The 249,656-nt window shown below is 40.6% G+C and overlaps 17 protein-coding genes and 8 long non-coding RNA genes across 40 annotated transcripts; 9 read left to right on the top strand and 16 right to left on the bottom strand.

Moving 5' to 3' along the window:
• Positions 1-2,997: 2,997 nt before the first annotated feature.
• On the bottom strand, positions 2,998-40,399 carry LOC116919881 (Krueppel-like factor 3). The gene is made up of 7 exons (XM_032925942.2): positions 39,671-40,399; positions 33,915-34,109; positions 32,839-33,022; positions 18,399-18,510; positions 12,558-12,629; positions 6,691-6,944; positions 2,998-6,537 (listed from the first exon to the last, which is right to left on the bottom strand). Exons 1-7 carry the CDS (start codon positions 39,680-39,682, stop codon positions 6,365-6,367), a joined length of 1,002 nt encoding a protein of 333 aa, XP_032781833.2. The 5' UTR covers positions 39,683-40,399; the 3' UTR covers positions 2,998-6,364.
• Positions 40,400-63,206: 22,807 nt separating this feature from the next.
• Positions 63,207-66,659, bottom strand: LOC116918460. Of its 2 annotated transcripts, XR_006644092.1 has the most exons (5): positions 66,365-66,652; positions 65,478-65,561; positions 64,397-65,373; positions 63,948-64,259; positions 63,207-63,887 (listed from the first exon to the last, which is right to left on the bottom strand). It is a non-coding gene; the product is annotated as an uncharacterized LOC116918460 (long non-coding RNA). The 2 variants fall into 2 exon arrangements; XR_006644091.1 differs by having other exon boundaries at positions 63,207-64,259; positions 66,365-66,659.
• Positions 66,660-68,535: 1,876 nt separating this feature from the next.
• On the top strand, positions 68,536-69,734 carry LOC116918654. Of its 2 annotated transcripts, XR_006644116.1 has the most exons (4): positions 68,536-68,931; positions 69,024-69,124; positions 69,253-69,499; positions 69,575-69,734. It is a non-coding gene; the product is annotated as an uncharacterized LOC116918654 (long non-coding RNA). The 2 variants fall into 2 exon arrangements; XR_004391595.2 differs by having other exon boundaries at positions 68,537-68,931; positions 69,253-69,734.
• Positions 69,735-71,193: 1,459 nt separating this feature from the next.
• Positions 71,194-76,914, bottom strand: LOC116919481 (TBC1 domain family member 1). Its single transcript, XM_032925480.2, has 16 exons — positions 76,651-76,914; positions 75,939-76,091; positions 75,485-75,868; positions 75,316-75,419; positions 75,138-75,252; positions 74,934-75,068; positions 74,757-74,871; positions 74,586-74,696; positions 74,317-74,518; positions 74,069-74,252; positions 73,742-73,998; positions 73,376-73,674; positions 72,497-73,279; positions 72,266-72,435; positions 71,918-72,199; positions 71,194-71,855 (listed from the first exon to the last, which is right to left on the bottom strand). The coding sequence occupies exons 1-16, from the start codon at positions 76,744-76,746 to the stop codon at positions 71,652-71,654; spliced, it is 3,594 nt and encodes a 1,197-aa protein (XP_032781371.2). The 5' UTR covers positions 76,747-76,914; the 3' UTR covers positions 71,194-71,651.
• Positions 76,915-78,305: 1,391 nt separating this feature from the next.
• Positions 78,306-80,603, top strand: LOC116919482 (protein YIPF5). 2 transcript variants are annotated; one of them, XM_032925483.2, is made up of 7 exons: positions 78,306-78,449; positions 78,658-78,801; positions 78,865-79,097; positions 79,241-79,275; positions 79,418-79,528; positions 79,796-79,977; positions 80,290-80,603. In XM_032925483.2, exons 2-7 carry the CDS (start codon positions 78,665-78,667, stop codon positions 80,450-80,452), a joined length of 861 nt encoding a protein of 286 aa, XP_032781374.2. In that variant the 5' UTR covers positions 78,306-78,449; positions 78,658-78,664; the 3' UTR covers positions 80,453-80,603. The 2 variants fall into 2 exon arrangements, with proteins under 2 accessions (XP_032781374.2, XP_032781373.2); XM_032925482.2 differs by having other exon boundaries at positions 78,385-78,513.
• Positions 80,505-81,207, bottom strand: LOC116919484. Its single transcript, XR_004391925.2, has 2 exons — positions 80,907-81,207; positions 80,505-80,843 (listed from the first exon to the last, which is right to left on the bottom strand). It is a non-coding gene; the product is annotated as an uncharacterized LOC116919484 (long non-coding RNA).
• Positions 81,208-81,517: 310 nt separating this feature from the next.
• Positions 81,518-197,211, top strand: LOC116918932 (amphoterin-induced protein 3). 6 transcript variants are annotated; one of them, XM_032924727.2, is made up of 6 exons: positions 81,518-81,696; positions 81,765-81,824; positions 107,563-107,656; positions 147,658-147,713; positions 183,455-183,604; positions 193,719-197,211. In XM_032924727.2, the coding sequence occupies exon 6, from the start codon at positions 194,031-194,033 to the stop codon at positions 196,527-196,529; it is 2,499 nt and encodes an 832-aa protein (XP_032780618.2). In that variant the 5' UTR covers positions 81,518-81,696; positions 81,765-81,824; positions 107,563-107,656; positions 147,658-147,713; positions 183,455-183,604; positions 193,719-194,030; the 3' UTR covers positions 196,530-197,211. The 6 variants fall into 6 exon arrangements, with proteins under 6 accessions (XP_032780618.2, XP_045027306.1, XP_032780620.2 ...); XM_032924729.2 differs by lacking the exons at positions 81,518-81,696; positions 81,765-81,824; positions 107,563-107,656; positions 147,658-147,713 and adding an exon at positions 163,854-165,168 and having other exon boundaries at positions 193,719-193,864; positions 193,925-197,211; XM_045171370.1 differs by lacking the exons at positions 81,518-81,696; positions 81,765-81,824; positions 107,563-107,656; positions 147,658-147,713 and adding exons at positions 163,855-165,168; positions 183,758-183,931.
• LOC116918937 lies at positions 93,584-95,041 on the bottom strand. The gene is made up of 3 exons (XR_006644464.1): positions 94,712-95,041; positions 94,419-94,647; positions 93,584-94,344 (listed from the first exon to the last, which is right to left on the bottom strand). It is a non-coding gene; the product is annotated as an uncharacterized LOC116918937 (long non-coding RNA).
• On the bottom strand, positions 98,992-104,216 carry LOC116918931. Its single transcript, XM_032924726.2, has one exon. It carries the CDS (start codon positions 102,769-102,771, stop codon positions 100,258-100,260), a length of 2,514 nt encoding a protein of 837 aa, XP_032780617.2. The 5' UTR covers positions 102,772-104,216; the 3' UTR covers positions 98,992-100,257.
• Positions 124,384-125,629, bottom strand: LOC116918936. The gene is made up of 3 exons (XR_004391722.2): positions 125,442-125,629; positions 124,796-124,826; positions 124,384-124,732 (listed from the first exon to the last, which is right to left on the bottom strand). It is a non-coding gene; the product is annotated as an uncharacterized LOC116918936 (long non-coding RNA).
• On the bottom strand, positions 137,034-140,005 carry LOC116918934 (the record flags this gene model as incomplete). Its single annotated transcript, XM_045170680.1, has 3 exons — positions 137,034-138,631; positions 138,926-138,944; positions 139,879-140,005. Coding segments are annotated over 3 exons (876 nt in total), but the record flags the coding sequence as incomplete, so codon positions are not given.
• LOC116918935 lies at positions 140,400-142,731 on the bottom strand. The gene is given in 4 exon segments (XM_045170678.1): positions 140,400-141,351; positions 141,393-141,643; positions 141,645-142,596; positions 142,666-142,731. Coding segments are annotated over 3 exon segments (1,749 nt in total). The 5' UTR covers positions 142,569-142,596; positions 142,666-142,731; the 3' UTR covers positions 140,400-140,777.
• A 5,104-nt stretch (positions 197,212-202,315) lies between the features above and the next one.
• On the top strand, positions 202,316-204,437 carry LOC116918834 (F-box only protein 31). Its single transcript, XM_045171317.1, has 8 exons — positions 202,316-202,657; positions 202,725-202,901; positions 202,982-203,058; positions 203,116-203,295; positions 203,354-203,626; positions 203,697-203,780; positions 203,838-204,058; positions 204,145-204,437. Exons 1-8 carry the CDS (start codon positions 202,627-202,629, stop codon positions 204,308-204,310), a joined length of 1,209 nt encoding a protein of 402 aa, XP_045027252.1. The 5' UTR covers positions 202,316-202,626; the 3' UTR covers positions 204,311-204,437.
• On the bottom strand, positions 204,213-205,807 carry LOC116918835 (neuroguidin). Its single transcript, XM_032924610.2, has 6 exons — positions 205,359-205,807; positions 205,146-205,306; positions 204,943-205,030; positions 204,690-204,873; positions 204,465-204,619; positions 204,213-204,384 (listed from the first exon to the last, which is right to left on the bottom strand). Exons 1-6 carry the CDS (start codon positions 205,633-205,635, stop codon positions 204,356-204,358), a joined length of 894 nt encoding a protein of 297 aa, XP_032780501.2. The 5' UTR covers positions 205,636-205,807; the 3' UTR covers positions 204,213-204,355.
• Positions 205,808-205,939: 132 nt separating this feature from the next.
• On the top strand, positions 205,940-208,679 carry LOC116918830 (protein phosphatase 1G). The gene is made up of 8 exons (XM_032924606.2): positions 205,940-206,206; positions 206,266-206,500; positions 206,560-207,184; positions 207,267-207,480; positions 207,540-207,774; positions 207,838-208,052; positions 208,120-208,321; positions 208,383-208,679. Exons 1-8 carry the CDS (start codon positions 206,090-206,092, stop codon positions 208,475-208,477), a joined length of 1,938 nt encoding a protein of 645 aa, XP_032780497.2. The 5' UTR covers positions 205,940-206,089; the 3' UTR covers positions 208,478-208,679.
• A 119-nt stretch (positions 208,680-208,798) lies between these two features.
• On the bottom strand, positions 208,799-211,816 carry LOC116918832 (HIV Tat-specific factor 1 homolog). Its single transcript, XM_032924608.2, has 5 exons — positions 210,777-211,816; positions 209,488-209,657; positions 209,211-209,397; positions 209,010-209,146; positions 208,799-208,940 (listed from the first exon to the last, which is right to left on the bottom strand). Exons 1-5 carry the CDS (start codon positions 211,572-211,574, stop codon positions 208,850-208,852), a joined length of 1,383 nt encoding a protein of 460 aa, XP_032780499.2. The 5' UTR covers positions 211,575-211,816; the 3' UTR covers positions 208,799-208,849.
• On the top strand, positions 209,862-211,127 carry LOC116918840 (C-type lectin domain family 10 member A). Its single transcript, XM_032924623.2, has 4 exons — positions 209,862-210,078; positions 210,167-210,364; positions 210,426-210,612; positions 210,674-211,127. Exons 1-4 carry the CDS (start codon positions 210,021-210,023, stop codon positions 210,735-210,737), a joined length of 507 nt encoding a protein of 168 aa, XP_032780514.2. The 5' UTR covers positions 209,862-210,020; the 3' UTR covers positions 210,738-211,127.
• A 530-nt stretch (positions 211,817-212,346) lies between the features above and the next one.
• LOC116918838 (protein LTO1 homolog) lies at positions 212,347-213,144 on the top strand. The gene has a single exon (XM_032924622.2). The coding sequence runs from the start codon at positions 212,495-212,497 to the stop codon at positions 213,026-213,028; it is 534 nt and encodes a 177-aa protein (XP_032780513.2). The 5' UTR covers positions 212,347-212,494; the 3' UTR covers positions 213,029-213,144.
• Positions 213,044-214,714, top strand: LOC116918831 (methyltransferase-like protein 25). Of its 2 annotated transcripts, none has more exons than XR_006644442.1 (4): positions 213,044-214,045; positions 214,127-214,294; positions 214,359-214,501; positions 214,563-214,714. XR_006644442.1 is itself a non-coding variant. In XM_032924607.2 (4 exons), exons 1-4 carry the CDS (start codon positions 213,044-213,046, stop codon positions 214,710-214,712), a joined length of 1,470 nt encoding a protein of 489 aa, XP_032780498.2. In that variant the 3' UTR covers positions 214,713-214,714. The 2 variants fall into 2 exon arrangements, 1 of the variants encoding a protein (XP_032780498.2); XM_032924607.2 differs by having other exon boundaries at positions 214,352-214,501.
• LOC116918829 (Fanconi anemia group I protein) lies at positions 213,212-219,872 on the bottom strand. 2 transcript variants are annotated; one of them, XM_032924604.2, is made up of 13 exons: positions 219,633-219,870; positions 219,285-219,574; positions 219,003-219,203; positions 218,704-218,915; positions 218,270-218,638; positions 218,101-218,205; positions 217,925-218,042; positions 217,629-217,862; positions 217,388-217,549; positions 217,058-217,322; positions 215,513-216,991; positions 215,092-215,427; positions 214,658-215,022 (listed from the first exon to the last, which is right to left on the bottom strand). In XM_032924604.2, exons 1-13 carry the CDS (start codon positions 219,738-219,740, stop codon positions 214,831-214,833), a joined length of 4,071 nt encoding a protein of 1,356 aa, XP_032780495.2. In that variant the 5' UTR covers positions 219,741-219,870; the 3' UTR covers positions 214,658-214,830. The 2 variants fall into 2 exon arrangements, with proteins under 2 accessions (XP_045027251.1, XP_032780495.2); XM_045171316.1 differs by lacking the exons at positions 214,658-215,022; positions 215,092-215,427 and adding an exon at positions 213,212-213,343 and having other exon boundaries at positions 215,833-216,991; positions 219,633-219,872.
• A 369-nt stretch (positions 219,873-220,241) lies between these two features.
• LOC116918837 lies at positions 220,242-221,955 on the bottom strand. Its single transcript, XM_032924621.2, has 3 exons — positions 221,828-221,955; positions 221,267-221,413; positions 220,242-221,197 (listed from the first exon to the last, which is right to left on the bottom strand). Exons 1-3 carry the CDS (start codon positions 221,844-221,846, stop codon positions 220,809-220,811), a joined length of 555 nt encoding a protein of 184 aa, XP_032780512.2. The 5' UTR covers positions 221,847-221,955; the 3' UTR covers positions 220,242-220,808.
• On the bottom strand, positions 221,920-225,849 carry LOC116918836. 6 transcript variants are annotated; one of them, XM_045171319.1, is made up of 5 exons: positions 223,795-225,849; positions 223,616-223,708; positions 223,265-223,540; positions 222,752-223,202; positions 221,920-222,664 (listed from the first exon to the last, which is right to left on the bottom strand). In XM_045171319.1, exons 1-5 carry the CDS (start codon positions 223,831-223,833, stop codon positions 222,657-222,659), a joined length of 867 nt encoding a protein of 288 aa, XP_045027254.1. In that variant the 5' UTR covers positions 223,834-225,849; the 3' UTR covers positions 221,920-222,656. The 6 variants fall into 6 exon arrangements, with proteins under 6 accessions (XP_045027254.1, XP_045027253.1, XP_032780509.2 ...); XM_045171318.1 differs by having other exon boundaries at positions 221,920-223,202; XM_032924618.2 differs by having other exon boundaries at positions 221,920-223,202; positions 223,616-223,728; positions 223,795-225,839.
• An 8,263-nt stretch (positions 225,850-234,112) lies between these two features.
• On the bottom strand, positions 234,113-234,994 carry LOC116918495. Its single transcript, XR_004391540.2, has 3 exons — positions 234,716-234,994; positions 234,583-234,651; positions 234,113-234,389 (listed from the first exon to the last, which is right to left on the bottom strand). It is a non-coding gene; the product is annotated as an uncharacterized LOC116918495 (long non-coding RNA).
• A 230-nt stretch (positions 234,995-235,224) lies between these two features.
• On the bottom strand, positions 235,225-240,198 carry LOC116918798. Its single transcript, XR_006644136.1, has 4 exons — positions 239,875-240,198; positions 239,610-239,749; positions 239,239-239,557; positions 235,225-239,166 (listed from the first exon to the last, which is right to left on the bottom strand). It is a non-coding gene; the product is annotated as an uncharacterized LOC116918798 (long non-coding RNA).
• Positions 240,199-244,751: 4,553 nt separating this feature from the next.
• LOC116918799 lies at positions 244,752-245,297 on the top strand. The gene is made up of 2 exons (XR_004391659.2): positions 244,752-245,124; positions 245,188-245,297. It is a non-coding gene; the product is annotated as an uncharacterized LOC116918799 (long non-coding RNA).
• Positions 245,298-249,656: the final 4,359 nt, after the last annotated feature.

The raw sequence follows: 249,656 nt of genomic DNA, 5'->3' as shown, positions 1-249,656 counted from the left end.
CTTTCACGAGAATTAAAAAGAAACGTACAAAACAATATACATATTCCCATCGAAAAAATTTGAAAGGTTATAAAAAAAAAAAAAAAAAAAGCCGAAAATTTAAAAGGGCGAACAAGCTTTTTCTGTATACATAATGTTGCTAACCTGAAAATGTCTAGTATCCACAAAAAAGGGTCTACTATACATAAAAATGTGACTGTATATTCCTTGCATATTTCCCCACCCATCTTTCTCAGCTCAGAGAACCAAAAAAAAAAAAAAAAAAGACAAAACAAACAAAAACAAAAAACACGGCACGTCTTCCTTTGCGTACTATACTTATCTTTTCTACAATATTATGTCGACCTTTCTATCTATTCTCTCTTCTTGGTCCGCCATCACCACCGATGACTTCTCACGGTCATTAAGATGCCCTCTCTCTCTCTCTCTCTGCATCGCTTCTGTCTTCTGTTTATGTTTTGTCTCTCTTTTCTCGGTCCCTCTTCAATTTGTGTTCAAAATTGCTAGGAGAGCTATTGACCCATTAGCGAGGCGCCGCTGCGGATACGCGCGCACATTTGATTGCTCCGGTAGTCTGTCTTTAATGTGTACCAACTTTGTGTGTCGCATAAGGATTTTTTTTTTCGTTTCATGTGGCGCTAAGATAAAGAGCCAAAGAAAAAGTGATTGTCGCACGTTGGAAATGGTTATTTAATTTATTACAGATAAAACAAATAAAAAAAAAAATGACATGCTGGTTACACCTTCTTTTAGCTGGAGGGTGCGTGCACATGCAAACGAGTGAACGGATGCCGATTGCTGGATACGGGAATTCTCACACTGTCGTCTCTCTCTATTTCTTGTTGCCCCCCCAATAATGTAAAGAGAAAAAAAAATGAGGCTGAAGCTGCATTTCCTTTCTCTAGGCATGTTTCAACTATCTTTGCATCTATCTCTTTTGTTCTTTCTCTTTCGCTCTTCTGATTGCCTTGTCGTGATGATGGAAATTTCAATTGTTTCCCATTTTTGCTTCTCTCTCTCTTTCTCTCTTTAATTTTTACACTTTTGCTTCGAAGGAGAGGGTTGAAAATGTCGACGGTAATAGTACGAGGGCCTTAAGAAGATTTCATAATGCGATAATTGTTTGCTCATTTTCGACGATGTCGAGGGCAATGCAAAGAGGCCAATAGGGCAGGTGCGACCCATATGCCACACGAATCAACGGGCGAAAAAATAAAAAAAATGCAACAAAATAACACAGCAAAGAAAGAAATAAATAATCATAAAATAAAAATAAAAAGGACCGGCTTTCACTTTTTTTTTTTTTTCGGTTACGTTCGAGCGGGTACCGTTCCCGCTGCGTGCATATGTATTTATTATTACTATCATCATCGTTATTCTTTTGGTCTAGCGTTGTCGGTAATACACGCTCCACCTGCGTCCTGGTCTCGAATGGCGAAAAGGGGAGACCCCGTTAAGAGGCGCCATCGTCCAACACTCAAACATCGCAATTTGCCGTGTTGTTTTTTTTCTTTTTCAAGCGCAACGTCATCGCCGATGATTTGAGCAACTCGGCACGACCTGACAATAACTTGTGCGTAGAAAGGAGCGTCTTTTGAGCGTGGCCAAGCAACAGCGTGGCAAACAGATAACGCCAGACGGTTGTCCTATTATCAAATGAAACCCAATTCCTCAAATCAGACAGATGGGGATCGCCAAGTGAAGCCACGCCCATGCTTAATCAAATTAGGACAGCGACGACAGATGATTAAAAGAAAAAAAGGACGGGCTACCTGCTTGAGAGCATAAGCACCTACCCACCTGATTTAATGATTGAGTACGTGCATTCCTAGAGGTTTGACGATTGAAAGAGGAGAAATCGGGAGCCTGGTAAAACGGCAATTCTAGGGCTTATAACTGTAAAGAAGTGCGGTATCTTTGTACTACAATTTCACACTTAAAAAAAAAATATTTGTTTGGGTTTTTTATTTTCCCATTGTCGGTGCTGAACGCCTTCTGTTGACGGGAATGGGCAAGTGAATAAATGTGTATTCTTTGTTGATTTGCACCTGCTATGTCAACCCATCGATTTCGGGAATAAAGGGGGAACAAAAAGTGCAACCCTCATGCCGGTCGTGGGCAGAAAGAAATGAGAAATGTATCTATTTTTTCCTGAAACGCGTCTCCTAAATCAAATCAAACAAAAATAAAAGAAACCAAGCGGAAAGTGTTTTTACGATCCGGGTTTTACCCATCAGCCGCGATCAGCTGCTGCTGGAGTAAAAAGGACAACAACAAAAATGCAAACGAGCGGGTTATAAGGTTGGAAGGAGGGCGCTCAATGACTAATGCAGTTGCCACAGCAACACCACCATCGCTATTTGGCAATGGTGCGCTCTTTTCCTATAATCGATAATGTTTCCCTTTGTTTCGTTGTTCGTTTTTACCTTTCATTTAACAGAACAAATGTTTTCAAGACCGGTCCTGTTTATAAAAGATAATCATCATAATCATAAACATTTTGTTTTTTCTCTCTCTCTCTCTCTTTCTTGTGCCCAAAATATCGAAAGCTGTTAGTTGCCAAGGTTTTTATATTTGGCAATTTCGGTCATTCGGTTCGGCTATTCCATTTAAATCGTCTTCCTCTCTCTCTCTCTCTCTTTCTCTCTTTCACTGTTCCAAGAAAAATTTTCCATCCCCGGCGTTTTATGTTGACGATAACGTCCGTGTATCTATACACGTATACGGTTATTACCCAACTTTTTTGTTTAAATTTTTCTTTCCTACTAGCGTGAAAAGTTCATTAAATTACCTTTTTCTCGTTTCTGTATTGCCGCGCTTGTATACGGGGATTTCAAACGGCAACGATCAGCTGCAAGAAAAACAAATGACTTTGCAAATGGTTCCAGCTTTACGTGTGCTGCGTGATTGCGCAGCCATAAGTGAATTTCATTATGGCTGCAACCGATGAAAGAACATCGTAGCGACACGGGAAAAAGGAAAAAAAACTTGAAAAGCCTTGCATCCACACCATGTGTAATAAATTCAAATACAATTCGAAAGAGCACGCAACGCCGCGCTCGTAATAATGTTCTCACCGTAGAGATGCTCCAACAAAATCAAAACAAAAGAAAGACAACACAAAACATATTTTTTAAGGAAAAAAAAAAAAAAGAGGGGAAGAAAGAAATCAAACAAAACACGCTCGCACGCAAAACAATATGGACACGCGTCGCACATTCGCACACACATAGACGGCCGAGTATAGAAGTGCAAGGGAAGTAATATATTAATAAAAACCAAAACAATAACGGGGCAGAGCATGGATTTTAAAAAAACAAACGAAAATTAGGGAATTATTTCTTCATTTATACATCGCGTAGAAGGAAAGAAACAGTCACACACAAAAAAAAATATTATTTTAAAATGTTTGTTTCGTATCTTTGTTCTGTACAGAGGAGGACGTATACAACACGGTCGATAGTACACAAGAACCCAACTTTTGAGAGAATAAATAGGCGTTTTCTCTGAATTTTTTCTGTGGTTTATTCTTTTGTTTTCTTTTCTTTTTTGTTTGAGTTAAGAAACTTATGACGCATGATTAACGGCAGTATTTTTCTGTTCTTTTTTTTATTCCCCCAAAAAAAAAAAATCAAAAATTATGTGTGTGAGAAGAGAAGGCCGTAAAAAAAAAAATATATATAAACAAGGCGGCTCTTTCTTCGTCGTCTTCCTAATAATAATAATAATAATAAAAAATAAAAATGAGATAAACTCTTTTTCTTCTTCTTTCCTATATTTTCCTGCATATGTGCGCGTATACTCTAGAACTGTTTTCATGGCGAATGACATATATACGAAAAGCAAAGAAATAAAAAGGGGGGGGGGAGAAGAAACAGAGAAAAACTGGGCAGGATGAGGGTGGACAATCTTCTTCTTGTGCTCACGCCCACACTTCGTACGGTCGTGAATGTGTCTGTGTGTGATAACTCTTTTTGATTCTCCCAAACGTTAGATTTCTTATTCTTTCCCTTAGTATCTGTTGCAACTTGCTATTTTTCTTTATCAAGTAATAAAAAGAATTAAAAAAGAGAGAGAGAGAGAGAGAGAGAAAAGACGAGGAAAAATTATATACATATATAGTATACGGTACGCTGAATTGTTATTGCATATCAATTTGGAATGTGATGAGGTATAAGACCCTATGGCTGCTTCCGGGCGCAAGAAAACAACACACAAAAAAAAAAATAAAATAAAATAAAATACGAGGGTGAGAAACTGAAAGAAACGAGGCATATACATGTAATAGTAATAACCAAAAAACAAAAATAAAAAACAGAAAAAGAGAAGGGCTTCCAAATAAAACGGGACACGCAGACACTGAAACAAAGCGACCGAAGGGGAACAAGAAAAACAAAAAAATTAGGAAGACGGGGAGAAATATTTAAATAATTTTAAGGGTTAGAAAAAGAGAGCTCTGAAACAAAAAAATAAGAGAGGAAGAAAAGACAATAATAGAATAGGATGACCACGCACACGTTCACTGTAAATGGCACGATATGCAAAGAATGCCTCAGCTCAGTACATCTCTCTTCTCTTTCTTTTTATTTGACGGCTGCTCACGAATGAGGAGAAGTGAAAAGAGAAGAAAGAAAAAGTCGACAGCTGTTTGTTTGTTTTTTCATGTTATTTCGTTTACTTATTTAGTTTTTCAAATGATGATCAGCCTCATTGAATTCAGGCCGAGGAATAATATCAATGGCGGGCGTGTGCTGCCAATCACGCTGTGTTCTCGTCCTTTTTCTTTCAACTCTCTTGACGGGGGTCTTTGGTGTACACAAACAACTACAATCGTCCACGTCCCGCGGCCGTTGCCCAATTACCAACATTTGCCTTTCTCTTTGTGTGCGGTGTATATCGTGTGCCTGTCTCTTGATCAAAATGAGCAGCCAGTCTAAGTGTTTCGCTCGAGGAATATCACAATATCTTTTTTCTATTATTATTTTTATTTTATTTTTGTTTTCTTTTTTTTCGCAGCCCAAATGAGGAACAATATGCGCCACGCGCTGCACCTCTTCTTCTTCTTCCTCTCAAGTGTTTCTTCCATTTCGGGCGTTGGGCTGAATTTGTTTTTTGTTTTGTTTTTTCTCTCGCTGTACATAAATCACCAAGATATTTGTTTGGTGCTTTTGTGCGTTGCTAACGAATTCAAAAGAAAAAAAAAACAAAAAGAAAAAAAAAAAAACAATTTCTTTTACCCAACTTCGGGTCGTATTACATATTCTTATGATATGCATCGATGCAAGGAGGAGATGAGGGGGGGAGACATGAAAAAAATGTAATAATTCTTAAATTTTTTTCCATTTTAAATTTCTTATTCCCTGGGTCTCTTCTCCTCTCTTTGGTGGACGGATTGGGGCATACGTTGTTGCAACATACGGTACAGATTTGCTCAAAGCGAAAGAACATACAATGTAGAGGGAGTGGCATTTGAAGGCGAGCTCGTTTTTGTTTTTAGCCACTTTACAAGGAACGAAGAAAAAAAAGGAAGAGGCGGCAACGATAAAAAGAAAAGGCGATGGAAGAGGAATCCTCCCAGGTTAACACTAGTGAAAAGATGAGACATCACTAAGGCAGAGAGGGACGAGACAGAGAGAGAGCGATATGATCCAACAACATCGATGTGAGATCGCCAGATTCGAAAGTCACAATCAAAAACGGGCAGACCCCCGGCAAAAACAACGAGAATAATCATTAGTAATATTGATAATAAAGACAGGATGATGAGGTTTGATCAAGCGTATTGGAAGTCACGAGGGATACAGGAAAAAAAAAACGCGCGTACCGTCCGTTAGGGGGCCAAAAAACCCGTCACGAGAGCGCGCATGTGTCGGTGTCAAAGTTCTCCCTTCGTTCACAAAATCCAAGAGGGTGTAAATTCGAAAAGAAAAAAAAAAAGAAATGTATAAATAAATAAGCAAATCTTTGAATCCTCCAAAGAGAGAACAAGAAAAATTAAGTTGATTTTGCTGTTTTCCGCCTTCCCCATCCAGCCAAATGGGAACATTTCAATTCAAAAAAAGAAGAAGAAAGGAATACAAAAAGTACATTCGTCGTTGTTGTTGGGACTGTGTCGCAGTTGAAGTTTCTTGTTGCTTCTCTTGTTCTGCGTGTCTGTGTGAGTGTTGTGAATCATCGCCATGTCTTTTCCAGCAGACAGCTCTTGTCGCCCGTCTGCTAGCCACCGCGGACAGCTCGCCCATCGAAAAGAGGAAAGGCTGTCAGCTGGCGTGATCTTTGTTGTGTGTTGTGTGTGTGTGTGTACGCTGTTGCGCTGCTCGGCTGCGTAAAGTACAGTATGTATAGAAGACGACTTCGGTCGACATCAGTGTCGCTTCATGTGCAGTGACAGATGGTCGGATCGTGAGAACGAACGCTGGCACAGGTGGCAACGGAACGGCTTTTGTCCCGTGTGCTTGCGGAAATGGCGGGTCAGCTCGTCAGACCGTGCAAATTTCCAAGTGCAACCGTCCCACGTACACTGGTACGGCTTTTCACCTGCACCCATCGAGTAGCCGGCCGAATGAAAAACAAAAAAACAAAAAAACGGCAAAACAAAAAACGTTGCAGATGACGACGGTGTTGATTGAAATTCGTGACTACTTGGTCAATCAAACGTGAATTGTGCAAAGATGAAAATCAAAGGCTTACCCGTGTGCGTTCGCTTGTGAGCTTTCAGGTGCGAGCTCTTCGTGTACACTTTCTCGCAACCTTCAAAGTCGCATTTGTGAACTTTGCGCCTCCGCAGACTGTCGGTGAAGTCTCCGAGGGAGGCGGCCGAGCTGGGCGGCGGTGGAGGCGAATCGCCCGGTGAAGAATGTCGATGCGGGCTCAGTCCGTTGTTGGTGGACGTGCCGTGCGAAGGGCTGGCAGAGGAGGAAGACAATGGCCTTTGACTCAACGTCCTGAACGAAGAAAAGAAAAATCAATGATGTACATCAAACGATGATAAGAGATGAATACATGAACAAGGGGGATAAGTCAATTAAAAAGACGGATGACCCCAAGACGCAATGAATTTGTTTGCTCGCATTCCTTCCTTGCGTGTGGCTCCGTTTTCCGAAATTGCGCGCATCAAGCAAAAACAGAAATTGTATAACAGAGAAGAGACTTGGAACGATAATGGATTGGGTATAAATTATATAGAGATGCCCTCGATCCGACGATGGATCAAGTGGAATCAGAAAGACATGAGCCACCATCAGTGTCTTAAATTCTCTTTTCTCTACGCAACAAATAATTGCTAAAAACCCCACAACAACAACAACAACACATTTGCCCATGAAATAATATACATGTAAACGTAGCTGTTAAATGCAGAGGGGAGAAAAGAAGGAGCCTCTTGACTGGTAGACAAGAGAGGCCAGGGCTCCCATTAACCTGGTGGGGGAGTAAGGAGGAGGACGTCTGAAAACATGCAACTCTGCCGCTGTTGATGGGCAGGAATCTATCAACTCGCCAGAGTATTATAAACAGCTAGCAAATTCCAAAACGACTCGTGATACACAATCTCGGCCGTTGTGTCATGCAGATCATGTGAGGATGATGGAAGACGAACCCGTGAACACATACGCGAGCATTTCCTTTTTTTTTTTCTTTTCTTTTCAAACAAAAGGAGGTAAGAAGGAGGCCAGGAGCGCACAAATTGCCCGTCCGGCTTCTCTAAGTCATCATTCATCAAAGAAGTCTTCGTATTTTCTATTCCTTTGAAACTTTGGTCGAGCTTTTATTTTATTTTATTCTTTTCTTTAACTTATTATTTATTTTCTTATCTTGTGTGTTCCGAGTTTGCCTAATGCAAATATGTGTTTGTTCTTTAGTTTTTCTTCTTCTTCTTTCATTTTGCGATTCTATTATACGGGGCCCAGGTATAAATGTGCCAAGAGCCATTGAAAAGGGCTAAAAAAAAAGGGTGGAGACACTGTGTATAGAAAACACAAACGAAAAATGTGTTAAGAATAAGATAAGTTTAATAGAAAAAACAAAAAAATGGGATTCATGTGTTCGACAAACATCCGCCCCAAACATCTCCTGAATTTGGCTCAACTCTCATTCCCTTATTTGCCATTACGCAGGGCTTTTTTTTTTTTTTAATATTCCTTGCAACAGACGACAGTGACGACACGTTCTCGCATTCCCACCCCTCTTGTTATTTGTAATTTGTGATTGCTTTGTGTGTGTCTGTGTGTCTGTGCTCAATTTTTCCTTCTCGTTTCTTTTCAAATTTATTATTATTATTTTCTTTTTTTATGTTTTCTTTTCCGTTCTAAATTTGGTTTTGGCCCTTTTTTTTTCTTGTTGCCATTGTTAGATATTTATTTCATAAGAGGTCCCGGAGCAACTACAGTTACTTAATAAATATACCATAGGACAAGGCCGGTAATTTATACTCGAAGGGAGGCAGGGATTGGCCATCTGCAATCACCGCGCGGATATTGTGCGCGTTCTCGACTGCTATACTCTAAAGCTGGGCTCCAATTTGCTCTCTGCTCGGCCATCAAGATCCTGTTTTCCAGCGTTGTCTACCGCTAACTAATCTCGTACTCGGCTCCTCCCTACCGATCTCTCTCTCTGCCGCTCTTCTTTTCTTTTCTCAACCTCCTTAATTCACTATCGTCCTCGACTATATAGAAATAAAAAATAAAAATGTATAAAAAAACAAAAATCAACCTGACCACCAGCAGATTAGTGCCGCACTATCAAGAAGCAACGAGTGAGATAGGGAAACGCGAAGACTATCAATAATGGCAAGGCACATAAAAAATAGAAAAACCGCATGTCTAACGAAGTGGAGAAGAAAATGACGGCGAAGAAAAGAGACAAAAAAGAAAGAAAAAAGAATGATTATTAATAATAATAGTCGTGATAATAAAAATAATAATAATAGTAATAATAATAATAACGATAACAAACGGTGAGTGAGTGAGCGCCCATCACATTATTGGGTCAACCGAAGCGGATTTTCAGACAAGCCAATTTTTTTTCTTTCTTTTTTTTTTCTATTTCGGTGTACAGATCCGCACTGGGGGGTGGGTACTTTTCTCCTCTTTTTTTTTTTTAATTCGTAATAATTAATTTTTCTATTATAACGGATCATTTGATGGCATTAAATGGTAGGGCGTGAATACGGAGAAAAAGGCAAAAAAAAAAAATAAAGAAAGGAGAGAGAAAGAGAAAACAATAAAAAAATTATAAAAAAATCCCCGAATGGAATAGAAAACAGATGATGAAGAAGAAAAAACCGGTTAGGTACTTCGTGATTTTCTGCTTTGGCGCATCCAGTAAATATCGTGAGTGTTCCCCACACACACACACAAACACACACAAAAAAAACAAAACATTCGACTCTTTGCTGTTATTGCAGTTGTTGAGAAAAAGACTCAAAAGCCAACAAGAACAAAAAAATAAGAAGAGAAAGAAAAATGCACTCCCTTCTTCTTTTCGTACAAATGTAATGTGAAAACTCCCTTATTATGATGATGATTATTATTTTTGGAGCGACATCAGAGAACTGAACGTACGCTGATGACTGGCGAACGCTTTTCGCATTGAAAGAGAGAGCCATTTGAATATCTCCATTGGCACCGACTTGTCAATTGTTCGTCCCCTTCTCCGTTGCGCCGTTCCCATGTTCCGTGACTATGTCTCAGAGACGGACGTCCATCACGTTTGCAATTACCAAGAGTTTATCACCTGATGGCGTGGATTGTGTCATTTCTTCGTCCTCGTCGCAATCTTTTGCCCCGTTTTCTAGTCAACACTCGACTCGTCAGGTTGTTGGCTTCGCCTTCGCTTCCCATTCATCGCATTCTACAATTCGTTTCCGGCCAAGGTGTTCTCATATACATAAACTAGGCGCGCGATAATTACTATAACAAAAATGGACGGCAGTTGGTCTCCCCCCCCCCTCCTTCCCTACCTTATTTATTTATTTTTTAAACAAAAACTCTTCGGTTTCCATCGTTCGGGAAGACATTCGAATGCAAAACGCAACCTGATCTCATAAACACGATTTTCAAAAAATTTCATTTTTCTCCTTGTTTTATTTGTTGCGGTTATTAACGTCCGGATGGGGGAGAGAAGGTAGTGGGAAGAAGAACAACAACAAACGTTAGAAAACAAAAAGGGAAAAGAAAAAAAAAACAGTTCATTCTAATTGCGTGTGCGTGTTGGCTGCGGTGTGTCATCGCCGCCGAGCGGATGTTGGCCAGGATCGTATAATCAAACATTCACAACCCGTGAAAATGACTCGCCAACGTAACGACGCAACAACATCAGCTACAATTGTAACACGGCCGAGATGGTGAGGGCTGGTAATCAACGCCGTTGCGCGTACAGTAGTAGTGGCATCCATTACACAAAGAAGACAGGAGGGCAAACGTATTTTTGAAATAAAGGAGAAAAATAAAACAAAAACTAAAAACAAAAATTGTATAAAAATAAATAAATGGGAGGAAAAAAAAAAGAAAAGAAAAACCTAATAAGACTTTCAGCCCTGATTAGAAGTTTCGGGAGCGTGAAAATTGCTGAAATGCCGAGGTGTAATCATTTCTCTATTTTTAATCTACACGAAGGGCAGAGAGAGAGAGAGAGAGAAACATAGAAAACGATCGGCAAATCATCATTAGCTCAGTCTGCGTTGTAAACACAAGTCTACCGTTCTCCTTTCTCTAATTTATTTTTTCCTCTGCCAAACAAACGGAGCGAAGAAAAAATAAAACACAAATAAACTATCCGACTTGATGTAGAAACAATGAGCAAGGGGGGGGGGGAATCTGAGAAAATAAAAAAAAAAAAAAACCTCTTCTCTTGGCTAACGAGTTCTCCCGCTCCCGACCGAAATGGGCGTCGAAAGAGGGCGCACCAACTTGCCCAGCACACTTTGACTTAAAAAATGAAATATTCCTTTAATTCCCTTCATTGACGGGCACACACACACACACACAAAAGAAGAAGAAGAAGAAGAAGGGGACTATCTATAAGACAACAACAAAGAGATTCTCGGCTTGTTTTCAGATTGTAAGCCAAAGACAGATAGAGGAAAAACAACGTCGGCTGATGGCATCAGCGAGGGCACGTTCGACTCATTACGCAGGAACGAGGTCGTGACATCCAACAGATACAACGGCCATCTATCCCCCACCCCGACAAGACCGAAACGAGACCTACGTCAAGAGTAAGGCACAATTCTCACGGTCTCCATTGGCCGCAAAGAAAGGAGACCTTCGCTCTCGTTCGTGTTTCACTACTTAAAAGAAACCTCCTGTCCATTGTAGGCGCTTTTTCTTTTATTGTGCAGCTAAAGCGGATTTTCTTTAGAGTCATCTCCGCCTCGCTACTTCCTTTAGTTCGATTCGAAAAAAAGAAATATACCAAACAAGTATCAGAAACTTGAAAGAATAAAAGAATTACATTGCACGACCTAGTTGCGACTGTCGTCCCTCGATACGATGGCAAGTGCTCAATTCACGATTCCCCAATCTATTCAACAAACTGAATTTTGTTTCTTTTTTCCTTTTCAATGCGACGTGAAAGGAAAACCCTTCACTTGAATGTTTTCTCCTCTCCACGTATCAATAGGTTCATTGCACAGCATTGCGTTGGGAATAACATTTTTATTCTATTTTTTTGAATTTGCCACGAGACGTTTCTTCTTTTCTCTGCCTTAGTTGTCCTACGAAAATCGTGCAAACCATCGTGACCAAAACAAGCCTCCCCCCGAAAAAAATATAAGGAGCCACAGGTGCCCCCTCTTTCGTCTGGACCCGATGACACTCTGCAACGGCCAACGAAGAAGATGCATCGTCTGGGAATGCGGGCTAATGCGGCACTTAACATTCGCGCACTTTGGGTTCTTTAGCAAAGAGAGAAAGGGTTACAGGGACGAGACAGATAAAAACAAAAGAAACACAAGGAGAGAGAAATCAAAAAGAAAAAAGGAGAAGGTCCGTCTTTTGGCATCCACCTGATCCCTATGCAACAATCTAAAAACTTGCGACTTCAAAAATGTACAGTGCAAATAGGTGCGCATGATTGCACCGAGTAACCCAGTGAGCGAGCCGCAACGGAAATAAACGGCCATCATGAACGACGAAACACGAAAGCAAAAGGCCACACATAAAAAAATTGGAGGAAACATGATGCACGATCGGCTTATTCGTGAATAAATATTACATGAAACGCAAGATCACGACTTTGAAACCAACGGGATTGAAACAAAAAAAAAAAAAAAAAACAGGTACACAATTGAAGAAGCTCAAAATAAAAAAATGTGTAGAGATGAAGAATTCAAGTACTCCCACGTCCGATGATTACGCAGTGCCCTCGACTCTTTCGGTGGGAACTGTAATTGTTTTTGTTTCCCTTTCTTATGTTGGAAATAACTACAGTAAAACTCTTTATATATAGCCCCACCACTCTGTCAAAAGCGGAGCCACTTTACAGTCCAACTATTTCAACAGTTTGTTTTCTTTTTCTTTTCTTTTTTCCTCAAAATTAAATTGAAATTTTCAACTTACATGTCGTAGCCGGGAAGGAATCCATCTTCGTCGTCTTCGTCTTCATCTTCAAACATGGTGTCACCATGGTTACTGTTAGGGAGAGAGAAAAAAAAAATTAAATTATAAATGATAGTGAAAACAGTCATACGAATAAACGATGTGATTATCATTGAAATCATTACGATCTATCGACAATGCAATTAACGACAAGAAATTTGTGCAGGTTTTCTTTTAAATGTTTTAATTCCTTTTTGTTCTTGCCGACCCCTTTTTTATAATCAATTCGCAAGAATCCTGGGAATGTTTTATTCGGAACGCGTGTAAATGTCACAAAAAAAAGGGGTTTTTTTCTTTTTCTATCTTTCACCTTTTTTTAAAAAATGGAAAACCAGTCGCCCACCGTTTGCAACTGTTGTTGCTTACATGCCGCACATACCGTCCAGATACGGGCAAACTCTATACTCTACTGCAATCTATTCAAACAACAAGTTTTTTCATTTTGCCTTGCAAAAAAAACATTTTCGAAATTCACAAAATGTGATTGTACTTCGATTTGTGTGTCTCTCTCTCTCTTTCATTTTCGACCGTCAATTTATGGATTTAAAAAAAGAAGAAAATTTCCATTTTGGATTGAACCGCCACTCTCTAAATCTGAATACAAAACAACAACAACAACAAGAGGCGCACCAAAAGAAAAAGAAGAAAAAAAGCACGACCAAGGAGGAGTAGAAGAAAAACTTGATGATTCATTGCTTACACTCTAAGCACCGATCGTGACCGATCCGAGACAGTATGTACTGAGGAGGAGGAGGAGGAGGACGGAAAAGCCCAAGATCCGCCGCCAATCATCTTCACGGCGTTCCAACATCCGGGATTACTTGTTAAGATACACCATTTTTTCTTCCCCCCCCCCACTTGTTTTGTTTTGTTTTTTAAATCTTGAAGGGGGTGTTTTTCTTTTCAATGTAATAAGTATAAAATATGCGTGTAAATAAATCGCTATTTAAAAAAAAAAAAATGAGAAAGAAAAGTGGGTGGCAACGCAGCACGAGTTTCGAAAAAGAAAAAGCCTTTAAAGACGATCGACATGCACTTGACCGTAGAATTTACATGCGAAATTGAACGGCAAAGGTTTTTCGGTTTGATTCAAGAGGCTGTACGTGTCTAAAGTCAGACCATTCATTACAAACTTTGTGAAGGATTGCGGTATCCTGCGTTTCTTGTTCTCTATCTCACCGCCTCACGCTTGGTCTGTGTGAAGGTAAACGAGCGAAAATGGCGGAGAAGAGAGAAACATTTGCCCAACGTCATGCGAGCGGAACGTCAAAGCGCAACCGCATCACGACGGTAAGGCGCCACAAAGACACTTTACACACACACACAAACGAGGCCTCTGTATGGTGACAGCTGGTCTCGTGAAGAAAAGGAGATGGCCATTACTGCCACCTTCACCACCACGACCAAAACCATATGATTACACCAAAGTCACTCTCTCATTAAGGTCGATGAAACTGCATCATTTTTTCTAAAAATTTCATCGCAAACAACTGACAGTCCTTTCTCAAACCATTGGGGGCTGCTGGTAAGGGCAGCGAATGAAGTTGAGCATCATCTCAGTGCGTCTATACGCGTGTTTCTCTGTGTTTACGTAGGCAGACAAAGAGAGGCTTGGCTCCATCGGGGCGTACTGTGTACATCATGATTAACTTCGTGATGTGGTGCTGGTGGAGGAAGAAGAAGAATGTAAAACGATGAAGACTAGGGTGGGTCATCGGCTGGCCCACTATCATTGTCGTTCGGGAATTTGTGCATTAGAGGGGGGGGCAAGACGGGAGTTGAGGGCTATAAGGGGAAAGGCGTGGACGTTTTCTTGTGTGGGGGATAACAGAAAGGAAGAAAAGAAGAGCTGGGCATTATGTATATCCTCATCATCTGGCTCGATTGCCTCCTACTCCGCCTCCCAACTGTTGTCCAAATGTGAAACTGCTGCTGCTGCTAAGCCTCATTGTTGTTGTTGTTGTACTCCATCTTCTTTATCTCAAATCGTATAGCCAACATTTGAAGTTGGCAAGACGAAAGAAAAAATTACGACGAGCCCAAAAACTACGCACCTTTTTTTTTAAAGATGGGACGGTCGGAGTTGGGCGTGGTGAAGCCTCTGTTTGTTATTATTTATTATTTATCTTTCTTTTTTTTTTTCAAGGGGAGGAAGGGATGAAAACGACGATATTTGTGTTGTTACCGAAAGTAGGGAAAGAATTGGTAAACACGCGCGTCTTGCTGGAGCCGACGTCCTTCTCTCCGGTACAGCCCATCACGTAATCTCAAATCTTCATCATTGGAAATTCTCTCTTTTTCTTTTTCCCCCATTTCCCTTGGTTTTTTAAGGCAGTTAAAGAGAGAAAAGCTAAGCATTCGGGTCAGAAAAGTCAAAAAGCGCAGTCTCATCGCTTGACGATCCACCACAAAAAGAAAAGAAAAAACCCAACCTCTACGACCAAACACCAACCTGTCGGCATTCATTACCCTCATTAGTCGTAAGCACTCGCGTTGGAGAAATGATTTTCAAACAAGAAATTGCTCGCGCTGCTAGCTTAAGAAGTAAGTCAAATGCCAAACAACCAAGCTGATTAATTAAGGGAAAAATAAATAAATAAATAAATTTTCTTCTTTGATTTAAGATCATCGTGTGTAATACGACAGGGTCGGTCGTGCGCCTCATTTTCTCGGCTCGCCCGAGCCTATTGAAATAACTTGCGGAAAGGCGTGAAAGGGGGGGGGGGCCTCTACTCCCGACACCATTCACGTAAATTGCCTAACACACACGCGCGGGTGGAAGAGAGCACACGGACGCGCACGAAATGCCATCCCAAACACAAGATATGAGCAAAAAGGAAAAATAATAATAAATAAATAGTTTCGTTCGTTTTCTTTATCGACAACTGCTGGGGGAGTCTGTCAAGGCCCTCGCCCGTTCGTATTGTATTAAATATAAATATATTATGGATTGGGAGAGTTGGGAGAGAGGTGCGATTAGTGGGCTGTGGATTTTTATGAGGTGAAGAAAAAGAAAAAAAAACCCATCATCATCACGCCGTGCTAATGGGATCTATATTACCGCCGATCGTGCCCCATCATCGCTGAATAGGGAGAGCGCTTAAAGGTTAAAACAAAATAATAATTCAAATTTTTTTTAAAGAAAAGGTGTGAAAAAATAAATAAAAAAACCTTCAGTCGGAATGGAAGAGAGAGAAAGGGAAAGACTCGACTGGAATGCAAAAAAAAAAGAGAAGAAGGTTTTAACCTCCAAATCTTGTGCGGTTGCCTGTCAGAAGCGCACCAATTGTTTGTGCAATTCTAACACACACAAAAACTATTTGCATTTTTTTATTTTATTTTATTTTCTGTTGTGTGTGACTCTTCAATGGACAGTCGATTGCCGACCGAACAGTAAAGCCAGTGAATTGAGGAAGTCGATGATGGATTGTTTGATAGCACGTCCTGTTCAGCATAATAATATCCAACATTCTGGCTCACTCGTCGGCGAATCTTACAAGCGCTTAAACAAGAGTTTCGCCGTTCGATTGGTTCGTTCTTCCACCTATTTCTCCTTGACGTGCTCAAGTACTTAAATGGAATTCCATTACGACATGGCATCTCTGGCAGACATTTATGGACGACAGGCGCGGTGAGCAGTGAAACAAAAAAAGAGAGAATATGCATGTAAAATAGAATTATAGTTTTAAAAAACAAAAAACGGGTCAAGAAATAAAGAAGCGGATGAAGAAGAGGCAAGGACAGAGAAACAAAAGAATAAATAATGTGTGTGTGTGCTGCATGCTCGGTGCGGATGCGGCGGTAAAAGCACAGTTGGGTTCGTTACGGTCGAGGTGGCTGTAACGCGCGCTCAACTGGAAACGGGAGCGCTATCCTCATTGAATAAACGGACGAGAACCAAAAGAAATAAAACAATAAAATTAAAAAAAAGACGGGGCGTCGCTCGTTTTTCCTTTTTCTTATTTGAAGCCAACGTGATATATGTCTCTCCCTTTTCCAGCTGCGTATCGCACTGCCCGTTTTCTTAAAAAATGCCCTCAAACAGAAAATTATTACAATCAAGAAATAGAAACGAAAGAAAGAAACTCGGATTATTAATGGCGGCTCGACTCACGCGCTGATACGTTAGCGTTCAATCTTTCTCGGCCACTCCTACGCCCTATATGTTTAAAGAAAGGAAAAAAAAACACAACTATCCAACTATTACCATCTTACTATACACTATACTAACCTTATCCTTGGTCTCTATCATTTTTTGTGACTCTCTCTCTCTCTTTCATTCTTTGATCGACTCTCGGTCGATTAGACAAAAGTTAAAATGAGGCAAGGGTCTTACAGTCTGAATCAACCACCCGCGGTTTTTGAAAAGCAAATGCCCCCCCCCCTTTTTTTTTTTTTTTCCTTTTCTTGCCTTTTAAAATATCCATCGTAACTCAAAAAGGTTATGCCTTCTCGGCCGATAGAGTCAAACGCCGCAGTGGGGTCTCTTCGATGCCCTTTCACGGACCCTCACGTCGAAAAAAAAAAAAATAATAATGTGACGAGGAGAAACGTTTACACAAAGGCCCCCCAAAAAAAAAAAAAAAAACAAAAGAAAAAAACAAAAAAAAATCTAAAAAATTAAAGACAAATTTTGAGCAGCACCCCACAGCGAACGGTGAGCAGCAGGCGACAGCACCCCAGTATAACTCGTAATGGTAGTTGTGGATATAGTAGCTGCCATTGATTTCAATCGATTGTTTCGAGATTGGAAACGAAAAGAAGAAAAGGGTCAAGAGCAAGCCGAGCAAAACGGTTCTAAAGTGGGGCGCATGTTGATCGTGTTAAGCCCAACTTTAAGGCACCAACAAGAGGCGCTGCTTTCCTCAATTTCTGATTTTCTTCCGAACTTAACGCCCATGTTTTATCCGAAGCATAACCCTTTAAACAAAACGGTAAGTTGAACGAGCGATGTATCGATGATTGAATTGATGATGGTCGAGGCTCCTCGCCGAGTTAAACTTGAAACAAAAAGGAAAAAGAAGCAATAAAATATTCCAACTCATTCTGCCATTGTTATTTTCGATTTGTTTTCAGACCAACAATTTTGTTGTTGTCTTTGCCTCTTGTTTCTTCGATCTTGTTGTTGTTCAATCTCAACCGAACGCCCACCCTCGTCCGATGGCACGAATTGTACGATGATTGTTGTTGCTCGCGCTGCATCCATTATTCATGAAAGAGGTATATGCGGAGGAGGAGGAGGAGGAGAACGGCCTCTCCATTCAACAGGGGTATATCTAAGTATATTGCGAGACGAGATGGACCACCTCTGGTTTCCACTTTTCCCAGTCAATGACGATGACTGCCAGTTCATTTCTGTCCTTGGCGTCTGCGAGCCGTTTGCTCCAACATTTAGATCGATCAGTACAACCGCTTCACATTTCAGACTATTCCCCCTTTTTTGGGGGGGGCTTTTTCTTGAAAAAATGGGCGGCGGGGGAGAGCAAAAAGAAGAAAGAAAAAATAATGAGAGAGACAAGGCAAAAGAGTGATGAGAAATGATGGGCATGCAGAGGGAACCGAGAAGAACAACAGGAGCGGCTTGTTGGTAGACGCTCCTACACTCCATTTACGGCCGATTAAAACTCAAGAGAGGCCGCCCGTTTTTATCATTTGTGCGGGTTGGGTGATGAATCCTTTCACGGACCTTATCAGCGGACCATAGAGGGATGACGACAGAGTCACCAGACATTTCAAAAAAAAAACCACCAGCAACGAACGAAATGGGGAAAACGTAAAGGGAGAAAAGATAAATGGTCTTACAAGATGGGCTCCTCTTTCAGGCTGCGATGGTGATGCGTCAGGAGCGCGTTGGAAGTCGTTCGTAACGTGCACTGAAGACTGGGTATCATCTCGACGCGCACTGCTTCTGGCGCTGCAATCAAATTATTAAAATGGCAATTAATTGGTTGTTTCAATTTGAAAATCAGTATACAAAATTGTGTTGATAATAATGTAAGCCGAATTTAAAGTGTGCGACCAAACGCTGCAACGATTTAAAAAAGAGAGAGACACTGAACCAAGAAAAAAGAGAGAAAAGGTCGAAACAAAAATGAATCAAAGGTATAGAACTGCGACAGATAGCCGATATTGCACGGCCAATGAGATTGACCGTTGGTTGCTAAGCCGATCAAAGTGGCTCCAAAACCATTAAAAAAAAGATACGGGACTAGCTCACGCTCGAAGAGTGTTTCGCCCTGCCTTTATACGTTAGTCTGCTTAACACGACAAATTGCGCAAAAAGCTCTGGGTTTCCATTGAAAAACCCGATAAAGCCACAGGAAAATGAAAAATTCAAACAAAATAGATCGAATAAAACGTTGGAAAGGCGGTAGAAAAACAAAACAAAACAAAACAAAACATGTCTGACAGCTTGAAAATGAACACATCCAAATTCAGTTATTCAAAATAAAAGTTTGCTCATTAAACAAGACAAGAGCAGCGCGCAAGTCACGTCAATTTTCGCATGACTTGATTTCAGAGAATTGAAAGTAAAAACAAATGCCAGGCGAACATGAGCGAACGTGCAGTGCGCAGCAGAGACTTTGATGCGCTAACCGGTCGAGTTGTGATGCCCACCCAAACGGATGAAAAGAAAAGAAAAGTAAATGATTCAAAGCGTGTAAAGAAGCGGCAAAGCCAGCAATAGTCAGAGCAGCTTTCAATCGGCTGCCAAGCTCGAGACAAGCGAAACGTGTCAACATTTACATTTACATTTGAAGGACACGATGTTTGTTCAACTCAAACGATCCAATAGTACGCACATTTCGATGTCGTAAAAAGAAGATGTTTCGTTAAACGAATCAGTTGTAGGTAAAAATGAGGATGCGCTCATCAACAGATGAAGACCTTGGACGTTGGAAGCATTTAGTTTGAATTATTTATTAATTATTTAATCCCCAATATCGTCGAGAATGAACAGACTCGCGTTCTAGGCTCTTGCCCAATACGGACGTCATACAAAACAAACGGAAAGGAACATTAAGGTTACGCAACCAAAAAATCGGAACGCGGCTGGGCCAGTCCCCCCAAAAAATGAGATCTAATTAGGTCATTATACGTGAACTCGATAACAAATGGCGTGGTTTACGGTACCCAATCGATGTTACGTCGTTCCTTAAACATGTAGAGTGGATAGAAGACAGTCTAAAGGAAAGGAAAAGAAAGAGATAAAAGAAGAAAGGGACACGCATAAAAAAAAAGAAAGGTGGATGGCATGCGTGCATATCTGTGTTGGTTAACTTTTTTTTTTTTTTTTTTAAAGGATGTCATCGTAAAACAACTGCAAGATGGGAGTGAAATGGCGCGCGGTATATGAGTTTTTGAAAAGCCTGAGCCCATAAGCAAACATTTTCATTTTCCAGGTGGCAATATAATGTAGACCGCTATTCCCCCCTCGTTTTTGCTTTCCTGTTCGCCGTCGTCGTACACACACATCCATTTCTCAAAGTCATTTTGTCTTTAATGTGCCCCACTTGGCTGATTATACGATCGCTGCTAAATAGAAAAGAAACGAAAATAAAAATATATATACTACACATATATATACACCAAAACATCAACGCGCAATCGGCGTCTATCCCCTCCCACTAAGCTGATTGTATAAGGCCAAAGGGAACAACTCGTTTCTACTTGTTTTCCTTCTATTATTCTGTACTTCTTACTATTTCAGAACATCCTTTGTGTGTGTGTGCGTGTGTAAAGTTCAGCTTGTTATTCAGAGACATTGACTGAAAAACAAGTGATGGCTCAGGTTATCTGCCGTCCCCTACGGGATGTACCGTTAGGAATGAGCGAAGGCCATTGAAAAGACACGCGGGAGCAGCAACGGAACACAAATGACAAATGAAACATGGGCCGCGTAAGCGCAATCACGGCCTGGCCCTCGTATAAAGAGGACAACGCTGCGCGTAACGTACAATGTCAACACGTATATATGTAGTACACACAACGCGAGCAACTGCTGCTGCTATATATACGATGTGTATATAGCCAATGTTCAAATCGACAACCTTGCCTCATTTCCAGAACGTGTTTTTTTTTTTTTACAGTTCAATTCTGCAGTCAACAGAGATAAGTGATGGCAGAACCAGAGAGTTTTATCGCTTACACCTTGAGGTTAAAATTTAAGAAATACGAAGAAGAAGAAAACCTTGCAAAGTGTACAAGGTTGTTTTTTGTTTTTTACATGTCGAGTTCCGTCCAGTTCAATGGGGGAAAATGTTCATGAAATAAACCATGTTCGGCAATAGAGTTTCAATTACAATCACCGCCATTCAGACGCAGTAGAGGTCAAGAACAAGAGAGGGGAAGAAGAAAAAAAAGACAAAAACATTTCAAACTTTTAGTTGACGACTAGACATTAACGAAAAACATCGGCAAAATGAAATTAAATTTTAAATACTTGTAATTTTTTGCTCGTCTGTTTGTTTGTTTTTAAAAACCCGACTATCTGCAGTTTTTGAATTATTTATTTTATCTTTTATCTTCTTCATTAATCGAAACAAGTTAAACAGCTACACCCTGGGTCGGGTCAGACCCGGCTTTCTATACGTCAAACAGAAACAAGTCGACCTCAAACCCTTCCATCGTCCTCGGGATCCTGTTACGAACGGGACAGGCTTTTTTCTCTTTTTTTCTAAACTGACATAAATCGAATACGAGTAGATAGGTCTACATCTGTCTGGCAACAGACTGAAGAAGAGAAATGAAGCAGCCGACACAGACAAACAAAAACAATTTTCAACTGTTAACAACATCGGTCCTTTTCATTGAAACCGCGAGTGAAAATGCACCAATAATTCAACCAATCCCATTTCTCTCCCTCTCTCTGACTTGCTCTAACTAGAAAGGTACCAACAGGACATCAGAATGATGCCAATCACGATATTGATTCCTATTAAAGTTCACAATAGGAAAAAAAAAAATAAAAACAACTGAGAAATATAATTAAAAATAGTGAAATCTGAGAAAGAACAACTGACTTTTAACAACGTCAATCATCGTCCCCGTTCCTTTTTTTAAATTTTACACCTTTCGCATTTTTCGTTTGTTTACTTTGTTGGCCTTTGCGGGACTTGTTTTCCGCACAAACGCTGCAGGCGAAGGCTCGGTCCAATCGGGCGGATAGGCAATTTCTCGCTAAAAACATGTTCAACACAGTAGACTATACCGACAACATTTTCACACGCGCCTTTTGTGTTGTTCATTGTCGAGTTTTTTCTTGTTGATTTTGTGAGGACTATCTTTGACAACCAAAGAAAGAAAAGAACAAAACTAAATACAACAACAAAAACTAAATGGACAAATACAACAACAAGAACAAACAAAAAAATGAACCAAAAGTGGAAACCATGTCACGCAGTCACGTCGTTCAAGTCGAGCGTGACTCGGCGGCACAGAAAAAAAAGTAAGGGGAGGAGGGAGGCGATGTAAAGTGGGGGTACACAATCGGGGAATGTGATAATCATGAGCGTTCGAGCTCTTTTGGGGTCCGTCTGCTGGACGGACGACGTGTCACGTTTGCCTTTTGAAAATGTTGGCGTGATACCCTGACGGGATTTCGACATTTTAAAAAACCGGCCATCGCCGACCCGCTGTTATTTTATTATTATTATTTATTTTTTTTTTTTAAAGAATCTTTTCTTCTTCGGTTGGTGCGGTCGTGTTCACATGAACAGGTCATGTCGACAGGGCGGTTTACGGTGACTGGCATCGCTTATGCAATTGCTATTCATCCCGCCCCGTTTTTTTAACCGTCACCTTAAACTGCATGAGGGACATGTCACAATGGACAACTAAACTAATGTCCATGAACTGACAGTATACTACATTAGCCGACTGGTTTTTCAGTTCAACACAACTAGAAATCGCAGACGACCGCGACCGATTATTATAGGACCATTTTTCGCGAGGCCATGTATACTCGTTTCAAAAGTAACACGTCGGTTCAAATGAAACTTCCACTGGTTTATCGAAACCGAGCTCGTAGCCTAGACTATTGGCAATCTTTAAGGAAAAACCTTTTTTTTTGTGTGTGTGTTTTGTTTTTTTACTTTACAATTTTACACGGCGCCATTTTTTCGGGTGTGGCTGGGTGTTGACGGAGGTCGTCGCAAAAGGCATGCACACATGGCTGCCTCAACTATAGACAACACAAACAAATGCAATCGAATAGCGATGCCAATCAGCGCTGACAAAAAAAATAATAATAATAACATGACACTGTTTTTGTTGTTGTTGTTGTTGTTGGTTTTCAAGTGCAACTAATCCATGGTGACGGATTAATGTGCCGAGACTCTTGAAACTCGAATCAGTTCCCGCTTAGACTGCCAAAAAAAAAAGAAAAAGAAAAGAAAACTATTTACGTTTCAAGCTAAAAGGGGGTGAAGGTTACGTATCAATCAACCGAGGGGGGGCGCGCGGTTTACGCGCACTTTAGAAGGAAACCGGTTTCCGATTTCGAAATCGAGCAAAAATTCGGCAATGACAAACGTTAAGGACAAAGCGTACATATACTATAGCAGTTCTAGAATAGAGAAAAGAATGAAATTACGCAGCTGTATAGTGAAAACGGGGAAAAGGTGTCGGTGTTCGTGTTCTGTTTATAGCGTCGCATTTCCATGTGTTGATTGATTCAATTGAGACCGTAAGGAACCGCATCGTGCGGTTCGTCCACCAGAAGGTTACGTTGCGAAACAGTCAAGAAAACGTGAATCGGTTGGCTGGCCCGTTCAATCATCCACGATCAAGTTTTGAGGTGGATAAGTCACAACATCCACGTCATCCAAGTTTGTTTTGTTTTAAACCTCGCTTCCCTTTGGTTTTTCCACGAATTACGTATGTAACGAAAAAAAAAAAAGAGGAAGAACATCAACCGACTATTGAGACGTTAAAAAAACAAAAACAAAATGTGGGACGCCATTGTTCGCTAGAAGGACACGCATTGATCGGATGCTGTTTATTATTGGCAGTATCCAAAAGAAAAGTTCTTTCCCGGTTGCTGTTTAATCATTGCCAGCAATGGAGACCAACCCTTTTCACCGGTTTGTATATATAATAATCGTGGCGCGCTGCTTCTTCTTTTAAATGGGGGGGAAACCAAAATGGACATTCTAAAAAGAAAAAGGCCGAGTCATCGTTTTTGTTTTGTTTTTGTTTTTTTCGGTCACGATTTCGAAACAACAACAACAAAAAATTATAATAATAACGCAACCCAAGGAGGGGAAGAAAGAAGTAAACCATATGCAACCGGTATAAGTGTCGTAACTCTTTCCACCTTATTGTATGCGCAGAAGGGCGGGGATGCGAGTCGTCCTTTTGCAAAGTGAACAGTAAATAACCTCTTTTCCTATATTACATCGTAGACATTGAGGGCCTCGACAGGCCACCATCAACTTCTTGGCGCTGAAGATGAGGGCAAACAACAGCAGCTCCAGACTGCCATAAATCACACACACACACACAAACACACACAAAATTCAAATGTTAAGTGCGCGCACGCGCAAACCTCCTCCCCCCTCAGTAATGAGCCGTCCCAATTTATGGTGTACCTGTAAACATTTATTTATTTCCATTCTAGTGAATAAAAGAAAATAATAATAAAAAAAAAAAAAAGGTACGCAATCATAAATATGGCGAGGACAAGGCACCTTATGGCCCTCAACTCTCTTTTCTCTTTCTCATTCTCCGCTGGAGACTGAAAACTACACACAACAACAACAACAACAAAAATGAGAACCTAACCGACTATGGGGCTGCGCTACTCTGGCCCCTCCTCAATCATGAAATAATACAACACACGATTCATAAAGCATAAGTCGTCATCCGTTGAGCTCCGTCGGCAGCGTGGAAACTGGGCAGAGAAAGAAAGGGGACCCTCTGCCATGAAGAAAAAAACAAAACAAAACAAAAACCGCAATATTTAGATAAATACAATGCGGCCGACTCGTTCGAACGAGGGGGGGGGGGATTTGGTTGAGCGACGCCGCCGCCATAAATTAGCCAACAACAGCGGCGGTGCACGTCGTGGTGGCGGCACAATCATTTATTGATGGCCCCTCTCCAAATCCAGCCCGCGTGTGCTGCTGTTCGCAATTGTTGTCTGTTTGTTGTGTCACTCTCGGCGACCGTGATCTACACCTTTCATCTACGATACACCAGCGACACCAATCCCGGTCAAAACAAAAATTCGAGACGCGATTGAAGTTCTTTCCATTTACAAAGCCCCGCCGCCATCCTATTACTCCAGCAGTTGTTCGGTGCAAACAGTGGCTGCAAGAAGACACAACTTTGTACATTCTAGTATACTTTCTATACCTGTGTAAACGAAGCAATTAGCATGAAAATCAAAAGAGATCCCCTTTATAAGTAAATGTATGGTCTTTTAACCAGTTCAGCAATAGGAAAACGAGAACCACGCAAACGGACGGAGGGGGGAGCGCCGCGTGTTGGCGCGGTCGTTCCGCCGCCGCAGCATCGATGGCCGCGGGAGCGTCTCTGCCGCAACTCGGCAGCGCAAACAAGAAAACCCCTAAACTGCAACCGGCGTTTACGAGGTATAATCACACGATCATTTGCAAAGTCTGCCGAGACAACGAGAATAGAAAGAGAGAGGCTTTTGTACACAACGACCTCAAAAACAAACTGAACCGTTCCGCCACACGGTCGGCGAAACACGCGCGCAATTCAACCCGAAATGGGCCTAAAAAAAAAAACTTTGGGGTTTTGCTCCAGTGATTCTTTGTTTCCGACCAGAAAAAGAAAACCATTAGCGGTGCAGAGGATGAGAACTTTTCTGCTATACTTAAAAGAGTTGCTGTTGTTGTGTAGCCAATCAGCTGATGGTCAACCGCAACAACAGATCGGCAACATAATGGGGAAAAAAAAAATGAAAATTATCCCCTCGAAAATGAAGAAACCAAAAAAAAAAAAAAAAAATTAAGTCCAGCCTGAATCGAGCCTCGCTTGAACAATCACAAACAGACTCAACTGTTTCCGTTGTTTAATTGACCTTATTTTCATTTTCTTTTTCTCTCCTTCATCCGACACCTGAAAATAGATCGTGATGGCCGTGGTGATGATTCACGTTCGCTCTAGCAGCGCGTGATGAACGGTGTGTCGGCCCCTATAGTATAGCACTATCAATAATACCCCGGTGTGTGTTGGTCGACGCGGCTTACCGCACGTTTTCAACTAACTCTAAATTTCTTTGTTTTTCTTTCTTTCTTTCTCGAATTCAATTATTTAAAAACAAAAACAAAAAATCAAATAATAAATTTAAAACAAAAATGGCGGCCTTTACTAGAACGTGTTTTGGCCGGCATCGTGGTCGAGCGGGCCAATTTCACGTTGGTGTTGTTGTGGCAATCAACAACAGCAGCGGAGAGCGGCAAGAGAGTAGCCAGAAAACTTGTCCGCCACTTAATCGGATAATGACTGGGTAACGGTGCGGGACGCTCAATGGCGGAGACAAGGACCGTTATTACATAGCTATTTGATAATGCTTTATTATTAGGCACGGCACACAAGACGAATATAAATTGTATAAATTACAGATTTAACACCACCCCCCCATCCCATCCCAAAAAAATCGAATAGAAGGAAAACAATAAGTTCGAAAAACAAAAGGAGAAGGCAATTCATAATCATCCGACTAGCGTGGAATGAAAAAAGATAATTGCTCTTCTCTTATTTCTTCTCCATAGTACAAAACGATGTGCCGAATAGCAATTTATTTATTTTATTTCATTTTATTTTCAAATGTCGGGAGCTATAAGACGTGAAAGGAATAAGTTATTCGATTGGGAAAGGCGTGTAACAGCAGGACGGAAACACAAGACGGTTATAGAGTTCAATAACGAAAACCAAATTAAAAACGAACAAATAAACAAAAGACCCGCGCAACAAAACACGAAGGGGCAAACGAAATGCCGGGATTTTCGGTTTGCGAGAAATTGTCTATATTGGATTGTTTAAAAGAATGTCCAGAAGTTTCAGCTGCTGCACAGTCAATGTAATAAAGTGCGGTCTAACACGGATACGTCGTCCATCGTAAATCATCGAAAAACGTACGAAGCGGGCGCAAAAATTTTTATTTAAATTCGTCTACACTTTAATTTCTTTCCACTTTTTTTTTTTTTTACAATTCCAAATTTTGTTTTGTTTTGTTTTTGTTTTTTTGGCTTGGAGCGCGCGCTCCCCTGAAAACCGCAGAACCAAGTGGCAAACCCCTGATGGCTTGGTATTTCTTTTTGGGGTTCGAGTGTTACAAGCGTACGTGCGTACTAGATTAAGAGGGCGGTAGGAAAGGGGATTGCATCCAATAATTTTTCAGAATTCTGGAAAAAGAAAAGGAGAGGTTGAAAAAGTTCAATTCCATAACGTTCGCCACTCTCTTTGCGTTCTCAACGACGACCTTGATAAGCACAGCTGTCTTTCGTTTTGTAGACCGGAGCTGTTGATTGCGACTGTAACGGATGGGTGTGGATGGATTGATTGCGTCACACACAAAACAGCGAGGCGTGTCCAATCATTCCTCACGATGATCGCACGCCGTCATTATCGAGCCCAACGTCGGCAATGGAAGGTGGCGGCCCACGACGCTGATCAGGCCGTGGGTTCCTTCTCTCCATTCCTCGTCTATTCGCCAGCTCAACGGCCTGGCTTTTACACACACGATCCACGCCCTTATTAATTCCATCCGTTGGCTCAATTTCCCTTTTTTTGTTGTTGTTGTTGTTCTCTCCTTGAAATACAATGAAAACAAAAACCAACCAGCGCCTGCCGTTCTACAGCTATTTCACCTTTCCAAATTGCAGAGCAACAAAAATTACGTTTTCCAAGATAAATAAAAAAAGCAAAGAAAAAAGAAATGAAATAAACTCCAAGTCTCATAATATTCATTGACGCGCTGTCTATATCCAAAGACTCTGCGCTATTGTTATTGTCTGTTGTTAACAAAACGTCGGCATTGGCGAAAAGAAAAAAAGAAAAAAGGGAAATAAAAATAAATAAATAAATAAAACAAAAATAGGGAAGAATAACCATCTCCGGTTCATTTCAAAAAGGCAAACGACTAGTTGGTTAATATTCCCCGAAATAAAAAAAAGGGGGGGGGGGAGAGTTAACCAACCCGAGAATCCACCCACGGAATCTACAAGGTTTTTTCTCTTTCAAATACACACAGCACAATTTTTTCAACCAACAACTGATTGCTCGTCTTCCCCCTTTTTTTACAGGAATTTGTGGCCTGAAACGAGCCCTCTAACGATCGTGTTTTTTAAAAGAAAAACGTCTAAAATTGATGAATAAAAAAGAGCTTTCTCTGCGTGTGGCGATTTTTCACGGCATTAAAGGCACATCATCTTAAAAGAAAAAAAAAAACTTTCGCTTCTCTCATTTATTATGCTGCAAGAAGCGGCGATGAAAAGGCATTACGTGGATGCCACTGACAAGCAGAAGGGAACATGAAAAGATGACGAGGACATCAAAATAAAAGTGTACCCTCAAAAGAAACTTTGAAACAAACCAAACAGCAGATGTTGCCGCTACATTTTGAAGACGTTCATAAAAACTGGGCAAAAGACATTGAAAAAAAAAAAGCCAAGAATTTGTGGGAAAATCGAAACAAAACGATCGTCCTCAGATTTGTTTCGATAATCAACAAAAAAATAAATAATAATAAAGAGCATTGCCAAACAGGCGCGTCTGCCTTTTTGTTTTATTATTATTTGAGAGCCATATTTTTTTTTGATTGCCTCCGCCTTGAAGAGTTTCAACAGATCGATTCATCTCATCTTTATTTATCTGTTGTGTGAGCGTGCGCGCGCGCGTCGATTATTGGAAACGGACAGGAGAGAAAAAAATGAGATTTTCAAAAGGAACGCCGACAGATTCTACGGTTTCAAAAGATTCCAACTGGACAGCTGCACTGGCCATCGCACGACCTACATCCAACCTTAACATTTACGTCCTTGTTTATATTATTGCGCAACCAGCAATCATCTGCCTGGCATTTACAGAAAATTGAACAACAACAACACAAAAAAAAAGAAAATGATGACGATTGAAAAAAAATAATAATAATTCATAGAGTGTCAGCGAAAAACGGTATGAACGCGGACTGGAAAATCAGGTAATCAACATTGGCAACGCGGCATTTGTGTGAAAAAAAAAACAAAAAAATCCCCTTCTTTTATTTTATTATTCTTTTGGCGAACTCATGAGAGAGGAGAGAGTTGAAAACCTTCGATTGGGGGGAGCTTTTTTTTTCCCCCAGAAAGATCTGCGCTTAATAGCAAAGTCAGCACCGAAATCATAATCGGGGTGTGTCCAAGTGAGGGATACGGCTGAGTTTTGACTACGGCATTTAAAGAAAAAACAAAAAGAGATTCCCCCGACTCATCATCGAGGGCCCGAGCTGATGATAGTCATCGGCACCAGAGCGTCTTCATTATAATATGTTAATTTACACGAGAAGGAAAGAAACATAATAAAATAAAGAACAACAAAAATGAGGAGGAGGCGGAAGAGAATCGCAAGGTGGCGGTGGCTGTAAATATTTTAAAAGAAAAAAAAACCCATGAAACAAGATAAAAAAAAAAAATTAACAGACGTTGTTTATGTCTCGCTACGTGAGAGGTTGAAGGAGAGCCAAGAAGACGCGCGACGGGAAAAAATTCAAAACTGGTATTTACCGTCTGTTGTGTGTTAGGGTCGTGCCAAGGCAAAAAAAAAAAAATAAAATAAAATAAAATAAAATAAAGGCCTGGCCGGCCCATCCCCATCAATACAGAGATGTTGCTGCGTCCCCCCATTGAGGACCTTGCCCATTCAAAGTTGGTAGTTTTTCATTCCGGCGATTATCATCACGCGATTCGAGCGCCCCGAAAGAAGAAAAAAAAAACGCACCGCTAAACCATGGACGGCCATTAAAAGAAGACGATTCAGCACCAAAAAAAAAACAAAAAACGTTTACGAAATTTGTTTTTTTAAAGGAAGAGTTCGTCTTATCTTTTTTTTTTTTTTTCCTTAACTTTCGCTATACGCTCAAGGTAAATGACGTAGGGAAATACATTTCTTTTTTTTTGGCATTTTCGGATATGATTCACCACAATCGTTTGGCGGGAATTACGAAGAAGAATCGTCTGCTGTTTTACTACACATCTCGTGTGTCGTAATTCAATCAAATTGAAGGTGAACTGCCAAAAGATATTAAAAAATAATTGTCTAATGGCGTTGCTGTGCAAAAAAAAAAAAAAAAAAACACGGTGGGTTCGAGCCAAATGAAAAGTGATACCATCTTTTCATTGATCGCCATTTTCTCGCTGGGTCCTTGGGCAAATAAAATAAAAAAAAAAAAAGAAAAAGAAAAACAGAAAAACAGAAAATTCAGAAAAAGACACATTGTGTTCTGCGTTGCGCATTCGAAGAGAGATGATTATAGTGTGGGCGAGGTCTTTTTCGTGCCACACTGGAAAGCCCTGTGGAGAAAAGATGGAAGAACGAAACAAGAGATCACGGCCGACGCTCCTGGCGCAATCTCTTCGTGACTTTGGTTGTCGCTTGAATGCGTGCGTGTTTCTTTCGTGCAAAAATTAAAATAAGAAAAAAAAAAAGGAGTTTCACATCAACTGGCTGCAATTGTTGTTGTGTTCCTCCCCCCACCTCTAACCCACAGATGGCCCCAAGGCGACGAATGGACATCACGAGTTCAGCATCCCATATCGCTCACGACTCGTTCGTTACACGAACGATTCATTTCACAGACAGTGCGATTAGATGTCGAGCGGCCCGAATTGAAACCCCACTCTCAACACACACACATCCCCTACCTTCCTACACGAACGCAAACCCGTTTCAAATATTAATGGGAGTGTCTTTTGATTTCATTTCGCAATCTATACGATTTTAGACGTTTGCCCCCCCAACTTGATCGTCTTGACCAACACCCCTCCCTTTCCTTCACTCTCATTCTTATTTCGTTTGGATGAAATTGTTGGGCCACGGTTTCCTCTGCCCTGTTACCAGGCACACATCCAAATAAATGGATACAATTGGAATCAGTTTTGTTTTGTTTTGTTTTTTTAACGTAACGTAGTCCATTTCAAGCCAGACGTTATTAATGATCCTCATATAATACCGTACAAATAAGGGAAAAACAAGGGGTTAGGGCGGCCAGTGGAGCGTACCCAGTGACCGCGGAGCTTTGTGAATGTATCCATCAAAATGCGGGATGAATGTACAATTAAAATCAAATCAACGACACAAAACACGTTTGCCTTTTTGGCTAAGCGAAGAAAATGAAAAAAATAAATGAAAAGGGGAAAATAGAAAAGAAAAAAAAGGGGGACCGGCCTCGTTATAGTACGAAGCAAATTTACAATCGAGAAAAGGAAAATGAATGTCTCGCAAAAATTGGACATTTTTAGGGCCACAGATGAAAGATGGAGCAACGAGAACTACAACGAGCTGCTCGCTCAAAACAACAACAACAAAAATTCCAAGTTCTGATTGCACTTGGCACTTCTTTTGTACCATTCCGCCTTCCTTCCCAACCGCCCTGTCCTCCTCCTCCCCCGTCCTATTGGGGGGGATTTTGCCTCTTTCCTTTTTGTTTGTTTGTTTATTCCCCGTTGTTGTTTTTTTTTGACAAATGATTTGATTGAAGTCACGATTTGGTTCGAGCCCGGATCCCAGCCGCATCCGGAGTTCTTGATGCGCAAACGGGCGTGCGAAACTATGTCTGGATCGTTGCCATGACAGCGCCAGAAGACGCAAAGCAAAACAAATGGGATAACGGGAGAAAAAGACCATGGCCAAAAGATATTTTTTTATTTTTTTATTTTAAGAGGAGGGTTTGGTTCTCAATTGTGAGAAGAAGGCATCAGAAAGTCAGGGTGGAAGCTGTCGAGCGTGATTGTGCGTGCGTGAGAACAGAAAGGGAAAGAAAAAGAAGAGCAACAAAAAATAACAAAATGATAAACGAGAGGCGGTTCAAAACTTCCCAAGGCCCCAAGAGCGGTAGCGGCGCCACGGCACTTGTCTTTTGCGCACAGCAGATGAGAAAAAAGAAAAAGAAAAAATGAAACGTTAATTTCTTTTGTCAACTGTGGCCGGCGGCCAGTGGCTTCCGAAAAAAAAAAAGCCGACAACAGCAGCGGCAAACCTCCAACCAATTACGATATTTATAACGATCGCCCACAGCATCAATCGCAGTCACATCTGCCCAACATGGGGGCCAGGCGTTTTCCTCTTTAATTCGAGAAAAAAACAAAAAAAAAATTATTTAATCATAAACCGGGACCGAGTGTGTGTGTGTGTACTCAACTATAGCCCTACACACCTCGTTGGTGTATCAAGTGGCCTTTCTCACACGGCCAAAAAAAAAAATTAAAATTACACAAACAACAGGTTGGTAGCTACTTAATGGGTTCTATCTCAATTATTTCCTGTCGCCATTTTTTGTTTCGTTCTTTTTTTTTTCCCCCGTAACGTCACAAAACACACGGCCAATTAAGTAGCGACATAATATTTTTATACGCAAGAAAGAATGAAAAAAAGAAAAAATGATAATCATAAATAAAAAGAAGGGGGAAAATGTTCTCCAGATGCAAACGACCGGCAACTCTTTTTTTCTTTGCAGCCCTACTTGAAATTGCTTGGATTGAGATCTTTGTTTGTTTTGTTTTTTTTTTTTTTTTTTTGGGTTGAACGAAAATTGAGGCAGGCTCGTTTCTTGGTGCTGATGAAAGGGCAGAAGACAGTCCGTTTTCCCAAAGAAAGAAGAGCCACGCCAGGTGTGTTTTATATGTTTGCGCGTGAGAACAAGAGAGAGAGAGAAAAAAACACGCAGGCAAGCAGAGCAAATCAAGAAGAAGAAAAAAAGGAAATGAAAACAGTAGCAAGTTAAGAAGACAGCCGGGACAAGCGCATGGCTTTTTCTTTCGTTTTCACCATATTTTATTCGTTGAAAAGTCGTTAATGTTTTCCAGCTTTTCGTTTTGACTCGTTTGTTTTGTTTTTTCTTCTCTTTTGTCTGACGCTGTCTAAACTAATGCGGACACGATCGCCAAAAGAGCGGAAAAAAAAATTCATTATTCCAAAAACAGCGTGTGTGTGTGTGTGTGTGTGTGTGTGTGTGTATGTGTGTACCTTATTTTTTAAAAAATAATAATAATAGAAAAAAGAGAAAGTTTCCTACCTGATTTGTTGACTCGCAAGTCGATGATGCCGTTGGCCGGTGATGAGCGCCGCTTACGGGACTCGGGCGAGCGAGAAGAGCGTCGTCTGCTGGACGTGTCTGTTAGAAGCAGATGACCTCCTCCTCGACTGTTAACCGACAAATCGACAGGCTCCATTTGGATTGGCGGACACTCGGCCTGTTTCTGCAAAATGAATAAGAACCAAAAGAACATCAAGGCTTTGATCGGAACGCAATTTCAATTTGTTCAAGTTTTGGGGAACAAAAACAAAAAAACCTTTAACTTGTCCCCCAATCAAAAACAACTAGCCAAAAATTGCGACCTAGTTAGATACACCAAATGACGCGCATTAATCAAGTTGGTTTTGTTTGTTTGTTTTTTAAATTTCCGTCCCTGTTTGAAACGGGCGGATTAAATAGGAGAGACAGAGAGAGAGGGAAAGGAGAAGGAAAAGACAAACAAGAAATCGAGCTAACATGTCGGTTGTTGTAAACCTAAATGCTAATGGATTATAATTTGCCTTCATTTTTTTCGCTATCGCTGCCATAAATCGGTGCGCGTTGGCCATCTGAAATCGACGCGTGTTTCAAACGTTCCTTTCCAAGAGGATGGCTATTTTTGACTGCTCGAACGGCATTTGAAAGAGAACAACAACGGCGTGTATCAATCGATCAGATCAGCTGATCGTAACAAGACCCGTGAAACGAGATAAAAAAACGCGGGAATTGAAAACAATTTTCACGGAACAGATAGGGATTCCTAAAATCGCGCCCCATAAATAAAATTTGATTTTTTTTTTTAAGGGGGGGGGGTCACGTCTAGCGTTTTCTCTAATACGACATGCTACATATAGGGACACATACCGTGCAACCAACTGCGGGACACGAGGATAGAAAGAAAAAAACGGTAGCGACCACTCACGTTTTCTTTATAAATCCTTTTTTTCTTTCCTCTATTTGATTCCAAAAATTGACTTATTAGCAATTCCCTTATCGAATAAACACGTCCAACAAACACCCCCTCCCCCCCCCCCCAAAAAAAAAAGTAAGAACACGTAGCACCAGACATCATTCACCTCTTTGTAGTTGATGGTCGGGTGCATGACGACGGGGTCGACGTCAGTCGGCGGTCGTCGGAGAGGCGGCCCCGTCGTGTGGCAACGGCCGCTGCTCGATGTGCTACTGCTGCTACTGCTGTTGCTATTGCAATTCTTGGTGCTCGAAGTGAAGAAACGCTCCACTCCGCTGGTCGCCACCGTCGCTCCTTCTCCCTACACCGTCCAAAAAAAAATAATAATAGATAAAGATATTTAATTAAACAGTTGAGATTTTTGGATTGTTCTTTTTTAAAATTATTATTATGGCTTGTATAAAGTAGGACTATAAGGGTCCTAATATACAACCCAATCAGCATATTAAAAATGTCTGCCACATTCATTATTCTATAGCCATTGTTCTTTGCCGATTGGCCAGAGCAGAACATAAGACCAAATCATCCAATAGAGGCCACACATCTACTATTACAGATTGAGCTGGCTCAAAGATGCTCTTAACACAAGATGGGAAAAAACAAAAATGAGATGCTTAGCTTTTCTGACTGCTCCTGGGGCCATCGAGTCCCGCTCTACTAATCATCACGAGTTTCGACCCTTTTTTTAATTTTTTTTATCCTCGTCTCCTTATGGACCGAGTTGTAGATGTTAAAAGAATGGCAACCATTGCTTAGCCATTGCACAATGCGAAGGGCGAAATGTGTGATTTACAACAAGCCGTTGTAGTTTTCTTTTTTTTTTTTCCAATGATTTTAGAACACCAACAGGTGGGAAGCGCCTCCCTATCGTTGGGAGTGCATGGGGGGGATGCGGATATACGATAGGACATTTTTAAAGGGGGGCACTATTTCGCTGGTGGTCTTTCAAACTTGTCGTAAGAAGGAAATAAAAAAAATACAACTTCAAAAATAAATAATAATAAACTATTTTTATCAACATTCAAACCGCAGCTATCGTAAACATAACTGAATCAGCAGCGGCTAAAACTGACGTTAGGACACGTATAGTTGAAAATCATTAGATCGTCGTCGCAAAGTGCAAGAAATTACGCAATCAAAAACCCCAAAATAGATCCGCTTTTTGAATAAATTAATTGGGTTTCAATCATTTGAACTATGCGGAAAAATATCGGAAGAGGAGCGTCCGTCACGTCCATAACTGGGTTTCGTTGGATGGTGGGATAGCCGCAACGTGCGCACGCAAGCGCTTTGCAACTGAATCAAGTGGAATGTCTTGTATGATTGAAACTTGTTTGTGTAGACACACATGCGTATTCTGTTATATCCCCCCCTTCCAAGATTGAGTTGATTTTACTTATTTTAGAAAAAAAAAAAAAAAAAATGAAACAAGACACTCGGACTGGACGAAAAGGAGCGGCTCCAGCATGTCGGCAAATGAACGCGCGTATTTTGCAAACGCCTTTTACTTCGTTAGGATTTTCGAATTTGATTATGTGAAATAAAAGTTTTTAAAAATGAAATGCCATCTTTGTCTGTGGCGTAATCGACTTGATATTCAAAGTATGTCGTACAAGACGAACTCTTCACTTGGCTGACATCTTCCTCTCGTTGTTTGTTGTCTTTTCGTGAACCGCGTGCCGTGCAAGTTTCGTCGTCGTGACGCGCTCCAGTGAGTTATTGCCCAACATGTCCGGGTTGCTTGACCCTTTTGGCGATCAGTCCCCCATAAAATGCTCAGCAATTTTGTTTCCAGGAGGACAAAAAGAGGGGGGAAAAAAACGGGAATGACAACCCAAAAATCTTAAATTCTTATCCACCCATTTATTTTATTTTTTTTTTTTCTCTTAACTTCTAGTTTGATGTCCATCGTTTTAGTTCATCAAACGGGAGAAACTGACGCTCGTGACGTCTTGAAAAAAGAAAGAGGCAATGATTGCGATTCCCACTGCCCACTCCCCCACTTAACAAGTGCATGACTTGGCATGACGTTTCCGATTGCTGTCTGTCAAAGACGGTGCGGACGGGAACGTGTCGTCATCAGCCAAACAACAACAGTCTGAGGATCGTTTTCCCCGATGTGTCAAAAAAGGATGTCGAGCCCCTCGCAAAGCGCAAACACGACGGCAGACGAACACCCTGAACTGTGTACGTAACCCAATCGGGTCAGAAACCCCGGGGCAACGCCCACCTGTTAGCTGCTAACCCCCCCCACCCCAAAAAAAAAGATGATTTCACTAAAAAGGACGAGAGAGAAAAACAAAAATACGATGTTTTGTACATTGAAAAGTGAGGCAGACGAAATGGAGGGATTACCTTACCACTAGACATCTGCCTTGTTAAATGTAACAATTGTTTTTTTCTTTTGTCTTTCTTATACTTGACTTTGACTTGTAACTGCACTTAACCATTGACGTGGGATAACATTATGAATAGATGAGGGTTTTTAAAGAAAAAGAGGGGGGCTATTCAGGGTGGGCAAGGATTATCTTACGAGAAAACAAATTTCCCTTTTTCTCCCTTAAACAAACAAGACACCTACAAGAGTTTTAAGAATAAAAGAAGGTAACAAAAACAAAGAGGGCAAAGGAACGTTAGTGGCCTTTCTGAAATCACGATCTCAAGATCTGTTTTCGAGTCAAATGGATTATACAATTCTCGACAGGTTCCCTTTTGTTTTGTTTTTTTAGTTCCAGTTTCGTTTGGAATTGGGGGGGTTTAAACACACACACAAAAGGGAGGGAGGGTCATGACTATTGCGGAAATAGCTCACGTACGGACCTCGCTTCTACCGTATTTTGCGACTAGACTTGTTGTCTACGACTTGGTCTCCATACTGTGCCTTTCCTGACACACACAAAAATAATAAGTTGGCACTCGACAAGAGGCCAGAACAAGAAAAAAAAATTTATATCCCGCCTGGATAAAATGTACACACACACACACACACACACCCAAATTCTCTGATTGCTTTAAAATGTATGGAATGTTGTTTTTTTTTATATCTTGTAGTTTTTTGCTTTTCTTTGTTTGAAGTTAAAGAACTTCCCCTATTTTTCCTATTTGGCCACTGTATTCTTCTCTTTTGCCTACGGACTCTATTGCCTTTGCTGATAGTTAAAAAAGGAAATAAAAATGTTTAAAAAAAAAAGCGAAGGAGAACAAGAAGAAGAATCAAAACTGAGAATTCTCCGAGTGGTCTGGTGTGTCTCGACTTTTTTCTTTCTAATTTGATTTCCTTCTTCTCCTTTTATTTTCTTTTTTTTTTTTTATGGATCCCATTAAGAAAGGAAGACAAGAGAGAAGGTGCTCGCAAACGTATAATCAGGGCCATTGTCATTGGGTGTCGCTGGTGCACCATGGCGCGTCATTCTTTCACTGATGGGTCCAAGGGACTTGTTAAACCTCGTTTGCATCTCATTCGACGTAATAAAAATAAGGAAAAAAAATTCCCCCTTCCTAAATAAAACACAAGACACACACACACACACACAAAAAAACGGAATTTTTCAAAGAAAAGAACGTAACAAGAAAGAGCCATCAAAGAGAACAACAAAAAAAAAGTTGATGTTCTTCTTCTTCTTGTTCGTTCGCTTTAATTGTTTTCTTGCTTGGCTTATGTAGAGTGTGGTAGCAGCTATCACTTGGCGACCTGATTATATTGTGTGGCCAGACGATGTGTTTTTGTTTCTTTTTGTCTTCTACATTTGCCTGCCACTAGTTCCAGCCACACGGAACCGTGGAAGTCATTACAGATGACAGCAGGTGGGGTATGGGAGTGGTTTTTTTTTTTTTTTCAGGTGGGGTAGGTGGGGGGTTACACCCGGCGTAGAAAAAGAAAAAAAAAATATGGTGGTAAGGGGAGAGGAATGGGATATTTAGTTTATATACATCTCGTGTCCATTTCTCTTTCTTTTCTTTTTTTTTTTTTAAGAGTCGGCGCAGGTCATTCTCAGCCGAAGGGGGCGATATAGAGGTCGTTTCATATTTTTTTTTTTTTACCCCCCCGATCCACCTCTACCTGCGTGGTGTGCACACAGGTGAACGTATCTACACACGTATCCCTACCTAGAGGGCGAATGGGGTCCTCACCCCACACCCACAAAAAAAGGGTAGGAACAAGTTAAGGTGGAATTTTTTTTTTTTCCCTTTTCCAACCGTATATGAGGGGGGGGGATGTTTTTAGATTTTTTTTTTGGTCAGGAAGGAGGAGGTTTTTGTGCCTCCCTTCTCTTCCAAAAATTCATCCAAATTTTCCTTTTTCTATTTTTTTTTATAAGAGAAAATTGTAATGCAGTAGAGGGGGGTGGGGGAAGGGCCAGACTACAAGTGGAGGAATGAAGGCAGGGGGGATGAAAGAAGTCCACACAAACAAAAAAGGAGGGAGATTATTCCCGAATCTCAAGACGTTTTTCTCCCTCTACCAGAACCCAAACTATAAAAAAATAAAATAAAATTTCTTTCTATAATTTCATCGGTTTTAAGGGGGAGAAAACAACATAGTGGGTTTGGTTGGGCCGTCGGCCATGTTACAGAGATAAATTTGAACACACATCAATGTGAAAACGCCCTTTGTTGTAAGAAAAAAAGGATCGACAATCGAGCCCCTATCCACAGCAGAAAAAAGTGTTCCACGATTAACATTTCTTGTTTTCTCCATTGGAAAGAAGAAGACGACTGGTATCGTTCGCCCTTTTTTTTAAAATTTTATTATTTTAATTCATGGGTGTTTGTTTCTCACACATGGCAACAAGCAATGTGTCAATCCGGCATGTTTCCTTTCTCCAATGTCACACGCGCAATTGAAATTGAAAGAAAACAACAATAATCGAAACACCCAATCACTTTGGCATCGTTCGCCCTAGCTTAACACGGGCAAGTAAGCAAAGAAAAATAAACAGCGGCATCTACAAACGCTATCTCGACATTTAAAACATGAAAAAAAAAGTCAATAATGAGCGGGAAAAATAAGAATGGGAGGAGATGGGACGAGGCCGTCAACCTTCTTCGTTCTCTTATATCGTTCATTTTTTTTCGTGTGTGTGTGTGCGTGATGCACGTGTAGCCACACAACATTACACAGAGTCTTTCGAACTCTGTTTTTGTGTGTGTGTGTGTGTGTTGTTTGTGTGTGTCCCAAAAAGATACTACAGTCCCAGTGCAATCAGACCCCACCTTTTTGTTCTTTCTTTTTTGACTTGCATGTTTTTCGAGTTTTTTGTTTGTTTCGAGTTTGGCGCGTTCAATGCTCTTATGGTATGTGTACTGAACCCTGACACGCCCACCGCTTGATCGACTAATCCTATCAATGATTCCATCCTCCGGACACGAAAGACCAAAATGATTGCATTTGTTTTCTATTTCGAGGCATCACGAAAAGCCTTGAAGGTTTTTTGGTTTTGTTTTGTTTTTATTTTTTTTTTTAAGTTAAAAATTAAAACAAAACAAAATGTTATACAAGAATGAAAAGGAAAAACCCTCAATGCGAATGGATAAAATTTTGACACCATAAATTACTCCGAAAGGAGGTGCACTGCAGTCAGTCAGCGTAACGGGAGATAACCCAAAAAGACGGGAGGGAGGGGTAAGAAAATGGAACAAAATATTTGTCGAAACGACGACAGTCGGCCATTTTGATAGAATGCGCGCGCGCACACACACACACAGAGGCAGGTTCAAGTTCTTCGAAGTATTTCTCGGCCCTAAGACAACACCACGTGTTGTTCTCAAGGGCAATTTCAAATTGGGCAAAACACAAACATTTCAAGTGAAACTTAAGAGATAAAAAGTTTAAAAAGGGGAAAAAAAAACGTGATATATTACCAGGTAAACCATGTAGGCGGTCTGGTGATGATGAAACCACAATTGCACGAGGTTCACTGTTCAAATGGCAGTTTGAAGAGAAAAAGTCTTGATCATCGAGATTGAAACACTTGGTCTCGTGTGTCCACGTGTGGCCGGCTTTTCCTTTCCCGTTCAACATACAAGCAGCGAATGTTCCACGTTCTGGGAATGATGGGCTAATTGGTCCGTACACTCGACAATGCTGTTGAATCCTCGTGTCATGGCAGCCCGCGAAAACACTTGTTAGCTCCAATGGCCGCCACACTGCCCAGGCACAGACACACACATACACGAGGGGACTTGTAAACTTGCGACCACGAGGCAAAAATGTGATGGGCCAGCACGAACGCTAAACGGGAATATCACACACACACACAACACACACAACAACAACACACATACACGACCAAAAAAAGAAACAACACTTGTTCACGGTTCACAGCTGTCGTTGTGGTAATGTAAACGATCGTTTTTTGTCCCTCTCAATTCCAAAATCAAAGTCAACTCGATGAAATTCTGCCACAACAGCAAAAAAAAAGGTTTCGTTCTTGTTTGAAATAAAAATAAAGTCAATGCCGAAAACAAGAAAGACACTAACGGAAGTACAAAAAAAAAACAAAATTCGAAAAAAAAAGGGAAAACTGAACAATCACAAAAAAAAGGCACGTCCGACCTAGCACGAGGCACAACAGCGACTGAGAAAATTCAAAAGTCGACGGCAATGGGACGATAGAAAGGGCGGGACCGGAGGGGGGGAAACCTGTAGAGCAAAAAGAAAAGCCTAGCAGACGAAAAGTGGGCGTAGCCTTTTACTCTCTCGCACGCAGACACAGCAGACACACATGCAGCCAAAAGCAAATGGAGAAGATAAATTGTGTTGGTTCAATCTTTCGAAGTTTGTTGATGTTTGTTTGCTTGTTCCTCGTGCGATTTCGAAAGAAAAAAAAACAGATCTTTTTGTATGCAACCATTCATCATAGGTTACACATTCTTTCGAATTGAACGTGCTGTAAATGTAATAGGAAAAGTCGGAACCATTTCCCTCTCTCGTGTCGGTTTCTTTTTTTCTGTTTCTGGCAGTGATCCAATAACTGTTTAGTCAGATTGTTGGGTCTAAATCGGTCATCAACCGAATCTGCACCACACACACACACACACACACAAAATGTTCAATTTCAACTCACGTTCGTGTGTGTGTGTGTTCTTCTGAAAAATGGCAGCCACAAATGAATCCCAGGAATCGTAGAGGAAAACGAGTTGACATTCCCGATGAACTAAAATATAAAAAGAATATTAAGAAAACGTGATTCTCTGATATGTCGTTTGCGCTAATGAGGGGGAAAAATATATCTGAGCGGTTCCTCTTCCATCTTACCATCTCGACCATGTCCAATCAAAACCGTCCTAATCAATCCGGATTGACCACCTCCATTCAACAGAATATCTTTCTTCTTCTCATTTTTTTTTTTTTATGTCCACTTGTTTGTTGTTGTTTTCCCGTAAGAGTGAAACCCGAGAATATATACGTAAGCAAACCAGAATATTTTGCATGTAGATTCTCATTAGATTGGCGGCGTCCAACTGCTTGCATGTGACAAACGCGTAAAAAGCTTTTCGATCCACCCGAATTATATTCCGGAGTAAAAAAATAAAAATGATTCACACGAGGTTTTGACCTTTTATCCAATTAATTGTCGTGTATTCTCTCGTTATAAAAATAGATTTTGTTTAATTTTTTTTTTTTTTATAGAAAAGAAAATTACAAAGGTGGAGATAGGGAGTAAGGATTCCGAAAGTGAAACAAAAGAAAAAGACAAAGGCTAAGTCAGATATGCACCATAGTTTCAGGGTTTTAAACAAAAAATATTCTAGTCCTCCCTGGCTGATATATTTCAAAAGTTTGGGTGGAGAGTGTGGGTGTGGTAAAACCAGTCGAGGGTTAAAAACAAAACAAAAAAAATGTAAATTTTTTATTTTTCTCTCATGATGGCCTTTTCCCCCTCGGTACACTCGTCGTTCACACTGAAAGGAGAGGGTCGTATTAACAAGTGCCTTAAAGCCTTTCTGAAAATAAAAATGCATTCATTTATTTTGCCGAACGAAAATTAACGTTCATATGATTCTATGTTCAAACAGCTGAGGACATCGCTTGAACGATGAGGCTAAATTTCAAGACAAAAAAAAAATGAATATTTAATTCTTTTAAGTTTACGCCCCCTGCCAAGTTTGCGCAAGGCCACGAGCTTCTCCTTATTGAAACAATAATTGGTGAATTAGCCGTTTTCTTTTATTCTTTCCGTATTTCGTTTTGACCTTTTCCTTCGTTTTTATGTTCCAGGTAATCGTAAAAGAAAAAGGGAAGACGGCGGATGGCGGTTGGTTCAAAACCGACTCGCTAAAAAGGCACAAAAAGTTCCCCGTTCAAGAAAGACACTGCAATAAGCGGGAATGACGATACCAAGAAGAAGGGGGGGAAATGGCGCCACATAATAATGATACACGTCCAAGAACCTGGAGATACTGTTCGCGCATGTGATGGCCACACACCTTTTCGGATTCGACGTCCCTCTCCTATTATATATGTATGTACACCTGTAATAATGAACGCGGACGATTCATTTCTTTTTTTTTCTAGTCTCTTTGTGACTCTACTCGTCTGAATTTAAACCGCAAATTGCGCTCCACTATGCCCCCCCTCCCCTCTCCTTTATTTATTTTTTTTTATTTTAGTAAAAACATTATTATATAATAAAGACGGGAGTGGTGGGAAGGAAACCTCTGCAAGTCATCTGTTACTTCCTGCGATTCGAAATCGCCCGCCGGGTGCGCAACAATTTCTTGTGTTTTTTTCTTCGAAAATACTATCAACTCTATAGAACGTTACGTGTGTAGACTACACGATGGCCTTTACCAAATCACATACTGCTGATGTTGCTGACGCGCCTTTGTGTCCCTACTTATTTATTTATTTATTTAAAAAAACAAAAAAAAATTTAGATATTTATTTAAACGTTTTTTTTTTTACCGAGTCTGCCGGCCCCCCCACCTGACTATATCTCCATTGGCTCACACGAAGGTACTATTTATATTCGAAAAAAAAAAAAAACGCTAAACGGCGGATTCTTCTTATTCTCAGAAAAGTTCAAGCAAAAAAGAAAAAAGATGATTCTTTTTTTATGGGCTGCTGCGAATCGTGAAAAAGAAAAGTTGGACTAAGAAATTATATACCCGACCTGTTTGCGTTTGCAGCATTTCTTTTTTCTGTAAGACGAGTCCAAGAGATCACCCACAGAAAGGCGAAGAGAGAGAGAGAAAGAGAGAGAAGCCAATCAATCGTGAGTGTTGCTCAACGGGGTGGCAGGGGGTTCCATCCGTTCATGTTTTAGAAGGCCATCGTGAGCGCACAAGCAGGGGGGCAGATCGTCTTCGTGTCTTTTGTCGTTCCTATGTGATATGAAAACCTTCACCTTTTAACCCTTTTTTTCTTTATTTATTTATTTTTCTTTAATCGATGGTATACGCCAATCACTCAACTGTCAAATTACATTTCGCAGCGAATCAGCAAAACGTTTTCCAGCGTCGTAATAAAAGAGACAATTATGACAGTGGCCAAATTGATCGTCAGCTTTTTTGATTAAATGTCGGGTTATTGTACCATCCTAAGGCTATAATAATCATTTGTTATCCCATCTTGTTTTGTTTTTAGCTCGTATTAAGAGCAACATATTTTTTTTTCAGCAATTCTTCTTTTTATAGTCGACATAAAATAAATAAATAGATTTCTCAAACGAGTTCATCTCTGGAATCGATGAAAGGTTTCCTATATACACGTTACCTATATGCATTTATTTATTTATTGTTTTTGTCAGCAACGCCCTTCAACTGGCAGATTGGCTGCAGGTGCTCATATGTACGTTCGTCTTTTCTTTTTTCAAATTCAAATTCATTTAGTGTGCAATAGTATAGTGTCAAAATCAAACAAAAGCTTTGGTTTAAAAAACGAGAGGACGAGCCGCGCTTCTTTTCAATGACATGTTACGTAGACAAATGGTACAAATGGTTAACAAAAGGCTCCAGGGCGTGTCTTTTAAGAAAGAAGAAGGTGCATTTTTTGTTTTCTTCTCCAAAGCCCAACCAAAAAGGAGGGGGGGGGGACGTATATAAAAGAGAAGAGAAAAACATTTTCAACAGGTAGAAAGGGAAAATGAAAAGAATTAAAAGAAAGAAAAAAAAGCGATAATGATTCGCCAAGGCGAAAAGGCAATCGCCTGTTGGAGAATGTGGATGTGCGTCTATAATAACCGGTGTGCTGTGGCCCGTGAGGCAGCGACGGCACCGTTCCATTTGAAATCAGACGAAAAGGTCATACCTGACGATTCCATTTTCTTGGAAATCCCGGAGTTCTTTTTTTTTTCCTGATATAACCACGAGAAAAAAAAATCCAAACAAACCAAAGATTTCACCACATTCTTTTTCATTCCTTTTTTACGTGAGGGAAAGCTGACAGCTACTTTGAAATAAGGAGGTTGGAACTGACCGTTTAATCAAGTCAGACTCACAGCACAAAGAAGAAGTTGAACATTCAAAAAAACTCAAAAATTGAAAGTATATTTTAAAGTCGTTTCGTAAAATCTGTTTCAACTTGGATTATCGATTTTTATTTTACAGCTCGTCCACTCACGACGCGAGGCCATGTGACGTATCACAAATTATCATTGATATGTAGTATATAGTATATACTGTGTTAAAAAGCTAAACCAAATCTCGCAGCTCTTTTGGTTCACGTGACACACACGCTGTTTGTTTTGTTTTTTTGTCGAATTTTATTTTATAGACTCGTATCACGAGACGACACAAGGAGAAAAAAAAAAGTGAGAGAGAAAGTCCACACGTTTAAAAGGGCGTCTCTCTGTGTGTTGATGAGTCGGAAAAGATATTGAGGTCAATGTGTTCTTCTTTTCTTTTTTATTTTTTAAGTAGAATATAATAGACGCGGTCCAACAACATTTTGGTATATACTATACACATTCCTTGCTCATCAGTTGCTTCCCTTTTTGTTATCTATTCTATACCCAGTTCGTATATTATTCGGTCCCGTGTTGCTGTGGAACAACTTGGCGGGAGTTTTTGTTGTTTTGTTTTCTTTTGAAATCTACTTATGAGAATTAAAAAAAAAATAAATAATAAAAGTTTCGTTTGGATGTTGGGGTTGATTTTGGTATGTGAGCATGAAACAAATAACAGTTTAATTTTTGATTTTCGCAGAAAGTAATTTCTAAAAAATGCTGTACCGGTTTTTCTTTTCTGTTTTGTTCTTGTCGTATTTGCATTTAACAAAAAAAGGTCTTTAGCAAAGGAGACGTGGGCGTTTCTTTTTACCTAATCTTTTTCTTTTTGTTTAGTGGGGGGGGGATGATTTTTTGCCTGCCGGCTATAGATGAGTATGTCGTGATGTCCTCGCCCATGGGCGAAGAGAATCCAAGGTGTGCGCGTTTAGGGCGCGGCAGTTATACGTTGGCCGTGTCCTCGACCAAGATTCTCTTCTATTCCTATAGCCATGTCTGTCTACGCAACATAAATATGAAACGCATTAAGATATCGACATATTACAAGAACGATGGCATCGACGCCATCCACTTGTGCAAGAATAATCAACTCCTTTTCCAGATAGACATCCATTTTCGAATTTTTACCGCATTCCATCATCCGCCCTCGCGAATTCTGTCAAATGGCTTCAAGCCTCACCTTTTTGCCATGGCCTCGGCAATACGTCATTCCTATTTCCGCCTCTGCCTTTTTACACACACACACACCATTTCCCTCTGGATGTTGTCGTACATTAACGTGACATTTGACTTGGACGACTCCAAAAGATCAAACGAATTACAATGTAAAAGGTCGACTATAAAAGCCAATGATACACCGACACAGGCGGGAATATCATCCGGCATGGCTCATTCAGCCGCTCGTGTGGGCTCTATGGCAATGAGCTGCTGGGTCTATACAGTACACATCTCTGGTCGGGTGTGGCTAGGCAAAATAATGGGCAGCATCTTTATTTATATCTGTGAAAAGATTTACGTTCGGAGCTCGAGACACACACAAGGAAGAAGAAGGGAAAGGACGACCTCGAAAGCCAACTCGAAAAAAAGAAAAGAAAATCTTCTTCTTTTTCTCCCTGCTCGCGAGCGTACATACATTTCAATAGAAGAAGAGGGGGATCGTATCCCATGAATAAAGTGAGTGAAACTCCAAAACAAGATGGAGAACAAAAGAAACTTGGAGGATTCGTAGAGGGTGGGGCTCAAGATCCGCAAAGGGGTAGGATAGCGGAGTCCATACTACACCTCACATATATACAGCTGAAGAAAAAAAAAGAAGAAGTAGAGAGTGTAGGAAAAAGATGCGTTACACACACACATGCAGCTTTATGGCAGCCCAGCCCTTCTTCTTTTCGGATGGGGGGGGGGGGAATCTTTTGTTTACATCTTTGCCTTTTTTGACCGACTCATCCTCACCAAAAACAGCTCGTCTTCTTTCATTTTATTGCACGCCCAGGTTATTATTATTTTTTTCTTCTTCTTCTTTCTTTTTTGCGCGCTTCGTTTCTTCTTTTTATGTTTTTTTATTGGATTTTTTTTTTTTTTGCCTTTCAAAACATTTAATTTTTTTGACTCCCCCCGCAATTCCACAATCGCCTCTTTCGAACCTCTTTCTATCCTGTCCGTTTTACTGGAATGTGCAAAAAGACCATTTTATTTTATATTTTTTTTACCTGTTCCCTTTCAACTGTTGAAGATGAACAGAAAAAAGAACCGTACTTTCTCTACAAGGAATGTTACATCCCACTTTTCTTTCAAATTTTTTTAATTTTCAGCCACACAACAAAAATATTCAAAACTGCTCTGCCTTTCTTCACATCCCTCCCCCCAAAAAAAACTGATGATAATAAATTGATGACACTAGTGGCAAATATAAAGACGTTTACAACCACCCACATCAAAAGCCACACACTAATTTTTAAAAAAAGATCCTTTGCATTTAAGGATTTACTTACTGCATAACGATGTTAATATCCTCTCTTCTGTATAGGTGGAAGCTAAACACACACACAAAAATGTGATGGATGAATAAAAAAAGTCCTTCTCTATTTATATATAAATATATACATATAAGTCGTCGTAGACCAGGACATTGTTCGTGTGGGTGTAGTTTTTCCGGCTGCAAACAGACGTGGAAAGGAAAACGTGAGTGACAAGCGAGAAGCGCCGAGGAATTAGACAATGCGCTAGTCGAGAGACAGAGTGTCTAGAGGTCTCGATGAAACGTATGTATAAATATATACACATATACAGGATCTGTGTGCATTCACAGAGCCGCTTTACACACGAAGAAAAAAGAGGGGAGAGAAAGGAACGTTGGCGACAGATCACCGCGCAACGACATCAAAATGCGACAACAAAAAAATGTTTTTCTTTTTTTTTTTGAAATAGAAACACGTAGATGTATGTATAAGAAGCGAACAGAGTTTTATTTTTTTTTTTTTTACGTGAGGAGATTGAACGAGCGTATCACGCAAAATAGAATCGACCCAGGCCACGTCAGTCGCTCTTGTGCCTGTCCTCATCTTGATGCCAATATCACCGTTCGAGGCTGGGCTACTCGATCAAACATGTCAGCCCTCGTCCACTAATGAATGGGAAAACATTCTTTCTTCTTCTTTTCTTATATACTTCGGGATTCCTATAGCGTCTCCCGTAGTCCAGCGCGCCGGGATTGTCTATGATGGATGTCGTAATCGGCGGCCAACTGACAGATCGATTGGGCAACCTTCCCTCTCACGTCTCTTTCTTTTCTCTACAGTTACTACACATCACTATCCTATATATATACATTTATATATATATGTATTCTTTTAGACTTAGGTTCGTCTAGTTTTTGTTGTTGTAGTGTCCCTTAAATGGAATCGTTCCATTAGGTGCGGAATCTTCCGTTTCAAAATTCGACTCCCCCCGCTGGACTTGATTGACCATGTTGCCATCGTTTATGAGGAAAACGACGGGAAAAATTGGAAAGATTGTAATGCGAATCGATCCGTTGCCATCGCTCTCCGTCGCGAGGCTCATTTCTTTTCTTTCTCCCTCCACGAATCAAACAGCAAGTGGAATCAAATGAATCCATCAAAAGACGTAGCCTACCTCCTATCTAATAAAAATAGGCAGCCAGACACTGAAAAACAAAAAAGCAATAAGGTATATAGGAGATGAAGCGAAGATTGTGCAAGTGAAACAGACAGAAGAGCCGCACGCAAAATGATTTTTTCGTTCCGCGTCCCCTATTGTTGGTTTTTCTTTTTTCTTCGTTATTATAGAAGAACAAAAACAACGAGAACAAAAACAACGATAGAATACAAACAAACGAGTTATAATATATCATTATTACGAACATCTTTCTTTGTGAATTATGCGAAAGGTGATAGACTATACTATGTAGACTATACATGATGATCGTATTATTCTTCACCGTTTCATTGTCTATACGGAAAACTTGTCTGTTTTTATACGCTTCCCTCCCAAGCTTTTTGTGGCTTTTATCCCCCCCCCCCCATTTTGTTTTCTAGATCTTGCCTCCATACAGGCGGGAAAAAATAAATATAAATCTCGTATAGAAGGAAGTAAAAAGCAATAACAAACAAGTCTAAATTTGGCCATTTCTTCTTTCCAAGCGCGAAGTCTATAAAAACAAAAAAAAAAAATGAATAAGAAAGAAAGAAAATATCGGGATCTTTGCATGCGGGAAACAAGAGACCCCGTTAAAAGTAAGTTATAGCTTTCCAGGTCTTTTCATTCGACTGTGTTTGTGCCTGTTTTTGCCTGGAACACAGCTGAGCACACCGTTAACGCAATATATGGTGTTTCTTGTTTTTCTTTAGAAAAAGTACGGAAAAACAAGAAAAAGGTGGTGTTATATCAAAGAGGAGGGAATTTGGGTTGATGGCGACAATGAAAATGCACCAAAGAGTATATATATATATATTTCGATGTTATATACCAGAGCCGCCGGCTCCAAAGGGGGCTGTGTTTTGTACCTCAACATTGGACATTCGTATAAAATGATCGTAAAAATATAGAAAAAGGAAGAATCTTTCTTGTTTCTGCAGGATTCAAAATGAAAATCTAAGGGGGTGGTCAGACTTCACGTCATCATCATCAAACACAGCAGTATATTACAGACTCCCCGCTAGTCTCGTCGTATCGCTTCTTTATTTAAAAAACAAAAAAAACAAAAATGTGGATATTATTATTATTAAGTCAAAATAGTATTTGTAATGTGCGGATAACAATAACAATCTTACATATAGCCGTATTGCATATATTTCTCTTTGTTCTGTTTGACTTTTCTTTCTTTTCTTGTGTTCTATTCACAAGATGATGGATACTTATTATTATTTTTTTATGTTACCCTGTTGAAGGTTTCTAGCCTGGGCTGGATTCATCCAACAGATAGCTGGATATTACTACACATCTCTCATCATCACAAATCCAATTCTCATTTTTCAACTTGTTGGCACAGCACATTTTCGAAGAAATGTTCAATTTTCAAAGTTTCTCTCCACCGTTCTCAATGTTTTTTTCTTACATTACAAAGACCAGACAAAATTACGACCTACCAACTCAAAATTCTCTTTATCCTCTCTTGATTTGGCTAACCGCCAGATAACTTAATCACAGGAGGTACTACATAGTCAGACAACTCAACGTTTTCTCCTTCCAGGAAAAATCGAACCAGCGTTCATCATGTTAATCAAGAAAAACAAGAAAAAAAGTCATTCATCCTTGAAAAATCTAGTATGATTTGAGTATGATCGACATCGACAACGTATAAGCGGCTTACGCGACCGAGATTCTCTAGTTTGCTCATGATGTCTCGTTTATATCACACAGCACATTCCTCTGACGCATATAGGGAACGATGGAAACTCGAATTTTTGGCCTTTTGCGAGACGGGGTCGACTGCAGTTCACCAACCAAAACGAGGACGATAAAAGGAATGAGAAAGAAGCTTGTTTAACTCGTTCTAATGGTCAATCCATACGTTGCCCGTGCTAAATAATGCCAAACATGGAACGTTTCAACGACACTGAGCAATAACAAAGAATAGTGCTACGTCTGTTGATTGTGACTGATCCCGTTTCTCAAAACTTTTGCTGCAATTCACCATTGTCGATGGGAAAGCTTTTGTCATTCTCATTTGCATTCGCAATTAATGTGTGTGTACATTTACATTCAATTGTGGATAAGGTGTGTCTATAGTTCCCCACCAGGGGTTCCCCCGACTATTTTTATTGCCTTGACGACAACTGTTTCCATGTGTATACAAACTTGATACAAACTGATGCAGAGTGGTGTGTAATACACACATGCATTATCCGATTAAGGGAATAGGTAAAAAAACAATCGGTTGGTCTAGGGTAAGAGATTTAAAGGGTTTCGCGCTCAAGGTAAATACGGGTCACTTTCATCTAGATTGGGTTACGAAAAATTAAAAATTCTATATTAGGTGTTATTTAAAAATGTCCTAGGGTTCATTGAGTCTAAATGTCCAAAAGACATTTGGAAATGGACGACAAGCTTGACAGGAAGAACTTGTTCGTGTTGCCGACATGGATCAACAGCCACGCCTTTTGTCTCATACAACGACCCTGGACCTGACATCGTAAAGAACAACCAGCTCGAAGCAGGGCATGCAAATCGCCCACTCATGCATCCCTTTCACCTGTTAGGTTTGCAGCAAAATAGAAAACAAAACGGAGAGCAAATTTACCGAGCGATTCATTTAGTCTCTTTCAAGAGTCGATTTAATGTGAACGATAACGTCCATCGAATCGATGCGGCTGTAACAGCTGCCGTTCGTTGGGACCTATTTTATATGCCTCTCTTCTTCAGATAATCATCTCGTGAGTTACGCAGCCAATCCAGGAGACATATTTATATTTAAAAGATCGACAGAGGAAATAAGGAGAAGGAAAAAAAAACGGGGTAGAAACGACATTTAAATTGTAAAAACTGTCAAATTGGTCTCAGAGATATGGTCTTTTCACGATAAACCCAATAAGGTGATGCGTTCTCTACTTTTTGGATGTACGTGCCGTGTATCGCGTACGCCCCACATTTTTCTGTTTTGTTTTTGTTCTTCATGTTTTGTTTTTTTTCGTCTATTTTAGTTTTAGACTTAAAGGAACATGTCCACTTGTCCAGACTATTGGACAGAAAAAATGGAACAATAATCATTCATTCTAAATAGCCATGGCCTCCATAAAGTAAAGATCGCAAATCCAAAAGCAACTGGTTATTTGCAATTTCCTTTCCCAATCCATTAATTATAAGAATGATTTCTTATAAGAAATTATAAGAAGCTTTTACCTATACTGAGTGAGTTCCAAAAAATCGTGACAATATAAACAATTGGGTGGTCAGTTTTCTCTGTCACGTGAATGTCAACCATCTTTAATTTCGTTATGGATTCGAAATCAAGTTGTCCACCGCTGTATGTTTCGATAACGTATAACCAATCAATATTCATGCTGGTAGATTTAGAGGTAAGCAGAGAAGGTAAACAAGCAAATGGTTTTCGATCAGCTCAAACAGAATTCATTTCTCCATTAATGGCAGTTATTGTTACTTATATCCATCAATCGTTCCGCATGGACATAAAAGCAAAACAACCGATAACGATTAGTTGCGCTAGTTCTGGTTAATGAAAACTGCCATCTCCTTCGGGAATGTTGCTACCAAGAGCTGCCCCACTCTAAATTCTACAGCTTCAAAATAAAAATCTGATTTTGCTTTGAATATATTTCCAGATTTTTAGTCTCATGTACAGCACTCATACATAGAAAATAAAACGTTCACAATTATAAGAAGGAAGGTTAAGTAAGGTAATGGGCCACCTCTTTTTGTAAGCATTGGGTCAACTCAACGTATAGATACCAAGTTAAGAAAGGATCTGTACCGTAGTCTTACAGGTGAGACCACAAGTTTAGCTTTAAAAAAGGAATCATGATTCCATCTTGGAAAAGTTGTTGCATATCTCGTTGATATATCTTGTCCGGATTAGGCGGTCAGTGTGACAAGTCCAGTCGGGATGTGTGCCAACAATCGCTAATCACGAGATTGTGCCGAAGTGTCATGTATATGTAAAGCAAACCCGATAATCCACACGGATTAATCACGCGTTGTTACAATATAAAATTTATTTTTCAACTTGAAACTCGAGTCTATATAAAAGTCCTACGTTATATTAGAATTAAAGTAAATAGGAAAATGATTTTTTAAAATTATATAACAAATGGATTTTTTAAAGGTCTAAATCACTCGTGACATTTAGTTTGTTAATTGTATAGTTGATTATATATATCAAATTCTCATTAAAATTTCATGGTTTTCTTTTTAAGTCATGTTGATAAAAACATTTTTTCCTTTACCTTGAATTCTTCCTTCCCCCGAATCTCTCCTTGAATTTCCATAGAAACCATTGCCCTTGGATCTTTTTGTATTTTGGTGGACACATCGGAATTATTTCCCTGAAAAAATTACTATTATGCAAAAATGTGTCCCCCCGTGCTTTCCGAGGATCTTGATAACTTGTTTGTTTCTTTTACAACTTTTGTGAATGATTCCCTGTGCTTAAGGGCTAAATGAATGTCGATTTCAAGTATGCACATTTATCGATCTATAGCTAAACGAATTGATGAAACTATGGACCTATGAAAAATTCGGATCAAAATCTACTAAAACTATATACACCAAAGCTAGTAGGCAACACTTTGATAGTAATGTTATAGGCTATATAGGTCTAATCGCATTTCACTGTGGGCGTCATCTTCGTCTGAGGTGTTTCACGAAAAAGGGAGTTGTTGATGGTTGTACTTATTAAAAACATATTAATGGTGTGATAGAAGCTGTGCACATATCACTACAACAAAATATCAGATTCATTTCTGTATAGTGTGACTATGTTACAGAGGCGTCAGAAACTTTATAAGAAACTGTGCTGGCGTGGCCCCTTGTTTTTGTTTTGTTTTTTTCCCTCGTAAACCTTATTTAAAGATTTCCACTATATTTTATAGCCTTTCAACAACACCTTCCACCTTGTAGGATCAATAGTTTTCGTTTCGGAGAGCTTCATCGGAATCTGGAGGCTGCATCAGCTCGTAACTTACGTGCAGTAATAAAATAATTTTCTTGAAATCTTTTTCAAATTAAAATTATGAAAACAACAACAACAAACGGATTGTAAACCAAGTTTTTTCTTCGTTGTTTTGGGTGTGTCGACATGTGTACACACAAATCCCACCCTCACTGCTGTATATTATTTCATTTCTGCTGTGTGGGTTTTCTTTTTCCAGCCTCTCATTTGCAATGGCATTTGCATTACCGCACCTTTCAGCTCTTGCAGAGTTCGATACATAAATCAATAGAGAAAAAGCCAAAAAAAAAAACAAAAAAAAAAAACAATGAAGCAAGACTCAAAATCGAAAGAGGGAATAAAGAAATAAACTGTTAAAACGCGTACACACACACGTATGGCGTAAAAAGAGATGTATAGAGAAAAAAGACGGTCGGTGAACGTATTCTAGTTGGCATGTCCATCGTGACAAAACAAAAACACTTTTAGTTTGCAACACAATTTTTATTACTAAATCGCAAAAAAACCAATCACATTCAAGGGTCTAAAAATAAAAAAAAATTCAATAAATAAAAAAAAACAAGACACAAAATCGGGCGTGCAGACTTTGGAGCTGCTATTACACAACGATCCGTTGCCATGGCAACGCATGTCCCTCCCGAAGTTAGCCTACATCTGTCGAACCGAAATCAACCAATAGGCTCGTTTTCTCAGAATTCATAAAGAAAATTAGTTTTTCAACACACCGGGAAAGTTGCCAGCGTTGCCGTCAAAAGTAGATAAACTGTGTTACATTAAGCAAAGTGCTCCGATGTGCTTTGCTACTGGCTTAGCAACTTGCTGCTAATATTTGGGCATCCATCTTCGTGTCTCGCGAGCGCGCACGTCCCTGTTACATTGCCTCTATAATGTGTTATTATTTTTACAGCTAGGCGCTACCCATATCTATAGACACTCACTATCTCTGTCCAATCCATTAGCACGGGTCACGCGTGCTCTCTCTCAATGCCCTTGTTGCATAATGTGCATCGTGATCGTGGTGCTACCTTCTGAAAGCACAGGTAGATATGCAGCTGGGTAAACCAAGGCCAGGAGCTCAGAAGAAAATGAAGAAGAAGAACCTTGTAAAAATTGAGTTTGCCCCATTCTTTGACGGACGTGAGCGATGAAGCGTGATTTCGGTTATCTTTTAAACGGGAATTCAATTTGAAATGGAGTAAAGAGAAGAACGGGATTACCGTAAAGTGCGAATCATTGTTCAAACGGAAAAGATAAAGAAAAGAAAAGACAATTAAGGTTGGTGTAATATGTACATGCATAGATCATTATCGGTAAGTAATAAAAAGGTTTCCGCAAAGCTCCACGATTTTTGAAGACCGACAAGAAAAAGGGAGCACTTTTCGCTCTCGACGATCTTTCAAATTTGAGGAATGTATTGAAAATCGCTCATCAACGGTGACCGACTTCTTTTTTGTTTGTACTCTTATATTCCTTTTCTACTATAGAAATTGATGGACGTAAAACACAATCAACTAAATCTATAATAATAGCGACACGAAATGAGGCAAAGAGCGCGTGAGCAACCACCTAAATCGGTTAGCATTGAACGGGCTTGTGGGTCGGGCCCGTTCGTGTCGAGTCGATTACTAGTCGTGAAAAGTATTTGGTTGTACGAATAGATCTTAATATTTCTTGACGTCGAGAGAACACAAGCGCTAAAAGAGAGTGCCTCGTAATGGATAGAACGTAAATGGAAATGAAGAGACAGAACACCGTGTTAAGAAAGGAGAGCACAACTTATTAGACGCACGAGTCGGGATAAACGCGAGGCAGCTGGAGCTTTCTATCAGGTTGGGTGGGAATGCGTACGAAACTAATAACAGGTGTGTAATTAATACCGCAACTCGCCCCCTGTAAACAATCGAGCCGCTCCTGGATTTGTTCACGCTGTCAATAATGCCTCTCTTGATCGAACCTTAACGCAGGAATAAAAAATTTAATGAAATAGATTGTGATTTAACTTTTTTGTTTTAAATGACTATCATCCCCTTTTGGTGTGTCTCAGTTTTCCTACGTAATAAAGTGGAGGTCTTTTTAATCGCCGTCCGGCCATGGGGAACAACTGGCACACGATGAAAAGCAGCACAGCATTCCGAGATCTTCCAAGGACAAGTTTACTGGCATCGTTGTTGTAACATGGCCGTTCTTCTTGTATGTAATACTTTGCACGATTGTTTGGGAACACACAGAGACAACACATTTTGCAATCAAAGGTGGATAGAGATACATCAGCTATGAATAATATGAAACATAAATATTTAGGCTACAGTTTTCTCAAGGATTTGCATAAGCACAGCAGGGCGTCTCGCCTTGCGTTCAACGTTTTGGTTGTCTTATTTCTTTTGACTGCAATCGAAAGCCATGGATTGTCGTTGACTAATGGACATTCCTTTTTCTGACAAAATCTTGGAACATTGTTTTTCATGTTAAAATTCAACAAACGAAGCCTTCAATTACATATAGGTTAGATGAAGAGATTCTGAATCTTTTTGTTCATTTCCCTCACTTGCACGATTCAACACACCCAGAAAGAAACAACATTATATGTATCCATGGAAATATCAAGTTCTTTGTGCAAACGGGCGTCGGCTAACGTGAATGCAAAAACTCAGCCAGCAAACGATGTCTACTGAACGTACAACATTTTTGACTGTTTATAATAAACCCCAGCACAGTGTTGGTAATAGGAATAATAATGCGCTTTTATTTTTTATTTTTTTTTTTATATTTTATTTCTTAACCCGCGCCTGTTCTTCTAACTTATATATATTTTTCAAAAATGGCTGTCCAAACTATATGTAACGCCACTAAATTGAAATTGGCACTAAACACAATACATAATATACTTATGCGACGTATGTTATACAGCGCTTCTTTTCTGTCTGCATATACTTATCGTTAGCATTCAGTCGTCGTGTTTTTTGTGTTTGTTTTTGTTTTTTTCAAATAAGAGAAGCGAAACGAATGTACCGAAAATCTTTCAGATTCCGCTCATTTTCAACACCCGCTTTGTTGTTTTATTTCCTTTTCACTCATTTTACCATTCGTCCGTCCGCACTTAAAATAACCAGCAGAATGTTTGTTTCTCTGTGTAGAACTGTGCCCAGACACACATCAGTCCGAATAAATCGCGGAGAAAAGAAGAAGAAGAAGAAGAAGAAGAAGAAAAAAAAAACACACGAAAATTTATCGCCTCTTAAAAGTAAAAGAAAAAAGAAGCTTCTTAGAGGTTCGGAGAAGTTTTTTCTAGCAAATATAGTTGTGGATATAGTCTTGCTATATAATAAGTATATGGGTCGTATAAAGACGGTCGAAAGCCCAGCGGGAACTGTTCGAGAGCAAAAAAACAAAACAAAAAGAGGCGAAAGAAAAATAAACGATGCCGTTGATGTAAATAGCAGAAAACAACCGAGTTGGCCAAAATGGCTGACGACTTGGCCATTCAACGACTTTATATACTGCGTGTGTCTTTGCCTCTTTTTTGTTTGCTGTTGTTTGTTGTTTTGAACTAGGGCGCCAGCAGCTATACAAGTCGCACACTGTTTTTTTACCAAAAGAGGCGGCACGAGTCGCCCGTCTTTCAAAAACGGAGAAACGAATGTGTTCAAACTTTTTTGTTTCGTCCTTTTCTTAAACAGAAGAAGATGCAGCAGCTACAAAAGGGTTGGGGGAAAAAATTAGTACATAGCGATGCACAGATCCTCTAGAACAAGGAACGAGAGAAGGGTGGAAAATAGATGAAGTCCAATTTGTTGTAATGAATATTATTTTTCATTCGGATTACTGTATATGTTTTTGTGCATGGAGTAGATTAATCTCCTAATTAACACATAAATTATCACACCACACAATTAACAACTGTTTCAATCGACAAAAAACTACTCACATTCCGATATAAAGAACTGAGTGGTTGCAACTTTGAATTAACAATTGGGAATGAATCCGAGTTTCGAGATGGAACATTTATTAAAGAGATAAGTTTGGATTGATTTTTTGTTTCTGGTCAGAACAGAGGCGGCCCTAATAATGGCCGAATCACATGGAAGAGTTTAAAGACCATTGACTTTCAGGTATTTCAAGCAGAGATCGGCCACGATTACCTGAGACCCAGCTTACAACCAAAAGGAAGACGCTAAGTTGAAAAAATAAAACAAATAGCAACAACAACACATAGGTTAAATCTATTACCATGATAGTTGATCACTATACAGATCACGATACCCAAGTATTTTTTAATGTTGGGTTTTTCTTTAAATGAAAAAGTGGGAAGGGTATATATATAGTCTTCTACTAATCTATAGCCTTTTCTACCAAAATTTAAAAAACTAGAAGACCTAGGAAAAAACAAACATGATTTTCAGAATTCTCGTTCAATTTGGAATGTAAATCATGTATTTTTAACTAAATCTAGAATTTAGCCAAAAATGAAAAAGTGAGAAGGGTATGTAGCCTTCCCACTTTTGTCAAAATCTCCAAAAACGGACATCTGTTGGAATTCAATAAAAATGACACATTATGCACAAAATTGAACGCTGATTTTGATAATAGTATAAGTTTTCTTGTCGGTTGAGTAATTTTGGTAGAAAATGGAAAATCAAAGTTGTTGCGGCAATAGCACTTTTGTTCCTTAAATTTCAAAAATTACTCAGCCGTTCGAGAAAACTTGCACTATTATCAACAGCAGCATTCAATTATGTGTATAATGTGTCATTTTTATTGAATTCCAAGAGATGTCCCTTTTCGCAGATTTTGACAAAAGTGGGAAGGCTATACCCTTCCAACTTTTTCATTTTTGGCTAAATTCTAGATTTAGCTAGAAATACATGATTTACATTCCAAATTGAATGAATATTCCGAAAATCAGGTTTGCAACTAGTTGTACTCGGTGGCTTTGACGTAGGAAAAAAACAAGCGGAGAGGACGGGCTATTGAATAGAAATGATATGGGCAAGGCAGACGGAGGCCTCCATGTGTGTTTTTGTTCATATGCAAATGACGATTTGACTAGAAATCACGCGGCGACTGTGTTTCAGAACCTCCGAGGAGAGGCCATATAAAAAAAAAGGCCCATCCTTTATTTTATTTCATTTTTTTTTTCCTTTGCCCTTCCCTTCTCTCTCAATCTCATTCCTCCATGTTTACCCAAATTGGCGCTGATCTCGACGTCATTTCTCGCCTTTCCTTCTGCCTGCCGTTGTCCCACATTTTAGTTGGTACTTATAGAGATGTAAGTAATATACCAAATGTGTATGGCCTTAATAAAAACAAGGGAATGTCTATAAACTCGACGAGTATCTTAAAAGATAAACAGCGAAACGCCATCTTTCTTGCGAAACATTCCGCGCGATATACGGTACATCTACGGAGCGTTCTGACCGAGTTCGCCCATTACGAACTAGCAAAGACCGAGTGACAAACTCCAAAAAAAAAAAAAAAAAAAGCAAAAACACCAAAAAAATGGTGACATTTAGACACTACGTAAACCGGAATTGTCCTTTTAAAGTCTGCATACTAGTCAGGAAATATTTATAAATGAAACCTTGTAAATGGGAAGGAGTATTCACGTCATTCTCTCTCAATTCGCTGCATTATCCGCAGCAATTCCGAAGATTCCCCCCCTTTCACTTCCCAAACTAGCCCTTTCATTTATATGCAAATGGTGGCGGCACATTCCGCAGCCGTTATGGCGTCTGCATTTTTCTCTCACTCACCTCTTAATCCTTTTTCTTTTTCACTTCGCGATAAAGTAATGATGTGATCCGGGATCCTCTACAAGCACACAGCTCGCGAAAAAAAAAATGGAATAGCCTAACAGAATGACGCATATGTAATGAACCGGAAGCGCTAATGTATTTTCTTTCTAAATCTCGATTGAAGTTAAAAGGAATAGACAAAAAAAAAAATCCTGTTCCAAAAAGGTAACCCGCTGAGTGATGAATGAACCCTTCTATTTAAAATACAAGTGAACTGTAAAGAACACGGACAATATGGACACGAGAAAAAAAAACTATCATAGTCTTCGCTTTTTTTATTTTCTTGGCGGATTTCACGCAGAAAAGATGGAGGACCTGTGCGACGTGAGGTTAAACGATGTGTCTTTCTTCTTCTTCACGCTCAATGGATGGATAGGTGTTTGAGGTTAAAACAACGGCAACGTGGCACGCCACAATGATGTTTCTCTTATTGACCGTTTTGCTATGCGACGCCTCAATCCCTTTCAATTCTCATTCTTTTTTTTTTCTTGGCTGTTAAACAAACAAGCTTTGAAAGTCGCTACCAAGCGCGATGGGAACAATATAATCATAAAATTTCCAGCAAGGACGTTTAGACATCGAATCAACAAGTCAGGCATTGTGGACAGGAATGTCTCCATCTAATGGGGCCCTTTCAATTGTTTTTACAAGAAAGGGATACAAGAGAGAAACAACAAGTCTCAATTGTCCGCGATTAGATCTCAATCATTTCGGCCCTTTTATTTTATTGTTCATCTCCTTTTTGAAACAAATGTAAAAGAAAAAGGACTGGCCATACGTTTTACCCCGCCCAGCAAAGTTTTTACGCTGATGTATTCAAATGCGGATCGAAATAATGCCAATGGCAAGCCATCGAAACAATCCCAAAAGGAAGGCACAGACATTAAAGAAAGTCGAAAAAAAAAAAATAAATTAAGGATTTATGTATTCACGTGTTTGATTTATTGCTGTACCATGCGACTCTCGCGGCGCTGTCGGTCCCGGCAGGTGTGTGCGACCAGCATTTCGATGGCAAATTTCGTGAACGGCGATGCTTGAAAAAGAGGATTTAAAGAAAAGATCGAATAAAGATTGAGCGCTCCGATTCGAAATTTTAGATTGCGGGAGAAATAAATGTACCGACATCTGCCACCTCGATGATGAAAAATATTTATTTTTTGTTAGACGCTAACGGCAAACCGAGCACCCTTTCATTAGCCGGCATCACCCTCAATCGAAACACTTGTCTGCGTGTCCGTGTTTCTTTCTTCTGTTTTTTTTTTTTGGCGTCGTCCGTCCACGAGTTTAATTGAAACTCGCTTTCAAAAAAAAAAAAATCAACTTGCGGATCTTTCCATTCGGGAAAAATGTTCAGACTGATTGATGCATTAACGGACTTGATATAGGACACTAAGAAAGAAAAATACCCGAGGCTTTTTCAACGTTGGCTTATCGTTCATTTGTCTGTATCTACTTTGTCTATGAGATTTTGCTTTTAAATTTTGCATAATGTGAAGCCTAATTCCGTTACAGGATGTAGCTCCTGGTGTATGGAGAGAAAACTACCGGACAATAAATCAACAAAGACTTGTCTCCCACTCGCTTTACCAAATTGAGAAAATGATAACAAAACAAACAAAACGAAAAAGAAGGAGGAATGATGGAAAAAGCCTTTGGCAAGTTTATCAGACTATTGTGTATATAGTTCCCTATTGTGTAAGTCTATTTATAAGTGTTAAACATTAAAAATTATGCCTCAAGGCGAAATCCACCGTACAGGGTGAGAGAATAGAGAGACTTTCTTTTCTTTTTTTTCCCACCTCGAATGGAATGAATAAAAATTACAATTTTTCTCCTTTTAGGAAATGATGATTGGTTCGGTCGGAGCCTAGTTGACCGAATTAGCGTCGCTAGTAAGTCGAGCATTTTCTTTTTCCTCTTCTTGTGTGATGGGAAACTATATTTGACTCGCCTGGAGTCTTCAATTTGTCATCAAATAATATGCCAACACGCAACTCTCCTTTTATACCGCGCGCCTTACATTTGAACGTTTTCTTCTTCCTTTCTACTCCCGACTTTTTTTTTTTTTTAACTGTCACGTGATATTACCGTCATCTCCGCTTCATTTCGCCTTCTCTCTCCGCTTCGTTGCGCCTTCGCAGGCTCCCACGTAAGGAGCGTGATCCACGAACGATGGGAGGTTGCGAGACATTGGCGACACCTTTTTTTTCTTCCCCTGCCCAAATTGCAAAGAGTCGGCAACAAGCAAAAGAAATCTGTCTGTGCTATTAAAATGTATAAACATGTCCGTAACGGATGGACAGATCGTGCCGTACGAGTTGTGCCGCTGTCACATAATCAAAAAAAAAAAAAAGGCGGCGCCTCCTCCCAGACGCATCGGGTGGCGTTTTCTTTTTTTCTTTTCTTTATAACAACACGCTTTATTTTTATTTCTTTCTAGCACAGTGTCTGTGCTGTCGTAGCGTCTTGACTGCGAAGAAAACGATGAGCGCTCAAATCGCATTTTCTTTTTCTTTTCATGTCCTCGTCTCATTGTATCTAATCTTGCGCGCCGTCTCTTCTTTTTTTTTTCACCCTGGTGCGCTCCTTTCACCGTCCATCACGAAGAAGAAAACCCCAGCAGCTATGACATTGCAGTTTCTCATCGTACGCAAGCTCACTCTCTCTGTGTTACACGCAGGATGAGACAAGGCCAGTCACGATATCAGGATCCACTCGGACGTACTTGTCTAAAATGGAGAGATGCAACTGCGGTCAGACGTGCGCAATCTTCGACAGCCAAACCCGACCGTGAATTTGGCCATTAATACTTTTATTTATAACTATTGTACTGTTTTTTCTTTTTTTTTTTAAGAAATGTTTTTTCATGGTATTTTTACTTTAAAAAAAAAAAAAAATGCAGCTATAGATGGAACTACTGCGTCCACATTAAACCGAACTGACCGAAACCGACGAAACGTGAATGGGGGACCCTTGGTCTGAAACTAATGAGAAGGAATTGTGAGACGGCTCTTTTTTTTTTTTTTGTTCCCTCCCGCCGCACACGGATTATCTGTGTGGACATTTGTCAATGGCATCCAGCGGAACGGGTCGAATATATACATAGCGGACGATTGGGCGCCGCTATAACATTTTTCGCGCCACACAATTTATAATCGAGTTCTATTCTTTTTTTCTTCTTTGGGTGTAGATTTCTTTCGTATTTATTTTTTTTTTTTTGGTTAAAAGGGGAAAAATGAACGAGGAAGTGAAGCATCTGTCTCCCTTTTTTTTTTCCTTCTAAACACCCGCAGCGATCCTGCTGAGCGTGTTGGCGGGACGGCAGAAATGGGTGGGAATAGGGAGATGTTTCTTTTTTCTTCTTCTTCGTTGCAGCAAACATACGAATATATATACCCCTCCAACACATACACGGTCGTGATGTCTCGTCGCCAGAGAATCCCCATCGATCTCTTTCCGACTCCGGCCAGATAGGACAACGGCGGACCTGCATCTTTTCCACAAAAGGGGCGTCTGACAATCCAGAGGAATTGTCGTCGTCTGCTTTGGTGTGTCGTCGCCTCTATGCCCATCGCGCTTGAGACCCGGATGGGACGGATCCATATGCGCTATCTCGCAGACGTTGAACGAACACCCCACTTTCTGTCTGTTGGCCTATCAATCTCTTTAAAAAAAAATGCCTCCCCATTTAAACCGTAGCTTTCTTTCTCGAATTACATCAGCCAACAGACCACAATTTAAATACGAAAACAGTTTTTCTTGTTTTTTTTCCATGTTCATCCGCCCTCTGCCCCCATGTCTTTTCTCTTGGCTTTTTTTGGTTTCGTAAATCGTTTGGAGAATAAAACCAACAACAAGAGAAATAAATAAACAGGAAAAAGAAGGTGATGCAACATGAGTTTTAACAAGCGTCTCTCATCCCTTGTTGATGCAGAGTTGCTGGTAAGCAGCACGTCAACACGAAAGCTCGAGGTCGCGCACACTCGCCCACCCATCATGCAACTCGCATAATAAATCCATCGAATATTTAGAAAGAAAGAAAAATAATAATAATATGTTAAAATCAGCAGATAACGCAGCGCGTAATATACGGAAGGTGTCGTGCGTTACGCAGTTATACGCTTAAAAAGATGCGGGTTCGTTTTAAAGCCATGAACCGAACGAAATCGATAACGGCCTTGCGACTGTGTGTCTTGGCAGCGACCAATGTCGCATTACAAGGATAAATTGAACATTTACAAGGACCCACTATTTTTCAGGGACCAATAAACGGAACTTCTGCTCCAAGTCGATAGGTCCCTGCACGATTTTTATACGTCCATCTGTTGTTTCTAAAAAAAAAAAAAAATGGTGCTGTGTACAAGAAGAAGAAGAGAAAAAACTACATCACAACGTCGGTGGTGGTCAACAACCGCGATATCCTGTTTGGCAGACAGAGAGAAAAAAAATAAATAAATACGTGCAATATTTATATCTGTAGATAATTAGTTTAGCTGTCTTGGAAAACATTGATGAATGTGGTACATCAGATTGTATTACGTGTGTGATACAAGCAGAAGCTACACAGAAGCAAATGTTTTTTGTTTTTGTTTTCAAGAAAACAATCGAATCAATTCAAATGGTTTGTGATGGTGCGTTTGGGCAGTGGGTCGTCGTTTCCGGCGGACGGTCGTTGAACTTGACGTGGTCGATTCCTGGGGACGAACGTAATCTCTTTATCTAATTCAATTTTTTCCTTATTTCAAGTTGTTTGTGTTTGTCTTTGATTCCCTTTTCTTCTATAACCTCCGTTTGCTTGAGACAATCCGGGATGATTGAAAAGGACAATTTTAGTTCATTGACATGGAATAACCGGATTCTTTCAACGCCTCCTGCCTCAATAGCTCCCTCTCAAAAGATTTTCAATATTTTTATCTTATATTATTCATGTTTAAAATAAACTGGAAGTGGACTTTCCTCCCTTCATTCTTGTTGCAAAGAACGATCTTCCTTTTGCGCTCAAACTGTCAGACTTTCAGAGTTAAAAATTGAAAGAAATAATTAGGCCGAGATGTTCGTCTTTTAATTGGACGCTCTTTTTTTATTCTAAACGTATTGATGTTGCCCTAAACATGACGTCTTTTGTTCCTCTGAATGGTTTACCGTTAGACTAGTTGCTTCACGACTTCTTTTTGCGTCCTTTTTTTGAAATTGTCCTTTTTGAAAATGAAAAACAATTATGGGCTGAATAACTCAATGCCATCATAATGAAACACCTGATTTTTGTTTTCCCCAATTTCATTTTAGCGTATCTTCAAAGCCAAGTCAAATTTCATTTAGCAATGACGCACTTTGAATTGAAAAAAAACAAGGGGGGATTTCAATGCGCAAAAAAAAAGGCGTTTACAAAAAAGGACGACATTCTAGACGCGCGTAAATGTATTACGATGGTTGCGTCAATATTGTTAGGTTCTCCGCGTTGTAACCCATCCAGAGCGTCCCCAGCATTGTTTTTGTTTTTTTTCGGTTTCGCTTGGATTTTCCATATCAATCTCGTTTTGAAATGCGCAGCACGATTCCGAGTCAACCTGCGGCAAAAAAGGGAAACAAAAAAAAATGGGAAGACGAACAGAAAAGAGGTAAATAATGAAAATAGGGATTATTATTATACGCTTGAAAAAGAATTAGAATCGAAAGCCACACACACTGACACACCGTCTATTACCGCTCTTTGGGCACGCTGCCAAAAATGTTGGGTGTGGTTGCCAATCTCTGCGTGTAACGCTGTACACGTAATCGTCCGCTGTGACCTTAGCAGAGATACTGCACGTCTAACTTGTTGTTTTCGTTTCGAATTTCAGCGTGAAAGCAAATATAGCAAATTGAAAAGTAGAAAGCACCAGAAGAAGAAGAAAAAAAAAAGCTATCAGTCATTCCATGGCTACTCGGCGAAATCAGAATTCCACTCACGCCCTTGTGTGCGCATTCGTTCAACGAAAAATCGAAAACAAAAAAGAAAGAAGTTTCGTTAAAGTAAAGCCTGAGTAGCACTAACATTGCAATCAGACACACGTGACATTTCTCCTTTTGTTTTCAGCACGTTGACACATTGAGAATGAATTGGATGTTGTACGCAATCGATTGTTAATGAGAACTACGTAATAGGTGCTGCGAAACAGAGTGGGGCCCACTCTTCACCAAGTGCGGCCACACCCTTTCTGATGAAAAAGTTTGTAGGTGAACAGACTTGAGTGACGCCTTCGAATAATTTCATTTGTTTTCTGGCTTGTCTCTCTGTCTAAAGGCCAGGAAAACAAAAACAATAGAATAATCAAAAGAAAAACAATAAGAAAACGAAGTATAATAGAAATAAGGTCAGGCCGTTATCTAATCTTTGTGGTGTGCAAGAGACGAACATCGATCACGATTCTCTGTCGGGGACTTCTTTTTTTGGGATAACCAGAGCGGTTGGGTATAAAATGCAGGAATTTTTTCTTTTCGTATTTTTGACAGTTGTAATCGCTACGTCGTTATAAAACAATTCGACCGTAGCCGAAATGAATATTCAAAAAAAAAAAAAGAAGTTACAACATGTCGACCAACTGTTGCAATTGTATGTGTAATGTTGTATACAGATGCCAGCAGTTGGCTGACTGGTTTTTTCCCGGCACGCATGACAGCCAATCGGCCATCATTTTTTGCCTAAAATATAAAGTTTTAAACAACTTAGAGTCTCAATTATTTGAATTTAGGAAAATAAAAAGGTCTTTTTAGTTTTAGTTTCAAATGACAAGTTGAAAACGTACCCAAAGCTGTAGAACATCTTGATTTCAATGAACGATCAAACGACAGCATGAAGTAGCTATACGCGATGAACACGAGAGGGAGGCCTTCAAAGTATGAATAATTAATGCTTTACGCGAATGCAACATCCTCCAGCAATTCGGGATTTACTAATTAACGTGATGCGTTTTTATTATTCAACATACGTTGGGGGGTGTATTTGCTCACGTATTATTTGCCATCCATCACCATCATGCATATAATAATCTCCTTTTTAAAAGAAAAAATAGGTAGCCCAGCCCTTTTTTTTTCCCAGTAGCTTTTTCGAGCGAAAATTCTCCGGTTCAAAAACCCCTTGGCTGGAACACACGACAGAGGAATGCGCTTGTGTATTTTGGTTTTGTTTTTTCCAGCGTAACGTTGCAAATATTCATTTTTGTAACTAGAAGCGCCATTGAAGCCGATCTTTGACAATGGCTTTATCCGATAGGCGTGAAACTGTTCGTTTTCTTTCCACCTAAAAATTAGTTGTCCAGCGCCATTCGACTGGAACAAGAGCTCGAAAAATCTACGGCCAACATTCAGCTGAAATTGGTGATTTTTCAAGGCCGAACAACGGCCAATTTTAGGAGCAAAACAAAGAAGGGCGTGAAATTGTTTTAACTTTAGCACGAAAAAAAAAAAATCCCAGGGACCGCAGCAAAACATTTTCCTACGGTTTTTTTCTTTTTCTTTTCCTGAAGCTATTATGATAGAGTTACGTAGGTTTTGAAATTCGAATTAGTTCACTCCCTTTCAGCTCGATAAGGACATGAAATAGTAGGGTGTGGCGCTGTCTCGTTGCCGCCGCTACTCCGTTCGTTGACTCGCAGAATCAAGTCCGTGAAGTATAGGATACCGGTGTGCTCACCTTGGATTTTTTTTCTTCTTCTTGAATTCTGACCACCCCCTTTGCTGCTGTTTTTTTGTCATCGCGGTTTCAAGTAGCCGTCTGTTATTATACAACCCTTTCCCAACAAAATAGACACACACAAACACACAAAAGGAAAGAAGAAAAAAAATCAGCACGACGTAAAGATTTGCGGTTTAGAATTGCCGCGCGCTTAGTGGCTCAGTTGCGTCACGCCAGCAAAAAGAAAAGGGACGATTTATACGAGCGTCAGCGGGTTGCAATTCAAAGTGACTGGATATTAATCTAATTCGCTGGCTATTGTTTGTCGTTGCTCGCTCCGCTGCAGGTCGTCCTTCGATTCTGTCAGCGCTATGGCAGGCTAGTACGTTTTAAAAAAACTGTTGCGTATAGATAAAGAAATAGGATAGCTCCATTTGAACTACCAGGCTTATCCAAACGCATTTTATTCGAGATCTCGTTTCCATTCGGGATGAGCAGGGCGCCCTTATCGATGAAACGTATCCCCCTCCCCTCTGTTTCGTTTAGTTCTATTGTTGGTGTACACGAACGGCGACCCAAATCAAAGAAAATGCGAAGAAGAAAAGGACACCTATCCATTGTGAGAAATGAGCCCGTACTTGCACAACAACGAGCTGTTGCGTCAATGACGAGTCACAATATAAAGCTTTACGCTATACTGACTTTTGAAACGAATATACGACACTTGTTTATTTATTATTCAAACTTGGCTTTTTATGGCTATCGTGTCGTATATTCATGACGCATCGGCGACAGTGCGGATCCACCGGGAAGTCACACATTTAAACAAGTTAACCGTGTGTGTGTGAATTGGCATATTCTGTCGCGTGCACTAATGGATTTAAAAATAGCGCTGCTCTAACTGGTTTTTGACCGAAATTTTATTAAGATGAGCTACCGGTATTAAAGAACCGTCATTACAAGTCACGGTATAAAAACAGCTAATTGTACGAACCGAGAATGACAGGTTTTCTGTTTCAATTCTATATACTTGATGCTGTTATGCTCGCATATGCTGTGATGGTGATCTGGAATAACGCCATTTTTTAAATGTTACAGTTTGAATTTTTACTTTCAGTAGCCAAATGTGTCGTAACAGGACAACATTGGCGTAATTAAATGTACGGTCTTCATCGAAAATAAAAATGCGTTCGCAGACATGATACATAAACACGCCGCATTTCTTTTTTTATTTCCCTTTATTTTTATCTAATCATGGTTTCGTGAGAATTCTACCAGCTGGAATAAGAATCCCCCTATTCAATCTTTCGGTTTTATAGCGGGTTCTAATCTATCGTAGAAAAGAAAAAAACAACAAATTCTCGCCATAGGATAAATAAAGTGGCTTTAATGCATTCATATTGTAGCTTCCCCTTTTTTCAACTAACATCTCATTCCGGCAAGGGCCAAACGGAAAAGGTGGAATCAATTTACATGTTAGATGAAAAGGGGGTCTAAACAGTCAATTTAAATGCCCGTAAAACAATTTGCATTCGGTCGGTGAAATGCGTACACACGATGAATGTAATGAATTCTCACGGTCCCCCCCGCATCAGCTGAATAGTTAGAAAGAAAACGACGGAAAAAGAACCACGGACCACTTGCGTGATCTTCCCGAGAATACTGGGAAGGTCATCTCAAGAAGAGACTGACGCATCACATTTGCCAAAAGAAAATCAACGTAGAAATGTTTTTCGTTCCTTGGCATTTTTCGTATGTTCTCCTTTCTTGTTTTCCCCCCTCATTTGCGTCTATATGCCCTTTTAAGTCTTAAAAGAAAGAAAAAAAATCCCTTCTCCATTTTTAAATAGTTTTACAAATTCTTGAATTCCGCCTCAAGTCAGCCATCAGTCGTGCATGCTCTGATGCGCAACGACTGTCCGCCGGAAAAGCCCCACCCAGTCACCTTTGTGAGAAGATCACGCTGGTGATACCTTGTCGAGAAGAAAAAGCTCCTCAGGGGGGAAGACAAATCAGCGTTTCTTTTACCAAAAGGCCAGACAAACAGATGGTGCAGGATTTTTAGATACCGGTACGAAAAAAAAAAGGGAAGCACGCAGGTGTGGCATTTCTTTTTTTCATCGTTCAGCTGCATCGTTAATAGACGTGGCAATCAGCAAGTTGAGCATGCAACCAACCTGTTACAATAAGATAAAAATGCAGGTGACGAAATGAAACGGGTCAATACGCCCTGCAGGAATGGCAGCTAAAGGAACGTATCAGCAAATACACACTTCATTGGTATGCCCATAGTTAAAACGAGATCGGCAATGAACTTTGGAAGGATGGCGCCTACGTGACGTTGACAACTGGATATTACTACGACGCGTAAAACATTCCGAATTGTTTTGGGGAATTACGACGTTAACGAACACACCTGCTGTGTATTGGATATCTACATATTTGAAAAGTGATCGTGACCCTTCATCTGGTCTTTTCTCTAAGTGAAAAACTTGCCATGAACGGGTTTTTTTGTTTACAACAAGGTCGTCTTAAAAGATATACGTAGTCTTCTGAGGTGAAAACTTGAATGGCAAGGTGGACACGTAAGTGCCTTTTGAATCTATACTTTCAACTTTGCAATTGAATTTTTTGACAATTTCTTCGCTTTGTTATTTAAATTTCCATGTTTTTCTAGAAGAAATCAGATGTCTTTATTTGCATCGGCACGAAAACAGGAAAATCCAGTTGGATTCCGTTTACCAACTAAAGATGGATATCAATCATCAAACAACAAATGTAAGTTAGTTTTTCAAATGAATGTTGCGGTTCAAAATTTTTATTAGTCATTTGATTCCGAAGAAAAGAAATTAAGAATTATGACGTTTGTTCGACTTGTTGTTCATGGCTTTTCATTCGTTTATCAGTTATTGCGGCCAGCAAATGGGGACTACGTATGGTATGGCTGGACGGTCAAAGGAAATGAGCCGTGTCATGGTGAAGCGGCTTTGTTTTCCATTTGGATCTCACGCTGGGCCAATAGCTACTGAATTACACTTCTTATTTTTCCTTCTCCCCAATCTTTCTTTCTTCTCTCGATTTTCGGCCGCTTGCCCGTCTCCCCTCCCGTCTCCGAGACAGAGTTGATAGACAGTGATAGAGATTTCATGAAATGTATGCAGACATAAAGAAAAAAAAAATACTGTTGACCTCTTTTATTTATTATATCGTTAACTTTATAATTTCCAGATTTGTCACAATGGAGATCGAACTTCTGCTTTCCTTTTTTTCCAACACACTTCAATTTCTTAAGAAAATTCACATGTCTAACGCTCTATTTCCTTCGACGAGATTTTATCAACACGCTTATTGAGAAGTATCATTTCTTTCAAATAAAAAAACAAACAAACACAGTGTGTCTCTTCTCCGTGATGAACTCCACCCTGTTTTGTTTTAACGTAGACACCTGAACGGAGCCACGCCTAAAAATGTGTATATCTATATCAATGGGTTGTGTTATAGAAGATGGACATGGATGCGTGAGCCCATCAGTCATGGCATTGATTCAAGTGGCACTTTTTCATTTTGAAAACCAGTCTAATAAATAGTCAATTATTTTCTCTTCGCGGTGATGATATTTTCCGTATAATATACATGATATTGCCTATACAGCCCAAATAGAAGCAAATAAAAAGCCATATCATGTCTACCGCAGGTTGTGTGTTTCTATGCATGACGGAAATTTGGAAATGCAAAAGGCAGGTATTTCTTGAAAAGGGTAGGCAGTTTTTATTAAGCGAAGAATCTATTGGAAAGCAAGTAACAGCACTTGGGGGCAATCGACTTTTGATTTAACTGCTGTCTGTATTTTCCAAGGTTGTTAAACAACATCACGATGATAAGATTGAATAACTCTGGGAATCTTGTAAAATAGACAAGTACAACAAACTGGATTTGGCGTCAGATAAATTACTTTTGACAGAAACCCCTGCTGATGAAAAAAAAAATAAAATACAATTTATATATATATAGATAAAATATGCAAAACTGCTGGGAAAATGCTTGTTAGAAGTGGCCCGACTTCAAATGACAGATTCTCAAACAACATGATTCATATACAAGATTTATCAATCAACTGTCGTTGGTTGCCACGTAAAAAAAAAAGTGTCAAAAACGTAATTGCCTTGCGCAGTATAAAACGGACGTGTTTGAATCAAAGATATAGACGTCGGCAAACCTGGTTTCGTGGACAGGTTCCCCACATGAAGAACGTTTGGCTTTCTACGAAAAGAATGAATGCTCTTTTCTTTCAGCCGATCACCTTCCTTTTTTTCAAATAATGCCAGTTGTTGCACGTACGAGTCGTAATACGTGAACACTCGGCATCGGGACGCGGAAAAGAAGTTGTCTGGCATAGCACCACAACTAATAAGAATGAAGACACATAAATTCCTTCATCTCACGATTCGATTGTTCCTTTTCTTTGCCCAATCGTTTCATTTATAGCTATCGCTGTATTGTGTAAAGCAGCTTTATTTTTATTTTTCTTGTTTAGTATTTCGTTATAAATTTCTTTCGAAGATGCTATTCCGACTCCACCCAAATGCAGTTGTATAGCGGGCCACACCTTAAAGTGCTATAGTCAATCCGTCTGGAATTGAGATACTGAAACGAAATTCTCACATTGCCGACAGAAAATGTTCGACCGCACAGTCGTTACTTGTATACATATCATTTGCATTTTCCCATATCCAGAATTGACGAATCTCAAACATTGGCTAGTTTAAAAATATCCTTTTAAAGTTTTTCCGAGTTTTTGTATCTATCGGGTGAACCTGTTGGACTCTATACCTGTGACTCGAACCTGCTTTCGTTAAGTACATGGATTTATTACACAAAAGTCAGCTTAGGTTTAGACAAATCCGACGGGGATATTGTAGTTCAATCATTCAAAGAGATTCACATAGTCGCATAACAAATACGGAAAGAGTATCGAATTTTAAATTGCAACACACATTTTTTTTTCTGCTATAGAACTGCTTGATCATGGACTGCAACATGATTAATGCATGAGATTTGTTTTTCATTGCACATCCTACAGATTAAGCAATGTTTACTGTCGTAAAGACGAAGATGGTGTTCAATCGAAATAACGAAGTGTCCAAGAGAAGTCAACTTCTCTAAATGTCGAATGAGAAAAAGCAAACAATCAAACAATTATCACTGGGTTATCTAAAAAAAAATTGAAATAATAATAAAGGCACGAGAGCGAAGTAAAAAAAATAATAATAATAATGAACAGGAACTGCTGAAACCCGGATGTTTCTCAACTGACGATGGCGGAAGCTGAACTACCAACTGACGAAGGTGTTATCATGATGGCAATACCTCCTTCGTGTACAGGTCTAAAGTCTTCCAAACATCTGGCAATGTCAGGAGGAATCACGATTTCTTGACCAGCAGGCAATCTCTTCATCAAATCAGCAATTAAATGAATCAGCGAATGGCGATCACTTTCATAATCGCTCACCTTTATAAGGAACAAATTACCGATCGTCCAAACATTTCATCGCAAAGTGCAATCAAAGTTACCTCTCTCTCAAGCCTAGCGTATTTGGATTGACTGGCGCTTAGATTGTTTTCCAAAATGCGTGTCGTTACTTTAGCTGATTGCAATTGAGCCTGCAACTCACGCACTTGCTTTTGCAGAGCCATGTTGGACTCTTCCAGATGGCGTGCCTTTTCCTTCCAATCCTCGACATCGTGTTGTTGTGGGCTGACTGGCGATGCAATTCCAGCCACTATCTCTTCTTGCAATACGTGATATTCAACTTCGTAAGCCGCCAGCTGCCGTGAAATGTCCAATCCGAGTGCCTGAAAAGTCAACAGTGTTGATGGAAATGTCGGGAAAATAATTAGAAAAAATAGAGAAATCCAAACCTCGCGGATGACACGCTCAAGTTGAGAGGCTCCCATGGACGGTAAAGTGGTTTTGAAATAATCCATCAACTGTTCAAAATTGCGGCATTGCAGCAACATATCTTTGTGGTCGGCGATCAAAGACAAGGCGACGCGGAAAACCATCGACATGCCGTTCATAAAAACTAAATCTGAATAAGAAAAACGATGTTTCAGCTTCTTTGCGTTACACGTACGGCATTTGAACATTACCGAAAACGCGCACTACAAAGCCCAGAGGGAACTGAGAAGCGAAAAGAGTTAAAAACCACGGGGCTGCATACAATGTGGGACTGATTTCATTTTCCTCGAGATGCTCGTAAAGATCGCGATGCGAATCTCTTAGCAAGCGAGCCATTTGGTACAATTGAACCTGAAGAGCCGCCATATTGGGTAGGTATTGACGGCGTAGACCGAGTTCCAGCATTAAATAGCGAAGCATATAATACGCTTCCTTCTCTTCCAAATGCATAAGCAATACTCCTGCGATGAAACTCAGACCTTGACAGTAACCCACTTCATTGTCCAACAGCGAATAGGCTTTTAGTAAGTTGTACAACGACAACTGACCGGGGCCTAAAGAGGCCTGAAAGTATTTTTGTGTGGGGAATGTTCGACCCAGATCGATGATAATGGCGTGCTGGTGTGAAGTGAGTTGGCCGAGAAGGTCTTCGTACGGCTCTTCAAATAAAGGAAAATTTTCGTAATCAAGAGAATGGGAGGACAGGCTATAATCGTCGTGAGCTGCGTGTCGACACCATGACGGCTGTTGAGTTTCCATTGCATTTCGCGTGTTGACCAAAGCCTGCCAAGCCTCACCTCGCCGATGTTTCGGCACTCCCTTTTCTACCGCACGGGCAAGGGTGGGAAAATCTGGGGCCACACCAGAAGATGGGCCGAGGAGTTTTTCCCACAATTGGGAGGCGGGACGCAGACAAGGCACTATTTCGTCATAATTTAACTTCATGCGCTTAATTTCCATTTCCTCTTGATGAGCTGCAAACCGATCAAAACAAAGAATAATTTAAGTTGGCAAAGAGTTCAAAGTTGATGCCTCAAGTGCTTGAACCGGTCGTTCGAATTAGGTCATACCTTTCAATCGCTTGTTTTCCTTTTCCATGCGTATCAGAATAATTTGTTGTTTAATGGCCTTTTGCCAAAGCATTCGGTAATTTTCGCGAGTGCGTCGGATTCGTCCCTGATCTCCAGCGCCATATTTACGTGATTCGACACCAACACAAAACTCGTTGGGATTGTTCTGATTCGGAGACATGACTTGCTGGAAAATGGCTTGACGCCAAGAAGCAGCAGAAGACGGCCTACGCGGGCTCGGTGTGTCGGTAGGAGGATGTGCAATGTGAGCAGGGGACGGACTACCGACTTTGAAAAATCTGAAAATAACATAAAAAAAAACGTTGCAGTAAATCTCGTGGAACGCTTTCTCAATTGCTTAATTACATTTCCATTATAGGCGACTTTGTGGTTGGGCTCGACAGTTTTTCGATCTTGATCTCCTTTTGCTCTCTACCGTCTCTCCGTTTATTTTGCATTTCTTTTAATTCTTTTTTTATCGTTGCACCGTGAGAGCTGCAAAGCGTTGACGATCGAGGACGAGAGGCATCCAATCGAGGGTCTGACCCATTTGTCATCGGCGACTGGCTAAGCCCATCAGCCATGTCGAAACGAAAAGACTGTTTTGAAGGAGTCTTTTCATTCTGCATTGTTTTGATTTAAAAGGAAAGCATTGTTAACTGTTGACGTGGCTTAGTTCGTTAGTCTTGTTACCTCAATTTGCTCTATACGATTTGGCAGGCTTGTTTGATGAAAAGTTGATTGCGCTGAAGCCAACTCCATTTCTTCTTTGGTTTTACGTTTCAGCAGTTGATCGAAGGAGTTGGACAATGAACGCTTGGCTTTTTTAAATATAGTACCCGAGCTTCCATCAAAGTATTGGCTTAAAAATTCGTGTCTAATTATGGAATTGGCGAGGTGTTACGATTTCCAAGTCGTTGACTTAAACTTCTATTGCCTACCTGTTTTCGGCTGTGTCATGAACGTGAGTCATTTGTCGCGCCTCACAATGCGCTTTCAAAAGCAATAAGAGAAGATCGTTTTGTTCACTAGTTTTTATCAAATCAGCGCCTTTATATTTGGCCACTAATTGCTCTTGATCAGCTTCAGGTAAGGTTCCAATACGCCTTAGAAGTAAAGTGTGTGCTTTCTGATCAGGTAGTCCTGAAAAAAGCAACCAATATTCGAGCATTGAACATACACATTTCCTAAAATAACAAATGAAATGAACCTTCGACATCAGTCATCAGTCTCTGGAGCCAAACAGAAGGGCAGTGCTCGCACAGATTGTTGTTGACTCGTTTTTGAGATTCAGATGCAGAATGGGACGCCAATTTCAAAACTAAGTGATTAATCAAATTAGTTATGAACGTGGAATTTCGATTTTGAAAGACGCTTTTACCTGTCATAATTTCATCAGCAACCGAATTACTTTGACATTTGAAGACGTAGCAAACATTATTGTCACTAACAGTGTCTCGACAAATAAACCCAAAGTTTTCAGGATTTTTAATGCCCTAAGGAAATTTCAAAATTCAACACGATGTACAAAAGATAAACCCTAATTCCACCATGTTACCTGTGAGCAATGAGAGATGTCACAGAACGGCTTACTCAACATGACGGATTTGCGATCTGGACTGATCAGTTTTACATCGCAACGGCTGATTTGTAGTAACATTGTGCGATTATTTTCGTTAGTGGCAACTGGCGGCTATTTTAAAACGGAAAATGTGGATAATTATTTTGACTGAATGCCAATGGATATACGTGTTGTCAATACCGTGCGAGGAACTTCCAACAGTGTCGTAGAGTTGACTCTTTTAGGTCTTAAAGCTGAAGCGCTGCCTGTAGAGTTGGCTCGACCGCGCGACAAGGGCTCAAGAGATGGATCTTTTCTGCATTTGAATTCCAAATTATGCCCAATACTAGGATTGAATTCTTCTCAATAAATTACGAACCTGGGTGGTAAGCTGGAAATCCCTCCGCTAGCTGTCCGAACACGGAAACTTGCTGACAGATCTTGATGATGAGCTTCTACCTCATTTTGGTTTACTAAGACATTCTAAAAAAAAATGCAACGATGAAATTAAATAATAGCACACTTTCGAGAGGGGTGGTGTTAACTACTTTTTGCAAGGGGTCGATACGATCCGATAGCGTCTTAAGAACTTCTTCTGTTTGTTTGAGTATGGACAGGGTGTCAGCTGTAGCTGTAGATTGCGCTTCGCTGGTTTCTTCCTCCTCCTGCGTGTCGACCAGTTTCCTTGTAAAAATATGACGGCCTTCGTAGACTTCACGAGTATCTCCGCAAATGTCATTCATACTAGTCGGTCTTGGAAACCTGGCTGTTTGAAGGAATGAACTAATAGCTGTATGCACGGGCAAGCTTGTCTGCCGGACCCTTTGCTCTTCCAGCTGGTTATGGGCACGAAATTTCTCCAATACGTCATCAATGAATGTTGGTGGTGCTTTGCGATGAGAGACTGATTTGATCTTCCCCAAATACAAAACCTACAAATATTTTAAAAAAATTGAGAAATGAAAATTTGAAAATGAATTTGAGTATGCTGGAAAATGTTACCTCGAAAAACTGCGATCCTGTGCTTCCGGCATCTTGCGACGATGATATGCTGGATACACTGGCATTACTGGATTGGCGAGATGGGGGGCCCATCGATCCTTCTCTCGATCCTCTGTTGCTGTGATCTCGCGAGCCTAAAAACATTTCGAGAACCTGGGCGGAATGCAATTGGTAAACAATACAATTAGTCTTTTTGGTTCAAGTTCGATTGCCAACAATGTGCGAATAGAGGTCATCTGTTGAGCTATGGCTTTGCCTAACCCCACCCACAAAAGCTATTTCAACCAACTTGTGATCTAGCTGTTTTCGTTGACAAAAGTCATTTGGCATCGGCTTTGAATGCGTGCCCACACAACTCCCTTATTTCCTATTGGCGGAACCCTAGCCAAAATTTGTCTTAACCTTCGTCTTAAAATTAAAAATTTTTACAAGCAAAACAAAACTGATGGTCCAAGACGTCAACACGGAAAACAACAAGACTGAACCAAAGCGAGGTGGGGCATATCGAGGACACGAACATAAAAATAATGTGGCAAACACTGAGGACAAAAATAGACGTGAACTACGTCAACGTTCTCGCAGAAGGTAATACGTCGATTCTTGTGTGTGGTCCACACAGATTATATAATATCTTGAAAACGTCCACGGATTCACAGATACAAAACAGAAAGAAAACTTTCCCTGCGATATGGAAAATGAATAGAAATCTTACCGATCCATTGCGGTTACCGCTTTTGGTCAGCATGTCACTACCATGGGGGGAGGAACCACTCAATGCTAAATTTCCCAAAGACGGTATGGTTATCATTGTGAGCAGACAAGGTTTCTAACAGTTCTCAAGTCAAATTCTGCAACACTTCATAACTTTTCCTCTAAATACAATGAAGACTTTCAATGGTGAACCGTCTCCGGTTGCGACGATACGTTGAACTGAGCTAGGAGGCCGTGTGTTCATGCCTCCTGTGCAATGACCGAGATACTGAGCGCTGATACGATCATGTGCAGGGTCAGCAGCTCTTCACATGCACCTCCAAAGATAGAACCGACGCCCGTTTTCAAGACATTCGTTTTTTATTTGGCAAAGCAATGCTGGCAAGCGGAGTGCAGATGATTCAATAACAAGCAAATATTACGTGTTTGATAGCATTGCAAGTAAAATCTATTTGTAAAAAAATACAAAATAATTATTTGGTAGTAGGAGCTGGTGAAAAAAAAGAACAACTCCTTGTGCTATATTGAATAAATGCGAAAGACAAACCCCTATTTTCCGCTTCGTTGGTTATTGAATCATTGCAAAGTTTACGTGAGAGAATTCCAGTAATGCCACTAAACGATTCTTTGTCCTTGTGTAGAACGCAATAAAAAAACATCAGTTTTGCAGTAAGCCACATGAGTATGCGATTTTATCCGTGTGTTTGGAAACGTTCACGTGTGACTCCTCCCTGACTTTTCCAGGGCATTCCATCGGCGATAATCAAAGACCTAAATACAAAATTTTTGCTTTCTTCCATTCCGATGTACAGGGACACCGTCACGTGTATACGGCGTGAACTCTATAAATACGTTAGACATCTGTAAGTCCCCAATAACCCCAACTAGCAAACTGAGCATAATTGTTCCCTAAATGGGAGTCCTTTCAATGCAAACATTGTTTCTTAGCTGTTCTAAGGATATTCTTCACATATTTTTTCCCTTCCTTTGTTCTTACATTATTAAGTCTTCACTGTTCAAGGTAAATACATGTGTGAGATGAGATGAGATGAAATGAGAAAAACAGAAAAAGTTGCACTGTACATAAAGACAATGTGGGAAACAAAACTTAATAGCTGTAACATGTCCAAAAGGACTATTCGTTTTCTTTTATAACCCAATTCACTTTGCTGACTTTCATGATTAAGATCTCAGAGCAAAGTTTGAAAGAACAAATTGCCAAATACTTTTTTTCTATTTTTAGGAACCTCTTTAAATTAGGATAAAATAAAACGAAACCGTTACCTTGGAAACTTTTTGGGTTTAAAAAGTAACTGTGCAAGTAAACGATGCATCACACAGCAATTTCCCAGTCAGTCGAACGAGCCTAAAAATTACTTTTGTGTGGGTGCCACTTTGCAATTTTCGTATTCCCATTTTGGTCTTTGGTACAGAGTTCTCTATTAAGGCCAAAGAAGTTATTAATTCATGACGTAGGTTTAAGCTTTACCGAAGACAGAATCAAATTGTGGTGCACATTCTGACGTATCTAGAAAATTTCAAATATATTCCGCGTAAGTAGGCGTTGTATCACTGTTATTCTGCTGTGCTGATGAAAAATGCAGTGTAACTTATTGTATTTCAAAATTCTGAGTAAAAAAAAAATCCTCCCAAACAAAAGATAAATTATTTTGTTCCTCATCCTAATTCAAATTTCGAACATGTTCAATTAACAAACCTAAAAAAAATCTGAAAATTTGCGTGGATTACCAGCAGACGAAAAATAAAACCCGGTTCCAACGTCATCTCTGGATGATTCTTGTATGTTTACTTAATACTTATCCCACATTTCTAATTATTTATAATATAACTAGTGTTGACAAAGGTAAAATACATTTACAGTAAAAAATATATATTATTATTGTAAAGTTTGAACCTATATAAGTGTTACATCAAAAGATAAAGTTTAAAATTGGGTTAGGTTTTTCTATTCAATGACTAATGCCAATGTTTCCTTCCTGTTATCCAGATTAATAATGTCCAATCCAAACGACCAAAATTATTTTTATGGCCAGTCTGCTGGGATGGGCCAACAAGCTGGCTATGGATGGGGAGATGCAAATCAAGGAGAAGGAATTTCATTTGATATGGATTCCAACTTTGGACAAGACCAGTTAATTTTTTTTTTATTTTGCTTTGAAATTGGTACCTAAAAATAATGTTTGATTTACAATAGAAATTTTCAGTCATTTGATTATTCACAAACATCTGGACATCCAAGCACAGTTCCTGATACCAGCACCACAGGACTTTATCCAGCATTACCACAGGGCTATGAATCCTCATACATAGGTTCACCACCAAGCGTTTATGGTGGCCAATTTTTGAATCCCAATGCTTCGTCTTTTCCCCCTACGAACATGGTTTCTAGTGGAACTGACTTTGAGGATGAACCGCCACTACTTGAAGGTTTGTTTGTTGCTTTAGAAGTTAGTCAAACAAAGGAAAAACCCATTTTAGGCACCCTAAATAAAATAAAAAATCTAATAATAAAATAAAATAAAGCATAAAAATAAGCATTGCTACAAAAAAAAATATATCCTTTTTCACAGAACTTGGCATCAATCCTGACCATATCTTCCAAAAGGTACGTAGTGACAGGCTTTATTTGATTTTAACCTAAATTACTTAAGAAAGGACTTTCTCCCATAATTATTTTTTTTTTCTGAATGTTAAATAATATGAATTACACCGTTAATGCAGTTGTAAACTGAAATTTGCTTCGTTAGACATTGGCTGTTTTGAATCCCCTGCGAGAAACGGATGCAGCTATTCTACAAGACACAGACCTTGCGGGACCCCTTGCTTTCGTTCTAGCTTTTGGAGGATTTTTACTTCTGGTGAGCTTTCGGAATTTATACCAATAAATTTTCAATGATCATACCGTTTCCATAAAAGAAATCGGTCTCTTTGCGTACATATACACCGCAACAATTAAAAGTTTTTCATAAACTAATTCTTTGGAAAACATGGTTTAATTATGGTTGAACTTCCAAAATGCATCAAAAATGCTGTGCGGTTTTAATTCTGATATTGGTTTCGCACACCCACTTCTGGTGCAGCAAACTGTTTACGCTCATTTATGATTCTTTTTTCTTCAACTCTAGTCTGGAAAGGTCCATTTTAGCTACATCTACGGCATTGGCGTGCTTGGTTGTTTGGCAATCTACGCAATACTCAACTTAATGGCTGTTTCAGGAGTGTCGATTGGCGTAACCGTCAGTGTCCTGGGATATTGCCTCTTGCCCATGGTCGCACTTTCTGGAGTCAGCATTCTCATTTCGCTTCAGTAAGTTGGCATACATTTATTTCTGTTAGTTGCTGCATAGTGCTTGCTGTACCGTAAGATTATCTTTCTAGTGGTAGTTCTTAAGCATAGGCCTATGCCGTGTTATTTGTTCTGTAGAAGGAGCCGCCAGTTCCTAAAAAGAGATACATTTCGCTAATGTCTTTGGTAACAAGAGGGTAGTCGATATTTGCTTGTGCTATTAATGGAAAGTGAAAACGCAAACTACAGTCGTGAATGACTGTTAGGAATGCTTTAATTTGTTAATGTATTTGTGATAGACAATCATTTATCAAGAAATAATTTCTATTTTAGGGGGTTTGTTGGCATTTTGCTCACTGCACTTGCCATCTTGTGGTGTTCGATATCAGCATCAAAATTGTTTGTAACCGCCTTGACCATGGATCATCAACAGCCGCTGGTCGCTTATCCGTGTGCCATGTTGTACGGAGTGTTTGCCTTGCTTACTATTTTCTGAAAATAATTCATCCTTTTGTTTTATTCTTTCGGAATTTCCATTGCTTTTTTTCCCTCTTACTTTCACAATATGTTAAAAATTTATCTGATTTTCCTACAGACTTTGAAAGATGGTTTCAGTTGTCATGAGAATACACCGTGTTGACCGATCACGGGGTAAAAAGCTGAGTACGTCACGTTACACGGACTTGTGTTGTTTGTCGCTCTTTAGCCTACCAGATTTTCATCGTCTTGCATGACGAGGAAACATTTTACCAGCGTCCATGGCTTTTTTTCTGGCTTATATTTTGACAGTTAGATGGCTGCCATTGCCCAAGTGTATATAATTTGGCTAGCCCATTATTGGTATCGTCGCCAAATCGGTCGTTTTTATACCATCTATGTAGCATGATCTAATTAATAGAATGTTATTTTTCTAAATCTTGGCAGTACAATACTGGTATATTTGTTCTTACCAGTTTGCATTGGAAATTCTGTGCTGCCGAAGGAATGATCTTTTATTCCCTATAGAAGCAAAGGGTGGGTACTCTACTGCTGGTAATGGCTCCCTAGGTTGTTGAGATTGTTCTAATTTATTAGAGTGATTGCTATGGAACATTACAGACTGAGCCACATTATGGTCTAGTCTTTTGCTACTTCTCCCAGCTGTAGATCAAGAGATTAATCAAAACGTCAGATAAACAAGGTAAAGGACGTGTAAATCAAAACAAAATGGTTTTTCATTTGAGAAGAAATTCGCAGGTTCCATACCTTACCCTTACCCATTGTTTTAATCGCTTAAGGCAGTTTGTCATCTACGGTGCAATACTTTGTCACAAAAAATTCTTGTATTAAATATTATTAACGAAATAAATAAATTACTGCTGGATGGTTTTATTCTAAAAAATGCATTGAAATAAATTTTATCATTTTCGTAAATGACAATAATATTTTCTTAAGATAAAATTGATCGAATTAGAACTGAATTATATATTTTATCTGGCAACTGCAATTGCCTATCGGAAATTACGGAGGCTGGGTCAAGAAGAAAGAGATGAAATAACCGCGTGGTGAACTGGTGATTAGTTCTCCTTTCTCCTCGCTCGTGTCGACATGACAATTTAGAATGTCCATTGAACTGAAACTTAGTTATGTTACTAGGTTTATCCCAGGACGTGGAAACAGTGTAACAGTGACGTGATAAACTTTAACTTTACAAGTGTGTAACCATGGGACCCTCAACTCTCAGAGGACTTGATAACGACGGTAATATTGCGCGCCATAATACGTAATTAGATTACAGAGAGAAACTCTATTTCTTGCGTTTGTTTCAGATGGATTTTTACTGGTGCACGTGACTGGGGATCTTTAGTGATCAGAACTCGTCTTTCAAGGTAAGAAAATCCAAATCATTCACTTGTTGGTGAAAGATATTGTGAAACAACCAAAGAGATTTTTTTTTTAAATGTTCGTTGAGCTCTTGAGCACATTTTCTGGGAGACATCTTTTGGCGGGAAAACGTAGCTGAGTCATTGAGATCTGTTGGATCTGTTTCACTTTTGAACTGCATTTTATTTGGTAATAGAAGATAGGTGACATTGTGCACGAAGATGTGATTTTGAAATAGGCTAAGTTAAATGTCTACGTTTTTGTGCTTGTTTCGTTACTTTTTCAATCGTATTGCGTATTCTAGGTTTTTTGTCTTCTTACAACCATCATTAGCACAAATAACAGGCCTCTGTTTTTTATCTTTTGCTCGGTTTGCTTAAATGCTAAATGTCAGGCTTGTTTTTCGTCAGCTTATCGAATTTACTTGTCGTTTTTTCCGAGTGGCAGTTTTTTTTTTGTCTCCATGGAGACCGTGTTTGCAAGTCCATCCAATAGTGGTTATCACTCACTGCTGGATTCGCTTCAGTCATGCAATACTTATTTCTGGGTGTCGCCAACGTTTGAACGACGTCGTGAACAAATCAACGTCAAAGAACTCTGGTCGATTTTGTGGTTTTTCTCTTTGTTTGTTTTTTTGACGCATATAAGACAATTGTATAGTCAAAGTTTAAGAATTATAATTCCCCCCCCCCCACCTGTATTTTAATGGCTAGTAAAATTCCTAGATGTAATTTGGAGTACTTGCATTCAACGTCGTTTGGAATGCAATTTTGTGACTTCTGGTTTATTTGAATTTCTGTGCATGCGATTATCGGTCTATCTTAGCAGTAGAAATTGTGGTCTAATTGGGAAGCGTGTGCAAGTAGTCTTGTTCTTTGCTTAACAGACGCGATCGATACGAGTGAACCTCATAATCCAAAGAAAGAGGTCAATTGCACTGCGTTTGGAATATACCAAGAATGGGATGGTGGTGGATGTGATTGGAGATCAATGTCGAGTAGGTATCCACCGTAATCCATTAGAAGCTGCATGTATTTCGCTTAGTCTTCAACAGGGTACACTAAGGTTTTGAATATCCATCTAAACTGTGTGTTCTGGCCGTACTGTTTACCAGTTTGATCCCTCTTAAATCTCCCACGTAATAAAAAAAAAAAAACACTATTCAAACTGGATGAAATACTTTTTGCTTCTAGTCGAATAGAGTTTTTAAATATATATACTGTATATATATATATTTATTTTTCAAATTAACGTTTAAAAGTTAACCACAGGTTGAAAGAACCCATTTATGGTTAACTTTTTTTTTACGTGCCCTTGTTTCCCACTTCTTTTGCTGTAAAGTTTTAGTGCTCGCTTTTTATCGATTAGCCCAGAAGGCAAACTTATTATACGGCAACGAAGCGGCAAACTGATGAGCGAACCCCAATCTTTTTCTTTTTTGTCCTATGCATCCGTGCCAGGAGAGTAGGCAAGTAGAACGAAGAGGAGCTTTTGGCTAGCGTTGCGATCGCCACGCAATCCTGTAGTATAACGTAATGAAACGAAGAGTTTTTGTCGTAATTGAATTTCGCTCAAGACCAATCATTAAAGGAAATCGATTAAAAAGTCTCACATTTTTTTCTATTTAATTGCAATTGTCTTCTCACTTTCAAGGGTTCAATTTGTAGCTAAATAAAAAAAAATTCGATCAGATGTTGGCACATTAAAAAGGGAGGGATCTTTTAATTAGAAATGTTTGTCGTCCTACTAAATATAGTGTCTGGATGTCAGGAGAAAGATCGATTGTTGAGAAAACAAAGCTTATTTATCTTTCAGTGTCTATCTCTAACGCGTTCTCTTGGTCTGAAGGATTCCGGTGAATCATGCCTGGAATCTCCGAACAATCACATTTGGTCAAAAACCATCAGACGAACCCCTCGTCTTTCGCCCGTAGCTCATCGAGATCTGTGTGTTGTGGAGGGTGCTGGAAGAAATCAATTAGCCTCTTTGCTGTCCTTGCTACACTTCTCTCGCGCGCTAATTCACTTGCACTGGGTGTACACTTTCTTTTCTCCCACTGATCGGCATTCGTCGGCGGAACAAAGCCTGATCGGAATATATCTACAGAGCGTCATCGAGAACAGGGCAATGGCCAACGGTTGGCTATTCAGCGACATTGTGTCCGTGCACCGTAAAAGTACATGACCAGCTTCCGTGATATCCTCTCTCTAGGGGAAGCGACTGAGTAGTGGGCCGCCGTGATGCTGGAAATGGCCGGCCCAGAAATCCGAGAAGATGAAACAGTAACCCTAGTCTTGTTGATGGCCATCGTATTTTCCGGTCTATAAATTTTTGGACTCCTTTTACGAGAAATTTCGTTGTTGGACGAGATACGCGTCTACGCTTTTAATCTTTTGATTACGATGATATCCAGGAATCGTCTTTTTTTCCTCTTTCCCAAACTTGTGGCCCCTTGAGGATGGATCTATGCTCTAGCAATTATGTCTGAATGAATCTATTCATTTGTGTTTTTCTTGAGGGGCTCTTGTCTCGACGTTCTATGGAATTGGGAGGAGGTTGGATATCATTGCCTTAACGAGGTATTGACTGCTAACCACAAAAGGGTCATTGTTACAAAGTGGAAGTCATTTTCCTTCTAATTGTTGATGAAAAATGCCTAGAGCCTTGCAACTTTCGGTCCTTGAAATTCAACAAATAGTAAAGGTTCGTTATCGCAGACATGGTTTCTGGCCGCAAGTTCCACTTCTCTCTTCACAAGTACGCCTTATTTGAATAGGGGTGTATCATTGCAGGATATTGTACGGCCTGATTGTTATGCCTGTCTATTCTCCATTATCCACTCCGCTGATTTATGCTTGAAAAATATGCGCTTCTAAACAGTAGTACATTGCAAAAAGACTTGATTGAATCAAATAATTGAATAGTTTTTTTTTGTGAATCGTTTCGACTCGCCCACTGAATTCGTTCTTTTTTTATGACTCGTGACGTTATAAAGTACGTTTCAGTTTAATCGCATGATTTCTTTTTACTCGCCGTACGTCAGCTGGTTCGGTTAAGGCAATCTGTCTCCTTCAAGAGTTGAAAATAAATGCCTATTTTCTTCCATGTCCCTGCCGACTTAAAAAAATAAAAGTAAAAAAAAGGATGTGTATTTATCAACGTTAGACAGAGGTAATACGTCACGCTGTTCCACTTTGTTTTGAAACCTTTTGTGAGGATGTAAGACTCTTATTTGTTCCTGACAATTTTCTTGTGATCGTCCGCGACGCACTCTTTGCAGTACACCTTTACTAGAGTGGAAACTTTGAGTATGAAACAACAAACATTTTTGCACGTGCCGTTGGCCAGGGAGAAAAAAAGCGTCGGGTAATCATTTTCGAGGCTACACTTCTCCAACTTTTATTCTTTAATGTCACACTCTTGTACTTGGGCGTCTGTTATTGACGTTGGCATATTTGAGAACATCAGTGTAATTTTCGTTCCTATTTTTTGTGTCCTACACTCTTGATTTCCTTTTTTTTTTTACCAGTCTGATGAAGGACAACATGGCCGAAGGATAGTGAAAGATTGGAAAGAGTACGAGAGGAAAGCGTTAGGGCGATGTTGATCGATGAACCTCATTCTCTTTTCTCCCGAAATGATTGGTTTCTCTTTTTTTCATTTTTCTCTTTTTCCATTTCTTCTTTTTTTTTTCCCTCCCTTTTTCTTTACACTTGCAGTGTGTACCGTAGTAGTAGCCTAAATAGACCCAGAGAGGAAATTCGCTTTTCAGACTGTCGGAGAAGCGTGATTGCTGTCCAAAAGAGGAAGTCAAACATGGCGGAGTAAAAAAAGAAAAGAAAAGGGATCATCGTCTTTAAGGTGAACGTCTGGGAGGATAAACAGGAAAGGGGAGAAAAAGACGAAAACTATAGCGGGAAATGAAGACAGTAGTCGGTTGGGAGAGGGGGAGACAGACGTTAAATAGCCATCTTCAAGTCAAGTTCTCCATAGATTAGGAAACTATCAGGGCCACTTAGCCAAGTCTTGATGGGGAATAAGCGAAGGATGGGGGGGAAGCGGAGAGGAAATCAGTCAAATTTCAATTTTCCCGCCTGTGACGTCAAGTAAAATGTATAAGACATTTTGGGCGTTGAATGTGTTTTTCATATGGAAGAAGGGAGGGCTAGGAATAAGAAAAGAACGACTTTTTCTAATAGCGGGTGGAGCTGAGTTGACTACTTATTAATTTAATACGCGTATCGGTAAACAAAATTAATCAAAACCCTCCGTCTTGAATCTGCGCTTTGAATACACACACACAAATCGGAATATCAATTTATTTTTCTTAGAATCGATTACAAGTAATCACGCTTGAGCTCAGAATAATTCATCCGTAAGAGACAGGGAGTGTACCGAGTAAAGGTTAAGTGTCACTCACGTGATTGGATACACCCACCCTCCGCTTTGTTATCGTCATACCGAAACTGAATAGTCACAAATATTCTATTCCAAGACGTCCAATCGGATCACGCTTGCATTTCCCATTGCATCTTTTTGCGCAATAAAACAATGTATTTTTCTTTTTACTATATGATTACAATGTGATAGATAGGAATACATATTTATCCGTCCACAAAGAGAAAAAAAAAAGTGGGTGACTGTATTGATTTCCGATGAATTCTTCTTTTTGATACCTAGTGTGTATTGGGACACGCTTTTATTGCGCGTATCCGCACTACCACCCACTTGCATTGCTTTTTCCTGGGCTATAGCCTTTAACAGTTGATCCCCAACGGCACCCAGCTGCTTCTTAAAGAGCGTCGGGAGAATTTTGAAGGGCAGATCGTTAACGCACTGCAAGGGAAAAATGAATAGAAGAGATGAATGCTTTTTTTGTTCGTGTAGGCTTTTTTCTTTATTTTCTTTTTGCCAAATCTGTGATATATTTTTCCTTGTCGATAGGAATGTGTGCGTTCATTCTAAAGGGGGCAAAAAAAAATCTTGCTATCGAGTTCCAGCTGTTTTTCATACTGGAGTTGCTATAATGGAATGGCAACGTCACGTTGACGTCAATTTCCGTATATACTACTAAAGATATTGCGTGAAAAGAAATCAACAAACGTGGAGTGATATGAGATATTGGATTTCGATGTTTTTTGTTTGTGTTGTCGGTTATCTTGCTTTTTTTTTACCTCTTTCTCCCTTGTGTGATGTTACGCCATCAAACGAAAATCACAAGGAAAAAAAAAAATGTTGTCTTTGTTGCCGTGGTTCTTGTAACGGAAAAATATCATTGAAGATAATCCTCATGTGAAACTTGATTGGATCCCAAAGAGAAATCCCGCCATGTAACGTATAGATGCGATATTTTATTTTTACTTTCTTGGCTGTTGTTGCGGACGACTTGGATATGAAGTGGGCGACGTTCTTAATCCATCAGAGATTTGGTGGGAGGATTTTTGCCCTTTTAGACACCTCCTTCCGGAATTGGATGGGCAAAAGCGGGTGGGACAATCAGTGACTTGTATCTAAGGATGAGTGATGATGGGATCTTGTCTTTCAATAAAAACAGGGGGAAAACTTCGCCAAAGCCGAGAAATAATAGCCTTTTTATACTGAAAGTGGGTCTTTTTATTACAGCTTTATAGATAACCTCCCGATATCGTCATTAAATTTGATTTCATTTGTCACTTTTCTTAATCAAAATTTGCGGGGGTTTGCGCTATTGATGAAGATACGCACGGAAAAGTTTTCACATCGCCATGTTCTCTGTAGTCTCTCGTCCTGCATGGTTGCTTCACATTGAAAGTTGGTCTTCTACTAATGGCTACGCTGCCTTGATATCCGGGAATTTTCATCTGCATTCAATTAAAGGTAAAAACATGGCTGTGGCTTATTGCCATCGTCATAAGTCTATTTACGACGTCGATTCGTGGGATGCATTGGCGTTTTTCAAATGTGGGGCATGTTGTTTGCTTTCAGACTATGATGGTTTATTTCTACAAAAGTTGAATCGCTTAAGACCAACGCAAAAGAAAACTTTTTTTCCGTCCATCTTTCTTTAACAATCCCGTTTTTGTTACTTCAAAAGACCACGCAGTTTCTATGGTATCAGAGACCCTCTCTGATCCGAGAAATATAGGGAATAATATTCTTTGCGCAGCGTCTAAAGCTCAGTGGATTATTGGGGTTGATTTGAGTCAGCTTTTAACAGACTTTGAAAAGAGGTTTCATCTTTTAGTGGGCCTACTATTCGTGTAGCTGAAAGAAACCAAACGAAAAAGTAGCAAATAGAATTACAAGCGTGTTCTCTGTAGGCTTTCTGGTTAGGTCAGTTGTAAGTGGCCAGTTGACACAGAGGTCGTTTTCATTAGTGTAAAAGCTCCTGAACACGCTCCATGTGTTATAGCCGAAAACAGATAGATCACCAAGACTTGATGAAGCTTTCACTTATTGCGTATCACTCCATCTCTATCCGTCTCGACCGTTCTCTAATATCGCACAAGAGATTCCATGCCAACCCATCTATTTTTCATTTGTCTTTCGGCCCTTTTTTTTTTTTTTTTTTTTTTTTTGTTGAGTGAATCGTCTGGATGAAACTGATGGGATGTCACGATTCTGAGATGATGGTCAGTCGCCTTCATCATCATTACAAACGTCACAATGATGCGCTTTTTTACTATTGGACGCAACGTCGTCTAAAACATACATCATGTAGAGCAAAGCGCCTTGTTGGGTCATCTTCTCGGAATCGATGCTTCCAATTCGATCTAGTGACGTGGTAGTTATACGCAAGTTGTGATATAATCGTACGTATCACGGAAACGTATAGGACGATGACCTACTTTTCTTTTATTTACCGTAAATCGTGGTATGATGATTCGTGACTGGCTATAGCGATGGTGGTCACGCAATGCTCGCTGCCGGTCGTCAAAGTTGCTCTAACAAACACGACATGGGAAATCAAAGTCTACCTGCTCAGCACCTTATCCCTTATCCGAGTGACTTGTCAAATTTGTTAATGAAAAACAAAAGCAACAAGCTAGTCAAAAGTTGTTTTCGTTTTTTTTTTCCCTTTTTCTTTCATCCGCGTTGTACAAGTCGTTCGATATATATTCCCCAAGGCGGGGTCACGCATGACATCGTTCACTGATCCACGCTTTTTAGGTCTTTTTGTTGAATAAGAATTACTCCGGACGCTGGTAGAGAACAAAGAGGAATTCTTCTCGCTCTACTTGTCCGCTCTTTTCAGCTTAACAGGATTACACAGCAGCTGATTACTGGATCAGTAGGTACGGGTATAATGAGACGGAAGAAGGGTGTGTGTGCGTGTGACTTGGCGTTGTTCGAAGCTGTGTGGAAAGAGCCGGACAAATCAGTGGAATGTTATCAGCGGCAAAGTCGTCTAGTGAAAGACGATGTGCAGAAAGTTGACAGCGTGTGTAATGGGATATACTTCGATAGTTGATTGAACTGGAAGCTATTCGATTAAGTCCCCAAATACATGTACTGCCTACGTTCCACTACGTCCTTGGCGTTTGTACCACTAAATTCGTTTCATATATTCTGAAGTGTTTCTTATTTATTTCTTTTATAATGACGTACCATTTTCGTACCCTGATTTAAAAAATTTCTGAGAGCATTCGATCTGATTTTTCATGTTCTTTTTTATGGCGTATTTTTCAATCAATTTTTCTCGGTTTACTTAGAAAACGATTGAAAAATTTTGCCTACATTTTAAAGAGACGACTTTTACCCGAAACAAATTCATCCTCATTTTTTTGTTCAAGTAAAATTCTTTGACACATGGTAAACGACCGTAGATCACATCGATGCGCAACAGTCGCATCACAAAAATTGTTTCTCTTTAAAACACAAACGAAAACTATTTCACCAACAGAAGGAGCGCCATGCCGAGTGTATGCAGTTTTCGTTAAACCGTAACGACCAAGTTTCGTTCAGTAGCCCAGAGCACATAGGTAAAAAGAAAAAAATTGAAAAAATAACTAGGCTGGTTATCGATCGAAAGCGCGAGAAAGTCGGCCACATTTTTTTTTATTCAAGAACTTTAAAGCGATTAGGTGTTTGAACGATGTTGAAATCGAAGGGAAGAATTGTGGGTTTTCAGCATTTATCAATCCATTCTGTCAAGGGAGAGAGGCGAAAGCACGTGTTGAGGATTCCTAGGGCCAACTTGAAGAAAAGACACAAAAATTAGCCTAATGAGGACAGTTCGTTAGACAAGAATAAAAGTTCGTTAGGCCGTGGCCTTCGCTGTCAAAAGAGAAGTTGGGCTAACAGTAGGCGGTGCGCGTGTCATCGTTGAAGCGAAGAAACCGAACCAAGGTGCAGCATGATTGACTGGTTTGCGAATTTTTAATAGGTTCCCAACTTGCCTGAAAAAGAAAATCGACTTAATTGACTCGTTTTTTTTGCTGCTGGTAAACTCGACGTTTGGAATCTTCATCGACCAGGTCACATTCCAGACATTCTCTTTCTCGAGTTACCGTCCAATTTTCATTTTCTACTCTAGCAGGAGCTAGACAAACAAGACCTTTATGCCTCGCGGTATCGATTCGTTGCGCAGAGATAGCAAAATAGCTGGATACCCATGCACAGGCGCTTTGTGCATGGTCGCTAAAATGGATTCGCTATCAACAACAACAAAAAAAATATTTTGATTTTATTCCTTCATCTTTTTTTTCTTGTTTCATCCATTTCGCGTTGTGAACTAGTGCCGAGCGATCGCTTGCATTGATTTTTCGTTTTTCTGCGTCTTGGTTTTTCTTTAAAAATATTCCATTTTTCTTTTTTAAATGCAAATTTATGTGGGCATCCATTATGCATCATCATCCATAATGAAAATGAGAATGCCAAAAAGGCAAAAAAAAATGAGACCGATGGCTGGTGGAATTTAGATAATGAAAAGAATTGTGTGTGTACGCGTATACGTCCATACAAAGAGTCACATAGCTTCTTATGGGTTATCTACCATGTGCGTGGAATTCTACCAAGCTGCCCCGTGCTATTCATTATTCCAACTGTCATCGCGTTTGCGTATAATTCAATTATTTAAGGGATTGGCGCAAACGTGGAAAGATACCAAGGAAAAATGGTCACGACCCACCAATTCCCGTTTGATGTGTCGACAGAAAAGAAAACGAAAGAGCAAACAACACTATTTATTTTCTTCTCTTTTTCCGTCCCTTATCGGTCGATGCATTCCGTTCTCCTTCCCAGTACTAGACATAACTTTTTTTTGTGGAAAAAAAATGATATTGATATGATTTTCTTTTCACAACAATGAGCTATGTCAGCCGTCTTTGATATTGAGGAGATGCTTGTCTGGTTAATGCTCTCCCCCAAAACTAAGCAGACCGTCTAACTAGTAGTTTGTGTGTGTGTGTACATAACAAGACGTGGCTAAAGGGCTAAGTTAAACATTTGATATGTCGTGATTTATTCCGACAAGGAGACTCAGCTAAAAAGGACTTGAGGCGGGAGACGTTCCTAATGAAGATATTACCGTCACTGTTGTTGTGTGTGCGTGTTTTCTTCGCTGAAACACAAGCTCGGTCGTATACACGAGACAATGCTACCACGTTCCAAATGCCAAGTTGACTTTGATTGGAGGAAAGAGTGCGCCGCTGACCTTGTTCAGTTTGGGCTTTTGAGAAAAAGAAAAAAAAAAATTAATGAATGAAAAATAAAAACTGGACTCGGAAATCCCAGGGCTTCGTAGGGACTTGATACGTAATCTTTCCATTAATACCAGCTATAAAAGGAAGTACCGCCTGTCTGGCCTTTTGTTTTCTTTAGTTTGGTTTTTCTCCGCCATGCATATCGAACGATGATGGCCTAGAAAAACTGGATTATGAATCGCCGAATCTTGTAACGTTTGTCTTCTCTTTCGTACACATTTTTGTAGCCGCTTTCAATTTGGGTTTCCTTGTGTCTTTGTGCCAGTTCTTTGCCGAAGAGATCCACCGTTTTTTTTTTCCTCTTTGACGCCAACCGATGATGAATGCCTCGTGTAATCACTCGTAGGAATACTGTTGATGTCGTCTCGCCACCCTCCATCAGAAAGAAGAGCTTGATGTCCGTTTGGTCTCGTTTGTCATGCCGGCCATAGGGAACCTTTCATATCGTTGGGAGAAACGCGGGGTTGTTGGGTTAGGCAACTAGGACGACGTAGGAAAGTTTTCCGATATCGCGCGATATCTTCTCCCCTTTATAAAATGTTACACTCGTAGCTGACGTCTTTTTATCGTTTCGACTTGTTCGTTCTTTTTATACGACGTTCTTTCTGGAACATTATTGGCGCGTCAGAGTACTCGCCGTGTGTCATTACGCCGATATTCAACCTATATGGCACGGACGTCATCAATAACTTTTATTTTATTTCTTTTTATCGTGCATTTCGGTGAAAAGAAAGCAATGGCGGGCCACTCTTTCATCGTCCTCGGTTATTGCGTCGAAATATCCACACCCGCCTGTCTTGTGTGTCTGTCTGTTTTCTCCGGAGTGGTACACAAGCTCTTCTTTATTAGACATTTTGTTTGACTTATCGGTACGAAATGACCATTTTTCTTTCCGTCTTTTGCCATTCGCCATTCGCGAACGGCATTTTCTTCTTCTCTACTTTGCGCAAGTTTATGTGTGAGAATGCAACTCGCCTTGAGGCTTCGTCGGATGCGCTGGGCGCAAACACGAGGACTGATGACATCGGAGCGTTGCCGCCGCCATTTATTAAAGTAAAAAGACGCGGTTGAGAGCCGCTGATTCCTTGAAAGAGAATAAAAGGGACGTGTGGTCCGCATGACCTACAGCTTTGAAGGGCGAACGCATTGTCTTTCTTTGTTTCGTCCTGACGACATTCCTCCGTCCTTTTTTAAAAAGAAATTAAATTGAAATTGACTGTGTCCGTCTTGATTAAAATTGAAAATGAACAATAACGGCGTATCTGAGCAAGGTTTCCGTTTGTCCTCGTAGGCAAAGCTTCGGTCAGCACTGGAATGTTTACGAGCATCTAACGAATGCGTGTAGGACCTTTTCCTTTGTATTTGTTTATTGATGTCAAACGCTGATGTGCTTATTTCTTTTGTTTTTCTCAAGTTTCCGTATGACCATTTACTTCACACTTTGCGAAGGGCGAAAACAAATCTCTAGATCTTGCATGCTTTTTTGAAATGTTCATGTTTTCATCCCCACGTCGCCCACTTCTCGAGCACACGAATGCCTTACTGATTGCTGGCATTTTAGATGACGTTTTTTTCTGAAGCGGATCGATGTGACATTTGCTTTTTCTTGGAAACGTTTCAATCGATACTCGAGATCATTCCTATTTTGGTAATTTTATCCCTAGTCATAATGTTGGCTTGTAGCAATTGTTTGTGTGTGCAGAGAGAAAGAGTCGCATCTGCGCCATTTGCGCTGTCTTCTTTGTAACAATTTCAATTTGATCAGTCTTTTATTTGGTCTACTCTCTTATCATATTAAACGAATTTGAATATACGAGGCGGTCTTTGTTGTTGCGTCGTAGCGCACATCTCGGCTTGATTTTACTTAAGTCAAAACTTGGCCAGTCCGCCAGACGGCATTTCGACCAGTAAAAGGAAAGCAACTCTTTTTTAATGGACGTTGTCTGATGTTCCAAGAATTCAAGATAAAAAAAAAAAAAAAAAGTCTAATCCGTTTTGCAAAAGAATTTTTGTTTTTAAATATCCTGAAAATTTGCCAGTTTCCTTAAAGCTACTGAATTGCACCCGTCTGTCAAATGATAAACAGGTGAAAACGTCATAATGTATTTTTATTGACGGATGGCCAACAACTGGTTTTATGGAAACAGGTGAACTGTCTTTTAAGATTTTGTTTGGGGCTAAAAATTGAACAGCTGCGTACAGACACATCCGCTGCTATTTTGTTTTGTCTTGCACAAGGCAAATTTGTCCTACAGTTTTCTTTTCTCTTTCTAAAATTTTGTTGGTTTTTTTATTTGTTGGTTACGCTCCGGAATAAAAAGAATTAGAAGGGCGTTGCGTGATACATCCGACAGGGGGAAAAAAGAAAAATCCCGGAAAGAAAAAAGAATTGAAATTAAAATGTGCTAGTTGATGAAAGAGTCGAAATGCTGAATTTAGGAAGACAGATTTTCACTAAAGGTCTACTACATTTTCTTTCACGGACTGCGAAATATACACAGTGGAGCCTTGTGTTTGTTTAATCTATTGCGCTTCGCTTCTTGCCTTCTGTCTTGTTTTGTCGTTTCTAGTTTTCCTTTCACTTTAGGAAGAAAAAGAATCTTGAAAGGAATGGAGAGCGTATTCATATAGACGATGCACTTCCGTAGTTTCATAGTAGACAGCCCCTGTGTGTGCCAGTAGAAACAAAACTCGGGAAAGGATGTACACAAGATTTAGTAGGGATACGACAAAGTCTTGAAGAATGTTGTTTTCCTTTTATTTTTGACTATTTCCTACGTCAGTCTGATGTTGTCTATGTTCTGCGTAGATTTCTATACAAGATTTTGTTGCGCATCGTCATCTTGTCGAGGAGGAATGAGAAAATAAAATTCAAAATCATGATGGCGGTTGTAGAAGTAAAATAAAACTACTGACCTTTGCCGTGATTAGATTTGTTTTCCGGTTTTTGTGGATTCATCTATTTGTTTAGGCTTGTCTTTCATTGTCGACTGTCGTCGTGTAAACATTTACAGAATCTTTGGCTTGCAGGTTCGTAATCTCTGTGATTTTTGTACCCCACCGTGGATTGCTTGTTTCGCTGGCACGGCATCTTTAATTTTCGCGGCCGGGTAGACAATTTTTTTGTTCTTCTTTGTGACGGGATCTGGTGGAATATAAAAAAGACGTAGATGCTTCTAAAACGAGAAAATGCCACACAGCGGACGTACGTGTTTGAGGTGTTTACGTCTCTTTTTATTTTATGAAGACCCACCCACACACACAAAGACGACGGCTGGTATTTTTCTCCTGTCTTTGTGTCGATGTAATTTCGTTCCAACCAACTGGGGAAAATGAATCCGCTGAGAGCTATGAACTACGGCCGTGGTCCAGACTCTTTTTCTTTCCTCTTTCATCGTCTACGACTTCCTATGCAGCTGAAGGAACACACAAAATTTTACCTCCTCCCCCCCCCCCTTTTTTTAAATACATCCATCGTCGTCATGCTTGGAAATATTTTCCTTTTTAAATCTTTTTCTTTTCTTCCACCTCCTCACTTGGTTTCATATTTTGGTAATGACCACCCCCCCGGACGTAAGCGTTTGGGGGCGCATCAGCATATCTTCGCCGCCTACATTCCCGACCTGTCAAAAAAAGTTCCAGACAAAGTCATAAGGGCCAGCACCCAGCGAGTAGCCGTCGTCTCGTGAATATAGTTTACGTATATAAATATACACAACAGACTTCTCGAGCGACTAGAATTATTATTATTTTTTTCTTTCTATTTTTCATGGCTCTTCTCAGCCGTTGAATTCTTTTTCGGCCGTCTAACTCGGTAGTTGTCTTCCTCATCTGTTCTTCGTGGATATAGCCGTGCTGCTGGTGTTTATTATTCATGACATCAAGTGCCAAGTTGAATGTACACAAAGGCGTTACTCAACGTCGGAGCGCATCAATCCCCGCCTTCTTTTGCCCGTTTCTATCCGCCCCATTGTCCAGCGCTCAGTTATATATAGGAACGACAAAGAAATACAATAAGGGCACGTTTTCGTCGTGACGTCGGCATTTAAAAAGACTAGGACGGAGGGGGGGTATGTTTTTATTTATTTACGATATTTTCTTTAGTGTATAAGAGGTCATTTGCAACGAAATAGCCCCATTTTTGTTTTCTCCGACTGTTGGCGGGGTCAAATGTCTCTATTGACTTCCCCCCTTCTCTCTATAAACGACTTGAAAGAAGCTGGGATAAATTTTTTTTCGTGTTTTTCATGCGTTTGTTGTGGAAACAAAGGGATTCTTCTCACAAGGAAAATCCATTGAAGGAGAAGAGTAAAAGAGAAAAAAAAAATTGTTTAAGCTAATGAAAGGATGCCTGAAGCCAGGCCACACGCGGCGGCGTCCCATCTTGTTTGTTAGCTTTTCTCGCTACGTGTGTGTCTTCAGTGTTAATCAAACGTCGAGGCGAAAACACGACGCACACCAGCTCATCAGCAGTGCGTTATTTTAATTCACGTCCATGTTTTTTTTAAATTTTTGCCTTGACTGATAGGTTAGATCTACATTTTCTTAAGCACTGGAAAAGAAAATCACTCGGTCGCTGACGGTTCGTTTAACTTGGCCGGGAATCTTTCGGCTTAGGTTTTAGGCAAAGGAGGCCTTAAAAGCTTCCAATGTTTATAATGCCTACAACTAGTATTATTGCTGTATTATTTGAAAATAGCTTTTAAAACGGACTTTCTTCCCAAGGATTGGGTCGTCGACGTTGACGGACGCGAAAGTGGTGAGCAGGCAGCAAACACAAGAAAGGGACGAAAACAAAAGAGAAAGCAACCCTTAACTCTAATGGAGCTAGTGGACGGAGAAAGCTGTTTTTCTTGTACTAACGGTATCTCTTCTATAATCGGCCGTTCAAGAGATACTCGAAACGTTTTCTTTTTTTTTTTTTTACCCCACTCTTTTGTTTCTCCTGAATATTTTAATGATTGCGCAAACAGCAACGTGCAAACGGGGCTTTTTGCGCACGGAATGTTTGTTGCCAATTTTTATTAATTCAACATTGCCTCGGCTAATGTGCGTTGACCTTTCTCGTGGTCACACTATAAACGATGTATCTCGTTCTTGACGGGGGAGACTTGTACGAGGTGCGAGGGGAGGGGGATATCTTTTTGTTTTTGGTGTGTGAACGCACGTTGAGTGGTTGGGCAAAAGGATTTTTTGTTTTGTTTTGATCCTTCAGGTTTCTTTCTAGTTTCCCGTCTTATTGATTGCCAGGGCTGTCCCGTCTCCCACGGATGTATTTCTTGGTCTTCCCCCCAATCTTTTCTATTAAAAGTAAAAGAATTTTTCAGGACTGGTCTCTTAATAATTTTTGGTCAATACGCAATCTGAGCTGCTTTTCTTTGCGTCCATTTCCTGCCCCCAACTTTTTCTCCCCCTTGTTTCTACAACTACCTCATATTAGTGGCGATGTGATATTAAACGAAATGTATAGCCAAATAGTGGAGAAAAAAAGAGCTTTAGGGATGATGGAGAAAAGAAAGAAGGGAAAAACCAACGCCCCTTTTTTTTTTTTCTAGTTTTCTTTTTTCCTACCACATCCGGTAGGTTCCGGTCGGCCGCTCATGGTTGCTGTTTGTCGTTCCCACTTAATGTAGCTAGCCTATATACTACATGGATGTATAGGGTAATACCACTAGCTGAGTTTATTTTTTCTGCCGTTTCTTTGTTGTTGCTGCGTGTCGTTTGTTGCAGACAAGAAAGTAGTAGAGTTCTATACGGTTTCAAGCCCTTATCCTCCCTTTAGTTTGCCAGGTATAGACATTATTATAACTGAATGTTCTCATTCCGTCCTTGTTTTTTGTTTAGACTTTTCTTTTTTTTTTTTTTTTTTTTTTTTCGAAACGAAACAGGAAACTCCTCCGGCGTCAGGTCGAGTTTGTGGGGCTTCGTTTAGAGATTGTCGGCCAAGTAGACTTGTAGTATTCTGGTCAAGCCCAGTGTTGCAACCACCGGCGGAAGAAATAAAAAAAAAAAAATGGGGGAAATTCTGTTCCGTTTGACTGGCGTGAGATTTCTACCGTTTCCTCGTTTTTTTTTTGTCAGTTTAAATAAGAATTTTCTAAAATTGCGCTAAAGGGTTTATACTTGTCGATTGGTCTTTAAATTTGATTGGTCAATGGTTTAAATGCGTTTCGTCTGAACGAAGACAAGAGAAAGCATTCGGTCTCAAATGTTTTTGTTTTTTCATTGTTGATGTTCTCACAATTCTTGTTTCAGTTTCATTTTTTTTCACGTTTTGACAAAAATAATTGCAGCAAAACTGGACAAGTTTTCTCGAAAGAATGGAGATCACGCTTGATTGGTTACATGGCGGAAGTCTGTCCAATTTTCTGGTCTGCGGCCGACTCATAAAGGCCTTGTGCTGCTGATTAGTTAAGTTCCTCCCGTTCCCACCTCCCATTGGCAATTAAACGCTAAAAGAGACATTTGGAAAAGAAAAAGACGTTATCCCGGGAACGAAGATGTGACGCATTTCAAAGTTACCGATTCTTCTTCTAATTATTATAACAAGTACAAGTGATTTCCCTTTAATGTTTTAATTGCTTAAATATTTCAAGTTTCTCTGCGTTGCCTTTTGCGGTTTCATTTTTTAATTAGGCTATTCAATGACAAATGCCTGTAGTTCTCTGCTGCCATTTTCAGTGCACACTATACTGCCATTCTATTCCCTACTCGAAAATAACGACTTGGTTTTTTCTACCTCTCGCCTTGAAGACGGTCGATGTTTTTGATGATCCTCAAACCCCAGACGCGCCGGAAGCGAGGGCCGTGTCACAGCCTGAAGGCCACAATTGCACCATGCGCCACCGCAGCCCTCGTTACACTACCTCTCTTTTTTTCTTTTTGTACTTCAATTATTTTTTTAAAAACCCCAAAAGAATTTTGCATTTCAAGTTTTATTGTCTTAAAGTCTTTCAATATTTTTCTACGTTTCATTTTTGAGAGCGGAGAGACTCGCTGATTCGGTTGGTTAATAAGGGCGCGCGATGTGAAACAAAAGTTATATGACAACTTTTCGCTATTCGTTCCTGTTTTGTGTTTTATCTTTCTGTTGCTTCATTCAAACTGAAGCAACTATTTATATTTGCGACTGGTGCGCATAGTTTGAGATTTGCACACGCGGCATCATTTTTTGTTTGCTTGTTCGTCGAGTGGAAAGTTGCGGTTCTTTGGCGTTTCGTTCCAGTGAAAGCTTTGAAATATGTGTCCCAGACCATATCTCCACTTTGTTCGCTCTTAATGAAAAACACGAACTGTTCAAAACGACTAGAATCGTCTCCTTACGAACCTATTTTTTTTTTTGCCGCTTCACACATTACGCACTCGACTGGGTTTATAGTAAAACAGTCGACAATGAACTAAACAAAATGTCGTTTCAAAGCAAATGAATAACGTCGTTCCGTACTCTTTTTGCTTTTACGTACGCGGCGAGAATGACGTTAAATGCGGGTTAAGTAGACGGATATATTGATATCGCAGCTCTCATGAATACAAATATAGAGATGTCATGTGAATTATGTTTAAGGGGCGCGGGGATGAAACATAAGAAAGGAAAATGGTTTTATTAATCAGACGGGGGAAAATGACATATTTTTTTTTCTCATTTTATTACTTTTCTTGCAATTAATTTTATGCGTACGAGTTAAAGTTAAATATATTTACATTGTCTTTACAAAGTGAAAGGAATACTGAAATTATTTTGCCTGAAAATCACCCTAAACACGAGAGTTACACAAAATTGACACTTGAAACGTTATTTGAAATTCTTCTTTTTTTTTTTTTGGTCTGAGCTGTATTTCACGTGACTGCACGATCAGTCGGGACGCTCGTCGTGCAGTTTACCGTGTGACATTGGGGAGGGGGGGAATTAACACAACGAAAATGGTACAACACTTTCGGTTTCCATGCGATCACAATCAATCGGCGAAAGCAAAGAAACGTCTCGATACAAATTTCAAAACACACACGCAAAAAAGAAAAAAAAAATTACACTTAAGAATGACACGTTAGATAATATGTATCTATATATATTTATTTATATATAATGTTGCGCATATCGTCTGTAAGAACATCTTTGTTTCTCCGAGTTTTTTTCTTTTTGGACATCATCACCGAGTTAGCATAACATTTCTCGATAGGGTTCCCGTTCAGCTATTCTGTACAACATGTGGACGTGTCGCTACCTGAATATGAATCAGGTGTTGTGCCAGGCATCTGGAGCAGCTCTAAACTTGTTTTTTTTTTTTTTTTCCTTTTAGTTCTGTTTGCTTCTTGTGTGTATTGAACGGACCAAGTCAGTCTGGCTCTCTTTTGTTGTTGCTTCTTCTTGATTCATTTATCGATGAAGACAAATACGCGCACCACAACTCACGATATTGGCGGTCGATTATTGACATTGCATCTATGTAGTTTAGTCAAAAGTTTTTGTGCGACAGGGACATAAACCCGCGGGTTACCGCCCTTCGGGCTTGTCCCCCATAATGCGCAACATACCGTTTTAAATAATAAAACGTTGCGTTGTCGAATTCGAAAAGCCGAGATGTTCAAAAGTTATCGACGGGCCTATTCGATCCGATCAAAACTTATTTGAATTCAAACTTTTCTCTCCACAATCGATACGATATCGTGATCTTCTGCATGCTCCAGGGGTGCGGGCGGGACGTGCTTTTTACGCAACCTATTTTCTATTGATCTCAGTCCGATTGAATATTTGAATTCAAACGTCAGTGGCGCATTCCTCTTGGTAGCCTTCGTCAGGTGAATCTCTAGCGAAATGGTGGTGAGATCTCTTTCCATTGTTGATGCCAGGCCTTTGTTGCCAAAAGCGTGCACCTTTTGTATTGGAACTCGTAGCCACTGGACTCGACTCTGCGCTGCTATTGGCCTTGGAACCATAACAGCTGCTGGATGAATTGTGCTGCTGCTGTTGTTGTTGTTGGATCGAAGGGTCTTCCGCCGTGGGAGCAGGTGGTTGTCGTTCTATCGTTGCTGCACCAGCCGCCGCCAGGTGTTGTGTAGGAGGCTTGGCTAACTTGGGTGGGCTCTGGGTCCGCGGCAGACCGTAATCCGGCGGATAAGGTACGAAATTTTGCCCGCCGATGGATTCCTTGGAGTGTTGTTGGGGTATCCGGCGAGGCAGGCTGTAGCTGTCGACACTAACGGCTGATTCGCCCGCTTCGCTATCGCGATCTGCATACGATGCGGCCAGAACATCTCGTGGATTCTGGATGACTTGGCCGCTGGTGTAGGGGACGTAAATTTGCGGCATGCCGTTCCTATCCATCACGGTGAGTGGCACGTGGGGCAGATGGATGGGCGAGCCCATGTGGCCGCTACTACTGCGGCTGCTGCTGGCCTGATCGATGGTGATGTTATTATTTGCTCCGTCGGACGTTTCTTCTTCTGACGTTGGATTCAAAATGTGATCCCACAAGGCCGACGGATAAAACGAGTCTGTTTGAGCGCTTTGATAGTCACCGGCCGATGTGGCGGCTAAAATGTCACGATCGGCTGATTGGCCGTGCGTGTGATAGCGTCGATTCAAGGTCGAGTAATCCAACGGTGGGCCTAGATCGTAGCCGTAATGATCGCTGCTGTTGCGAGCGTCGTGTATCAAATCGGGACGATCACTCAGACCGGATGCGGTTGCGGCCGGTGTGGTGACGACGACGACTCGATTAGGAGAATGCGGATTGACGAATGCTATTTGGCCGTACTCGAGTGCCGACAAAGTGGGCGATTTAGCCGCACACGGCCCCGACGAGGAAGAACCTTGAATTCCCTGATGCGCTTGGCCCAGCGACATTGCTGGACGTTGTCCGCTCTGTTTGCCGATGTCGTCCAGTTTGTTTGCCGATGAGCCGCTCGAGTTGGCCGAACTTCTCGTGCGGATGAGCATCAAGAGAAGAATGGCAACTACGGCCGCCAACAGGATGAAGAGTCCAGCACCTAATCCGGCGATTTGGGCGCCGCCCAGGCCACCGACAACTGGCGCTTGAATGTCGACTCTCAACGTGAGATTAACTCTGGCCAATCCGGCCGGATTGGCTGCCACGCAAACGAATTCTCCGCTGTCCGTTTCGCGTGCTGGACTCAGGATGAGGTAGCTGGTCTTTTCGTACTTGCCCTCCTCTAGGATGGTGACCGTCCGGCTCTCTGATTCGTCGCCCGGATATCCTGTGCCTTCGGCAGCGCCGCCGACAGGTAGGGCTTCCTGTTCACCCGGAATGCTTCCATTAACCATGGGCTTGCCGCGCCACAACCAGGTGATTTCCGGCGAAGGGACGCCGCTCATCCGGCACGTCAAAGTGGCGTTCTCGCCGGCCGATGCCTCTACGTGCAGGTGCGGATGTCCACCTCCGGCTAATAGCGGTGCAGCTGGGAACGGGATCACTTGAGGCGGACAAGCGAAATCGTCTACGAGCAGCTCGATGAGCGCTCGACCGGAAAGCCTTTCGGGTAATGCGCAGGCCGCCGTCGCTGGACTGGGCACGTTGTGCTGCTGGAGCCATTCTCGTAAATAGCGCAATCTGCAATCGCAAATCCACGGATTGTTTTGCAATTCCAATCCGTGTAGGCGGCGCGGTAATGAGGAGACAACGTCTGGTCTGAGTTCTTCTAGCCTATTGCCCCCGAGGCGTAGGTGGGACAGTTGATCAAGTCCGTCAAAAGCGCCGGCCGCTAGGGTCTCGATCTGACAGTCGGAAAGGTCCAGTTTGACCAATCCAGGAGCTTGATCGAAAGCTCCCTGTTCAATCTTTTGAATGGGATTGGAACTGAGCCTGAGCTCTCGCAGGGAAACTGCGTCGGACAAAGCTTGGCTGGGCACGTCTGTCAGCAAATTGTCGCTTATGTCCAGCTCGATTAGGTTGGTGAGGCCGCGCAGCGCCGTCGGATCTACCTGGCCGATGCGACACGAGGCCAAGTAGATTTTTTGCAAGTTGAGGAGGTTGGCCCGCGAGAAAGCTTCACGCGGCAACGTTTGCAGATTGCTGCCGGACAAGTCGAGCACTTGAGTCTGCGGATCGATGTTTGAAGGTAATGTGATGAGGCCGCGCTGGCGGCATTCCACTGTCTGCTTGCCGCCTTTCCACTTGACGCCCGGACAAGCTCCAGCACCTCCGGCCGCCGACATGGCCACCAGGCCGGCCGTTACGAGCGTTGTCCAGATCACCCAGATGGCACTCCACCTCTTGAAGCCTATCGTAACATCCCACGTGCTGCTGGCCATTATATTTTTATTTTTGTTTTAACTTCTCTGCAACCTTCTTCCCTTTTTAATGTCTGTGTATCAGACGGAGGCTCGCGACTAGTCTCGAAAGCTTTTATGTTTTTTCAAACAGACTACCACAGGGGAGGGTACGCTGTTATCAACCGCAGTCCATCAGGCTCTCCTTTTTTTTTCTTGTAAATAAGAAAAAGAAAAAGAGGAATAAGAGCCTGGCTTAAATGAGGCTTTTTGGGGGTGGGGTAGGTGGAGGGGGGAAGCTTGGTTAAAAAGGAAAGAATCGTAGATATTGAACCGATGATACTAAACACAGAACACTTGAACACTGGGCTCACAGCGAATCGATGAAGACACTTGACAATTGCAGCATTGCTCTCGACTGAGTGACTTTGAGTCTGTTGAATCTCTCCCCCCTTTGTTTTTCCTTGTGCGTCTGTGTTTCCTTTTTCTTGTTGGTATTTCAGTTTTTTTTTTTCCGCTTTGCCACTGATGGTCTTTAAATTATTCCGATTCTCTGGCGCGCCCTATGTCTCTCGACACTTGTGAAAATGTGGACGTGATGTCCCCGGTTTGTTTCGTTTCTTCTCACACGGTACCACCAGCCCCCCTCCAAAAAAATAAAAGTCAAGGCGAAAAGGAGAGAGAGAAAAAGTGCAGAGGTGAAAGGTGGGTTAAAAAAATTCTCTTTCGGGTTATTCCTTCCTGCTGCGTTTTTCTTTCGTCTGGCGTTCTCTTCTCTTGCGTGTATCCAGACGCGACGGCGACAACGTCACGAGCGGAAATCAACTTTTTTTTTTCTTATTCTTCCCACACACACACACAACACACACACACACACGAAGTCAGAAGAAGCAAAAAATAATGTTGAATAGTTTAGTTGTTTTTATTTTCTTCTATTCTTTTGCCCGATGCCACTGTTGCTAGTACTCCATTACGACCGTCATAAGAGTTAAAAAAAGGCCTTGGGGGAAGTGAGGGAAGCACTAAATAAGACTAAGAATGAATCAAGTAAAAATGGCAAGTCGTTTGTTTTTTCTTGTTGCGATTCTTCTTCTTTTTCTTCCTAGGTGATGTCAAAAGTGCATACGAGAGATTTCACGTCATGTATAGAGCCGTGTGTAGTACACGATGTCGCACTAGTTCACAGTCGATTTCACTCGATTTGATCGAGTGAATTCGTGGCTTTCACGGAAAGGGTCGGGGGGGAATTCTGAAGAACAGTTTTCGAAGAAATAAGAGACGAAACAAAATAAATGGTGGCGGGAATAAAAGAAAGAAAAAGAGTAAAACCTGTTTTCTAGAGGAGTGTGTACAGAGAGAGGGGGGAGGGTTTCGGCTGCTGATAGTGCCTGTTTAAAAAAAAGTAGCAGCACTTTTTGCTACCGTAAAACGTAGCGGAAGCTCATCCGCACTCGGTGAGCAGCGAGCGCGGAGACGAGACTGATGTTACTCTAAGGTCGGCAGGTCCCTTTTTCCACATATCCATGCCTTTTCTCTTAAAAACCCCCAACGCTATAGCCGTCGCAAAAGCCCGTCTAGGCGCCACCTCTTTCCCTCCCTGCCTCCTCCTCCTCCTCTTCCCCTCCCACTTTAACCAACCGACGCTGCAGCTGCGGTGGATGAACGCGTTCCATTGAGAGGGGAGGGAGCGTCGCGATGTTACTCGCACCGTTGTTTGCTTGACGGATTATTATGAATTTTTTTCTTTCTTTTCATATATTCTTCCTCTTGGTATATATCCCCCCCCCTCCTATTTTAGTCTGATTATTGTTATTATTATTACTATTTTGTAAGTTTTTTTTTTTTTTTCGATTTCGCTTTTCGTGCGCTTGCATCCGGCCCGGCCTCTTTCCCTTCACTCACGCCATTATCTCCGACTTGTGTTTTCGAGTATAAAAGCGATGGAGGTAGAAAACACACGGGGAATGAAGGCAAAAGACAAAAGATGTTTTGCGTCTATTATTCGTGAGCTATCCTACGCACACACGGTGCGGAAATAAAGACGTGGTCTTGTTTCATCTTTTTTCTTTTCGTTGTTGTTGTTGTTTATAACCCCACGGTTTCCCTAGTTGGGGATTGCCAGTGTACAAGAAGTTGCAAAATGGAAAGAAGAAAAAGGTGCCTTTTTGTAAACTATAGACTATGCATACAGCGACTCGTTCATTATCTATGAACGCCTTTTCGTATTGAGAAAAATATACAAAGCGCATCGTCTTTCGTGTGTGTGTGTTTTTGACGTTATGACTGCACCACATGCGCCAAAGCCATTGCCCGTTTCCAGTTGTTAGCTACATGCTATGTGTATAGTATATATCAGACGTTGCCGTGTAAATTTTGTTTTACATGTCGAAAAAGAAAGAATCCCCCCCCCAAAAAAAAAAAAACATGCAGACCGGTAATGACGTGAAAAAATCTGAAATTCGTTTCATTTTTCTTTTATTATTACGTTTTGACCTCGATAATCCAGATGTAATTTTAATTTCATAAGACCTCCCAAATAGCGCATTTCGTTACAGGTGTTGCAGGTATTTTTTTTTCGTTTTCGCTGCCCGTAAAAACTGACATGCCTTGTTTGTTTTTTCGGCAATTTTGCAAGGCTGCTAAAAATAAATCGTTTTTCGTCTGTTTTGATGCGGCGTGTCTAAGTCGTAGACGATCGATTGTTCACTCAGAAACATGGGTATACGGTAGAGAGCTCGTTAAATCCATGACGATAAGGATATAAAGGGGCGTCGGTATGTTGTTCAACAATGCCTCTTCTTTTCCTTCCCTCATTCGCCTTTTTTTTTTTTCCTTCATTCTTGTTATTCGCTTCTTCTTATAGTTATATACGTCGAGTATATATCTCGATACTTTATACACAAAGCGTTGGGTGTGTATGTCGATAAAAGGCAGCACTTCCTGTGCCATTATTCTCCCAAACTTTGCTCTTCTCCCTTTTGGCCGATGTGATCTTGTGTATATATTTTTTTGTTCCTACTGCAAATGGTCGTTAAAAATATGACACGTTAAAATGTTACCACCGTTTCCCCCCTTTTTTTCTCTCTATTCTGGGCACTTTCGTTAAAAGGTGTGTGTTAAAAACAAAGTTTCTATTCTCTTTGTTTACATTCACGTTGAACCCAATGACTTGTATCGGCATTTCTCTATTGGTTTATCATTTCTGACCGCAAGGAACCGCTAGACGTGACTGGGTGGGATACGTCACCGATATAGCCATAACATTTATGCGCGCACACACAAAGTTTGTTAACGAACAGCATGAAAGATGAGTCAGTTTTTCGTTCGCTTCTTTTCCTCGTTCCCTTTTTTTTTCTCTTCGCCGTAATGATCAAATCGTCATCTCATCTTCCTGTTCCTTTTGCGGTTGCTCTTCTTTTTTTTTCTTTTTAGCAGGGGGTTCTCTCAGACGTCATGCATGACGAATGAAGGACTCGAGTGTGATCATTTCTTATCTTTCAACCGAAAAAATGTGGACGCTAGAAAGGAAGAAAGATAACAAAAAATGGTTGATCTTTTTTTTTTTTTCGTTCTTTCTTGTCCACAGTTGCGTGTGAAACTGTTTTGGAATTGAATTTCGGGACGGGAGTCTTCTTTCCGATCTACTTGTCTTTCATGTAACGTGCATTTCGTTCTTTTTTTTTTTTCTTCTTCTCTAGCTCTTGAGTAATCGCAGCAACGACAATACAAGAAGAATTGAAAAAGAAAAATGGAAGGGAAACAAAATAGTTGAAGGTGCACGTTATTCCTGTGGTGTCGTTATCAGTAGTGTCCCAGGTGAAAAAGAACGATGAACGCGCGCATGGCCTTGTTATATTGTAGACCACCCGTCACGACCGCAACCTCTTCTCTCCACTCTTTTACCTTTTTTTTTTTTTTAAATATTATTCTTTCTTTTGTGCGCACGTTTCTTTTAAATAACAACATACCAGGCAGAAAAGGAAATACGCATATTCGGAAACAGTTTGCGCATTGTAGGTAGACATGTTAAGAATTGTAACACACAATATAAGCCTGACCCTCTTTATATCCTTCCTATATACGCTAACCTCTTCTTTAATATTCGTTGTTCGTTTTTCACTACTAGTCTATTATGTAAGCCCTCGTTTTACACATGTCTATGATCATTTTGATCTCTCTTTGACTCTCTCGTGGGGATTGTTCGCTTTTTCTTTTTCTCTGGCTTCTTTTCGAGCTGAAAGTCTTGTTACTTTTTCGTCGCTACTCTTCAAACTCGAGTCGCGTGTTATACCGCACTGCCGTAAAACTGCCAAAACAAAAAATCTTACCAATTTCTTAAGTTTTTTGGATCGATGCAGCGCTGACAGGCGCAGCATGTGGTGGAATATTCTTTTTTTTTCTGAATCAAACTATTCTGCTGGCTTCTGCAATAAGTTCTTTTTCAACGACGATGCAGTCGGCCTTTTGTGTATTAGAGGGAGCGTGTTGAACGCAACGCGGGACGCTATACTGCTCGGCGTGACGTCGAATTTTAATACTCACCTTTCAGTTTTTTTAAAACATTTTTTTCCTGCTCGATGCTCTTTTTCAAAAGCTGTCGTTTTTTTTTAACGCTTTCCTTCTCCGTAGATGACATGAAACACATTTACTATGTACACAGCGTAGACGTAACATACGCCATTAGGTATACGGTTCGTATTAGACATGGGGGTTGCATTCGATCGAGCGTGGCCGAGTACCGATGTAGGGGGAACGATTTTCGACGCTCAATATCATCGCTTGTCGTTCGCCATAATACTAAAATTTATTTTTTTTTTTTCTCCCCCTGTCTAGATCTGAAAAATCACCAGATGGTCCATCTTCCACGCCCCCAGGCGAGCCGAAAGTCATTGGGAATGTCGAACGAATGGAACACATCACACGAGAGGTTAGTTTGCATTTATTTAGTAGCTTCATAGCGGGTCATTTTGACGAGTCTTTTTGTTTTTGCGCCTTTTCTGTGCGTACCACAGAAAGCGGACCCGTGTCCGCACCCATTTTGTCGTGAACGCAGTCCCGTTTTCTCTCTCTCTCTCGAAAGGTTGTAGGGGCAAACGAACGGTGCCGATGGCGTGAACGTGCCATTGGGAAAACACGCTGACGAGTGAGTTATTAATCGGTTCAGCGCCGATGTATTTCGAAATGCTGTTGGCCGTCGCCTTTATTTTTCCTTCTCGTGACTTACACACGCACACGCACCCCTACTCGATACGCGTTCCCCCGCTTTTTTCCTCCCTTGTTCTGTGTTTATCCCTTTTGCAAAGTAATATCGCCCACCCCTAGTCACCCCTCGTATCGGAGTTTCGAACCCGAAGGAGACGATATTAAATATTCAACAAACACGACACTTTATTTGAGAAAACGAATATTTTTTTTTCTTTGTGAGTGTGCGGTTTTTGTGGGACCCACGGCAGGTGTGATGGATCATGAGTCAGTTGTGTCGTTAGTAGGCACTTTTTTTCTTCTTTTTCATTACACTGCAAAGAAGCGATAGACGATCTATATAATGCACTGTACAAGTTCCCGATCCCTCGTTGGTGAATAAAGGTCTACGCCTTTTTCTTAACGCTTTTCGAAGATGAAAGACTAGAAGCGGAAGAAATAAATGAGGGTGGAGCGCACACACACATAAAAAAAAGTTTGTAGCAGCTTGAGGTCGGGTAACTTGTAGGTGGCAAAATGTGGAGCGCAGTGAAATTGGATATCGTCTTCTACCGTGTTCTGCCACGCGGATCGGAAACAGCCACCGTTTGCTTAGAACAAGACGAAAATACGAGGGCGGCGGTGGCAATAAGTGGTTGGAAAAATCTAAAAGCATTTGCGATATGGTTGCGCTGGAACGCACCGGATGAAGAGAGAAGGGAACGGCTTAAGCTTCGCAATGATATTTTAGCCCGTCGAAACTTGTGTTTGCACTACGATGCGGAGAGCCTGAAAGTTTTCCAACGGATTTGAACGCTGCTGTTTCGTCGCCCTGTCTACTTGGACTATAGAAAAAGGAGGAATGGTTCTCCGTATGGGAGAGGGGATTCGTTTAATCCGTTGCAATACGTCGAGCGAACCGCATCGTTCAGTAAAGAGGCATCAAAATTGATGCAATGAGAGATCAGGTGCTATTTGCTATGCTATTTGAAACTGGCCGTTCGCCGTATTTGCAATGTGCGTATGTTTGTGTAAACTCGTCGCCATCGTCAACATCATTTCGCCGCAAAATAGCTTGCGCGTGCATTTCGCGCTCTGCATTATGCAAGTACTTTGATCGACCGAGGTCGACGTAATTCCGTTTTTCTTTTTTTGGTATCACGTATTCACATAAAATATGGGTGCGTTTGCTTTGCAGCGCACGTGTACTTATCAGTGAAGTAGCTTTACTGGTACGTATTTAAAATAAAAATCGATTTCAATATATGAAAAGTTTTGGCCGTCGATTGACTTTTCTATTCACGGCTCTCGTGCAAACGACAGACGCCCACCCTTTTTTTTTGTGTTTAAATATGCAAAATGAGTGCGTATTGAACGCATGGCAATTCGGTGAATTGCTAACATTAAGTGGGAATCTTGATGTGTGTATTTGTACGTTTGCTACCTCTACAAAGTATCACAGTAGACTTCGCAAATGATCGTGCCGTATCATTATCCGAGTGTTTTCACGAGTTCGCATATCATGACGGCGCTCTCTATTGTTCCGCTTCCCCTTTGTCGGCAGATTGCCAACAGCTGTCGTTAGTCATTTTTTTTTGTTTTGTTTTGTTTTCGTAAATATTTATTTTTAGTTCGAGTCAAAAGAAAAACAGATATTTAAAAAGAAAAGAAAACGAAACGATGATTTAAAGTGGAGGGGGGGGGGACAGAGTATCCTACACCACCATATGCACCGTGCTGATCGAATCACAGCGATGCCGTACTACATACTTAGCGGAACGTTTTCTTTTCTTTTTTTTTTTTCTAAATCTTTTTTATTGTTGAAGGGGGCGGGATGTTTTCGGGCTGGGAAAATAAGAACATATCGTGCAAAGTCCAACATGCACACAGTTTAGGCCTTTCTTTTCACGGCCAGATGATTTGTCGAGTGTATTTTTTAAAGAAAAAAACATTTGAGAAAAGTTTTGAAACGATAATAAATATGTAACGGCTGTTGCTACTATAAATATATAGTAGCACGGTTTGTACAGAGAAAAAAAACGACAACATATCCATGAATTGATATTGATGGATGCGGGAAGGCATTTCCGCTGCTTGAAGTTTTCCATCTCGTCAATGGTGAGTTGTAATCTTTTCAGTGGAAATGCATTCTTTTTTTTCTAGAACTGATGTAATATTATCGTAAAAAATAAAAAATTTCATGAGTTGCGATTGCGTGGGGATAGTGTGTTGCGTCAGACCTTTAAAGATGATCCCCGTCGCAATGTAAGTAATTGGATGGAAAACAAAGCAGTGGGCTATGCGTTTAGACCTAATCCGTTTAACTGCAGTATGAACGGATGGTTTTATTTTCGCGTGTCGGGAATTAGAAAAAGGATCTGATCTGTCGAGTCGACATGTCTTCTACTTAACTTTTTTCTATCCTTTTTTTTATCGCATATATTGTTCTTATCTCCATCCAGTGGAAATGAACGATCGCTGTTCCCTTTGCAACTGCGAGATTCATAATGGAAGCGTTCGACTGTCTTTTGTCTTTGTGAGATAGCAGGCAATTATTCAGTGTCTATTCTCCCAAGAGTTTCCACTACGCTATACCACTATCTTTTACCAATGTTAAATTAGAAAGGAAACTCCATAACATTTCGTTCTTTTTCCCCTACATATTTTGTAACTCCCCCCCATCTCCCCTCTTATTTTTCTGTTTTGATGTGTTGCGCTCTGCGTTTGTACTTAATGTTTTACTGCGTACGCCTAACAGGCTGACTCGGAAATAATGGCAAGAGATGAGTCGAGCATGATCTCATTGTCTTCTCTCTTTTGTATCCTCTTTTGTGGCATCCGGCAACCTACGCTTTTTTGGCGCAGACATAACCGAATAGCGTCATCGCCTTTCATGCGCCTTACGTTTTGAGATGTTTAGATTAGGACCGAGTTTAAATGAACGAGGACTTAACTGGCGTCACAACTAAAAATTAAAAGATTTTCTATTAAATTTTTTTTAAACGACGGTTTCGTCCGCAACAACGGGTAGGCATTCAAAAAAGAAATACGAAAAAATACGATTATGGTGGGCGATTCTTGACTGGAAATATGATAGGATTTATCTTAATTCTTGGTTGAATCGACCGTCATGATATGGGCCAAAACGAATGTCAAAACAAAACAAAAAAGATTGCCTGAAATGGTGACAACTGACAACTATTGTTTGCGATTATCATGTTGGCCCCTTTTTTAGGCATCATGCAACGATAATATTAAACACGACGTATTATTTATTCTAAAGGAGAGATGAGGGGGGCATGTTTATTTCGTTGAACAAGAAATCCGCCCCCTGGCTGCTCTTCAAAAGAAAAATGTCGTCTTGTTTGTTTTTCTTTTGTTTCAGCATTTACTCGTCATCCGTTTTGATATTCTAGTCGTTCGTACAGTGTTATCACTTTAGAGGCCTTTTTTTTTTGTTGTTGACTCATAAATAAATCAGAGCAAAAAAGGAAACTGCGATTCCGAAATTTCCCCCCGTTCCATCGAAAAGAGTTTGAAAAAAAGAACTGCGCGCATTCTCCGTATGGGAAGAAGGGCCCTTACATTATGCAAGCGCACGGCCTCACTTCCGCTTGACTGAACGTGGGTGTCTGGTTTTTTACTTATGGAAGCTGAGAATTGCTATTGAACCCGAACTGTAAGTGCGCATGCAAAAATCGGGTGAAATTTCAATGCTGCAAACGAATCGTCACAAATTCCAATTTTGAATGCGCTCACATATCAGAAGAATTTGGTTGTGATTTTTTTTTTGTTTAGCCACGCCACCCTCGAAATTGAGTTCAGCTGTTGTTTCTTTTACCGTTGCCTCTCTTCAATTCAGCCGTGTGATTTTGTGTGTTCTATTCGTTATAGCACCCGAAGGGTATTGATTGAGTTCTGTTTACTCTCTCGAAGATGAAATAAAGGCGGCAAAAGGGTGGAATAGTGTAACATCCAACTGGTTATCAAGTAAAACCTTCTCAGCGCTTCGTCAAGAGCCAAGTTTCGCACTGTTTTAATTTTGTGTTTTTTCGTCCTTTTTTTTTTTTAAATAGAAATGTTTTGCATTACCAGATTTCACCTTTGAATGATCCGTACGTAACTTTTGCGCTATGCCGCACGCATGTATAAACGACCAGCAGCTACGTGGTACGCGAGGGTTTCATGTTGGTATTTATACAATATAGTGGCGGCCACCAAGTCATTTATTCATTGAAGTCTAGCATTTATGAGCTTCAAACTCCAGTTTGGCGCGCAGAGAGCTTGCCTTTGTTGTATTTTGCGAGGGCGCAGTCAGATTGGCAGACATTTGAACTCTAAAACTCCCTGCAGTTAATTGCATTCGCCGTATGAAAGACAATACTCAATTGAATACTACAATATTAAGATGAAAACAAGGGCGGGATAATAGAGGTCAAGACCTCTCCTATACAATGTTTCGATCTAACTTTATCGTTTTTTTCCCCTGTCCGGCAGCCTAACCTATTTGATTCGATTGATCGACGCGCGGGCAAAGCCAAAGCTTTTTTTCCAGGCTCTCGTATCCTCCCATATATAACGTTCAGTAATGGAAAAGTCTGGAGAGAACGTCACATTGTTGACGTCTGTGTAACCAATCAAGCGGCAAAATTCCTGTTTCCTTGTCGCCGATTGCACCCCGGTGGACGGGTCGCATGAAAGGCATTGAATCATTTCTAGTTCAAGTGTTATTGTTATTCTTATAGGGTGCCCTGGTGGCACGCCAGGGCGACACGGATGGACGTGGGGGATTGCACACTCCATTCTATATGTCGAGGCTCTGAAGGGGGCCCCGAAAGAATGGTGGGTCATCAGTCAACAGTCGTTGTAGATCATGAACGACAGAGTTGATTTTTTTTTTCCCTATCGTGCGCCTCTTTTCCCTCCGCAGCATCCGCTGACCTACGTCCTACTTTATAATCGATTGTGTCTGCTATTTTTGTTTCTTCTTTCTGTCTCCGCTCTGCTTGTGTGGGCTATCCTTCGTATGTAATGAAAAGAACGAAAAGATTAATCAAGTCGAGTGTTTGTTCTATCGAAATATGCCGGAGAAAAGTTTTCAGTTCGGGCAGATTGGAATGCGCAGTTGTACCTTCAGCTTCAAAGCCAATTAGAGCAAATTCTCATTAAATTTCGAGTCACATTGAAATGCCTCTCTTTTTCTTTCTTCTTTTGGCTGAACAAATCTACTATTAAATGACATTCAGAGTTACACAGTCCCGAATTTGCGTGGGAAGAAAGGCAAGGTGGTTCTTCATGGTAATTGCGGGTGAAAAAAACCTCTACGAATTTAATAGAAACCTATTAAGAATACTGCTCTCGAGCACGCACCCGGCGGGAGCATCGTATTTTGTAACACTGCCAAAGATGTTGATTATTTTGATATTTTGCCGCTTTTCGTATGCCAGCAAACGTCCCGTGGCGTTTTTGTGTGTGTGTGTGTCTGCCCGTTAAGTGTTTCGTGCTGTACAAAAGAGGAAACAAACTAAAACGTTCACCCCCCTACAAATATTCTGCTTTTATTCCCCCCCCCCCGCTCTCTTTTGAGGTTGAGACTTGCGATGCGTGTCTACGAACTCTGTGATGGTGTGGATTGAATGCAGAGGAACCGAATATTTCGCTGACTGTGTTTCGTTCTTGTTTAGTCCCATGTTGTATGTGATGGAATGTTGTTTGATGCCCGCTCAAAGCTTGAAAGGATCCACAGTATTGCAATGTCTCGCTTGACTGGCAACTTTGGCAGGCATACAACAAAAAAAATGCGATGAACGTTGACTCATCAATCTGTTTCTTTTTTTTTCTTTACTGGGTTCTGGCTTTCTTCAGTTCATCCCAGCTTCATCGGACTATGTCTAGCTTATAGTCAGTCATGGTGAAAATCAGTGAATAGCAGTTCGTATAAAAGAATCTGTACTCCGTCCCGTCTTTTGGAGGAAAGCTGCATCGATTTGCTGTGTATTATTATTAATAGTAGTAGTATCTAGTCTCCCACTTTTCTTGCATGAGATACACAAGAAGAAGGAAAAAGCAGATGGAGAGAATAGAAAAAGACGACTTCGAGTTGGCATAGAGATTCGGAAGTTGGGCACGCTATGTATTCTTCCTGCCTTGCCCGACTCTTTGACTCCCCGGAACTGCGTCCGGTAGAGAAAGAAGCGAGTATGTATATACGAGGATAGAGTGTGCATATATATCTTTGTCAGCGAATGTCAACTGGGCGTTTTTCTTTATTTTATTTTTGTTGAGTCCCAGTCAGATATACGAAAATCAACGATGAGCAAAGAGAGAGAAGTGATATGGATGAGGTAGTTATTTTCGCATCTTGTTTCGCACGTTTAAGGGCTGTATGTGTTAATGCTGGTCACTTTGTCCAACCAAAGGTGGCAATCAAAACAAAATCTTGATTGCTCTGGAGAGGGTGTGTGTGTGGTGGGGCGTACAATTGCTTTGAAGCGACTCTGCTGGATTTGGACATGGGCCATGTTATTGTTTGCGTGGTCCCCCCCTTTTTTTTTTTATTGATTGCGCAGTTGGCAAAGCTCGTCGACGCCCGGTTGCCTAAAAAGAGCTCTATCGTCTTGGCAATGGGAATAAAGACAAAAGACCAAATTATTTCATTTTATTTTGTTTTCATTGTTTCGGCCTTTTGACTTAATTATTTCCCTTGGAAACATTGCGGCGGAACTGGCAGATCTATCTTATTTTCCGTCTCCCAACGGACCGACTCGTTTTTTCTTTTCCTTTCAAAAGGGCTTCCCATTTCTGAGCTGAAGATTATACCGTCACGTCTTCCATCATTCGTGTTTTCAGACGTTGAGTATAGAAACATAATACAGCCTAATGATTGGGGCTACAACAAGAGTTACTTGAATAATGAAACCATCTCGCCATGGAAGTCGGTCGATTTTGTTTTCTTTCTTTTTTTTAGAATTCTTCATAATTGAAGCATCTTTTCCAATTTTATTTTTTTTTTATAAATTTTTGTTTTGTTTTTTGTTGTTGCTGTTAATGCTAAAGCAAAAATAATAGAAACGGAAGCCCCGCAACAAAAGTCTAACTTGAGAACTTTCCGCCGTTCACGAAGGTCTGATCTCCCACGCATTCATCTACGCATTGGTTTCAGTAATCAGTAAATCACCTACGCCTTTGTGTGTCGACACGACGTGAGGTGAAAAAAAAAAATGTTTGGGAGCGGGCTAGGTTTTTCTCGATTTATGCATCGGGCTAATAGCCATAGATGGTGGGTGATTAATGACGAGACGCCGGGGTTTTTCTCGGGGTACGTCTTACAGTATCTGTTAGCTCGTGAATCTTCAAGATGATCATCAAGGGGTGGCAGCCAACCAGTCGCAGACAACTAAATTGGATTGGCACGATTTGCATAGCTCTTTATTCCAGAGTATTGCGTCAGTAACGAGGAGATTCTTGATGGGGAACTTGGCAGATAGCCAAACTTGCCATTATTGGAATTAGATTTGATAACGATGTAAGTGGAACCTTAAAAAAAATATATATTATGTTTTTCTTTTTTGGGTGTGAAGATACGTGATGCCAATCTCCGATGCGCCCTTCACACTTGCCTGCGGCCGACTGCATCCCACGTCCCTACGTCAATCATTTTTTATTCAATGGTATAACAGCCTATTTTCTAAAAGCTTTTTTGCAACGCAGGCAAAAGATCTGAGCTGGTCGAAAAGTCTGTGATCGAAGCCCAAATTATCCACAAAAAATCTTTAAAAAAAAATCCAATGTTTGCAAAGTTTCGCTCTCTGACTATCGATCGAATTTTAACGTAGGCCAACATTCACAGTCACGCTTCGGGATTCTTTTGATCCGTAGCAAGAAAAAGCGATCGTGTTTCCCTCTAGTGCTGGTAAGCAATGTGTTTCCCAATGTTCCCACTCATTCGCCCTTCTGTTTGCTGGTATTTTGATGCGTTCGTGACTACACCTGCCCGTTTTTTAATTATTATTCGGGAACACTTTTCAAGTATAGTTAAAACTTTTAAACTCCAATTGCTTGGAAGTTGTTTGCTGCATAACGGTTTTTATTTTCTTTATTCCCTCCCTTTTTCTCTGGGGTTCGACTGCGTACCTTACCGTTACGTGTGCGCACCTTAAGACCTTTGACATGTTTTCAACTGCCTGATGTCGAAGATCTCGTGTCCTTGTGGAAGGCAAACTCGGAGAAATCGGTGACTGCTTTATCGTCCCGATGACAACTTGGAATGTAGTTGATTATTAAAGGTGCCTCTTCTTGCGTTGTAACTCGATACCGTAAGCTTTATTGCTAAGAAAAATGTCTCAACTTGACTCTACCGATGGATTTGATACGAAAACTTGGCGCTGGAGAAAACACCAACTTTCGCTGCGGCTTCTTGGCTTCCAAACTCTCTTTGACGGTGGGAATTGTATAGACGGAAGTCAACCTCCCCGATGTCGTTTCCTTTTTGTGGTACTGTATGAATCACCTTTCGGATGATAGAAAAACAAACAACGCCCCGTGCCAAAGGAAGGAAAGAAGATTACGGCCAAATAATCTTTTACCTCAATCCCAAAGAGTCACTGATGATGTAGCGCTGATAGATTTTGTATTTTCTCGATGAAGAGGGAAGCTCGTGGAAGAAGGAAGTAGAAGTGGCATTACAAGGTCTAAGGAAAATGGAACTGATGGATAATGCAAGTCCGCGTCTTGGATTGCCTTTTAATTCGACTCTATGCGCCATTTATTTTGTTGTTATATTCTTGTGCCTTTTATGTCGAGGGATTTGACAGTGGCCATCTCGAATACTCGGAAGGATATCCGTCATAGCCTATGGATTAATAAATGCCATTTCTTTCTTTTTCTATCGACAAGTACGGAACCATGTCGGGCGTGCTAATGCCTAATCGATAAGGATTTTCTTGATTCGGGTCTCTCTCGTTTCGGCTGAAATCGGGGAGACACAATCTCCTCGGGAGCCAAGACTTTAGGATGGGAGGGTGTGTCCAGTTGGTTGGCTTTTAGGTTCAATGGGCGGAATTGACTTGCACTTGGTGGTTGAACTCTCGGCCGAGGAGGTACAAAATCACGGAGGGGACGGACCAGGGAATATTCTACCCGTTACATCGAAAAAAAAAAGAAAAAAACGGAACCCCCGAGTATATGACATCAGGATACGCGACGATACTGCAAAGACAGGAAATGGAGAATGGCCACTCTCCAAAAAAAGGGGGAGAAGAAGAAAAAAAACCTTAAATTCGTCTAGGACATATTTATTTTTATTGTCGACGGACAAGTCTCTTGGTTCAGTTGCCATCCATTTACTGTAACCGCCCCATTTTTTTTTGTGTGTGTGTCTCTTTTCTCTGGCAATCTAACGACTCGAAAGATGCGAGAAAGAAAGGGTCTAGATGGCTTCTTTTTCTCCCTTGTGCCTAGTGCGCCATTTGCTTCCGCTCACTACCATTAACTCGTAGTGTCCCTATCTGGTGTGCGTCTGTGTGCCACAATATCTTTCTCTTTTTTTCTCTCTTCCTCTTATAACCAGGCTGACGTCAGGAAGTCAGAGCCAAGTTGTATGCCAGCCTGGCCTTCTTTTCTCTGGTTCCTTGACATATATATATTTTTTTTCTTCTTCTTTTCTTCTCTTTCCATGCCGTCCGTTTCTCCTCACGCCTCGTGTCAACGAAGAAGGAGTTGTCTAAGAGCAAGTGGCCTCTCCCTTCTTCAATCCTCGCTCTAACGTCTCGTCATCTGCGCTAACGATGGTCTTATCATTCAAACGAGTAGCTTGTCAATTTGTCTTGAAGCCGAAGGAATACTCATCTTTTCCATCCGTCTTGTCTCTCCTTTTCTCTAACCATTTCTTTTTGCGTCGAAAAATTCGTACACTTTGCAGGCAAGTTTCGATTGAAACCCGTTATGGATAACTTTGATGAACATTGCGGCTTTGCCGCGGACATTCCAATCGGCAGAAAACTTCGTATTCGCATAAGTTCTAAAAAAAAAAAAAATAAACTTTTGCGATTCCCAGGAAAGTCGGTTTTCTTCTAGATTTTGTTTTCACACGCTTTTTTCTTTCTTTCTGGTTGACACTCCTATCTTGTATCGCTGTTTGTTGATTCACTGTTTGTTGCCGTACCGTTTCGATTGTTTCATTCGTCCCTTCGGCCCCTTTTTCTGGGCACATGCAACAACGGAAAAATGTGTTGCCAAAGCTCGGCGGTTAAGACGGTGAACAATAAAGAGAAGCGGACCGCCATATATAACACAGCAGCGGTCGGTAACGGGCAAAAACCTCTTGAGAAATGGTGACGGCCGCTTCCCTCTCATGAATTTTTATGAACATTCCTCCTTTTCATTTACATAGAGTTTTGTTTCTTGCTTGGTTGAAACGATTTGTATACATACGTCATGCAGTGAAGTTGCAACTGTGCTAAAGTCATAACCGTAAAGTCATTCACGTGCCAGCTAAACCAGTCTTAATTCTTGCGACCTAAATTTTTGTAAATTTGAGATTTTTTGTTTTTGTTTTTTGTTTAATTTCCAAGTACATTGGAGCAATTTCTATTAAACATCGACTGAAACTCGTTTAGTATCCCCAAGCTGATTGAATAGTTCATTATTAGTGTGAGATATTGGACAGCTGCATCTCGCGAGACAAAGACAGGAAGATTTCAAATCGTTTCCCCTTCTTTCTATTCCGCACAAAAGCGGAACGAACGGGGATCTGGGTATCAAAAAACGGCGCGCACGTGACACACGCATAAATTTGAGCTTCGCTTCGATCAAGGTGCGTCAACTCTCATGCTCATGCAAATGTGCCCCAATTTAGAACTACCTCTAAAGCGGCGGATGAGAAAGACGACGCAAAACTGTGTTCGTATTTCACCTTCAAAGGAAACAGTTTACTTCGTTAGGAAATTTAATCAGATCCAATGCCCCGCGCCCAGGCATTGACAGCCCTTTTAGTATTCCCCTATTTTGCGTTCATCGATGGCAAAGCCGATCAGTAAAATATTTCAACCTCTCGTATTTCCCGCTTTTCTCAACCATTTGCAGTTTGAATTAGCGGACGTTTATTCTCCGTTGGTTCTCATTTCGACCTTTGACAATTTGTGTCTTGCCTTTGCTTTGACGACCTACAGGTCGCATGCTATTGTTGTTTAAAAGACAAGATTTACTATCGGAAACGATGATGCTTTCTATTTGACGCACCCTGCTTTAGTGCGCCTAAACATGCACGGCTACAGTTTAATAGTTTTGCTTAACGTGCCAGCTCTATAGTCTAAGCCTTTTAGGACAACTTGATTTTTTTTTTTATCATCGTCACTGAAAGTGTGCTTATTATTAAAATATTACAAGTGCATGAAAGAAGAACTATGCGACCCTTTCGTGTTTTGCCGTTGGGTTCTCGTTACTTTCGTGTCTTTTATGACATCAGTTTTTTTGTTCAAGACTTTCCATGTAGATCCGACGTCGAGAACAACTCTTTGCCTTTGAAGTCGGTGATGCTATTTGTTTATTTTAAAAGATTGAAAACGAGAAATAAAAACGGATCAGTGTTTGTCCGTTGGTGCGTGCACAATCGCGTCCCGAGCGTTTCCATTTATGCATAAAACACCTAATCGTACGGCTCTGAGGAGAGAAAGAAACACCGCCTTTTCTAGAGCAAGGGAATGTTTGTTTTGTTTTTTCCTTTTCCCCATTTTGTCCTTCGTGATGTCTCTTCCTTGACGACGATCTATTCTTTTGACACAAAGTGCCTTGACATTTGCAAAAAAAAGGGTGGAGGCACAAGCTCGAGTTCACACTTATTGTTATTGTTTAGACCCGGCTTTTCGAGTTTTTCATTTCACATCCGCCTACCCTTAGACCCGTCACGATTGCCGACTTTGAGATTTATACTGGCTTATGGTGTGCTCGTGTTATGTTCTTAGCTTGGCTCGTAAATAGCGGAAAGGAATCTCCGAAATTGACATTATTGACGAGCTCATTTCTCTAATGGCTTCCCTTCAGTTTTTATGGACGTTGTTGTTTGTAGTACAAGACAGTCGGGTGGAAAAGGACGAGGACGTCATACAACATCATAGAAGGTCACGTGTAATGGGTGCGTGTGCCCTAGCGACGAACGAAGAGGACACGTAATAGCCGGATGCGGGGTGGTGGCACTGCTGAGTGGGTTCTAGAGAAAACGAGGCGAACATTGCTGTTATTCTCTCTGTGTTGCACGTAAAAAGCAAAAAAAAAAAAAGCAACGTCATTTGTTGTTGATTAGCCGCAATAAAAGTGATGAAGCGTTGAGACCACCGTCGCTCTGTGTAGATTTTTCTGTCATTTGTTTGGTTAGAACGGATTGGGCGAGCCTCCGGCCTACAGGAAAGAGGGGCTGTGCCTAGTTATCCACCGATTGGATGTCTGCCTTAAGCAATTTAAAAATCAATTCATTTATTTTGTTGTCGTGTTTTATTTTGCGCCCACTTTGCGCGCCATGATTTTCTTCTGCCTTTTTGTGCTGTTGACTTTATTTTTTGATTATTTTTTTTTCCAAGCTGATTGAGTTGCGGGTGGCCTTTCGGCTGACCAAACGTAGCCCAGTGTTTTTTCCAAACCAGATAGTTAGGATTACCGATCGATATCGAATGACGTGTTGGGGAGTCGCAAAAGATGCCGGTATTTTGTTTGCAAGTGAACCCCCCTTTTGCCTTTTCCTAGAAACTATATGAGTAGGCGCCGGTAGTTGGGAGAGGGCCAATTAAAATGTTTTGCGTCCCTCCACCCGCACGTGCCCAATAATCCACAATATTGATTCTCTTGATTGTAAAGAAACAGAAAGAGTGGGGGGGGGACTATCACAACTTTTATTTGTGTTAGATCAAGTTGGAAAGGGCACTGTTCTTCTAATTTTGTGCCCCTCTATTTTGCACGGTCTTCTATTCTTGCTAGGTGGTCATGATAGTAATCTGACAACCAACGTCTATGCGGGGGATTCTCTATGGGATCGATTCGTTGGACCAACTTGTAACGTACGAGGACAAAAGGAGAGGAAAACGTGCAGGAGAATAGACCAAACGATATACGTGGGATGCGGCAACCTCTGTCGAGTATCCATGTGGAAAATTCCGACGAGATAGAAGAAAAAGGCGATTATCCAGATATAAATGGCATGAAGAGACTCAAAGTGGCGCAGATTTCTTGTTTTTCTCTGCTTCTCTTTGGAAATGAAGTGGAAGAAGCAAATCAAGTGATCAACCACTTTGACTTCATCAATTGAGGATGGCGTTTTGGCATTCGGAAAACAACAAAAAAATCTGTGTTTGGACGAGGAGCGTTAGGGGGACAAAGATTGATTTGTTGATTGTTACACATTGGGGCGTTGTGTGTTGTAGTCAAATAAGCGCAGCCGTGTGTTGTGTGTTTGTCGGCTTTTCCTTGGAGACATCCGACGCCTGGCGGTGCTGTGCGTCACTTTAATTCAGATCGATGCCGACGCTCATCATTGCGCATATACATCTATAGATATAGGAAGCATTGCTGAGGCTCTCATCATTCGAGCTGGTCGGCTAATTCGACTCGCAGCTAAAACTTCGGACAGTCCAATCAACTTTTATGACAGCGCTGGCAGTATATTCCGCTTCTACTATCTCTCTCTCCTTCATTCCTATTCTATCCTTCCGTGGAAACTGTCCGTGGCCGCGAGCTGTTAATCCACCCGCCCAGTTGGACGCCCGTCTCTCGAGCGTTCCAAACGAGAGAATGGGGTGAAATTCTGCAGACTGCGCTATTCAAACAAACACACACACACATTGCCGGCCATTTTTTTTTCTTTCTTGGTCATGTAGCCATGCCAGTGCAGTGTGGAATAGAAACGAAGAGTTAGACACACACGCATCTAGGAGGAAACTCACTTCCAAGATAACACAATGCACGTCCTTTTTGAAATTGTCCTTTTTTTTTTGCTCTCTCTCTTCTAACTGTAGCATACTTCACGACTCGCCAAAACCCCGCCCACAAAATGTCGAAAGAAATTGACGGAATAGATTGAATCTTATGTATCTCTCTCTCGAGCTGGACTATGCAATCATTCTTAAAGCCGACCAGGTCCAAACCCACAGGCTAGTTTTGGTCTTCCTACGTCCTATCTTTATCTATATAATGTGAAAGTCTAAATTCCCTCCCAGACACGCGCTTTTTTTCCCCCCTCATTCCAATCCATCCATGTGTGTTTGTACATTTTGCGTGCGTGTGCACATGCCAACGTTAGGATGCGATAGAAAAAAAGGTAGGAACCAACAGGGGAAAAAGGCAACAACAAAAGAAAACGGAAAAAAAAGAGAAAATTCATTTTTCCCTCGTCGTTCTTTTCAAATTCGTTTGGACTCGATCGAAACCAAATGCATCCAGTCTGTTATTGCGGTTGTCTCTTATCGTTGGCACGTGCTGTGGTATTGGGGAAAAAAATGGGATAAGGTGTTGAAAAGGCGGCGAACGTGCCGCATGTTCCCCGCCGAATTGCTAAACGCCGTTCACGGTTGATTCACGGTACTGGACACCCTTTTCTCTCCGCTGCGTAGAGACAATAATATGAGCACAAAATTTTTTTTAAAAAAGAAGGCTCTATATTTTAAGCGCAAATTTTCTGTTTGATCAAAAGTCTGGAGCTGTTTTCTAATTCAGGTGGTTGGGGGTATCGTGTCGTCCGCGTCGCGCCGCAAATTGACACGCCCAACTTGTTCTGCTCTATTCACAATGAGCTTCTCTGCCTCTCTTTCACTTAAACGTATCACGCGTCATTGATTTTTTGATCACTCAACACCGTTGACGGTAGCAGTCTGGTTTCTGTGCGGACTTTTCACATAATTATGTTTTCCTGTCCTAGTGAAGTACCAATGCATTATTTTTCTTTCTCGATCCTATTCAATCGATAGCGTATAGCTTTAAATCTTCCCACTCGATGTCCTCAAATCTTTCGCCTATATTTTAAAGCGTATAGATTTATTTTTATCTGGAAAAAAAAACGAACGTGGCCCGGCCCACGCTGATGAAAGTAATTCGATTATAGACGCCCGGGCAGACTCTACACTGGCCAGTTGTACTCGAATTCAATTTACTCGTTCAATGAGAAGCTTTCCTCATACGCTCTTCTTATTTCCACCTCTTTTTCTCTCCAACTGTATCGTTGCTGTAGCCAAAGAACCTTCTTATAGAGTGGTGGGTCCCCTCTCTGTCGACAATCGATACATTAGACTGGCACATTTTGAACGCGTACAATGAGGGGGGGAGAGACTGAAGGAAGAACAGGAGAGTGTCTCCCCCACCCACTATGCAATCATAGACAACAACTGGACCTATAGGTAATATATAAAAAGAATAAGTGCTCGCGTCTTTTCTTTATTTTTTCCGCTTCGCTGTAGCAGGTCCATCTTTTTTTATTGTTATTATCTCCATGCGCATCGTTCTGTCGTACATCTAGGGCTTGTCTTGACGTCCAGATATTGTCTTTATTGTCGTCCAAATGATATGAACGAAGAATAAAGGCTGTCGTCTTGGGTTGCTGGAACAATAGACAACGATAAGTGATGACGAACGCTAAGTAGATTGTCTTTTTTAAAGATGGAAAGATCGTAAGAAACCAAAGCCAGTTCTAGCATTCCGAGCTGTTCCACGAATATTTGGTAATGTTAACTTCGTATGCGGGAATGACGTCATAGTCTTTTTACTTCTATGAAACTGTTGTAAGCACGTAGGACGGATAGCATTTAGAAATAGGCCGGTTGGTAACAGAATATGTAGAGAGACGTAACGACTTTGAAGTGACGGCAACACGAATGTGCTGATTTACCAGCCGTTGGTGGCAAAGAGACTGCGGCCTTTCGCTACGTCAGCGGCGTTTTTTATTGGCTGGAGCGGCTTCATCGTGTCGAATCGTCGGCAGCATTGTTTCAAATACCTTTTGCGCTTCTCTCCCTCTTTCATTGCAGATGAGTGACCAATAATTACTTTGATTTTAGCGCTCACTATAAATCGGCAGCTTTGCGTTCAACCTTATTGGTTGCCGTTAGGGTTCTTCTCTCTCTTTCCTCCTTTGCTAAGCCTAATTGAACTGTGCTAGCCCATCGTTTTCTTGTTTCATGTGGATTAAGGATTTTTTTTTTTCCCACTTTATTCTTTATACTTTATCACGATTGATATTCATTTGTGTGCAATAGCCATACTCTCGATTTATTTTATATTTTATTCGCTCCCCGGGAGAGTGTCCGCTTTCTTGCGATCGATTTCAAACAACCGCTTCAGCAACTCCCACAGGATCGTTATTCCTTTTGCTTTCTTTTCTATCTTCATAGCCATTTTTTTTTTTTGCTATTTTCTGGGTACCCGAGAGAAATATTTGACTTACCCGGCCAGCTTTTTGCGTCGATCGATATTGGGCACAGACTTGCTGATACTAGTAAGTATATGTATGGCACTAGCTCTAGGCTCGTGTGTGTATAATGGATGGTGGCATAACAATTGGGTTTCACGGCGGTCATCTTCGCAACACACAAACGCAATTCAAATATATTTGCAAAAGTTGAGCGAAGAAATGGAGTGAACGGCGGGTGAATGACTTCCAATATGTGAGCCGCTGCTAGCCCAAATGCCCACGCGATATAAATGAAGAAGGAAAAAAAGAAAAATGAGCGAAGAGAATGGATGAGGAGAGGGGAATCATCGGAAATGGCTTTTCTTTGCTTATCACGCTCGGGAGATTGCTTGGGTGGCATTTTTCAGGCTGTGTCCATATCCATATTGAAATGAAGTGCTAAATTGAAAAAAAAAAAGAGCGTAGTTTCGAGAAGGGAAAAAGGATGATCATAATACATACCTCATCGTTCTCAGTGGCTCGACTCTACTTCCTGTTGAAAAAAAGAAAGATGAAGTTTATGCGATTAGGGAACATAAAAAGCCAAGAATAATTAACGGTGAAAGTTTCTACGACGCCTGCGAAAAATGCTTTAAAAAAAACGAAGACCAAGACGAATGAATTGGATTCTCAAAGCTGGCTGAAATAAAAGTCGTGAAATGGATGAACAATGAGGATAAATCACAGAGCCGACTTTTTTTTTTTTTCCTCTCGATTTTGCCCAACGGGTTTTTAAATCTCGAGAGAGAATTTCACGAAGAATAACGTCTGGCTCGCTACCTCCCATTTCTTTATGCACCTTTGAAATTCCAAGATCTCACTTTTGTCTACGTAGCTAAAAACAACTCTTTCCTGTTCACCGCGAACGCCATAACGAGTATTGTGTTAGCCTATAAAAGGCCGCGGTGACATTGACGAGAATACGGAGACCTAAAGTACATTGCCGGATCTTTGGTTATGAATTCTTGATAAATCTGTTAATACTCCGTGACTAAACGTTTAAAAAAAATGAAAACCCGTCTAGGCGTAAAATGTATTTTACATTCATTGCTTTGACGTCAGTCGACGCCGTTGTCAAAAAGCCCTGAGATGTTAATGAAATTCTTACACGATCCGATGTTGTACGTACACATTTGTAGACGGTGTGCACTTGTTAGTTATCCTAGTGTCCGTTACCCTATTACCGGTCTCAGTCTAACACAACATTACACGAATGGTCGTCACGCGTCGGCCGCTAATCTATCGCAAACAGTCTAATGGACGTCGGACGTGATCTTGTTCTGCAAAGAAACGGAGAAACGTGGCTCTCTTTAAATACCGATCTGTATACATTAACTATTCAGATATATCGGCATCCGATATTTATTAATTCATCTATTGTTTGACGCGAATCAAAGTCCGATCTTGTCGTGATAGTTCATTTCAAACATTCATCGTCCACGATAACGAATTCATTATTTACGAATTGATAAAGACGAAGTGATAAAATCCGAAAATGTTTGTTCTTTTTACTAAACCGCCATTTCCGACTATTTTTGTTGAGAGCGGCAAGTTATGGCTTTATCATCCTTTCAGCCTTGACCGCAATCGATACATCTCGCGCACGCCATAGTCCAATTCATTTCGAAACGCCTGTCGCTACGCAAGCCCGTCACTGACGCATAAGTGAGTGCCGTAGTTTTAATGATTCTTTCTCCCATCCGCCTACAACTCTTATTCGTTTCATCCGCATTTACTAGCGACGACTCTTTAATGGCCTATTTCCCGACTTTTTAATAGCGTTCACGTACCAAAATGCCATTTCGTACTATTTACACTGGGGTCTCTTTTCTCTCGTATCTTGTACCATTAGTAATACTCAAACCGGGCAACCCAATTAGGTATCCAGTTGTTTTCCATTCGTTCGCTGTTTGCCTTTTTTTTTATGCGACCTTTTCCGGTTTTAACGGTTATTGTATTGCTCTTTGGTGAATGTATAATGTCAGTATGTTCAGCCAACAAAACAACTGACAAACTAGGAGGATTTTATTGCCTACGTAAAGACGAGCTATAATATTTCTGCCTTTGTTTTCTTTTTGTTTTCGAGTTTTTGGGTTCGTTCCTTTTTAACGTCGGCGGCCCTCACGCCGACACCCTCTAGCGATCACGTAATGCAGGACGAGATGTAACCACTTTCTGGTCTGCCGTTTTCCCGGTAGATGGTGAACAAGCGGAATAATGTTGATGAAAAATACCAAAATGAAACAGCGAAAAAAATAAATAAAAGTCAAAAGACGCCAATAGGAATGATGTGTTCTAAGAATGTTGCAACTTATCTTTTTAGTATGTTGTCATGGCATTTCCATTCCCCTTGCAGTTATTGCCTGCTTGATTGTTCCCGACTGGATTATGAGAACGAATAACATTCGATATATACCCGAGAAACGAGCATTGCTAAATAAATTTTGAAAGTTAACTGGTTGGCACATCAACTTTTTCTGGATGATAGTTGTTCGTTGATTCCTCATTTAGACGCAATTCCCCCCATGGCCCTTTGGGCTTCATTTGATTTCTTTAGCTACGACGTCTGTCCATGTTACGTTCATTATGCTCCTTTGTGTCACTTTTTTTTTTTGGCTGTAAGAAAATGTTGCAAATTCGTTCTGTGGCACCTGACGTCGAAATAATTATTAATGAGGTGAAAAAATAATGCAGAAGTTTCTCAGATACAGGCCCCTTATTTTTGCCAATGATACTAAAAAATGTACAGCGTTAATTGCGTGCTGGGCAAGGAATGATTATGCATGTTCACGATGGACTCCAATAGATTCTTCAGCATGTAATGGACAAAGACACGTTAATGCTTTTCCTTGTTTCGCTAGAGGCGAAGAGAAATCAAACGGAAAAGAACTTCTCTCAACCTCGTTAACTTTAATAGAATTTCTGCATAAATCTGGCTAGCGTGTGTAATTCATACAACTGTTTACTTGACCAAACTGAACTGGATTTCAGAGCAAACAACAAGTAAGGCACTCTTTCTCACGGGGGGCACCAATCAATGCTTGTACAGCGTACCGGATATTTGCTTATGCTAACATATCCCAAAGACACACAGCCCAACGGTGTGTAATGACGTGAATTGCACGTCGCAAAGGCAGAGCCTATTGGTCCGTAGCGTGTTCAACAACCATGTAGAAACAGTGGCAAAAAAACTTTTTACGCATTTACAGCTGTCTGCTTCTCTCCTTACCGTACGCAGTTGAATGTTAGGATCAGTCATGCGTGCTTAGTTCCGAATTTCTTGATTTATTATGCAGGCGTATATAGTGTAAATACACTTCCCCCACGGATATTAGTGAACCGCTGTTCAGGCCTTATTTTTTTTTTTAATCAATAATAATAGAAGCCCCAGTCCGTTGAAGGATGAAAGTTAGTAGGAAAATATTAAAACTCCACTTGTTTATCATCCCATTTCGTGTTTCGACCCCTCCAAATTGACTTAAAAGAGCTCAACCGGCCGTTGCCCGTTCAGCCAATTTGTACGGTGACCCTTTTCCCTCTTTTGTCGATATAAAATGTAGGGAATGAAAAGAAACGAACTGTGTACGCCGTATACTAAATACACATCGTAAGCTATAGCCACCCCCCCCCCAGTTCATGGCGTTCGTGTACACGTAAGTCGATCGATTGTCGGGAAAAGCCCAAGACCCCCGTTTGCCCTTGTCTACGCATCCGTTTCCAGTTTCTGAAATATCAACCTTCTTGGCCTGAAAAGAAAGTAATATACTATATACAGGGTATACGGTATTTGTCTTATTCGATTAAGTGCGTGTTGGCGTGCGTGTCGGCGTATTTTCTGCACGGTTGCACGGACATTAAGCCTTCCAACTGCCCTCCAATCGATCCTTCTTTTTTACATTTCTGACATGATGGCGGCTTTCTTAGTTTAAAGTCGGATCATGGGCCGGACAACGTCACGTTTGATGACAGATCCATCGGAACAATCTCGCGATGAGAGAAGCTGACGTGAGAACTGACAAAGGCTGACGTAGCCTCACACAGTTGTAACGTTACTAATCGTAATAACGACCAGTTGAAGTTGAAACAAATTTGCAAGTCGGATCGGGTATTGGTTTTCCTTGACGTATTCAATCCACACACACATATACACAAAATCATGGAGCAATTTCAGTAGTTTATTCTTATTACCTAGCGATCGAATTGATGGATCATAAAATTCAGGGATTTTGGGTATGATTGGTCGTCAGCGTAGGATGTTTGATCCATAAAGCCGTGGAGATAAACGTAAGAGTGTACGACTTGGAGATAATTTGGCCGTAAACATCGAATTCGAAACGTAGAAAGATCACGGTCGATGGTTTGGATGTTACTAAAAAAGAAATGGACCGTTTCATTCGCTTACTTTTTTTTTTAAGGATCGCAATCTTTTTGATGTTCGAGAATTATTGTTGAAATTGCCAACCGGAGTCAGGGAATTAAGATAAATAGTGTTTCGCTTCTTGTACTTAAGAGCCATGGCTTTATTCCTTGCATATCTCACGAAGCAAAGCCCCTTAACCTGAGACTCAATTCTCTCTAATATGTCGTCATATCATGCATAAAGCAAGTTTTTAAGGACAAACTTTGTCTGAAGAATTGAAAACTGAATACACTTTGGGGTTGGATAGATCAAAATCAATGCATGGTAATCATTGGCGAAAGAAAGTGGGCCGGAATAAATCCCATTTTTTTTCCCAGGAAAAGTTTCTGTTTGTTTTGCTATTGAAACTTTCCTGCTGCCACCCCCCCATATGAGTTTTGAGCCACTTATTTTTAACAGTCAAATGAATCATTAGGTTACATTTGCATGTGTGGGACATATTTCATTTGCATAATATCCCCCCCTGACTTAGTTCTCTCTTCAAATCGTATGCTAGCTGTTGACTTTCTTTTTTTCTTTTTTTGCCATTTCATTGAACACATTCATACAAACTTGTTCGAGTTATTTGTATACAGTAGATCATCTCACTGGGTGAATAAATAATGGGTTACTCTCAAGATGAGAGATTTTTTTTAACGCTTTTTGAATTAACCCACCCGCTGCGTGCCACTCGTAAGGTTCGCCATCGACCAAACTCTTGGATAACTTTTGATGGAGATAAAAGGTTTCTATTTGCTAAAGCTAAAAAAAAAATAAAGGGGGGGCGATCCCCGAGGAAAAATGAAGGAAATTTTCACAGTGAAGATGATTTATTTTGTATACGTGCCGCGCCCAGTTCTGCCAAAGTAAAAGTAAAGCCACGCGCATAATAGAAAAGCTATCGCTGCGGGGAGTCTTCCTCTATAGACTATAGATGCGAATACTTATATATATATATTTCAAGGATTTCTCGTGTTCACAGCTTTTTGGCTTTCAGTTACCAACTCCTGAATACAAAGTACAAAGACTGATACAACGTACTGTAAAATGATGGGGTGCTGTGCATTTAACTAGTCGGGTGCAACTAAATTTTAAAGCTGATGAATCATTGAAACCCTTTGCATGGAGCGGGGCGTCAAACCACTCGAAACCTCTCAATCAACCCTAATCTTTTGTTGTCTGCTTCTTTTTTTTTTCGTTCGTGATGTCGTCGGTCCTTGTTGAATCTTTTTTCATTCTCTTTCATGATGTTTGACATCGCCCGCGTTCCTATTCAGCAACGGATCCTTTGAGCCTGATGGATTATTCAGCTCGTCATTATCCGACACCGGTGTTATACTAAACAATTTGCTCGTGTTGGGCTAGGTTTGTTCAGGGAACTGTAACATTCGCAAATTCTACTTGAACGGATTCCCTTTGCATCGAACCATAGCGTGAGATTTTTACCATCCGCGTCTGTCGCCCTATTTCTAATAACATCTTTTACTCCCAAGTATATAACTTCTCTCCTGAATTGAACGGCAAAGTAATAGTTCAGGAGCGGTTCTCTGTTTAAAGCAAGAAAAGTTGTAGAAATTAAAATGTTAAGGGTACGTACCCACACTTGTTCAGTCGATTGCTAAAGTCCCCACAAGACTTTTTTCTTCTTTTCTAACACGCAGAGCTTCAAATCAAGTTGCTTTCAAAATGAAGCAATGAGAAAAGTTGGCAATGACAGCTCAACATCGTTAACAAAAAATTGTGAAATCTTCTATTTCGTCCCGTTTCCGTCGTTGATGATACTGCAACTCGTTGTTGTACTGTCAGGTGCACCGTTAAGGCTACAAAGAGCGCTTTTAATACGCTTGAGAAATCTTGCCGTCTTTCATGATTACTGATTAGATAGAACCATTATGAACTCCCTTTTGAAACACTATTCATCAAGTCTTCACAACACAGCGCATTGTTTTGTTTTTAACATTTCCCAGCATGTGTTCTAGCGTGCTAAATGAACATTCCGTAATCACTTTACATTTCAAGTGGTTCTTGTGCCTCCAATCATTTTTCAATGAGCTTGACCTTTGCGATTCTCAGTTTTGAGGAAATGGGCTGATTTTAGCGGGAATATGAAACTCCGCTAAAGGCAGTGCGTCGTTCTTTGCCCGCCAATCATTTCTTTACTGTTTTTACCGTCGGTTTTGGTTAAAAGACGTACGCCGTCGATGGTTTTTCTTGTTAACACTTGACTGTATTTCATATAGACGCAACGTACAGCTTTTGACTTTGGATTTGCTCACATTCGACCCTCTCTCCCAATCGATCAACGTCTGTTTTCAAGTACATATTAACATACGAAATTCAACAAACAAGAGGTCGTTCCTGACGTATCTGGGAAAGTTTGAAAATCTTTCCGCCTCATCTGACGTGGCTTGCCCATTTTCTCTTCCCTCAACGCTCTCTGCTCGAAATATTTCCTCTTCATCGCCTAATAGAAAACACTCACAAATTCGCCTTACAAACTAAAAGTTCTGTATAACATGGTCTAAACTTGTATTTACATGCAAGTAGGAGCTTTCGAAACCCTATAGCAAACTCTGTATCCCCATTGTGCCTTTATTCTACATCATCTCTCTCTCTACGTTCTTCGCTTGGTATGAATCGTACACGAAAAAAGTTGGCAGCACATTTCCGTTGACCGGCAGTGTCCCAAAGCAAAACATGGCAAGTGATTTATCGAATATGCCGGCAACTTTTATTGTACCGTTTGCTTACACGACGCGCACGCCGTAGTGTGCCCTTATAGCCAATTTTCTGGTGCCACCCAAAAATGGCGACACGCTGACACGAATGGTGGTTTGGTCGCTGTGTCTTTTTATGCAGGTTATTGCAGCCCGATTAGATATAGAAGTCCTTGATCTCTGACGTTGACTGATAATGGAAAAATAGAGGGAGGAGACGCCGAGAAAACGACCTAGCGGCACAGTAATGAAATTCTTGGCTTGTGAACGTTGGGCGTGTACCTCGGTTTTATACTTGATACCCTCTCTCTTTGACGCCCTACTTGTGTCTCCTGTTTTGAGTGAAAATCTTTTCGTCATATGCGTACGTTTGTGGAGCTTTGGATGCTGGAAAACTTGAGCATCGTACGAGACGAAAGACTAGACGTAATGATGACGACGTAAAAGAGGCATGAAAATAAGAAAGGACGCGTCGTTTCCGTGTGTGGAAGAACGCTGATGGCCGCTCTGGTATCCAGGTATTAGTAATGACAGAAGTTTGACGTCTTGGCTGTTGACGAGGTTTGCCAACAAAGTCATAAGGAGAGAAACACGTCCTACATAAAGAAAATAGCAGCAAATCGCTTTAGACTGGCTTCCCTATTCTCTTTTGCTCGTCGTCGTCAACCCTCTCTTTAACGTCTCTCCGTGTGTCGAGGAAATGCTGTTAAGCGGACATGAAAGGGCTGGAGGTGGAAATGGGCAGATAGAAAGCACTAGGGAGGGGGGGTGATTGCCCGGCGTCGTCGTCATCTTTAGCTTCCGTGACCGGGCCAATCGTGAATGATTCAGCTGGCAGCTATTCCCATTCGAGTCGATTTCCTGATCAACGACGTTTCCGGTAAAAAGCGACGTCCCGTTTCGACGTGCCGAGTTCTTTTCCTTTTCGGATATAACCACCTACTGGCCGTTGTGTCTTACAAGCTTTAAAAACATTGGGACGAGCAAGCGGTAGACGTCTTATTATGACAAGACGTTCCATGTGCTTTTTATACATCAGCAAAAGGAAAAGATGGAAGCTTCCGTTCGTTATATTTTTTTGTTGTTTTCCTTTAACGTTAGTTTTTCTCAGTTTTGTGTTGATTTTTACATCGTTCCCCTTATTTTCCCGTTCACCCAGCAACACTCGCTCGCAGGCAATCCAATTCATGCGTGAGATCAATGCACAGTTGCACACCCATCCAGTCGACATTTTCTGTCGGGGGGGTGGAATGAGGGTGGCTCTACGAATGCGTGAATCTCGGCGGGAGAAGACGCTGCATCATAAAATGCTAATCCCGTTTCTATTTGAGTCCGCCCATCGTCTCTCTTGTTGGCTTACACTGCCAGACTGTTTATATGGATCTATATAAATACTCATCTCCGCTGTCCTATTTTTCTTTTTTTTTTATACGTAGACATACTGTACTATATGTATAAAGTCACTACACTCTACAGAATATCGTATCTATATTTATATGTTGGTTTACTACCATCGCGTGATCCGCATACTCTCGTCAATGGCCGACAAGTCCTTTCGTATTGTATAAATACTCTTTTTGTTTAGTCTCTCTTCAGTTTTGCTTTCCTGCGTAGAGAGGAGGGGGAAAGGGTATGAAAGGAAAACAAACAAAAAGAAAAATTTCGGGTTGGATGAGTGGATCGATCCATCTCTGTTGCACCATTTTTGACTCTTTTACTCTTTTGACATCCCATCCGGTGGGCGTGAGTGTTTGCATAGCACCTAATTTTTCTATCCAAAGTTCTTTCTTTTTTTTCCCTCTATCACAAAATCGTGTTGACCAACTGCTATTTTCGGTTGCATGTTTCATTCGTCCAGTTTGTTACCATAGCAACCGCTGTTTTTTCAATGACTTTGCAATTGTTTGTTTTGTTAAGCGCTCGGTTTTTTGTTTTCTTTTTCTTTGCCCCTCTTCCTCCCGTATTTGACACCAGTTACGTATTTACTTTTATACCATTTTTCATCTACTTCAGGCTTTATTTTTTTATATTTTCAAATCGATAAAACAATGAAATAAGAATAGTCAACTGAATAGGCAAGAAACTATTCGGGCAAGCTTGAAACACGATTCGCGTGCACGTGGCAGAGTTCGAGCCCGTCTGAATCCATAAAACCATAAAACGAAATAGAATCATTTGAACAGTGATGTCAAGTAAAAGCACGATCGTGGCAATCACGAAATGTAGGGGTTGACTTTGTACACTGTCGCGTCCATAGATTTATGACATGACATCCATGTAGGAAAACAACAAAAAAACGAACCACCAATGGAGAAAAGACGTCCGTGAGAGAGATCCGTAAGTGACTCTGTTTGCCGAGTACCTACTATTTCAATCGGTTCGTACCAGTCCGTTACGGTCACGGTCGTCGTGTCGATGCGAAAGGGGAACAGAAACTCACGAAATTTGAAAGATACACGTGAATAAAGTACATAAAAGTATACTGTAAATTTGAAAAACACAGAAGTTTCACTCATTTGTGGGGGGGATCCGACCGCGAAAGTTAAGTGTGATTACTATTTAACGTAAGGAAGGCAGAAAAAAGGCAGCCGTGCAGTTGGTAACAAAAGGTAAAATAGATTCATTCATTAATCAGTTCTGCTTCTAGATTCACTGGCATATTCTCATCTCATTATACGATGCGTGAAGTTTTTAATGCGTGTGGTAGACGTGCCAGTTTTGTGAGTTTAAGTTAGCCAATTTAAATAGCTAACAAAAGAATAGGATGAAACGCATGTTTCAACAGACAAACTGAAATCAGTTGGTCGGCGGTTGTCTGTTCGTTTGGCACTTGCCATTGGCGGAGGTAGGACTGGGGCAAACACATTCACCGCTTTTCAAGTTACAGTCAGAGAGTGGAGAAACTGAAGCGTGTCGATAGCATTGAAGAAACTTGTGTTTTTTGGTTTTATTTGTGTCTTATATTGCTGTCGGATAGTGAACCAGCTTTTCTGATCCAAAACATGCAGTCGTTTGTTAAGATTAAATACAGTACGCTGCCCTCGGAGTGGCGTCGTCTTTGCGGGCTACTGACGAGCGTCGTATCAGATGAAAGAAACAGACTCATGCAATTAAGCAGCGTCTGATGATTATGGAACAAAGACGAGAGTGATTCTGTAATGTGCAACTTTCGGCTATCGAGGGAACAGCAGAAAAACAAACGCGATACAGACCATTGCCGAGTGGTATCAGAGACAGACGAAGGCGAGTGAAAGATGAGTAGCAAAAAGAATGAAACGGAGACGGTCTTTTGGGCCATAGGTCTCGGCCGGTTTTGTGCTGGATCATCCCGTCGTGGCCGCAAAAGTGCCTTGGCCGCAATAATCAAAGGCTTCTTAGTTCACGATGACCCGTAAAAATGCAGCTAGAGAGTGGTATACAGACAGATAGATGACGACAGAAAGGCTTGGTTGAGTTGCTCATCCACCGACCGATCATGGACGCGTGAATGAGCCATATAACGTGCAGGAGACAACAACCACAAACAGGAATTTATAGAGAGAACTCCGGGACGAGACAGCGGGATTTTTTTTTTTTTTTTTTTGAAACATTGAACGCGCAATAGCAGAAGAAAGAACGAGGATCAAAAACACAACTCCGTAGTCGTACAAATCGATAATAACCGATACATCCAAAGATTTGTATTGATTCAATTTTGGATCCCAACTTGCAGCTCTTATTCTTTGATTTGCAAATTTTATTTTTAAGCAAATGCCTTTTTTTTATTATTTTTTTATTTTTGTCCCATGTCGAATATTTCTGAAATTCTGCATGGATATCTTACTCGTGATCCGAAAGTAATAGGAGCCCATTTCTAGTGGCACGTACCACGCAATCAGTGGGGCTGTGATGGGCATTAAAATATATAATGCGCATGTCTATAGATTGGCAGGTTCGATTCTCTGCATTTCAATGAAGAAAACTTTTATTGATGGAAAGCCAGTCTACAAGTTCTATTATAGACGTCATTCGAAAACAAGATTTCTTTTATTCGTTTTGAGAGGCAACAAAATGTAAAAACGAAGAGTAATTTTAATTACATTTTTCTTTTTCTTTCTACGATGCTGGAAAGTATCGATCGTTAGAAGGAGTCACATTGTGTCCAGCAAGTGCAAAAAGTCTTATCAATTTCATAGCGCTTTCTCTGGAGCTGCCAACAGTTTATGACAATAAACTCGCGACATAATGGCGAGGTCTTGATGGATGTTTTGGCTGCGCTGTCTACACAAGCATTTTACGACACTGTTGCGAAATATCAAATGGTTCCGTCCAACTTTTAATCGAATTATCCTTTTTTGTAATAGAATCAATGGCGCTTCTCCTTCCAATAAAAGATGACTGAAATCCGGAAACTTTTGAATGCTATAGATTTCTATCCCGAGTTTTCGTGGACTGAGCATGGCGACAATTGGCTTTGTTTCCGGGGCTCGCGCGTGCCCATTTTTTCATTTCGTGATGCTGAAAGACTACACCTACTGTATGTGTCTCCTTTCATCGGATCTGCAGTAACTGACGCAAGACAATCAACAAGTTCGCTTTATTTATTATGATTTTCAAGTTGCTTCACTACCGGCGGCGTTACACAACCGGATGAATTGACATGGAGTTGGAATAATGAACAACGTTGTCAAGTGTCTTGCAGACATTATTCTTGCCAATTTCTAACGTTTGGCACTTGAATCTAAACATTCTCCGCTCGTTTTTGCTTTAATTTATCTGCAGTCATATTTCCTTTTTCGTCCAATGCCACCAACGATGGAAGTATATACTTTTTCATCTGCGTAAGGTTTTGATGGCAGCTGCCCAATTCTCACGCTCGTGCCATTTCTTATCTGTCGCCGTGATAAATTATTACATTTTCATCGCTTACTTTTTTTTCTGCTTTTATTTTTTTTTTTACTTTCGTCGTTTGATTCTTTGTCCAGCTGTCGACTTTACTTTTCTATTGAAATATTCTACTCATTTAATCTTCTTCCATCTCTTTTTTTTGCTCTCGTTGAATGACTGACTACAGGCGGATAATTTATCTGAATATCGAGTTCTACGCTCACTTTCATCCAGTTTGAATTTATTCAGATGCTCCTAACTTTCAAGAACGCAATTCTTTCAAAACTTGTATTCTTTAGTTATGACCGTACATTTGCTTCTATGCCTTACGCATTGGTTGTTACATGGTGTAACTTGACAACATTTCTATCCTTGATATACAGCATGTCTCAATATCGGCGATTCTTTTTTTATTTCAACTTTGTTCTTTTACTTTTTCGGCCTCGAGTCTACTTCGTCTACTGATATACTGTCTGTTGTTCTTCCATCAAATAATTGCTCGAGGATCATTAACAACGAAATTTGATCCTGTAAGGCTCCTGCGCAAGATATTGACTTTTTCTTTGCCTACTTTACTGTACATATCACTCGTCCGTGTACCCTCGGAAAACGTAATAATGTAACGTGTGTGCGATAATACGAATAATGAGGAACATTTGTGGATGACTATAATATTTACCACAGATGCACCAGAAATAGCGAGAGCGCATAGTCATTATTGGTGATGCTTTAATTATGTATTTTGAAAAACTTTAGTCCCCACATGAGATAGCCTAGGTGCGCGGCAAATAATAATATAGAGAACATATACTTGCACATAACACAATTAAATGCTCCGTAAGTGGAATCTGCAAATTTTGTCGCCTCTACTAGCATCGAGCGAAGCCAGGTGGCAAACAAAGAAGTGCAGTTGAGGATACAAGGCTTACGGTTTTTAAAATAAGGGTGGGAACAAAAACGTGGGAGGTCACTGGACTTGTCATCATTGCACAGTTAGCCACTCAAATTGAAAAACAGTCGTTTCTCTCTCAAACTCGTTATATGGTCTGTTTTTTACCCATCGTCGAGGGGAGCTTCTTCTTTAGATGAGAGTAGGATGTCATATACCGCTTGTTTATTGGCAGGCTGCTTTACTTTCTTTTATAATTTATGGTTGGTTTGTTGACGTGTTTCTCTGATTGTACCAACAAACGGTGATGGAAAAACCGTTGGAATCACTTTATGTCCACATAAAACAATGTAAATGCCATTGATAATGGCCAATCAGAGATCTAAGTTTACTTTAGGGTTTCTGATGGATCGATAGAAAACTGGCCGTCTTCAGAGGGAATTGGAGAGTCGTCGAGTTTTCGAATGTATCGTCTCTTGCGGCGACAAGCACCAGCACCATCTTAAAGATGTGTGGCTGGGATACACGATTACCTTAGCTTACCATACAAATTGAATCAAACATTAGCCTGGGTGACCTTAAAATTTCTCTTTAAAACATAATCAATAATGTTTTTAAACGTTTCTCCGCCATATCGTATCTTATATAATGCTTTTCTAAATTGCTCTTCCCTCTCGAAGATGTTTTCCTTTTTTTTTTATATCTGTAACATGCACTGAACAAATTTGTGATCACTAAAAAATTCACTAACTCGAACGTTTTTGACAAACAAATCATCCGGGTCAGTCATGATCAAATCGAGAATTCCGCCATTTTCTTGCGTTGGTTTCTTGACGTGTTGCTTGAAGCCATGCGATTTTATTAATTCGAGGAATTCTTTTTCTCTGGATTTGGGATTCTCAACGTGCAAATTGAAGTCGCCAGTGATGAATAGGTTTTCTTCGCTTCTGTTCGATGCTGCTAAAAGAGACTCAAACTCCTCCAAAAATTTGATTTTGTTACTGTCCGGCGGTCTGTAGATGTTGATGAGCCTAATGTCTGTTCCCGCGCCTAATACGTAAAGGGAAGTATCGAGGCATTCGAATGTTTCGTAATCTTTGCGAGAACGGGGAGTACTTATGATGCTATCTTGGAAAAAAAGAGCAATTCCACCGCCTTGCCTCTCGTCTTTTCTTGGTTTGTACTTAAATTTAAACCCTTCCGGACATGCCTCTTTCAATTCGGAATTACTCATTTTCCAGGTTTCTGTGACAGTGACAAAGTCGAAATTAGACTTTTCTATTTTCTCTTTCAGCTCGAATCTTTTACAAAAAAGACCCTGCGCATTTACAAGTCCAAATTTGACTTCCAGTTTCACCATGTCGTTCTCTTTTATATTTTCTGCACTTTCCTTGTTCGCCGTAACTTTATCCGCGCCTTCGTTCGGTTTTTTTTTTTTTTTTTTTTTTTTTTTTTTTTTTTTTTTTTTTTTTTTTTTTTTTTTTTTTTTTTTTTTTTTTTTTTTTTTTTTTTTTTGTTTTTTTTTTTTTTTTTTTTTGGTTTTTTTTTTTTTTTTTTTTTTTTTTTTTTTTTTTTTTTTTTTTTTTTTTTTTTTTTTTTTTTTTTTTTTTTTTTTTTTTTTTTTTTGGTTTTTTTTTTTGGTTTTTTTTTTTTTTTTTTTTTTTGGGGGTTTTTTTTTTTCTTTTTTTTTTTTTAAAGGAAATTTTTTAAAGAAGATATTTAGTACCGTGAGCGAGCCTTCTGTATTGAAACAGGGAATAAGTTTCTTTCCAACATGTGGAGATATCAAGAAAATAGGAATGGGTGTAGCACTGATTTACATGGAGTCATACAATAGAAGAGTTGGGGCTAATTGAAACGATTTTCGAATTTTTGGTCCAGATGACTAAAATACTGATTTAATTCAACCAAAATTTTTTTGGTGGAGTTACACAGATATTACTAGCTGTAAACTGTAAAAAACTAGAGACACCACGATAAAAAACCGCAAAAATGTCGGAGCGATTGAAACACGTCGTCGGGGCAATAGCAACATGGGTTTCCCCATAAGCGAGCTACCCGAACAGTGTTTCCGGTATTAAGAAAAGGAGTCCTTATTTTGCGCGCATCCACGGAAAGGGTGCTAAATACAGGAGGTGTTTCAATTGCCCCTTGCATGGGTCTTCGTGAAATAAATTTGTTTCAGTAATTTAATAAACAATTATTTAAAAACAAAGGCAACGAACATGTAGAGAAATGAACGCAGATTAATTTCGTACTATTTAAAATAATTGTTTTTAATTTTTCGGGGTAAAATTGAAAAAATTTAAACGATAAAAATAATCAAGCGTAAGTCAAAATTTAATTTTATTGCGATAACTAAAAAACAATGAGAGCTACTAATTAAAAATTAGTTTCTAAAAATCAACACCCCCTATTGCTATTACCCCAAATTTTTTCAAATCTCTACCTCTCATACGTCGAGAGTTAAATTTTTTGTTTCAATTGCCCCGCGTTTCAATTGGCCCCACTCTCCCCTACATGTGTGGAACATTAATCAACTGTGGTGGCGTTCACGCGTGACAGCAACTTTCGTACATGATGCATGTTCACACACATGATGGTAATATTCATACATAAAGACTAAAAAAACACACACAATATATAAATATACTAATTAAATGAAAATAATTACCAGATTGTGTGTAAAGAATAGTGCGCAAGAAATAAGAAATGAGACAGTTCGTATGAGCTTCTCTCAGGAACAGACAAACTGCAGAAGTGAGAAAAAAATTGCGGTCACCGAGCGTGATAAAGCATAGTTATCTACACTCTACAGTAACGCGGCCAGGAAACAGGATATCTCTTTGTGTATTATTGGGAAATTCCAACTATTGCGTTGTCCTGCCACCCACCCACAGGCGCCTCGGGACATCCGTTCCTAGTGAGTGCTGCGACTGGTGGCCAATTTTCAAAACGATTTCGTCCTCTCTCACAATTTCTTCATAACTTTTACACTATTCATATACTGAGCATGAATAGAATAGATCGTCTGGTAGCACGCAGTATTGTAAATACAAACGTCAAGCGTTCAAGCCCCTTATCGGTCGTGTTTTGAAGGATTTAAATGTTTTGCATATCCAACTCATATTCTGCCTTTGAATAGTGTAAAACTTGTGAAGAAATTGTGAAGAGCATTTTTTTTAACGTAATATGTATAAGGGAAGCTTCTTATTTATTTACTGTTGACGTGTTTCTCTGATTGTACCAACAAACGGCGATGGAAGAGCCGTTGGAATCACTGTATGTAAAGTCACCTAAAACAATGTAATTGCCATTGATTTGCCAGTCAGAGATCTTAGTTTACTTTAGGGTTTCTGATGGCTCGAGTTTTCGAATGTGTCGTCTCTTGCGGAGACAAGCGCCAGCACCATCTTTAAGTTGTGTGGCTGGGATACACGATTACCTTAGCTTACTATACAAAATGAATCAAACATTAACCTGGGCAACTTTAATATTTCTCTTCAAAACATAAACAATACTGTTTTGAAACGTTTCCCTGCCATATTATATCTTAGATAATGCTTTTAAAAATTACTCTTCCTTCTTGATGATGTCTTCCTTTTTCTTTTCTGTCTGGATCTTGAACTCAACAAATTTGTGATCACTGGGAAATTCACTAACTCGAACCTTTTTGACCAACAAATCAGGCGTAGTTATGATCAAATCGAGAGTTCCGCCATCTTCGTGCGTTGGTTTCTTGACGTGTTGCACGAGGCCGTACGATTTTATTAATTGGAGGAATTCTTTTACTCTGGATGATTTGGGATTCTCAACGTGCACATTTAAGTCGCCAGTGATGCATAGGGTTTCTTTGCTTGTGTTCGATGCTGCTAAAAGAGACTTAAACTCCTCCAAAAAAATTTTGGAAATTCCGGAAATTGGAAGTTTCCAAAAGTTTTTGTCATTTTCGGCGATCTGTAGATGTATTTTATCCGGTCTGTAGATGCTAAGGAGCCTAATTTTTTTTTCCGCGCCTACGTCAAGGGAAGTTTCGAGGCATTCGAATGTTTCGTAATGTTTGCGGGAACGGGGAGTTCTTTTGATGCTATCTCGGTAAAAAAGGGCAACTCCACCGCCTTGCCTCTCGTTTGTTTCTTGGTTGGTACTTAAAATTTAAACCCTTCCGGACATGCCATTTTAGTATCTTTCAATTGGGAATTATCACTCATTTTCCAGGTTTCTGTGACAGTGACAAAGTCTAATTTCGACTTTTCTATTTTCTCTTTCAGCTCGTCTCTTTTAGGAAAAAGACTCCACGCATTTATAAGTCCACAATTGACTTCCACGTTCCCCATGTCGTTCTCTTTTACATTTTCTGCACTTTCCTTGTTCGCCGTAACTTGATTCGCGTCTCGTTCAGCGACATATCTCTTGTTTGCGGCATATCGCATGTCCGGACTGTCCGTCTTTTCTAAGTGGACCAGGTGGATACTCTTCCTCTACTTTGTTGCACTCGTATCGCACATGAGGTTGGCCGTCCTTTATCTTCAATGGCACAAACGGATCAGTTGATTTCGTAATTCCTGTCGAAATTCCAAGGAATTCTCTGAAGATTTCTTCGGTGACATATTTTTTGTTTGCGGCATAACGCATGTCCGGCTGTCCGTCTTTTCTACGCGGACCAGGTGGATACTCTTCTTCTTCTTTCTTGCACTCGTATCGCATGGGAGGTTGGCCGTCCTTCATTCGCAATGGAACAGACGGATCAGTTGCTTCCGTAATTGCTGTCGAAATTCGAACGAAATCTCTGAAGTTTCCAAGCGGACGAGATGGATACTCTTCCTCTACGTTGTTGCACTCGTATCGCGTGCGAGGTTGGCCGTCCTTTATCTGCAATGGCACAGACGGATCAGTTGATTTCGTAATTCTTGTCGAAATTCCAAAGAAATTTCCGGAGTTGTCTTCAGCGACACAATTTTTGTTTGCGGCATAGCGCATGTCCGGCTTTCCGTCTTTTCTGAGCGGACCAGGTGGATACTCTTCCTCTACGATGTTGCACTCGTATCGCGTGTGAGGTTGGCCGTCCTTTATTCGCGATGGAACAGATAGATCAATTGCTTTCGTAATTGTTATAGGAGTTTTCTCTGGAATTTTAACGTTGTTTTCGACGACATGTTTCTTGTTTGCTGCATAGCGCATGTCCGGCTGCCCGTCTTTTCTAAGCGGGCCAGGTGGATTACGGTCATACCTATCGTTGACTGACGAATAGAAGCTACTGGTGGTGGGGGCGGGTTTCTGAACGACAGAATTGCTGCTGCCACTCTCACGATTGCTCTTGTATCGCATGTCGGGTTGTCCATCTTTTCGTAATGGACCTACCATTTCAGACTTTGTCGTTTTTCGATCGAAACTGAATGAGAAAATGAAAATGGATTTTATGAATAAAAATTTGATAATGTAAATTTAGTCTAGTTCTTACCTGTTGGCTCTTTCGCGTAAAACTAACGACGTAAATGAAAAGAATCAAGTGTCTTTATACGCCATTAGTGATAGGGATTTTTATCAGTGATTAATGTTATTTATTACTTGAGTTGCTCAGTCGCCAGATAGTGATGGTGACGTATTGACATGATAATGACCACATCGTATAGGCATAGTTTTGGCAAGTGACATTCTGTTGATTCTCTCCTAAAATTTCATGTTTGGACGTTTCTAGTGGCTTTTAACGATTTGAAAACTATTAGCCTTCTTTCAGTTCTTACTTGCGTCATTTAGTGTTTGTTAAGTGTCGCTCAAGATAAAAATTCTGATGGAATACACAAGGAAAGGTTGTTTACTTGAGTTTATCAAGTGTTGGCCTGCATCATGGGAAAGTGTTGCAATATTTGAAAGTTGCTTTTTAACGTGCCTAATGCCATTCGTTATCATGCAGATTGGACGTGCATTGATTTATTGTTTTTTAAATTTAATTCCTTTTGTACGGATTTACGTTAAGTGGGATTGGATTTGATTAAAATTTAACCAGGACTTTGTGCTTTGTTAAGATGTTAAACTGGTATAGCTCAGTGGTAGAGCATGCGACTGAAGATTGTCTAAGGTCATGTCCAGAGTCATGCCGTAACAGCAGGTTGTAGATTAAATACTATGCAATATAGAAGGAAACTCCATCTCCCTCTGAATATGGACACGACCAAAGAAAATAAAGTTCTATTTTCTACGGAATTTCTTTCTCTCCTCTTCCGCCAATCTATTTCGTCCGGAAACTGTTATACATCTGTCTTTCTTTTTTGTTTTTAATATCTAACACGTGCATTTTTTTGCAACGTAATGTGTATGAGAGAGAGACAAAAACTAATTATAAGTTTTGGGTTCTGCAATATGGAAAATTTAAAGGAAGTTGATGATATTGAATGAGGGCAAAAGTGAAGCAGTCAGGAGCGTACAGTGAAAAATATGAAGTGTCACTGTCAGACGCCTGCTTCTGAGACGTAGTAACATAAATTCATCGGCAAGCAGCAACGAAGGCAATGACGAAAGCCTGCCGTTTGCTCTGGCTGCAAACGCTTTGTTAGATTCAAGCTATTCTTATCACGACGATATCGATTCTCCCTTTTCTTGCCTATTATATGTACAGAGAGAAACGGAAGGGACGTTTTATAAATATATATACGTATATATATATTTAAAAAAAAGCCGAAGAAGAAGAATAAAGACAGCCCAACATAAAGATAACGATTGTAGAAGTGAGTCAGCGGCATTGGCGTTGATCTACGTCCCACACAACCCTCCCTAAGCCATGAACTCGTGACTGAAGACCAGGGACATCAATGTCGAATGAAGTCATGATAGCTTTTGGTTACTTTTGGTGCCCTTTGCCATCTCTCCCCGTCCGTCTGTAGGAGAGATACCAGCCCACATGAGCCCGTCAGTTTTACACGCTGATTCAATCCGATTAGAAATCAAAGTCGAATGGCTGCCGCGCGGTAATCGCCTACATTATGGCTGCACTAACGTCGTCCCCTCCCTCTTCATTCCGCTCTTCATCCCAGCCACCCCGGTGGTCTTAGTTAACTCAATTAGAGGGGAAATCGCTATTTGCATTCGGCGTATTCAATCACGGGGCTCTGCTCCCTCCAATGACAGATGACGAAAGTTCAGAAGTGGCAAAAAGAAAAATATTGTCTATTATCAAACATTTTGTAGGCAGAGACCAATCGGCAATGTTTAGCGATGCAACAGAGTTCACACCCGCCCATTTCTATCATTGATTTCTCTTTTAATCAGAAGCGATCCAATCCTGTCACCGTATTCTTGATTGACAATTTTCCACTTTCCGGACGGATCTTCCAGATTTGTTACACAGCGGATTGCAGAGAAACATTTAATGAAAAAAAAAAAAAAATAAATATCTTAATTTTTCTGGTGGTGCTAAACGTCTTAACTTTTTATGTTCGATGGGATTTCCTTCTCACTTTAGCTGATGAATTTTCGGGGTAATTCGGCTAATGGTAATATGTCTAAAGAGAAGCCTCGTTGATTTATGGCATCACATATCGGACACCGTTTTCGTATTTCTCGCCATCAATCAACTGAAAGTAGATTCCTCGATTTCTTTGTTAGGCAACGAGGAAAAGTATGCACGCGACCAAGCTTTAATTCCAATCAAGATTACCAAGTCAGTCGAGTCTATGATGGATTGCAGTCGAGTTAAATAGCCTATGCAAACGAGAACGGACATTAAGTTGTTACGGCTTCCTTTCAGTTAAAACACTCCCTTTTTTCTCTTTCATGAAATATGAATTTTTCTTTCTTATTCCCAGCAGTCTCTTTTGGCCAGTTTCAGATCAAGCTTACACAGTACATCAAACACGCTCGTTCTGCAAACGTTTTGAACCATATTCATCAAATAAAACGTCTTTTATTCCCTCTTTCACTTGTGCACTATATGTTCTGTCTGCAAAAAAGCGTGCGTTATGTCGGCATATTATTTTCATTTCTCTAGGAAATAAAACGCGTTTAGGTGTAAAGTCAATGGGGCGGACACAGACAGTCTATGGCACGTGTTGGGACGATGCCACGAACACTTCGGGGCCAGACGTCATTCGACTAGGAATTATTCTCGCTCGATTGTTGCTATGGGACCCAATCCGTTTGCTTGGTAGCCTCGTGATGCTTTCCGTTTATTCCTCATTCTATGTTTTATTCGCCTTTTGTTTTGTCTGGTTCAGCCTTGACCAACGTGACACGAAAGAAAGGATTTTTTGTTTTTCCCTCCCTGGACGGTACAACGATAGTTTGCAGCTGCACACGTTTTTGCGTGTCTGACTCGTCAACAGCAACACATCGGTTCCGGTCCGGTTCACTAGCGCATGTTCGTCACTTACATAACCTTTCGTTTTTCTAGATCTGAACGTGGGCTTTCGACAAGGATCGTCCGCGATGACAAGACGGGTCGATCGAAGAGCTATTTTGATGAAAGTATCGTTATCAGTGACACACCCAGTAGCGTCGACAAGAGATAGGATCTAGACGCGTTCGTTTCCTTGGTGTTTATCGCTGACGTCCACCTTCAGTCGATGTCAAACCGAATGAAATCCGGGACGAAAAAAGCTTATTCCCCTTTGCCAATCACGTTACCGCAATGTCGACGTTCGATGTCTTCTTTGTTACGCAAAGCTGTTCCCTTGGTCCTGATTTTTTTCTCTCTCGATCTCTTTTTGATTGTGACGTCAAAAGGCATGGTTTGGTAGCCACAAGAAATGAGACGATTTCCGCCTACTTGCCTGTCATACGAAGCAACGGAACAAGTTGTGTCTACATAATTAAAGCACGGAAAGCTGCTTTGTCTGATGCCAATGTCGTGGGCTCGATTGGCCGCCGTGACTATTCCATGAGCCAGTGACCTTCAACGGACAGCTGAATGATGATGACCAACGTCGATCGATATGTATTTGGTATTCAGGAGATTGTCACCGAAAGCCTTTTTGAGGTCCCTTTTTTCTTTCGAATCGATCGACTTGGCCGCCGTCCGGCTTGTCCGGCAACAAGATTCCCATAAATCAATGTCCAACTCGGCGGGTTGACAATTCTGCTCGTTTATGATTCACTTTTTCCATGCCGTCCTGCGAACATCGGCAAAGCGGGTGCATATATTAAAGCATGTTCTGTCCAAGCTCCCCCGACTATCTACAATCTCGCATAAATTGAAAGTCTAAAAAGAAAATAAAAGTGAGAAAGTCTGGGATTTTTACAAGCAAAATGAAAAGGCGTAATTTTCTTTTTTGTTAATCGCCGTGCTCTTGTCACGCTAATAGGTTCCATTAAAACGTGTACCAGAGTAATTGCGAGAAGGCGGACGAGCAACTTTTGCTGAATCTTGGCTCCTGTCGTCTTCGGTTCGATTACAGCCTTACCATCCATCCAACACGTAGTTTGACGTCTTGACACAGACACCCTTTTAACATTTTGGCATACCTCTTTCAGCACGTTGGCCTATCAAGTCGACGGAGAACGTGCCGGGAATGTCTTTGCCCCGTTCATGCCGTAACCCGAGCAACGGCCAAAGACGAGTCCTTCTGTACAAAGTTATACAATTCGTGAACAAATTAACCGATATCACTGATGCACGTCGCATCTGACAAACACCATTTTTTGTTTTCTTTTGTTTGTTTTTATCTAGTGGATTTTGCGTATGTGTTTATGCGTTCATGACTTGACTTGTTATTTCCCAAGAATTTTTCCCTGGCGCAGGACTTACGTTTTTGTGTGTCTGTCGCTTCGTTTGCACGACTCTGTCACTTTTCCCAACTGATCCTCCTACCCTACTTTGCTGAGATTCCTTTAGGTCGTCAAGGAGACGACTCCCGTCGGGCGCACGTCAAAGAAGCGCAATCTCTTGAAGTGCCGAGGCTACGCAATAGCCTGCGCCAATTTTTGCTTTCAAATTCTACGCCGCAAAGAAATGCTGTATTGTTTTTATGTCTTCTTTAAATTTGAATTTAGCGCCCTAAAATTGGGTCATGCCTAGCAAGTTGCAGTAAGAATACCGTGGCATTGTAGTGAAGGCTCAAGTATTGGCCAATGACGGACTCCAATTTGCATGCAGGATTCTTCACATTCCTGAGGAGGCTTGGCCTTATTTCATTTTACATTTTCCATCTTGACTAAAATTCCGGTTGCAGAGAAGTTGCGAAAAAAAAAAATCGGACATGCATGAAAAGCAGCGGCGCGTAAAGATTCCGCCGCTTCTGTGTTTGTGTGCACATCCTTTTAGACGCAAAAAATAAACACGAGCGCTCTTTTGCATTCTTATACTTTTTGCCTCCCGCATAAAGCTCACGCCTTTTTTTTTTTTTTTTGGTTTTATGTCGGGAGATTAGCAAACTGTAGAGGATCTGTTCTAATCTGAATTGAGAGGATGCCATTGATAATCTTTTGTTAATGTTTTTCTTTTCTTTCTTTATACGTCTAGGTTCGTGATGGTTAACGTGCAGCTGGGGCATCAAGCGCTCTGCATTTCTACACAAGGTAGGATTTATTTAAATTGATCTCACCTTTTTTTTTTATGTGGGGTTTTGTTTGCTTTTCGTTCTTAATTTAGCCAGAATTGCTAATACCAATTTCGAGTGCGCTTTCTAAAAGTTTCGATCGTACTTCGCGCTTCGTTTCCCCAAACAACGACATCGCTCACATCGTCTGTCACGATTTCAAGGCGTATCCGTGCTTTGCCAAACTCTAACCTTTTATTACAAGTTTGTGTCGCGTGCTCCGATCGAGTATGTACACAGCGTGACCCTTCTTTTGAAACCTTAATGAGATAAGACACGCAGTGACATCAAAACAAGTGATTCAATCAGCCACCTATTGATTGTGGCGGGGCAAGGAGGATGAACTGTTCCGGCTCTTTGCTTATATCCTATTGGAAACTCTTTGCTGATGGTTTCGTTTAAACTCATCGTCTGCTCCCGCTTTGTTTACGTTTGAGCGTGTAGGTGTCGCTCCCGCCGTTGGGAGCGCTTATTTCATGGTTGGAAATGAAAACTTTTTTTGTTTTTTGTTTTGTTTTTTTTGCATAATGGAGTTTCTTCTTCCGTGTTCGAGAAAGCAGTTTGGTTGCTGACGGCTCTGTTTGGAGATGGCTCTGCATTCGTAGGCCACGCCGTTTATGGACGACCCTCCTAAAGTTGGCCGGTCCTGCGAAGACGAAAAAGTTGTCAAGCGGCAAATGTAAATAAGCGAAAGAAAAACGCCGAGGCCGTAATGCGATTTAAGTCAACTTTTCTTTTTATTTTCCCTCTTTATTTATTCCAATGGTCTCTTGATGCAGATGGCTCTCTTAGAAATGCGCGTGGACCTTTCTTTTTCTATATGTTCGAATCAAGCGTGTGTCCGTCTTTCTCTCCTCAGCAAACTCAGTTCCTATTATGGCGTGCTTCATTTTTAATTCATTTTCATGACAGAAGAAGTCAAAGAGCTCCTTGTATTATTTCGGCTCGTTTTTCTTTGCATACGAAACCACTTCCATATCTTTTCTACCTTGACTGTTTTCGAGGCATGGCGACGACTCAAGTTGATGGATGCATTAGTTGGCTACTGTATGCAGTTTTTAGACCGAAAAATTCCTCGAATTGCCGCTTCGTGCTAGGCAATAAAAAGATGAATAAATGAACACGCAAAAAGCCGAAATTTAATCTATAAAATATGGAGATACAAATAAATAACCAAAGTTTTCTCCGATCCATAGAAAACTCTTTTGTCGATCTCTCCGCCTAACTGTGCTTCAACATCATTTACATGAATTGAATTCCGCCTCCTTTTTTTTTCTTCGATATTTTGTCTTACGCTTCCGTATTTGTTCGGCCCTGGGGCAGTTTTACACCTCTCGCGTTCCTTCCCCACTGGCATGTTAAATGACGCGCGATAATGGGCCCGGAAGCAGTTGTTTTATGGGAATCAATCCTTTTTGCCGGGCGCCCTCTTTTGACGATACATCTGCCCCAACCCATGCGACGCTTTTGATGTGCTCCCAGCCAACGCGAAGCAACCGACAGTTCACCACGAAACTCGCACACGATTTGGGGTAGCAACAGTCGGATGTGGATACATACAGTAAGATCCGCCTGCTCCTTTTTTTTTTTTTCAACTTTTGGGTGTGTTCAATGTGCAGTACGTGCTGCAGTCACGGTCAGATGAGCGGGAATGATTCCTCTTTCATCTTTTGTGTTGTTGCTGTTTGTTGTTATTTAACGACGTAGGACTTGGGAGGGGAGTCGAGACGACATTCGCATGAACCGATGCGGGAACTTGAAGTTCCCGCGCTTGCGGAAAAGAAAAAAAAAAAAAAACTACAAGCCAATCCGAAGCCACAGTCGGCCGTTGATTTAAGAGCACGTTAAATAAAGGCCCGTCTTTTTGCTCTTTTCGTTTGCGGCATTGCAGGCTGGCAGAAAGCTCTTTCTGATGTGCACTGATCAATTGCTAGGCTGGCAGTAGAAAATTCTCCAGGAGGAGATGAGCGATGCAACGGTCTCTCACGACTGGCGCTTCTTCTCGTCTTTCCGCTTCCTGGTCTCTCTGGAGCAGCCATGCAGAATATTACTCGCTGTGTGACCATGCCCGAAACAAGCTGAAATAGCACTGTATACACGCAGCGAACAGCAAACAGAGTTTGCCATCCATGTTTGAGACAGCGTGAATGCATGGATGGATAAAGAGAGAACGATATCGGATGTTTGAAAACGTAATGATGGAATCAATTTTCCCCTCATCAACAAAGTAAACGTTCACGTTTAAAAATGTGAGTTCAGCAGTCGCGATACGCTAATTGGATCTTGCCAGGACTTGTCAGTTTACATGACGTTTCCCATTAAAATGTGAAAATCAATAAACTTTCGGCCGTTTTTATTGGTAAAAGAAAACGAGCTTCACAACAAATCTGGGCCTCAAAGGCAGACGTGCGGTTCAAGTTCGAATTTCGAAGATTATATGGCTATGTGAACAGATGCCACGGTCTTTTCGCAGACATCTATCGCTGGAATGCGTTGAAATTGCTCGCCACACTCGAAACTGTGAAAAATGTTTTTGCACTGCTGCATGTCAGTTCGATTTGGCGCTTGGCCATTGGCTCGGCAACCTTTGGAAACGGTCCATTGTACACACACAGACACACAAAAGAAAATGCAAGACAACTTATCAAAAAAAAACAAAACAAAACAAGCTATGATGATTTGACTACTGCTGTTGACGCCTTGTATCAGCCATTTTCCTTTTCTGCGGGACTTGAAAATGTCACCCGTTATCGTGGATAGAGGCAACCGCCGTGCGCACAAAAAAATTCGGTGTGTTCCTTTTTTTTTTTTTTCTGTCTTGATAAGATGTCATCTCCTATCGTCATCGTCATGCTTTCAAGCCAGGAAGACAGTTTCCTTTATTTCTTTCTTCCTTCCTGTTTTTATTTTTTGTTTTGTTTCGTCTTCTTTTCACCAGCGACTCAAGTGGACAGCGATCGAAAGACTCGCGTTTCAGTTCATTGATGCAAACAGGGCTCGTGTAACGCCTCATACAAGGGATATCGTATAGCCACTGTGTACGTGTAATAATATACATCTAGGCCCGTGCATGCGCACCGTAGTGGGGTGATGGATGTCAAGGGTTGTTGCTAGATAAACACGTAGGCTCAAGCTCTGCCGACTCGATCGGCCGCCAGCTCGTGTTTCCACCTCATTTACGGCCAACATATATCAAGAAATAGAAAGTATGTGTATGTGCAATAAGAAGAAACAGATATTGGCAACCCTTTCTTTTTACGATACACTTCTCTTTCTCTCGTATAAATTCGCATGGCATTTTTTTTACTTTTGCTTTTTCACTTGACGGTCGATGCGGAATATTTTGTCGGTGCAGCATTGATCTGATACAGTTGCCTGAGCAGAATCACAAATTATATTTATACATACACATATAGTTGGAATTCTTTTCCCTTTTTTTTTCTTGGTTTTTCCCTCGTCTAGGCTTTGTCTTCTACGTACCTCATTTGTTTTCTTTCACAAACCTTCCAAGAACATCCCCCCTTCCATCTTTCTCATGGGCATTACTCGCATTGCCACGTGACATTGTAGTAGAAGACATTTCCTTTTTTTTCTCCTCGTTCCCTCTTTCTTTTTCTTCTACCACAAAAATAAGAACTTTACACGCGCATTTGTTAGCAGTCGAAGGACCATTTGTGTCGGCGTCCTGTTGGTCCTAAACAATCGTTTGGACATTGTCAGCTGTACACTGTAGGCTACTACCTTAACCGTCCGATGTACACGTACAGTACCTATTTTTTACAAGCATCGATGTTTAGTGACATGTGTTTCAATTCTCGCTTTCTCCCCCTCTGTTTCTAGCGATTCTCGAAGTACACCCTGCGTTCTGTCCAGTGACCAATTATCGTCGAATCTATTGTCGCCGGTGAACGTCTAATACTGTGTCTTGCCTTGCCCCTTTGTTTTGGCTGTTGCAGTGTGACAAGACCCGATTGACGTGGCACCGTAATTGGAATGACTGCTTCCCATCTTCCTGTCTTTCTCTATATACTGGCAAGCGCATAATATAACCGACGAAACGGATCAACAGCTGTGCGAGGACACGTCTCTGACGACGAAACACTCAGCTCGCTATTACTGCACCGTGCATGTGACCGCTGAAGATAACGAGTATTTGATTGGCTCGATTCATCGTCGTTTTCTTTGCGATGGGAATCGAATAGAGATCACAAATGGTTTGCTCGCTAGTGCTTGCAATCTGCTGAGAGCTGCTCGGGCATTGACGAAGTGCGTGCAACTTGGTGATGAACGAGACGGAGAGAAGGAACGTTGCGAAAATAAAAATGTAAAAAAAACGAGAACGGCTCTTAGGGGACGAAGGACTCATTTCCAAGACGTCGATCTGCAGCCTCGCCTTTAGATGGTTAAGCCACTGCACCGTGCTGATTTAATGGGTCGTTCGGCTTCTTTTTGTGTGTGCGCTCCTGTCTTCTTCATCATCTCCCGCTCGGTTTTTTGGGGGGGTTTTCATTTGATTTTTGATTTTGATTTTTTTTTTTTTACTGGTGTTCCTTTTTGTTTTGCTTATTCTGGTCGTGTCCGCAGTGAAATAAAGCAAATAAAATGCGACGTAGATGTAGACTATGCCGGGCGAGCCATAGTTTTAGTATCCTAGTAACGACGAAGAACGCGATCATTTCAACAGACGCTGCGAATCCCGATCTTCTTCATCTTGCTTCTTGTTTCCAAGGCAACGGCCAGTTCCTTTTCCGTTTCTTTTGTCAAACTCTTTTTTCTCCCCCTTTTTTTTTTTTTTAAATGCTGCTAGCCGCCGATATAGTTGCTATCGGGTTTCCTCGCGGCCGGCAACTGGCATTACGCGGAAATGGACGCCCTCGAGGACTAGCAACGGAGAAACTAGGACGCTGGGATTGACGGGTCGACATGTGAAAGCAAAGAAGAAGCGACCAATCGACAGCTGCGTTAAGTTTGGAGCAAAAAAAAAGAGGGGGGAGGAAAGACACAAAATGTTAGAAAAGACGAAGCCTTCGGATCGATGGTGATACGCTTACATAGCTAACTGCTAACATGACGGCTAACAAATTAGACCGTTAGTTCGACCCAAGAGATTATCCGGTTGCGTTTGTGACACACTTGCCATATCAGGCGATGAATCCGTGCTGCATTTCTATCCCCCGAAATAGGAGAGCGTCGATAACAATAATTCGGCGGCCAATAAAGCTTTGGGTACAGCTCTGCGATAGTGGCGGATACACGTTTGTTTATTAGACGGGCACAAAGGGTTGTTACGTCGAAGATTGAGGACTCACTCACGCTAACGCTGTATATACACACACACAAGGAACCATTATCCCCCTCCCCGCTGTTGCAAATTGGGGTAGGCCACCCGCTCCCCAATAATCAAGAGCCAATCTTTTTCATCCTGTGTACGTGTGTATGTTGTGGAAAAATCACGTCTTGATGTGTGTGTAATAAGTGTACTCAAGTAGAGGTGCACGTCTACTTTTTAGTTGGCGATTACGTAACCGACTTCTTTTTTTTTTCCCCTTTATCTCCACCGCCAGTTCTTGCGTCTCTCTCTCTTTCAAGTTGAAGCACCACATCCTGTCCCCCATCCACCGCTGTGGTATATAAATGCATTTTCGCTAATCCGAATGCGGACTATCGATTAAATCTGATCAGCTAAAATCAGATAGGCAGTGCTCGGCACGACGTCGTTCCTTTTTGCTACCCCATAAAGGGGACGTAATATAAGAAAGAGAGGCAGCGAACAAATCCTTTTTGCTACTTTTACCGCCGCTGATACAATAGTGGATAATGCTCTGATTTCGCTTTGGCCATGGTAACAGAGTAACACAGAGATTGATAGACCATTACGTGCGAGGTTGCGACCCAACAGGAGACTAGCGGCTAGCTGTTGAAATCGAATCAGTCGACTAATTGCTTTTGGTCCTGATCTGTTGGTAAGACACGTGGCTGTTTGGCATTCTTCGTCTTCTTCTTGTTATCTCTTGAGTTTTCCATTCGATCTCGAGGCGACGGCGGAGCACTGGGAGACAAGAGCAACAACAATCGGATTAACAGACCGCGATTCATTTTCAAGTGTGGCGTTGATTGATTGGTCAATTGGAATGGGATCTCGTGTCTTTATCTTATACGAATTTCATTTTTTTTTACCATTGCTCGTTAGGAATCTCTTCTCGCCCTCTGTCGGTTCTAATGTTCATCTGTCTTCTCTGAAGTTCTGCTCGTTAAAGAGGCATTGCAATAAAACACATCCATTTACATCTCCCATCCTTCATAATGGAATGAGCAGTTAGTCTATTCAGTCACAATTCCGCCTCCAGATATCAACAGATACGCTACTTGTGAGCAAGTCGTTAACTATTTAACGAACATGTAAAACTTTCTTTTGTCAAGAAAGCAATGCCAAAGCAATCTATCCCTTTCTCCAGTGTGCAACAAAATGCCCGTGATTACGATACCCGCTGTGAAAATCAGTCTACCAGCTGAACTACGTTTCGAGCTCACAACTTTTTTGTTTTTTTGTTTATTTATTATTTATTTTTTTTTGCTTTTTTGTCTTCCATCTTAGTAGAGGATACGGTACCATCCATTACACGCACGAGTTTTGAAGGCCAACGAAAACACCGGCTGCTATTTATTCCTTGCCTCCGGACGTCTAATGCGGACCGTTATAGACGCGGTGTCTGTTGATCATCGACCGCGTAGATTCTTTCGTGGCGTATTGTACAATATGAGAAGGGCATCGTGATGATATTGATCCGTACTAGTAGCAGTTCTTGTCTCTTCTTTTTCTTTCGTTTTTTTTTGTTTTTACCCCGTAAGTTTATGGATTCGTTGTACCGTTGAAGTCCCATCATCGTTGACTCGGAAAATTGACTAGCTCAAGGAGAGTTTGGTCAACAAAAAAAAACGAAAAAACGAAAAAAACAAGATCAAAAAAGAAACACAAGTTTGCTGTTGTAATCTTGTGCGCTCGTGCGAGGATTAGATGGCTAATAGATGGCTATATATTGACGTCCCTCGCTAGCGCACTAGCATTTCTTCTCAGGATGGTACCTACATATACACTTCTGTTTTTTCTCATCACCTGCCAGTCAGTCAGTCTACAGGATTAGGCGTCGTGGTGAGGCCGAAGAGTCTTGGTCGTCGCTTGAACAAGTAAGTAACAGCTGTTGGAATATAAGGGAAGGGGAGGCCGCTTTTTTGTGACAGCTGGAAATCAGAGCAAGCACATGCGCTTCGTTTTGTATTTGCTCAGTCCTGCTGCACACATGAGGACAAAACGAAAGAAAGGACGCTGTATTAAAAATAAGAAGAGAAAAAAACGCTATAAGGCAAACGAGGGAAATAGATAAGGTGAGCAACAACGAAGAGGGTGCGAACAACTAAAAAGGTATTTGATCAATTCGCTGCTCATTGTGAAAAGGGGCGCAAACAGGAATTCTGTAGCCTTTTTTTTTTAATTCGCAGGCAACAAAGAGAACTTATAGTCGCATTGGAAAATAGTAGGGGAGAGAAAATGGTGTGCAATAAGATCAAAACCTTATTTGAACAACCGAGTTCGATGGCACCGTTTTCCATCGTGATGCTATTACCATTTATATCTCGTTTCTCCAAATGCGTTTTGAAGGCTCGAGCTGCCACCGCGAACAGGGACATGCGAGAAGACTCGACGTGGTACTACTCGTTTGTTTGTTAAAACAAGGTCTCTTTCGTGTAAAATGGCCTAATTATGCTTGTTTTTCGTTGCTGTCTGTGTCGCATTTGAACATCATGCGACGCGTCGTTTCCCAGACTCTTACACGGTCGATTGAATAGAACAACGATAGACTGACGCTGTGTTTATGCACAGTGAAAGCCAATTATGTTCTCCTTTGAATCCCGTCTCTTTTACTTGTATTTTGTTTAAAATTGTTTAAGAAGTCGGGACAATGCATTCCATCGTTGGACGCCACTAATGACATGAGGCGAACCCATCAGTCACGGAATGTGTGTTGTCTGCGACAGAATTTGAAAATGCGGACAGGACATTGTTGAAGCTCTCAATTAGCAATTGACTGGTTGCGTCTTCAAGTCACCGTGAAGCTTTAAAAAAAAGAAAATGGTGTCGCGCCAAAGTGTTGGACTGGTCCCTATCCCTAAGTTCTCTTTCTTAACATTTAGACTTGTGTGGTTTCTACTTTTTCCATCGTAAAGATGTACGTAAAAATGGACCTTAATGGCCATCTTGCTGTTTACAGTTTTACCATCGCCAACTTTGCCCGGTCGCTAGACTTGGTAATTGGAAGAATAACACAAAAGGGTCTCGCATTTGGTTAAAACATTGAAAACGGAGCACACACACACACAAAAAAGAGAGAATGGCGTTAACTTGTAAAGCCTGGGTGATAACCTGGGTATCGCCCGTAGCAACGACAGAAAACTTTGTATATTTTTCCGAGAATTTGCCATAGCTTTTCTAATTCTGCCTGCGTATACGTTTGACGTAATGAATTTAACGGGGAAAAGAACAAAAAAAAATTAATGGAGACTATAAGCGCAAGTCAATTGCGTTCGATAAAATGTTTTCAAATTACCCAGTCACATTGCATACGTCGCTAATGATTCTTCAAGCAGAGGCTCATCCGCCCTTCCATTTTTGACTGTGCCGGGGCAACCGCATTTCCGAAATGCCTTCCATTATTTCGGGGAGGATTTTTCAATGACGGAGTGGTTGTGCACGCACGCCGCATTCATCAAAGATGACAGGGCAACCTCACCCCAATCGATTCTTGTTCAATTATTTGTGCGATAGCGAAGGCATATAAGTTGTCTCGTCAAAGAAGAGAACCCTAGTCAATATATAGGGAAGCACGGGTAACTGTACACGCCTCGCTAAGCTCTGTTCATTTCATCCGACACTAATTGTATTTTTACTTGCCGATGGAACCCAATTTTTATGCTCCCCCCTTTTTTTTTTTACCGATATGGTTGCCCGTCTTGAAGAGCCTCGTCAAAGCAGGTACGACGAGCTTCACTTCGAATCTAACCCAGTCATCTGTGTGCACAACATAATAGCCACTTGAGAAAATTGAAATATGTTGCAACCGTTATCATATGTAGGACATGTATTTCGAGTGTACGTGTTGCTAGTTTTCGTCCGATAGTTCTTGGCATCGCTACATAAAAGTTTGGTCGAGCGATTCTTATCCACTTACGAGCGTAAATAGTCAATAAAATGTGACTCTCTGCTGCCTCTGGATGTTTAATTTAAACAGGAGCTTCGTCGCACCACCCGTTCTACTCTTGTTGGACGACCGAGGATGGGTCCATTGCGAACGATAGAAGGATTTTCTTTTTTATTCACCGGCCTGTTAACACATTTTTTTTTTACTCCCTAAAATTCGAGTTTAGCGAGTTTCGACTAACAAAATCAAGTTATCCGTGTGGTCACTCAACTTTTTTTTTTTTTTCGTTCTTTCCGAATCAATCGATGGTCAAAAGACGAGATCAAAAAGAAAAGTAGCTCAATGCAAATATCCATTTTTTGCTTCCTTTTTTTACGCGCATCAAACGTCGTAGCTCTTTTCCTTAAGTTCCTGCTAATAAGAAGAGTCGGTTTGCTTTGTCGCTATAGTTTATTTATTTCCTTTGTGTTCTAAAGGAGAAAACATTTAAAAAAATCTGGCATAGACCAGAAAACTTGTATTCTAGTTGAATCGAAAGGATTTTCGTCCAAGTTTGGGACCATAAAAAAGAGACGAAGACTTTTATCGATCACGCAAGTACTAGAGACAAACATTTGCTAAGAAATAAAAAAAAATAATAACAAATGCTTTTTTCTTTTGTTTTGTTGTTTTTGTTTTCAGTTTTTTTTTTTTTTTGCCAGCCGGAAAAAAGATGTGGGATAAACAGGCACGAGTGGCGGAATGGCTTTTGATTGCAAACCGTCTGCTTGTCATTCGCTCAGACTCAAGCCCAGCAGCAGCAGCTCGTAATTCTTCGTTTTATATCTTTCCACATTGATTTTTTTTTTTTTTCTAAAGGAACAAACAAAACAAAAACAAACAAAAACTGAAAAATAATGTCAAAAAGGAAAAGGATTCTTTCAGATTTTTGTAGTGTGGCAAAAGCTCAACTAGGACATGCTTTTAAAAGACGGGATTTATTTCATCACATGTCGCCAGTCTTTAGGAGTAGTAGAAACAAGTTACTTTTGATGGATGCAGTTGCAGAGAACCTTGTTATCGCCCAAAGATCCTGCATCCATTCCTCTACTGCCAACACGTAGGCTTACTACTGCATGTGCTGCCGGCGTTTTATATCCAGAAAAATAAAAGGAGAAAAATGAAAAACAAAACCAAAAAAAAAAAAATATATTATTATTTAATGTACATCTACACCAAATAGGGAGTCCGTACATGCCATTGCAATTCAGTAATTGTAATGCTATCCGCATATGCATAATTCAACAATACCCCGGCGGGCCTGTTGGGACTAGAGAGGCGAAGAGAGAAAAGAAAAAAAAAAAACTCAACTGACTCTACTAAAAACAGTAAATTGCAAAGGCAAGTCAAGTGACATACCATAAAGTGATGTAACAAACGAAACGAGATATTGACAAAAAAGAATGTAAAAAGAGAGTGAAAAAAAAAAAAAAAAAAACAATGTGTGTTATACAACATATCGAATCGTTTCTTTTTGTAGTGCGTTCCAACTAAAACGAAAACGTGAAACACAAAACGCGTATAGGCATGCTGTATGGCGTAACATGTATAATAGTCGATTGCGCATACAGTGCACATACAGAGCACAACATATTATTTCGGCTTGGTGCCATGTCGCTACATAGATCAAAGGAGGATGGCCGGCTTCCGGTTATGTGCGTAGCTGATACGAATTATACCACTCTCCGGCAGTATATTTATATGCGTATACATTTCTGCAATAGCAAACGGGCGTTTCCCTTTTTATTTTTTGTCCGTGTCTTATTCCTCCGGCCTCGTTTTCATCATTTTGTTTTTCTTCTTTTGCTTTCTATCTGTAGGGTTTGTTTTTGTACGTGTTTGTTTTGTTTCTCTTTTTGCCCTTTGTTTTATATCTCTTGTTTTGTTGCATTCGTATTTATCGGAGTGCAATCGACTCCAGCATCCATTCAGCCGAGCTGACTATCATCCGTTTCATTCTTTGCCTGTTTTTATGCTCCCCGAGCTGCTATTCTTATACAGATTCATATTCTTCCAAATTGTTTCTGTTGCCCGAATTCCCTGTGCTCTTCATGCCTCTTCTGTTTCCTTACGAGCCCTCGTCTTCTCGTTTCAGGCTTCCAATCAAAGAAGAAAAAAAAAAAAAAAAACGGAAAGGAGAAAACGAGAAAAATTGGCAAATCTCATCTCGCACAAATTGAAGAAAAGTTTGTCGGGCTCGCAGCCGGTTCTTTCGGGCCAATGGCATCAAAGAACTGGGTGGTCGTGGTAGTAGGATATATAGGACAGACGTCTATTTCATATGTACAAATCACACACGTGGGAGGCTTATGTATGGAGTTCGCACACTGTTTTCTATAACCATTCGTCTTCCTGCCGCCTTCCCCCATTCATTGACATACCCTACCTTTTTCCAGGCATCAGTCGCCCTGTCAAATAGAAGGAAAGTATTGATCGATACATATTTCTTTTTTTTTTCGTTATAGTTTCTTCTCTTTCGTATTTCAAACTTTGAAGGAAAAGTAAAAAAATTATTCCTTTTGCCGGACAAGAACTTTCATGTTACACGCACTGTGAGGGCGTCCCATATAGAACGTAGCGCCATCCGTGTTTTTGCCATCGCCATGTACGCAACGCTTTTTGACGTCGGCCTTTCTTTTCAATGACTGAACCAGCTGGTCACATTATACAGTGTATCCGTGGTTTATTGGTTGCCCATGACAACGTAATCGAGTCCCTGAACTCGTTTTGCCTTGCCTCTTCAAGAATCTTATTCTTTTGCACCAGCTGATCGAACTGTGCAATCCTTCGGATGTACTCGTTTCACATTTTTTTTTTTTTGGTTACATGGCTTATTTCATTCTTGTGGACTATTTCTCGGTAAATGTGTGTGCGTGCGTGTCGTGGATACGACGAAAGTCGGACAAATCGTGTAAACGAGCCAGGCGCAGAATGGGCGCGTCAAGATCCGCCGGTATAGCAAAAGAGGATTTCAGATTTTGACAGGAAAGACGAGTCTCCACGACGAAGGTAGCAGATCTCTCTACATGTTCTTCTTCGTATTGAATGCAATAGACGGTCTACATATGGAGGCTTACGAGAGGCTTCTCCTATTTTTCGTCTGTGATCCTCAATTTGAGAGGACATCGCAATGGAGGACTAGCATTGAGTTTTCAAACGGGCAGGCAGTTTGTCGGCCAGTCCTGTTTCAAAGGCAAATTTATTTTTGATTTCCTTGTCGTTTGTCACGTTAACTTGACTTTTGTCATGGGCAGAGGAAATAAAATATAAATGAAACATCCCCAAATTGAAAAATGGACTGACAGATAACAGTTGAGAGCTTTGGCCATGAAAAGGAACTTGGCAGCAGTTGTTGTCTTTTTCTTTCCGTCTTCTCCCAATTTTTGTTCTTATCAAATATTTCGGATTTCAAAGCCATCCTCGTCGTTATTTCTTTTACTTGTTTGTTTAGTTTTTTTCTTCGTTTCTTTTTCCCCGAGTTAAATTCGCATTTCCTTGTTGGTCTAATGAAATCGTTATCGATCCAACATCACAAACCAGTTCCATTCAAAAACTTTGCCTCTCTCTCTCTCTGCACGACGAAAGACTTGTTCTTAAACCTAAACGCAAACGAAAGTTTAATTTGCAAGAAAAAAACAAACAAGACAATAAGTCGCCTTTAAAAAAATGAGAAATCGTGTTGATGTTTAATGCAGGTGCACTTGTACAAACCCTGGGATGTGCACGATCGTTTCCGTCGTGCCGGATCGTTTGAAACAATTTGCGTTTGTTTGTTGTTGAGTCAGATGTTTCTCAACCGCGCGCAAAATACACATATCGTAAACACGACTGCTGCTGAGATGGCCAAATATTTACTGGTGCAAGGAAAAGCGTTTTTTATATGCGGGATAACTGTTAGCGTACTCGAACAAAGGACAAACAAAAAGTTGGGCAAGAAGATGGCCATCTATCGCGTAGACCTCAGGCCGTTGGCCAAGATGTGTTGACACTTGTGAAATTGCAAATGCTTGGCTACATATTCTACTTCAACCGCTATCCTTCCATTTTCCTTCATGTTTTGTAGAATTTTTTTTTTGCCGCTTTCACGTCTTGTTATTCTATCAAGTCGTTTATTTTCTTGAGTGTTTGGTACTGGCCGTTTATTCCAAGTGCGTCTGGCCCTGAGCTTTTTTAGCCTTCAAGCGCATCCTAGTGCACATGTCCTACCCGGGCGGTCCACTCTTTTCTCAAGTGGTTAAAATAATAATAATATTTAAAAAAATAATAATAATGATAATAACGATAAATAAATAGATCAAATAAAACAAGGTTGGCGATAAGCGGTTAACCTATTTACGCACACCACGCAATCATCTGTTTTTGTGTTTATTTTTATATTCGACTCGTTCATTAATAACTTTACTAGTGGCATCGTCTAGTGGGTTATCGAAAATAAGAAAACGCCGGACTGCGTAGAGCGTCCAGCACATCGTTTGATCCAATCGAAACCACATAACAAAACGCATTCGACCGCGAATCGAAAAAAATAATTAACCTACGCTATTATTATTTTCTTTTAAACGAGAAAAATGTTGTATCAAACTGTATATATAATTGTTTGGTGTACCGTGTTACAGTTTGATAGAGCCGATGCTCATCAAGAGTCCCATTTAATACTAATAACAAGTGGAATGGCTTTTCACTTAGCTCGGTTTGTTCTTCACTTTTCTACGCGCCCTACATGTGTTAGTGACACAGTCATTGTGGGCACACACAAAAATAATGTGTTGCGCCTTCCCTTTTTACTTTAATAAAGTGGCGCACCCCTTCTTGTGTACACCACTTTCTCTCCCCATTGGCCTGCAGCTCGTGCTCCCCTTTGCTTTAAACTTATTTGAAAAAAGAAACAAGGTTTTCGCTTTTATTTTCCGGCCTTTTATTCCCATTTTGTCCGTTCCACACTCTTTTAGTTGGCCTCTCAGTGCCAGCAAATACATTTCAATTTTTTTGGGGTGCTCCGGTGATGAATGCGAAGCTGCTGTTGCTATTAAGGCTGATGTGTGTTGTACTTTTTGTGTGGACCTTGTGGTCGTGCGACTCTCATGCCCCCGCTACACGTGACCGTATATACAACAGGGAAACAAGGAAGGCCACGGAAAATTGCTATAGAGACGTTGAGAAAAAAGCCTTTGAACAGCTGTTTTTCTCTCGCTCTCTGTCTTTCCAATGTTGTTGCTCCGTTTTCAGGCCGCAGCCGCCGCCTCGGACTGGAGTGGACCAGATGCGGTCGGCCGAGCGTGACGGCCGGCCGCGTGATCGGTTTGGCCTCCCTTATTTCGCTGTCTATTAGCTTATTTTTTTTTTTGCTTTTTCCAGCCATCAAGTTGACCAAGTGTGGCAATTTATTTTGTGGGTCAATATGAAACGCCTTTAGTGGACGAAGGAGAACCGGCTATTCGTTTATAATCGATTCATTATACAAGTAAATGCTATAAACTTGATGATTTAAAAAAATACAGGCCGCCTATCCAAAGCAGCTTTGCCTGTACGTACATCATTTAGTAGGTTAATAATAGACATTGCCGATATCCCTTTATCTGATATCGGGAACTACTGCACCCGTTGCATCCGATATAGATCCCAAACGTCTTTTTACTTCAAAACCGATTGACAATGACGGTGGACCCATTTTCTTCCAAGCCCGTCATCGGGATGTAGACGGCCGTACCGTTTGCATTCAATCCACGTGTTTCCATCTCCAAAATTGGAAACTACCAGCCTATATACGTGCCGATTTCTGAGACCGTTGCGCTAAAAACGAAAGAAAAACATGATACGAGACACGGCCGATCTATCGCCAGACACGCACACACAGTGAACGCGGCGATCCAATTGGACATGGTTGGCAAGCCCTTCTCTCCCGCGGTGCCCCTCGGTTTCCGACTGCCCGTTTGAGTTGAGTAGTGAGCGGAATAAGGATAAGCCTTTCGGCCTATAGACATATAGCCGAGTGGGAGTGTTGAGCGAGACAGTTCTACGTTCCCTAGCGAGTGGCCGAGCCTTGCGTTCTTGTCGCTCCCATTTTCTCAGCGTGTAAGTAGCAGGCAGCAAGAGCTCGGAGACAATTATCGGTACGAGCGCAGTAGCATGTGAGCTGAGATTGCATAACGTTATTAAATGAGGAAGAAAAGAAAAAAGGGTCATCATGATTAAGTGGAAACGAAACTAGTGTATAGATTGTGAGACACGTCGAGATAAATGGCTCGTCGTGTCTTTTCTCTTTTAGCAAACGAATTTCTCAGCTCGGTAGCCTCTTTTCATTTTGATTTGAAGATTTCAGATTATGGACGAGAAATCTGACCCTAATTGTCCGAAAAAGGAATAGCGGAAGAGAACTAGAATCGCCATTCTCAGTCGACCTCTTGGGTTTTCTCTTATACGGATCGTATATACAAATATAGCTGCCACGTTGTCTTTTATAACTCTTGTGGCTGCCCGTTCATCAGGTCGATCACAAGGCAAAAGAAAGTATTCGCAGAAAGGAAAGATTGCTCGCCCACCAAAAATCAAGTTCTGAATATTGGCACAAAAAAACAAAAGAAAAAGAGCGATCGGACGAGCCACTAGCGCCATTGCTATCGATGTAGAAGACTTTTACCGGCGAATGTGCACACGTCGAGCGGATGTCTGTTTACAGGTTTCGGTGGGTGCGTGTAGCCCCATCGTATACTATAGGGAGACGGAGGGGGAGAAAGGAGAAAGAGGAGGCCAACTAAAAGGGGGGGTCTCGCGTGTATGTGTAGAGTGTCTGGCCGCACGCGCGCCAGCCGCTTCCGTATATAGCGTCGGGGCGGGCGCAGCCAAACAGTAGTGGTGCGTAAAAAGCCTGGAGACCCTTGCAGCGAAAGATCCAGTCAGTCGATAGCCGTCGGGGGCGTCGTTCGCACACACACGCTCGCCTCTCTCTCTCTCTCCTTTTCTTCTCTCCATTCGGTCAGAGACTTGCCAGTTGTGCTGATGTTGTTCTCCTCGTCTCGCAAATTGTCCGACGTATCCGCGTCTGTTTTTACTCGACTGTGTCTACAAAGCGTTGCGCAAGCATTTCAACTTTCATTTGATTATTGGCTCGCCGGTCTTCTCGTCCGCGGTTTTACCTGAGTGCATCAACCGCTTCCGTTATTGTTTGGCGGGGGGAGAAATAAGAAATAACAGAACCGAGTCGACCTATTTCTATGTTTCTCTGACGTTTGGTCGGCGTGAACAATTAAACGATTCGAAAAGGAGACGAAACTCAATTGCCGCTAGCGTGCTAGTGTCCGGTGTGATTTCCTCCTCAAGTGTGTAAAAACACACGACGTGCTGAGCCATCCGTTTATGTACCTCTCTTTTCATTTTGTCCCTCTCCTGGATTTTTTCTTTCACCTTTTTAACGAACGGTAATACCGTTGGACAGCAACGAAAAACTGACTCCACCCGGCTCTCTGTGTGTGCGTTCCTCTGTGTGTGTGTATGTGTGTGTGGGAGAGAGACCTGGTGGGTTTACGGCGTAGTTACTGTGTACGTCCCGACGATATCGCCCATTCACCAGTTCATCGGCCTTCAGTTTCGTTAATACACTGTGCCCGTTTTGCGTTTGACGGCGTAGTCTTTCTTCTGAATGGTGGCAGCCTGTCTTGTTTACTGTCCCGTTTCCGATGCTCTCCAACTCGAGAGCTGTGTCTACCCCACTTCAACTCTTTGGTGAAAGCGTCACCTAATTGGCAACTGTCATCATCAGCCAACAACAATTAGTGCGCTAGTGCTCTGTCTCCGAATTTGTTTATTCTCGAAAACTCTCTTCCTTCCCACAGCCTCCCCTCCCCCATTTTTTTCTAATCCTCCACCTACACCTTCTTACCTCCTGATTTTCGTTCATCAGTTTACTATCGTCACTCCAACGAGGCGGATAAATTTTTATTTTATTTTTTAAAAACTTTTTTAACTGAGTTGTGCAGCTCCCTATTGAATTGTCGCAAAACAGTTAAGTGTTTCCGAGTTTTAGTCGTCTCCGGTAACACCTTCAACTGTCGACCGAACTTTTTGGCTTGACGAGTTTCGACTTGCATTTGTCAAACTTGACATCGGACGACTTCACGTACACGACTTGTACCTTGCATCAAGTTTGAACGATTTCACGTGCTGTCGATCCAATATACAACAACCCCTTACTTACCAACTATTCCGGTGAGTGGAACAAGACGTATTATTTTGTTATTTTGTTATTTGTCCAGCATCGATTTGTGTCGACGACGCAGATTATTGTATGGGTAGACCTTCTTTTTTTCTACCCCCAAAAGTAAACAGAGTGGAGCAATGGCCTCATCTTTGTACGCTATTGTGCTAAGAGTATATATATATATACTGTACGTGTAACAAACTAGGCCAATCTCCACATTTTTTTACGGTTTACATGGATGTCGCAGTTGATGTGTGCTCAGCATTGCCAATGTCATTTCAGTCGGCATGAGGGAACGCTCGTCCTATAAAAGCTTATTTTTACTGATGATGGGTGTGCGGTGGCGGCACAGGAGAGGGAAGACGAAGGCGCTCAGCCTGTAGATACATTCAATTACACGCTCTGTCGTCGTCGTCAACGACGACGTGATACCCTGCGACATTCATCTTCAGAAAAAAAGTCCCCTCTTTTTTTTCTTTCATCCTCACCCCCATTCTCCCTTCGTACATAGACAGTGTATGTGTTACTATTGTCGCGCCCTTCTGTCCATCTCCCTCTGCTCTCACGCTCTGGAGACACAATCTATTCGACACAGCGAAAGAGAAAGATATTACTCGGCTCAATTGCGAGAGTAAGAAATAAGAAAGAAAAAATAAAAGCTAAACGGAATTGCAGGGTACATGGGGCAAATGAATATCGTTCTTGCTCTACTAGTAATCGTTTTCTTTTTTTTGGTTTCGTTTTGTTTTATTATTTTTGATTTTCTTCCCGCGTTTTTCTGTAAAGTAGAGAAAAAGTCGGGAGTTGCGAAGCGTTGCTGTCGCGAGTGTAATCCTCATCAACGGATGAGAATCAGAGTGTGCCGAGCCCGGAGAAGATGAGACGATGGAACGAGCCATTCGATCAAGAAGGAGAGGCTAGCTAGATGGAAAGAATAGGGCAAGAAAAGAAGAAAATATATTCAAAAAAAACAAAACAAAAAAAAGCTTTGCCAAGGAGGCTTGCAAGCAGCTTTCTTTCTTGCTGATGTCTCTCGTATCTCATAGTCTCATCTTAATCGGATTGGCGGGGGCACATTGGCCCTTTATTCTTGGCTCTTGTTGTCCGTGGCGGCAGGCGGGTGGGATCATGTTGACGCGCACATATAACACAGGATGACGACGACGAGTCTTGTTTTGCGCCCATGTTACGTGGTCCACAATTCGGCACTAGTCCGTCGGCGGTCTCCTCTAGACACAATGCTCGAGCGAGTGTAAAGAACCATAAGAAAAAACAAGCTCTTACAGCAACGTCGGGACTAGATGATAATAGAATCAACAAAAGGGAGAGCCTCCGGCATGCTTGGATATTCTCGGACACTATGAGCCATATTCATCCATCCATCGATCATCAAACCCGCCTGACAGTTGCTTCTAATAATTACAACTTCTTCTTCTTCTTTCTTTTTTGTCACTCGTTTTCTTTTGTTTTGTTTTTTTACATTCCGCTCTCTTTCTTTTCTCTAGCCAAGCGTACTATATTGGCCGCCACTCCGTGACATCGAACTATACTAAATAACGAAAAACGTGAACGGACTCGGTCGCATTGGCTAGTCATTTTTTGTTTTGTTTTTGTTTTCCATTTTCTTTTCTTTTCGTCGCCTAGTTTTTTTGCTTCACGCTCCGAATTCCAATGTATTCGTCTCCCCTTTTTTTCTGTTTTTTTTTTCCCCGTCTCGCCATCAGTGGATGGACGTACGTGAGCAACTCGGCCGGATTTGAACTGTGGCTGCGTGGGTTTGCCGCTGGTTTCCGATCGTTTATTCGATTTCTTGTGATTACTTTTCTTATTATTATTTTGTTTTTTTTCTCCTTACTCTTTTGTGTTAAGGCCCCGTGTTTCGTAGAAAGCCATTTCGCTATCCCTGACGGCTTTTTAACCGCGCAACGCCACACCCAAAGAAACACAACATTTCAAGGAAAGGGCCCACTATACCGTAACAGTTAATGGCAACAAAAATATTTTTTTTTTCTTTTCTTTTTCTTTACCTTTTGCAATGCCCTCAATATTGCTGTTTAAATTTTATATATATATATATATTGTTTTTCTTTTCCAATGGTTCATCCACCACTGATTTCTTTACTAAGTAGCGGACCACAAAACATGGCCACACAATTCCAAAATCGGCCGCTTTTTTTTTTTTTTTTTTTTTTGCTCTCTGGAACAATCCTCCGGGTCGTTCTTTGCGTGTAAATCCCTTTAATAAAGCAGGAGCGAGTGGGCGGGTCTAGCATTAAGCGTCTCTCGCTTTCACGAAGCTCTCGAAATGAAAAGGTACTACAAAAGAAAATGATTGCTCGTGAATCATATTTCACCCGAGTGTATGTGTGTGTGTGTGCTTATTTTTGTATATTAAACTTCCAACAACAAACCTGGCAAAAGTAAAGTTGGGGAAAAAAAGCAGCAAAAGAGGGGCAGGAACTCCGGATGCGACGACGACAAAACGTCACTCTGGGGTCACATCCATCGACTCTCTCTCTCTCTCTCTCTTCATCTAAAATAATGTGGGCTATATAATAATGCACACACGCAACGCAATAAAAATGGTTCCTATATATTTGTTGTTTTTTTTGTCTTCCATTTTTCCTTGTTTTCTCATGAATCAAACCGATGCTATGCTTATTATCGAGCGTGTTGTTCTTGGGGGCGTATCCACTCGATCAAAGTGCGAGTCAAATTAAAGAGAAAAATACTTGGAAAACAAACAAAAAAAGAAACGGCTTGTTTTGGCAGAGGCCATTGGAAATGAACGGAAGGCACAACAAACATGACGTTATTTCGCAGTGGGGAAGTCTGTCGAGAAGAGTTATTCATCCAAACCTTTTGTTTTCCGTCTGTGTATGTGTGTGTGTGTGTGTGGGGGGGTACTTTTTTATGACATACTTTACAACTTTGATGGTGGGAACGTTTTTGTCTGTTTATAATCCCCCCACCAGAACTCGTGTCTCTTTCTTCTCCATTGCCTTTGCTTTTTTACTTTTATTTTTTTCTTTTCTTTACTATTATTATTTTATATTTAAATGTACATTTTTTTTTTTTTGCGCTCGTGGTGTCGCCCTCTATTCTTCCGTCTGGTTTCCTCGTCATCTCGCTAAGATTTCTCACTGCTATTGAACTTTGGCAGCAGAGAAAAACAAATGCATGTGAAGCAATCTGTTGTTGTTTTTGTTTTTTTTTGGGGGAGGGTAATTTCATTTTCACGAGTTCGGGAGAACAAAAGGAGAAATTTCTGATTTAAAGGCACTTCTCTAAAAGCAATTTACATGTATTGTTGTCTACCCTTTATATATACTAGATATGTGTGTAGAAACATCTGTTGGCTCGGCTATTTATTTCGTTCATCTGTCAAACTCTAAATCTCTCGTCTCTTTTGTTTCTCTTTCCAAAAAAAAAAAAAAAAAGAAACAGAAAATGATTGCCATTTGATTTAGTTGGTATTTTTTCATTGGTTCTTTCCTGACTTGTTCCGCAAGGCCGGGAATTTGATCAGCTCGCGGTTATAGTATATCCTTATATCTTCTAATAATATCGACATTCCGACGGAACGGCGGTGTCCCTTTCGATACACACCCCAATCTCGGATTTCTTACCGATGTTGTTTTGTTTTTTTAATATTTTCTTTCGAATTTAACGCGGTCAATATCATTAGTATTTATGATTATATAACAATTTACGGCCTGCAATGGGGAAAAAGAAATAAAAGCCATCAAAAGAAATCGCGCAGCGAAAGCGAAGCCATTCCGAGAATAACCAAAACGACGCACGTACAGTCCTTGACGGAGTGTGTGCGCACATTGTTCTCATTTCTTGCATCGAGCTTGGTTTAATGTTCTTTCTTTTTTTTTTTTTTTTATTATTTATTCATTCACGACCGCGACCGCTTTTTGGGTGGAAGTTTTGATGGCAACGTGCGATGCCGTCATGACCTCTCCGACCAGATTCTATCAGAGCCCCTCCATTTTTTATCGTGCGAAAATGAAATGTTGTGGAGGAAAAACAGCGGGCCTCGTTCGTCACCCATTTCCTTCGTAATCAAAATGAGAAAGGTTAACATCATCAGAGCGAGAGGAGCCGATAAAACGTGGCAAGAGCCAATCGAAAGAGAAGAAGAAATCAAAAATATAAACAACATATACATTCGAAACCGGAAAAGAAAGAAAACATTATTTTTTTAAAATGAGATATAGTGGGATTCTAACCCACCGGTGCGCCAGGTTCAAGTCAAAAGCCGTGAGACTTGTATTTTTTATTTTGTTTCATTTTATTTATATTTTTCCAGCGCTCGGCTACCTCCAGGGAACGCTTCAATCTTTTGTGATGGGGCCAGGGAGGGTTATACGTCCGTGTTTTATACGTACGTGTATGTATATACAGGGGCCGTAGCTGTTGGTAAAGTTCCGAGTGGTGCGGGCGGGACGCGCAGAGTCTACATGGTTGTTGGTGGTTGGGCCGTGAAAAGAGACAAGAAAAAAAAAAAGAAGGATGGTTAAACACCGACGCATTTTGATTGCTCGGCACAGTCGGCGTGTACATCACCGTGAAACCTGGACAGAATAATAACTATGAAATTTTTCTCTTTTTCTTTGGCGTCTCACTCTCTTGACTTTTGCAGAGTCTCTTTAGCATTTTTTTTTTTCTTTCTCCCAGCTCTGTCCTTTCGTTTCCTCGAGTTAACTCGCAAACGCTCTATTCCTACTGCGTCTTTCAATCTACCCACGAACATTCAATGGGGACGTTGAACCCTCGGCCATAAATCCCAGCTGCCTTTTTCTTTTTCCTCTTCTTCCTTTTTTTTTTATCGTTACGCACACTTCTTCGTGGTTCCACATAGGAAACACAAAATCTAGAAGAATATGATGAAAAAAAAATAAAAATAAAATTTTGTGGGTGTGTATTCTCATAGCCTCTTTGTTTTGTGATATTCCTTCGTGGCGTCTTGCGACTGGATTAAAAATATAAAAAAAAATTAATGGTTTCAAACGCTCAAAGGATCCTCATCCCCAGTTGGTGTTTTTGTGGATTTTATGGGCAGGAACAGAGCAACGAGCGAGAAAAAAAAAAAACGGGGGGGAGGGGAAGAAGATGAAGAACAAGCAGCAGAATAAGAAGAAGTATAGAAATCATTTGTTACCACCATATGGTGCTCGTGGGCAATTGGATTCGACAGAAGAACTAAAAGCCACGACGTTCGTCGTTAACTATTATTATTATCGTGATTTGTTTTGTTTTGTTTTGTTTTTTCCTTTAGTCTATTTTCGCATTTTCACAAAGAAAGAAATAACAAAAGCTTGTGTTTGCTGCTATCTTTGAGGACGCGTGCAGTAGCACCACGGCCAGTTATAGTTCAGCTCTATGGACATTGTTAAATGGATGCTGAGCAGCTTTTAACGCAGACGGCCACCTCCTGTATGACTTGTTTCATCTTCTGCCTATTCTTTTCGTATTCTTGCTCGGATTTTGATTAAGCAGGATAATATCTCGGCGTCCACGACTTGTGTCTTATAGTTCTCGTATATATACGCACCCATTATGATAAATGAAAGCTGAAGCTGCCCTGTTCGCAACTGCACTGGCTCCTCGAGAACCCCAAGACGTACTTTTTTATTATTATTTATTTATTTATTATTATTATTATTATTATTATTATTATTATTTTTTTTTTCGTCCGTCTCTGTTTGTTTATTACTAGCCAGATCATGGCCAAATCATCTCGCGGTGAACTGGCTTTTTCGCTATAAGGTTACCGCTTGAAAGCTTATGAATCGGTAACTTCACTCTTACCGAAAGAAAGAAAAGATGGAATGAATAAAAAAAAAACAGAAAACAGAAAGACATTCTAGACATGTTGTTGTAGTTCCCGTCTTTTCTTCTATCCTTAACATCCATCTCTTCATTCTTTTTTTATTTATTATTTTCATACTTTAGAATGGAGGTTTAGCGTGGAAGAGACATCATTTTTCGCAGGCTATCAAAAAATATAGGCAAACCACCAGTCCAGTAACGAAGCGACTCATAGAGCAATATGTACCAGAAAAGGCCTCTTTTTCTTTCTTTCTCCCCCATCTTTTGAAGTGATCCAGCTCGTCAGCACAGATAACGTTGATGTTTCCAAGCCGTCTCTCTCTCTCTCTCTCCCATCGCCGGTGAAATACTATCATCGCGCGCGCAGCCGCTGTCCTTTCCTATAAACACACATATATTACGTAAGACGTTTCTGTATTGCTATACGCACCATATAGCATGCAGCGACGCCTGGATATAGAGATTGTTGTCAGGCCCGTTGCCAGCTACCACTGCGTCTCGAGGAACAAAGAAGGAGTGGGGGTTAGTCGGAAGAGGAGGCGGATGTAAACAAAAAAGAAAAGAAAATGAGAGAGAACGTTACCAAGATACCAATACAGTCTATGGGCGTCGAAGGCGGTTAAGTTCTTCATTTTTTTTTCTTATTCCTACGCGCTGTGTAGACCGCACCCCATGGAACCCAATCGACAACCAATCCTTTCTATGTGTTTGTGTTGGCTATTTTCCCTTTCACCCCGCAACTGTGGAAAGGTTTTACGAAGCGTCTGTGTAACGATCCCATTTTTTGAAAGGCCTTTTATGTACTCTAATACTGGCCGAATTGATCCCACATCTTCGCTAACGGGGAGGAAAAAAAAGAAAAGGAGAAATGACAACGTAGGAAGAAGGGAGAATGGTATAGGATCCCAACTGGACTGGGTCTACATAGCCGCCAGTCTTAGTGGAAGAAAGAGAAGATGTACGTCATAGCTACAGATGATACTCGAAGCCCCAGGACTAGAGAAAGGTTTTTTCTTTTTCTTCGGAAAGATGGTAAGGATGAGCGATAGGAGAAGCGGGAAATAAATGTATATCATAAAAGTTGTGTTACGTAATAGAAATGATCGATCGAAGTGATGCGCCAATTGGTTCTCTTCTTTTCATTTATTTTCAAGTCGGGGGCTCTCGAACTACAAGAAACGAACCAATACGTTCGCTCACAGTCATCTTCCTCTACAATGACTTTGATTGATTTTATTTGATAAAGAAAAAAAGAACTTGACACAAAAGGAGGAGGAAAAAAACAAAACAAAACACGGTTGTCGTTTCATTTTGCCGCTTTTCGGAGATTTCTATCTCTGCGCTTCTCACTCCCTTCAGTCGCATTCTTGTATAATGAGCAAAAATGGATTGGACGAGGAATGAAAAATATAGCGGCAAACCTAAACTGAATCTTAAAAAATTTAATTGGAACAAAATTAATAAAACAAGAAAGAAATAGTGAAAAAAAAATAGAGGAATAAACGAAATTTTTTGGAGAATGGAATTTTTACCTTACGGTATTTGTCACTGATATGGGCGGAAAACAAAAAAAAAAAAAAAAGAAGAAGAAAGGGAAAAATTGTGCGTGGTGTTACCACGCCCTTTCCTTGATTTCATCAGCTTCTTTTTCATTTTCTTCCGCTTTTTTTGGGTTTTGTTGTGTGTTCTCCTCTCAAAGAAGTGAAACAAGAGGACGCAATGGAACGCACATTTGTTTTTCACATGTGTGAAATTCGACGCCTACTTTCTCTTTCCTCTCAGCTGCGTTGCCAAAACACTATAAAGAAAGAAAAAAGGAGAAAACAATAGGCGATGCCCTAAAACTTCTCTCTTTGTTTTACACGAATAAAATCAAAGTAAAAAAAAACAAAAACAAAAACAAAAACACGACAAAACATTTCGATTTGGATTCGTACAGCAGGAGCCTCTTGCCCATTTTGTGTGTACACGCGCTGCAAATTTCTGTTGACATTTCTTTCGGTCGGACAAGCGTGGCCCTTTCTCGTCATCGTCTTGCACTGTGTGTATATACCCAAGTTTATTTTCCAGAGCGTGTGTATATACCCCACAGATTTAGAGCGGGCCGTCTTGCCCGTCGGTGTATGCAACGGCCCCCCAAATATAGCCTCGCAGTCAGTCTGCGTTGCGGCTAATGCCCGCGTATAGTCTTTTTTTTCCCCTCTCTTTTATACAAATATTTAGAAATCGCCATGCAGCTGATGGGTCTGCTTCGGTGTGTATGTATACAAATGTCGACAAGGGGATTCACGTTACTTTTGTCTGTTCACGGCATTCTTGTCGAAAGAAGAAATACACGTATAGATGTATATTTAAAACAAAAAAATTGACAGCAGGGCTGCTAGATTTGTTATGTAACTGAAAAAGTAAGAAAAAAAGAAGGTCTGCCCGAGGGAAAGCAAAGGTATTTTCGGACGTGCGTTACACTATTTGCTACTGTTGTACTCATTTCCTCGTCATGTTGTCATCGGACGGACGAATGCTCTTGTCCCTTATCGAGCCATCTAATCCGATTGAAGGTGGAATAGGAAAAATAAATGTTGGGCAAGCATCGATCGACGATAAGAGAAACAAATTTTGGCCTCATTTTTCTTCCACCTCAATAACGAAATGTGTCGAAAAGGACAGCCTTTTTTTAAATTATTATTTGGTTTATTGTATTTTTCTTACAAACGAAATGATGGCGGTCACAGCTGGCGGTAGCTCGAATCAACACTCGCAGTTGTTACGCTATTACCGTAATTATTGCGTAACGGAGAAAAGAAAAAAGGTGGCGTTTATAACGCATGCTGGAGGACATTGTTGCCATCTCGTTCATCTTTCATTCTTTGTACTTAATTGCCTCCTGAATAACTGCCGTCGTCGACCAATGCCTTGCTGTTTCTCTCTATTACCAGCTGTCACGAACTTCTCGTTAACGCTCACGTTCATTCGCACTCGTCGGGCTCTTCGCTTCTCTTCTCTGCTTTTCCATCATAAACGTCTATACATAACTTGTATAATATAGCGTCTCCTTTGTGGATGGAGGCAAAAGAAAGGGCATCACTCTACAACTGGAGAAAGCAAAGACGTGGGCACACTTTCGGTTTACCCGACATAATATTTGTTTAAAAACCTTAAAATCTTTCCATCCATCCATCCATCTCCATTTCGAATTTTTCTTGTTTTTGTTTTTATTTCATTCCGGACGTTCTGTTTAGGTACGTGCATTTATGTTTGCTCTGCAATATGTAACAACGAAAACAAAAATAGCTGCTGACGCCCCCCCGTCCTACGCTAACGCAAACGAAAGCGCATCATCTCAAGTTGGAAACAGTTCGTAGACAAAACACACGTCATATGACGTAAAAATGCGAAACAGCTAAATAGATACTTCAAAATAAAACCTAAAAGAAGACTCGCTTTTTAGACTGTTTAAGTAGAAAGGAAAAGAAATAGAGAGAGATCTCTTTCAATCGGCACGTGCTGTACCATTTCCCTTTTTTTTTTCTTTCAAGATACGTATAAATAATTTCTTTCCCTCCCGTTGCGACTGTCCGTGATGATCCCCACCTTTCAGCATCACACATACACACGCAAGCCTAAAGTCGCAAATAAAGAAAGAAAGGAAAAAGATGTGAAAGATAAGCCGGTCTCAAAATTCTGCGAGAAGCGGATAAGAATATGGACGACAGGAAGGAGAAGAACCAAGCAGACGTTTAAAGGGACGAAAATTCCTTATACTAGGTCTCATATAGGAAACTAAAACTTGTGCGTTTTCAACATTCGCCCCCCCAATTTTTTTTTTCTTTCTTCCTGTTGCCGTTCTTTCCGACGTATAAGATCAACGGAGAGGGAAGTCGTACAAGTTGGTTAGTGGGAGAAATAGAGCATCGACACAAAGTCAGCTATAGTTTTTCACTTATTTTCACATCGTTCGGCGAAGTTGGTGGGCATGAACAAAGGTATTAGTAAAAGTTAGAAGGTAAAAGAAAAAAAAATGGGGGTTCGGATACATTACTGACCCTGTGCATGTGGAAAGGCCTAAAAGTGATGGATGCACAACCCCCACTATGAAGACAGCCGTTCGACGTTGTACTGTCAAAGGGTTTCTTATTTCGATTCACGTGTGTGCGCTGTTGCTCGTTATGCGCAGAAGGGGGTAGTTGCAAGTAGTTTGCTATTTCCGGCAAGAGGATGTTGAAACCAGGAAGGGACGCACACTACTTTGACTTTCCTTTTTTTTATTTTTATTTTGTAGAGGGGAGGGGGGGGGGGCTTTCGGGCAAGCGGTCGATATGAACGATACCTCATATGGAAATGGGAGACTGTAAACTCGTCCTTCTTCTTCTCTTTTCTTTTCGTTTTGAAACAGAGGCATGTGCGATGGCTCCCCAACTTGCTGCGTCCTCTGTGAGGCATTTTTTTTTTTATTTTTGCGGACGCAAACAAACAAAAAACTAAGTGGTTTAGGAGTCGGTAGGTGTGTATTATTGGATGTTAGTTGCCGACAATAGTGGCAAGTTTTAGCTGGCTGAGTGCTACTGTTTCTGCAGAAGCTTCTAAACAAATAAAAACCATCAGCACTTCGTTAAGCAAACATTATTATAACGATGTCAAGGATAAAAGATCCGCGCGTCCGTCTCGCACAAATTCAACGTCGCATTTGGCCAGCGAGTTCCAATTAAGCGAGGAAACCCTCGGTCTAATGATGGCACGTACTGTCTGCTGTACTCCTGTTTCCTTCCTCCTTTTCCCACGTGGTTTCCGTTTCACGAAAATCTATCGGCCGGGATTAATTTGAGTTTTCGATAGACGATCCGAGGATTATCCTCTTACGTTTATTTTGATTTCCCTCTCTTTTCGCATTTGTTATTAAAATTCTCTCTCGTTCTTTTTTTAAACTCCTCCATTTGATCGATCGCATGTCTCTACGACGACGTATTTGTATGATGTTATGGATACATCCGGCGCTGATGGCACGCCGCGGCCAATAGAGAGGACATACATACATTGACGTAGTCCAACCTTATCGATTGATCAATCCGGCTCGGAAGGGATAGCGGCCACAAAAATAAGGAGGAGCCGACGAGCTTTTTATTTTTATTTTTTCTTTCCACCACAGTGCCAGCAATTTTCTTGTAAGATGTAGCACGACTACTGCTAGTAAATAAACAGCAAGCACTGGCATACACGCTGCACGTTAGGGCATAAATGTGAACTGTACGGCGCGGCTTTTGCGGTGCGTAGTGACTGATGACCAACAGAACTCGACCGGAATACGTGAAATTGATTATAGTAGTTTGTTTTCTTCCTTACTTTTTTGCTTCAGTTTCTCGTGGTGGCCATTATTACGCCTTTTTGGCGGGGATAACCTATACGACCAACCGACAACAATCAGCAGGCTGCATAGAATAGCGTGTGCAAGTCATTCATTTTCGAAAAAAGAAAGAAAGAAAGAAAGAAAGAGGAGCAACATTGTTTAACTCAGCCGAAACAAAATTGGCTTCAGTTCAAGCCGGGGTTGGTCCGGAGTCTATCGTCAATTGCGCCGTTGGCCGCGGTAGAACTCGCTAAGAAAATAGAAACGCAGCGAAAAAAAAACTAAACAAAACGAATAAAAACACCACACGTTTGTTGTTTTTATGATTCGCATTCGTTTGCGCTTTGGCTTTCTTCTACTTTTGCCCGCGATGGTGGCCATGTTGATGTTAGGGCGAGCAAATTGTGAGAGAATGAAAGCCAGGGGCTTTTCAGCGTATGGCCAGCAGGCGATGATGAATTGCTTTTCGCTTTTCATACAATCGCCAACGCCTTCCAATCACGTCTTCTTCCAAAAGTCCACAATTATTCTTTATTGGCTTGTTTTTTTTTTTTTCACTGTTGGCTACACGCGCGAAGTAAGGGCGAAATACATTACGGACATACTTGCGTCAACATTATCCGTTGTTTGATCGCAAACTGGTTTGCCCCTTTTTTATTTCTAGTTCGACTTTGACCGCCGAAGCCGAAACTATTGCCAACATTCTGGAAAGGAAGGCGATAGAGCCAACACTAGAACATCAATAGAAGCGAGAAAAGATTGTTGTTGATTTGACTTTTCCATTTGCCTGCAAGGGCGGCAAGTTCAAAAAACAAGTTTTGTTTTGCTTTTCGACTTGGGAATGTTGGGAAACGTCTATGAATCGTGAGCGACAGAATTAGTGCGGTAATGCCACTGCTGACATTTCGGCTGGCAATCACGCAATGCCTTTCAGCCGTGAGCCATCGATCAAATACAGTCCAATGATGGTACCGAGTCTTGGGCTTTGTCTCTTCACCGAACTTTTACATCACAATGGGATACGTGTAAGAAAGCAACATCAATAACGAGAAATAAGTGAATTGAGTGATATAATATTGGTTGATGGAAGTAGAGTGCTGTCAACGTACGAGAGGGGGGGGGGGCATAATCGACACCGGATTGAAATAAACAGAATTCAAAAGAAAGCACCCAAGTCTAACAGGCTATTTCACTTTTCATTTGTCAACAGATTTATCAACTTTATCATCAGTTTTTCCATTTCCGCCATTAGCGAGTAAACTTACCCACTGATATGTTGCTTAAATCAGTGGGGATTGTACATCGTATACCTTTTGGCTTCTGCTTCGAACGTATGATAAATCTCCTTTCCTGGAATCACACATTTTTCTTTTTCATAAAACAATTGAATGGTTTCATGGTTTTCAATTGAAATGGGATTGACGAAACAGCGCAAATAACATAGGTTCATTTCTCGTTACTGGCCAAAGATGGAACATATCTCTTTAGTAGCTAAAGGATGACGGATGGATACTATATTATGAAAGCAGTCTTAAGAAGTTTGCTGTGAAACCCCTCTGCATGTGATGATGATTGTCCTGTACTTTATCAATAAAGACGAGCTCTTAATTAGTTGTGCCATGACGAGAGGATTTCAAGTTTCACTAAAGTTTTCCACAATGATTTCGTCTCCGATGTTTGCCTCCCTAATAACGACAAACGATAAAGGAAATAGTTCCATCTGTTGTTTCATTAAAAGCGTTCCATGTGTATATTCCAAACCTGAATCTTCTTATTTCGTATCCGGATGTCACTGTTTTTAGACGTAGATTGATAAATTAGTCAATTGTCGATGGAGTAGCATATATAGAAAAGGCTCTTTTGTTTCATGTTCGATGACATTTGAACAACGAAGCGACTCGCAATTTTGATCTTGTCTTTTGATTTCTCATTTGAGCATCTGGCCTCCGAAACCGTGTGCGTTTGATTGGAACGTTGAACACGTCGAAGATACCTCGTGTTTTCCCCACAGCGACGAACGTCGACAGCCGCCCTGATTTTCGGGTCTACCGCACGCCGTGAAAACTATCTCGTTCGGTCGACGCTCTCCCTTTTCTTTCCCAATCTTCGTCTTCATTTCCATACAGCCGAAATAGGGTGTGCACACTGCCTGCTGCTGTACGCGTGCATTCGTATGTAGTTTTTGCGCCAGATGCAACATCGGCTCTTTCGCAGCGAGATAACTCAAAATCTTCGTCTTCTTTTGATGTTATACACGGCAAGGGCCTGCTTTCCTCTGGCAATGCTGTCTACATTCAGACACACATATCTTTGCTACATCCTGTCTGTATGCGTCCACATTGATAACTGCTAGTTGTGAACGACAAAAAAAGAAAAAGAAACGAGACCATCGCAAAGAAAGTGAGCCGGAAAAGCAAGGAAGAGTGAGGGACATATCACGTGATGCCACCTTTATTCAGCCCCGTCTTCTTTATTCACCACGGGGGGGAAGGAAAACTTTCGTCCGCTGAATTTTCTATCTTGGGTTTCTGGTTTCATCTAGCGGATTTTCACCACCTACGCTAACACGACAGTCGACGTTTCTCCTTTATCTTGCCTGTCTCCTTTTTCTGCGTGTTATTTCCAGCGAGAAATGTGGCTGGAAGAAAAGACGCCATTCGATTGGCACGTCTCCCCCCACGTATTTCAAAAGGACCTACCTAATGCAGTTCCATTGACAGCGCGGCATTAACTATATAGCACCCAACGTTATATACTGATTCATTATTTTATTTTTTGGAGGGAAATATGAATGTGGCCTATCCTCCGTGTTGGAGCAACTCGTTTATAATAGACGAGCAAGTTTCGACACCTGGAAGCGGAAATCGATGGAAGATTGCTGGGAACTTTAAGGCCATGCAATGTACGTCTTTCTGCGTATACCACTTTTAGCAACAAAATTTACAGCTTGGAAAGGAATTTAACACACACAAAAAATGCGTTTATGGATGAAAAAACTGTAGGAATAATGCCCAACTTGATTCCATAATTTGGGGGCTGGGGGGGGTTTCGTCTTTTGGTGCCTACTATATATACCACCAGTGCGTGAATAATGATGCAGTCAATGCTTTATCGCTCGTGTTTCTTTTCAATGGACTGCGAGATTTGGTTGGTCCTCGGTGTCAGTTTTTCTCCACGGCCCATAGAAATGAAACACGAGTATTTATTATGTCTTTGATTATGTCCCTTAATGTCTCGATTCGATCCACCGTACCGTTGCAAATGGCTATTTATGGAGACACTGTTTTCTGCTCTCTCTCGCCGTGCCAAATGCCGTGATCTCTGACCTTTCGTTGCTTGCGACGTCGAGGAGAAATAGGGCAACGTGAAAGAGATAAAAGGCTTCTATTACATTCCACTCTGTATCGATTTCTGGCCTTTAATACAACATCCTTGTCATTTCTTGTTCACTCTACAAAATAGTAATATATCGATATGCGTCCCATCAACAGCCTATTGATGTTGCCTGCCGCTCATTAAATGACTCGAGCTTTTTCCTCCTTTTCCACTTCTTAGGGCTTCTCGTTTTCTCGTTCATTTATTTATTTTTTTTTTCTATTTTTTTTTTTTTGGAGGAGGGGGGGAGGAACGATGATGTCCTTCATTTCTCTCTTGGCTTCTCCTATTCCGGTAGCTCGTTCGATGGACGGACAGAATCTCGTGTCGTTCCGTTGAGCTCTCACTTGCTCGCGACCGATGCCAACGACGTTGGTTATGGCCCACGTTCCAGTCATGTCGGCAGGGGCAGTATCATTATCATTAGTTGCCTGTCGCGACGCTTGTTGTTTGTTTTCTTTGTGTTGATGGCTTGGGTCGTTCTCTCCTACACTAACCACCCGCACACGCGGCCAGCTCTTCATTTCGTGCGTCGTTTACAAAACTACGTGACACGGCTGGGATCTGCTCAAGTGCCCACGCAAAAAGCTGAGCTCTCCGACAGAAAGGTGCGCGTACGACTATTAAATGTGTGCGTGTTTGTTGTGTCGACGAGGCTGTGAATCTCACGATCCGATTTCCGCAAATGCACGTCACCTACAGCCTCTCAAATCCTTGCACCCCTTTAACACCTCAAGGGGTTTAACACACAACATATCTCCCATGACTCTTTTGTGCATTTTTGTTTGCTCTCTATTTCGGCTTCCATTGTTATTCGTCTGTTAGGATTTGGGAGAATTTCCGATGTTGAAAAGCTCAATGTCGTCTCACCGTCTCGTCTTTATCCTTGCCATTATTTGCCATCACGAATCTATCACGACCTATAACGTCGTAAAGCCATCGTGAAATGCCTCACAATTTTTCTTGTTTAGTCAATATATTTGATTCCGTCTTCAATCTCATTCAGCGCTCCAACCGTCGTGCAACTCCCGTGGCATTCAGCGCGCACTTTCTTTTATCGACGGTTCGATCCGTCGAGTGGCGTACGAATTTTTTTTTTTTTCCCAAAGAATTTCTGTTCCATCTCAGCTTTGATTCGACTCGAGATTTTTATCTACGACAGGCCAGCTCTCTTCTTGGTCGGTCGCGTTTACAAGATGTCATTCGCACCTTTGATCATTCCTTGACAACTGTGATGGTATACTGTATACACTTAGTCACGATGATGACATTTCCGAATTGCATTTTCTTTCCTTCTTTTCTGTCTTGATAATAACAAGGAATTTAATCTAGCAAATGTCCTCTTTTGGGGGTTCCGTTTCCTTTTCCTTTCCCCCTCCCCCCTTTTTTTTTTATATATATATTTCCCTCTTGTCTTTTCTTTACTTCCTTTCGTTGGCCCTTTCATCTTCCTTTTGCTTCTACGCATCTTTTTCTTTTTTTTCTAGTTTCATTTCAGTTGGCTTTTTTTTTTTTTTGCTCTTGTTGTTGTTGTTGTTGCCATTTCTTTACGTACTTTGTCGGTTGCGTGTTGGCCAAGAGAGAGCTTTTAGGAGCGAAAAAGAAAAGTCTTAAATAAGAAAAATACTTCACAGTTACGACTGTTTTATTTCGCTGATTTCCTATTTTTCTAGTTGTTCCCTTCGTTGCGTTTGATGGATAGAAAGGGAGGGGGGGGGGAATGAGATTTTAGCTTCGGTATATAGGCCGTCTATGGAGTGTACATTGCAGATTTTATGACGGTATACACCGGTACCGGTATATTCCCGTGACAAGTCCATTTCATGCTGATCTATGAAATAGGTTTCGTGTGTGTTGGTGTGTGTCTGTATTTGGTGCATACAGTTACGTTCCAGCCCGTAGCCGTGAGCTGAAAAATGAATGCCAAAGTGGGGATTATCTTGTCACTCTCTTTTACGTACATACTTCGCAGTTGGAATGCATCTCTGTCTAACAGTATGTTGGGAAACAAAACAGTTGGTTGTAAAACTCGGAATTTTAAATAAAAACAGCCCGCGCAGAAAATGCATATGAAATGTCCGACGAGCCTCATTTCCGCTCCTACTGCCAGCTGATGAAATGAGTTCTAGAGTGAGTATTTACGTCGAGCAATGTAGACAGGCAAATGCGTGTTTTATAGTCCCCTAATTGAAAAGGCCTTTGCGTCAGGCATGTGCTACACAAGTTTTAAAAAATATGTTTAATTTACTGAAATGCTCGAGAAATGAGTTAACCCTGGGACCGCTAAGCCTTTTGTCGAGATCGTCATCAAAGATGATGCTGTGGGCCAATGGGGTCAACAGGGGATCTCTCACCCCACCCAAATATGAAGGATATTTCCTTTTTATTCTCCAACTTTTCTTACGGGTTGTTATAAATAACAAAGACGAACTATTGTCTGCGAATTTGGTTTTCTACACCTCACTTTCGAAACTTCGGCGTTATTTAGCGGAGAGAATGTGTTATCGCGGTAAAAGACGATGTTGCTTTGTGTCCCTGTTCCGTGACTTAATGCAATTGATGCGTGATGTGGCGTACTGAGTGACACGTCGAAGTTCATCGAACGGCGGGTGCATTTTCGTTGTGTCTGCGAACGGACGTTCAGACGTTCGCAGAACCAACACACACACACACACAAAAGCAACAGCGTGAACTTTCATACACGTTACTCATTTAGAAAAACAAAACAAAAAAAACTTTTACAGGAAATGTCTTGGAGGCAAAGTCCTAGAGTCACGATCGTGTGAAGTAGCACTCTTGTGACTTCCCCATATCGGTACCTAGCATTCTTTTTGAATCAACTTGATCGAGAAAACGTACCCGCAAATGTTACCCGTCACGTTCCAGTTTTTTTGGTTTTTTAAAGATTGTCTTTCCGAGTACAGCGCGGAGATGATTGGCAATGTTTTTTTTTACATTGTAAGAAAGAGAGGGAAATTGGAAGAAACAGACAAAAATATAAGTCGATCATGTAGCGATGACAAGATGTATAAACCTTTCTAGATAAGCGGAGAAAGAAGAAACTCAACCGACCGTTTCTGCCATCACACGCAGACTCACACACAAGTTCCGATTTCCACCGTTACGCAGTACACCGTGCCCTTCCGGACGACCCGTTTTTTTGCCTTCTCCTTGTCCACGCTTCTCCTCTAGCACTTTTCTTCTTCTATTTTCTTGTGTCTCCGTGTTCCGTCTGTTGTTTTTTTTTTCGGGTCCCCCATTTTCTTAGTTCTAACGAACTCAAGAGTCGAACGAACGCCTCAAATGGCTTGTCGGCCCCAGTTAACGCGCTCAATTACCTGTCGTTAAATACCAACGTTGGCTGCTCCCGCGGTTTCTGAACGTCCCCCCCGTCCGCAGAGAACTACAGTCGTTAGTATCCGCTTCGGCGGAGCTTTGGCACACACACAGTTCACACACACAAAACGGCCCGATGCCCTAACACAGATGCAAGTCCAATATTGTGTGTCTGTGTGTGTGGGGCTGGCTAGCTTGCTCACGCTTGCTTGCCGCCGTTCTTCTGTTAGTCGGTAGCTTTTGTCTTTTCTTCTTTTTTTCCCCGACCACCGATGTGCGGACTAAATGTGTGTGGCGTTAGCCTCGACTCCCGTTGTGCCATTATTCTTCTACCGGTTTTCGATGGACTGGCAGTTCACCAAACTAACTTAACTGACGCTCTTTCACTTTTGCAATTACAGAGGCAGGTCGCGTTGACGTTGTCTTGATCCCCCCATCAAGACTTTGGCTCGACAGACCAAGGGGCTCTCCATCAAGTCGGAATTCGGGACCCGCCCTATCGTCCGTCTTGTATCTACAAGCATCACATAGTACACACACACACGATAACGGTAACGCCTCATTCAAATCAATTTTCTTTTCCCTGTTTGGCAGCCATCGTCTAGAATGTTAGTTTGTCCTACATTTAAGGCTACGGTGAGCTCCTGCCAACACAACTTGAATTCGATTATGCATCGGCATTGAGTTTGGCTTTTGTTTTCCAGGGACGGACGTCTTTATTGACAAATCTTTGGCCCGTTTTCTTTTAAAATGAGTTAACCTATAGTCTCAACGATCTGATCGCATCCAAGGGTGTGCACAGTGGCGGGAAACGAGGCGATCGGTTGGTTCAGTTATAATCAACGGGAAAATGTTATCTAGAAGCGAAGGTTCGCCAAGTAATGGTCGATATCAATCAATCCGTTTCTTTTTTGTTGTTTTTTTTCTGTGCATCTCCCATGTCTTTGCTAGTGATGGATGGCTACTAGCTTTTCTTTTCTTGTTTATTTCTAACATTTTGTTTCCGGCATGTACAGGAAGAGATCCGTTGGTTTTGTATCCGTTCTCGTTTGCTCTCTCCACTGATAAACGGCATCGTACTCGACAATGCCGCCTAGTAAGGCCTTGATGCTCCGCCTTAATTGAAACGTAGCCAAACATCGAGCTATCCTCTGCCGTTCTCATTCTCTGTTTCAATCACAGCCGAATTCAATGAGCCTTTCCTTGTCGATTTCTTAACGTAGTTTCTTGATATCGAATGTTGTAAGCCCCACAATCTCCCGGTCAACAAAGAAAACAGACGCCCATTGGCCGATCAACAGCTAACGTTGAAATCAATGGAATTGTGTTACAGTCCCCGTAGCCTTTTGCGTTTGAATTCCGTATACTGACTAAACAGCAACGTGCAGACGAGTCACAAAGGGATGCGTTTTTGTTTTTCATTCAAGCATTATCAGAATGTCAAATGTACTAATGTTATGACTGTATCTTTAGTGGTTTGTGAGGTTGAAAAATCTTTGCAACAGGATCGTCAGTCGACCAAGAAGGAAACGTGAACTGCTGTTGGAGATGAAATGTATACGCTTATTCAATAATAGCGTTGATTGTGCGTAGCTGACTTTCATCTTTCCTTTGTTGAATGGCATCAGTTTTCCTACATGGCAGTGCCGTTCCTCTTGTGTAACGGAGCCGGCGTGAAAGCGCGAGCCAAAATAGCGACCGTACAAAACGAAAATTCTTTTGTAATAATACCCTTACGATTTTTGGTTTTGTCTACTAATAGTTATTTTCGTATTCCCAGGGATTTCTACGAATTCCGGCTTTACATATTTTGTATGCTTTTGGATTTTTTTTTTCTTCTCCTACTCTAATTAATTCATTATTTAATTTTTCTTGTTGAACCGCAACTATCAGCGACGTGTTTTTGTTCCGCTGATATTGTAAAACAAACCAAGCGCAGCTCCTCCTATTCTCTTATTCTTCCTCCACAAAAAGCAAGAAGAAAAATGAAAGAAAATGAGCACACACACAAAAAAATAAAAGAATTTTTACGACGTTAAAAAGACAGCGGTAATCGTTGCAAAGAGAAAAAGCGGAGAAAAAAAACAAATGTAAAAAAAAACATAAAATTGGGTGCAATGAGATGCACATTTGTCGCATTCTCCGACGAGAAAGAAAGAAAAAAAGGGATAACGATTTTTACACGACCAGTCTGGCCTCATCAGACTTGAACCGGTTGTATTTAATTGTTGACTCTTCTCTCTGCTGGTTCATTCACTTCCAGTTGTGCTGGTTATCTACGTTCGCATATATATACATACTATACGGATAACGGGATTTTTTTTTTTTTTTTTGTTTCCCCGGCCTCTGTGTATCCGATATTCTTTTACATGGGGGATTTGGCAGGAGCTTTTTTCTTTCTGGCAGAGAAAGCGCCCGAGTAAGGCAGGAGGTGACAGGCTCTCCGCGAGTGTTGGTTCAGTGCCAAAACGGAAACGAGTGAACGACTAAAAACAAAACAAAACAAATAATCGTTGACAGACTACTATAGCGAGAGGCGATGTCGGATTATACCCAGCTCTCTCACGTCTGATGCGTCTGTTCGCTATTGTGAATTAAAGTGCCGTGACAAATTTTTTAGTGTCGGTTCAATTGGCTTTTTTTATTTTATGAATGCGCTTCTGGCAACACGCAATATAGGGAGCAATGGCGGAATTACTCATCGTCCGGTACCTGGCCGTCCGTTAAGGCAATGGCCCAGTGGCACTGATCCGTTATCCACCCGACATTCCTTTTTACGAAGGTAAAACAGTGTTAACAGAATCAAAACGGTGTAGTTTCAGCACTTTCAGGAATGCAGAAGTTCAAGTGTTCTGGTGGCCTGCATTTTCAATTTCTCCTAATTTAGTCATTCTTTTAAATCAGCTGATTTGGATGTATTATTCCGTTACGGTCTGTGATTCCGCTATCAGACAGATGTGCAAGCACTTTTGCGATGACGGGAATTTTGCGTGTTTAATGCCAAATCTAAATCATCTTCGTTCAACATATTAGAATAAAGACAAATGCACACAAAAAGAGATTTAGTGAAAAGGACAAAAGAGGGAAAGAAAGTAAATGCGTTTTTCTTTTTTTTTTTTTTTTTTGCCTTTGATTCCAGCAGGAAAGAAAATGTACGAACTTGCGTCAAAGCCAGCCGACAAAACGTTAACGATGCCAACGTCATGTCCTCGTCGTCTGGGGTTATATAAATTCCCTTTTTTTTGTTGTTGTTGTGGCTCTAAGCACATAGAAGCCCAATTTTTTTTCCTCTCGGCACGCCAATCCCGCGTGTTCCATCTTTTTTTTTTTCATTTTTTCCTTCTCTTTCTTTTGTGTCCCTTGTATTTGCTGTCCCGCGGGCTTCTTCGCTGCCTGCAGTTGTTGTTTGGTGCCCATTCGGCTGAACCTTTTCTTTTTTTTTTTTACGGTCCTCCGACCGAGAGGATTGCCTCAATGCGAGCTTCCGTGTCGATCAGCGGTATATCGAAACTCCATCCATCTATCGTCGACTAGAGCGTGAAGCCGGATGTGTCGTTTACAGACGGAGCCAAGAAAACACAAGTCTTCCCCCCTCTTCTTTCTTTTGCCCTTTTGTCCCCGACGCGCTTGTTTGCCTTTTCCTGCACCGGCGTGTAAGGCTAGAACTATTCGATAACGCAGAACGCCATCAAGTTTAAGTTTACTGCTCTTTTGTTGCTTCGTGTCGAGGAAGTGGTTGAAATAGGAAAAGCAGAGGGAAGAAATCAAGAGAGAAAGTTGATGAGCTACGCGAGTTCGACATGGAGTCAGTTCATCTCATCCGTCGTGTCGTTTTATAATCAACTTGTCTCTTTAACCAAGAGACAATAGGACGAATAGCTAGAAGAGAAACTATGGAGATTGCGAGGATATTCGCGCACAATCAAGCAGTTACGTCGCATTCACTGATTTTCAGGCGAAGAATGGGAGACGGCCGACTCAACGGGACTAAAAAAGGAGGAAAAGACTTTAAGCTTGGCCCAAAGTCGGATCTTCTCATCAAACGTCTTTTGTGTCTTTCTCAGCTGATGACGATATACATCTGCAGAATTTGAAAAGCAAGAGGATCAAGTCGTGGCTGGATTGGACGACTAGCGAAAATGAGCATTCGTGGCTCTTTCAGGGGATTTTCGCTCGTTTCAACTCTTTTTGAAAATACGGCCAGCCAACTGGCACGACAGCACCTTGTTGCGGTATGGATAACGATCGCGTCGTTATACTGAACACACTTCTAGCCTGATTTACTTTCGTATTCCACACTGTCCCCACCTCCTTGCCTCCTTTGTTATTTTTTAATATCGAGAATGACACGTGTGTTTGTTAGTTCGTTCTGTCTTTTCTTTGTTTGTTTGTTCTTTGTTTTGATTGAGAAATCGATGCGCTTGCATAGTCGCGCACAACTAATTTGTCTTGACATTGTTTGAAGCGCTCGCAGGGGATACCAAAAAAAAATGGGAATGCGAAGAGTCGGTAGACATTGGAGTGTGCGCAGGAACCAGCTGGTATCTAAGCAATCAAGACGTCAAGCCGTTGTTGTTGACTCGTGTGAAACTCAAATTAAAACGGAATGTAGAGAGAGAGAAAAAAACAAAAAAACGAACGAAATAATCAGAGGGAAACAATCCAGTTGAATTTTTATGACAGCCCTCACGGACACGCGTCGGAGCCCTTTTCTTTCGTCTCCTTCTTCTCCTGGCTTTAATTCATTTTGTTTTTCAGCTTCTGGACCGCCTTCTGCTCTTTTTATATCTGATATGAAGAGCCTCAGCAGAAGCATTCCTTCGACGGATGAAAGACGATAAGCGTGGGTTTGGTGCGCATTTAATTTCATCCTTCCATCTTGAAATTTGATTGTGGTATCTGGAATTCTTTGGATGGCGGATGGCGGATGAATAGATGAAATCAAGAGAGGAAAGGGTTAGAGCAAAAAAAAAAAAAAAAAAGGCCAACAATTAAAAGAATAAAAATGACAATAAGAATAGTTTTGCGGAAAAATCTTGAAATTGAAAATTTCGTACGCACGACTTGCTTCTCTGTACGTCACACAGCGACAGCGGGAAATGCAGTAAACCTTAAATTTTTTTTTCTGTTTATATCTTTTATTCGGACTTACTAATTGGTTTTCTATTTTCATTTTATTTATTATTTTTTTCTGGGGGGTGGGGGGGGGGAATTGCGTCGTTTCTTTTTAACCTCTTGTTAATGTTGTTTATCGTTGGGATGGAAGCTTTTAAAGGCTTGATAAACAAGGGCGTGTTTGTCTCGTTTTTTTTTTTCTCTCTTCTTTCTCCTTCAATTTAGAGCGTAGAAGCAAGAAATGTGGATTGACAGAGCGTCGGGTACGACGAAGAGACAAGGGAAGAAAACATAAAAACTCTTAAGCCAAGATTGAAACGGTAAACAAAACACTCGACGAAGTGAGATGGGAGAATGAAAAGATGAAAAATTAGGGGGTAAAATACAGATATATATACATACAGTAGGTACGTATATATATATCTATACAAAGACACAGAGGCGTAGGAAGTAGGAAAGGCCAAACTCAAAATAAAAGGAAATGAGACAAGCAAAGAAAAAAGCTCGCTTCCGCCGAACCGTCACGGTTAGCTGGTTTGAATCAATGATTCGGTGCCCGGCAATGTGAGCGCCAATTGCTGTCCGCCTATAGATCTTGCGTCCGTTGCATTCAATTCTAACATCAACTTACCAAGTTCAGTATTTTCTGAATGTTTTCATTCCCTTTACTTATACATATATATATTTATATTTTGCTTAAGGCCTACGGTGAGAAAGAAAACAAGGTTCTTAAAATGTCTGTAATTTCCCTGTAGGCAACGAACGGTCATGAAGAAGAGAAGAAGTAAAAAAGAAAAAAAAACAATAAAACAAAACAAAAATATAAAAAAACGACCTGGCATGTTTTGTTTCCATCACGGAAACAAAAGACCCCACACGTGAATTTGTTGCGAGAAACAAAAATAACAACCAAGGCCCACCTCATGTTTAAAAAAAAAATGGGAAATTTCATTTAAAATCAAATGCCTTCGAAAATTCATTTCTAGAGGTCGGAATATTCGTGATGCAATTTGAGTCGGCTTTATTTGCAGTAGCGATAACATTGTCTACTTTGTCTCCTCTCTTTCTTTACTATTGATTCGATTCGTGTTTCAAGATTTTTCAACGAGCAAAAACACGGAATAAGAGAATTTTGTCAGTCTGGTTAATCAAAAAATGATGAAACAAGTATTTTTCTTTTTTTCTCTCTACTTTTCTCTCCCCCCCTTCCTACTTTTTGCTAATTGGGTGGAGCGGTCTGTAGTGCGTTGACAGTCTGTGACAAATGATACGTTTTGATGAACAGAGCTATATACTGGCGAATCGATTCGATTCTTACGTAGTTAAGGCTTGCTGGCTGCGGAAGTTGCCGAGCAAAAAGCTCCCGATATTATTATAGATGACGGGATACGGAATTACTGATGCGGAAGCGCGGATGAAGAACAGAAGACAGACTATGATCAAACTTATAGAGAAAAGAGTGAAACACGATCGTCCCTTCCAACTTTGCTGAAAACTCTACCGACTACTTTGAATCGTGTGCGACTCTTCTCTTTTTCTTTTTCAAATGGCTATAAAGATGCGCAGCACAGCCTTTGATGTCTTTTGATCTGACTTTTTATATCTGCCCATTTTTTGTGCGTGGACCATGATAGCAATTAGTTTCAAGAAACCGCAAGGCAGCACCATCCATCCAGACGTTGACGGCGTGTCCCAGACAGCGATAAATTGAAGGTGTGCACTGAAAGAGAAACCTTTTCCGCCGCTGTGTCTCTTACCGTCTTATGCCATGCACCCTTTAATTAGTTGAGGACGACTCAAGAGCCATGTTACTCTCTCGCTGCGATTCCGACCGCGTAAGCTTCACGTTGCAGGTGGATAGTACACGTAACGAAGAATAACAAATAGAATGAGAGAAAACGAAGCTAACTAGCTGTTTGTTCAGTGTCCTGTTTGCAGTTGAAATGGTTTAGTCGGAAGGATCCTCTCCCATAAGATTCTCGGCTCCGAAACGATGTCTAAACGCATCGTTCGTGTGTTTGTTCTGCGAACCACTCTTATCGCTAGTGTCCCTGTTATCACTTTAAACTGATGACCACAAAAGTAGTATATTCATACTCATCACCAAACCCACCCAAGGAAGAGAAACTGAGCTGCTTCTCATCAACTGAAGAAGCTCATCAACGACCCTGCCCTGTAGCTCAATGTAAGCCGTCCTATTGCATTCCTTGATCCCTACATCCTTTTTTTTTACCTTATATAAGCTACCGAATGACTAGTGGGGAAATATTTTGAAAGACAGCGCGCATTTCATCCACAGTTCTCTCTGTCTCCTTTTGCCTCTCTTTTTCTGCGTTTGCTGCCCATGTGCGTTCCAGGGTTCTAGACGGCGGTCAATCGAAAGCTAATCGAAACTTTTGTTCTGGTCTGTTTTGTTGCTGGTCAGCCAACACACTGGGTGTCTTTCGGTGATAACACTGTCGTTGACTTTTCTTCTCCGTTGTTGACTGTTGGCTTTCGTGACGTCTCTGGTGTATCCATGGCTCCTTGCCGGCTGATTGGAACCAAGCAGGCGTACAATGACTGAGTACACGTCTACTACATCCGTTAGTTTCTCCTTCATCGGAGAGACGACGAGAACCTAAGGCTCTGTGTTCGGAGCCGAATAAAAGACCATCTATATACCTTTTTAAGGCAATAAATGGAATGTTGAAACTAAAAAAGAAAAGAAATGCTGCCCACATCTGGCATTCCGTGCTTGTCGTTACAGCAAGAACAGAAAGAATAAGAACAAAGACATGACAGCTATAATAATAGAGTGGGAAAAAAAAGCAGTTCCAAGTCGGGAGCCTGTTAAACTTGAACTGAAATTATCTTCTAACTCACTATCGAAAAATTTCTAATCAAACTATTCGAGCAAAAACATGGAAGATCTAGTCAGTGGGTTCATATATAAGTTTGATGTGTACGACGATGTTCTTTTATGGCTCGTAGAAACGACGATGGAACACATAATTCGCCATCGTCAAACTGCCAATTCTTAAACATTTTCTGCTCGTTTTTCTTTTTGCATCGTTCAATGTTTAAAAGCCGATAGCGATCAATGCAGTTGGATCAAGGACACGCTGTGAAGATATGACCTTCTTTTGGTCTGTCCTGCAGACAAAATGATTGCTGGGTCTACATCAGGTCTTTATGTGTTATTGTAAGAATAGTGGAAGGAATCCAGGCGGTGGGATCCAGACATAGGAGTCTGGGACGGATGGGATCTTAAGGATATACCGAGAAGAATAAACGTTCGTTCGTTTTTCCGTTTTTCTTTCATATTCCATCGCGAAACTGAATGTATTACATCAACATTTTCTTTCTTTTCTGTTCTCCCGTGGCCTTCGGCTTCGACCTCCTTCTTATAGTTACATAGTTCAATTCTAGGAACATGGCACCAACAAACTTGTCATCTCGTGAAATTGAAAAGGAGGCTCAGTTTAGGTTGACCGGAATAGGAAAATGGTTCGATGATGGTAAAGCCAACAAAACTCGCTCCTACGAACTCCCGTTCTCAAGTTCGGTGGCTCTTTACACACACCGCAATTCAAGAATAGATAGATATATAACAATATACGTATATACAGCCAACTTTATTCCTTTTTGTGCCAACGAGACTTCCATTCACCATTGCCGTTCTCTGAACGGATCGCTCCCGTTTTATGGACCCCACTATGTTGTATCTATATACCTTTCAAAGTGTTTTCGCCATTGACTCTGTGTGTAGATATACGCAAGTCCTTGATTTCCAGATGTTTTCTGTTACGTGTCTTGTGTCACTCTTCTCATATATCATTGACTTCTTCTTCGTCCTTTTACTTTGCTGGGCACTTTGGAATCAGAGAAATGGCGATCTTCGTTAAGTACTTTTTGTCCAGTTTGGCAAGGTTTTGACGACTTGCACCGATTTAATCTGAAAGTTTCATTGGCCTCGCCAGTTGAACCGGCCTGTCTGGTTGTGATTAGCGCCTCATTCTTTTGTGAACTAAATAGCTTAAGGGACTCGGAACTGAGGAGGCTTAAAGTTTGCCGTTGATATGGTGCGTGCTCCTAGAGAGAACATTGACCGATCACTTCGTTACCCCAAGTTAACTGATGGCAGTGTATATATGTGCAAAGAGGAGTGCGAGGGGGAGGGGGGAGTAGGAGAAAAGAGAGAGAGGTTCTTGCGTGCGTATTGTCGGCATGGCTTTTGTTGTTAGTCTCAGTCTGAGACCAGTTGAATGAGAAATGACTTGAGCTACTACATTCCGTAGTCTTGCGTTTGTGGCTTTTTCAACAGCGGCGAAGCGCACACTCAATCAAACCACTAATAGAAAAGTCGTCTATCTTCTTCTTCTTCTTCTTTGCCAGTTCTATAATAAAAAGCTTCGTATAAGCTACTATATACAGTCTGGGAATACGGTGTCGGTACATCTACCGATATTCTGAAATTCACGGAAGATGCTTGTGTCTCCCAATGATTTATTACCGCTCTCTTCCACCTCTATGCGTGAGCCGTCTGTTGGCTCTTCTCTTTTGGGGCTCATTGCCGGCTGACGACGTCTTTTACCGGTGTATATTACATCCAGTATAGATTTCTATACCAGATTTCTAGATTTACTGCTCAAATAATCTGATTGCCTGGCGTATCGAGACAAAGGCGCGAGAAAAAAACCCACAAGATATATGGTGCGTACATGTCGACAACCTTACAATAGACTTACGGCGAAGAAACTCTGGCACACAGATCGTTTATGGGACGTCTAGCAGTCCCTAAAGAATGAAACCGTTTTTCATCGGTAAATCGTTTTGAGTGGAGGAACAACAACGCTGGAGGACAAGCTAACATTTTTTTTTTCAAAAGTAATTCTGGTAATCGTTTTATAACAGTATATACAGACCGCACGTGTAAAGGTTCTTTGCCTTATCATTCACTTGAGTTAGCAGCTTATACAACATACGTAATGTACGATAGTATCGAGCTGAAAGAATTACGGGCCGTTTCACAGTTTCCGCCCACAGACATAAACGCAATCGACAGTCATACTACTTTCTGGGTTTTTATTAACGTCGCTTAGTGAACCAGAATATTTCCGACTGTGTGCTCTTTCCTTTTTTTTTTTAAACAAAAACTCAAATTTATTAAACAGGATAATGTGCTATGCAATGTTACTTGTTTAAAACCGCAAAACTAGTTTTATTTTAAATTACCATAGCATGTTTATTTGAAAAGGTTATTCTACTGACGATTCTTCGGCTTGCATTAGACCTCAATATCATGAATATTTTGCTAGCCGCCATTCATTTGTTTTAGTTTTCCAAAGTGTACTTTCAATAAAACCGTGTCTGACTTGTAAATATTTGAAAGGGTTCACATCTCATATGATATGCAATCCTCTAATCCCTTGGTTAAACTATTAAAGTGTTCATTAACCAGAGGTAGACATTAAAAACAAACAGGCTTTCTATGCAACGTGCCAGATCATTTCCCTACGCCATTACTTATTCATTATGTTTGCATTTTTGTTTTGATTATTTCAACAGGTAGCAGAAGTGTCACTGTACGCCAACAGCACTTGACAGCCCATTGCACATTAATTCGTCTACAAAAAAAAAAGAAAAAGAAATCGAAACGGAGTGTGGGTGAAAGAAAGAGAGGGATATTATCCTGGATGCCTACCTACGGCGAGGTTAGTCATCTTTCTGCTCTCTCTACTAGAGAAACCAACAAACCGTTGTTTCAAGTCCAGAATCCGTGAAAAAGTCGAGTTTTCCATCGGTGTTGTGTCGATTAGACAATTTGCATCTCCATTTTCAACTGTCACCTCAACGGAAAAAAATAAACGATCCTCCGCCATGGCCTTAATATCGCTACCGAATGGAGACAGGACGTTTCTTCGTTTATTGGTGTGGTCGATGATGATCTGTTGCCTCACAGCCGCCTGTCCGGATTCGTGTACCTGCAAGTGGAAGGGTGGGAAACAGACGGTGGAATGCGTGAACAAGGGACTTATTGCTTTGCCTGAAGGCATGGATCCTGAGACTCAGGTGCTGGACATTTCCGGAAGCACTTTACAAATTCTACACCGGACGTTGTTCCAGCGCTACGGACTGGTCAACCTTCAACGCGTCTACTTGGCTCGCAGTCGGTTGGGACACCTGGACGATCTCACGTTTCAAGGATTAACTAATTTGGTCGAATTAGATCTCAGCGACAACATGCTGACTTCTATTCCGGTGGCTGCTTTATCGGAGCTACCTGCCCTAATGCGACTCTCTCTTGCACGTAATCCCGTGCGCCGCGTGAGCGCCGACTCGTTCCGCAACCTGCGCTACCTGATTACGCTAGAACTCAGCCAATGCCAAATTGAAGCTGTGGAAGCCGGCGCATTTGACGGCCTCAAGGCGCTCGAATGGCTCAAGCTGGACGGTAACGCTCTAGCGAATATAGGCGGATCGGCCGTCCTTCCGCGCTCCTTGCACGGTGTGACGCTACACGACAATCCATGGCGATGTGACTGTCAACTGTCGCAACTAAGATCGTGGCTGGTCCAGTTCAACATTCCGCTCTCTATGGAACCGAAATGCTCCCAACCTGAGCGACTTGCTAGCCGTCTAGTCAAGTCGCTCGATCCCATGGACTTTGCCTGTGCTCCGCAAATTTCATCATCCGTCACTATCCTTGAGGTATCGTTCGGTGACAACGTGACGCTCAGTTGTCACGTGACTGGTGATCCGGATCCTCGCGTCTCTTGGTTCCATAACGGACAGAAAATTACGGCTACGTCTAGTAGTACAGCGCTTTACTCTTCCGCCAACGAAACGGAAGTTGCCGAAACGAGCTTCTACTACACCTTCATTGGCGTTGACGGATCAGACAGTCAACGCAGCGTCTTGAACATCGTCAACGCCACAACCAAGGAGAACGGATCGTACGTTTGCGCGGCCGAGAATCGCGCCGGATCGGCCCGCAATAATTTTACTTTGCTTGTCCTGCCACTGCCGACTCTACCTCCTCCACCGGGCAGTATCGAATACGTCATCACAGTGGGAGGAGTGGTAGCCGCCATCGTTATAACGATGGTTGTTATCGTTATAGCCGTGGCCGTTCGTTGCTGTTGTTGTCGTCGTCGTAGTCATCGGACGCGCGACAAGACCGCGAATAATATTGCATCTATTGGTGGTGTAGGAGACTCAGCCAAAACTAAGAGCAACTCCAGCCTTTCTCCAGAGTTGCCACCACGTCCAATCCAGATGTTGCCATCGTCATCCAACATTGGCAATAAAGGCGATAACGGCTATACCATGGGAGTCCCGTTGCCCGGCGGAGGGAGGGTAGGAGGAGCAGGACGCGAATATCACTCAACCGCTCTTGACAGCTCGCTAGATCAAAGTCCGGATTTGATCAACGATACAACGGCTACCGCCAAGTGGAAAGAACAGAACGCACAAGCCGTCTCGTTGGACGATGGCCAGTTTTCACCGACTTTGTATGCCAGTAGCGCAGCATCCCCGTCCAACGTCAATGCAAGTCAATACTACCCATGTTCTGTTCCGCAGTTGTCGACAATTAGCGAGGCCGTCCTCCAGCAACATCAGCAGCACTTTTACCCTGCTCAATGCTCGACTAATGTCTACAACAGTTCTAGCAGTTTGGCTGTTCTAAATCCCGCTGGATACCTGGTACCAATGTCTATGCCTGGTCTACCATTAGTGGATGCTGAAGGGTTTCCCATCGACTACGGTCTACCGCGACCCAGTCGACCGACTCGGCCGACCCAGACTCACGTCCGATTTGCTGATCCACCGTCGGTGAGCGTACGCCATTATGAGAATTACGTCGTGGATGGCGATAATCTACAAGAAGCGACCATGGAGAACTTTTTACCTGACCGCAAGTATCCCGACTCATACGATCCATTGCCCAGTAGCCCATTGAATTGCAGCCATCATTCGGAAATCCGTTACCCTTCGGAACGCTATCCGCAGAATTTCTCTCCACCTTCTTTCCCTACTGGTTATAACGCAACTGGTAACTACGAAGAGATCATCGCCGCCCCACCATCCGGCTATGCTGGACATCAAAACCACCAACACCAGCATCAGCAACAAGAATACATGTACCCACCGCCTGGTCAAATGATGAAGCCTAACTCGTCGACGAGTATCGAAAGCTCTGAGAATTCGACTCTTACATTGACAGGTGGTGCCCCGTCATCACCTTTAGATGTCAGCATCAACGATGCATCCTCCTCCTCGCCGGGATTCCTGTGTTCGTCGACCTTACAGCGACAACCGCACGAATCTCCTGACGAAGGATATGAAGACGAAGGGATTGATGGCACTGAAATATGAATCCCGCAATGTTTAAAAGACATACAAATGTAAAGGGTCAGACAAAGTGGCAGCCATTGTTTTTATTTTTTACATATACTGTACTAGTAATTCATTCTGTGGAGCCAATCGAATAATCTTCTTTATATGTATGCTGTTCGTCGTGTCTTCAGCTATGTGACTTTGCGCTAAATTTGTCCTGAAATTGCCTATAATATGAGTTGAAAACCTATACAATGAAATCGGTTTTCGTTGATGATGTATAATTTACAAACTAACTCTTTTTTTTATTTACAAATTAATTCTCGTTGCATTATTCTAATTGTTTTATCGTTTGCGCAGTGCGCCTGTCGTCAATGAACGTCTTTCTTTGATGTCCTCCTGTACTCTCCCCCCCCCACGAAAAAAAATGGAAGAACAGGAAAAAAAAATTTAAGCACATAAGGAAAGAAAAAAACAATGATGAGCATCATCGTTGATTTTACGTATCTGTTGTTACTTGCGCAATTAATACTTACATAGCTGAGGTTGTATCCAGGTGACGGTACATAGCTGTCTATTATTTGGATGAACACGGTTATGGAACTTCACATGAGAATGCATGCGAACTGATTTTTGTATGTACATATTTTAATATACACGATGCAAAAATGGTTTATATGTAACCGAGCAAGAAGAATATAAAACATGGATTTCTTTACCACTTTTCGCAATTAACTTTTATTTCACCTTTTCGAAATTCCCCAATATAAATATAAGTTTGAAGTGACAAGTGACGTTTCACGTTTTCCACCGAAGATATCGTGAATGCAGTGACACAGAAAAGTATGTTAACCAAAGTAGCTATGGCTGTTTTGTCATTAAAAGCACTATGTATACATCGCACTCGATTACACTTCGATTTCGTTTTAATCAAAAATCTACATTATTAATGAAACTTATATTTGTCAAAGAATCAGCGTTCAAATTAGGTATTGACAGGTTAGATTAGATTTCATCGAATTCCAAGTCTAAATATTAAGCCCCGATTTTTTTACAAAAAGATCAGGCTTAAAAAATAAGCCCCCCAAAATAAGCCCGACTTTATCCCCCTTTTTTGTTTTTTTTTTTTTGAAATAATATAGCGTTCCCACTTTTGTCAAAATTGGCAAAAAACGCCATCTCTTGGATTTCGACCAAAATCACACAGCATAATCGAAATTGAACGCTGATTTCGATTTAGTGATTGGTTTTCTTGTTAAACCAGCTGATTTTTAATAAAAGAAAAAAAAGTGCTGTTAGAATAGAGTATAAACTTAACTTCTCGTTTTTTACGTTAATTTCAAAAACTATAAGGCCAATGTTAAAACAAGCTTGATTATCGTGATCATCATTCAATTTTGAATCGAAATCATGTATTTAAAGCAACATTTAAAATTTGGTCAAAAATGAAAAAGTGGGAAGGGTATAGCCTTCCCACTTTTGTCAAAATTGGCAAAAAACGCCATCTCTTGGATTTCGACCAAAATCACACGGCATAATCGAAATTGAACGCTGATTTCGATTTAGTGATTGGTTTTCTTGTTAAACTAGCTGATTTGTTTAATAAAACAATTTGTAGAGCTGTTAGCGCATAAGCATTATTTCTTGTTTTTTCCATTTTATTCAAAAACTATAAAACCAATAAGAAAGTTGACTTGATTTCCGTGATAACCATTCAATTTTGAATGGAAATCATGTATTTAAAGCAACATTTAAAATTTGGCCAAAAATGAAAAAGTGGGAAGGGTATAGCCTTCCCACTTTTGTCAAAATTGGCAAAAAACGCCATCCCTTGGAATTCGACCAAAATCACACGGCATAATCGAAATTGAACGCTGATTTCGATTTAGTGATTGGTTTTCTTGTTAAACCAGCTGATTTGTTTAATAAAACAATTTGTAGAGCTGTTAGCGCATAAGCATTATTTCTTGTTTTTTCCGTTTTATTCAAAAACTATGACGCCAATAAGAAAATTGACTTGATTTCCGTGATAACCATTCAATTTTGAATCGAAATCATGTATTTAAAGCAATATTTAAAATTTGCCCAAAAATGAAAAAGTGGGAAGGGTATAGCCTTCCCACTTTTGTCAAAATTGGCAAAAAACGCCATCTCTTGGATTTCGACCAAAATCACACGACATAATCGAAATTGAACGCTGATTTCGATTTAGTGATTGGTTTTCTTGTTAAACCAGCTGATTTTTAATAAAAGAAAAAAAAGTGCTGTTAGAATAGAGTATAAACTTAACTTCTCGTTTTTTACGTTAATTTCAAAAACTATAAGGCCAATGTTAAAACAAGCTTGATTATCGTGATCATCATTCAATTTTGAATCGAAATCATGTATTTAAAGCAACATTTAAAATTTGGTCAAAAATGAAAAAGTGGGAAGGGTATAGCCTTCCCACTTTTGTCAAAATTGGCAAAAAACGCCATCTCTTGGAATTCCTCAAAATCACACGGCATAATCGAAATTGAACGCTGATTTCGATTTAGTGATTGGTTTTCTTGTTAAACTAGCTGATTTGTTTAATAAAACAATTTGTAGAGCTGTTAGCGCATAAGCATTATTTCTTGTTTTTTCCATTTTATTCAAAAACTATAAAACCAATAAGAAAGTTGACTTGATTTCCGTGATAACCATTCAATTTTGAATGGAAATCATGTATTTAAAGCAACATTTAAAATTTGGCCAAAAATGAAAAAGTGGGAAGGGTATAGCCTTCCCACTTTTGTCAAAATTGGCAAAAAAAGCCATCCCTTGGAATTCGACCAAAATCACACGGCATAATCGAAATTGAACGCTGATTTCGATTTAGTGATTGGTTTTCTTGTTAAACCAGCTGATTTTTAATAAAAGAAAAAAAAGTGCTGTTAGAATAGAGTATAAACTTAACTTCTCGTTTTTTACGTTAATTTCAAAAACTATAAGGCCAATGTTAAAACAAGCTTGATTATCGTGATCATCATTCAATTTTGAATCGAAATCATGTATTTAAAGCAACATTTAAAATTTGGTCAAAAATGAAAAAGTGGGAAGGGTATAGCCTTCCCACTTTTGTCAAAATTGGCAAAAAACGCCATCTCTTGGAATTCGACCAAAATCACACGGCATAATCGAAATTGAACGCTGATTTCGATTTAGTGATTGGTTTTCTTGTTAAACCAGCTGATTTGTTTAATAAAACAATTTGTAGAGCTGTTAGCGCATAAGCATTATTTCTTGTTTTTTCCGTTTTATTCAAAAACTATGAAGCCAATAAGAAAATTGACTTGATTTCCGTGATAACCATTCAATTTTGAATCGAAATCATGTATTTAAAGCAATATTTAAAATTGCCCAAAAATGAAAAAGTGGGAAGGGTATAGCCTTCCCACTTTTGTCAAAATTGACAAAAAACGCCATCTCTTGGAATTCGACCAAAATCACACGGCATAATCGAAATTGAACGCTGATTTCGATTTAGTGATTGGTTTTCTTGTTAAACCAGCTGATTTGTTTAATAAAACAATTTGTAGAGCTGTTAGCGCATAAGCATTATTTCTTGTATTTTCCGTTTTATTCAAAAACTATGAAGCCAATAAGAAAATTGACTTGATTTCCGTGATAACCATTCAATTTTGAATGGAAATCATGTATTTTAAACAACATTTAAAATTTGCCCAAAAATGAAAAAATGGGAATGGTATAGCCTTCCCACTTTTGTCAAAATTGGCAAAAAACGCCATCTCTTGGAATTCGACCAAAATCACACGGCATAATCGAAATTGAACGCTGATTTCGATTTAGTGATTGGTTTTCTTGTTAAACTAGCTGATTTGTTTAATAAAACAATTTGTAGAGCTGTTAGCGCATAAGCATTATTTCTTGTTTTTTCCGTTTTATTCAAAAACTGTGAAGCCAATAAGAAAATTGACTTGATTTCCGTGATAACCATTCAATTTTGAATCGAAATCATGTATTTAAAGCAATATTTAAAATTTGCCCAAAAATGAAAAAGTGGGAAGGGTATAGCCTTCCCACTTTTGTCAAAATTGGCAAAAAACGCCATCTCTTGGATTTCGACCAAAATCACACGACATAATCGAAATTGAACGCTGATTTCGATTTAGTGATTGGTTTTCTTGTTAAACCAGCTGATTTTTAATAAAAGAAAAAAAAGTGCTGTTAGAATAGAGTATAAACTTAACTTCTCGTTTTTTACGTTAATTTCAAAAACTATAAGGCCAATGTTAAAACAAGCTTGATTATCGTGATCATCATTCAATTTTGAATCGAAATCATGTATTTCAAGCAATATTTAAAATTTGCCCAAAAATGAAAAAGTGGGAAGGGTATAGCCTTCCCACTTTTGTCAAAATTGGCAAAAAACGCCATCTCTTGGAATTCGACCAAAATCACACGGCATAATCGAAATTGAACGCTGATTTCGATTTAGTGATTGGTTTTCTTGTTAAAGTAGCTGATTTGTTTAATAAAACAATTTGTAGAGCTGTTAGCGCATAAGCATTATTTCTTGTTTTTTCCGTTTTATTCAAAAACTATAAAACCAATAAGAAAATTGACTTGATTTCCGTGATAACCATTCAATTTTGAATGAAAATCATGTATTTAAAGCAACATTTAAAATTTGCCCAAAAATGAAAAAGTGGGAAGGGTATTGCCTTCCCACTTTTGTCAAAATTGGCAAAAGACGCAATCTCTTGGATTTCGACCAAAATCACACGGCATAATCGAAATTGAACGCTGATTTCGATTTAGTGATTGGTTTTCTTGTTAAACCAGCTGAATTTTAATAAAAGAAAAAAAAGTGCTGTTAGAATAGAGTATAAACTTAACTTCTCGTTTTTTACGTTAATTTCAAAAATTATAAGGCCAACGTTAAAACAAGCTTGATTATCGAGATCATCATTCAATTTTGAATCGAAATCATGTATTTAAAGCAACATTTAAAATTTGCCCAAAAATGAAAAAGTGGGAAGGGTATAGCCTTCCCACTTTTGTCAAAATTGGCAAAAAACGCCATCTCTTGGAACTCGACCAAAATCACACGGCATAATCGAAATTGAACGCTGATTTCGATTTAGTGATTGGTTTTCTTGTTAAACCAGCTGAATTTTAATAAAAGAAAAAAAAGTGCTGTTAGAATAGAGTATAAACTTAACTTCTCGTTTTTTACGTTAATTTCAAAAAGTATAAGGCCAATGTTAAAACAAGCTTGATTATCGTGATCATCATTTAATTTTGAATGGAAATCATGTATTTAAAGCAACATTTAAAATTTGGCCAAAAATGAAAAAGTGGGAAGGGTATAGCCTTCCCACTTTTGTCAAAATTGGCAAAAAACGCCATCTCTTGGAATTCGACCAAAATCACACGGCATAATCGAAATTGAACGCTGATTTCGATTTAGTGATTGGTTTTCTTGTTAAACCAGCTGATTTGTTTAATAAAACAATTTGTAGAGCTGTTAGCGCATAATCATTATTTCTTGTATTTTCCGTTTTATTCAAAAACTATAAAACCAATAAGAAAATTGACTTGATTTCCGTGATAACCATTCAATTTTGAATGGTTCATCCCACTTTTGTCAAAATTGGCAAAAAACGTCATCTCTTGGATTTCCAAATTGAACGCTGATTTCGATTAAATTCAACCAGTTGTTTTATAAAGTAAGGGAAAATAAAATTTTTTTTAAAGCACCAACTTTATTTTATGTTTTTGCGTTGATAGAGTAGTAGACCTAAAGACAAAATCAAGTGTTTTCTTACGTTGGACAATTCCAAATATTTTGGTCGGGCCTCGAAGGATATCGGGAACTTCGCGAACACCTGGAGCCGTTAAGTCCTCTCAACATAACGGCGCCCATCACAGTCTTTACTTCGTACTTTGTGCCGTTACACTGCTCAGCTTACTCTGTCTGGTAGATGGTGTGCATGATGGTCTTTGCAGTGACGTCTGCTTTCAATAATTTGTTGTTTCTTTCTTTTTACTTGAAATTTAAACAGAAATACAGTATTATATTCAACCTTCAGATTATTTCTAATACCAGTCGAATCGAATTTATACACAAACTGATTAGATTAAGTATAATATGGTAAACTTAATTTTTCTACCTCATGAAGGTAAGAAATGAGCTGACAATTTCCAAATTTCTTTTCATAATTTGTGAAACATTTATCTATACTTCAGTTTTGGAAGAAATAATCTCTCTTCTCGCACCACGTGACATTATTTCTTTGACATCTACCTGTAAGTTCTTCCATCATATGAAACTGAGTGACAAAGTCTGGGCACTGTCATGTTACCGAAGATTTCAAATAAAATTGCATGCCAAGGGGGAATTTGCAAAAAAATTCTACTGCAAAGGTAGGATTCAATTCTACAGAACATATTTAAAAAATCCAACAATACCTTCCTCATTTCAACTTACTTTTCCATTTCTTTAGTACTTTGCCAATATGGAAGGTTTTTGGGTTTGTGGAACAGACATGCTGATTGCTATGGAGGACTCTTACACATCAAGGTTGCTAATTCCCAAATACTTTCAAGTGGAAAAGTTTTAGAACATTTCTTTTCATAGTATGCAGATGGAAAACTATGTGCCTTTGAACTCCAGCTTCCAAAAAATCCCTACATATCTAACCCTTTGAGACCTAAAATAGTTTTCTCAATAGAGTTAGATGAATTTGACAAAATTAGCATTAAATGTTGCATCAATCCTCTTCAAAAACATCCATGCACCTTAAGTTATGGGAAGAAGGTAATACGTAATGTAAGCGTTAAAGGGTTCTTTCCAATTGTTAGTTTCGAAATAACAGGCTTTAACTCCGCGTAGTCCGGCGTCATACTATCTCACAAGAGAATGTGAAATCAGTGTTGAAAATTCTAACCACCATGATAGCGTGGATGATCTGGAAGTTTGGCTGTCGGAACAAAGTGATTATCTGGGTGAGCTATCATCATCTACCAGAACACAAATGATTTACAAGTACATGGTTCTCAGACAAACGGCTTTAAAGACTCATTATTCGAGACTAGTTCTCCCGAAAAGATGTTGTTATCGGGTACCGATTCAACCAGGACTTTTCAAGGTGATTTTCCCTTTCTCGTTGACTTGTACGAACTTACTTTTTAAATTTAAAAACAAACTAAACTTTTAAGGGTACATACTCATCACACGGTCTAGAACTAATTCTGCTCAACTACGAAGAAGACGTAAACAAAGTGAAAGCCGTTAAAATATCTGTAGGGTAATTTCTCCTGAATTCTGGTGGCTTTGCTAATTTACATTATCTTTCACAGGGAGACCCTAATATTCCAGCTGGCCAAGTAACATTCCGTGCTGATCTACCATTCTGTATGCATCTTACCGAAAGGCAGCAGACGAGCTTTGAAAATATTGAATCAATTCAAGCAGCTTCTTCTGATGTTGAATGGTACGAGTTACCGACGCCTCAGCCTTTTACAGTTCCGTATAACTGCGTTGAGCGTTACCAACCAGTGCCCAACTATTGCAAAGCCAGGTTAGTTTTCAAGCAACTGGATCTACCTGGCATTACTATTAAGATGTTCCAAAACTACATAAGAAAAACTATTTTTCTACTCACAGGTTTCACGGCTTTGGACAAATAGCACAGGAGGGATTTCGTGAGCCCAGTTTCGTTGAAGGTCATTGGATTGTTTTCAATGAAGATTTATTCGGTTTTCTTTGGACAAGTTTACATGCCCTTAGTATGTTTCATCGGGTCCAAGAAGAATTTACTAGTTCAACCTAATCGTTTCGCATGGTGTAATACGAAAATGGAAAAATGGTAAATAGTTCAATTCTTTCGCCTTTTCTTAAATCCTCCTACATAACAAAATATAAAGGAAAGGATAAAAGCATGGCCTCACACAAAATTATATCGATCTGCAAGTAATTATTTTTACCTTTCTTCTTTCCTCCTTGACTTTTACGTTTTTTTTCGGGGAGCGTGCCCATACCTGCTAATTCGCTAGCAAGTGCTTTAGATGAATATTGCTGCCGTGTACTATGTCTTTCTTGGCGAGTAAAAGGTAAACGGGTGAAGTACGTCTCTTCATACCTGTGATACACAAGGAAATACTTTAATGCTAACGGACATAGCATTTGCCGTAAAACTATAATAGACTTACTCTTGACGTTCTTGGCGTTCACGTGCAACACTCATCTTGCTTGCGTTGGCTGTTGACTCTACAACCTCCAATGGCGTATCCATGAACTCCTCTTTCAAACCTTGTAATGCGCTCGAGCTCAACGCGTGGCGTCGTATTTTTTCAGCGATTTTAGATGAACGCTGATCAGCAGTTTCATCCCCATCTTTTAAGACAGAGTCACAAAAATTACACTGGTAACCTTACCATCTTCAACATTTAAGTAACCATTTACCATATTTCATTGGGACTAATTTTGGTGGGATATAAACTCCTGATTTCTTTTCCCTCTGTTCATCTTCCGATGAATCGCTGTTTCCAACCTACAAATGCAAGAATAAAGTAATTTTGTTTAATTCATTTATCATATTATCCATGACTCATGAATAATACTTGATAAGAGAATGAAAAATAACTATATAATAGATTTGCTACTACCTTGCTAATTAGATTGTCTGGGTTAGCTTTAAATTGCAGGGGATCACTACTCTCAAACTTTCCTGTGGTAGCTATCTTGAGCAGTTTTTCAATTTGGTATCGCAATTTATGCTCCACAGGCCTCATGCGTTCTAACATAGTTCTTATTTCGACAAGTCTCTCTGCAAAGAAATATTGAAGTTGAAATTTTAAATAGAATTGAGAAACTATTACCAATTGAATTGCTGCCTTTGATGGATTCTCCAGTAACTTTTTTCAATAAGACACAGTTCAAATTCAGCAAGTATTTCAACAAAAGCTGATTCTTTACATCTAGGAAGCTCATGCCCTGGGCAGTGGGAAGCTCTTTGTTTTTTATTCGATCAATTAGGTTACGAACCATTTGGTTAACTTGGCTCACTATTATTTTCACATCGTTTAAGTTCGAGACCGCAAGAGGTAAATCAGCTGCCAAAACATTATCTATATCAACAGTATGCGATTCCCCCATGGCGTCTATGCACGGTGTATTACCAAAACGTCCGTAATGACAATTGGTGTTAAAACCAGAGAGAATTTGATTTCACGATTCAAACTTGGACAGCACTTTAGCTTCAGTAACAACTATATATCTTAACTAACTCAAATCTGTAAAATACCAAAAAAAAATAGAGCAGACAAGACAGAAGAACACGTGGTTGAGTTCTGCCATCTAGGTAAAATTCTGAAAGTGCTTGCGACTTGCACTAGATAGAGATGCAAAAAGTTGGCAGCCATCTAACGGTTTTGATCTTTACTATTGGTAGCCCAATACCGAAGCGGTAAATCGCCTGTATGAGGTTTTGTCCGTTTCCACTGAAAAAAAAATTAATACACAATTTTTTCCGAGTGACACTCTAACTACGTTGTTTTAGATTTACATCTGATATTCTGACGACTAATTTAACTGTCTTAGTTGCACTGAGATGGGTGCTTACTTGTCGGAGCCAATTGTTGAAAAAATCTCGTGTGATGAAAAAAGCAACGAGCAGAAGCTTAGCTACGGTGCAAGTTCCATGCAAGGATGGCGAGTGTCACAGGAGGTCTTTATAAATTATTTTGACCAAGTCTAAGATTTGTCATTCAATATCTTTTTCTACAGGATGCCCATAACTGTATTCTTGAATATGACACTGACACTTCTCTGTTTGCTGTCTATGATGGGCATGGAGGTCATGAAGTTGCCACCTACTGTGCTGAACATTTGCCGAATTTCCTTAAAGCATTAGATTCATACAAGCAAGGTGACATTTCAACTGCTCTGGAAGAGGCATATTTGGGCTTTGACCATCAATTAACCAAAGAAGATGTTGTAAAAACATTGCATTGCATTGCTGGTAAGGATTATTTTTCTTTACGAAGATGATAGATCGTAATAAACACTCTTATCAAAAAGGAAACAAAACAAAAGATGGTTCATCCGAAGATGACCCAGATGAAATGTCTGAGCTATATGAAGAAGCTACTATGTCAATTGAAGACCTAATTACAAGGTATGGCAAACGAATTAAGGAAAATGGTGAAGGAAATGAAGAAATTAGCAAAAAATTCTCCCTGGATTTGATATCCAAAGTGTGTGGTAAAGGAAAAAAGCATAACAATGGATCAGAAACTTCAGTTGGTAAAATTGAAGATGTTCCTGCCAAGACTGAGGATATGAAGGATTCCATTGAGGAACAAGCAAGTTCCGAAAACGAAGTCCAAGAAAAACCAGCTGACAATAATGTTAAAATTAACTCCGCAGTAAAATCACAAAAGGATGTTACTGATGTGCAGATAGAGACAAACGGGAAAATTCACAACGGGTCCGACAATCATGACAGCGCACACTTAAAATCGAATGAAGTACCCATTAGTATAAAAGGAAAAGGTGTCGGTAAAGGGTTAAGTAACAGCATACGTAAAACCGTTGAAAAAACACCTGAAGAACTTGAAATTGAACGCCGTGAAGCGGAAGAAATCAGCAAGCGTCAAGAGCGCAAAAGGTCTCTCAGAAGCAAGTCAGCAGACGAACTCTATAAGTAATAGCTATGAAGATGTCAAATATATTTAATGGTGAACCTTAGCTTACGTTTAGTTAAATGGATTTTCTTTATATTCTAGGGCGATGGTAACCAACGATGATGAAGAAAACAGCGAAGAAGATGGTGATGACGAAGAAGACGAAGATTTTGATGGTGAATCCAGTTCTGACGAAGATCTAGCTGTGGAAGACGAGGATGACGATGATGAATGGGAGGATCAAGAGGACGAAGAGGAAGACGAGGAAGAGCTTGAAAAGAAGGCAAAAAATTTCTCGATGAACCTAAAAGAAGAGGTAAGTAGGTAGAGATATTGATCTTTGTCTGCTGATAATCAACGTGTGACATATTTTAGCCCGGTTCTGATAGTGGCTGTACGGCTGTAATGGGAGTTATTCGTGGTAATACGTTATATGTTGCAAATGCCGGAGATTCTCGGTGTGTCCTTAGCCGAAAGGGACGCGCCGTTCCGCTTAGCGCTGACCACAAACCAGAAGACGAACCAGAAAGATCTCGTATCGAACGGGCAGGGGGAGTCGTAACCGGGGATGGCAGGGTGAATGGTGGACTGAACTTGTCACGAGCGATTGGTAAAACATTAACGTTACATGAGCAGTTATTCTTCATACTAAATTCAAGAAATCCGTATTTAGGTGATCATGCCTACAAGCAGAACAGTCAACTTGGACCTCGAGAACAGATGATCACTGCTTTGCCTGATATCCAGACAATTGAACTAGAAGAAGGCGATGATTTTATTATTTTGGCTTGCGATGGAATTTGGAATTCAAAAACCAATCAGCAAGTTGTTGATTTCGTACGGCCCCGCCTCGGTCAATCAAAAACCCTATCACAAATTTGCGAAGAAGTAGTGATTTCCTGCTAACAGTTTCTTAATTCTTGTCTGATACTGAAGGGGATTTATGTTTTACTAGCTCTTTGACGAATGTCTTTCGCCAAACACATTAGGGGATGGAACAGGATGCGACAATATGACAGCGATCATTGTACGTCTTGATCGGTTTCTAGCAGAAAGTAAAATCACCATTTCTGAGACTACCCCAACTCCTTCTCAGCCAATGAAACGGCAACTAACTGAAAACTCTTCGCCAGACACTGCTGAAACAGAATCTGAAGGTAACTACTAATAACTTTCTCACAACGCTTACTAGTTATTTCAATACTATGTACCTTTTAGGCGAAATGTTGCATAGGAACAAAAAACAACGGGTAGAGGTTGCCATTATTAATGAAGATGACACAAAAGCAAAAGATTTAGAACTTGTTTCATGAAGATATCGTTGATTGCCTACTTGACGCAGTTCAGAAACTTGTCCAATTCAGAAATGTTTCCACTTCAAAAGTGGGTTTTTCACTCGATCCGTCATCAATTCCAAGATGTCCATCGTTTCGTTCCAGTTGAGTCCATGCGTCGTAAGTTCCGAACTGAAATAAATGCTAATGTTCAATAAACCATAAGCCATCGTCACGAAAACCTCAGTAAATTACCTTGCCATGTTTGAGGGGGGTAAAAAAATTAGAAAAATAAATCTCTCTTCTTACTGAAGCAAGATAAATCCAAAGCATGGTATACTTTCAAGTGAACAAGTGACATATGTTGGGGATGTTTATTTGAATTCACCGCATTTCATACATACGATTCATTCAGTCATCAGATTCCTCTTGCTCTTCTTTAGTTAAAAATTCAGACCATTTTTTCAACCGAGCTGATTTTTCCTCTTCAGTTTCATCCTTCCTGGAATTCCAATTTGGTTATTCAATTAAATATTATATGTAAAGTCTCAAGATAATATTTTTTTTATACCTGTATTTTGTTTGTCCATCCCATGTCTCGGCTGTTATCTTCTGACCTGCGAACCAACGTCCATGTAGAACTTCAACACATCGATCAGCTTCTTCGGGGGTTTTGAAAAAAATTTGGGCTACTCCCTCTTCATTTCTCTGTAAGACGTTATTTCATTTAAAAATAAAAGAGAATAATGAAAATACAGAAAAAGCAACTTACATCAAAAATAACCACGCGCTTAACATGTCCAAACTTGGCACATTCTTCTCTTAAATCGCGTTGATATTCTAGCAACATCGCAGGATTTACATCGAATTCTTCTGGCTTGAAAAGTCGTTTCAATACCACTACATTCTCGTTTCTCGAGCGTTCACCTCGTAATTTATCTGGTCGCCAATCAAACAATCTAAAATGGGATTAACAGTTGTACGTTTTTTTAAATGGAATAAGAGTGGTAAATAATTCTGTTAGATATGGTACGTCTAACAAACATTACTTTTCTTGTTTCCTCTTCAACTTTTCAACATCCTTCTTCTTACGCTTCCGTGGCTTTTTCGTTGGGTCATAGTCTCCTTTGAGCATAAACTTGGCGCGTTCAACACCAACAGTCTTGTCTTTAAGAACGCTCCCGTCTAAAATTCTCAAAGCAAGATCTACTGATTCAATCTAAACAAAAACGAAAAACATCAATAAAAGAGTTGCTTGCCGGCTAACTGGCAGATATATCAATCTAGAACTTATGAAAGACGAGACGGATATGTAAGAATCAGATAAAAGGCCTCCCGATTAAAACGTATCAAGTTCTGTTTGGTGCCGCATTGCCTCGGTCTGAAGGGAGAATCAGTATGTCAGCTATTCATGTACGAGATTTTTTCTTTTGAGGTCGTTCAAGAACACAACCAGAAAATAACATGCATTGCCACGGACCTAACTCGGCGCTACGACGCCAAAGCAACCTAAGAAAGTGCACGCGATTGTGACACTTCACTACCCAAATCATCTGAAGCCTTCAGAAGGCTTCTTTAGAAAATGCACTTTAGAAAATGCATCGTTTTGTTGTTGGTTATTTTTCTAGCTCGTGAATCAGGTAGAGTTTAAAGAGTTGGCTCACAGCATGCAAAATTTAAGTTCTCCTCTTCAAGTTAATACGCATTTTCTTGTTTTGGTGGTTGCAGATTCCCTTGTCAGACCCCGTTACTTTTGTCCTGCTGACTTTGTTCGTCTTGGTAATGGGTGCTATTATTTTAGCTCGTACATCGCTAGTTGGCAGAATGCACATTTTGCATGTCGCGATCATGGAGCTCAGTTAGCAGTACTTGATAGTCGCTGGGAAGACAACACAATTCAAACGTATCTCTCGCGCCCAGAATTTGGTAAACTATGCTTGTTGATCGTTAATATTTAATATTTTTAACTTTCTTCGTCAAAAAAAAGCTCGTTTGGAGAGATGGATTGGCGGATTGTATGACTGGAGCGGCCAGAGGTGGCTTTGGGGAGCAACGGGACAACCTATGAGCTTCCTGGGTTTCGGAGAATTGAGTGAAGGGCGATTACGTGAATGGCATTGTGTTTACATGGATCCTGAACAAGGTCACAGATGGAACCACAAACTTTGTACAAGGTAGAAATTTGTTCTAGAAAATTTAAGAAACACTATACTAATCTCAGCATATCTAATACAGAAACCTCCACTATATCTGTGAGCTACCTTTGACCAAAGCTTCCCCAGCCCAAATTTTGCAATGAATTTCCTTAACATGGAGAAAAACTAAATTTCTAACTTACCCTGATATAGGTGCAAAGTGCATCACCTTTCACCTGTCCATTCTCATCCCTGTAGAGTTTAATTTTGTGTTTTCCAGTTTCCAAGTCTTTTTCAATCATCCCACACTTTTGCATGAACTCAACAACCTCTTCCTCATTTATCTCAGTGGGAAGGTTTGTGACATAAACCTTAGTGTTCTTGGTTTCATCAAGTTCAAACCAACTTGGCTCACTGACTTGTTTCTTTTCTAATTTTGGCTGTGGTTCTTTTGTGTGTATGTGTGGTTCTGGTATTGGTTCTGGCTCTGCAATTACATTTTCACCATAACTTAACTGATATCGAGCAATAAATTCTTCATCCAATTTCGGAAACCATGCTTTTTTCTCTTCATCCCATTCAAATACAGTTCCATCAGAGGGATCAGTGTATGTTTTTACTCCATTGCTATTCACACACACATGATGGCTGATAACACTTCGTTTTTGTTCTAACAATTTCTCTTCATCACTTGCATCTGAAGAATCAAACTCTTCATCTGGATTTTTGGTGATCCTTTTTGCTTGTATCTCAACTTTGGGTTTCCATTCCTTAGCTGACAGATCCCATTCGAGAAGCCTTCCATTTTCATCCTTGTACACATAAGTATTTCCCACTATTTCGTATTTTGGTTCCTTACTGGCATTTGCAACGACTTGGGTCTCGGTATTGGTCTTTGGCTCCCATTTCTTTTCCTCGGTATTCCACTTGTATTGGTACCCTGTTGCAGGATCTGTATGTACACAGACGTCGCCCTCGTACGAATACGAGGACGCATCCATATTACTTATAAGACGGAAAGTCACGAATTTTGTCAGTGCTGGATCATAACTGACAATACACAATAGAGGAAACGCAAGATAAAGTTTGAACGAATTTTTCTTCTGCTGTCATGCGTCGATTAACTGAGCAAGCAAGTGGTCTGCAAAACGATAGAAAGAAAGTTGCAAATAGGGAAATAACCGAAAATGTGCATCAAGTCGGTGTCTGTGTCCAAGGCCTACTTAATGGTTAAGGGCGATGATGCGTAACCTGGCAACAACCAATCAGAGAAAGAAATTACGACTGCGCTATCTGGCGATTGCTACTCCAACTACTTCGAAAACCTAAATACAAGATTAAGCAATAACAGGGTTTCCATGTATTTTTTTATTAAAAGTATCTTAGAATCCCTAACTTTTAGTTAAAGAATTCCAGCAAGTGTAAAAAATTGCCTCTTCGAGAAAGACTTGTGTCCACTTAGTAATATTCTCACCATTACATCTCACCAAGTCACCATTACTACAAGATTTTCAACGGTATTTAGACGATAGTTAAGATCTATCGATATAAGGATGAAGGTTCAAGTCTATTTTATGTCATGTTATCAATGTGAGTAGAAGTTTATAAATTTTTTTATTCATATCTTTATTCGTGTGTTTATGTAACTATAACAAGTGTTAGTTATTTTAGGGGTTTTTTTACAATGACGTAGCAGTTGCGAGCGCCAGATGGTGCAGTAGCTCTTGTATTTTGTATGATTGGCTCTCGCTAGGTAACGCCTACCCGCCATAGGACGTATTCAAGCCGACAAGCAGTCTCTGTCGGCTGCTAAACACCTCAACCGAAAACGTGAATGTGGTATTTCACTTCAAAATCCGGTTATTATATATCAGATTCTTTATGTGCAGTATGACTCAAAAATGAGCCAGAAAGGTTTATCATGGCAATAAATACAGCAGTAAGCGACTTCGATATCCAAGACGCGTTTGATTCTTTAGTGTTATCTGAAGATAGTTTTGTGAAAAAAGCTCACGAAGAAGGAGTAGTTCAAGGAGAAATAGTCGGATTTCAAGAAGGGTTTGATCTCGGCAATCAGAAAGGTGCCGAAATCGGCTCTGAAATTTTCTACTACCGTGGATTTGCTAAGGGTTGGATAGCCGTATTATCAGAGAACGAGTGTGATTTTACACAAACTTTACATCACCTTTTGGAGTTGTGCTCAAATTCATTAGACCCTGAATTTGTTGATGAAGTGAGCCAGTGCAGGATAAGAGAACGGCAAGGAGAAACTAATCCAAAGTGTGTCAAAGCACTGAAAAAGTTACTAAAGTTGTTGGACAGTTTTCCACAAGACAATCCAAAAAGTCAAGATATTATTGCTTTACTTCAAGAGATACGAGCCAAATTCAAACATTGTTGTGCTGTCCTTAAAGTTGATGCAAGTTACTCTGCTAAGAGTCAGTTACATTTTTGAAGTCACATTATTAAAATGGAGACGAGACATATAACTATTCAAAGTGCCTTGGAAAAGCTATCATCATTTCTGGAATCATTTCTTCCAATTCTTAATACACATATGGTCCACTTCTACACTGAGGAGATATGGGGAAAATTGAAGAGTGAGTTGCAGGCTGAATTAATGGCTATGAATGATACTGAGATAACAGAGCTTCCTAATGATTACCTGAATATTTCTGTGAGCAAGCCAAGTCATATTTCTCCAAGCTTACTGCAGCTAATGGAAGACATCTTTAAGCATAATTTGGAATCTTTAAACGTTCTCGACGATCTCCCGTCCGTTTGGAAGCAAATGGATATCAAACCCTTAAGTTCACCGATTCACTTTGATAAGTTCATGACGGTAAAAAAATGTCACGAGGTTGGAGCGCTTTGCGACACTGTGGCTTCCTTTGCTAACTATACTGCCAGCAAGTTGATTGTCGATCTCGGCTGCGGAAAAGGAGCGCTGGCATCAATGCTTTCGCTAAACCATGGGTTGTACGTCTCGGGTATTGACGCTGCCGGTTTCAACGCACATGTTGAAGCAGGAAGGCAATCAATGCTTCAAAAGACTTTTCAAAGCCATGTAAAAAAAGCACGTCTTACAGATGAAGAAGAGGTTGATCTCTCGGTGAGATTTCGGCGCTCTACGCTGTACTTGTCAAACAATTTCGACATCCGCCCACTTATTGAAGAATGCAGTCAACACTTTCAACAGTCGTTTAGACACGTTGGCTTAATAGGTCTGCATACTTGCGGAAATTTGGCCTCAACTTCTGTGCAACTGTTCGTGAACTCACCTGAGTCGCGCTTCTTGTGCAACGTTGGCTGCTGTTATCATCTATTGGATGAGATATTCGACAAGAATAGCAACGGGCAGGAACCTGGGTTTCCTCTAAGCAGCTACCTCAAATCCAAAAGCTTCGCTTTGGGACGAAACGCCCGAATGGTCTCTTCGCAGCCGCTAGAACGATACGCCACTAATAAACAGGTATGCACGTTTTCTTTTCCTCTCTTGTTCTTTCTTTTGTCCATTATAGTGAATGGATAATTTTTTTTTTTTTTAATCTAGGTGCAACCTGAGGTACTTTTCTATCGCTCACTGTTACAAGTTATCCTCGAAGAAAAGTTCCCCTCAACACCTCCAGTTGAATTTCAAGTGGGAAGACTGCGTAAGCCTGTCGGTAGTTTCCGGGAGTATCTTCAGTGGGCAACGAAAAAATTGAAATTAAATTTAGTGGTAAGAGGCACCAATAACGCAAATGAATAATCAAAAGTGAATTAAAACCTAATTTAGTTGACAGATGATGAAATCGAGGCATATTTGACTCGTTTTGGTGATGATAAACGTAGGAACTTGTATGCCTTCTTCCAGCTTCGTCTACTGTTGGCCAGTTTAGTCGAACACATAATTTTGCTGGACCGATTAGCGTTCCTTACAGAGCAGGTAGTTGCTGGCATTTAGCTCGGATTACATTTATACTAAACCAATCATTTAAATACTATAGGAAGTTGTAAGCCATTCATTCCTGGTTCGAATATTTTCGCCCGTGACATCTCCTCGTTGCTACGCCCTCATAGCTTTCAAACACGTTTCAGAAAATGCATTGAAACTGTGTAATGAACCGGAAATTGAAGAAATAAAATTGTTGGGCTAGTGCGCCAGAAACTTCCATAAAAAAAATAAAACGAGAACAGTAAAAAGAAAAAAAACGAAACAAACTATGAATGCAACTAAAAACCCGGGCACGCTACTAGATAAACAAATGTGAAAAATTATTTTTGGGACGTGTTCGCCTTGCCAACCGAAGTGAATTTACCACGGCCTCGCCCACGTGACCGTCGCGCTGTACCCCTTACGCGACTATCAGTTTGGGCCGTTCTATTCACACTATTGGTTGCTTCCATCTCCTCATCCTCTGATTCTGATTCTGATTCTGTGCTATGAGCGTTTCCTTCCAAGGCTTCCTGTGTGTATCAAATAACAATAGGTGGAAATAAAATTAGGGTGATACAGAACAGGAAATTCGGCCTTACATTGACTTTATCAGCTTTGATTCTGAAGTCCCTTGTCGTGCCCAGCTTGGACCCAAATGATAGATCCTCCTTTGTGCGTTTGCTGACGCCCAAAATGGCTTGATTGTATTGCTCTATGGCGTAGGTCAGTTGTGGTATAGATCGCGCGCATCTGTCCATTCTTGGAGCAACTTCTTTGTCTCCTTTTTTGCGTTTGAATCCTTTCTCGTGTATCTGTTTGTCGTCAAGATGAGCAATAAAGGTGCTGAGGTTCTTCGTCAGTCGTGCAGTCGTCCTAACCAAAGTTCGGAAACTAGGAAGAACAGATTTTTGCTTTTTCGCGACGCGTCCCATCGTCTGAATAATGTATTTTAAAGTAAAATAAAAATATTTAGAAATACGGAAATGTATCAATAAAGCTTGGTCAAGAAAAAGCTAGTACCGTATAAAACGAGATGGCTAACTTGAGAATGAGCTCCGAATTGGGACCTGGACTTATGTCCGCAAGAACGAGCTGGTTAAGCGCAACAGCGATTAGTTTAAGACGTGTGTTAATGGATTGTTCAACCAAAGGCGATGCATCACCACGTTCGAGAATACCAATTCTAGGTAAAGCCCATTCAACAACCTGGATAAGTTGTTCTAATCGTGCTGTTAACACAGTAAGGACAACAACGGCCGTATCTTCATTGACAGTTGCCAACTTGTTTGATTCCGTAGTGGATGAGTTTTCCTCGTCTAAAGCACCAATGGCAAGACGAACTTCTTTAGCTAACTCCTCCAAAATGCTCGGACTTGATTCTGATGCCATGCTTAAGTGAGCAAGAAGATTAATAAGGGGTTTTGCAATAGAAGATTCTCTGCATTCAACGTTTTTACACAGATTATGCGTCCAATCAAACAGCTCTGTATATTCAGCACCGGCTGGGTCTAACTGATCTGATAGCACGATTAACGTTCCGACGATGGGTAAGACTGCTTTCGTGACGAGATCTTCATTTTCTCTTCCTGATAACAAATGATTTAACAAATCTTTAAAGTGCTTCAAGGTTTTTGCGATTTGATTTTCCAAAGGAATTCCAGCTGCTGGTCTTTCCACTTGATCCATCGCCGTTAACAAGCGACCTAGCTTGGTAGGATTATGTTTACAGAAACCAAGAATAATTTCGTGAAGGCAGTTTAAAGCTGTGCAGTACATGGCTGAAGAACGATCGTCCGCTACCTGTCGCGTGTTCTGGCAATGGAGCAATAGAGCACGTGCGATAGTGCCACTGAATTTCGTCACACTTTCTGGGCTAAGTCCCTCGATGTCTTTGCTGTTGCAAAACGCCTGATATTTACTGAACGCTGATTGAGCGAACCAAAGTCGTAGCCCAATTTGTGGTTTAAAAAACGCCAGTATCTCTTTTTCGTTAGCAATAGTTTGATTGCTGTCCTTCAGAAATCCTATGAACGCAGAAATACTTTGGAGACTAGGAGTACACTTTTCAAATATCTTCGTTGGTGCTTTTGGAGTGTCATCTGTTATTGGCGATTCATCGATGGAGTTTTCTTTCCCTTTCTTCGTTCTTTTAGGAGCCTTGCCTTTTCCCTTGCCTTTTCCGACCTCACTGAGAAGTGAATCAAAACGGGTTTGCATCTCGTACAGACTGACTAAGCGTTTGGCCGCTATTACATTTGTGGTGGCATTTTCGGCGAGACAGAAGTCGGCGAGGGCGATACAAACAGATGAAAGTGTCTGGATCTTCAACTGGGCGCTAAGCTCCTGTACGTCCCCTACGACGTAATCATCAACTGATGATTCGGCCATTTTTGTGACTACTTTTCTTATTAGCAGAACTCCTAGATCTACTTGATCTTCGCTTTTGGGATCGATATCTTCTTTCGCAAAGTAATTTGTTTTGCCACTTCGCAAAATGCTCTAGACGCATAAAAAGAAATTAATTTTTTCGTTATTACAAAAACTGAATCTATGAGGACGGATTACCTGGTGTATGGCTTGAATAAGGTGTCCTAATGGTTCTATCACGTGGGAATTGTGCCCATCCTTCGTTATGCACATGTCAACTTGGACTACAGCTTCGGGATCAATAAAAAATTTTAAATGACAACGCAACATCTTAATGCACTCCGGAAGAAGTTCCGGATTGCGGGAAACAACCTCGGGCAAATTCTGATATAGTGTCAAACGAACCGATGCTTGTTGACTCAAAGCGCACTGAAGAAGTTTTAACAGTTCACTACAAAACGCTCTTGATTTTTATGCAAATGTAAGTGAATGTCTTTGTAAGTATAACATTTTTAAATATAATTTTACCTGTTGGAATTTGATGTTTGGGTGTGATGCACATCTACTGTTGCCTGACTACTAATGGAAGTTTGGCTGAGGGATGAACCGATTGTAGGGACGTAGAAACGAAAATTTTTCAGAATTTCTAGAAAACCCACTACTGCAACCTGTCTAACTTCCTCTAAACAACTTGATGAAGAATAATGGTAAGAATGTGTGGAGGGATGTAGGGATGTGCCTGTAAACTTCTAAAATAGCAAAGCTTTACCTGTGCAGTAGCTTGCGTAACACCAGAAAGGCGCTGTCACGTAAGGCACCTGATGAACGAAACAGGGGCGAGATACCCGTATAAAGACGTTTGGCAGAAACTAATCCACGATATTCCATGCTGTATAACAACATGGTAAAAGAAACTTTGCATTCCAGCATGCTAAGTGGATTATGCTGGACCATCAAGGAAATCGTTGTGATATATTGCGAATCATTACTAACGTCCTGTAATCTAATTAAGCAAAGGCAAATGTAAAAGTGCAATTGTAACATACACCCTATTTGGAAAATTACCTTTCAGCAAGTTTTTTTACAATGAGTGGGGCTGAATCCGGGAATTTTCTGATCATTTGTAAAAGAATATGAGCGCCGATATGCCAACACTGCTCCGGTACAGTTCCAGAAGTGGTGCCTAGCCATGTGCATACATTTGACAAGGTTTTTAATTTATTTTCAAACTCTCAGCATACCTGACGAACTTGATGCATTACCAAGGTTCGGTCCAGCTATACTAGGACGACCAAAGCCACCCGCATTTCGGATTTCCAACAAATCAAAGGCGAGTAGTTCAAATCCTTAAAGAAAGTGTACGGTATTTAATACCAAAGATTGGTTTTACCGGAATTAGTATAAAAATACCTTTAACAATGTTATCTCCTTCACTTGTGCCTTGCAACATGATGGTGTTAAACATCTTCTGGACATCGATTTGTTTCCCCAACATCAATTCCCGCATCCAAGCAGAATGTCGCAGCCGCTCGTTGGATCGAAGAAGACGTTGCACCAATTTCCGCAACAAGCCTATAATATCTCGAAGTTGCGGTAAGGCTCCAAGTGATAATGCGACCTCGAGAATGAATGGAACCAGGACAAGTTCGGGAACATCAATTCTACTACGAAGGAATTTCACGAATTCTTTGCCGAGTGGGTGACCCGTGGCCGCTGCTCGGGAAATGTGAAAAATCGAAGTTGCTTTTGCTTGTAAAATTTCCTTAGGGGATCCAGTCTCTATTAAATTAATAAAACCCAAGCTATTCATAACCAAAACAGAATATCTATTTTCAGGCGCATACCAATATCACAGTCAATTTCCATCGACTCTCCTCGGGAGCTCAAATTCGTACTCTGGCCATATCGGCTTAGCTTCATTTCAAAATATTTTGCCAAATGCTCCAGTGGGATCAAATGATCTGATTGATAGCACAGGAAGAGCAGTTGGTAAACAAACGGAGGTACTTCTTGTGGTTCCATGTCTGGAATTATGGCACACAATTTTAAAACAAACCTAAATATATTAGCAATATTTAAAATGATAACATGAAACCTAAATTTGCATTAGGTATGAAATTTTATTTCTGTTGGAAAGTAATACTTGTGAACTATGGTGCCAGGGATTCTCAGTTCTCTCAAAACTGCAGTGAATGCTACTGCATCATCTACTGCAATTTCTGTATCGCAGAGTGAACTTATTACTCCATCACAATACTCAGCACCTGTCATTGAGTCTGAGTCTAAAGTAACTCTGTTTTGTTTTCCCAACTCTGAAAATATCATTGGAAAAAGTGAAAGCCACCTAAACAGAACAAACATAAATAAATGTAAGGAGTAATAATGAACATGAATAAAGTAAGGAAGTTTATATTGGTTTACTTACTTTCCCCTTAAGTTTTTCCCTTTCTGAATAAACGACAAGCAAAGCTGTACTAGCTCTGCTAAGTTGTTACTGCTTAAGTCATGACTATTCAAACTCATCAGATGGACAATGTCAACTGCACAGTTTTCTGGAACAGCTTCACTGTCACATAACTCAGTTAAAATTGATTTCATAACATTAAGCATCAAGTTGTCTCTGTGATGGCTACTATTGGACAATCCTTCCAAAACCAAGCGAATCAAATTGGGTGCCCCATTAGAATGCACAATATCAGGTACTGCTCTCAAAATCTGTTGAAGGTGCATGATTAAAAGCTATTATCCCTATTAAGTTTTTAAAATAATCTACATCTTCTCTGCTCAGTGTGTCTATGGTTTGTTGCACTATCTCCTTTTGCTGCTGGTTATTGTTAGACATAACCAATTTTGACAATTTTCTCACTACATCAACAGCCATTTTACATAGAATACTGAGTCGAATCCAATTATTCTAAAAATGGAATGTAAACATCCTTATCCTTTTATTAGTATCAAGATCTACACCATTACCGTCAACCATGTGACGCAATACCATTGAAGTAGAAACTACATAAGCAACATAGGATTCCCGCTCCCCAGAAATTCATGGTTGCCATATTGGCGTTCGTTTCGTTCATTTGTCAATTGTCAATTTGTCATTTCTAATTCTAAAAGTGGAAAATTTGTAAATGGAAAAAGAGTTAAAGCAGAAATATAGCAACGCCGATACAGGGATAAATAAAGCGATCTTAATTTAGATGTTATCAAGTAAAAAAAAGGAGGTCTGGCCAATGCAGAAGAGACCATGCTTTTTTCTTTCTTCCACAGAGATTTCCGTATTTTTTAGGTTTGGCCAAAGGAGGTGACATGAAACGAAAACTTTTACTATATTCGCAGTTCTTTTAAAATTTTTCTTTCCTAATTCTTTAACGGGATTACATTAAGCAATTCTTAACGCTAGGGGATTTTACCGTATAACACTGATGGAAATCACGTTTAGGATAACAGAAATGGGACGACAGAAATACCTGCTAAAAAAACACTTCAAGCTCTCCCGTTAAAGGATCATGTATGGGAATGCAAAAAGTCTTATTGTTACAAGTAAAAGGGAATAATTCAATGACCGTTACATGCACGAAACAGTCTTTTCGCTAACCCTCATCTTAGATGAACAATTCTTAGACTACCGTATCAACGGTATAACCATCATAGTTCTTTAGTAGCATGAAAAACGCAAAGTTGCTGGGCACCATATAGGTGTCTCCATGCCATGTTAAATAATATATTTTTTTGTAATTAATAGGTAACTGCCATGTTTTTTGTTTTGTTTTGTTTCTATCTCTTTTAATAAAAAGAAAGCATAAAATTCTTGGAAGTCACATATAGTCATCATTACAATGCTTAAAACATTTTCCTCCAGAAAAAAACAAAATAATAAAAACACAAAAAAACACAACAAACAAAGGAACAAAACAATAGGGGCATTGAAGAGCGGTAATTTTAAATTTTATATTTTTGACAAATCAGTTTTTATACTTTGAATTCCGTATATTGGTGCCATTGCGTTTAAATAATATTGCAGATATTTCACTGTGTCGAGACGGTTGTCAACTTCATTGGTTTCGCTTCCGCCACTGTCCGTCTCAGTGATTTCCATTTGATCTATATTATTCTTGTGAAGATCGTTACTTATTCTATGACCAACTGCCGCAATTGATTCTTCGATTTCATAATGCCATTTCAATTCCATGAAAAAAACAAAGACTTCGAAAAATTCGCCAAAGTGGCTCGGAAGCAGGTTCCTCCAACCGAAGCCGGAATTGCTGGAATTCGACGAGGGCGCTCGGTTAGTTAATGGCATGTCAGCCCCAGGATTGTGTTCTTTAAGCAATAGAGCTTTAAACATTGGAGTAAAAAGGCAGATTATTATTATTGTTTTATTTGTTTTCGTGAAGAATGCCTTACCTGCTGTTTGATTCTCGTTGTGTGAATGATTACTTTTCGTTGTTTCATCAAATGAAAATTCGGATGGTACGGGACGTGCAAAAACACAACCCCCGAATATCAAGAAAACTGACACGGATGCAAATATGATCTTATACGACATCATGTCTAGAGCAATAAATTAAACAAGATTGTCATTCACTTAAAAAAAAAAGACTTGGAGTAAAGTGGATTTGAATCGCCCTTTTGACAAAACAGTATTATATGTAGATACGAATTACACCTGTATAATGCTGTCGTTGGGTGAAGGAATGGACTGAGGGAAAATTGCGTCGTTTCCTACAGCTTATATAGCTGGACAAGAATTCTTACAAGTTAAAACGACTGTTAAAAAAAGAAAGACATATCCAAATAAAATTTTAAGAAAAATCACCATCACAATTCGTGCCGTTTGCAAAAGGTATTGCAACACAAGTTTTTCGCAACTGATACAAGTATTTGAAATTTCTAGCAAATTGCAGGTGAAAGAATGGATTCTATTTTTATTCTAACTGAAACTATTGACATTCAATCTTAAATCACCGGTGGTTGAAATCACCATTGAAGATGCAAAATAATGTATAGAACTCTCCTCGACGTTTATGTCCAAAATTGTCAGCTAGCCAACACTGAAATGAATGGTTTTCGAAACTGTATTGTTCAGACTTGAGGCACTGGACACAGACGACAAATGTTTCCAGTACTGTCACATCTATCACTAACCACCCAGCAATGAAACGGCTATTCACGAAAACGGTACGTGAAAATGTTCTTGCCGCTATCCAATTGAATCACAGACTAGAAGCAAATACGCATTTTCTCACTAGATGGAACGTCCATTCAGAATTCACCTTCAAAATTTTGTTACCTATTCAATTATGTTGCGTGAAAAGCGTATACCAGAAAACATAAACAAAAGTACCAGTGTTGCATGCAAATCACAGGAAATTGGGCTACCTCAAGAACAATAGGCTAAATGAAAATAGTATGCAGAACATTAAAAGGCTTTCTTGACGCAAAAAGCCCTGGAACCCTACGCATAACTAATAATAAGCATGATCAGTCCAAACGAGAAAAAATCTCTCGTTAGAGATAATGGGCTAAAATGAAAAGAACGTATTGATTAATAATGGCTGTTTTGCTTATTCATTTTTTTTTTTCGGTGCGAGTCGGTGCTAGTTGGAATGCTCGGTGTCGGTTATATGCATACTTCGAATTCAGTCGGAAAATAGGAAACGGCACGAGTTCCGACTGTCGGTTGATCGATTTGTGAACCTAGATCACGTGCGAGTTCCTTCCGGCGTAGTTATGCGTTGTAAAGGAGACGCAATCATTCCAAGAATTCACACGAGGCATGTATCCGCTTATACTCCTAGTTACCTAAAAAAAAACGATGCGAAAAGAAAAGAGTCGGAAGTCAACCGGCAAGTAGCCGTTCAGCGTTTGCACGCATTTTCGCTTTTTTACCATTCTGCGTAGTCGTTTCAGTCGATTTAGCCACGAAGAGCCTGCACTTGGCCAAAACATTCCAAATGTCAGCGTAACCGAAACATAACAAGACGAAAAAGCAATCCTGATGTTGTTCGAAACGGAAGCGATGCCTCTTCCAGACGACAACGTGCGTCTCCAGCGAATACCATAAACAGCATAATAGACCGACGCAACCAATTTCAACCTGCCTCACTGACTGCCAATCGGTTGCCAGAGATGGATCATCACCTTCTGACGGATCCCTACCGGAAGCTGTGTGTGAGGAACTCAGATTGAACGCTAGCAGAGGCGTCCCGATGCACAGAGCAGCGTGAAAGGCTCCGTAAAGCCCGTGGTAGCATAGCCATGGATTCAAGAAAAACAGCACGTGACCCAAGTGGAAAATGCCCAGCGAACCGTTGAGAATCAAAACATCAATAAGCTGAATCTAAGTATCAGGAATCAATCAGCAATTTGGACGAGGATTTGAAGGATTCCACACCGCCATACTTTTTCCGAGTGGTACAGATTGGATGCAGCTCCAGAATAAACTAGGCACTCCATGACGTTTAAGGCAATGCATCGGTTTTGGTTGGATGGATTGTCGGGTCCCAAACAGTCCGATAACGATGTGTAGCCGGATAGAATGATTTGAATTAACCAGATCATGACAATAACGACACCGCCACCCGATCCTGAGAAAAAGGCACTGATTGATTCGTCGTAGATGGCGTAGCACTCCATCACCGTCAAGCACAGAATCCTTAAAACGAGCAAGCAGTACACCTTCCTTAAAAAAAGGAAAAGAACACCTTAAGAAATACGAGAAAAGCTTTAAACTACAACTGTAAAAAAGAAAACCTGATCAGTTGAGCCGTCTCTTGTCGACCATCTTCCTCGCCAGATAAGCTCAATAACCGGTCCTGACCCAAGTCGTTGGTTTCGATTGCTACACTAGTCGACACTGATTAACACTTGGGAAACCGACATATGCAAATGAGAACTACCAATAAATGAAGTGAGAGACAACTCGTACGTACCTGTGTCCATTCTTTTATTGTTTTCGTGAAGCGTGTCATAGCAATGAATATTCGGGTGACAGGGCGATCAAAGTTCACACAGAAATGACAGACTTGAGTGTCAAACTAGGAGATTAGATGAAGAGCTAGAAGACTCCACAAAATATGTACAGGTGTATTTTGCCAAAAAACTGAAACAAAAAGATAAGGCTTTTGGTTGCCATGGCTTCACACCGAACCTGTTGTGATCATTCTTCTTATCGCAGCTTTTTTTAAACAAAGTCCGGGGTTGTTAGGTCCCGAAGAACAGATGGCTCATGACACGGAGAGTAAATAACCTAGCGTGTACTGCGTACATAATCTCCAATGCCACATCTCATAATTTTACACGTATAAAATTGAATTCTCCGTAACTCGTCGATACGGTTTGGTTGTTTGTTGTGTTTTTCTTTTGTTTTTTTCTCTTTCAAAACGCTTTATTTGTAGGATTATTTGTATCTGGAAGTTCGACGGGGAATTTGAAACACCTCATTTTCAAACACACTTCAAACAGGTTTACTTTTTTTCTTCTTGCGTTTGTTGTCAAGTTGTTGTTCTTTTTTCTGTTGGAAAGGCGACGAGCAGGATGACTTCTCGAAAAAAAAAAAAAAAAACGCAAGAGATGACGCCGCAACGAGCCCTTGGTCCGTGCACAACTTTCTAGTGGTAGCCGTAAGCACTAGAATATAGCAGCAGTCATCCTCGTCACAGCCGTCTATTCGAGTCCCCTTTCAATAGGATCTCCAAGGCTCCATGATGTGCACAGCAGCAACATGTCGATCTGAAAATGCATAAATGCATGCGCTGTCGATGTGTTGGCGAGTCACAGAGTTAGACGTGCCAGCACTGACCGCGGGCAATGGCTAGATTCGGCGACATCCGTCTCATTGGAATTTCTAGACAAGCCAAACATAGGATGGATCGAACCGATTTCAAAGCACAATATGTAGATTATTGCATACGGAAAAAAGGGAATGTCATGGGGTCACAGAGGCTTCGATGTTATTCCAGGATCAAACTTTAGGGCAAAGGCATGCAGCTAGTTGCAGAAAATAAAGACAAACGGGCCCTAAACAAATGCAAGGGAAGATAAAAGCGTCAAATTTCCAGTCATGGGACGCGAGGATCTATTTTTCTCTCTTCTCCCCTTCATCCGTTTCTTGACGTCTGTAGCTATTTTTGTTTCGCATTTTCGTGCGTGTACGAAAAATGAATTGGTACACTTCCGTCCGTCACGTCGCCTCACAGTTTCTTCGTCGAAGAAATCAAACGAAAAATGACAAAATCAAACGATCGTTGCCCACCTGATGGTCGGTCAGGAGGAACAGAGAAGAAATCTGATGAAAACGACAGGTTACTCGTTGGATATAGCGTCTGTTTCTTTTCATTTTATCGTTTCTTTTTTTTTCTCTTTGGCTGTCTTTCAGTTTCTTTATCTACGTCATCTTTTTTTTCCCCCTTGTTGTGTATTATTTTAACCATGGCTGCTTTATGTCTACCTTTTCCCTCGCCCCTTTGTGGACAGCAGTGTTTTTGGACTTGCGTCACTGGTAGAAACTGCCATACGCGCTCACCTATCTGCACTTCTGTCACTCTCCACTAACCTTATCTCCCTCAAAGAACAGACTGGATTTATAATAAGCTACCTGGACGGCAGCCGCCTGTCCCATATGTGTATTTACACTTTTCTGAGTTTGGGCTGTCTCGTTAAGAGAACAACTAGTCCCTGAAGCGTATATCCATATTTCTTTATGGGATGTCTATCTTGCTGCAAGTTACCCTTTGTAGTAGACTAGCAATGGAAAAATGTTTTCTCTTATTCAATTTATCGCCCACCACATAACTGTTCGTACAACGGGTCCTTTTTGTTTTGGTTGTCTCAGAATGTACAAAAGGATGCTTATCATAACAGAGAAATACAATGTAAGACCTTGTCGACGACTCGCGTTGATTTTCTTTTTTTTTACGACGCCTGTCACGCAAATATGACTGATGGCGAAAGTTGAGGCTGTACAGCAGTCCAAATTTTTAGAAAGAAAAGAACTTAACTTCTTGTTTGCTTTTTGCGCAGTGGGAGAGACAACTTGATGAAAAAAACTGAATACCCCTGTAGACATATGATCGCTTGTCAACTCTGACCTCTCTGTTGGCTGGTTTGCAACTGCTGGCCCAAGCTATATGATTGGCAAAAGTGAAACAGATGAGAAAAACAGCTGAAACTGCAGAACGATACTCTTCAGCAAAACAGCTACTGTTATTTTGGTGCCTTTCAGGTTGGTTTCACCAACATCTCTTGATTGTATTGTCTGCATTGTTGCAGTGTTTCCATCACGGGCGTAATTGTGCCAATAGGGGAGGCATTGTTTGTCTTCTAAGAACACTGATATGCATATTCATTTATAGATTTTGCTTAGCAATGACAGTCGAAGAAGTTCTTGGAGTCATACGCTAAACATTTCTCTCCGTTTACCATACAAGCAGTACAAAAGAAGCTTTTGCTTGTTGATCAAAGACGTGGATGGCCAACTGTTAAATTTACTCTAAACATACCTACAAGGGTTCTTAGGCGTATATTGGTCATGGATGTGAAATCGTATGCAAAGCAGGTCTATGATTTTTTTCTGTTACAAAAAAAAAAATGTTTTCTTTTTCCAGCTCTTCTCTGTGAATCGTTGAGAACTGCCAAGTCATTTTCTCAGTTTGAACGTGTCGTTTTCGGTCAGTCCCTTTTTTTTGTCCTGGATCATACGGTTCTTCTACTTGTACGCGTCCCGTTTGCCCGTCATGCAGCACTTCATTTTGATTTGCTTTCCTATTTGCCCTGACATTTGCTTGACTTTTTCCTTTCAGATTGAATAAACAGACGGACAGAGACTGCTGACCCGTCCAGCTGACGCAATAGTCACTGCTCTTGGTTTTCTTTTACAACGGATTACACACAGGGAGCAGGCTTCAGTTTGCTTAATTTTATGCTTTTTCTTAAACTCTTTGCTCTTCTTTTAAAATAGTATATTTTTTTAATTTCGTCGCTCTCTCGTGCTGTGTGTGTTCACTTCAGTTCTACTATTCTTAAAGAATTGTGGCTGTCAGTTCTAGTTAAGATAAAAATCGGCTCTCTAATCAGTTGAACAATCCATTCGTTCTAGGTTGGCTTGTGCTGGCAAAGCGCGTGTTCTTCTGCTATCTAAGGCTCCAGTTTTTCGTCTTCTTCAATTCTTTCGACTCTCTCGTTCAAATCCTGCTCTACATAAATATTTCGTTTTCTCCTTTTGAGATTATAGCCCAGCACCACAACCTGATCACAGTGTATACACACAATTCAAAGAGATGATGGATTAATCACATACAGCAACATGTTGGAATACATAAGAAATGCCTTTCATCTTTAACAAAACTGTGAGGAAAAAAAAAAAAAATGGGAGAAAAAAATAAACCCGTTCTCATGTGCAATTGTACGTCGTTGTTCCTTCCCCACGGCCCATTCACTAAACATTCCGATGGGATTCACCGATAGAACACGAAGCCAGTGCCAAAGCTTTTTACATTCGTCATTCAATAAAAAAGAATAAATAAATAAATAAAAGATCCGTCTATCCGCTTTCCTCTTTTGTCTCCATGTATCATTGCAATCTGCCAAGGTTAACAATGACATTCTCAAGAGTCTTTTTCCATCAGGATGGCGATTCTGCATTATTAAAAAAAAAAAACGACTGGTATACATTTTAATGATTTCTCTTGAAGCACTCTGGCAGAAAATTAGGTCAAAGAGTCAAATAATAATCATCTTTAGATTATATGACTTCCATCATGCCGATGACGTGCTAATGCCACCGAGGTCGGCTGAGCTCTGGATGGACACTTGACTTGCGCAACTTATCAGCTACAGGCTGTGTTTGTCAATTCACACGCCATTTATGTTGTAACGAAATTTAAGGCAACCAAAAGGGTTTCTCTATTTATTAGACAAGCTCAGCAAGCCGACTATGTAGATACACACAACTTTTGCTCTGCTCTAGTACACATACTACACGCTGCGCTGGGAAACTTGCAAGGTGGGTGGCTGTGCTATAAACACGCAACATCGTAAGAAGGAAACGGGGCGAACATACAAAACCTACACGAGAAAAAAAAAAAGAGGAGCAGGAGGTAGAATGAAAGGAAGACGATTTTGTTTCAAAAACGAAAAAGCCAGAAGGGAAGAAGAAGAAAAAAAAAAAGATGTTGTATACACCGGGCGCTGGAATAAACAAGGACATCCAGTTCATATAAGACAGAAGAGAAAGAGAGAGAGAGAGAAAAAAAAGGAGGGTTTAGAAGGTATATAATAATAAGCAAAAAAAAAGACTAGGGACGTTATAAAGCGCTGGCCATGAAACAATAAACAAACGAGTTGAGGGAAGGAGGCAGAAAACTGGTGCAAGTCCCCGTTCGCTTTTGCCTACAGACACGTCAAGAAAAGCAGCGCACCAAAACATGTGTGCAGTCCGTTATCCATCGGAGGAGTAGAGGAAAAGGCGTATGGGATATAACCACAGCTCTCGTAACAAACTGCACCCCACGGAAGAACCACAACGCGGCTGTATAAGGGAAAGAGCTGTCGGCTGTAGATGTGCGCGTCACGTGTAAGAGAATCCCCGCTGTCTTCGCCTGCGTGTAAACAACGGAAAGCGTCGCTGCTCTCCGACAAGACGTCAACAATTCAGCAATACAGTCCGCAGTTTCCCCGTAGCTCCGTCTCCACCAACACCTATACATATCAACCATTAAAAACTAGACTATATAGCCAGGGTTTATTTGCGCAAGTTGAAGTTGAATTCGTTTGTTGGCTAATTGAATTGATCTAATTCTCCTCTCGGTGGATTTAGGAGGAAAGCAGTCGACTGTATATCAGGAGGGGGCGATGGGGTCTAAAAATGTATCTCCAAAGGCAGACTATATGGAGTCCGAGTTGGTTTTTGTTGCTCCATTTGCTTCGGTTAGCATCAACAAACGTCAAGCTGCCGGTAGAACTACACAGCCCAGTGAGATTGCTGCTATTTAGACAAGTCTTACCTTATTACAAACGGAAAATTGCCCTGTCACTCTTCGTTCGGACACAAAAAACAACGGAGAGATATAAAAATTGAAAACAAGTGTCTATATAGTGAGTCGTCAGTCGTAAAGATCGTACTATGCCCTGCCATATACGAATAAATAAATCCTGTTTTTATTTTTGTAAGGAGAATAGCCCACACAGAAGAAACTATCGGGCGTCGAAAACGTAAAGATCGGGTTGCATTTCTTCCCCTTCCAATGGACAGATCTATAACCTCTGCTCTTTACTGTACGTCTGTATTTGAAAAGCAGCCACACACACAAGAACAAAAAGAAAAAAATAGGCTCTACATATGAGATAACCCTCACACGTTCGTTATTATTCCAGTGGACTTTTTCTCCAGCGTTTCCTCCACATCTTCTTTATACAGTTCATCTAATCTTTCAACTTTATATAGTTCCAGCCCTTTTGGCTGTTGCCAACATGCCGTATAACTTATAGGGCTTTCAACCCCCACGACGACAGACACCAAGTTTCTAATAATAATAACAAAGAGCTGTTAATAATAGTCTGGAATCAAACAAGAATAGACAGAGGCGAATAAATACATTGCGAAAATTCGGATGACTATAAATAATAGTGGCTTCGTGGAACACGGTGGATCCGATGTAGTATAACTATAAGCTCCAAGGTATATACACGAACTGCGTTAAGCATTGACATAAACAATCTTCGCTATAGCTCTACGTCACCCTTTGTTCCTCGTCGATTTATCACACGGGCCATGTTACATTAATCATTTGGCCTTGCTTGTGTTTGGCTGCTGATGCCGTACAGTCAAATCCATCTTCGTGTGTGTACCTCCGCTCCATCCGCTGGAAGGCCAACGTTTTGTTTTGTTTTTTTTATTTGCTTTTCACTCTGTGTGTCGGTGCGTACATGTTTGTACACACACTTATACAGGGCATGTGTATATAAATATATTTATATACATAGACCGAGTGTGTGTATCTATAGCACATGATGGATCCGTGTGTCAGCGATGGATGCACCAGAGCTTATACACTTTCCAAAATGTCTTGCGCATTTTCTTGACTCTCTAGTGTGTCATTCGATACGGCGCCGTCTCGACGTTCATCCATTCATATGGTGAAAATTTTGGCTTGAACTTTTCCGCCTCTCTCTCTCTCTCTTCAAACTGCCTGGTTTACTCTTCGAATCCAGGCCGACACTCAAAAGAGAGAAGAGAAAACGTTATTATTTTCACTGTTGGTTGTTGCACTCTTGATGTCTAAAGAATTTTTCGGGAAGAGAAAGAAAGAAGGAAATATCCAAAACTGGATCGTTTGATGCTCCGTCGAGGAATGCGAAAGGAGCACACGCAAGCAAAAGAACAGATTCTACTAGTTTTGCCGATAGAACTGATAAAAGTCTATACAAACAAAAATAAGAATCTCTAGTAATTCGAAACTTCCTTATAAATACCTTTGCTTTTTCGTCTATCGGTTGAAAATAGCGTCGATATTATAAATATTTTCCTGTTCTTCTATTCTTTTTTATTCTTCCCCGGCTTTTTCTTCTTATTCAAATAGAAACGAGTCTAGAGAAAAATTGTTGGCATTCTCCGCTTTCCCTAGTCCGGAGAAACACCCAATGCCATACCACAGCGATTGGGCCATACCACAACATTTTTACGTGGATGCATCTGATGAAGTATTTATTTATTTATTTTTTTGTTTTGTTTTTTGTCTGGCGTCCCTCTGTCCGTCTTGTCGACATTTCATATTTGAATGCAGTCAAACCATCGTCACATAAAATATGGGTAGGCGGAAAAGCTCGTTGGGTATTTTGCTGACTGCCCTATTACAAAAGCTAAATCAAATAAATTTTGGCATTAGGTTCGGGCGGCTCGTTGTCCAGAATTAATCCTGCCCGTTTCAAACAAGCCGGCATCCCATGCGGATCCGCTTATTGCTTAGTCAGTGTACCGAATGTTTGCGCGTTACGCAAAAAGGAAAAGGAACGTGGTCAAAATGATCGCAAATGTTTAGGGAAAACGTTTTCTCCGGTCGCTGGATTCAACTTGACCGTAAATTACAGTAGAATATTACGTGCCTTGTCGGCCTTTGCATTCTGCTATTCAAAAAAAAAAGCTGGACGTGTTCTCCTCCTACAGGCCATCTAGGAGAGAGCTGTGCGACGCCGACGCTGTTTATTTTTAGGCAGCCTTTTTTTCCCCCCTTTCCCCACAAAACGGAGGGAAATTGAAGGGGGGATTGCCACACGAAAAGACGAGCCGATGGATGTGTGTGCGCTTTAACGTTGTTTACCGGCGTCTGACGCTCCATCGGACCGAGAAACGCCAGAACCGACACGGAAGATTTCAAACGAAACCAGAAAAAAGAATTAAAGAAAGGAAAACATCAGTTTTTTTCTTCCCACTTTATATCATCCAGACACGCCCCTTTTTTATCAACTAGTATTATCATCGGGGATTTCACTATATGCATCGGTTACTGGAATAACTCGGAAAATAATCTATGAAAACGAATGCAACATTTGCGTAATATAGTTTTTTTTATTTTGAAAAGCTGGAACATATTCAAAAGGAGGTCGCATAACTTTTTCCTTCGTGTCACAAGCAAAACGCACCGCTCATCAGTCGACCTTGTTTTTGTTTTGTTATTTTTCTGCGGGAATCACGCTACTCCCGCGTTTACCTTTTTCACGCCCGATAGATGGCATCCGATTCGTTCGGGGACTGTCCGCCCCACCTAGAAATCCAGCTCAGTTAACCACAACAACAATAATCATAACAATAACAATAAAGATAAATTTGTGTGACAAAACAACCACACCCAAGGAAGCCAAGTGAATCATGCGAGGCAAACGAAATGACTTTGAACGAGAAAAATAAAAAAAGAAAATAATAATCTGAATGGTGAAGGTTTTTACGGTTACATATGGAAGAAGAAGAGCATAAGCAAATAACTTTGATTATTTTCGCTTCTCGTTCGAAATCTATCACGACGATGAGGCGCCAGAAGGGCGACGTGCTAGCCTTATTTCCTAAGCCATCAAGTCGTGGCCTACGCGTTGTTTGTTATTTGCGGGTTGTTATATAAAAATGTCTGGCGGGCGGACAGCATATAGAACATGGTTAGATCTGAACCAACAACCCTTTTTTTTTCCCCTCTTCAGTTTTTCTTTCAGTCGAACTGTTTGTTTTTTGTATTGTCTTTACTTATTAAAAGGAACAAATCAAAAGGGGGAAATTGGAGGATAACTCCCTACTCCCGCGGTCTTCCTGTCTTATTCTTTTTTTTTTTTTTCCCGAGTTCTGAAACATATACACACGCATGCACAAACAAAACTCTATAGTGAGCAGGTTTTTATTTAGGCTACGATGTTCAAGCTTTCGTCGATTGCGTTCGTGACTTTGTATATACCTCATCAGCGACGATGATGCTGACGCGTAACGGTGGCACGGCACAGACTTTTGTTTACCATCAACAGTTATACCATAAGAATAAAAGAAGATTTTTTATTATAATTATTTTTTTTAAGCGGAACGTCCCTCCAGCACAAGTCCGTCATCAACAAACATTGTGAAAGTGGTACGATCGATTTTTAATTACATTTTTCATCATTCCTACAGATGTTTGTGCGGGTATAGTTTTGTACATCCTGCTTTTTTTTTTCTTTTCAAAACCAACAAAAAAATAACAAAACGCAACAACATCAACACACACACAAAAAAAAGCAACAACAATTGCATATAAACCAACTAAAAACTATCATCATCTTCTGCTGCGCTGGGCTGATTAATCGATGGAATTCCAAACTCATTCCAGTCACTCGTATGCAGCAATAAATCTTTCTCTCCTTTTTTTTGGTTTTTTTTTTTTTCTTTTAAATTTTCGTCCTCCGCAACATGCAAAGGAATTTCAAAATGGCGCGTCGTGCTTGTTTAAGAAAAACGGCAAGCAAAAAAAAAAAGAAGGAAAGGAAGGCGATTGCGTTTGATTGTTAAAGAAAAATAAAGAACATTTGGGTTGCATCCCTCCGGTGGGAGAATTATCGGGTGGTCTACAGACAGCAGACGCGATGGGCGCAGACATGAAGGATTGTCTTACACGGATGGTGAGGGGAGTCTGCTGCTGCGCTGATGGGCCGTAATTTGTTTATTGTTAGCCGTCAGTTGAAAGAGTTTTTGCCGGCCAAAACAGACCGAAGAAAAAGTTCAGAGAGGAAGTAGAGCGACAGAGCAACGCCGTCTCCACCCCTCACGGTATATTTACAGTACGTATAAGAAATGTTTATTACAGTATGTGTATAAAAAATGTAGATCATCATTAGATCTACTCACGGAAAAAAAGAAAAAAAATCTAGCCCAAGCGGTCTCAATAGTATATTTTTTTTTTTTTAAAAAATTTTTTTTTTAAAAATTTTTTTAAAAAAGGGGGTTTTCCTAATAGTTTGGTGGGTACTGTATAAATACACCGACGGCCGCTTCTCCTTCCTGTACATCTTTATCGCACACCCCAAGCGGCCAGCCCGAGACATGTTAGAAATTTCAAACCCTCCCTTCATTTAGAGCCGCTCGTATATGCATATCCTGAATTTTGCATAATTCGCAAAGCGATAATCACATGTATGGCATTCAGCCTCTGAAAAACAAACAGTTCTTTTCGGGAATATTGGTGAAATCGGGTACAGATTTTTCTTCTGCTCAGCTGTATAGAGATTGTGATATTTGTTTGGTTGTAGTGCTCCATCACGTCGACAGAGTGGTGACTCGCGTTTTAGCCGGTCATCCCTTTCTTTGCCTTTCCCGTTCGAATCACAAAAAAGAAAAGGAGACAAGGACGCGGTGGACAAGACGGGAGAAAAGCGGGCTAAAGTGCTTTGGCGTGTACGACCCATCCATGGGGATGCGATAACACAAAGTCGGAAATAACGAGAAGCAAATCAACCGTTGCGTGCGGATGGTTGTCCTCGGCTTGGCCGATAAAAAAAAGAAAAGGGCCATCGAGAGAGTGCGCACCATTGCGGATGACTCTCCTTCGTTTTGCCGTGTCTTTTGTTCCTTTTTTTTAATTCTCCCGCGGCCCCGTGTAACGTCCGCATCCCTTGAAAATTGACTAGTAGCTTAAAATAATTTACTCCTTTGATTTTTTTTTTTTTCACGTCAAGAAAATGGGTAGTGGCGACGAATTGGCGACAGAAAATGTGATAGGAAAAAACAAGATGGAAAACTAAACATTTCCAAGTCCATCGTCATTGGTGTATTAGGAAATAGTCAACTTTAGCCTATTGAATTTCATTTTTTATTTTTTATTTCCCACTGTTTTTTTGTTTTGTTTTGTTTTGTTTTGTCTTCTCTTATTTCGGCTGGTTGTTTTCTATTGTTGTCTTTGCCTTCTGCCTTCTGGAAATTCTAGACGGTTTGTGATTTTCGAAGATGACGTGCTGGCTTATTGACCTGTGTTATAGCCACTGCTGGCCACCGTTTTCTTTTGTTAATGCTCACCAAAGGGAACTATTCCAAAAGGAATCAAAGACAATAGGAACGACCATGAGTTAAGATTATAATTTATGCGGGCGATATTATAATGAAGGTCAAAACGGGCAACAACACACGGGCAGACAAAGGGCGCGGTTGATGGCTTTCAAAGAGCTCCTTGTCACTCGCCTTGTCGCCAAAAAACACACACAAAAAAAAAAAAACAAACCTGTCCGTCAGTGTGCGTTTTTTTTTCTTTTTTTCCTGATTTGTGACTGGCAAGGCACTCCAATCAGCCCTGTTAACGAGCAAAAAGATTAAGGCATTCCGTGACTGCGTATATAGATTTTATGTACACGCACCGCCAAATGGACATTGAGGAAATGTTAAACAATAATCACACACACAGCAAGAAGGTTTTTTTTGTTAGAGAGGGGGGGAAAAAAAACCGGCGTGCGACCGCTAGTTTGTTGACTCACGCTCACTTTTCCTGTTGGGAAACTCGACTAGAATAAACCATCTACTTCTATACACTGTTTAAATGCACTGCGGTGTGTCGTACACACGAACGTACACACCACACCAGTTTGTTTTTAAAAAAAACTGGCTCTCCCCACTAGATCGTTCATGGAGATACGATTGGGGGGAAAACAAAAAGCGCACGAGCGACGGTGACTGTCTGATGCGCTTAAGAGCTCAGGAACCCCCCCCCCTTTCACTCGCATCTATTATCGAGATAAATATTTTTGCCAAATGGCTACTTCCATTGTCAGATAGTATAGTTGTATTACGCGATGGATTAGATTTTTTTTTATTGTTGTTTTTAGCAAGAAATCATTTCAAATCCATTTTTATATTGAATTGGTGTTAGTATCGTAGAGTTTGATCACGAACCCGCGTTTCTGAGGCAAGAACGAGAATGTTTAGTCAAGAATAAGCACAGGTGAGAGATAAACTGCATATGCAAATTCACTAAATTATTTGAAAACCTTTTTTTTTTTTTTCTGGGTTTTTTTCATCGACTGTTTTTCAAAAGGGATGGATTCTTCAACCAGTGAATAATACATTAAAAAGTCAGAGAGGAATAGGACAAAAATGTAGTCTATGTAACGCACTACTTGTATCTGGCATTTTCGGATTCCAAACGGGCCGGTCACTGAACTCCGACTGAACTGCTCACTAATCCAAATGCCAAACGCTTTTTCTCATGTAGATTCCTTTTTATTATTATTATTATTATTATTTCGAAGAGAGAAGATAAACTCGCGAGACGAGTGGCTACTAGGAATTAGTTAAGCATTTTTTAAAAAGGTGGAATGATGTCGTATTAAAAGAATTGGAATAACAAAAAAAAAGAAAAGCAAACTAATTCACGATTCACCCATTGTATTCAAATGTCGATTAATGACGTTCGCCTGGAGACAGACCAAAGTCCAATTGTTTAAACAGAAAACTCTTTTAAAAAAAAAACAACAAAAAACTAACAAAATTTACTTGGCTATTGTTCACTCATCTGTACGAAAATATCAGAGTCAAAGAAATAATACGAGGATGAAATGAATTTTTTAATTGCGTCACGCAGCCTGTTATGTTTGAATTGGCCGTGTTATTTGTTTGTTCAAAGAAATTTCGATGTAATAAAAACAAAAAACAAAAAAAAATAAGAAAAGGTATAACAAAGAAGCCAAAGAATATTGTTTGAGAATGTTTCAAAAGGTGGACAACAAGAGACATAAGAGAGACAACAAAGAATTGGGAACAAGAAAAAAGAGCCAAATGAGAACGACCCAAGTGACTAAGCAAATCCAGCATATGTCTTTTGTTTTCCTCTCTCTCTCCCCCCATCATGTCGTTTTCTATTCTATGGAAATACGAAGATAAAAGAAGTCTGGACACACGGACACAGGTGCCGGAGCCCCCAGCAGCTTTCAAAACAGAAAAATACGAATACCAAGAGAAAGGTCAAAGAAAATAGGAAAATCCGAAAATTGACCAAATGCAAACCAAATGACGTGAGCCGGCGAACTTTCTTTAGCGGCTGTTAAACTACTACATCTCGGCTAGTGTGTCTTCTCTCTCTCTTTCACGTCTATGCGCAGCACAGTGTGTGTTTTGTCTGGCGAATGTCAACACACTGACAAATTGCCACTCATGTGCGCGCTGCTTCTTCGACGTGGATGTTGTCCAGCCACTGCAGGGAGATTTTTTGGTGCGGTAACCCAACCACCGAAATGGACCAACACGTCAAGGGGGTGCCCCTTCAACAAATTGGCGAACAACGGCTACTCGTCAAGCATAGAGAAAAGTCGTCCAAGAGTCTTAAAGAAACAAAACACACACACAAAAAAGATAACACGCCACAAAAAGTAACAACAATAAAAATGTCACTGACGCCAGGGGGAGATGGAGGCGAAAACGTCGTCGGTTATATTTTGGCAAATCGATCAGCTGTTGCATCTCCGGCTGCGCTCGTGCAAACTGCAAAACAACAAAATAAAAGAGGGGGGCAGCAAAGTAAACACGTAGACACACAAGGCTATGTCTTCTTGCATATTATATTAGTCTATTTTGTCTCCGCCATTCAGGAGCCAACTGTTCCCTCAATTTTTCCGTTGCTTTGCAGATTAGCAGTTGTGCATTTGGCGTTGACAGATGCCAAGAAAACTTCAAATATATCCTTGTAGGTCACAAAAAACTATGCGCATCACATGGACAAAAAAAAAAGAAAAAAAAAAGGAGGAAGAGCTACGATATGTCGTGAAACATTTGCGCTTTGCAGCGCAGCCTCAGCTGTTTGGCCTTCGTCTTGTTCCCTTTATAATTTTCTACAGTTTTTTTTTTTACGATAGCGCGTATAAAATAATGAAACACGCAACCATCGTCGGCATATGTGATGTGTATTTATTTAATTTATGGTTTTAATTTTCTTTTGGGGCAGGTTGCAAAAAAGAAAATCCAGGAAAAAATAAAGAATTTGGGCAGAAAAAATCAAGGTGGTTAGCGATTGTTGTACCTTCGTTGTTCCTGTCTTTTTACGCTGCCTTGTGTGGTTGCTCCTAATTACCGATGCCTGCTGGAAATCAGCATATGGCTCTGCGCTCGGCCGTGAGATGAATGAAAAGCAGCCATAAAAACGGCCGTAAAAAGTTTCCAAATGGAAAAGAAACTGATGGGGCACCTTCATTATAAGCAACGGCGAGGCCTTATTTATTTATTTTTTTTTTGGTACGTTATTCATAGAAATAATTTGATGAGCTGCAGGAGAGGGAAAGAGAGAAAATAAAACAACAAAATTTACACACACAAAAAAATAAAAATAAAATAAGAGGTGAATAATAGACAAAAGACTGACAAGATGAGGATCGTTCATCCGACCGGTCCGGGCGGGCTGGCGGCTTTAGACAGAAGAAAATAATAAAAAACAAAACCAAAATGTATAAGGGTTTCTGTTGGAAGACCTTTGGGTCAGGTATTCTCTTGGCCGTCAAACATTGTAAATGCTGTGTGTGTGTGTGTGGCAACAGTGGTGTGTGCCGGTGCTTCTGTAAGCGCGGCTGCTGCGAACGAATTAGCAGACGGTGGAAAAGAGATAAAAATGAATCAAGAGAACGAGAACAGGAGAAAACGAGGAAATATATATTCATGGCAGTCGCGTAAAAAAAAGGGTGGCCAGCCCTCAAGCGACACATTATTTCGAAGACTGTGTGTAGAGTTGGTTACACAAGCGAAAGAACTTTGCCGTCGACATCAGAGAGAAAAGGCCATTCGAGTGGGGAAGAGGAAGAACAGCCCAACGTTTGGAAAGAAAAAATTTTATTTTTTCAATAATAATAAAACAAGAAAAGGGGCAAAAAGAAGAACACACGAAGAAGAATTTTCTGTAGAAAGTCAAAAGACGAGGTGAAAAGAAACAGACGTCCAACAGCCAGTTCCCAGCATCAATTTTGGGTTTTTTTTTCCAGGCATCTCTTCGCAGCACGCACCGGCCATTTCTCATCGTCCTCCGATCCTCCTATTTATTTCCTTCTGTTTTTCAACCCCCTCCCTCTAATGTATTTCTGTTATTTCTTGCCACAGTAGAACACCAAAGCGCTTTCAGTCCGTTTTCTGTTTTTGCTATACCAAAAGGAATTGAATTCATCTTTTGGCCTGTAAAAGGGCAACACCATCCACTAAACGCGGATATTTGTTTTTCCTTTTTCGATTGTGTGCAGGACAGAAATGAAAGAAGAAAACGTACACAACTGATCACACAAAAAAAAAAGACATTGGCAGCAATTCAAACATTCAAAACAGCAACGGTCGTCAGTCCCGTCAGACGTCCAGCTAAGCGCCGTATCCGTCTCCTATTTCTCTTGTTCGTCCCATCTTCGTCTTTATTGATGGGTCATATACAGCCCGGTATCGAAGTTGCTGGACCCCAACACTTTGTACATATATTTTCATTCGCTTTAACCAATAGAATTTGAAAATACGGCCGTCCCCTTAATTCGTTGGCGACAACGGCAAAAGAGCGACGTGACTTGAAATGGCAAACCTAATGGCGCTGTTTCTTCAGACTCTTTTGTAATATAGTCAACCTTATACGAATCTAACATCGCCATTATTTTATTTTATTTTTTTGTGGCTGAAAGATTCCTATAGTTCGGGACATCGTCGAGCCGGCGAGGTTCGTGAGTCGGTTGCGCGACACTAAAAAGCCGTTGCCGTCTCGCTCGATTACGAAAAACAACACGCGGGAATGCGCACAGCAACTTCGACAAAAGCGACTAGCAAAGAAAAAGAGAGAGCGCCATCGCTACAATAAAATAATCTAATGAAAAAAATAAAAATAAAAGATATATACAGTATATAAAATAAAATAGAGGTCATCCAGAAGACGTACGAGTAGAAGAAGAAGAAGAAGAAAATGTTTTGAGACTTTTGTCGACTCTCTATCGACCTAGAAATTTGAAACTCCTTTTTCTGCGATGACCGTTTTCTTCTTGTTATCGTTTATTTCCTTTGCTGTGTGGACACAAGGGAGAGGACGATCTTGTGTGTTTGCGTACCTACTTTGTACACACGCGTCGATAGTTGAAGTATAAACAGAGAAATAAAAACGGGCACAAAAGCCATTTGGCCAAGATACTTGTGTCAGATGGCCCGTCCGATTTTGGAAATCGTCTCGTTGAATCTTGTGCGCTGTCGTCTATAACGTCGTCCTAAAAAAATAAAATAAAATAAAATATAAAAAGGTTAGAAAAAAACACACACCTTCTATATTGGCCGTCCGTGTCGCTGATGTCCTTGTTTTTATCCATTCGCCGCCGACTGTTGAATTCTTAATCACTGTCCACTCTCGGCTTCTTTGCCGATTGTTTTATCCCCCCTCCTTCCCCAACTCACGTACACCACTTTAAAAGAATAAAAAAACATAATTAAAACGATTTTTTTTTAAACGATGTTTTGTTTTCTTGTCATTGTCCGTCTAGAAGAAACAAAAGAAAGTCAGAGAGAATAATATGGATGTCCCTCTTACTAAGATGCCTAATACGCGCATCCCTCAGCGATTGATTTAGTGTTGGCGACCACAGCCAACAGGCATCAACCGAAGAGGGGGGAGTGATTCAACAGCAGTGCAGCTTAAGAAAGGGCTTTTATTTTATATTTTTTCAAAGCTTTAAGATGCTGGCAAAGGAGATAAAGAAAGGGCGAGAAATCTACATAGTATACAACTGGACGAGTAGGGGAGGGTTTTTGTGAGTTTCTTCGGAGATCGCAGAGGAACTATACGAGCTCCGGCGAAGTGAGCGCACGCGCGTACTTCACCTAAAAATAGGGAGAAAGAGAGAGAGAGAGAGAAAAAAAATGAATACAGACACACACATAACAGATGACGTATACTGACGACGATGATTTCAAGTGCGTCGTTCTGTAGGCGCCGGCCAGTGTCTGGTCCTTTTGACTATCTGTCTCCTCACTTCGCTCATCTTCCTTTAATCCTATATAATGCGCTGCTGCCCTAGCTGTTATATTCATAGCTCTCTTTCGCTCTCCTCGGCCGTCTCTTCTCAAGCAATCAAACTCGAGTGTGTGTCCAATTGAAGTTGGCTAGTCGCCATATAAAGCTGCTGATTATGTCATACGAGATAATTTCACGCTCGGATGCACTCGAAAAATTTAAATTTCCAGTTGATGAGCCACATCTTCATGTGTTCATTCGCAATCATCACCCGAGTTAAACACACACACACACACTGGCTATTTTCCTTAACGGTTATTTCGGATTGGTTCTGCGTTACGTGACTGTATATGTCCAATACGCTAATGACCAATGGCGCAATCCAACCGGTCTGATCCGCATCGCTTCAAATTAAGGTGGCAATGAAACAAATAAAAAATTGCTGCGTTGCTTTCGTTGTTTGCGTCGCTCAAATTGTTCGTGATGATGACCCCCGCATGAAGTCCAAACCATTGCCACCATAGGAGCAATAACAACCCCACGATAAATAATAATTCCAAGGACATTAACATAAGGGTTGCACTTGATTGACGATGAGATTCTACGAACCAGAACGTCACGTGTGTTTTCTTGTTTAGTTTCTTTTTCTTTTTCCTTCCCCATCATTTGGTCTTGGAGACTCATCAGCACGCGACCCGATCGTGTTCGTTTTTTGTGAAAGACCGGCAAGCAGAAAAATCCAGAAATTTTTTTTTCTTCCAATGTGTACGACAACAGAAAATGGTGGTTTCTGTCGTCAGAGGTTCTATATGGAAAAAGAGAGAGAAAAACACACACACACAAAAAAAAAAGAAAAACCAAGAAAATGTCGATGACTTCGGGACTGGGGGTGGGGGTTTGTGTGGCTGTTTAAATGCAGAGGCAAAAGTCCATCTGTCGCCACGCTTGATTCATTAGCCACAGCCAAGTCAGTCACAGTTCAGCCACATAGTTTTAGGATTTCAACTAGTGCATATACTTAAAACGGGTAATAATAAAATTCAAAAAAACAAAGAAAACAAACATTCTTTTTATATTTCTGTTGCTTTCATCGTTCCGTCTAGCTTAGATACCTCTGCCTCTTTGTTACTCAGTTGTTTTTTTTTCCTTTTGTTTTCCCAATGTTTCATTCTCCTCCTCGTATAACCGGCCTTTTAGCTACCATTTACAAGGCCGAACATGTGCTGCAGGAGCAGTTGTGTTTGTTTCTGTTTCTTTAACCCCCCCTTCCACCTCAAAAAGGAAAAGAAAAGAAAACGCATTCCTCAGAGGAGCGAGCGCACGACGACTGGTCCTAGTCACGCGGGACTGTCACTGTCCGTTCACCGAACATGGAGGAACGAAAATCGAGCAGACATCGTGAGCCAGGTGCATTATTAACGAGATTGCCGTTCGCTCTTAATATGATGGAATATCCATTAGGCAGCAACGAGTGGGGAGCGAGCGTGCGCGTAATTTTAACGGCCCGCGATACGTCGGACAGCATATCGGCAAGAAAATCAAAGAAGGGCGATATCTTGTGAAAATAAGAAAGGAAAAACCCAAGAAAGAAAGACAAAAAAAAAATCAACTAAAAATCAACAAGAAAAAAATCGGAGAAGAAACAAAGAAAAATAAAAATAGGACAAATTCGAAATGCACGAAATCACCTGAGGTCTGCGTGAATTTGCGTGTGCGGTCCCTTTCAATCATTGCCAACAAGGCAACGTATTATGCACTCCCCCGATACTGTCTGCGAGGTAGTACACATCATAATGTTATTCATATTGATGACTGTACTACGATTATTTGGCATGAAAGTGGCGAGTTTTATTCCAGGGGGAGGACACGGTCGGGTAGGTCATGGTGACGCCTACCCCATCCTTGTTAAACAAAACAACACACAAAAAACGAGCTGGAATTTGATCCGATTGGAAATGATGGACAGACGATGCAATAGTTTGTCTTATTTGAAATCATCTTTCTTATATACTCGTCCTTCAAAGGCGGCAAAGAAGTGGATTCTCCCTCAGCCCCCATCCATCAAACGATTATAATTACATAGGACTTGCAATATGGCAGACGATCCGCACGGCCGTTCCATCTGATTACCATACGGCAATCGAATGGTCTTTTTGGGCAGGGCTATCACAATGGGTGGTCGGTTTGATCTAATAAACACAATCATTAAAAATGAAAGGGGGAACAAAAACAAAATATATTCCTCCATCAATTCGCTCACCGAAACACAGGCCATTTTGGTCTTATTTTTCTTTGCCACTCTTCGGGGTCAGAGGGTGTGGTTGGACCAAGTCGCAACTCATTACGGCCATGTGTTTGTTGATGGTTAGCCATTCGTAACAATGTGGACTGTCTCGTTATTGTTTGATGCAATGTGATTTCACTTCTCCCTTTGTTTGGTTTGTGCCGTAAACTATATGGTCTAGACCAAATAATGGTTACGGGCCCGTCTATTTTTAAAAATTCTTTTTTTTTTGAATATCTTTTCCCATTTTCGCAGTTGGTAGTTATTGGGCGTAGTGGAGATTTTTTCTTTTGGCGCCTTGCGGGTACTTGTCCTTATAGGATAATCACTTTGCCTCCCGTTTCATTAAATAACGCCTGTTTTTTGTTTTTTTACCTGTCTGTTACACGTTTGAAACGAAGCGCCTCGCATTCGAAATTCATTGGAATTGCTTGGATATTTACAGCAGATATATGGCTTATGTAATAGGTATATATATATATACATATATATACGTGGGTATATACCCCCGCAGTTTCTGGCTCTTTTCAAAGGCTAGCGAACCGATGGGCGAGCCGCCATGTTTCACCATCGTCCACCTACATTTATGCAGTCATTATTCCAGGTAAAAAAAAAAAATGAAAAGAAAATGGAACAACTGACGCCAATTCTCCAACTCGCTAACGTACATACAAAAGAAGACGGGGCGCCGCAAAATGCATACCACAACGCGCGTCATTTTCAATTCTCCAGCAAAAATATTTGAAAAAAAAAAAAAGAGTGAAACGAGATGATATTTTAGAGACTCGAACCCCAGCAACGTACGGTAAGAAAATTACACAAGGGCCTTAGTCATGATGAGGGCAGCATTTAAAAAGGAATAAATAAACAACCAAAGCAAAATCCTTGAGCAGGTGTTATGGAACGTCCCATACTTGAATATCTGCAAGTCAATGAATCGTGTTATTAAAAAAAAAAAAAAAAAACGCTTTGAGGGATAGAAAAGGCAAACAAAAGCGAATGTATAACCTTCGATATCCTGCAGGATTTCGGGCATTTGCCTTTTTGAGTTGTGAAATCATTTCGTGCCTGAAAGGCAATCAAGAAAACCTCCAGACTTTGCTGAACGATTTGTATATCTAAATGTCCCAAAATGACCATAAATGACGGCCGTCACCCGACGTCACAGAGACACGGCCATTCCAGCTGGATCAGAGCAACGGCGTCGTTCCGTCAAGAACAAAAGAATGCAGGTCAATTCATTTGGTCAACGCTTCCCTCCGTCTATTTCGCCATCGTGTTTTGCTAGTTGCTGTTGTCTATATCCATCGCCACTGCTTTTTTTTGTTTTTCTTCTTCCTAACCTTCCCAGAAGCAAAGAGAGACCCGCATAACAAAAGACAAGAGAAAAACAAAAGAACCAATAAGCGCAAAGCGTCCGTGTAATTAGTCAAAGTCCTTCCCCGCTCTCTGGTCGGGTCAAAACTTTGAAATAGCAAACGAGGCCAAGTTTGGTGGCTGAGGCGTGTCGTCTCCGCACAAATAACAACACACAGTCCCGCGTGATGAAAGCGGGACTAACTCTAGTCGTCTTGGGGTCTTATAGGTTATAACGATTGCTGATTTCTTATGGTTTCTCCAACAAACACACTTAGCCATCGTTTTCTCCCACGGTCTGCTTGTCCCATCTTTCTCTCTGCCTTTTACCTTCTCCGGCAGTTGCTGCGTCCTATGTATGACGTCGTGATTCACTGGGAAGGAGGAGGAGCAGCAATAAAACGCCGTGCAAGCATTACAAGCCCTTATGTCATAGACGAATAAAATATACAAATATAAATTTGATTTAGGTTGTTTGTCGTCGTTGCCGGCACGAAACTATAGTCACGATGATCTCCGCCCGTCCCCCCCTTTTTCGGGCCGTTCGTTTGTTCAGTTATAGTCGGCCTTTAATGAGGCCTATTGCTGATTTTCCAGATTAGAATTTTCTTTTTATTTTACCTCATTTGAAGCCATGACTTGTGACTAGAGACAAGAATCTATATGCATAGATAACGTGCGTAGGGAAATTGTTGTGTGGCAGACAAATAAGGCCATTGACCTGCCCACTTTGGAAAGTAAATTGAAACCCCCCCCCCTCCAAAATGTATATGCTCTCGTTTATTGTCTAAGAATAAAACCCACCAAAATAATAATGCTGCCCTTATAAAGAAAGAAAGAAAGAAAGAAAAATCCATAAATATACATCAGAATGTGCTGTATAAACAAAAAGGTTGAGAATATAAGCCTTGACTCGGCATATAGTCTTCACACCTGAAAAGTTATCGCCGACTGCGTCTCTAAAGCTATTCGGTCGAAAACGATTGAAAATTTAAATCAGTTTTTTTCGGCGCTTTCTCGTGAACCCACCTCCTTCGTTGTTATTCCGTAGCTATTATTATACGCCCGGTGTGAGCGTAAGGATGTATTTTAAAAAAACTGTGGACGTGGTCTACGTATTTTTTGTTGTTGGTTTCTTTCTATATACTTTGCTGTTGCGGAGTGAGACGAACGAGAATGGAATGAAGGTACGAAACTGTTAGTTTTCTTTTGCATGTGTTGTTGTGTTTTTCTTTCTATATTTTCCTTAGCTCTGCTGATGGCAAGTTAACGTCGTTCTGGAACCCCCCAAAATATTACGGCCTGGGCAGTCCAGGCCACTTCTTGATTTGCTGCTGGAGGCGAGACACGAGAAAAGAAAGAAAATGGAAAAAAAAATATATATAAATAAAATAAGAAATATGAAACGACCCAAATGTAATATTAAAAAAACAAAAACAAGTCGAGATGCGGAGGATAGAAAACAACAACGACCTTCCATTCTATTCCGTTTTAGTATAATTTTTTTCTTTTCTCTCTTCCATCTTTGAAAAGAAAAATGCCTTTACACGTCACACCAAACGATGGGAAAGAATGAAAAAAAAGGTCGGGAAAAAAATAAAACAAAAACACAACGTTCGTTCGTTCCTCTTATCTCTGGCCGTGTATAGTTAGTTCGAAAAAGATGAGAGAGTCGGAGAAGAGGCGGAGAGCCGATCCAAACTAAACATACATATAGGGTAGATGGTTGGGTGCATTTGAGTGGAGGGGTATGGACAGTGCACATGGGAAAGACAACGGCGTTACAGGTAACAAAAAAAAAAAAAAAGAAAAGAAAAAAGTAGGTGGTTGTTGTTGATGGTGGCACCCAGAGCTCCTTGTTAGGAGCCGCCATCTTTGCCAGCCAGTCCGCGCGACGCTACGGGCATAATAATCAGTGATCCTCACGTTCGCTGTGTGGCCCTTCTCTCTCCCTTTTCGTTTCTTTTTTTACCTTTTCGATAGTTGTTTTTGGGTGCTGTGCTGCCTTCTCATAGCCTGGAAAATGCAAATGAGGCCGCCCCGACCTCACGTTCGCCTCCTTTCTCTCTCGTTGATAAATGGCGAGCGACGCAACAGACAAATATCAACAAACAAAAACAAGACTGACTGCTGCGCGTAACTATACTATATGCTAGAGATTCATCGCTCGTCCTCTATATATCTGTTGCCTTCGGTTAAGCTATATGATCTGTCCTCTATTTTGTGTTCCTTATTTCATCCTCTTCTCCTTTAGAATCGAACAATAGTTTTGTCTACCAGATCGAGCTTTGTAGCGATTGGATATACGAAACTCGTTGCAACGTTCACCAATTTGAATTGAGCATTTCTCGTCATAAGTTGGTCTCGTTCGCACGATCTCAATTGCTATTGGATGATCGATCCAGTTGGCAGTGGAACCGCAATATCGGGAATAGAAATCTTGATGTAATGCGTATTCAGGCGGACTGCCACGTAGACATGGTCGCGACAAAGCTCAACAAGAAAGAATTGAAAATCTTGGTATTTTTTGTAAATTAAAATCATTTGTGTGTCTGTGTGTTTTCTGCCAACACAAATTATCTTACGCCCATGTAAACTCTTTTGTTTTAACGATTCTGAAAGCTTTTTTTTTTGTGTGTGTGTGTGTGTGTGAACGTTTTACACAAAATGTTTCATTGGATATCTAAAAAAGGACGGGAAAGAAAGGAGGAATAAAAAATTTGAAAATGACCGGGTTCCTTTCGACCGAGTTCGACATTTGAATAAAGCCACACGAGATTCCTATATTAAAAAAAAAAAATAACTATAAAACGAGAAGAGGTTTACACGTGAGAAGAGAAGGCCCAAAGACGCTACAAGAAAAGCAGGGATAAAGATTACGAAGTGGGGGCTCCGAAAACGAAAAAGAAGTGGCTGTTTGAATATTCGAATCACGCTCGGTCATCACCAAACTTGTCTTCTTGTTTTTTGTTTGTTCTTATTTTATGTTTCATTTTCTCTTCTTTCTTCAGGCCTTGGGCACGTTTATCTCTTATTAAATAGTTTTGTTGTTATTGGCCTAGTGTCAAGTTTTCCGCAGATCAAAAACAAAGTGTGAACGGAGGTGAACATAACAAACAACGATAACTACAATAGATATGTGCTGGTAGATGTTGCGCACATAATAAATGCCTTATGTAATGTCATACGGTGGGTGTTATATAGCAACAAGATAGTGGCCAGTGAAATTTAAGGATGCGATCCAATCAAATTTCACAAAAAAAACTAAACAAAAATTACAAGATCTTATCTTTTCGTGTTATTACGTCACGCAATCGACTCACCTTTCTCCGTCCTAATCAATCAGGCGGCATTGTAATCACATGTGACCTAACCTTTGGGGCTTTCACCATGGCCAGCGAGATTACAATCAACCATATAGCAACACGTACAGCTTTCCATTATTATTAAAATATACACGGTAGAATACCTAACGAACGTGTTTTTCCTCTCGCTCTTACCTCTCATTGGGCGTTCTAAAATTGAAAAAAAAAAAAAAAGGCATAAAGATAAAATATATGAGGGGATGTTTACCGTTTTTTCGATTACGTATACACCCCGAGATAAAACAAAGCAAAAAAAAAGAAGAAGGAAAGAAACAGTAGATCTCCCATGTTCGAAATGGTACGCCCCGGGTGGTCCCTATGTGTTTTGCTCCCGCCGCCATCGCTGTTTTGCCACCTCTCCAAGATGTGAAAAATAAATAAATAAAAAGGAAGAGGGCGAACTTTTCTTTTCTCACACATAGAAAGAAAGAAAGAAAAAAAAATTAAAAAGGAAAGAACTGATTTACAACTGCAGCACCTTTCAGTGATGGGATTTTTGGGTATATTATATACAACCACGGCAGTGATTTATTAAACCAATATCTAAACAGCATACGCACATATACCATAGCTGACTTTACGTGCAGTAATAGGTTATTCCTATTGATTATATTTTCTGGGATATTTTCCATTTTCTTCACCCTTCGTTAACCATTCGAGGTTATGTGATTTACCTTCGTATAACCGTGGGCACCTATTAACGCACAAACAATAACGTAAAAAAAATAAAATACTTTTTTTTTTTAATTCAATACTTTTCAGATTAGCCGTTAATGTTATTCGAAAAAAAAAAAGAAAGGAGAGATGATGTTTTTTTTTAAACAATGAATAATCGGTACCCGCAGATTCTCATCACAGATAATGTTGTTGCACTGCACGGAGCTGGTGTGAACTCTTTCCTGTTGTTGTACTTGACATGGTGGTACAAAATTGAATGAAACCCACCACTTGTTGACTATGCCTTGATATCCTGCGCGTAACTTGATTACCATAGTACACACATTGTCAAATGCTGGGAACCGTTTGAAAGCCGCTGACCGCTAAAGAAACGACACCCAACCCGCTGTGTATCTCCTCGACTATACACAGTGGGAAGATGGACGCAAATATGAAGGGAAAAAAAAAAAAGCGGTTCGAAACATCAGTGAATATCACAGACGGAACAAACAAATGAATGCCGCAGATCCGGTTTTCTCCTCTCTTCTTTTAGTAACAACTGTTTGCCACCTCGAACCACATCTGATGGACAGGCGAGACAAAGCAAAAGGACAAGTTGAAGCCAGGTCATCATCAGCAAGTGAAATGAAGACGAAGGAAAAGGGCAAAAGCGGATAAGAGGTCAAAAGCGGATCAGTGCCATGCGGAGTAGGAATTTTACATGTGGGGGGGGGAAGGAATCAGCAGCACAGGGCAGCGGAACTGTGTCGTTTCTATCTCGCCACATTTTTTTTGTTTTTTAATAGGGGAAAGTGTCACTTCCCATTCTGCCAACGAGGGAAGAAAAAAAAAGGGGGAATTCGAAAGGGAAAATAAACTGCAGAAGATTTTCGCTGTTTTCAATTTATTTCTTTTTGCTGCTTGCCGGTTAGTTTTGTAACCGGACACTTGTCCCATGTCCGTTGGACACACGTCGCCCATGGCGAGTGTTGGTCCTCTTTTTTTTCCTTTACTTTTTTAAAATCTCTTTTCTAATATTATTATCGTTTTCACCACAAACTTGCACAACTCAGAAACCTTCGTAATTTGAACATTTTCAAAAACACACACAACAAGTCGAGATTGGAAAAAATGATGGCGGCATTTTATCCCGAACTCAAAAAAAAAAAAAAATAAACGACAGGACAAAAGAAACAAATAAAAAGATGATTCCTCTATTATTTTTGTTTTCTTTTATTATTGTTGTTTGTTATTATCAAACATGGACGCTATCGTTTCATCCGTCTGTCTCTCTCGATATAAATCACTTGCCTCTTACGAACGACGCGACAGGACGACACAAATGGCGGCTAAGTTTCAAGAAAAAGGGGGACAAAAACAAGCAAAACTTCTGCTTTACCTCGAACTTAATGGCCTTTACGTCTTTTTGCTGGCCGGTGGAATGCACCGTGTCTCAAGAGAGTCGTTATTAACGATGATGAACGGGATGGATGAACGACGACCAACAGTGAACGTCACACGCGCACGATGCAAATGAAACGGGAGTATTTCGGAAAGAAATACGCCGGCCATGAATCGAAACAGATGGCCATCACCAAGGTATGAAATAAAAAAATATATATATTTTAAAGAACGTGCCCTTGCCAATTCAAAAAACTATTTGCGCAGATAAATTCAGAATGGGGACGAACAATCTA

Source organism: Daphnia magna, linkage group LG3 (genome assembly GCF_020631705.1).
Source record: "Daphnia magna isolate NIES linkage group LG3, ASM2063170v1.1, whole genome shotgun sequence".
In the NCBI taxonomy this organism is placed as follows: domain Eukaryota; kingdom Metazoa; phylum Arthropoda; class Branchiopoda; order Diplostraca; family Daphniidae; genus Daphnia; species Daphnia magna.
This window is presented reverse-complemented; position numbering and strand designations above follow the sequence as displayed.

What these genes read in the sequence shown, in the direction of transcription:
- LOC116918830 (XM_032924606.2), top strand. Translation starts at nt 206,090, where the DNA reads ATGGGTGCTTACTTGTCGGAGCCAATTGTTGAAAAAATCTCGTGTGAT. An exon ending in GATGGCGAGTGTCACAGGAG is followed by an intron (nt 206,207 to 206,265) that starts GTCTTTATAAAT and finishes CTTTTTCTACAG; the next exon opens with GATGCCCATAACTGTATTCT. An exon ending in TGCTGAAACAGAATCTGAAG is followed by an intron (nt 208,322 to 208,382) that starts GTAACTACTAAT and finishes TGTACCTTTTAG; the next exon opens with GCGAAATGTTGCATAGGAAC.
- LOC116918837 (XM_032924621.2), bottom strand. An exon ending in CAACGAGAATCAAACAGCAG is followed by an intron (nt 221,198 to 221,266) that starts GTAAGGCATTCT and finishes CAATGTTTAAAG; the next exon opens with CTCTATTGCTTAAAGAACAC.
- LOC116918831 (XM_032924607.2), top strand. Translation starts at nt 213,044, where the DNA reads ATGGAGACGAGACATATAACTATTCAAAGTGCCTTGGAAAAGCTATCA. An exon ending in GATACGCCACTAATAAACAG is followed by an intron (nt 214,046 to 214,126) that starts GTATGCACGTTT and finishes TTTTTAATCTAG; the next exon opens with GTGCAACCTGAGGTACTTTT. An exon ending in TAGCGTTCCTTACAGAGCAG is followed by an intron (nt 214,502 to 214,562) that starts GTAGTTGCTGGC and finishes TAAATACTATAG; the next exon opens with GAAGTTGTAAGCCATTCATT.
- LOC116919482 (XM_032925483.2), top strand. Translation starts at nt 78,665, where the DNA reads ATGTCCAATCCAAACGACCAAAATTATTTTTATGGCCAGTCTGCTGGG. An exon ending in TCCAACTTTGGACAAGACCA is followed by an intron (nt 78,802 to 78,864) that starts GTTAATTTTTTT and finishes GATTTACAATAG; the next exon opens with AAATTTTCAGTCATTTGATT. An exon ending in TTGGAGGATTTTTACTTCTG is followed by an intron (nt 79,529 to 79,795) that starts GTGAGCTTTCGG and finishes CTTCAACTCTAG; the next exon opens with TCTGGAAAGGTCCATTTTAG.
- LOC116918832 (XM_032924608.2), bottom strand. Translation starts at nt 211,574, where the DNA reads ATGGATGCGTCCTCGTATTCGTACGAGGGCGACGTCTGTGTACATACA. An exon ending in CACTTTGCACCTATATCAGG is followed by an intron (nt 209,658 to 210,776) that starts GTAAGTTAGAAA and finishes GTTTTTGTTTAG; the next exon opens with ATTGAATCAGTAGATCTTGC. An exon ending in TTGAAGAGGAAACAAGAAAA is followed by an intron (nt 209,398 to 209,487) that starts GTAATGTTTGTT and finishes ATCCCATTTTAG; the next exon opens with ATTGTTTGATTGGCGACCAG.
- LOC116919881 (XM_032925942.2), bottom strand. An exon ending in CTTGCGAGTCAACAAATCAG is followed by an intron (nt 18,511 to 32,838) that starts GTAGGAAACTTT and finishes ATTTGATTGCAG; the next exon opens with CGCCAGAAGCAGTGCGCGTC. An exon ending in TCACAAGCGAACGCACACGG is followed by an intron (nt 6,538 to 6,690) that starts GTAAGCCTTTGA and finishes CGATGGGTGCAG; the next exon opens with GTGAAAAGCCGTACCAGTGT.
- LOC116919481 (XM_032925480.2), bottom strand. Translation starts at nt 76,746, where the DNA reads ATGATAACCATACCGTCTTTGGGAAATTTAGCATTGAGTGGTTCCTCC. An exon ending in ATCGTATAGAGCAAATTGAG is followed by an intron (nt 73,999 to 74,068) that starts GTAACAAGACTA and finishes AAAACAATGCAG; the next exon opens with AATGAAAAGACTCCTTCAAA. An exon ending in AAGTCGCCTATAATGGAAAT is followed by an intron (nt 73,675 to 73,741) that starts GTAATTAAGCAA and finishes TGTTATTTTCAG; the next exon opens with ATTTTTCAAAGTCGGTAGTC.
- LOC116918834 (XM_045171317.1), top strand. Translation starts at nt 202,627, where the DNA reads ATGGTAAACTTAATTTTTCTACCTCATGAAG. An exon ending in TGAAAGCCGTTAAAATATCT is followed by an intron (nt 203,781 to 203,837) that starts GTAGGGTAATTT and finishes TATCTTTCACAG; the next exon opens with GGAGACCCTAATATTCCAGC. An exon ending in CCCAACTATTGCAAAGCCAG is followed by an intron (nt 204,059 to 204,144) that starts GTTAGTTTTCAA and finishes TTCTACTCACAG; the next exon opens with GTTTCACGGCTTTGGACAAA.
- LOC116918840 (XM_032924623.2), top strand. Translation starts at nt 210,021, where the DNA reads ATGCACTTTAGAAAATGCATCGTTTTGTTGTTGGTTATTTTTCTAGCT. An exon ending in TTTTCTAGCTCGTGAATCAG is followed by an intron (nt 210,079 to 210,166) that starts GTAGAGTTTAAA and finishes TGGTGGTTGCAG; the next exon opens with ATTCCCTTGTCAGACCCCGT. An exon ending in AACCACAAACTTTGTACAAG is followed by an intron (nt 210,613 to 210,673) that starts GTAGAAATTTGT and finishes TATCTAATACAG; the next exon opens with AAACCTCCACTATATCTGTG.
- LOC116918835 (XM_032924610.2), bottom strand. Translation starts at nt 205,635, where the DNA reads ATGGGGGAATCGCATACTGTTGATATAGATAATGTTTTGGCAGCTGAT. An exon ending in CAAAGGCAGCAATTCAATTG is followed by an intron (nt 205,307 to 205,358) that starts GTAATAGTTTCT and finishes ATTTCTTTGCAG; the next exon opens with AGAGACTTGTCGAAATAAGA. An exon ending in ATTAGTCCCAATGAAATATG is followed by an intron (nt 204,874 to 204,942) that starts GTAAATGGTTAC and finishes CTGTCTTAAAAG; the next exon opens with ATGGGGATGAAACTGCTGAT.
- LOC116918932 (XM_032924727.2), top strand. Translation starts at nt 194,031, where the DNA reads ATGGCCTTAATATCGCTACCGAATGGAGACAGGACGTTTCTTCGTTTA.
- LOC116918836 (XM_045171318.1), bottom strand. Translation starts at nt 223,833, where the DNA reads ATGACACGCTTCACGAAAACAATAAAAGAATGGACACAG. An exon ending in CAATAAAAGAATGGACACAG is followed by an intron (nt 223,709 to 223,794) that starts GTACGTACGAGT and finishes AGTGTCGACTAG; the next exon opens with TGTAGCAATCGAAACCAACG. An exon ending in GAGACGGCTCAACTGATCAG is followed by an intron (nt 223,541 to 223,615) that starts GTTTTCTTTTTT and finishes TTTTTAAGGAAG; the next exon opens with GTGTACTGCTTGCTCGTTTT.
- LOC116918931 (XM_032924726.2), bottom strand. Translation starts at nt 102,771, where the DNA reads ATGGCCAGCAGCACGTGGGATGTTACGATAGGCTTCAAGAGGTGGAGT.
- LOC116918838 (XM_032924622.2), top strand. Translation starts at nt 212,495, where the DNA reads ATGGCAATAAATACAGCAGTAAGCGACTTCGATATCCAAGACGCGTTT.
- LOC116918829 (XM_032924604.2), bottom strand. Translation starts at nt 219,740, where the DNA reads ATGGCTGTTGATGTAGTGAGAAAATTGTCAAAATTGGTTATGTCTAAC. An exon ending in AGGAGATAACATTGTTAAAG is followed by an intron (nt 218,206 to 218,269) that starts GTATTTTTATAC and finishes ACTTTCTTTAAG; the next exon opens with GATTTGAACTACTCGCCTTT. An exon ending in TTACGCAAGCTACTGCACAG is followed by an intron (nt 217,550 to 217,628) that starts GTAAAGCTTTGC and finishes TTCTTCATCAAG; the next exon opens with TTGTTTAGAGGAAGTTAGAC.